General features: G+C 29.8%; 1 protein-coding gene across 1 annotated transcript; it reads right to left on the bottom strand.

Annotated features, from left to right (window-relative positions):
• Positions 1–51,889: 51,889 nt before the first annotated feature.
• On the bottom strand, positions 51,890–233,896 carry LOC142317859 (orexin receptor type 2-like). The gene is made up of 2 exons (XM_075354408.1): positions 233,801–233,896; positions 51,890–52,459 (listed from the first exon to the last, which is right to left on the bottom strand). The coding sequence occupies exons 1-2, from the start codon at positions 233,810–233,812 to the stop codon at positions 51,890–51,892; spliced, it is 582 nt and encodes a 193-aa protein (XP_075210523.1). The 5' UTR covers positions 233,813–233,896.
• Positions 233,897–288,358: the final 54,462 nt, after the last annotated feature.

The raw sequence follows: 288,358 nt of genomic DNA, 5'->3' as shown, positions 1-288,358 counted from the left end.
GGAAAGTGATAAGGAAAATAAAACACTCACCTAAATTGAGCCAATTAGATAGTGTTAATTTCTTATTACTATTAATATTATCATAAGCATTACTATTAATATTTTATGAGATTATATAAACTAGTATGCACAGCCAAATTATTCGATCGGATTTTATAACATTCAATCACAAAATTTGTGCAAAGTCAAATTATTTGATTGGATTTTAGAACTCTGAGACAAAAGTCCTAATCAAGGACTTAGGAATTAAAAAATTATCATCGTATTGTGTGAGCAGTTGCGAGAATTGCTGCATTCTGTAATTATGATGTTAAATCTTGTAAGCCAATTATTTCTAAGTTCTTTTGGAGGCTTGTCGGCATAGTTCCTAGGGCGCCTATTACTGTTGGTACTAGAGTTGTCTTATTTTTCCAAATCGTTGGATTTCAATTTGTATTTGTATCGTGTTAATTTTGTAAGTTCTTCCTCTTGGAGTTGACATAGGACTTCAGAATTAAAACTGGCTCAGTTTTAATTCAGAAGTCCTAGAATATCTTCACCTGGTGATTCTCAGTTATTTTCTTGGCTGTTGTTCCCACCAATTTTTGGTTGTTCCTATTCCATATTTCTTGCATAAGTGCAAATGAATGATAGGGCTACTTTGTTATGTCTCTATAAATAGGCTCTTTAGTAGATTTTCTTGCAGCTGCAAATTACGTGTTCAGTTGTTTCTTCTGCCTCTATGCACAGTAGACATTTGCTCTCACTCTGGGTCTTATAGAATTTGGTTTTGATAGTTTTACAGCGTTTCGTCTTGTGCTGGGAGTTTAAGTCCTTCTGTTTCTTTCTTTAAAATTTCTTTAGTCACTGCCAGGTTTCTCTGTTGCTACCTTATTGGATGTTGTTACATACTGGTTGTACAATAGTTTACGCTGCTATCTTTCTTTTTTGCTATTGGCCATTTCTCACTTATATTCTTTCTAACTTAGTTCACTTTTTAGAGTCACTTCATTTCAGGCTATTATTGTTATTAATTGTAATTAATTTTACACGGTGCAAATTAGTCATTTTTTATTATATTTTTATAAATAGTATTTAATATTGCTGAATTTTATGGTAGATACTACATTGTTTTGCTGTAAAAAATTATGGAGTATTATACTGTTTTATTTGTGACTGTGTAATGTGTTATATAATACAAATTAATAATAATGAAATTTATACAGTTATCACATTTAAACAGCATTACGTAGATCTAACCTGTTGTAACTTGTAAAGTAATACTAGATGTTATTTTATTGGGTGATAAACAAATGATATTGTGTTTACTTTTTTGCATATAATGTATATACTAAACTTCGTTTGCGTTTTTTATTGGATTATAACAAAAAACTCTTTCCCATTCTATACGTTGGTTCTCAGGTAATTTAATAAAAAATAACTTTATTTTTCTAAGTACAGGACTTGAAGGTTTGTGTAAGATCTGAAGCAAAATTCAATAAATCCAAGAAGATCGTTCTAATAATGAAAATGTTTGAACTGTGATGAGTTAAAACTGAATACGTTGAAATTAGAGTCCCTTACACCGTGTTGTCCCTTTTTGATAAGAATTCCTGCTGTTGGTACAATATACCACAATTTTTAACTCCAGTAGAAACCGGAGTGGGTATTAACGTTTTTTATTTGATCTTGTTTGTCTGTTTGCTTACAGTCTAATTCTTAAGATATAAGCGGAGTTCGGTTAATGTTTGGGTAAAGGGTTGTAAAAAAACGATTTTACGTGTTACGTTTGATATTTTGATATTTATATATTATACGTTAGATTTAAGTAATGCTAATTACTTGTTTAGTATTCTATTATATACAGGTAGGTATCCTCTTAGGGTGTTATATCATATTTAACTATATCTTATCTACTTCTATAAAAATTGTAGCTTATATAAAAATATTTCTGAACACTAATTGCAGTTTATTTTTCACATTAGCATTAATTAATTTGTTCAGATAATTTATTCCTCAAGTTAAATTTTATTTTTTAAAAATACATAAAACGATTTTTTATGATTTTTGTTGGAAATTGGAAAAAAATACATTTATTTAAAGAAATAATTGGAATATTACTTTGCTCAAAATAATGGCGATGTAACATATTTTATTAAAATTAGATCATAACACTATTAACAACGAATACATCAATAAAACATCAAAAGTTTTTTGAATCATCTCTGTCGAATAAGAAAAAAAACTCCAGTCTACGTAAAACATAAATTTGCTTATGTCTATTTAATGGTTGATTTTTACAGTAAAATAATTGTGCATACTGACTAAAGCGGTAATTGGAAGACAATCAGGTACAAAAATCAACATCTGTAATGGCTGCTGCGGTCAAAAGATTTTAATTTTATTCTATAGAGAAAAAAATTTATCGTGATAGCTTTTTCTACGATAAATTCAAACTTTACAATACATATTCTCAATGAAAATATATTTACAATTATAACGGCAAAATACAATAATTAAGAATTGTCACGAAAGTTTTTTTGCAATTTATCCTAACAAGAAAACAAAGCTTTCTCAAAAACAAATCACTTGTAGAGTCTTAAGATAGATTGTTAACTTGATCTTATGTAAACCTTTACTTTCATTGATGTTTACCAATCGCATAAGAAATTTATTGTGAAAAATAATTTATACTGCCTTTTTAGGGTAAAATGTATTTTAATTATACGCTAGGTCAAATATCTATTACTTAGAACAGGGCATAAATTATCTTGTCACATTTTTTCAAGTCATTGTAGTTCGTTAAATAATTAAAAAAAAAAAACAAATGCAAAATAATTTTTGTTATTTATAAATTTCTCATCACACTTCAAGTATTTTCTTCGAAAAGAAAATAATTGTTAGTAAAAAAATTTTCGTTATCTTCAAAATTCTTTTTTGATTATATATTCTTTTTCTCTCAATGTCTGTATGTGTGTGGTCGCGCGCGCGCGTTTGTATATCGATATACATATGTTTATTTTTTCCATTAGTAGAGCATGAATGTATTGGTTAATGGGTAGGGGTTCTCAGTTGTGTGTCTCTAACAATAATTTGTATGTACGATTTTCCTGAAAACCGAAACAGACTTAAAGGATTCATCTCTAGGGGACGACTAGTGACAACAATATAAAAGTGAGTGATCCAAACGTCACGGAACAAGACATCGAGGAAAGTGACCCAACCACCATGGTTCATGAGGATACCTTAGGATACCCTATATTTGGGATGAGATTAACCGTTTCAGTTCTAAATAACTGATCAGGGCTAAGTAGAAACGACATTAGACGATTGAAAAAATTCATGTGCTAGACCTTATTGAAGGTCATTGAAGATACTCACTTTTCATATTTTTTTCGTTAATTTTTGTAACATGTACATTTACCTGTTTCAATTACTATTATTTGTTTCCTTTGTTGCTACCTATTTATTTGTTGTTCTTTTAATTCTAATACGGTTTGTCATATTTTTGCTTTGCATTTACCTGTATTCGCTTATTTTGTCAGCCTTCAATTTATATCTCTGTTTAATTTTTAATTCGTTATCTGTCTTTCATTTCGTTATAGTTTATCTGTGTTTCATTTGAGCATGAAGATCTTCTACTTCATAAAATCATTGCGTGATAACTGAATGTTTTAGGCTCATATGGTCAATAGATTGGACAAGTTGTAGAAGCCAGTGATGATAATGTTTATGACATAATGAATGTTTACTGGATTTACTATGTTACTATAAGTATGTTTGTTTTCACGGGGGTTTACCCTTATTAAATATTTACTGTTTGTTTTCGTGAAGGGTCGTAATTGGGTGGCTCTCTCTCATATGATATTTTAACGTATTATTTATTTATAATTTCGTAAGGATTAAGCGATTATAAATTTTTATTCCACAGCAAAACATAATTACAATACCTACGTAAAACGTGATGACACTAATTTTACAATTCTTCTCATTAAAAACATAATAATTTGGTATAAATCTTTTTAGCTTTTAAAGCTCTACTCAAATGCGATTTAATGGAGAATAAATTTGAATCGATATGATACATTCATCTTATACCAGTCACTAAGGCGAATCAGTATTGTTTTTCTCTTTTATCCGGAAAGTTCCTGATTTGAATCTCACTAGGGTTAATCTTCCTTTTCCCACACTGCAGAAAACCTCTGTCATGATATAACTAAGTAGTTATTAGCCAATGGTTGTTTAGTGAACAAATAGTAAATTTTTCCCCGTTTGAAATATAAATATATTTCTTAAATAGAGTTTATTTAAATTATAATCATCAAAAGATTTATGGTGGTAATTAGTTTATACTTTACATTTTGCATGACTGTCCAAAAAGGAGTGTAATGTATTTAGGGTGATGTATGTATGTTTTTTCCACCGTAGCAGCTCAACCCGCTGAACAGATTTAGATTTATCACCGCACGCTGGAATACTCACGTTACCGGGAGAGTCATAGGGTAGATAATGGAGATTTGCCGGTTTAAGCACAAGCTTTAATAAATTGATTGAATTCTGAACTGTGAACTTCTATCACTGTTTAAGCTACTGTATGTTTTAACTGAATTATTTGAATCAATTGATTAAATACTAATAAAAAAATACTACAATTAAATTTACGTTAAATAAATAAATAAATAAAAAAAATTCTGTTTAATAGTAATCGGCTTCCCATTGGGACTGCATGTGAGGCTAGAATGTTGAGGTGATGCGAGCACCTTGTGCGAGGCTAGGCCAATCATCACTATCAACTGGTAAAAAATGGGAAACCTCTGGGGGGCTGTTTTTGGAGATGCAATGGCGTGTATTAGATTTGCAGATATATATTGCTCATATATAAATTCAATCGTTTGATTTAAAAAATTTAAAAGGGGTGTTTGTTAGTATAAAACAAAATTACAATAGAACTAAACCAGAACAAAAACAGCAGTTTTTATCAGCAATATTTTTTTTACGGCAGTCGTGTATTTAAGATTTTTTTTTTCATTAAAATTTAAGATAATTTAACTGTTGAAAAATTTAAATTATAAGATATAATAACCAGATAAGAAATTCAAATAAATATCAAAGGTTCATTAGTGAAGAAAAAAAGGAACGGTAATCGAAATAAAACAAAATTCTCTGATAAATATAAAAACCAAAACTATTCTTCAAAAATAAATCGAAATAAATAACCTCAATGATATATGTAAGCATAATGAAGAAAGATGCGTCTTCTTCTTAATGCGTCTAATATTTTTTTTTAAGCGTAATTGATTTTAATCCATTCAGCTAGAATTACGTGCTATTAATATCAAATAAAATTATTAACACATTTATTAAATTGAATTTATTATTTCGATAAAAGTATTGATAATAGAAAATTATTATTTAAAAAGAAGTGTAATTTTACGAATAAAATTCACTGCGTATAAAATTTTGAAATATTTTCAACCTCTGTACCAGTAATTTTCTTAATTTTTTTAAAATATATTTTTAATAAATAGATATATGGATAATATGTAAAATTGAAAATACATATTAAGTAAACCTGCAAAAGGAAAATTTAATAAAAAGGTTTCCGGATATGTAATTAAAAAAAAAACATTTGCCTTATGGTTTTTAGTGGCAGAATAAAAAAGAGATAATATTAAAAAAAAATTTAATTTCAGATTTATAAAGTTATATTTAGAAGTCCTTATACAATTGTAATTTATATAATTGGTTTTTATATTAATTCCTATACCCAAGAGGACACTGACCGTCGAAGAGAATCGAAATTATAAACTTATCTTTTATGAACAATGTGCTGGAAAGCAAATGATCTTTTATCCAACTGGGAATTTCTGTATGTTCCACTGATGTTTTCTTTCCCATCTTTCATACACGTGCGTTTTTTTTTAATTCTTCCAAGCTTGTTCATCTTTTTTAAATTATAATTTTTTTTCGAATTATTTACTTTTATTAGTAATAACCATTGTCTGATTTATATTTTTCTTAAAATTCTGTAACATAATTTTTTTTTTTTTGTATTTTGTACAAATGTAATTTAACTAATTTTGTTTTAGTAATAAAAATATAAATAGTATTATTAGTATAAATAAAAACTATAATAAAATTTTATTATAATAAATATTATAAAAATGTATTTTGTTATAAATACATAATGCTAATATTAGGTACTATTACATCTATAGAGGGTTATAAGCATATGATATCCTTTTTATTTTTTCGTAAATATGCATACAAATTAACTAAGTTTACTTACTAGAACCTATATAGCTGAAATGATTTTCATAATTTGAATGTTTGAATTTTAGGTAAAACGAGAAAAAATGAAATATTTTTTTGCAAAATAACAGATATTAGTTTGAACTTATTCAAAAAACAGAAAATAAGAATGCCTTTCTAATATTATGTCTATAAAACTTTCAAAGCTTTTCCGAAATTTCTGAAATTAATTTCTATTTTTAATTAATAACGATTTTACTACCTATTAAACAATTTAAAGTAGGAAAATAGAAGAATAATCCTACTTTTGAGATGTCAAAAATCGTTGCAATAAAATAACTAAAGAACCTTAACCAAAGAATAAATAAAGAATCATATATTTGGTTTCAGGTAGTTTCTCTAAAAATATATGTTTATTACCAAAAATCTTTAATGATTTAGTCTACATTAACAAATTTTTTATAAATAAATATTAATAGGATTGTTATAGGATTTGGCTAAGATATAAAATTATTTCTTATGGATAAATGGAGAGATATTATAAAAAGCTTAATGAACTGGTGGAGAGAGGGGTGATGGACAGCCTCCTGTAGAGTCACCGTTCACCTGTGCCTGAGCGGTTGGGCGGTAGTGATGAGACATGGGGTCTTGAAAACCAAAGTCCGAGTCCCGGCGAGGCCGTCCCACCTGCTGTGTGCTACCGTTAGAGCCATCGGCGTAAAGACTGAGTACCGGCTTCTGGGACAATATCGTCCCTGAGCCCAAGGGCCCAGGGATGACATAGTCGCGCTTGGTTAACACATTCTGATAGTTAAGAGACAGGCATAAATAAAAGATCCAACCGGCAGGCCGACCTGTCATGCCCGATCTATTGCCGGTAGACGAGCAGAGCTGTTTGACTTTATGGACACTCCTCTGGGCTATGCTATGCTTAATTATTGTGGATCTGGCCCAGGAAAGAGAAAAAAAAAGTACTATATCTTTGGAGGCAAGCAACGTGTATCAGGTTAGATCTAGCTTAAAATTATATTAGGAGAAAGAGTTTTATGGATTAAATTATAATAAGAATAAAATTGAATAATTTATACACAAGAAAAAAAAAATCTTCTTGATTATAATAAGTTGATATTTTGATTCTAAAACATCCTCTTTATTAAGTAAAAATAAAATATTTATTAAGTAGAAAGTACAATTCGTTTGGAAAAATTGCATATTTCATTATTTTAATTTAAATTTCAACAACTTTCATTATTTTATTTTGAATATAAAAAAAATAAAAGAATTCGTAAAAAATTTATTTTCAAAGGATATTATCTAATTTAATGAAGAAGTACTAGTAAAATATGCCAATATGACCTGTGACATAAAAAAATATTATTAAAAATAATTGAATTTAAAATTTATTGAAAAAAAAAATTTGTTTGCGTTACCTCATTATATACTCATAATTGTAATGAAATGAAATAAAAAAATTGTTAAACTTTTATACTTCCCAGAATGGTATTCTTATGGATTTCGAGCTATTGCAACATCCCTGGAAACGAGCGCACTGATGAGGCTGTCAAGAGAGCGGCCGCGGATTAGGATTAACACGTGAGAACGATTTCATGACGACAGTCCGTATTATTCATGGAATAAGTTCTGGTCGCTTAGTCCTCTTACATGTGAGATCTTACATCGTACCCGGGAGAACGTCTTCGATCATTCTTTATCCTCAAACACAGAACAGACCATGTCATCCTAACTCAGCTGAGGATGGGACATACAAATTTAACCGACGCTCATCTATTTGGCTCTCCTCAGAACTATGAGGCGTGCAATGTAAAATAATCCGTAAACCAACTTACTTATAAATAGCTAGGTGTTCGGGTCTACTCTACGATACTTAAATTTATCGCTTCTCGGCCTCTTGGATAACATCAAAGTGATACTTAAATCTGGGTTTAGATATGAAGAGTTTACTCAATCCGAAAAAAATACATCAAAAGACTGTTGCGGTTTTCTGTGATAGGGTGATGAAGAACTTAATTTAACTGTTTTGCTTACGCGAGATCCCTTACGGAATACATTTTACGCAGTGAAAATAGTCTAGTAGTGATGTTCCAATATTTGTTACTCATTTGTTGTTCATTTTCCAGTTTTTATCAAATGTTTGTTGTATATATTTAATTATTTATGATCACTTAGTTTTATTTATTTCACTAATAACTGCAATCGTTGATGCGACTGAAAGCTAACAGTAGAAAAAAGTTGTTATAATATTAATATTTAAAGGATTTTTAAGCTATCCAGAATATTTCAAAATCAATTTGATAAACATATTTGAAACTATAATAAAATTATAACTTCACAAGCAAACCAGTACATTGCATGACCATTTTCACTAATAACAGTCGTTTTTCTTTAAAAAATAATAAGAAATTTGAATTTTTCAATTCGCTTATCTTTTTCAACTGAATATAATAATTTTAGTTTGTTTTTTTTTTAATTTTTATTAAGGTGTAATGATTCTCATATAGCTGAACAAAATACGCTTAAAAATGCAGGAAATGGTATTAGTAATAATGACTATTAGTATTCTTTGCTTTGTAAATCCTTCCCAAATTTATTTAATCTCAATTTTTTTTAATTTGAAAAAATATTTAATCTTTAGTGTATGTTATAATTCTTAGGTTATGTAGAATTGCTATTTTAATATTTATAATATTTTTAAATCTTATTACGACATGAATACTGATTAATATTTTTACAAATTTAGAATTTTTGAGATTGATTTTATTCTTACAGTGTTGATGAGTGGGTTTATAATTTTGCTGTCAACAGTAAATTGGTAGCAGAGTGCTTACAAAACGTTTACAATGAGTAAATGTTTTCCTTGAATAACTGAAATTGCAGACCATCACTTGATATTGTGTACACTTTCAGCTAATTTCCTCTTTATACTAGCGTATTAATATAATTTTTCAAAATGAGCCTAAAATTTAAAGGGATTATTTCATTTGAAATAACGTAAGTAGAATTTGAACATTTTCCTATCAAGAATAACCATATTTCAGTAAAAAATGTAATTCACTAAACTGGATTGCTGTCAAAATCAAATTGATTTTGACTTTAATTAATAAAGTTAATTTTGGACATGAATTTTTATTTTGTTTAAATTTAAAAATATATGTATATATATAAGTTTATATACATATACAGTACATCAAGTTTCAATAGATCATGTTTAAAAAAATTGGTTGCGTGGCATGTCTCCCGCCACCAGCCCATTCGGTCGCTCGAAAGTATAAGACCGAATGTCTGTGCCACATACGGCTACTGAGCCTTGAAATCAGTTTAGCGACCAGTATCGTAAGTAGCTCCTAGAGCTAACCTAATTGCGTGAGTGAACTAAACTTTATGCCACACATCACTTGCTTCGTGTCAAACTGCTCATTTGTCATATATTTCTGAAATGGGTAGCCGGACCTACTAAAAACATATATGGCACTCAATAAATTTAATTTATATTGTCAAGACAGCAATTCGCTGTCACGCCTATGTCGCTGAATACCAGAAAGTACTTGTTCACAATTTATAAAGCGCTTGGAACCTTAATTGGCTGGTGGCCAGCCATAACTCTCGTGTAGCTTTCCACTGCAGCAAAGTGGAGTCATTTCCCTTAGATAAACTGATGCCGGTTGAAAAACGCCACGGCATCAAGGGAAACCCACACGGTCCGACAATGCGGCTAACGCCACATTGACTCGCCGCTTACGAGCGGCCAATATTCCCCTTGACCTCTAACTTCCAGGGTAGCCTGACTTCTGGCCCTCCCAAGAGCTAGGCAGTCGAACATCATGTGTTCGTTCGACTAGACGTCCCCGCAGACGCACAGCTCATCAGCTGCCAGGCGGAAACGAAATAAATATTGGTTCAAGTTCGCGTGGTTGGAGAGCACCTTGACACCCAGGTAAATTTAATTGAAATTTAAAAATAAATATACAGATCTATATATATATATATTCAGTATATCAAATTTCAATAGAACAACATGTTTAGAAGTAAAGAAAATAATATACTGTACATAAATATATATATATATATATATATATATATATATATATATATATATATATATATATATATGAGGAAAAAGGCACACATACACACACTCGTAAATCTTCAACGAAGAATATTTGAAATTTACAAAGAAAAACAAATAATACATTTTTACGAATTGTTTACTTTCTACTTTACTAAAAAAAATATAAAGGTCAACTTCTTAATTTAGAAACGGCACTTTAAGTTTTAAATTTCTGTTCAAAAGGGAGTGACGGTTTCAACACAATCTTCTGTAATTGCCTAGAATAGAAATTCTCCCAAGAGAAATCGTTTTATCTAAATTTCCCTTACTCCATGCTAAAGACTCCAGAATGATCTGTCACAGAAAGGGTGGAAGGGATAAACTTGAGGGATGAAGTGTTGGCTTTTCATTGCAAGAGACTAAACCCAAGCGTAATGGCGAGTAGAATGAGAGGAAAGGAATTTACATATTATTTACAAATACCACTTTCACATTTGTACTATTCGCCGTTATTATTAAACTACTTAATTACCTTGAAAAAAATATATATATAATTTTTGCTTTTATTTATTTCTTTTTTATATTATTCGAAAAATGGTGATTGTAATTTTAAGCACATGAATAATGTAAGAGAAAATTAAAACTATTTTATTAGGGTAATATTAAAAAACGTCAAAAATACGTAGATTACATCTCTTCTTTTAAGAAACCACACTTTTTACTATGATCAGTTTTTTTTTTTTTTTTTGGTCTTCAGTCATTTGACTGGTTTGATGCAGCTCTCCAAGATTCCCTATCTAGTGCTAGTCGTTTCATTTCAGTATACCCTCTACATCCTACATCCCAAACAATTTGTTTTACATACTCCAAACGTGGCCTGCCTACACAATTTTTCCCTTCTACCTGTCCTTCCAATATTAAAGCGACTATTCCAGGATGCCTAAGTATGTGGCCTATAAGTCTGTCTCTTCTTTTAACTATATTTTTCCAAATGCTTCTTTCTTCATCTATTTGCCGCAATACCTCTTCATTTGTCACTTTATCCACCCATCTGATTTTTAACATTCTCCTATAGCACCACATTTCAAAAGCTTCTAATCTTTTCTTCTCAGATACTCCGATTGTCCAAGTTTCACTTCCATATAAAGCGACACTCCAAACATACACTTTCAAAAATCTTTTCCTGACATTTAAATTAATTTTTGATGTAAACAAAATATATTTCTTACTGAAGGCTCGTTTAGCTTGTGCTATTCGGCATTTTATATCGCTCCTGCTTCGTCCATCTTTAGTAATTTTACTTCCCAAATAACAAAATTCTTCTACCTCCATAATGATCAGTTATGTATGTATTAATATATTTAAAGCTGGTTTTTAAATTGTTTTTATCTGCCACATAGTGATATACAGTAATTAAGAATATATGTTACAAAAATGTTATAATTTTTTCTTATCTAAACTCCTTTTGTTGAAACAAAGAAGGTTGTGAAAGAATCAAAGAAAAATGCATTGGTTCATCTTCATATGGATAGTAATTAAAACGATTATAACCTCTTATTGCTATGCAGAGTGATTTATCACGTTATGCAGATACATTGGCAGCTTATTCTACATGTAAAAAATGAAGAAAAAAGTACATATAAACATAGGACTGGAAACGCATATTTCCGGATATACATCCGGAAAAAAAGAGTCTCAAAACTACAACTTCTGTAGTTTTATCTGGGACTCATTGATTTCAATTTTTCAGATTGAACTTTATATGAAACCGTAAAACTATTTATATTTTTTCGTCCGAAAATTTCTGTACGGCTTCATTTCACTGGAGAAGATGAAATCTAGGTAAAATTTATCCCCAGCCGTTACTCTTTAATGAAGCGTTTCTGGACCTATGTTTATATGTTTTTTATTCTTTATTTTTGCATGAAGAATGATCTGCCAAAATAATAGCATAACGTGGTAAATCACTTTGTATAAAAAGTAAATATTTTTTATACTTAATACTAAAAGAAGTAATAAAGTTATCCATTTGCGTAAGACTAGAAGAAATGAAGGAGAAATTTAGTTATACATTTAGTACTACAGAGGGAATATATATGAATAGGCTTATTCAACTACTAGGATTGGGTTACATAGAGCTCAATTTATATGTATCCCCTTGTTTCCAGTAAACGAAATAAAACGAATTTAAACACACGTATGTATGCATAAATGGATATTATTCAGTTTCTTCATTTCTAGTTCTTTATTTACATTATTGTTTTCATTTAATTGAAAAATCATGAATTTTGACAGTACAGTAACGTTATTAAACAATTTAAATATTAAACGTTTTGAGTAATTTTATGTGTAATCTAAGTCTAATCCTGAAATACGACCTTAATGTAAACAAAAAAAAAAAAAAAAACGATGCCATGAACTATCTATAATGAATATGGAAACAACTTTATATTTCAAAACTGAGAGATACTAGGAGTTAGAAAAAGTACTGATCTACATAATTACAAAATTATTATTTTATCGTGTGTTTGAAATTTTTATCCGCCCTCTTAGATTCGCCATATTGAATAAATAAAAAAAAAACTGGGTTACTTTTTTAAAAAAGAAACGGGGACATGTGATACATGATTTCGATGTACAATTTTACAGGAAAAAAGATTGTGAAAACCGTTTCTCTGTAGATGCCTCTGTTTATTGATTTATAATCAATCATATTTGCAAAACCAGAAAATATGCGTCATTAAAAAATGAGGTAAAACGTCCTTAGTAAATTGTTTACTTCTTATTATCTGAAAAATTACATCCAATAATAATCTTTAAACAATTAATGAATTGTTATTAAAGGAATTAATGGCTCAAAAATTATAAAACTATTCACGATAATAAATAACATTAATTATAAAAAAATAATAACAGTAATACAAAACTAATAACTTGCAACGTTATTATAAATGAAATGAATAGATAAACTTATATTATTTAATTTACCACAAACTTTTTTTTAAAATTAAGTTAATGTTTCTGCAGGTTGGCAGTGTGTAATACCCATTTAGAACTTATTGTATCATTATTACGTTTTCACCCCCTCTATCCATCGGGTGCAGAAATCTAGCGGTGGCTAGAGTGCCCACAGAAAACTATGGTCACCAGACCATCACGCCACTATACGTCACAAACTGCTCGCTCGTGCACTGTACGCATTTTTTTCTAAACAAGTCTGCACTCATACCGGAATCAAGCGGTCGTGTATCTCTGCGGATGGACTCTCTCAATTCTTGTTCGGATGAACATTACTTTAAGTATTATTTAGCTTACGTTTGCTATCTTTAAAGTTAAGTTATAAGTTACAAGTGATATGTTACAAAATTATTTTAAACCTCCAAGACGGCGTAAAATTAAACAATCCATCAATAATCAAAAAGGTGTTGTCTTCATTCATCAGCTATGAACACATACAGTCCACCCTCGCTTTAAAATCTACCTCAACGCTGTTAAAAAGGGCGTCCCGTCGACGTCGCAACAATCATGTTTAGTGAAATACGAGCAGGTTCGTAAATCATACTACTCTTCGAATCGTCGAGATTTACAAGTTTGTTTTATATACATTTTGTTATAAGAAGCCTCGATAATAGTAATCTAGAGGTAACAGGTTTGGATACCTGAATTCTATGGGTCTTGTAAGACCTGACAAATGATATTGAAGTGTTTCATTTCGTGCTTCAAAGTTCTCCGTGCTTTTACATTAGTGAGGGGTAGCCGCATCTTGCTGAAATCATAAACTATCTAATTGTGTTTGTAGTTAATTGCATTAGTTATTGAGTATTATTATTATTATTATTATAAATTAGAATGCACAGTGAAATAATGTGATTGGATTTTAGAACTTTGAGACACGAGTCCTATTATGAGTCGTATTAAGTGAGCAGTTATGAGAAGTGTACGTTTCTTTTTTCAATATTCTTTTAGCCACTGCCACGTTTCACGTTGTTACTACCTTATTGGATGCTGTTAATGTACTGCGCGTGGAATGGTTTACTCTGCCATCTTTCTTTCCTGTTATTGACAATTTGACTCTTTTATTCTTTCATTGTTCACCTTTCAGGGTCTACTTTACAGTTAGAATCCACATAAAAGGATTTATTATATACATCATTATTTTATTCGTATAATATTTAGAAGTCTGAGCCATCTAACACTCTTTTGATTCTGAGACCGTAGCAGCTGCGTGATTTTTTGGGTTATGAGTGTCTGTATCTTATTAAATCCACTTACTGCTATAACCTGAAGTGTTATTAAGTAGAATCCGGAGAACCCGAAGTGGAATCCGGAATTGTGACCGAGGACAACATTGTGGATTAGCAATCTCATCTGTTTCGCCTTCTTCCTTCTAATATTAATATTCTTTTCTATATTAACGATCACAATAAATACTCTGTTCGTTAACTATTATTATATTTACTCTATTTTACCAGTAACAGGATATCAGTACTTTTGAGGAATGTTTTTGGAAACACGACTTCTGAACATGTTTTAATTACACGAAAAGTTTGTCTTCAATTTAGTTTATTTCTTGCTAGTTCAACAACAAAGAAGAACAAACTGAAATAAAAACGATTAATTTATCTTAAAGATATCAAAATTTAATCTTTTAAAATACACATTACATTTTACAAAATAAAATAAAGGTTTTAAATGTTATTTCTGAAGATGAACTCTACTGACTACTGTAAATACCAGACTAAAACCACCGTCATCAAATAGTCTCAATTTAAAAAAAAAGGAGAAATAATATTAATTTTTCTATAATTAAAAGTTAATGATAGTAATAATAATGTTTGTTTTCAATATTTTGTTATAAAATAAATTATTAAGAAAAAACAATTACATTATTTAATTCACAACATGTAATAAGCACACATTTTATACCTTAATTTAAAAACGGTCTGCTGGGAGCTAAGGAATTAGGTTAATATAAAATAATACTATCAATGAAACAAGAAAAATACTTAATAATCTTAGAAGAATAATAAGCAGAGAGATAAAATATCATTAAATACAAAATTAATACCATTATTACTGTTAGTACTATCATAACGATAATCTTCGTAGGAAGAAATAATCTCTTTTTATACATAAAAAGATCACAATTATTGTAAATAAGACAATGCAATTAAAAAACTATTTTCTCTGAATTTTCTCTCATTCTTTCCAACGATCTCTCCGTCTCGTTCCTCCAATTTGGTATGTTATCTAATGCTAAATACACCAGTGCACCAAACTTTAAAACTAACACCGATCATTGTTTAAAGCAGAAGCGACTGCTCTTTATTATATCTTATGCAATAAATTTGGAAAAAACTTCATTCATTTTCAGCAATTAAATTAAATATTAAAAATGTAATTTCAACGTATATTCATGCAAAAAGGATTTTTCTGATTATCAAAGAAGAATATAATTAGGAGTATTATTAGGGAGTGCAAATACATTCTTTATATAAAAGCACTGTAACTTAACTAAATAATCGTATCGCTTAAAACCTCAGACTTGAGCAGAATAACAGAAAACAGCTCTACAGCAAGCTTCAAATAGCGTTTTTTTAGTCACCAGATTTATATTCTTATTTTGTAAAGCACTATTCCATCCTACATTTATTCCTACTTTAGCACATTGCAGTTTTTCATTTAAAGAAAAATGAGTGTTGGTCTTTACTCATTGTGGGTGTTAAAATTATACTTAAGTATTAATATTTATTGACGCAATCAATCTTTATTCTATTTCTCTTCGACGTTTTTTAGAGTAATTTATCTAGACAATTAGATAGGCTTGGCTATACGTAACAAGCAGCCTTCAAATATTTTTCTTTAGGTACACGTACGTGATGATACCGCTGCAAAAGTTTTAGGAACACAAAGTTTTGAACGAGCTATGTGAACTTCTATTATCTTCTTGGAAGATAGAATTTCTTCCTCAAAAAACAAAAATGAAAATTAAGTAGTATAAAATATACAAAATAAATTTAGAACTTCTATTGAACTGACGTTTGTTAATTTACTTAAATAAAAAAGATAATTTTAGATGATGTGGATATAAATAAGTATTGTTTATTGGGCTATTACTGAATTTTATTAATGATTGTATATGGTTGTTATTTGATCTGTTTAATTTTTTATTACCAGTTGGGAAATTTTTTTGTACATATGAAATTTTTACAACAGTGTAGTAGGCTTTGAAATTAAATTTAAAACCTATAATTTTAATTGAGTCTAAAGAGCGGTTGACGAAAAAAAAGAGGGAGTTAAAACCAATTAATAATAGGAAAGAATTGGAAAATTATAACTTTATTATTATCAAAAATTGATAAAAGTTGTTGCAGGTTTCCCTTCTTACAGGAAAACATTTTTAATTGTAATACGTATCCTATTTTTACTTTAAACTTGTGTTAATCATATAAGCATTTGATAAGAAGATAATTATTATCATTTTCTTCCTTAAAATATTTTCATGGAGATTTCCATTCTCCGAGAGTAAAAAATAAGTTGTAGAAAAAGTAAAAACAGAAAATTATTTATATATAGAAATGCAGGAGATCAAGTTTGATGAACTAAATTAAATGATGAGGTTTAATAAACAAAACGAAGTAAATTTTGAGAACAAAACAGGAATTTTTTGGGAACAGTAAATATGCTAGTAACTATTATTAGGTATTTAGATTGTAAATGTGATTTTATAGTTTTTTATTGTATATGATTTAAGGGAAAGGTTAGAATTCAACTTAAGATTTACTAATTCACATTATAATTCATATACACTTAATAAAGAATAACAAGTTAAGTACACGAAGGGCTTCATGAGGCCTTAACCAACGATCCGTCCTCTAAAATCGTTGGAAGGGACAACAAGCTTGGAGCAACATTGAGAAAGCAGAAGTATTTACTAGTCATCTTGGCAAGGACTTTCAGTTTTTTGGTATACGGGAAACTAGTGAAAAAGAGAAACTAGGTACGTAGTAAAATATTATTTCCTGAATAGTCCTATTCCTATGAGTCTTCCAGTAAAAGCCTTTTCGTCGGCAGAGTTTCTAAAGTGATCAGGAGAGAACGGAATTCTAAAAAAGCACCTGGGTATTAATGCGTAACTAACACGTGCTTTTCATGCTTCCGTTCAAGGCCATCTAATATATAACCCATCTCTTAATGGCATTCTTTGGACTACGTATTTCACGACAGAATGAAAGGTGCCAAAAATGATAATGGTCCGGAAACTGGGTAAATTTGAGCACGATATAGCTTAATAGAGTCCGGTAAGCATATTGCCAATTCTATCGAAGTGATTTGAAAGACTACTTCGTCGCAAAGTATGGCCGATTCTGAAGGCGGATATGGTTATTCCGGACCAACAGTTCCGCTTCAGGGATGATCACTCGATGATAAAACAAAACACCGGATAGACAACGTTATCAGTAAGTGCTTAGAAGAATAGATATATTGCTCGGATCTTTTTCTAGACGTCCAGTAGGCTTTTGATAAGGCTTCCTGGCCTATTGTATAAGTTAATCAAGAGTCTTCTTCAGCCGTATTATTTGATCTTGCTAAGCAACTTGGACGGATGTTTCTCCGAAGTGAGGTAAAACCAGGACTTGTTAATATTCTTTGAAACCGAGTACGGTGTTCCTCAGATAAGTTCTAGACCTATTTTATTTTATATGTTTATGGTGGACCTTCCAACTCCTAACGACGTACAATTGCACTATTTTCGGATGTCATTGCATTCCTGGCAGTGGATGCTGACCGTATCGAAGCTTCTAATAAGCTACAGACTGTATTGATAATTACATCAAAAACATGGCTTTCTAAATGGGCGATGAAGATAGATCTGGCAAAATTTACACACGTTACTCTTGCGACCAATAGGAGTGACTGTCGTCGAGTTCAATTGAACGGTACAATTATTGGGTAGGTTGATATCTACCCAGTAACAGCGTGCGATATCTTGGTTTTCACTTGTGTCGCCGTCTGACAAAGACTCACTTCAGGGAGAAACGGAAACAGCTTAACGTTAAGTTCAGGGAGATTTACTAGCGAGTCTCAATTATCGTTACGGAACAAACAGTTGTATAAAACAATCCTGAAACTTCTTTGGACCTAGGTGGAAGAACTGTGCAGCAGTACTACAAACGAGAGTAATATTGACATTGCTAGATACATGGTTATCTGGGAGTGCCGATATTTTAAGAGAAGTAAAAACCTTTCGTACTAAATAAAAAATGAGACTGAACAGTCATGAAGGTAGCTCGCAGTTAACCTCTTGGATTATAGCGAGGACGTTCGGCGCCGAAAGCGGCTGCACGTATTGGATTTGTAAGGTTCTTCGAAATTTGGCTAAATCCACTAGTTTAGGACATTATACTTCATCAAAATATCTCCTATTTATTTTTTTCTCGTTCTGATATTTCTTCGTTTTTTGTAATTCTATGCATAACTGCGAGATATGTATTTCTTGGTATTTCCTATTTTATTTTAATGTTTTTGACTTGATTAATGTTCTATGAACTCATCACTGTATTTAATTAACTTTTATTACGTACTTGAGTGTCCTCTATATATATATGTATATATATATATATATATATATATATATATTTGAATACATGTGTATGCATTTATAATTCTGAAGAAGATTAAATGGAGACCTCTCTTTGCATGTGATTTGTTTATTGTAATCAAATTTACTTATGGTTCGGGTTAATTGGGACTGATTGTAAATAAAAATAATTTTACTGGTAAAAACATTGTAATAAAAAATATAAAAACTCAAAGTTTATTCTCGGTAAATCTTTTTTTTTATGTGTTTTTTTTCCTTTCTGTAACAAATTTACTCCTTAAGACGTGTTTAAAATTTATGAACAGTTGAATAAATATTTCTTTTGTCGAATCTATTTTACATGCTATGCGTTTCAGAAAATTTTTTTTTATCAAGTTGTAGTAAATATGACTAATGTACTCTACACATGAAATATATTTTCACGTCCATTTTGTTCATAAACCACTCACCCGTGGTATAGTCTATAATAAATAAATTGGAAATATTTTAACGTAAATATGATTCTTTTATTCTTATACTGTACTGATTTCAGTGATTTAAAAGAAAAATATGTTACAGTTTTTTTTTGGTAAACTTTACAAGTTATTTTGTAAAATACATACCCATCCTCTTACTAGTCTCACATTCTTCTTTCTTTTTCCTGTTTAGCCTCCGGTAACTACCATTTAGATAATACTTACTAGTCTCACATTAAGAAATTTTTTGTTAATGTTTTATTTTTATATAACGTGGTTTGATAGTTAGATAATCCTTTTCTTAACACTTTGGTGAATTATTTTTTCCTTGAAGTATGGAGCAGACTTTGCACATTTTGAGTTAAACTTCATTTAAAATCATTAAATTTTAGAATATAATTTTATAAAATGTGTTTAATTTCAATACTTTTCAAAAAATTAATATAAATGAATTTAAAAAGAAAAGAAAAGTCACAGTCACGTTTCTGTAAAAAATTCGCTAATTATTGTGTTAAAATATGATCATATTAAAATAAAAAAGTAACAGAGTAATAAAGTATTCAAGTGATTTTATTAGTCATATTACAATAAAATGTAAATATAAGTTGTAATGAAAACAAAAAACTAATTCTGTAAAAAGATTATACATCTAAAATGATACACAATGTCTCCCGTATATAGTTAACAATTAGAAATCACAATTTAATTTTAAATACTGACTATTCTTGTAACATTTCTGTGATATAATTTCATGGTGAATTAAAAAGTTTCAGAAATATATGTCCTCTTAATTTAAAGTAACTTTATTTTATTAGGGAGGACTTTTTCTTTATATTGTAACAAGTAGAGTATACCGGATCTGAGTAACGGATTTCTACCAGTTAAAGAAAGTAGTAGAAAATATAGTAATGGCAGGAATCGAGAAAGGGAGAAAAACTAAAAAGAAACCTTTTTAGTAAAGATAACAGATCCGTTTAACAATCATCCTTTGTAATTCTGCCCTCTGACACACATAAACAGACGTTGTTCTGTGAGTAGAGTTACCGGACCCACGTTTGGAATTCCATTGGAAAATGTAAGAATGGACGACCATTCTTACAGACCCACGCTTCGAGATGGGTCTGCTCCTGTAGGTAAAGAGGACAGGAGTAAAATACTCCATGGAAGACCAGTTGATAATGAGTCTGCGGGAAAGTTCTACGATAGAATTCCAAGCGAGAAGTTATTATGCGAGTTTCAAGCGAGAGTATTCTGTTAGGAGGTCAGTTAAGAAGCGAATTTTTCCTGAAATAAGTTCCACGCGATTAAGGTGATATCACACGTAATTCCAGTACATGAAAACAAGAAGCGGTTCGGTGAGTTACTGTTTAACTATAAGTGAAAGAGATAATGTACCAAATCTCATTCATAAACTGTTAGGATAGTTTTATTTGTGAACAGCAAAGGTATGTGCAGTAAAATAATTTTAAACTTCGTTTTATCTATTGTACTATAGTAGTTAATACAAAACTAGCGGTTAAAAGTGTTAAAACTAGCGGTTCTGCTTATGTCTTTTGTCAGTAGGGGTGAATTGTATTTAACTATCTGTAAATAAATCCTGATGATTACTTTAAATTCTGTTTAGTATGTATTCACTATTTATTATTATTAGTTGTTTAATATTGTTGTTTATTATTCTTATTGTCATTGTTATTATTGATTTGTTTTACTTTTTTTATGTTCTTAAACTAATAAATTGTAATTATATAAACATTTTCAATTGTCAACCTCTCAATATCCTGATCCAGCCGCGAACACGCGACAATATATTCATGAAACATTAGAACACTTTATAACAAAAGTTTATCTTACAATATTAAAATTATTTGAACTTGTCCTTTTTTAAACAGAGACTTTACACAAACTTTGTTGATAATGGCAAAAGTATCTCCAATGGAGTATTTGAATACTAGAACTCTATAATAATTAATTAGTTTGTGAATTCTACCTGTTTACTGAAAATATTAAAAATTTTCACACTATTTTTCATCAACCGTTGTAGTTATTATTTTAATTATTGAAATAATTTTTTTATTTTCATTCTTCTTTAAAAAGAAAAATTCATCAAAAATCATTTGTCATGAGTACTATGTTAGTTTTGATATAAACGAATGTAGACCAGAGATTCTTCAACTTTACTTCAGTTTAGTTTCTTACAAATTGTTATCTATCTGTATTTCTCGACTACTTTGAAGTGAGTTGCCTATCGGTCTAAGCAGGTAATACAGTCATTATATAATATCATTGATTAACAGTTCAAATGTTAAATAATTAAGTTCACCTGCTAATTCAACTGTACAATTTTTTTGAAAATCAATTTTTAAAGCCGCAGCTTGACTAGAGGAAAACAAAATTGCAGTTCAGCTGATGAAACCCAAAAAGATTCTTAATCACGACATTATACTTTTCTTAGTTAAGAAAGTAAACTTTAACCGGCTAGAACATATCATGTTATCTATCGATAGCTGCAAGGAGACCTAACCACCGCCTATTTTTAGCTGTACTCTATGAGTTGCTGGTATTAAGATTCAACAGTCTTAGAACACTTTTATAGCGTCTGTACTGTGAACTTTAAGTACTACAAAAACACGCGGCTAAAACACGCGGTTAATATCGATTAACCGCGTGGATTTCTGCAGTTATACTAAGTCGGTTATAAGCAACATGAACTGCGCCTATTAGAGGTGTGGTTAAAACTTTCTAGAGCTTTATGAATACGTTCTTAACACCTTTTCTTGTAGAGCTCCCATAGTTGTAATTTATGTTATCATAATGATTTGTAAATAACGACATCAGGAAAATTATTTCAGAAGTTTCATTTCCTATTTAATAAACGTCTTAAACTACTTGAGTTTCCAATTCAGGAAGGAAACATCTTTCTAACACAGAACATAATTTAATACAATCATGATTTAAAGAATTGGAATCGACTGACGCAAATTTAATGCGTATATTTGTGTAATGTACCGTAGTATAAGAAATAAAAATGTATAAATATAACTAAAAACTTAAATTTTAAACACTTCGATAGTAAATAACACCAGAAAACAAATTAATGGGATAGCAAAACAGTAACAGTTGTCAGAGCTATTCTACAGAGATTAATATAATTGACTGTGGTCGTGGGCTCACAAACATTCACTTAAGAAATTCTCATTTTCAATCACAAGTTCGAAAAAAATAATTCATTTTATATATGCATATGTATATATATATATATTATTCCTGGACAAACGGATGGAGGACTGGCCTTTACAATACTGGATATCATCTTACTTATCAGTAAAACACCCAAATCTATTAAGCTAATTACCGTAAGATAAATCTCATTATGATACATTAGGAGTAGAGATAATTTTTTCCTATATCTAATTTCTAAAATATACATCGATCTTTAAAAAAATGTAAATAAATATAGTTTTTCTCCAACTAAACCTTTTGTCCAGTCATCAATGAAATCTTTAACTTTACCTAATTAACTTTGTTTAATATTTAAATTTTTTTCTCATTTCAATTTGCAATGCATTCAACCGTAAGAAGTGATTAATGTAGTTAAATTCTACTCACTGGATAGTTTGCTGTGTTTGTTTCTTTATTTGCCTCAATATATTTCAATTTTAACTATCTTTTGTCAGTACTAAGTCCCAGTTGTGTTTAAATAAAATATTAGAATGTTAAAATAAATTCAACAAAGAATTTAACAATATGTTGTTTTAAAAGTATTTTAATATTATAATACATATTCCAGCTATTTTTCTTTCATTGATAAAAATATGATATCTTTTTGGTCAGACCAGGAAAAGGTAGATGTTTGCTGCACCATGTATAAACAAATGAATTGCCTCAGCATTTTCCTGCTGAAACTTTCAAGGGAAAGTTAAGAAAACGTTTGGTTAGTTCATATTAATCCCTAAAAAAAATAATTACAAATAAAATATTAAAGAAAATACGTAAAAATAAATTTATAAATTAGTTCCAAGTAATACACTTTAGAAGATGTTGAAAAATATTCAATTACGTAAGATTTTTACACTTTAACCCTATGCAGAAAATCTGGTTTAATTAGTTGTTATAGTTTTTAAAATGATTCCTCTATAGAATAACATATGATTGGTAAAAGAAAACCATTTAATTTAAAATAAATAAAACAAAAAATTAAATGGATTTAAAAAATTACAACATGGTGGATAAAGTGACAAATGAAGAGGTATTGCGGCAAATAGATGAAGAAAGAAGCATTTGGAAAAATATAGTTAAAAGAAGAGACAGACTTATAGGCCACTTACTAAGGCATCCTGGAATAGTCGCTTTAATATTGGAAGGACAGGTAGAAGGGAAAAATTGTGTAGGCAGGCCACGTTTGGAATATGTAAAACAAATTGTTAGGGATGTAGGATGTAGAGGGTATACTGAAATGAAACGACTAGCACTAGATAGGGAATCTTGGAGAGCTGCATCAAACCAGTCAAATGACTGAAGATAAAAAAAAAAAAATACAACAGAGAGAGCATATCGCTGTAGTCTGAAATAGTACTGTTTTGGTTTGAGAGTAGTTGATCCACATACTTAAAATTTTTTTTTAATATCTTACTAGTGATTGGAGTAGTAAATTTTTATCTATAGAAAACCATTTAAATAATTTAGTTTGTTTTAAGAATCTGTATTTCATTTTTAGAATTACGAGTAATTCCAATGGGCAAGTTGTGATGAAGTTATGAACTTAGTTTAAAATAATAAAGAAATTTCTCTTACTATGAAAATTGTTAATGTATCATCTAATATAATATTAATGAAAATAAAGGCAAAATTATTATTATACTATTTTAATTTATTTTTTAAAATAAAATTTAATTAAATAAACATTACAAATTATACGTACAGAAGATAAACTTAAGAAGTTAATGTCTTTTCGTAGGCATTTTATCTTTATTTTGATCATTTATTGTTAAGAAGCAATTTAGCTAATTATCAAATAAATACAGTTAAATATTAGAATGAATGAGATCTGATTTACTATTCTTACAACTAGTTTCACGTACATACACGTACTTTCAGTATAGAATAAATTATATATCAAAGTTTTTTGATTGGTTATTGGTTTGTATTTATAATATCAATGTTAAATTTATTATGTAATTTTTATTGTTAGATTTTGACTACAAGAATATAAAATAAAAAATTACAAAGTTGTACGTACATTATGTTACATTATGCTATATTCGTTTAAAGCACAAATCATTTTTTAATCGCAATCACTAAATCACGCTCACAAATTAACACTTATTTCATAAAATGTTTCTTTTACAAATGATCATTATCAAGTTAAAAATGTAAGCTGTGTGACAATTTTTGTTACAGATTTATTCTCTTTTACCCATTATATTATTTTCCTAACCGATAAATGAATACGTAATAAGTAAGTGTTATTTTTGTTCATGTTTATGGATACGTCGGTGTGATTGTAGGTTTGCAAAAATACATTCACCATTTTTATTTGTAGGTCAGCGTAGGCGTGTATTTACGTGCGTTGCTTGATGTCATACTGGAACAGCTATATCGTTTAAATTTCATACATTATATCCTCCTATTTCTCTATCCGTACGAAATACGAGCTTCCATAAATTTTTTCTCATGCCACCAGTGAATATTAGTAGATGAATTCCAGTTTAATACTCAGTTACACATAGTTTGTGGCCGAGTGAGTGGAAACTTCTCATCTCTACAGCGTCATAGTGTTTAATGTCCTGTCCATGACGTGCAATCTCTTCTCTCCAGGCAGCCAACTAGCATTAACCATTTCGTGTACAATATTTCAACACGGATACAATTCATTTTGATCAATTCCTATTTTTTCATTAAATCAGAAAGTAAAACGTAAATAAATAATCTAAGTTTTAAATATGCAATATCAGTCAAGAAATAAACAATATAGTAAAGAAAAAAAAATGGTCATGGGCTCTCAGATAATAAAAATTTAATCTTATTTTATTACATTTTTTCACGTCTCGTTTGAAACTACATCCAATTTTTTTTGATGCTTTATTTATAGTCGCATCAATAATCAAAGTCATTAGCGAATTATCAGTGTAATGTAACTGTACCGGAAAATTTCTAATTTTGAACGAACTCAGGTTGACTATTCCTGAGACGTGTGGTTGATTGAAACACAACCATCAAAGAACAACGGTATCCACGACCTAGTATTCAAATCCGAATAAAATTCGTTTGAAAATCTGAATCATTTGTAATAAAATAAAGTTATTAAGGATGTCTCAAAATTAGCTAACATTTTAATTTTTTAATAAAAAACATTTTTTATTTAACAATTGAAAATATTTTTGCTTTATTAGAAAGTAGTGGCACGGAAATTATCTGTAACACAAAACATCTAACAAATGAGCAACCCGACCTCGGTTGCACTTATTTACTCTTTTGAAAATATTCTCTAAAACATGTTGATGTAATTGCTGGGAAATATCGGCAATGTTGTATTTCTTCTTTGAGTTCCTCAATTGTTTATAGTTTATTGATATACATTTTATCCTTAAGATAACTCCAAACAAAGAAATCCAACGTTGTCAAATAATATGATCTTGGTGGCCGATTCACATCACCTCGATGCGATATAACGTGACCATTAAATTTTTCTTGCAATAACTGCGTAGTTTCATTGGCAGTGTGGTATGTTGCACCGTCTTTTTAAACCATATATATATTTCACATTTATATCATTAATTTTAGGCGATAGAAAGTTTGAAATCATATTACAATATCAAACCCCATTGACGGTAACCGCATCTCTATTCTAATTTTCGAAGAAGTAAGGTCTAAGCAATTCCCCAACCTAAAATCCGAAAAAAAATCCTGACCGGTTGAGAATGTATAGAAAATTCGTTAATCTTTGTTTTTTGATTTCTGATCCCCAAATTCGACAATTATGCTTATTAACAAAGCCGGTAAGAAGAAAATATTCCTTATCGGTAAAGGTTATATTTTTCGAACCCTCGTTAACAATTCATTATACTGTTATTTTTACAATTTCTGCACTTTATTCCCGTGTATACATTTTCATAATTTAATTTCAATGATTACTGATAACAGCATATTAAAATCTCTATTATAGTTTAATTGCGAAATAAACGGTGGCAAATTTAAAATATCAGCTAATTTTGGGACACCCGATATATCCAGAAATTCCTTAATTTCAGAGAATTTTTGACTGAGATTTGACTGATTATTCGTGGAAGAAGTTTAATAAAATATGAAAGCTTTCTACTGTTGCTGACCTCTATAACCTAAAAGACAATTATAATCTAATCTTTTTTGGGATCAGTTATAATTAAAAAATATAATGACTGATAGTCAGAAAGCGAGAGTAGAGAGAGAGAGAGAGAGATTGAATTTCATAACTAGCTTTATCCTTAACTTTACATAAATAATGTGTGCAATATCAAAAGCATTCATTTTCACATGATACAAAACTTAATTTTTATTCCAATAAATTTGAACAAGTCATGACTGACTTTTTAGAATAAAGTATAGGTTTATGAGATATACATTTTAATTATAATGATAAAAAAGTCTTCAAAACTTTAATTTTAACTAGGGTACTATTTTTTATACAGCATTAAAATAAAAACACTTAAATAAAGCACGTTTTATTTAAGGCTAGGGCCATAGAGTTAAAACCATCTAAGCGTGTAGCATCTTGTACTTGATAGATGTTTTCTTTCCAAACGTGGCTTCCCACGACACCATCACTGTACTATGGACTAGCTTTTGTATAATGTTAGGTGTATAACGTTTGAATGAGGCCACGCGAAGGCGATAATAGGTAGTAGAAATACAATGATGGAAAAATCTGTCGAGGAAATTACATCGGTGGAATCCTGACAGAAGCCAAACTGATGACTGTTGTTACCAAGTTTAGATGGTCTAAATGAAGTCCTTCAGTAAAGGCCATCAAGGGTAGGAACACTGGTCAAGGGTGTGGCACTGTCATTGTCACAAGGCGGGTGCGTTTCTTGACGTGGGTCAGGATGTATAACTTTGTTGCTGCTACGTTAGCTGTTGATAATATGAAAGTAATTTTAGAAATGTTGAAATGATATCTGTTTTTTCCTCTTTAGTCTCCGTGAATAACAGTCAGGTATTACCTCAGAGGATGAATGAGGATGATATATATGAGTTTAAAATACATCAGTATTCTTCAGCATAGGAAGTGTAGATAATAAATTGAATTTATCACAAAAATTTTACTATTTGAAAATTAGTACGATTCATCAAATGGAATACAATACATTTTCATAAAATTATTAGTAACGGTTTTGGCTAAACCGAAAGTTATCTCTAGCAGACCTGAAAATATATTAGACAGATGGCATAAGTTATATTATAACAGTGCAATATTTTTAATACAACCTTTTAAAATATAATAAAGAAGATGAATCGATCGGAAATGTAGAATTTAATTTAATATCTCTAAATATTAAAATTAAAGAAATATAAAAGAAGTTTCCACTCCAGAAACTGGTGATCGCGTTGTAAGTTACGACGTTATGTTGCTTTGAAACGGATCATCAGTTTAGGGAACCACAAATGGGGGAAAGGGTATCCCGTACATAGCGGTGTCAGACGTTGACGCAAGTCGTAAAGCTAGACCATTAGAAAAAAGCCAACCAAGGAATTTATTCACAGGTCAGTTGATTTTTGAATGAAAGTATACTAACGATTAAGTTAAACTTTATATCTACGTAACACATGTATTATTGGTCTATAACATACAATATTATTCTACTGTGTGTAAAGTACATATATATATATATATTTAAGATATATGGGTAACAACTAAATATTGTTGAACAGTGGTTATTTTTTATAACCTCTGTTGGCTGGAAATGAATTGCATCTGTTCCTCTACTACGTCCCATTTCAATTAATTAAAGAATAAATAAATTATTTGTCGGTAATTATTCTTTGAGTTCCAAAAAATTATATCAATTATTTTAGATTGTATTTAACCAAAATTTATCTTGTTTATAAATATTGTAGTAAATTTACATTCCAAAGCTTTTATGGAAAATTTTTATACCACGTGGTTTTAGGGTTAGGGTTTAATATTGTAATCTTTGACAAAATGTTAATAAAACAGAGCAAAAAAATCTTAAATAGACGCTTTTCACTTAGAACAGGTTGTTCTAACTCAAGATTTTACAAAATATTTTTGAAAATTGTAAGGATTTTTATAATTGCTAATATACTTTTTATGATAAAACGTAATATTAACGAAACGGTTTATCGCAAGTTAAGGAAAATCTACAATTTATAACAAAAAGTGTAGGGGAAACCCTATGTAGCATTCCTAATAGTATAATGTTTGAAAAATATTTATAATATTTTTCATAGATTTTATTGTCACTTATATTACGGTTAATTGAAAGATAATTACAATTTTGATAAACCTATAATATCAAAGAAATGTGATAGCAAAGAATTAATAAGTAAATTTAATTTTAACATAAGTATAATTTAAAATAAGTTTACATACCTTAAGTCATGACCTAAGTTAAAACGAAAAGACGTACACAAACCTTAAGTTTGACCTTATACTAAAAAATTGTGTTGAAAGTTAGTACTAAAATTTTCAGAAATTCTTTAATATTCACAAAAATATTAAAATTTGAAATGTAACTGATTTTTGAGATGAATACTACATAAAAAATATTACTAAACATATTTGTTGTAAGTGTGGATGAATCATTCATGAGATAAAGAGAAAAGATATTTGCTCATTTTTCCGAGTAAATTTTTCAATATATCTTTTCTGTATCATATTTTTATTAATTAACTTGAAATTATATTTTTTAAATATATTTTTAACACATAATAAAATGAATGGGTAGTAAAACTAGTTTATTATAAATCTGCTTTAACAGATTTTTGAACTTTTCAAATGTAAGGTGAGATAACGATTTAAGTTTTAAACTTTTTTTTATTTTAGAAAACTTAATTTAAGCGTATTAAAATGTTTAAAAAAATGGACGCTTTACGTTTCAAAGTAAAGAAAACTTTCTATGTATTTTTCGATACACTTTTAAAGAAGATTTTACCCTTCATAAATTTTTAAGAAAAATAATAAAGTAAAATGGAAAACACCTATCTTTATTTTTGGTATGAGATGCTATGAAGGTACATAAAGAATAGAGAATCGGTACAAAGTTTTGTGATTTCTTTTTATGAAGTCTGAATATAATACCTCAGATATAAAATCCTAAATTTTATACCATGAGGTTATACGATTTCAATCTTCTTGACATAGACCTGTCGTTTTTTGATCCTTTTGAAAATTTGTTTTACAATGTTACCAAATTCATTAACATGTATACATATATGTTATATATAAAACAAACATATACGCATGATTTATATACGAGCAACATCTAATAGTGAATTTGTTTAAAGTAAGGATTTTTTCAAGTATCTGTTTTGTTTTATCATTTCATGAATGAAAACTGAAGTTCTTACGTAATATTGATTATCATTCTCCAAAACTCATTTATACCAATATCACTGAATTTTATTAGCATTCTTCTCTAACAATGTATATTCAAGGTAAAAGTTCCTAATAACGAAATTTTTAGACGTTTTAAATTCGTAATAAATTTTCATCTCATTCCAATCCTCCGTTTAATTCTAGTTTAAATTAAACTTCAATGGGAAACTTTCTAGAGTCTGAGTCATTTTTGGAATAGTTGCAATCGTGTCTAGTTGAACATTATTAATAGAAGTAGTATTTTACAAATACCATTCATATTGATTTTTACCGGAACTATCGTAAGAAAAATATTATATTCTGTGAACCAACCGAAGCATAAAACTGTTTTATAAATGTAAAATAAAAAATATACATTTTATAATAATTAATTATTTTATAATTTTAAACAAATATATACGATATGTATATATATATATATATATATATATATATATATATATATATATACACACACACCCTGTAATTTAAAAACGACTTTACAACTTTAAAAAACGTAAAACGTTATTGAAATAACTTACAGATTCGGTTGATGTCTCATTTCAAACCAAAACACATCAAGTTCTGACTCACCTAGTTCATTAGTACGGATTTTGGCTATCAGTGCTATCAGCGATGTTGTTAAAAATGTATACACTAACTGATACGGAACGTGCTCGGTGGAGGTTTGGTTGCCCAAAACAAACAGTGTTTTGGCAACAGTGTTAAATCAGCAACTGTAGTTCATTATAGTTTTTGTAGAGTGTACGTTTAGGAGACATACAATTTACCTCCTAATAATCATAAAATCTACTCTTGTCATCAAACCTTCCTTGAGAAAGGTTGTTCTTCATCCAGGCAAAAAGCCCGTTCTTCTTCCAGGAAGCAACCGTAAATAGTATCGTTTACCTGCTTACCTGCTCGTTTACATGCTTCAAAATTTTCTAATTGCTCAGTTAGATGATGACTAAGATTGACACCATTACTATAAAAAAGACAAGGCACCACTTCACTACCGCCTAGAATTCCGACATTTTCTTGATTCTCAATTCTCAGGTCAGTGGATTGGTCGTGAAGGTCCAATTCCATGGGCATCTTGCTCACCAGATTTGACCCTGCAAGAGTTTTTCTGGTGGGGTTTCATTAAAGATTGGGTTTACGTACCAACTTTGCCAACTGATCTTCTTGAACTAAGACTTCGTAATAACTACACATTCGATACATAGCAACTACGGTCACCACTACACCACCATCGGTCGTATTAACGACGCAGCTGCAGAGTTAACTACCGACCTTTTGGTTACAGTCTGGAATGAAATTGACTTCAGATAGGATATATGTCACAGAAAAATGGAAGCCATATCTAACCAAAATGAATTTTGGGTGACAAAGCTGATCTGTTTTTCTAAATGAAATTAGATCTCAACCAAATTTGTAAGTTATCGCAATAAACTTTTATGTACTTTAAAATCCTCGAAGACCTTTTTTAATCACCCGTTATTTTTATATATACACATATAAACAATAGATAAAAAAAGTTATCTTTTTGAAAGTAACGAACAATTAATAAAATCTCTTATAATGGTCTTAATATCCGCGAGAGTCAATCAACTGTTTAGTTGACATTACTGTGAATTTTTAGGCAGTAACAACTAGTTAGTTTCTTTAAAATTATGAAACCGCTATAATTTATAGATAAATAAACAATCATTTATTTAATGATTTTGTGAATCGATTTAAAATCTAACCTTTCATAATAACATCCCGATACTAATTGTATGATAAAATTTGAAAACTCTTTCTTTTACTAAACATTTTTTTATCGTCTTTTCGATGATCCTCAGTAATTAGTGCTAATTTCCACTGGTTCACTCGTATTTTTTAGGCAGAACACGTATTATACATGTCTGCTTTAATATTATGCGTACTCACAAAAATAACACTAGAGAATAATGTAGCATGTTGTGTGAAAATAAAATACAATCATATCCGGATTTAAAATGTTAAATATAACAGTAATTAACATTAAATAACAATACATTTTGGCCTAATTTCATTTATTTTAAAAATTTATTAATTTTTATCGTAACATCAATAACTTTTAAATTTAAATTATATATTTAAAATATTATATTATTATAACGAATTAGATTTCCATGTTCAAAGAAACGGAAAATATTACTGAAATCAAACTAATAAATCTACCAGGTAATCCGTATTTCTCTGTATTATTATTAGAACCCCTGAAACCAATCAATATATACTTGTATATTCATAAGAATATTATTTTGTGTCTCCTAATAGCCTTGGGGAAATTCTATTTGAACAACGTGTGGTTGTTAACGTCTGATGATTTGCAATGGGTCTTAACAGTAATAATATTTATTCAGAACAATAGCAATAATATGATTGATTATTTTGTAATTGAATGAGTTATTTGTGATATATTTTTATAAATCATTAATTAATAAATTTAAAAAAATGGTAAAAAAAATTCTTCACAACGTCATGATTATCTAAACTAGAAGATATAATGTAACCATAAATAACTTTTTCCTCTTCTTTTAATATTGCTTTGAGCAAATATCTTTTATAATTACAAAGGTTGATTTACCTTAAGCGGGAGCAATATTCTTATTTTTTTTACTATTAATACTGCACACAATGGTAAAGTGGCTCTCATTTCTTGTGAAATTCATCTATTCTTTCCTTTATGTTCTGAAAATACAAATATTTAATATATATATTTATTTTTTGTTTTGAATAATTTTCATTGCTCTCCATATTTTATTTAAGAACCTGTGAAAGTTTTGTTCAGAATTAATATTTTTTGATTTGACTCATAAATAGAACATAAACCAAAATTTTTATTACCAAGAATATTACAATCGTAAGCTAATATTATTGGATATAATTCATGGTTTAAGTACTATGGAAACCCACCGGATTAATGTATTGGTAAACTCGTCATCGTAAATCAGCTGATTTTGAAGTTGAAGTTCTCAGGTTCAAATCCTAATAAAAGTAGTTTCTTTTATTTGGATCTGAATACTACATCGTGAATACTGGAGTTCTTTGGTGATTCTGTCTTTCTTTTTCTGTTTAGTCTCCGCAACTACCGTAAGGTATTACTTCAGAGGATGAATAAATTCAATGGTTCTTCGGTGATTCGGTTTCAATTAACCACAAGTATCGGGAATGGTCGGTCTGAGTTTGTTTGAGACTACACATTTACCGGTGCACTTACACTGATTAGTGACTTTAACTGTTGATGCGACTATAAATAAAATTATTAAAAAAAAAACATTTTTATGGCGAAAGTAAAAATGATATAAACAACTAATTTATGATGAAAACGATATTATTTTACAAACTATTGTAACAGGAGACTAGTTAGAAACTCATACGGGTGCAGTCGTTTTGATTTTCGCTCCGAGATTATTACAGGTTTTTAGTTAGTTTTTGGTTTTTCTTACGGTACGGAAATTGGATTATTGTGAAATGGTTGTTTCTGGATGTGCCGACAAAATGTTTACTTTACTACGATTCTCCCCCCCCCCCACACCATCGTGTCCACTCCTCAATATATTCGAGTGAGGTCTCCTCAACTCAGAACGAGGAAGATGAACCTGTGCATGAACTTTTTCCGCCCGACTCACCGGTATGGAGGAGCAACTGGAAAAGGAACTGGAAGAGATAATGGAGGCAAAAGTACTCGGCGAAAAGTCGTATCTTTTCGGTGGCGTTAGGTGAGAAGTGGAGGCTGCTGTCGGATAGCCTCCCATCGGGGACTGTAATTCTGGATGTCACCGCTGTGTGTGTACTCGGAGAGGAGTTCATGGAGACTACTATTGACAACTTCTTTTTAATGATCCAAGGAGACGATTGTAGGGTGGCCAGTGACATCCTTCGGGGCCTTGGCCGAATTGCTTAAGTCAACAAACATGAGCTGGTTATGGCTGCTGCTGGAAATAAACGGGATGCAGTGGTTAAAAAAATTTTAGAATACTGGACAAGGAAATAGTTAATGAATGTAAAGTTTTTTTTGATGTGCGATGGTCTCAAGAATACCCAGGAAGGCTCGCCGAAAGCGACTTCTCTCGTTATTAAACATAATGGGATGTCCTATGCTGTTATTGCGGCAAGTCATGGTGTCAGTGGGCAAAGACATGTCCAAGGACATTCCCTCTATCAGGAAAGGCCGAGGAGATAAGATGGATGTACGCCTGAGGAACGCAGACAGGGAATTCTCCACATTACGGGTGAAAATTGTTCCTGGTACTCAGGGAGTTGTAATGGAGAAGATGAGCATCTAGAAACGGGCTCAGGCATACATACGCACTCTTCATAACATCTTGCGGAACCTGTTAGCGAGCCTGACATTCTTTCTGTAAATGGGGTTCTTGCGACTAAACCGGAAAAAAAATCTATTGTAACAATAAATTTCTTTTTAATGAACAAAAACGATTATCAAGTTTATATAAATGACTTACAACAGACAGGTTAAGGAAAAAATGAATAACACTACCTTTTAATTTTATAGACTACTATACGAACACTAGAATTCTATGTTAAGGATTTATTGGTCTTTCGTCTTAAAACTCTAAGAAAAATTTTATCTAAAAATTTTATATTTAAAAGATTGAAACATTTTGATGATGCATATATCATCAATTCCTAGGTCGAATAAATTTCAAAATTCATGAACTATTACTTTATTATAGAATAATGTAGTTTTTATAATAAACATTAAGAAATGAAAAGAAATTACAACATACAGTAGTATCAAAATAAAATAAAATAATTAACTTAAAACCTACATATTTCCTCGATATTTAATAAAAAAATTTAGACACCATAAAAATAATATCCAGTATCTTAAATATGTAATCGTACTTTTTCTTTTTTCTTTTTCAATAATCAGGATTAAATGAGATAAAGAATTTAAAAAGTTAAACATACACGCTAACGTGAAACCGTGCACTAAAACTAAATTCATGAAAACAAATATTCTGGCCTTCGAAGACGTATATCAATCTTTTCATGAGGTGTAGACGAACTAAAATCAAAATTAAAAATTAAGCACATGTGTAAGCAAAATTGGACTTCAGATTTATTATTGAAAAACTAATTGGTTTTCCAATGACAAAGAGAACAGAACTCAAACCCTTAAAATCTTCAACCACAAAGAAATAAATACAGTTAAAAAATTTAAATATTTGAGAAAAATCATAACACAAAATATAACTGAAAAAATGGGATGAAGATGAGATTACGTAAAATGTAAACTGCCTATCATCTCACGAAGAACATTTACAATAAAAAATCCTTGTCATATAACTCCAAATTGCCTCAATTTGAAATTATATGACAAGGAGTTTTATGTTGTTTTTTATTATAATACAGAAAAAATAAGGGACTTAATCCGGAAAAGAGGATTTCAGTTTTATTGACATCGTTGCGGATTAAACAACCAAAGATTGACAAAACGAATATTTGATTTCTGCAAAAATTGAGCCACAATTACCAGCTGGTTTAAAGTAGTAGAAAAAGATCTAAAAACATTAAACAATTCTAAGGATCCGTGTAAAGACAGAAATAAATTTAGAAAAGAGATTAGAGAATCTACGTAAGTTTCCAGAGAGAAAGAAAACAATGATGTAAACCTAAATAGATGCGTGGAAGAAAGGCGACAACAACTGAGCAAAAGAATGAAAACGTTTAGGGGAAAAAAGAAGTTAAAACTAAGCAATCGTGATCCGCAATGACGGAATAAAAATTTTAAAAAATCGGGATCAATATGTTAGCTTGATGACAGTCAAATTGCATTAGTCAATCATTTATGAATATATACTCGTACCTTCATTTTGTCTAATATTTTTTGGTCTTTACTAATATTTACTGTTTTTTTTTTGTTTTTTTTTATTAACCATTACAAAACTAAAAAAAAAAAAAATTGTTGCTGAATTGTAATTCAATAACAGTTTAATTTTTCCAATGTGAAAAAATTCTACAATTATATGCTATCATGTTTCCCTTAATAATTTTTTCTCATTGCTTTCACCTAATTTGGCCTTTTCTTTCAGAGAATTTTTGGTTTTTGGGCATTTTCAGCAATATTATTTTTTTAAAAAAGCTTGTAGTTTTTTTTCAGCTTGCTTGACAAAAATAAAAGCTAGTATACGTTGTTTTTTTTAATTAAAAAATGCAATGTTGTATATTGCAGTAATATTTCGATATTTGCTAAGTAATGGGAATAATCAGTATTACCATTTAATTTTAATGGTTAATATTGGCTATTGACACGTTATATTAGTAACTATTTACGTATAAGTATATACATGAAGCGTTGATTATTGTTACACTGCATTAATTATTACTAGAATGAGAATGAATTTAATTTTTATTCTTATTACTAAGTATTATACGAACGTTTGTAAAAAGGCAATTGCTGTAAGATTCGGGTAAAAAATAAACTATTTGGTTACTTTTTTTTTTTTGAGGTTTTTAGGGGCATCGACTACTTTGGTCATTAGCCCCATCCCACTTCAAAAAAAAATAAAAAAAGGTTCAATTATTCACATTACTATGAATCAAAAATGTTCAAAAATTTACGTTCTTCTAACTTCGAATCCAGAATATTACTTTCTAGGCTTTCCTTTCGGCCATCCTTTCTTGCACCGTTTCTCCATTCTTCTGACGGCCTCAACCTCTGATGACAGCGTATCTGAGGCCTCAGACATGGCATCGTCTTCCTCTTTTTCGGATGCCAGTGACGTTCTACGGCTGACGTCAGTTGATGAAAGTTTCGTCAGTGCTGTTAGCATCTTTGTTAGGGAATCTAAACTAATAAGCGATGCAGTCTCCGCGGCGGATGAGCTGGACTCTATCTCTACTGCAGTACTGGGTCCAGCTGAAATAGATGCTGTCACCGAAGCTGATCTTTGCGCTTTTGGAGGCTCTATTGGTACAGGTTTTGTTTCATCTGCGCCTGGTGCTTTTTCTATAATAATTTGCACCTCCATTTCAGCAGATTCAGATTTTCTTGTCACAATTTCTTTAACTTGTGACTAGAAGACGGAGTGATCCGTTTCTCTTTGCTAGATAAGTCAAGATTTTTTATTCTTACTTCAGTTGTTGGCTTAATAATCACAGGTTTAGCTGGTGATTTAAACTGTGCTGGTGTGTCTCTGATGTCAACGGCGTCAGTCCGGGGATGAGCCTTCTTATCTTTACTTTGTTTTCTCTGATGAGTCGACTCAATCTTTGAATCAATGATTCTTTCAATCATTGTCGCAAGACTTGGTGCCATCGTGTTAAGCAACTGCTCCACATTAATTTTAGATGTGGAAGGGGCAGCCGCTGCTTCTGCGTAACAAGTCGATGGTCGTGGTGTACGTTGATTAACAATCTTCTTCGCTTCAGGATAACTGACCTTTTGAAGCGTTTTAACTTCCTGAATCGCTGTTTCTAATTTATATGTAAGGCAGTTTCTTGAACGACAATTGTGATGCCCTTTACAGTTAACGCTGGTTGGAGGGTCTTTACATGGGTCCCCCTCATGTGTTTTCTCTCCACATATGCATATTTCCTGCGCTTCACATCTAGCTGCTGTGTGTCCGAATCGTTGACACTTAAAACATCCCATCAGCAGCGGAATAAATGCTCGTACATCAAGCCGATGGATGCCAGCTCGTACCTTTTCAGGAAGATTCGGCCTATTAAATGTTAAAACATGCGAAGCCGTAGGAACAACTTCACCATTTCTTCGCATGGTTAGTCTGCGACACTGAGATTATGTATTCATAAGAAATAGTTCCGCCTAAACAATGGTATATATTCTTGGAAATTTCACATAGATTAGAGTATTCAGAGTATGTAAATCGTTACACAATACGCCAATTGAAATGACAAGACATATTTAATAACGTTTTCATTTAGCCCTATCTAAAAGGAGAGTTGTAGGAATAGAGAGAAAAAACAGAATATTCCGTTGGAATTAGAAACGTTTTAAAATTTCACAGAAAAGGCAAAAAAATAAGAAATATTGAAGGAATTGGACGATAGAAAATTAAAAAAAATTGTGATTGATATTTAATCTAATATACAGGTATTTATTAAGTGAAGTTCAGATAAGTTAACAGAGGTAGAAATATTTTAAAAACAAATAATTGATTAATTATAACATAATCAACTTGTTACTAGAATAGAAGGTGATAATTCCCTTCATTTTCTTTTATCAAAATTAAATCCTTAAAATAATAAAGTATAACGAGTATATAACAGAAAAAGCAGATAATTTGAATAAAATTTACTAATTAATCTTGAAACATAGTCCTCTTCAAAAAAATATTTGAGATTAATTTTAAAATAGCCTTCACGATCAATAAGAAATAAACATTCTTAATAATTTTATTAGTTTTTGTGTTTAACTAAGTGACGTACATTATGTGTTAATAATTAACAAAGTAAAAGCTGATTTGAACTTCTAGCTGAATTAATTACCAAGACTTTGATAGGAATCCTAAATAGTCGCTATTGAATCGGTACAGTAGTTGACATCTATATTGAACTGCAATAGTCTGTTTGTATTCCCGTTGATGACATATTGCTGAATAGGCCTGAAATTTACATTGAAAGTTATGCAGCTTTTATCTACGGTCATTAATTAGTTAAGATTTGACTTGTTAATCTACAAAACATACTTTTTAGGTGTAGTCCAAGGTTATGTGATTCATTAGAAAGAAAATTATTTACGAAGATAAAGCAACCTGTTTTAATGAGCTACGTTACAATAACATCAACACTTTATCAACGAGCAGAAAAATTGTACTTTATTTTGTTTGATACAGGTTTAACTTATTTACATAATAAGATATGTGATCAGTATAGCTATAACAATTGCTGTTGTGACAAAAAAATCAAACATTCCTGAATGTTTTACTGTATTTATTGGATGTTTTATATATAAAATGTTAGCAAAAAAAGTAATCGGTTTATTTTTGTTAAAATTAATTTATATAACTAAAATCTAGAAAAACAGTAATCTGATTCTACATTTTATTAGACAGCTAACTAAGCAATAGCGATTTGCAATTTAAAATTTTATAAAATAAGGATTCTAATTAAACATGTCATAACTTTTATTTTTAACTTAATTATAATCTTAAATATAAAAAAGTGGTATTAAAAATTAACTACTGTCACCAGTCGTTACATTTCATAACTGAAATTAAATACAGTTACAAACATATATCTGAAATCTGTGTAAAGCTTTTATGTATTTTTCAACCAAAGATTAATTACATTAGTTATTAAAATAAAAATGATTCTATTATTTATAGAATTATAGTTAAAATAGATAGTCATTAGTCTATATTTCCACACTATACAAAGAAATGTATTTTTTAAAGCCAATAATGTATACTTGTATAAGTAAACACAATTTCATAATGTTTTATGATTACTTTTCAATCCAGTAAATAAAGTCATTTGTGTTATAAACAAAATTTGTAAATTATGCGTTTATTTTTTATGTAATACCGAAGTTTACGGTAAATAGGTTGTTTAACAGCATTTTGTAGAAAACCCTTATATTTGCCGAGATAATTTTTTTTTTAATGTTAAAATGTAATATTTAAAAATCAATTCATTTCCTGAAGTAAATTACATAAAATAACGAATCTGATAACAAACGTGCATGTCTATTTTAATTAAAACAAAATCAATTTATTATTTAATCAAAGTTTTGTCTTAAATAAAGAGGATGCTTTTTTTAGTAGTATTATTTCTTTTATTTTTGAATTAATATAAAATATTATTTATTTTGATTAATGCTTCACAAATTGATCTAAATCAGGGAATAAAATTTGTTTAAGAAAAGTGAAAATACATACAATAGAGACAAACACTTTTAAATACCAATCCCAATTCTTTTTATTTTATTTGGAAGTATTCTAAATGAAACTATGTTATCTTCATTCTTTGCATAAAGTAATCATTATTCACCGATTTCATTACATCACATTATTTTTCGCTAATAAATATAGTATTAAGCTGTATCAATGAGAGATTTTTCCAAAGTTCTCTTTTAATAGATTATCATGGACAAGGAAACTTGAAAGAAGGTAGTTGTAGTTCGTATATAAAGATTAGTGAAGATTAGTGAACTTAAAGATTAGTGAATTTTTAAATAATAAAAATATTATTTTTAATATTTTAGAATTCTAAATAAGTATTTGTTTACACATAAATATGTAGATAAAAATGTTGATTCAAAAGTAACATTTATTTGTGTATATAAAATAAATACATGTAATTTCATAAGTTACAATTAACCTCACGAAAGTATAAAATCCTCGCTAACCGACACCTATTTTATCCATTTTTAACTTTTGAATAGTTAAGAATCCTATAGTATAAGAAACCGTCCTAATTATCAAATACTTAAGTGATTAAAAACTTGCTACGTGATAAATACATCGGGTTGAAAAAAATGGCGTTGATTTCCGTTCTGTGAAATTATAACCGCTGAGCACTGTAAATATTTCTTGCTCGCAATCCACTCATTCTTAGTCACATGACGGCAGATTTCATAAATTTTTGAAAGGGGTAATCTTAGACAAAATCGATACTTTTTTTTTTTTTTCACTCTATTCATCTGGGCCGGTCCGACTGGTTGGTATTACGCCACCCAGGGGAGTGTCTGGTAAACTCTAACGAGCCTCTCCGCCTACCGGCTGAACGTCCGGCATGGCAGGTCGGCTCGCCGGTGTCAGCTCTTTTGAGTGATTTTCTGTTTGCCCATTTGGAAACCACGACATACCTCGAATAGCCGTAACGTGGCACCGGGTCTTTTCTTACTCTTCTTCTTCATCGGAACCTATCTAAACCCTTGGAGTCCTCAGTGGATCATTGAGAACGACACACCTCAGCGTGCCGTCTCTCACCACTGAGGCTGTCCACCCTACCCTTTTCTACACTAGTAACCTAGTCGCCTTTCATCTATATCCTTCTCTGTTAATACAGCTACTATAAATTCCGTATCCTTCTTCCAGTTTATTTCGCTCCTCAACATGTGCTCTAGGACCTCTGCTGGGCTCATACCTATTATGCCACAGTTCTTCTGCATTGTCAATTCTCTCACAGTACATACATTCTGGACCTGGCCTTCTTCCAACACGATGGAGGTACTCATTGAAATTGCCATGACCTGTAAAAAAACTGCGTGATATGATAATTTAACTCACCATGTTCCCTGTCTAACCATAGTGCAAGATCTGGAATCAGCTCCTTCGTGCGTCTGGCTGGTCCATCCTCCTGCCATCTATTTTGCCATCTATGTCTAAGTCTATCTTTCGCTTCATTTGCTTCGAGGCCTTGCGCCCTCTCGACTCTATTTAGGGCCATTAAGTCTATTGGTGGCACCCCAGACAACACGCACAACATCTCATAGGAGACCGTCCTGTAAGCTGAAACAACCCTCAGCAACAGCCTCCTATGAGTACTAACCAGTCTGTTCAAATTTCTTTTAACCCTGACTGAGTGCCACCACACTGGTACTGCATATAACATCATGGATCTCACTGTGGACGCTATCGCCCTTCGCTTAGAGGGTCTTGGAGCTCTCTGCGAAGACATTATTATATTCAAATTCTTAGTCATCTGTTCACCTTTGGCACATATGTCTATTATATGCTGGGTGAACCAGCAATTCCTCTCATAAGTCACACCCAGGTATTTAATCTTTTCGACCTCTATTATTTTTTGGTTTCTAATTTGGATGGCCGGACGGTCTAAAATCCTCTTCCCTGTGAACATAATATATTTACATTTTTCTATTGCCAGCTGGAGTCCCCTCTCTTTCAACCAATTATCTATCGTCCGTAACGTGTTGTTAGCACTCTCTTGTACATCGACAGTTGTTTTACCCTTGATGAGTATCGCCAGGTCATCGGCATAGGCAATTACTTGTACCCCATCCTGATAGTCTAGTCTTAATATCCCATCGAAGGCCAGTATCCAGAGTAAGGGTCCCAATACAGACCCCTGTGGCACACCGCCATAAATATTGAAACGTAGGCACTCACTCTGCGTCTCCACCAAGCATTCTCTATTTGAGAGGTATTCCCCTATCTGCCTTCTTAAATAAGGACTGATACCTTTTTCCACTAATGCCCTATTTATTGATTTCCACTTGATAGAACCGAATGCATTTTTTCCATCTAAAGCTATGAATAGGGGAATACGCCTCGTTCTCCATGTGCCGCTCCTAGTATCCTTAGCCCAGTCGATCACCTTTGTCGCCGCCTGTATCGTCGAACGACCCTTCATGAATCCAAACTGATTTCCACTAATGCCTATTCCTTCCTCAAGTTCCTTAAAGATTCGGCCAGCGAGCATCTTCTCCTCTACCTTCGCCATGGTATTTAAAAGACTCAATGGTCTGTACAAAGGTTCTCCATTGTCATTTGTGTATTTTGGGATAAACACCACCCTAGATTCCTTCCAGATTCCTGGAAATGTCTTGTTTTCTAATCCATGGCTGGCAACATCAAGCATTTCATAAGGAATTCTCTTTATCAGCCCTTTAAGGAGTGCCGCTGGAATTCCGTCTGGACCCGGGCTCTTCCTATTACCCAGTTGTGCTACAGCCAAGTGCAGTTCAGAGAACGTGAAGCGTCTGGGTTCGCAATCTATAACATTTCCTGCAGTTTCTACTCTACCGGGGAATAGCTCATTAATTTGTTGTTCTACCTGCTCATTATTTAATACGGGCAGACGCCTTCCAAATCGCTTAGTGATAATTTTGTATGCCTGTCCCCAGGGGTCTCCGTCTAACTCCTCGCAGAGTCTGTGCCATTGTTTTTTCTTAGACATACGAATAGCTTTGTTTAAGGCCCGTCTGGTCTCTTTATAAGCCAGAGATGCCTCCTTGTACTCCTGTCCGGCTCGCATTCTGGGTCTCTGCTTCCTTCTTCTGCGCGATTGTAGGAGCCCTCTCAGTGTTTCAATCTCCCTATTCCACCAATACACTGAGTGTCTATTGGCTCTTCTGTGAGCTACTCTGCCCATTTCTTGTCTTATAACGTTAGTCAGGGCAACTGGTGTCAGATTCTCTATGTTGATAATCCTTTCGGCCGTTCTATCGATTATGATTTCGATCAGTTCCGTTGTAAAACTACTATAGCGCATTTTCTCTCTAGTCACATAGTCTGAGCCTTTTATGGTAATCATAGTGGCATGATGGTCACTCGCCACATCATGTGGTAACACTCGCCAGCCCCAGTGTTCCCTACTCCATCTATCGTCTATGATTGTTAAGTCCAAGACTGACGAGTGTCCTCTCGCCTCATATGTAGGGGTGCCATCATTTACACAATGACAGCTAATTGCCCCCATCATATCCGTAAGGATCTCACCTCTGCGATTGGTGTATGCGCTCCCTGCTGCAATCGCTTTACTATTGAAATCACCTAGAATAATGACTTTCTTCCTAGCGTTATTTACTACTCCTTGTATTATGTCTAGTCTTCTAGTAAATTCATGTATGTCACAGTTTGGAGACACATAGGCACCAATCGCTAGTGTTGAATCCGACTCCACCGCCAACATGCCTCCAGATCTGGACGTCAATCTCCATGCTATCCTGCCTCTTACGTCCATAATTGCCACGTCACCATTTGTATCCACCATCCAGCGTGATCTAGCAACAAGGTACTTGTTCGGCTCCGTGATTATCAGTAAATCAGCCCTCTGCTCTATGACCAGTTCACTAACCAAATCATGAGACATGGTGCTTCTGTTTTCGTTAACCATTATCACCCTAAGCATTTAAATGTTTTGAGCACCCCCAGCCTCCAGTGCGGTGTTCTTGGCTCCCACAATCCAGGCAGCTACTATTCTCCCGGCATTCAGCAATCTTGTGGTCTCTGCCTCCACAATTGAAGCAGAGATCCATTCTGTCAGGGCCCTTGCACTCATGTTTACGATGTCCAGTATTCCAGCATCTGAAGCACTTTTCCTCTGATTCCCTAATATATGCCCGACAATTTACCTAGCCAATCCTCAACCTTTGTTCCACCAGCTTACAGGCAGCCCTATATGAGGTGATAACTGTAACATTTTGGGTCTCGGCGTACCCTTTTCTAATTGACGATATCTTGATGTCCTCATCAGTACCTATTCTTCCAGTAATTGCAGCAAAGATTTCTGTCTCAGTGGTGTCATATTGTAAATCCCTGATGTGAACTATTGTGCGCCTTCCCGCTCTTGTACGCAGGTCAAGATTACCTACTACGAGATTACCTACTACGAGATTACCTAATCTCGTAGGTTACTTGTAAACTCAGCAGCTTTCTGCGCTCCCTGAATTCTCACGTGGAGTTCTTCATTCCTGCCCTTACGTAAGGAGATGACCTCTTTTGCATCTTCGCTACTTACTGCAGACTTCATCGTTTTAAGTAAATCAGAATAGGTTTTTCCAGCTGCTTTGATAACCACAGTACGACTGTCAACTGCCGGTGGTGTCGACTTTTTAATATGGGCTTGTCCATATTGTGCCTTGTATAGATTTACCTTCAACTGGGATCGTAAGCACTTTAACCGCTACTTCCTCGTCTCTCCGCAAATAAGATATTAATTTCTTCATATAGTTTCCAATATTATTATTGGGGACGACAAAAACTAAATTACCAGCCTGAGGAATAATCTGCCTTAAAACCCTCAATATAGCTCCCATTGTGCTCTTCTCAGTAGCATTACCATCATAGTAGATTTTGTATTTACTTTTCTTAATGTCGTCACAGTCTCCAAGAATTGATTGTACATCTTTACGAATGTCGCCAACTTTGTATTTGGTACTAATACCTTCGTTTTCATCCCCTTGACTTGATTTACTTAAATCACTAACAGTACAAGAGTCCACCACTTCAGAAGGCAACTCGTTTATCAAACTAATTTTGTTCCGCAAACTATTTGGCCACCTTTTGGGCAGTAGATCTATTATTTGCTCATCTGTCAGCTGCTTAGTAAGAATTTGCTCCATCTCATCTTCCACAACTATAGGGTCCATCTGAGTAGCCTGCGTAACAACTGATAAAGGGGACGAGACTTGCGTCAAGGCATTAAGCCCATCATATATGCCTTTGAGCTCCTGCTCATGTGTACTTATGTATTTTGAGAGACCCGGTCCCATATGCTGTCTCAACGCCACCATAGTTAATCCCAATTGGTAAACCAGATTGCTAAGGCTCTCCGGCGGTCCTTCTTCTTCTTCTGAGGACCCATGTCGGGGTCTCGTTTTACATTTACCCTCCGTTTTCTTAGTAATGGTAACCTTTTGTGAGCTAGAAGCTCCCTGCGATGTTCCCTCTAAGGGGAGTGATCCTCTTCGTCTCATATTAGCGCTGTTGGACTATGGGGACGATCCCGAGTCCAACGAGTACCCACTCGGGGATGGGACCCCAAAAGAAATTTGGGGGGTTTGGTAAAATGTATCAACCCAAAAACAGGGTCCAAATTTTGGGGGGGGAGTTGGTGGGTCAGTGGGTAGGAAACTTTTTGGGATGGATTTATAACTTGGGTTGAAGGATGTAGGACGAGTGGTTCAGAAATTATTAAGGAACAAAGAATTCCCTAATAAAAACTAGTCTGAGGACTTAGAAAAATTTCACTCATATAACTACTAATAAAAATAAATAAATAATAAAATATTGATCTCACTAATGAGAACAAAAAACTATAAAAAAACTTGATAAATCCGTAACCAAATAACTCAAAAATGATAGTCCGTATTCCTTGTCCAATCCACTTATAATTCCAGTCCACCAAATCAATGTAAAAACCAAAAAACCAATCGAAAACAACAAAAAACGCGGAGCTCTAGAAAGACACGTCTACACACCGTGCAGTCCACAACTCGACTCATACAACATTAAGCCTGGGTTCAGGGACATACACATTTCTTTAAAACAGAATCATTCGTAATTTTGATGAACTGGAAGGTTTTTTAATATTTCTATTTATATTTATACAAGAGTTCGGCAAGAAACTGAGAATTTTATTTCACGTAAGGGGTTAAAATACTCATTATGTTTCAAACAACCGAAATTTCTTAATAATTTCATAGGGGGAAAAATATATTTAGATTGATATCCTTAATTGTGATAAAAAAACAACTTTTTTTCACTATAATAATTTTGGTAAGTTATATAAATAAATTGATTTATTTATATAACTTTAAAACCAAATAAACGAAACATGTAATAAAAATAATTGTCGCAGCTTCTAACAAGCATTTAAACACAAATTATCTAAATATTAACTACCAAGTCTTCAGTTGGAAGATGAGAATGATAAAAACGCTCATAACACAGGTAACAGTAAAATCAGCCTAATACTTCAAAAATTTATTAAATTCTGAGAAACCGAAAGAAACATTTAATTTCAAAATTAACAAGCATTATGCAGAAAACTTCGCACGCCCAGATATGAATGAAATTCAAAATTTAATTAAAGAACTGAAGAATAATAAAGCTTCTGGGGAAAGTTCAATTATAGCAGAAATATGGAAGAATGTAATCATAAATGCCAATGAATCTGATCCTTTTCCCATTGAAATCGGCTTTAATTCAAAGAGATGGACTTTCTCCACTACTTTTTAACTGTGCTGTTGGAAAGGTAATTAGAGAATGGAACAAAATTTAGACAAAAACAATGGAATAAGCCTGGGAACTAAAGACGAAAGATTAATCCTTTAGCTTTAGCTGATGATACAGCATTAATTAAAGAATAAGGAAAACAAGCTGTTAAATTGGGACTAAAAGTCGCTTTGGAGAAAAGGAAAATTTTACTAATGATAAAAACTGCCCAATTTTCCTTAGTGTAAATACACTGAAATCTCCTTATTCGCGCTTCTCGTATTTGCTATTTCGTTGTTCGCGGTACAATATTTTTCGATGTCTTTTTCTATATACGCGGCTAAAATTTTCCGTATCCACGAACATTAAATTACGTAGTGACATAGGAAAATAAAAATATTAAAAGATTTAATGACGAAGGTAGAGTATCAACGCCAAGAGGTAGAATATATGATCCCTGGAAAACGGTTAAATGCAGAAGATTACAATTACTGGTTACAAGATCCTGGTTCAAGATCCAACAAAAAGGTTGAGGGATTCTAACTACCGCGTCAAACCTGGTCGAGGCTGAACCGCATTAGGAATGTCAAAGGAAGTGTGATCACATTTTGAAAAGGTGGGGTTTCCGCCCATCTGATGACTGCGACTGCGGAGCGGAGGAGCAGACAATAGAATTAGTTGTTACGGAATGCCTACTTCGAGCGTTTGACGGTGATCTGAGGACACTACATCAAGTGGACTCCAAGTCCTCTAGACTGGCTGTCAAATTTGGATATCTCAATCTGATTGCGAATACTTTCATGTACTTGTAAAACCATACGATATAAATATGTATATGCAGTAGATTGATTAAACAAACTTTTTATTTCTTCCAAGTAAGAAAGCAAATGGTTCACACAAGTCCAAGAAGACCTTCTTTTTTTTCGTTTAACCTCCAGAACCACCGTTAGGTATTGCTTCAGAGGATGAGATGAATTATTTGTAACGCGTGTGAAATAGCTATGCTTGAAAATGAACACTTGGGATAATTTTCTCATAAATTTTCTGTCATCTCACCGAGTCAAACGTGGTTTTGGATAAAAGTAGGTAATTTTTATCACAAGTAAGTAGAAACACAAATCGCATTTATTAATTAAAACATCGATCATAAATTTCGTGTATCAGAGGGAAAATACAAATAGTCCGAGGAAGGATAGTAAGGATGGATAGTGGGTTTTTTTTTTGTTCTGTACTGGCACACCACGTATTATGTATATATTTATGTAACAAAATAAATATCTGACGATAAACAATTTTACTCAAACAACCTTTATGACATTAAATTGGAGTTTTACCTACATTTTTCAACAACTCAAAAAATATAACGGAAATACAAATCTAGCAAATTTAACAAACAAGAAATTATTATTTTTCTCGCAAATAATAACATCCTAACAAACAAAGATCGTTATTTTTTTATTTTTCAAATAAAAATATTTTATATTAGAGAGTTAAAAATAATAAATTTAATTTACTCGTCTCTTAAAAGTTTTCTGCTGTTCAAGACTACAATTTTTCCGTCTTTTTTACTTTAAGCAAAAGCTATCTTACGATATTGGTATTGGCTTTCTTCCAATTTTCTAAATATTATAATGTATTTTTATATTTTTTTAAATAGATTATCGTTACAAAACAGAAAAGAAAATGAAATTAGGCGTATTTGTGATCCTTTTTATTTTCAGATCTTTTATATAATTCTGTTATTATTAAAATTGTTGTAACTGCTTTTCTTTTTCATCGTTAATACTCAAATACGTGATGGTAGAACGTTTAAAGAAAAATTTATAAAATTGTTTCATACTCGTGGTTTCGAAAAAGTATGACAGTATCTCGAAATCTTATTTGTATGGCGGTTTGTTTATTTTATTATTTTTCTTTATAATTTTCTTTATTATTTTTTCTTGTTTTTATAATGAAATCAATCTTATCACAAACCAATAGTTTGACGAATCGTATTTTAACTACTCATCGTTATTATTAGTTAAATTACACGCCAATATCAATAGATATTTTTAATAATAATAATAAGAAATATTTAAATATGATTTTGTGAAAAGTTAGTACTTTAACCTCATTTGTAGGCAGTTTCCACAAGGGTGTTAAATTAATTTTGGGTTTGGGGACTAAATGTTTTTATCAAACGGACTGTATGCTGTGGTTCTGTGAACTTTGCCGCATCATTGCCTGCTAGTACCAAGTATTTTAATACGAATTATTCCCCATTACAAAGAAAAAATTGCATCCAATTCTATATCTTTAATACTTAAGAGCAGTTTACAATAGAGTTGTTGTACAATAGTTCATATATATTTTACATAATTTAAATGTACATGTTATGAATTCACAATATAGTCATCTAAATATACAACAATTTAAAAGGATTTTGATTAAAGTTTATCATTTTTTGGGCAATAATAATAGATTTTCTTAATAATTCCTTACGTAAAAGATTTGAAAGATGGTTATTATTGAAATGTGGTTTTCTTTTTTTTTATTTCTAACAAAGAAATAAAACCAGATAGTGGGTGTCCGAGAATTTTCTGAATACTCTGATATTAAGTGAACAATTTATTTATTAAGATACAAAATCGGGGTTTTATGAATTTAGAAATATAAAAAAGGACGTTTTTTATCGGTAGTGAAAGAAATTTAATGAGTGCATCATTAAGTAATTTGCCAGAAATCAATTTGATGCCATGTTTGTTGTAAAATGGCATCTATGAGTTCGAATGCGTTAACAATTCTCTCCTTAAGGCCATAAATATTCAATAAACGGGATCTTTGTATACATTATCCTTGATGAAACCGGTCAAGCGATTTGGGAATTAGTTGTTGAGGGATTCGCGTACAAATATACTCCAATGTGGTGATTGCACTCAATCTTTTTGGAATACGATTTCGGATTGTAAATCTACATGCTGAGATTAAACAAACCCTTCTCACAAGTCTATATATAGTTATTCGCATTAACTGCGAATAACTATATATATGTTAAAAAACATACATATATATATATGTTTTTTATACAACATATTGTTGTATATGTTTTTATACAACATATATATATATATATATATATATATATATATATATATATATATATATATATATATATGTTATGTATATCCTTGTATAAAAAACAAGGATATATAACTATATTCTTGTTTTTTCCACAAAAAACAAGGATCGAATCGTACGATCGTGAAGCAGTCCGCACCAAAATTTATTTTTGTGTTTTCTCTAATACAGTCAAGTGTAACATGTGGGTTCTTTGAACCCCATATTACGTTCTGAGTGTTCAATTTTCCAGACACGTGAAATTTAGCCTCGTCTTATATAAGAAATTTTTTTAATATAACACTTATCATTTTCAATTCTTTCAATCATTTCCACAGCAAATTCCTTTCTAGCAGTAAGATCTTGTGATGTAATCTGCTGCACTATTTTTAAATTACATGGAATCATTTTAATCCTTTCTTCAAAGAATCGTGAATGGTAGGAGATTTAACTCGCGCGCTGCCTTCTGACTTGATTTCAAAGGGCTGCGAATAAAAGACTAAAGACGAATGATCTCCATATTTTTCCTATGATGTTCTAGGCCTGCCTGAACCCTTCTTATGTTCAAAAATGCCAGTTTCATTAAAATTATCGTACCATGAACCAATAGTTGATATTGATGTGGTTTTAAGTTATAACGTATTCTAAAATTGCGTCATAATTGTATGTCTGATTTTATTTCAATAAACCGATCTACGCATTGTACTTTCATCTGTGGATACAAGGCTACTGATGTATTTAGTCTTATGTATGTAATCACAGCGCGATCTAGTATTTACCGAGGGAAAATTTGTGAATTACTTGTTAAAGAGAAACCAATCATTCATTAATACAATAGGATATTATTTTTTTTGTAATAAGGCATCAAAGTTGTAGACAGCTAGATGTTACATGCGATGTAATTTACGAATGCGCGAAATACGACCTTTTGCGCACAGAAACTATTTGTTGGCTCAACATTATGAGGTTGACATTAGATCTCTGTGAGAATTGGAAACCCGGGCCGAATGGGTAATCGTTGAAAATTTCATCGGGTACCTGGCAAAAGAACGGATTACCGCGGGAATGTAGGGTTCCGTACGGTCTTTTCTGAGTTTTGGTTTTGTTGTTCTTGTGTTATAAGGTTTGATTTATTTTTATTATTTTGTTTATTTATTTTTATTTTTATTTCTATTTTGCGTTATCGTTGCGTGTTGAACTCAACTTCTAACCTTTCGGGTAGGTAGTTGCGGTTTTAATTTCAGTTCCTTCATGTCACTCAGACTTGTTAAAGACTCGACATAGATGTGTTTAGTTTTAAAGAGTACTATTTCCTAGTACTACACCGACGGAAATATCACATGCGGTATTCACGTCGGTGGCATTCGGACTGAGGCAATATCAAGAGATGCCTTTTGCCGGGGTTCTGAGGATGACTTTCAGTAATGCCCATAAGGGCTAGGTAGAAGGGGTGACGTGGCGACCAAAACTACCATATGGAGGGTGTCTTCCCCTACGGGGTCAGGATGTTCAGATAATTCTCGGACAACTGGATTTTTTTAATTATTGAAGGTTAAATATTTTAAAACTGATTTTTCAATATTTAAAACCAAAAATATATTAATCATGAAAATGTTTATTTTTTTATAATCGGATTAAAAATTCATCAAAATTTAATTATTACAATTAACTTTCTGTTTGTTAATTGCCAGAAAATTAGCAATTAAAGCAATCTCATATGAGTCAAAGGTTACTCGTGGAAAAATTGATATGAATTCTCAACAATAACATTAATCCTATTCCATCCTTTTTAGAAGAATAACAAATAAATTGCTTCAATCAGTGAAGACAATAGACGTATTGTAATAAAATAATTAGCATCTACAAAATAGTACAATCCCTGCTTATATTAAATCATTATGTTCAGCATTAAAAAAAGACGAATAATAATAATATTTTCCAGTGATAACGCAAGTAGTATGTAGAACTATGAATACAAAAATACAAACAGATTGTAAAGTAAGGCACACATTTATTTTCCCGATTATTACTTATATAATACAACACAAGATAATGTTTATAAAATGTATTTATAACTCTTCATAAAATTTACGGCGCATGATCAAAGCAATATGTATTTTACATAATATTGGAGTATATTATTATTATATGAAAACTGGATTTTTCTTTTAAAATAACAGAACATATGTTTTTCCGTATTCATAATCGGTAAAATTAAATAATAAAAATTCAACTTACCTGAAAATATAGTACAATCTTGCAACATAAAGTTCCCATAAACCAGGTTTGTGTAACATCCCATACAACAGTTGGCGGAAGACAAAACAATATGACCATAAAATCAGCGACAGCCAAATTCACGATAAAATAATTAGTGACCGTCCTCATTGTCCTGTTCCTATACACCGCTACACATACCAATGCATTTCCCACTAAACCGACACAAAATACGAGACAATGTAAAGCTATCAGTACCCATTCAGGTGCCGATGGAAATATGTGCTGTTCGATCATCTGAATGTATTCGTAGTCACTAACACAATATTCATTCGAACAATTTGCTAACAGTTGATTTTCATCGGTTGAATTACCGTTCTCATCCGATACATTCGTATCCCGATTAGACCTAACGTTTAAGTTTATTTCTGATATCTCATCAACAGAAGGATCAATATAATCTACGTCTCCTATATCAAAATTTTCTTCAACTCGAATGCTTCTATTATTAATCATTGATGAAGATAAAGAGATTGTAGTAAACATAATGATGAATAAATGGACGGCTTTCATAATTGTTATCTGAAACAGAAACATAATTAATTAATTAGTACAATGAAAATGAGGATAAATACTATATAATTAATTAGAATATTAGTAGTAGTAGTAGAGTAGTAGTAGTAGTATTAGTAGTAGTAGTAATAATGCTCTCAGGTAGATAAATCTCTCGTCTGGAACACACCAACCTACGTTCCACGTCTAGGGTGGCAACAGCTGTACATACGTACAATACATATAGTTGGATATCGGGCTCCGAGTAGTTTCTTCGGAAATGTTATCTTTTATTTGACCTGTCCTACACCTTCAGGGCACCAAGTTTGATTGAATTTTTTCGGCCACCAGCAGATCATGTACCTTCAAAAAATTTGGAAATATGGTCTGGATGAAATTAATTATGTCATGATCAGACAACTGAATACCAGTGCAAAACGTAAATTGTTAGAACTATATAATCAGATATGGTGGGATGGAACGTACCAGTAGCAGTGGAAAAAAGCACACATTGTTCCATTTCCAAAGAAAGATAAAAATTTAACGGATCTTAATAGTTACGTCCTATTTCTTTGACGTGCACTATGGGAAAAAGTTTTGAAAAAATGATAAATAATTGTCTCATTTGGATATGAGTAAAAATATCGTCAATACCACTCAACTACGGATCAAATGATTAACTTAGAGAAAATTATGTATAACAGCTTCATCAGAAGAAAAAATTGTGTCGGAGTCTTCTTTGTCCTGCAGAAGGTATTCGGTATGACCTGGCGACATGGAATAATGCTTCAATTACATAAATTGGGCATTCGCGGTAATCTGCCACTTTTACTCAGGAACTATATGAATGACCATACTTTCCAAGTACTCGCAAGAGTACTACCTCAGGAATCTTTCTTGGACTACGCGATGACAACTAAGCAGACAAAAATTCTAATAAACAGCAGAAATTCTAGTGTGGAAGGCACTTGATCATTTTCATACTTCAAAATTATATTTTTTTAATAATATTTAGTTATTTGAAGTTTCGTCTACTATGTACGATTGACGTGTATGAACTGTAAGTTGATTTCTGAGAATGTCGTGATTTGACGAATCTAAATTCGTGATTTGATAAACAATCTACATTTTCTAGGACAAAAGAGAATCTTTTTTTTAAGTATTATTTGTACATGGATGCGTGAACTATATTATAGGCTGATTCATTACACACCAACTTATCGCTACTATGATCGGCGTGCTTTGAAGTAAGTTTTTAATTAACACGAAAACAAGTTTTCAGAAAATACATTCTAACAAAGAATTATCAATTAACATTTAATTACTAGAAACAAGAGCAATACATGCGAAGCAATTCACTTGAAATACATAGTGTTCCGGAAGATAAAACAGAGGATGTATATGAGGTGGTGAAAAATGTGGGCTCAGCTCTGAATATGAATATTTCTAGAGAAGACATAGATGTCTGTCATCGACTTGGAAGGAGACCTAACTCGAATACTCCGGCTGGCATCATAGTAAAATTTGCAAGAAGAGAGAAGAAACAAGAAATGCTTGGAAAAAGAAGAGTCAAACGAGATCTTAGAAATCAACATCTAGGAATTCATCAAAACATGGCTCTAATATACATCAACGAAAGCCTCAGTCCAGCGAAGAGGAAGCTGTTTTCTGCTGCCAGGATATTAAAGAAGGGCAAGCAATACACTTATCTGTGGATCCGAAATGGCAAGATGTTCATCAGGAAAAACCAAGGTGACTCGGCTCTTCCTATTAATTCAATGGATGATATTGAAAAACTTAAGTAAATAGCTGCTTATTGTTATTATTATTATTATTATTATTATTATTATTGTTGTTGTTGTTGTTGTTGTTGTTATTATTTAAGTATTCAATGAGGGTTCTTTATTTTTGTTAAGTATTCATTAGTTAAAATTTTTAAATTTTCTTTACAAATTTAAATAATAAGAAATGGCGGCTAACCATGACGGTTCTTTTATAGAATTTAATAATTATTGTAAAAATGTAGAAAATTTGCTTGTGTTTCACCTAAATATTCGTAGCTTAAGAGAAAATTTTAATGCTTTTATAATGTATTTAAGTAGGTTAGATAAGCCACCAGACGTAATAGTGTTATCAGAAGTTTGGATAAACAATTCTGAGAAAGACTTGTTTTCTATCAATGGCTACAATCAGTTTGCTTACTGTAATGTGTCATACAGATCTGGCGGAGTTATGATATATGTATCTGAACAGTACAAAGTCAGTTCAAATGCAATGTTTAATATGTTTTCTGCTGACTCTATAAAAGTGACTATTAATCTATCAAACACAGATTACAGCGTGTCTCTTGCTTTTATTTGCTATTTATAGACTGCACTCCCACTCTGTTATGTATTTTATAGGAGAGTTAAACTCTGTCTTATCAGTTTCAAATAATGACAGAAGTTGCTAGTTATCGGTGATATGAATTTATGCTTGCTCAAACATTCAAATTATGCAGATAATTATCTAACTATTATGTCTAGTTATGGTCTACAGCAATTAATAAATTCTCCTACTAGAGGCAACAGCTGTCTCGATCATATTTTTTTTCGAACAAGGGATAACATAGACTGTAAACCAAAAGTCATATCCTCTGGTAGAGTTGACCAAGACGTGATTCTACGTGAACTTTCTTTTTTTCGGTCCAAGATATCTTCAAAAAATACATCCTCAATTCTTTTATCTCGAATAGATTATTTGTGTTTACGTAAACTCTTGAGAGATATGGACTGGTCATGCATTTATAAGCAGCGAGATGTATCAGTGGCTTTCGATCATTTCATAACTATTTTAAAATCTAGCCTAGAAAAATCAACCTATGTTAAGAAAAAAACTAATAAGTGCAAACTTCTTAAACCGTGGATGCCACTTGACCTTTGTAAACGACAAGCGTTTAGAAACACGTTGTATAAAAAATCCAAAAGTAGATTAAATGACAGAAAATTTCAACGTTTTTTTCATTCTTATTCGCTTAAGCTAAAGGTAGATATGCAGCAACAAAAGAGGAATTACTATTTTAATTTATTTAATGAAAGTAGAAGGGATGTTAGAAAACAATGGAAAATTATCAATGGAATTCTGGGAACTAGACAAAATAAGAATTCGTTATCTAATCCTGGAGAGCAGATGTATGATTCTCTTCAAATTACGAATGAGATTAATAAGTTTTTTGTTTATGTTGATAATTTAATAAATAGTCTGGATCGTCTTGTGGCTTAAGTAGAGATAAATATAATCGGTGTTTTCCAGAAACACATGTAAATAAATCTTTCTTTTGTTCTCCAACTAGTTTGGAGGAGGTTAGCAGTTGTATTAATAGTCTAACCTCTAATAAAGCTCCCGGCATTGATGGGATTTCGGCTTTTACTTTGAAAAACATTAGCGATATTATATCTCCTATTCTCTCATTTTTATTTAATTTAAGTTTTGAGATAGGTTCTTCCCCTAAACCTTTAAAGCCAGCCATAGTAATTCCTCTTTTTAAGAAGGCTCGGATACTGATATTAATAACTATAGACCAATATCTCTTCTCTCTGTTTTCTCGAAAATATTAGGAAAAATAATGAAGAAACGTTTATTAGTTTTTTAAATGCTAACAAATTTGTAAGCGAAAATCAATTTGGTTTTGTTGAGGAGAAATCTACTGAAGATGCTCTACTTAATTTTTGTTCATCGTTGTTTGAAGGTTTAAATAATAACTTATGTGTAACGGGAATTTTTGTGGATATATCCAAAGCATTTGATTGCGTTGATCATGATATTCTTTTGAATAGGTTATGGGAAGCGGGAGTTAGAGGTATCACTAATAATTGGTTCAAAATTTATTTAACAGGTCGTACACAGTGTGTCCGCTTCAAAAATTCAGTTAGTGATTTAACCCCAATTTCCTGCGGTGTCCCTCAGGGTTCTGTGCTTGGGTCAATTCTATTTTTGGTTTACATCAATAATTTATGTACTGGTAAATTCACAAATTCTCTGACTTGTTTTGCAGATGATACTGCGCTCTCTTACTCCTCAGAAAACACATTTACTGTTAAAAATGAAATGCAAAATGACTTGAATATGCTGAAACTGTAGTTTAGAATAAACAGAATGGCCCTGAGTATTAAAATTAAATTTGTTCATTTTACATTGAGTACCAGGTCTAAGAGGTTTACAGTTGATGATATTTATTTTAAATGTAAACCTTGTCTTTTGGATAATAATTTTTGTAGTAACTGTTTCCGAATAGAACGGGTTGACTAACTAAAATATTTGGGTGTTATAATTGATGAGAGTATCAACTGGAAAGCTCATATAACTAGTATAAAGGGTTACGTGAATTCAGCGCTTAGGAAATTCTATTATCTTAAATATATTTGTCCAATTTCTGTCCTTAAAACAATATATTATTCAATTATTAATTCAAAATTGCAATACGGCATTCGCTGTTAGGGAGGTACGTATATTTCTACTCTCAATCCTGTTATGATTGCTCAAAAGAAGATTGTAAGAATTATGACTTAAGTAAATAGATTTGAACCATCCTTCCCACTGTTTCAAAGATTGCAAATCTTGCCATTAAGGTATATTTATGTTTATCGGGTTTTGCGGATATTCTATATTAGAGGAGTTTATATGAGGGGTAATAATAGTGTTTATTCAGGCAGGCTACAAGCACAGAACCGTGTAGCTATTCCATTTCCGAAAAACGAGGCTTATAAACGCTTGTTCATTTATTGTGCCCCAAAGTTGTTTAATAAACTTCCAGTTTCTATAACTACCGCAAATTCTCTACCAATCTTCTCCAAAAGGCTGAGACTATGGCTTTTGACGTTGCAGGATATTCAATTTCTTTTTAATTAACAAACTAAATTTTTCATTTTTCATCGAGTGACACTAATTTATTAGTCATTGAATAATCATAATTAAGTGTTAAATAAGTCGTTAAGTAATCGTGTAAACATTGAAGGTAAAGTTCTATTATGTGTAATTTTCTTAGGTTATAAATAATTATTAAATGAATCTTTCTGTTTTTATTAGAGAAACTTGTTAGAATCCGTCTCAACTGATTATTTTAAGAAATGATGGTGACCTCAACACAGCTATGTGCTAAGGAGGCACCTATCCTTAGTACATATACTTTTATTTTTTAAGTAATTAACGATAATAAATAATAAAGCATTAATCTAAGTTTATTTGTTAGTCTCTTAAACTGTGTTTTTTTGTTTTTAGATTTTTTCAATTAGATTAAATCTAAGAATCTAATGTTAATTTTTAAGAATTTTAATTTTGTTTTTAATGAAAATTCATTTAACGCTACGTTTAATTAATTAAATTAGTTTAAATGTAGTAGTAATTAAAAACAAAATTAATGATATTGTGATTTTAATTAACTTAAGAGAAATTTTGTAAATTAGTTTATTAATGTTAATTTTATATTTTTCAGTTATAGTTATATATTATTGCATATTGTAAAAACATTCTTTTTTTGTATATCTATTATCCAATTAAGAAATATTATTAAAAAAAAAAGAAAGAAGCAAATAAAGAAAATTAATAATTTTATACTTGTAAACATTACTCTACATAATATTCTACCAGTCAGCCTTCACTATAGATAGAAGCAAAATTCAGGAATTGGAATTTTACATGTAAATGGAAGAAATAATAAAGCTCAGGAAAAGATGTTTCTGAGTTAGTAATAATATTATAGCTGATTTTGAAACGGTTGAATAGATATGAAGGCTGCTGGACAGTATTTCCACTCCTCAAGGATTTTGCTGATTACGTTTACAAGCCTGTGCGTTTGCTCGATAGTAGAATGCCGACAAGGAAACCGAACTGCTAGTCAGGAATTACAAGATCAAGTTCTAAATTAGACCGCATCCACCGAAGGAATAACTTTTCAAATATCTTCGACAGAACAGGTGAAGATAGAAGATAGAAGAAGACCTTGAAAAGGCCTTATTGACTTCACAAAACAAATCGTGTACTGGTTTTCCTGGTTTCGGGACCATAACTATTTGCGAAGCTTTCTATTCCGTTGGAATGTACGTTGTCCAGAAAATGCCACTGAAGAGGGGTGTTATATAAACGATGGCTTTGGAAGATAGAATAACAAGCAATTTGTTTGTAATTAAGTCAAAACCAGGTGATTTCTTTGAACATCTACCTAGAATAATTATGAAAACCAAACAAAAAATATTCTAATAAGTTTTATTTCCTTTGTTCCAGGCATTTTTTTCCGAATTCAGTTAATCAGCGATGAAATCTAATATAAGTTCTACATTTTATCTTGTAGTCTGGTATCTTTTCAGGCTGTATCAGATGGTGACATTAATGGCATTCACTTAGTTAAGACTAACAAACACCTAACACTACATAAAAATAGAAGTAACAATAAATTTCACTCGCTAACTTACTGTTTCCTGAAAAATGTCTGTAAGGAAAGGAAGTAGAACTAATTCTTCCTATTTTTTGTTCGTTTTTCATAATTATTTTAGGTGAATATATACAAATATTAGTCGATTTTTTTTGGCTTTTAATAATTATTTTATTCAGTTTTTAAGACCCAAAATCCACTTGCAACATTCCAAAAGTTTAGGAGAATTAAAATCTGCATTTCTAATTGATCACTACATCAGTCACACAATAATACTATACTACATCAATTATACTATAGCCTAGTATACAATAGTATCCTAAGAAATAATATAGTACAAATAATCCAAGAAATAGAAACGAATTTCTAAACATTATTTAATCATCAGCTTTTTTATTATTAGTCGTATTATTCATTTTTTTATTGTTGCTATTTTACTGTCTGTACCTATAGTTTAAATAATTATTTACATAAAATTCAATTTTATTACTATATATTATAATCGTAATATTAATTTTGCTGAATAAGTTTTCATTATACGTTCTTTATAAGTTTTCATATACAGTTTAGTATGTTATAAAGTAAGCTAAATTAATTATTGAGTCTCAAACTTTTTTCCTGTTAATATTGAAATTTACATAATTTTACTAGGTCTAACTGTTTTACTATGAGAAAAAAGGAGAATACTCATTCAGAAGAGAAATCTCGGTTTTTATGTTAAGATATTTGACAAAATATTATAAATTTTTAAACTTTAACCGTAATATATTATAATATTTGTATTTTAACTGTATGTAATTTTTATGTGTGTACTATATCTCAAAATATAATACACACATAAAAACCTGTTTTTTTTTCTTACTGAAGAAATACTCTATATAAACGTATAAATTATATCTACATGTACGGTCTTACAGATGATTCTAGCTTATTAGACTTAAAATTAAGAAGAATTTGACGATACTGTATTTGTCAATTTTTGACAAATATCAATAACTATTCATTTTGAAAAATAGAATAATTAAAAAAATACTTAATTCCAGTGAAAAATTACAATTTATATTTAAGAATGGAATACAATTTTTTTTCATACTGATAAATAATTATTAATAGTTTAGAAAATTGTAATATCATATCATTCCATATCACTGATATACAGTATCATAATTTTAATTTAAAAAAAAATTAAAATTATTTATTAAAAAAATGCTTTTAGGAACTCTCACAAGAATATAATTACAACTAAACAATCTAATTCATCCGAAAATAACAGGATATTCTTCAGGGTAGAAATCAATTGTAAAGATCTTATATCAGTATTAGAAATCAATAGCAGCATTTTAAATCTCTTATTCTTAAAGAAAACACGCGTAATTAAAAATAATTAAAGCGTTATTAAAAAGCAAGTAAGATTTATATATGATGATTATGAAAGGGAAAAATGGATTTAATTTAAAATATTAAATTTATATTTATTAATATATATAGTCAATTAAGATTTAAAAAAAAAAATAGTTATCTTTACCGGCAAATTGTAATATCACAGAATACTTGGTTTATCAGTGATTGAAGTGGTAAACATACAATTCACTTTTTAATTAAAATTTAAAAAGAACTTTCTGATGAAGAAGATTTCCATCAAGAAGTAATTTTACAGGTATAAAATTGCTAAACACGGATAAACAAAATCGTTATTTTTTTTTATTTTTCGGTGCAAAGTTTTATTTACAAAAGTTTTAAGTAAAGTAAGTGAGTAAATTAGATGCTTGAATGACAAAGTTTCCACTGAAACTCTTCATGAAAATCCATATAAGCAAAGTTATACAAAAAAGTGAAAACAAAAACAGAGCAAAAAAAGCTTATTCTAAAATAATTATTAAAAATGTAAACATAACACTAAGTTGGAGATGACAGACTCAATTTGTAATACGTGTTAAAATTAACTTAAAAGAAAGATTATTCTAAAAATAAAAAAAAAACTGTTAAACTCATGATAAAAATATTAAAGATAATAATTATTTTATAAAAATAAACAATTCTCATAAAAAATAATTCTCTAAAAAAAATAAACAGTAAAATTTAAAAATATAAGATTTGCATAACAAAACGTTTACTTTATTAAGAAAATATTGATAAACAATATTGTAGTAATATTTATTTATAAACTATATTTACTTGTTTAATAACAATGAAAGTTATATTAGGTTTTCCCTAGGATTCTATTAGTTGGCATATAATTTTCACACGATAATTCACATATGATAATATGTGTAAGCATATTATAATTACTATGCTTGATATGATTTTTATTACTCTCTTAAAAATTAAATAATATAAACAAAATTTGCTTATAGATGAACTGTGTCGGTTGTATATAAACATGAAGCCATTTCATACGTTTTCCCCCCATTATAAACGCAATAGATGTAAGCAAACTGTAATAACTGTGGAACTAAAAGAAGAATGAGTAAAGAGAATGAATTTTATAATAAAATTTCCAGACGATTACAAGAGTAATAAAAATTAAAATCTCTTCACTTCGTGTCTAGCACATTAACTATCATCCCAATAGGCTGAAAAATGTAAACTATATGTTTAATGTCATTAAAAATCAAACCGTATAATAATTATTCTACAGTAAATATTGTGCCCGTGTTTTGTCTGGTTCAGCGTTAATATACCCTGAATTAATGATATTTAAACGCAGATGAGCAATTCACAATTTAAACACAGATGGAATGGTGTATGTGTAAAAAAGATACATATTACAATAAAATTTCCAGAAAATTAAAAGAATAATAGAATCTAAATTTCTTAACTATGCGCCTTGTTCATCTCCATCGAAAAATTAGTCTAAACTTTTGCAAATTTTTCTGAACGTTAATATTTCATATCATAATTCTCTTCAGTTTAACAGAGATTTATTGTAATAAATCCGTAACACCTATAGCAGAATTTTCCTCTACATTCGATAAAATAATAAATTACAAGACCTATCTTTGATAATTTATTTTGTATGTGACATTTTCTAAAGAATGTATTTCAATTATCTTTTGAAAGTAGAGAATTTTTTTATTTTAATGGTATAATAAAATTTAAGTAATATCGTGTCGTTAGATACATAGATTTACATTTATATCCTACACAATAAAAAATAAATTAAATTTAAATCAGAACGCAATTGGGGTATATAAATAATGCAACTACTTTATTTTAAAAATCAAAAATAAATTTTAAAAATGTTTGTGGTGAACAATTTAAGCACTTAAAATTGATTCAGGAGACATATTTTTTTTCTGATCTGAATTAAATTATGAATACTCAATATAAGTGGTTTTATATAAATCAACGTAGGATAATTTTTATTATTATTTATAAATCAAGTAAATTTAATTTCTGAAAAAATACTTTAGTAGGTGTTTCTTAATTAAATTTGGATAAAAGAATAAGCTGAAAGAAAATTCTACAAAGATATGAAAGAAAATTTTCTATTTTTATAGAAATTTTACGGTAGTTATTCTATTATTAAGGATAACCTTTAAAATTCTACTGTGCTAAAAATAAATAAATAATAAGTAATCGAAAAGAACCACAGAAAGAAACAAAATTACAATGAATAATAATCTGTATTTTACCAAAGAGTTGTGACAAATTCAAAATTATATATTAAGAAAATGTTATATCTCGTAATCATAAAACATGTTTTAATATATCAATTAAATTACTTGTTTAGATGGAAATCATATTTTAAATATGATATTTTTAGAAGAACAGAAATATTAACATTTTAATTAATTAATTATAGTCCAAGAAAAAATAAAATAATATTACTTTTACTTAAAGAAAATTTTGAAATAGCAGGGAGAAACTATTTATTTCATTGCTCAAAATATCTCCGACCCGTAACAGGTTGTACTTCTTGGCAGCAGCGCTACTTTCTGAACAAAAAGTGATACATTGTAGTAGAAACAACTAATGCATTAAGCTAACTGCTTATAATAAGCTAAACAAGAATACTTCACGCATTCCTTTTTTTTAACAGTCACTATCAATTGTTTTTTTAACAATCTTTTATATCATACTTTCCGCAATTGATTTTTCATTAAAAAAAATTAATTTAATATAATACATTATTAATTTACATAGTATTGGTTAATTTTGCATTTTATGTTAATAAATTATCTTCTCTTCAGCAAATATAATAAATATACATATTTTGCCCTCTCTCTCTCTCTCTCTCTCTCTAAATATATATATATATATATATTTAGATAAGGATATAAGAATATATATATAAGGACCTCTAATATATCAATACTTCTTACATCGTATTTCATGCTTTTAACGCATTATCACAATTTGTATCTGTTTCTATGTAGCTTATTAGAAAACATTCCATCTGAACAAGTAAGTGACTAATTTTAATCATATTAGAAGATAATATGGACCTCTTTCTCACAATCAAAGGGGCGGTCTCGCCATGCGAGGAAGGGGGTTCTTTTTGCCCGAAATGGTTCTGGGGAGGACCTCCACCTCCGTATGTGGGCACCACAGAGATGGCGGGAAGGAGCGGAGGAAGGATCCACGTCATCGTTAAGGACGTGGATGCACTCACCACCCAAGAAAACTTTATTACGGACCTTCGTAAAATCACGGAGGAGGTGGTGACACTGCACGTATTGTTCACGGTGGCAGTGTCGCCTATCCTTGCCAACAAGTTGTTGGCTGATGGCCAAATTCGAATAGGATGGGTGGCCTGTAGCTTGGTGAGGCGCACTGTTGAAAGCCCTTGTTTGGGAGAGATGGAAGGCTCTCATCCCACCTGCGATGAAAGGGCGGGGACTCCATTCCATTAGCTCTGCCGGGAATGTAAAACGTAGTCCAGGTGGGAGATCCCTTTTTGGGTTCCCCAATAGAGGCGTAGTATCAAGACCGGAGTCCCGGCGAGGAGACCTCCTTGGGGGTTTCCTCGCTAGAGAAATAACATTCTAAGACCGAGTCCCGGCTGTCTGGGTGGTGCCTTGGGGAAGGCGTTAGCCGAGCCCAGGGTAACCAACGAGGTAGTTTGTGGCAATGGCACCCCCCCCCCCCCGAAATTGCGTTAATGCTTAATTGCGGGTCCGATTCCGGGTGTCAGGGTGAATAAAGACGAGAAAAATAATATTTTCATCTAAAAAAATAAATAACATATCTAAGTCCTTTTTATTTTTTAAGAAAAAAAAAATTGAATAATAAAAATTTCCAAAACAGTAAAAATTGCAATCCCTTAAATGCATGACAAAGTTGATCAAAAATTAAAATTTTTAATTACTCGCTTAAAAAAGCCTGAACTCTTTGTTTTATCTTTCCAAACATAATTAGCAGAAACTTTCTCAATGTAATCATCAGTAGCCCAGTTATTAGTTACGTCCATCTTTTAAGAGTTTCTTAAGTATGTAATAAAAAATGCTATTTTAGTCAAATATTTGTGTATTCGTAAATTCTTTCTGTTCTAGTATATCAAGATTTTGATTTAGATTTGTTCAACTAACTTAGAAAACACGAAATGTACAAATACATAAAACTATGCAAATGCAACTAATCAAGTAAATAAATACTTACTGATCAAGTTTGATAACATATTAAATGGATTCCTAATCTTAATAAGAAGGGTGAGATTACCAACAGCTTAACGATAACTACGCTGCTGCTAATTACATCTGAAAGGTCAAATTGAAAGAAATGGTAGTATATTGTCTTGTATTAATTAAAAGTAAGTTATGAAAAGTTTGATAGAAGTTCATGAATTGGTCAGACATGAACTATGTTGAAATGATGAATGGTTTGCAATCAGTGCCGTCACAAGAAAAAACTCGCGAATGTGTATCAATCAGTACACGTTTTATTGTTCAAATTTTATTCTATTAAATATACTGTAATTTTTATCATTTTTTTGTAATTTTTAAGAAATTATATTTATACCACACAGTAATAAACTCAATTTCTCTTCAATATTTTGTTTTCTAAGTTTTTTAAATATAATTTTCTGTAAAACAGTAAGGCAGTAGTTTTTTTATTTTTTAAAAGTTTAATATTTTCTGGTTTTTTATTAGAAATTGTCTAATCAGTAGATTTTTGTAACTAACATTAATCTGATTTAGTAGTCAGGAAGTAGAGGTTAATTTGAAAGTACAACAATAGGTAACTAAGTTTCTATATACGAGTACACTGTTTATCCATTTGATAATTTTGTCGAATTCTGAGGAAGAAATAAATATATCTATGACCGATCGATAGTAAAGAAAAGGCAAAATTTATGACTGATAACCTATTGCCATAGAACTGTATATTTTAATGTATTTTTGAAAAATTAAAAAAATAAATAAATATTCCGTAAACAATATATCATTGATTTAAATCAATAACCCCAATATTTTCTTAGCGGTGGAAAAAATACGGTTTTTAATTACCCTAAAATGATGGCCATTAATGCATTCCTGAGAAGTTTTCTCAGGAGTGTTTCTTGCAATTGCCTAGGCTGGAGTTGTAACTTATTCGCACTCATGCGTTAATGGTTTCATTATAGACTAGATGCACATGACGTAATCATACTGCATTATAACTTGTACTTTTAAATGGTCAACATTTGCCTAAATTTCAAAGTCTTTGGCGTGTTGTTGGTTAATAATATTGGTCGAGAAAGGAAACGGTGAATCTTTCATAATTTCTCTAGTACCCTGGTTTAGTATACTTATGATTCTTGACACTGGTATTTTAATTTTCGGGTATTGTTAATTAATAGTATTTTTTAACGTAATAATTACAATTTACTTAAATTTTATAACACTTAATTTTTTAATTTTGTGGTTAGTAATCATTTATTAAATTAATAAGTAGAAAACTAGCTATAAATTCAATGTTACATTTTTTTTCTTTTATTTCGACTCTTTTTTTAAAAAAATAACCGAATATTACAGAATACGAGCCATTTTATATTAATGTTAACTTGTACTGATTCCATTCTATTATACGATCTGTCACAATAAGTAAAAATTAGTTTTGTTTATTTCCTACGTATATGTCTTAATTAACTTATAATAAGGCAAATGTTAATTTATTACTTAAATAAGATTTTTTATCAAGAAATTGTTTTTTTATTAAAAAATAATAATAACGCTTATAAAATAACAGTAATATTGAAGTTTATTAGAAAAATTTAAGGACAAATAAATTAAATTTTAAAATTTAAATTCTGCAACTCTATCAATTTTAATTTATTTATATGTCTAAATTCAGGTTATTTATATTATGTGAATTGAAAGAAACATTGTTCATGGAACAGTAATGTTTACGAAAACGCGCGTTTTTTTTTTGTCATATAAAAAACTCGATCAGTAGGGAATAAATGTCGAATTTTAAATTACGACTATTCTTAGAGCCAAATTGTGCTGAAAGAAAACAGGAACTACATTTATTTGTGAAGGTTTATTGGAACGGAAACTCTTAAAACGGTAGCTAAGTTATATTTCTATATCGTCGTTGAAAATAAATCTTATAGTCTTCTGAAAAGTAGTCTAACAATATCATATTAGTCTTTACGTTAAAAATCGAAAATTTTTATCCTATTATTATAGTGATTTATTTAGAAATAAAAAAAAAACAAATATTTTGAAACGAAAATATAAGATTTTTTTGAGGGAGGATTTTATTATAATTTGCAACCTTTGTTTCAGTCAGTCGTATGTAATATATTCCTATTCCGGGTAAAAGTGTACAATGTTAAAATTCTGATCTCTTTGAACAAAATATATTAACAAGTGGTAAATAATGATGAAGACAAAAGTAAATTTTACATTAAAATTTATATCCAAAAAAATTACAATGAAATTGTAAACCGTACGGTAAGTCTCGCAGATATAATTTTCTCCTCAAAAAATAACAATTTCTGCAATATAAATAAAACTGTTTTTAACAAAACGATACTGATATCAAAAAAGGTAAGACACTACATTTCTATTATAAAAATCAGTTATTAAGATAGAATATTCTTAAAAAAATAATACATGTGAAATATGTGTAATAGACAATAGATATACAATAGCAGATAATAAACAATGTTTAAGAATTCCATATAATAAACAAAAAAAAATAAAAATTTATTACAAAACTATTACCGGCTCGATTTCATTTCTTTAACAACAAAAAATTATAAGAATTTTATTATTTTTGTAAATGTGATATGTATTGCATATAAATGAAATCGTGCCGGTTTACAATTTCATTGTGATTTTTTTAGAAATCACGACGTTTTGTTAGATTATTCTTTTATTTTTATTTTTTATTTTTATGAATTACTAATTGTGTTCTTATGGATTTAATATTAAAATTTATTGCCTTGGAACAAACAAATTGAAATTCAAGGACAAATGTTTTTTTTTTTAATGTCATATCATTCACTTCATATTTTTTCTTACTTAATAAAGCTAGTAGAATCTGTCGTAAATTAATACATTTATTATTTTTTTTAAACAATTGATGGGAATTAAAAAAATTGTTTCATCTTCAATATCTTCATTTATATAACAGCATTTACTATTTAAACAAACTGTAGTATATATTCTATTAAATTTGATCATTTCAAGTTCATTATCAAGTTTTTGTTGTACTGTAAAGTACTATTACCTAGGGCGCAATTCGTAAAGTTACATTAAAATAATGAATAAAATGACTTCTTCGTGTCCCGCGGTTCATCAAATGGGAAAACAACATTATCTAACAAAATTCGCTGTAATTTTTGAAAGTATTCTTTATTACTAATCTAATTGAACTAAAATATAATGTCTTCACGCTTATTTTTTTTTCCAATTTTCATTTCACAGTTAGTTTAGGTCATGTTTACAACTGTAAACGTAGTTCGTTGAATTCGTCACCTTTTTACCGACGAACTCCTTGATAACCAGTAAAAGATAATAATTATCACCACTAAACAACATGTTTTTGTTTATTGAAAATTCAAATTTTGCCTTCACAAATATGCAGATTGATTCTACAAAATAGTTTAAGAAGCATTCATTCTACGCTTTGGAAACAAAACGGTTTAAAATGTAGATAAAATATAATTATTATAAATAATAATATTATTTATAAATTAAGGAGAAAATAATTTTAATTATACTTTTAATATTAACAAATTAGAAATATATCTTCGTACAAAAACTTTCTCATTAAAATTAGAATGACAATAGTTTTAAAGAATTCTTCAATTTAAAAAAGTATTGCTCAGAGTTAAAATTCATGCGAAGATCACTTCCCTAGCCTACTATAACCAATTTATGGTGATTTAAATAACTATGAATTTTCTAATTTTTCTGATTTTCTCGTTAATAAATTTCGTGAAATATAGATATAATATTGTTCATAATAATTAAATATTAGACATGTGTAATTTATATTTATTTCTTAAAAAAAAAAATTAAAAAAACTATAAACATTTTTGTTATTTAATTATTAAATTACGTCTTTTAAAAAATATCAATAAAATTAAATAAAAATTATGTTTTTACTTCCTTGTAAAGTAAAGAAAGTATTGTGATCGCGAAAAATTTCGTTTCCAGATTTGAACGGAAATATCCATTATGACCATCCCTGAATCCATTGACTAGTTTCAGCGTGAGGTCCATACGTCATATACGTCTATACGTATGTATGTAGGTAGGTATCCCACACAATTATAAAACGATTAGCCTAGTATGTTGAAATATTTGATTTAGGATTGTGTAACATCTAGTTGTGTACCTCCCATTTTGAATGCAATCGACTGAACCAAAAGAGTCCAAAAAATACCAAAACCCAAAAAATCTAGATTTTGGACTTTTTCTTAAATGCAGTAATAAGCTCTCATTGAGAGCTTTTCAACGCTATATCATAAGGGGTTCTTATTTTCATTGATTAGTTAAAGTCAAATAAAATTTTAATTAATGAAATAATTGGATCTTACAAGAGAAGGCACATCGGTTCGAATCAGACTTCGTCTCCTATTTTATAACTTTTATTTTGATTTAAATATATTGATTTATTAATTTATTAACCCGTGATTGCAAAAAAACGTTTTACAATAAATAATTATAAAATAATAACAATAAAAAAAATATGAAAAAATATCAGAAGTTATTAGTAAAATAAAATTTTATGTACTTTTAAAAATGTGTAAATGAAGTTAATAGGCATTATTACATATTTGTGTATGTAATAGAGTTGGCTAAACATCTGATTATTTAATATTAATTGAAAATTATAATTTAGAATCGTATTATTTTTGGATTTTCCAATTTAATTTTATTTAATTATTCTGTAATTTCTGTTTAATATTATCTTCATTAACGTTATAAACAGAGTGACTGAAAAATAGATCCTCACAAGAACAACATATACACTGTGAAAAACAAGCCCGATCTGTAATAAATTGCAAAAAATTCTTATCTTTTAGTTCATTACTTCTCTGATATTGTCGAACAATATTCTCCATAAGTCGTATAAGGAAGTCAAGTGAGGTCCACATCAGATTTTTTCTTTTTAATATTTTTTCTTCAACGCACAATATTTGTAATAACAAAAATACAATGAGGATTACTTAAATAGGAGTTACCTCTGTCGATGTGTTTCAACGTTGTTTACTACTGGATTGAAACATTCACAGTAAAAATAAAATAGACCAAGGTTGTTTTATACGTCATGTTTCCTGAATTATCACTTTCATTTTATTAATCCAGTTATCTTTAAAATATTTCTGAGCTACAAAAGGGAAGCAATTACTTTTACTACTCTTAACTAATTTACTTTTGAATACGTAACAAATGTATAATCAGTTTTAGAAATATTCCCTATTAACTACGTCATAAATAAACTTTTCATAGTGTTCTCATCCAGTTTTGGCATTTTTACAACAACTGTTTTTAGGGTATTGGCCACTTTGCAAGTAATAGTCAAGAGTAATTACTTCAATTCAAATCTTCTTCTTTTATGCAAGCTGAACGAGAAAACGCAGACAATAGCAAAAGAAAACACCGGTTGTGAAAACAGGGATATAATTGTGTTTGTAAAATATTTTATTACCTCAGGCAAAAATAAAGCATAATTAACTACTCGTAAAACTAGATTTTTAACTCTTATTATTGACTGCTACTAATAATTCGAGTATAATGAGGCTATGACTAATTATATTTTTCCAAAATTACTGTAAGATGAAAATAAAATTTTGTCTAAACCAAATTTGTCTGTGACAAATAATTAATAAAATTTTCTTTTCGAATATGATTTTATCTACGACTCAATAATGCCACTCTTTAACTAATATAATCAACTTCATATTCATCATATCGAAACAAACACACTAATTTTTAATTTTTTAGTACCATATTTAATTGAATGAGTCAATAACTAGATAACGATTGATTCAATTTGATTCAATGAAAATTAAAAACAATAAATCTTCATGCAATAATAGGGTCTATTATTTGGGATTTTAACCCAGATACAAATTTGAGTTCCTTAAATGTACGAGTAAACTAAAAAGGTGTATTTTATTTGGTTTTTCTAAAAAATTTTGAATAGGAAATATCAATAATGATGATCCTAAGAATGCTTAACCGAATATTGATCGGTGAATAAAATTTAGCAACCTTCAATTTGTCATTAAGTCCAAAATTATTATAAAAAATATAACTCATCAATTTTGTAGTGATTCTTTTTAGTTATTTTTATTCTATCAGCCTAATATTGTTTATTTAATTTAAATACATATGAAACGGAATATTTGATTATGATTTGCTACTATAAAAGATATTTCAGCAGAAAATACTTCAATAATCATTTTATTCTAAACAAAAGGATATTTTAGGGAGATTACAAATATCTTCCTATAATATCAATTTTATGTCATTATTAAACTATTAGTTAAAACTCTCCTTCAAATCATAAGTATCATGAACTGATATTAAAATATAAGTAAAATAATAATATAAGTAAAATGAACAGTTTTTTGAATCTATGTAATTAGTTGTATAAAACATGAAAGCACGTCAATTTCTGAATTCCAGTTCACCAAATTTTGGCCATGGACTTAGTTTAAAGGTCGATACTCTAAAACTTACTTAAGGCAGACAACGATCACATACTTAGAATAGTTAATTCGAGAACTCCTGAATACTCAAATACCTTACCTTCTAATATTCTGCCTCTTTTCATAAAATAGAATATGAGAAATTAAATTAAGTAGTCAAGAAAAGAAATTTGTCTTAATATGTTATATCATACATAACATATTTTTCGGGAGTATTATTTTTATTGATGTACTCTGCAACTCATCTAAGATGAGACTTGCAAAGTTACGAAGCAAACTTTATTTTCAGATCTACTGTTCGTGTTTATGAAAAATTTTCTGTTTATTGTTTGTGTACTTAAATAAGAATCATTCTAATTAAATAACCTTTACATTTTTCTTAGCACTACAGTTTATGTTACGAGCTTTACATTCTTAGACCGTATTCTAAAAGATGAAGATTATTGTTAAAGAACCTTTGTAAAGAAAATCAAAAGTTACAATTATTAAAAAATAATCATACAAAGCTAAATTATAGAAAGCTTTATGGCCAACTACTTGAGCAAAATTTGAAGCAATATTACTTTTCAGATTTTGGGTATTTAATGAGAATTAGAAAAATAAAAATAACAATTAATTTAAACTGATTTTTTACAATAAAGTAAATATAAGAATTCTAATAAATTTTTATTAGCAGAATAAAAAAGAAAAATTGTATTTTTCTTTTTTCACATTGTTAAAAAAATTTTAAATTTAAAAACAAAAATTAAAAAAGTAAATATGACAATTATTGTCTTTACTTTTATTAAAGTTTAATTACAACGGTACGCTGTTTTTATCGTGCATTTTAATATCACGTAATTAGCTTTTAAAAAACATCTTTGAACTTTTTAGGTTCTGGAATTATTTCAGCAGTTTGTAGTAAAAGCATTTTGTTATATATATATATATATATATATATATATATATATATATATATATATATATATACACTTTGACTTTTCATGCATAACTTTTTTAACTAATTAATGAAAAATTGGATGCTGTCAATAATTTAGATACTAATTTGTTAAAAAATAAAAAATGATGATATAAAAAAAGAATTATAAAAGAAAAACTGTATTTCAAAATAAAGTGAATATTCACTGTAGCACCTTAATTAAGATGAACTTTCATTTTTTCTCCCGATCATACATAGTCATGATCCCTTTACGTCGCTTAATGATTTCACATCTGTTTTAGGGATACAATTTTCATTTAAGAAGAATAAAAAATTCGGTTTAATACATCTGTGTATATATATATATATATATATATATATATATATATATATAATCTGATCTAAATATATATATGATTTTTCACATTGGAATTATATGAACGTATGAACATTTCTTTTTAAAAAAAAGTTTTTCAGGTTTATTTTTCTTTGTTCCATTTTTTTTTATTATAGAGGGTAAGCAACATAAAACCGAACCCATATGAAACCGCTACCAAACATTATTCATGAAAGACTCTCACACAACCAGCGCGATTAGTGGATATATAAGTTACTACTGATTGTTGTTGCCGTTTATCAGTTGGTAACGTGTCGGTGTAGTATACGTTTTATTGCAGAGCAGTATTGTGAGAGCAGTTGTGTTTGTGTAATGTGCCTTATTCAATCCAGGAGAGGACAGCTATTATTGAGGCCGATATTCGTTCTGAATCGTCTGAGGAATCACGTCAAGTATTCGTATAAAACATTCCTACAAATGCCTGTATCCCAGCGAAGAGTAGCATACACGATTTAGTTAAAAAATGCCTTACAACCGGTTCGGTTTCAAATGCAAAACGAAATAGGCAACCTTCCGTTAGGACTTCACAGCCCATTGCCGATATTGAAAGAATTAGTGATAGTCAAAAAAAAAAATCAGTACGCAAGTTATCCCAACAATTTGGTTTTAAATACACATCTTGTCGTAAAATTCTTCACGGATTAAAATTGAAACCATACCGCGTTACAACTGTGCAACAACTGAAGGAGACAGAAAACGAGCTGTCAGCAGAAGACGGTGTCCTCTACGTTCCCCAGGAACATTCAACGAGAATTCAACGCAATTAACAACCACATTTTATGTCAGGCGACCCTCAATATGATCAGTCGAGCACAAAATTGCATTGATGCCCAGGGCGGTCATTTTGAACACTTTTTTAACAATAAGGTAAATAAATGTAACAATTAAATTACTTCTATGTTTTCTTATTTAATTTATCCGTATCATTCATAAAATTTCATTCCAACATAGCCTTCCGATTCTGCAGCAGTTTACGTTTCGGTTTGGTTTTATGTTGCTCATTGTGTATAATAACGACTATAAAAAAAAGATTATAAAAACTTGGTTAAATCAAATTAACTGTACAGTGAAGTCAAAGTAAAGTGAATGAATTAGTTCTCTTGAAAAATAGTGAAAAGTATCGAAAAGACTAACACTACTTAGTAGTGAAGAATCGAAAAGACTATGAACAAATTGAGTAATATGGAAGACGATTGTACAGATATATGGAGAGGAAATTGGTTCGAAAAGTATGAGAAAAGACCAGATTATTTAGAAGACATTTCTTTGGCGCAATTTGTATCAATATACAGAAAAAAATAACAAAGGAGAATTTGATTAACCAGTAATATACGTTATAGAAATTATGATATGGCTAGTGATTTCAACGAATATAAAATAAAAATGGTCAATTTGCATTTTTCATTCCGCAATGAAGAGTCAGATATTTTATCAGACATGAAATTGATTCAAATATATGACGACAATGAAGATCTAATTCTACAAAAAATAAAAGAGTTTGAATCAAATATAGATATTGACACAACTTTACTAATTTTTCGTGAATTATGCCGCGAAGGAACTTCATGTGATGAAGAAGAAATATAAAATGTCGCAAATAGATTTCCAGAAACAAATCCTTTTGAATATTTATACAACGATCCAAACTCAGATGTAAACGAAATATATATGTTACGATAGTACATACTACATTAAAAATATCAATGTCAAAACTACTTCTATTCAGTATTGAAGTCGCTTATCAGTACAGAGCATTATTCATATTTGTAAAGTTCTCATAATCTATAAGGTAAGCATGACTGGAGGTAAATTGTTAGAACAAATTGATCAGCGTTTAAAACAAATTACAAGCAATTTCAAATCAAATTTTGGCGGTTTAGATATTATATTAATAGGAGACTTACGGCAATTACCTCCGGTTATGAGAACTCCTATATACAAAGAAATAAAAATAAAAATGACTGGACCTACGCTACGGCATGGATTAAATTTTTTTGAATTATCACAAGTAATGAGACAAAGTAATATTATGTCCGCAAAAGCTTTGACAAAAATAGGAGATGGAATAAAACTATCTGATGAAGAATTACAATTAATTAAATCAAGATTTGTAACTAAAGAAGAAGCGGAAACGAAATGTCCAAACGCTGTACGATTTTTCTTATCTAATGCGGCAGTACAGGAATATAACAATCGTGTTTTAAGTGCTGCAGAAAATAAAATCGTTTCAGTAGCTAAAGATGTATATACTGGATGTCAAAACTCAGAACACCAAAATTTTATTAGAAAAAATGACATAAAATGACTACTATCGACACTGGAGGATTACCATATGAAATAATACTTGTTTGTGATAGATACTACATATTAACTACAAATGTAGATGTTTCAGATGGCTTGGCTAATGGAAGGGTTGGTAAATTATGTCAAGGGGACAGAAATTAAGACGGTGATATTACAATAATTTGGATGCTATTTCCAAAAAAAAAGAAATGGAAGAAAATTCAGAAATTAATGGAAAAGTTATATGAAAAAAACATAACATAAATCCGAATGCGGTACCAATTTTTACAAGGACATCTACAATACCACTAAATAACAATAAAACAATAGATGCAAGAAGAAAGAATTTTTCACTTTTATCTGCATGTGCAATTACAAAACATAAATCACAAGGAGGCACTTTCGATAAAATTATTTTGAATATGAAAAAAAACACTTTTTAGAATTAGTATATGTGACTTTGTCAAGAGTTACTTCTAAAGAACGGTTATATATTGTAACGAAAGATAATAAATCAATATTTTATCATGGAAGAAGAAATTCAACATCAGTAAAATCATTGCATTCAAAAGGCTTTCATTGAATCCTCTAATAACAATCAGTTAAACATTGAGTGATTTCATTGCGCAGAGAAGAGGTTTATCTAGATTGTCAATTAACTGTCAAAGTTTGCGTACACGCACAAGATCTTAATGACTATTGTACAACAATCAAATGTACAAATATTATCCGAAACTCATACGAACGTCGAAAACCCTATACATATTCCTGATTTTAATTGCATTGTCAAGTTCAAAAAACCACAAGTTTCAGCTGTTGGAGTGGCTATTAATCATACTGCACAAGACACTACACATAATGATTTCTCATATGGATATTCATCTAAGACAAACAAAAAATTTTAGCTTCAATGTATCTGAAATTGGAGAAATATGCGCAGCGCATTGCAAAGATTCCAATAAGCAAATAATTTTGATAATAGCCGTATATATTTCACCAAGAAATACCATTCAACAAATTATACAATTTTTACATACAAATTTGCTTATATATATTGAAGAAGGATCAAAATTACTAAACGAAAATTTTCATGAAATACCTTTAATTTTGAGTCGAGATTTCAACATAAATTTCGCTGAAGAATCATCAAAGCTACTCGTAGACTTTTTAAAAGAAAAATTAAACTTAATAATGTCTAATGATAAAAATATAAGTACAACACGGTATGGAACAACAATAGATGCAGTATTTACAAGTTGTTTAGATAAATTACATTTAAGAGTATTTATTTCTTATTTTAGTTATCATAAACCAGTTGTTTCATTTTTAGAAGAATCGAGTAATACAAATAATGTAAATATTGCAGAAATAGAAAAGAAATTAATAATGCAAAAGAATATATTATAAAATAATAATATAATGTAATAACAAATTGAAAAAATAAAATAATTCCTTATTAAAATTGAAATGTTTTCTAAGACTTATTTAATAAAGAAAATAAATGTAATTTTTATTGTCAAATTATTTAATTAACCATTACTTCATATTATAAATACATTTAATAAGTAGTCTATAATGTCATTTAAAATAAATAATCAAATACATTGAAATCAGTAATAGAATAAAATAAGAAGTTTTCACTTCTGTAGGCCAGTCTCACGACAGCCACTTTTTTTTTTAATTATCTTTATGACTACACCTGTGTGAATTTTGCTACGGATACAAACGGTCACTCTTAAACTCAAATAAACAAATCCGAAAACGTAATACGATAAACGATCCGATGCAACACGACGGTAACACGGTAACGAATAACGCATTAACAGCGCGAATTACAATGCCAAATCCGGAAGATATCCCCCAACACGCAAAAACACTACAAGAATTTAAAAATACACAAGTTACAATACAAGTTAAACAAATATACTTATACTACAAAAATACACACGACATAACACTACGACGCCGTTTTTTCTTTAACGTTGACGCGTTATCGCGTAAACATAAATCCAAGAAAACAACACCATAAACAACCCCACGCAATTTAAATCACTAAACTGACTACTACCCGATTTACACTAAGAGGTTACACTGCGAATTCCACCCGTTCTCGTCCTCCTCCTTCTTGGACATAGAAGACGTTACAAACCTGGCCACGACCTCCCAGGATTCCTTGCTTCGGAGCATGATGTCAGCTATGTTGCCCGGGGAGATATGACCTCCTACAACCCGGACAACATCTCCTCTCTCTCTTCCCCAGCGTGGCCAGTCGAAGATAGCGTGCTCGGCGGTGTCCAATTCCGCCGAGCAGTACCCACAGTCATCTCTCCTGGCCACGTAGAGGTATGAATCGACGCCTACTAACGGCGTCCACAGTAGACCTGCCCCTCCGGAAGCCAAACTGGCTAACCGCCAGACCTCCACTCACCCCGATCTCTTCCTCTACATAGCCAGCAACTGCTGCTCGAAAAGCTTACTTCCCGCATTTAACAGTTATATCGTCCGGTGCGCCGTGGGGTCCTCTTCACATCTTCCTGGTTTCCTGAGCAGAATTAATCTGCCCACCTTTCATTCCTTCGGGAAGTACTCGCTATGGAAGAAGCCGCTCATGCAGTCTTCCACCAGCTCTGGTGCTGCGTCCAAGAACGCTTTGACTATCTCGACCGGCACCTCCTCCGGCTCCGGACTTATGCCGAACCTGAGTCTGCCAGCCGCCTTCAACACTTCTTTTGAGGTGAAACTCTTCACTCCGTCAGCGACCAGCTTCTCTCTGCGCTCGGGATCACAACCCGAAACAGGGTATCAATCACTTTTCGTAACAACCCGCTGGCCAAAAACTCTTGATTTACTTAAAAATAAGTAAACAGGTTATCAAATTCCGGCTCACTGGGTTTAGGGAGCAACATGCTGCTGTGAAACAAACAAACAGGATTTTTAACGTTAAAAACATTACTGTTTTTAGAACAAAACAGTGTTGTTCAGCTCTATATGAGAAACAGTACAGTTCAGCCGATTTCCTAGATATCAGTCAGGCTTTTGACAAGGTTGCTAGGTTTGCTCTATAAACTGAAAAACGTTTACCGCATGTTAAACATAGAAAGGTTTTGACGGATTTGTTCCTTATTCAATCAAGGGTACCTCAAGGAAGCGTTCTCTACAGAAGCCTATAGAGTAATGCAACATATAAATACATATATATGTTTAATTACTATAACACATGTTAATTACTGAATTTTATGTTTTAAAATATATATATTATTCAGCAAACTCTGCATTTAAAACGTCGTGGAATCATAATCAAATTTTAAAAAAAGACTAAAATATTAAGACTTAATAATATTCATTTTCTTCTTTTAATATTCACTTTTTCCAGTAATGTATTTTCATTATTTCTCCCAGAACGGAGAAAATTTATTTGTAGCATTATACCGTCTGTACTATTATTTCTTATGGTTTTGTGTAATTAAACGTATGTGTGTAGTGGTGCATTTTGATGCACTGGTGTAAGCGATATAAGTTAAATTTTTCCTTGAGAAAAATGGAAGTAATTTTTTTTGCACTTAAATACTGATTATATGCTGACGTATTGAAAAGTATGCAAAAATATTTCCTGCAAAGAGAAAATTATTTTTTTTTTTAAATTGAATATTTTATATAATCAAACGTTTTTCTTAATTCGATGTACCTAAAAAATTGACTGTAGTTCCTTACTTTGCTTATTTAATACAGTATAAAGATAATTATTTATTATAATGGCTATTTATAATAATAAAATTATTAAAGAATAAGCTTACAAAGAAGATATTTAAAAGTTTTTTTATGAAAATTTACATGAATTACTTAAAATTCAGCTTATTATCATAAAAATATTAATTATTTATCTGCAATCTTTATTTTTGTGTTTACTATTCAAGGATTGTTTTATAGCTGATCTCCGTTCTTTCAGATTTTCAGCATATTTCTCCCTGTTGGTAACACATCCCATTTCTTCTATAATCTGATCAATTTACTTGTTCCTCGGGTTTTCTCTTGTATACTTTTCTTACATTACACCATCTAATATCATTTTACTTAACCCGTCATATATTAACAAATCTTCAACCAGTTGGCCAGTTGATGAGCTCGTCATTAACTCTGTTTTAACTTGGTCAAGAAGTAATGTTTATTGATGTTAACCATCCTTAATACCGCGATTAATCACTTTTTGTCCATCCACCTGATTTCCTTCTTTATGCCGCAGCACCACATCTCAAATGCTTTAATTTTTCTTTCTTTCTCCATTTTAAGAATACACGTCTCGTTTTCATACAAAAACAAGCTCTACACAACTTTTTAGTAACCTCTTCTTGAGGTTATCATTATGTTTTTATTTAAAATGAATGGATTACGCTTTTTATTATATCCATTTTTAGCATGGTTGATACGACTCTCTATTTCCTTTTTTGAACGGCCAACTGACTGTCCATATATGGAAAGTAGGCCATACCCTATACTTACGACGAATTACATCTCTTCAACATCGCTATTAGATACTGCTCATTCTCTGTCAATACTTTTATAACATCAGGAAATCTCACCAAGTACCGTATTTTCTTGTATCCTTACTCCTCCTACTTCCCCCAACTTCTCTTTTACTTCACTCAGCCCTTTCCGTATGCAGCCATTGAACATTTAGGATTCAATATATGAAATTATATATAATCATATTCATAAATCTTCGTTGTTCTAAACCCGGTAAAGGATAGTTTAATACTCCGTGGCGGTGTGGTAGTGTCTCAGCTTTTTATTTGAAGGTCCTGGGTTCAAATCCCGGTCAGGCATGAAATTTTTCATACGCTAAAAAATTCCGTTTCCAAACCCCACGCATAAGTTTCAAGCTTATGACGATATTATCAAGCCAGAAAAAAATTATTTCTTTTCGTCACTTAACAATCAAACAATTTTAATTAACCAAATAATTAAATAATACAGGAGGGAGAAAAACAATAAATTGAAAATCATGGATGATACAAGTAAAATGATACTAATTATTGTCCATTAATAACAATGTATTTAAAAGAATACTCCTTATAACAATTTTTAAATTAATAATTGTATTTTTCCATACTTTAACAATTCGTGTTAAAAAATTAAAAACATTTTGTTTTTAATATATTGCTTAAATATTTTAATTATTTTAACCAAAAAAATGAAATTAGATTTCTTTATTTCTAAAAAAGTGATAAAACAAAACTGTATTTTAACGACCTTAACGTTAATGAAGGAAATTTAGGTCTTATACAAAAGCTATAAATTCTTTTATTGAATTATTTAGAATATTGTTTAATGGAGAACAAAAAAATAAAATGACAATGATGAAACCGTAATTAAAATAAAGAAAATGTAGACAAATCGAGTACTATTTAGGAAATAAAAATAAAAAAGGAATAAATCACAGATTTTTGAGAAAAAAGGAAGATTAATGATAAGTTATTTTATTCATGTAATATTCTTCTTGTTTCTCTGCCTTTTATCATCCCACTAATATTTCATTAAACTGCTTCCCCTCTGCAAATAACCTTTCCAGTTAGTTTTTCTTTTATGAATTGTATCAAGTAGCCTGTACTGAGTCACTCAACCATACAAGTACTGTTCCATTTCTTACCTGACTGCTGTATTTCCTTCCCTCTCACATTCTTAGGTTTGAAGAGTTTCTGGTCTTTTCTTTATTTCATACATTTTTTTGTAAGTAAAGCGTAACCTCTACAACAGTACTTTATAAGATGTTTCTTTTGTATAATTATGTTTTGTTTACTATGCCGTTTTTGCTTTACTTTGTCAGTGATATCCTATTTCTGATTTCTTTTCACTTTCTATTCTTCAGTTATATTTTTTAATGTTATATTGTAATACATATTTGCTTATTTATTACAAGGCAGCGTGTAGGCTAATGGAAGATCACACACAAACGAGAGATAGACAGAAAGAAAGGAAAAAAACAAATTTAAAATTTTTTAAATTTTTACGAATTCTATTAAATCGTGATCGCATTCAATTTAATAAATAAATTTATAATGATTTTAATTACTATTTACTTAAATTTATACTGAAAAAAGGTTTTAAAGTACGAAATATTTGTATGAGTTCGTTGTGAGATGGTTAATAATTTTTTTTTTTTATAAATTTTTCACGTTAATCCGTTTTAATGAAAAAAGTATATTATGTTCCCGGATAAGATTTAAGAAAACTTTCTCATTAAACTTTTAAATAACCTAAAATATTATAATTTTATAAAAACAATTTCACTTAGCGAATTAGTAAACAGCACTCTCAATACGTTAAAGAGTGTTGTTTATCGATATTTATTAAATTGTTCAAAGAAAAAAAATTGTCGAGGAGTTGTCTAAGCAGGGAGTAATAGAGTGCCAAAGGCTGACCTTGAAATAAAATGGCGAAATTCTACGTTTGCCTCTCACATCCTTCCTTTAATAAATCATTCCAGCCAGAGAGAGTGCCCAGTAGTATACATTGTCTACATGTGCAAACTTTCGTGCTACAACTGATGCGGTGCATCCGGTGCCAGCGATTTAGCCGCACCGCGGTTCATTGTGAGACCTCAAATACGTGAGTATAGTAAAGAAACTTACGAAGGTGAATTTTGTAAAGATTCTCTCATTTGCATTAACTGTAAAGGACAGCATTCATGTTGACCAAGAAACTGTCTTGTTTACAAAGATGCAGTGATCATAGAAGAAGTGAAAACCTTACAGATTGTTTTTCCAAGAAAGAGAAATTGAAAGCAGTCACAAAGTAAGATTAAACAGAATATATAATCAGGCAGCGACTACTGCTCCTACACCAAGTACTATGACAAAGACAACAATGAACCATAAAATTAAGTCTCTATCCCTCTGTCTCTCTCTAAAGGACTCTATGTGACCGACCAAGTTGTAGACATAAGAACATTTTTTTTAAATAAAATTAAAAGCACATCAGAGCAGAAGCAAACGAAATCATACTTGAAGTACAGGTTCAGCTACGCAAACTGTCAGATGAACCTGCTAATATGGTAAGTGATTCAGAATCCACTAAGGAGACTTTGAAGAAATGTTCTTCTCAGGTTGTCTCACAACCTAAACCAGAGAGACCACCTAAAACCACACAAGAGTAACTATTTCACCCCCTTCATGAGGCTGGTGCGACCCACTCGTCGGTGTCTCTTCTGTTCTCACCTCGGATTCGTTGCTTACACAGAGCGCTGAGGCTGGGAGCTATACGGGCGGTAACATTATTTTAGAGTATGAAGGAGTTCAGAGATGGAAAAGAAAAGGAAAAAGGGTTTGCCAAAGGAAAAACCCCAAAATTAACTGAATAATATTAACGAGTCAATTTTTTAATGGACTATCAATGGATATTTGTCAACATCCTCTTCGCTATACACAACATTTCTGCGACGTCAGAGTGCTGATATATTTCGACTCTAAAAGTGCACTAACTGCTATTCCGTACAAGACCATAGAGGATGTCCTCTGATCACAAACATCTTGTTCATTCTGTTGTATTGAACCGATTGGTACAGATAAAGATACGAATTGTATCTGTATGAACTCCAGGCTATTCTGGTAACTCAGGAAATGAAAGTGCAAACGAAGCTGCCAGAATGGCAAAAGTTTGTGAGAATATGGATATAATCCCTATTGACGTGGCAGACGTTAAAAATATTCTTAAAATACTCAGAATTCGTGGAATAGTTTAGTGAATGGAAAAAAAAATTAATTAAAAGATTTGTTTAATTTAGTGAGTGGAGAAAAGATTTTGAATGAAATTAAATCCAATTAAACTAACTCAACGTAAATGGAAGAACGATGCAATTATGACTCCCGCAAAGAAATGGTAGTGACCATTCTCGAAAGCGGCACACATGAATACACATTCATATTTTTTTACCGGCGAAAAAATACCAATGTTCATTCTGTTAGATAAACCCCTTACTGTTAAGTATCTACTGGAAGAGTTTAAAATATGAAAACCTACAAAAGAGGTGCGGACTAAGAAATTATGTTGTAAATTTTCAGAAACAGATGAGGTTCTCAATTAAACTTTAATTCATACATTTGTTTTAATGTAAAGTCAAGTCTCTCTTTTCATAAAAAATTAGAGATCCTGATAGCAATTCTTTATTTAATAGAAAATATTTCTCTAGTTAAGCGGTAAAACTCTCAACGACATATGTGTGGATGACCTTTTAAACAGAAAGATGCTTGGTCTTCGTTCGACATTTAAAGATAAGTTTATTTTTATTGTCAAAATTTATTTTAAAAAAATGTTTAAGATATACTGAATTAAGTATGCCGTTGAAAAATATATTTAAGATAGGAAACATTATTTTTAAAATAGAAGGAAATGTGTGAAGATTAATAATTTTATACGTTTATATTTCTTTCAATATACAAAAGTATGTTTTTTTATTTATCATAACTTTACGATGTATATATCTGAATAAATATGACGCAAATCAGGAATAAAAGGACTAACTGTAAGATGTATGTCAAGAAGCTCTACGCTTCCTTAAGGGGGAAAGATTACTAGTAGAGATTACACAATCCCTCTTTTGTTGTTTTGTTCCTCTTTACCTTACATTTTCATTGTTATAAGACAAAGAGGAAAGTCCTTGATTGTGATATTGGGACAGATTGTTGGGAGGCCTGAACAACCCGCTGAATATATATATATATATATATATATATTCTAATAGATCATTTCTTCAACAACTACTTGAATATGGAAGCTTAATATCAGAATAATCTCTTCGTATTCCTCTTTGATACTAATCTATGCAGTAACCTACTTAGTAACAAATAGATCAGTATTAAAGGTTTAAAGACTAAACAATTATGTTATTAAATTATGCTAAACATCTTTGTATAGTAAAATTTAATATTAAAACTTCTTAAACCACTATTTTTAAAACCATTAAAAACCTACTTCATTGTGTAATCCCAAATAAAAATTTACTCTATAAATAAGGGTATTTAAAACGTAACAAATATTTTTTATTGGAGATAATAAAATTTAATGGGCTATTTGATCTGTTTATTAAAAAAATAGTTGATAGGGATTTATTCTATACTAATTTTTATTTTAATATATCTCCCCTATATTTATCTCTTTGAAATATTCAATTGTAATGCTCAAAAATATTTAACTTTTCTGTGTTAATTTGATGTGAAAGAATAATTCTTACACGGGCTTTTTGTTATTACTATTAGAAAAATTTTTATAGTTAGCGGAGTTTTTTTTGAGTAGAATACATTTTAAAAAGTCTATAGTTATTTTAATTACAAATTTCATTTTAATCAATTTAATATAAAGCTATAAGTAGATATGAGCAAAGAAATTAACTTGAAGAATAAAATACAATTACTGTTTCCAACAAATAAAATTATTTTATAAAATTATGAAATTTAAAGTATGAATAAATGAAAATGTTCAATCATGTTAAAAAGTGAACAATGATAATATTGCATATGAAACGTTTGTAATGTGCAACGGCGTCTGAAGAGTGTCCAGTACATTAGGTTTTTTAAGAATGAAGTGAAACATTATAGTTGAGTTATTGATCAGAACTTAACCGAAGGTCAACTTACTTGAATATTTTCAACCTGGATTAATGCTCACTGTTGTTTTGTATGAGTGAGTGATAAAAATTTGTGTGGTTTTCCAATCTTTTTTGCATTTCAAGGTAGAAAATCAAATTTCTTCTTTAACGTTTCTACATAGACGTCTCTATGAAGTATATCATTACTGTAACATAATATAAGGCAACCGTGAACATTTTCAAGACTTTTGTAACCACTGGATTACAGTAGCAAGTTACTCACTGATCCCCGAAATTCTAATCCATAAAAATGTATATAGTATTAATATGACTAGTATAGAAGTACTGATAGCTTTTTATCTAATAAACGATGGTCTTTTACCCTTTATCAGTGTCGATCTCGCATAATCAATCCTATTTGTTTGGAATGTTAGAAGTTTTCAGATATATCAACATTGTCAGAGGTGGTCAAAATTTATTCGCTATTTCCTTAGATATTTCGTTATATATTTAATGTTTATATTAATTTTCCGGTAAATAAAGTCTAGTGTATGTGTCTCTTACATGTCAAGTAGAAATCAGGGTTTATAATTGCGTTCTGTTTTATCTGTTAGCTAGTTTTTTCTTTGATGTAACTTGGTGGAAGCATTCACAGTGTTAAACTTCCAATTGTTTATGATAAAAAATTAAAATTTTAATCCAAAAAATCTATTTTAATAAAACCCGCTGGTACTTACTAATTTTTGAATGGGATGATAATTTTTGAAAGTTTTAAACTACGAAAACTACTCCCTAATTTTCTAGTTTCTCTAGTACATTTTCACTGATTTTCATTATTATCTTGATGCTATCGCAGATTCATTCAATCATTTCTTAAAATCATTATTTTTTATCAGCTCACAAATATATGGCTAAATAAATAATTTTTTACGTATTGAAATTGATTCAAATTATCCTTTTAAAATGAAGAAAAAATCTTTACCTTTAAGGTGAAATCATTCTTTGTTTCACAGAATTTTTTTTCCAATCCAATTTTACATGTAATGGTAAAAGTTAAATTTTTCTTTATATGCTTACACGTAATATTTTTCTTCATGTATGAGATCAAACCTCTCGAGTAATATTTTTTTTAAATATTTTTTCCAATTTCTGCTATTCCATCTAAAACAGCAAAAAAACTGCTGCTTTTAAGAAGACATTCTTGGAGAAGAAGAAGTCCACATACGTATTATGAATATTTATTGTAATGAATTTCAGTAGAAATTTCATGTTCCCTATTTTATGATCTCCCATTATTGTTTTAAATTTGACATCTTCAAAATTGTTTTAATAGAATCAACAAAAAATTTCCATCCATCCGGGATTTTGCTGTTCTGATAAAATTAATAAAGAATTGTCATCATTACAGTAAAATCTGAAATCAAAAATACAGATTGTGCAAGTTTTATATGAGTAGTACTAATTTTCTTTAAGACTTGGAATTTAATTGACCACACGTATATGACAAATTTTGCATGTTTTTTATGCCAATTTATCTGCCTGATATTGATCTTATCTGTTACTTTCTTCTTAAATGATATTAAAAATAATTCATACACGTAAAATAACGGCATTAATTTCATATTATTTTTTTCAATCAGCCTTATTTCTATTTATAAAATTCATACTTTTTACTGTTAAACCTTAGAGCTTAGATATAGCTATTAAATAATTCTGTCAGAAGTAGTTAGTGGATTTAACAATCACTCGTTATAAAAATATATTGTTTTTTTTTATTAAATTATTTGAATTATGCAAATCTATGCTTTGAAAATTATAATTTTTTTTTAAATATGGTTGTTCCAGTTACAAAAAAATTTGAACCGTTTTGGACAAAGTTTGAACGTGTAATCAGTTTCAGTGCTAAAACAACCATTTAATAAAATCTTTTAATATATTTTAATCTCTGTTATTATTTTACAGCCTTACCTACTACAATAAAATAATTCATCAGTAAATGTTTTCTTACTCCTTCTATTAATGGTAGTTTATTTCATATTGATATTCACGTAAATTTAAAAGTCTCTAAATAAACTACATTTAATAACCTTTTATATTTTGCTATACGGATTTCTTGTTGTCCTTATTTCATTACAATATACTTTTATGCTCAGCAGTATATAATATCTTTCGAATTCTAAAGTAGAAGCAGTAACGAAATGTAAAACATTGGGCCATTCATTATACAACTTAGCTGTTCGTTTGGATTTTTCTTTTAACTTCCTTTGCTTTTTTATTGAGGAATATTTTACTTAAAACATTTTGGAAATTTTTTTTTAATTTATAATTTTAATAATACTCGTAATGCAAGTTAGTTTTCATTTTATATTACAGTATAAAAGGAAAACATACGTAATCGACTGCTAATACGAATAATAATATTATAACAATGCATTTACGTTAATTAATATTAATTAATAGAATTTATTTCAGTTTTGATGTATAAGAAAATTTTACTGTTAGTTAAAACGATGGATATGGAAGTTCAATTTAAAGAAAAAAACATTTTACACTGTAGAAGGGGTGGCTTGGATGAAGGGTGCCTTAGAATATATACGAGTATATTATAAAATAATATGATTAGAAATGATATTAATGTAAAATTGTTCTAAAATATCAATTGATTTCAAAAATATTGTAAAATTATATTAACATAAATTTAACTAGAGCATCCAAACTAGAATAGAATTTTCTTCGAGGAAAGAACGATGATGGAGCGAGCCGTATTAGTCTACTTTATTTTGAAGATGAATAACACGTTTAAATAGATTAATTATAAAATTCTTATTTGATTATTTATTTCATATATCTACTAATACCTTTTGTTTACGCCTAGTTTTATTAATTCCATCAATAAAATACAACTTAAGTATAAATAGAAGGAACTAAATATTAATATAGCTGAGCTCTACATTAATTATTTTTCTGTGAAGATTTTATCAGTAAGAATAAATTGTGAGTCGTACAATTTCCTTCCAAAGAGCTTGTTATACTTGTTCAAAAGTTAAACATTTAATGCGGATATTGAATTATAAAAATATAAGTAATTATGAAAAGATTATGAAATTATAGAATAACCTAACAAAATACGATCTATCATAATATTTATAAGTATATAGCTTTTTTTTTTGTAATAACTTGTTAGATATGTACGGATATTTATGTTATTAAAGTTTAACTATTTTTATTAAATTAATTTTTAACTGAATTGTATTGAATTAAATAATATTTTGTAGATAATAATGAACTTGTAATTACTGCGTACAGAAAGTTTAGTAAAGTTAGAGAGCTATTTAACTTTCGCAATAGATTTCAACTGAAATTTATTAATAAATACACTGATGATTAGACTCATACCTATTATTTCTGAAGATTATTACATTATTAATTACACTAATGATGATAAAATGATTAGTCATTCAGGACTGTTATGCTATTCATTAAATTTATCCTAGATGTAAAATTAATGAAAGATAGTAAGCGATTACAACTATTAATTACTTCTCTTTGACTAGAAATTTTCATTTATGAATTAAGATTGAATAGTTTAAAATTAGACTCTCTGATTTTCCTTTCTTATTATGTTATTCTAACAGAGATTATATTGTAGACAGATTAAATTGGATATGCTACGCTGTTATATAATGAAATATGAATTGCAAAAACACAAAATTTATATTCTGATGCAATCATATTTTAAATAATTAGATGCTTGTATACAGGGGATGAATAATGTACAAGAATTCAGTAGTCAATTTTGTCATAAAAGTTTTAAATATTAATAATACAACCATATATTATACACACAAAAATTCCAACTCTCAGGAGATAATTCTATAGCCAAAAATAATAAAAAAAAGTTCATATAAACATAGGTCAGAAAACGATTCGTTAGTGAAATGTTTCACTAGCGAAACATTTAGACCTGCTTTCTACTACCTCTGTGAAATTAAAGTGTACTATAATTCTTGGTGGAAAAATAAAGGGGTAAATTTGGTGCTTTCTTATGGTTTTTGATTTATGAATATGATCAATGTAGTTCCAGACCTCTATCGCATTTAGATTTTAAGAAAGACGGGGTAAAACACAAAAATGTTTTGTCGGAAAATAAACTTTTTTAGATTTGGATTAAAACAACTTTGGAATAAAATAGAATCTATTAAAATTTTAAAAAAATTTCCTAATTTCAACTTTAGTAAAAAACAAAACAGACAAACTGGATCGGAAAAGTGATACGATTCTAAACTGAACAAATTTCATAAACATTTGAACAACATAACGCAAATTAACACGAATAGAAAAAATATTTATCAATATCAGAAAAACACGAATAAAAAAAAAATTAGGAATCACACACTTTTTGGTTTTTCCTAAAAATTATTAAATACGTAATGGTTATTTGATAAATTTCTAAACATTTTTTCAGCAGTTGCTCAATGTGGCCGACATTCTGTTAAACGTAGATCAGTTTGGCGAATTCATGCAACTGGGCACTTCAAATATCATCAATATTATTCCTAATATTAGCTCCAGCTTCTATTACAGGATGTCTTAATCCTACTTGTGTGCCGAAATGAGTGTAATTGACTAATGAATTCATCCAACTCAAAGGGAAAAGTCCGCTGGCATAAGATTGGGAGATAGAGGTGGCCTTTTACTGGTCCGTTTCGACCAATCCATTTCTTATTAAATGTGTTATGTAAATGATTTATCGCATCACGTCAGTAGTGAGTAGGTGGGCTATCATTGAAAAACCACATCTGCACTCCCTCTGGTAGTGGAATATAATCTGTGTTTAATTTTTATTAGGTGCTATTTACATCATTCATCTCAGAATCAAATTCTATAAAGTTAACTAGAAACTTTTATTTTTTTATTGGTAAATTAACGAAGTTATTTTATTCCAAACCTATCGTGTTTTAAACAGTTTATCTTAAAACCTAAGTAAGAAATAAGATCTGGGACCTACTGATGACAATTTCCACGAGCCGAAACTCGCTACGGACCGTTTTCTGACCTATGTATGTTTATATGAACCTTTTTTTACTATTTTTGGCTAATGAATCATCTCCCGAGAGATTTCCGTGCATTTGGAGTCATTCTCTACATGTCCATTATAAATTAATTTAATATTTTTACTTCTATTAATCTCTTTGTGCTGTAATTTATTCAAATAAGCCCACAAATATCTTAATGTATTTTGTAAATTAGTTTTGGTGTTTTGTTTCAAGCATTACCTTAAATTTATACAAATATAACATAAAAAACATTCGGCTAATTAATCATACCATGGTGGTTAAGTATCAATCCTTGATTAAAAAGCTTCTCAACTACGGACCTTATTACGACTAATTTTTCTGCAGGTAATAGAAATTTTATATTGTTAAATGTTTGACAAATCTTCCATCTATTACATCAATCTGCACCGTTTTTGAATAAAAAACCAGGGAGGTAATTACTATTTTCTTAAAGTAGAGACCTTTTTAGTGCAGAATTATTCCTTTGGGGCTGAATAGAAACTCTAACTTTAAACATATTATTTTTTGCAAAATATTATTTAATAATTATGATTGCTTTTATAATTATCATTAAATAATAATAATATTCATAAAAAAGCAAGTGTTGAAAAATTGAAATTTTCACAGTAGAATTGTAAAATATTTGGCATAGTAAGATGAAACGAAAATTTTACAATAGCAAAGTAAGTTTCATAAAATCTTTACGTAAATAAAATACAGTACAAAATCTTTAGTACAAAAATATATTTTTTGTACTATAAGGGAAATAAATACTTACTGAAAGTAGTGAAAATTTTTCAAGGTTAGAGATTTCTAAGAAAGTAAAAAAAAATTATAATTAACGAAAAAGTAATATTTAAACAGTATGATTTTAATAAGTAAATAATTTACTTAATTTATTACAAATATATTTAAATATAATACAAAAGCAACAGTTCTCTATATATCAATAGATTGTAACAGCAGAGAAATTTTGTTTTAATAACTGAGAAAAAAATTTATCTATAGTTTTAATATTTTAAAATATGATTTTAACTAATTTTTACGAAAAAAGGTGACAACTAAATAGCCATCACATGGCTAAACCCGCATTCCAGTAAAGTTAAACAATTGGGTTTGTTTCTGATGCACGGCTTATATACACATAATTAATTAAAAATATTTATAATTTTATTAAAATATAATATTTTTTCGGTTATTTAATTCAGTGATTCTAACCCATATGTACAAGTATTTTGCCCAATATATATATATATATATATAAAAATCGGTCCAGTAATTCTGAATATATAAGGTGATTTAGAAGCCAACACCGAACACACGCACGTCGTACGAACATTATCATCCGGATAATTTCCGTCAAGATCGGATGAAAACCTCACAAGCCCAAATTAGACCTCCCAAAAATACTTTCCCTTCTAGAGCTACAGCTGTATCGCCATACGGGAAATTAAAAATAGAATAAATTCTCTGACGACGCAGAATTATCTGTAAAATAAATTAAAGTAGATGGCAAATGAAAACCATTACATCTTACTTTTATAATATTTGATAAAGATAACAATTTTTAATAAAATATTTTTATTCAGCAGTTATTTGGAATGTTCTTAACTATCATTAACCATTTCCCTTTTATGAATTAAATATAAAAATTGAGTATTATTAAAATAATCTAATATTTATAGTAAACATTTTAATTATGTAAATATGATTTTATTTAAAAGACAAATGAGCTATTTTATTTATTCATTTATTATTTTTTATTGCTTTTTTAATAATAGTATGTCTCCAATAGTCTAGTTATCTTATACAGCGTTTCAGTCTAAATTCTTACGGAGATAAATTAGAAATTCGTACAGGAATACTCTCTCAGTCACATGTGGTTTCACGTACCACAGGAATATTTTGATTCGTTATATTATTTTTTCTAATCTGAAATAAAAATAACGCATTAATTATTAATTAGAGTTTTCTTATGTAAATTTCAGAAATATTTAAAAGGTTTTGCTACAGAAACAAGGCTAAGATTCTTTGTAAATCAAATATTTGTAATAAAGGAAAAAAAATGTTAATTAGAAGTTGATTGTGGGATATAATAATTACCATAACCCTAGTGTTTGTAAATCAAGAGTATCAGATGACCTGACTGTGATGATAATCTCTCTTTAAAATGGCACACCCATCTCCAAGAATAACAAGAATTCATTGTCAGGATTATAAAAAAAAAGAGCAGGATACTAAACATTTCTCGTTCGCTCAATGGCTGAATATACTACTGCGTACTAATATGATAAGCCCGTTGTAATGCAGCAACTATACAGTCCTTCATATTAAAACTTTTACTTTGTTTATCGTAACGGCTTTTAATAATATCATTGTCCTCAGCAAAAGTAATTTTCAAGGGAGCAACTACCTTATTCTAAAATAAAACGTACATTTTCCTCGTAATAGGGAAAATTTTTCCTTTCATCTGGAACTAATGTACTAATTTAAGAATTAATAATGTTATATATTTAATAATTAAGTTCTTTAGATGTGCTTAATATAGGTTTATGAACCCTGTTATTGGAGGGGGTAATGAAAAATGAATATTTTAATTGCAGAAAATGGTATTCCAAAATTTTAATAAAACCCAGAATCAAAGGCAGTAGAGTCCTGCCGGTCTGCCACAAACTGTATGTGATACAAGTATCTAGTGACTCATCTAAAAAATAAACCTTGGCTTCACTATTACCATTAAATATTTTTAAATAACGCGATTATCCTTGTCTTTCTTTCGAGATTCAGGTATATCTATTAGAAATAATAAATTACCCACTTTAGGGTAGCTTCAGTTCACAAATACGAGTAATATTTATGTGTAACTACGAACAATGAATTAAACTGGTAGCGCGTATGGTTTATAAAAATTTAAATAAATTAATTTATTCTCTTAAAAATTTAATATGACACGATGTGTGACTTTTTACTTGTCAAACATTCTGTTTTTTATAATATATGGAATAAATATAATTTTTTATAGAAATTAATTAATTATTTTAACTGACAAAATTTCAACCACCGATTAAGATTAACTATTTTGGTAGACTTTATTTCAATAAAATGTTAATAAACATCTAATTCAGACTAGAAGACATACAAAGGAGAATAATTTATTTATGTATATTGTTAGGATATTTTAATTAGATCTATTTAATTTTTTTACTCTTATAGAGACAGTAAGTGAAAGATTAACGAGATAAGTGCCGGGAGGTATTGCAGATACCCAAAAATGTAAGTAAGAATAAACTGATTGATTTACAGTTAATTCTTACTTACTTATTTTGTTTGTTATTCCTATTACATTTTTTAATACGTTGGTTGCAGTAAATCGTCATGGTATATGTTATACTAACCATAAAGTATTTTTTGTATATACGTATTTTATATTTGTTAACTAATTATATCATATGCTCCAACCTACTTTAAATCATACTTTAAAATCCAGAGAGCAGGAAAAGTTTAATATTGTTTTGTTTTGATTTTAGGACAACTTTGTTCGGCCAACTCATGATAATTTATAGCGAAATAATTAATTATTAATTTTTTTGAACGTCTAATGCTTAAGAGTGTTATGTTATATAAGATTATTAATGTTTATTAAAATTATTATTAGATTTTATATCGTTTTATAAAATAAAAAAGACATTTATTCAAAAATTTATTTCAAAAGTATTATTGATTTTATTAAAAAAAAATTTAATATTACTTTTGTATTTATTTTTTACTTAATAAAACAATAAATAGTACACTACACTGAAAGTGAAATTACGTTTAATATAATTATTTTGTTAACAAACTTAAAATAAATTTAGTACAATTAATATTACAATAATTCATGGAAAGATATGTAAAAGAAGAATCGTTTAGAAATATTGCATAATAGAAAATAAGAAAAAAATTAACTTAAATAATAATTCAAAGAGATTTATTTTCATAACCCGGAGGCGAACATTTTTCTTTAAAACTTCTCTTTAGTTTAACTTACAATTTAAATATTACAATTCCCTCATTCTAAAGAACGTGCACTGATGAAAAATTAAACTAATAATATCTATAGTTAAATATTTAAGTAACTTTGATGTTGAAATATTTTCACTTTTTTTAATATAAAGTTAAGGGAAATTTTATTTAAATTAACCGAACTTACTGAAAGACAAATCTGTTGGAAATATCTGCTGATAATTTTATGTTTATTTAATTTAAATAATAACTAATTTTATCATATATATATATATATATATATATATATATATGTCATTTAAACATTTTTCTAATTAAACGCTAAACTTATTCTCCCGCTTAGTATAAAAAAATTCAGGTTATACAGAACATGAATAAAATACTCTGTAATCTTTGTTATTAGCATAGAGTTTTCATTTATCATACAAGTTTGAAATCAAATAGAAATTATACATTTTTATTAAAAAAAAGAATAAGTTTTTAATCTATCCCGTGTAATTTTTAAGATTTCCTAACCACAAATCATAACAGTTGAAGGGTTTTTCATTTTTTTCTTGTATAGAACTATCTGGTGGTTGAGGAAAAATCTTCAAGATAATACATGTAAGCGGAAGATATAAATAGGCCAAAGATTTCATTATGTGTATTAAGAATCTTCAGAATCTTTTTCTTCAGAATCACTTTTTAGCGTCGGATTGCTAGAGTAATGTTATTCTGATAAATAATTTTTCATGAATAAAATTTCAACAAACACGTTTTGAAAATTGAGAGAAAAATATATTTATTTCCGCATTACTTCCAGCTTAGTAGGATTTTTTTAAATTTTTTCTTCATGTTCCGTTCCTTTTCTTTTTATCTAGATATAGATTTCTTACCACACGTTAATTGGGAACAATTTTTTTATATAGGTAATGTTTATTTTTAAAGATGACACATTTTCTAAATAAAACTAAAACTAAAACATTTTATGTTAATAACTTTTATAAAATAATAAAAACATATTAATAAGCTAAAGAAAATACTCTATTATTAGCCCCTACTTTTCTGTTTTTTCTTTTCATTCCTACTAATATGAAACGCGTTTATATACTTTTGATTGCTTTTTATTTTCCCAAAAGGTTTTAATTCTTTTGATCTGTTCATGTCGCCTTTCTTCCGTTCATCTATTCAGGTTTTTGGCGCTTCTGTTTCTTTCTATTTGGAAACTTAGATTCTCAAATCACTTTTCTAAATTTATCTCTGTCTTTACACCGATCTGAGAAATGTTTAATTATTTAGATGTGTTTCCATTGCTTTAAATTTGGTATTTCTGCTTTGTTTTCTGTAGAAATTAAATATTAGTTTTGTTAATCATTGGTCGTTTATTCTGCATAAATGTCCATTAAACTGTAATCTTCTTTTCCGGAAAGTCTCCTATTTTTTCATTATGTTTGTGAATTTCTTTTACACTTTTCATTTTGTAAATTTCATCTCCATATTTTGGTCCATACAGTTTTCTTAAAATCTTTTTTTAAATTCGACTTCTTATATAAAATATATTAAAAAGAAATTAAAACGATCTTAGCTTTTTTGAAGTTGTTTAGCTTATTTTAAACAAATTTTATCTATTTAACAAATATACATATATATACACCACAGTACTCACAAATAATTAAATTTTCATTAACCACTGTTTAATCTTGCTTCCTATATTAACATGTTTTAAATAGATTAATTTTAATTCTGAATATTTTCTTACTATGTAATTTTATCTGTTTATGTCTAAGAGTGTGTGTTACGAGTTTATATCCATTAATTTTCTATGTTATTTTTTTTAATAGGCTTTTTTAATAATGTACGTGAGTGTGAAAAATACATGCAATCACACACACATAAAATTTGAAACTGTCAGGCACCCTGACTTATTTAAAAATAGATGATAAGATGTCCTCAACCTTATTATACGCGGCAATCTAGAACGACTTTTATCTCGGGTGAAATATAAAGAGGAGGGAGTTGTTCCCGTTCTTCGAAATCAAGTTGGAGTTTCCTCACGGCTCTGTCTTGGGGACCGTTTTATACTCCATCTTTATTGGAGACTTCCGACTACAGACCAGGTTACTGTGGCTTCCTTTATGGATGATACAGCTATTCTCGCTGTTGATGCCTTCCCAAATAAAGCATTGAATAACCTACAATTTGAGTTGGATTTAATCTGCACGTAGTTAAGTACATGGAGAATACGCGTTAACTAAACAAAATCGAACCATGTGACATTCACGATGAGGAGAGATGACTGCTTACGGTTCCACGGAGACGGCACAGTAATTCCGCAAGTTGTGAGTGTGAGGTACCTAGGTTTAAACCTCGTCCATCGAAAAGTTCATATAAAAGAGAAGAGAAGGTAATTTGAGATAAAGTTCAAGGAAATGTTCTGGTTGTCGAGCAGACGTACTCAGTTATCTTTATCTAATAAGGTGCTAGTATATACAACTATTCTAAAAACGATTTGGACTTACGGATGTCAATCCAACATTGGGGTGCTGCGAGTAAATCCAGTGTCGAAATCTTACTGCGGTTTCAAAATAAACTGGTGAGGTGTACAAAGGAAACTTGGGTTGCAAAAAACAGTGAAATACACTAATGTTAAGGTTTACGATACGTCCGGGAAGAAATTCAACGTTTAAGTTCAAAGTACGTACTACGACTTAACAACCACGTGAATTACTTAACCGTGAACCAGTTCGACGACGGAGATGACGTTAGATGATTAAAACCAATACACGTTCTGAACCTTAGTTACTGTAGTAACTTAAGTGTATCTTCAGCTGTGAATGCTGTGCATTATCTCTTCGATTTTAATTTTTAAATTTATTGCATATTCTTTTATTTTTTTTTATTCTCATTGCTTCATCGTTTTTCTGGCTATTTATGACTTTTTTATTTTGCTTTCTCTTCTTCTACTGTAAGTTGTTTATGTTAACCTATTATGTAGGTTAATTATGTTCATAATTACTTAATGTGTGCGCTGATTGCCACATAAGTTGTTTGCAATACTAGTGTGATTTCGAGGAGTTTCACTAGAAACTGCTTATCATGTGATTGCGAGTTTGATCCAATTTACTCAAGATTAATGTAATATAAATGGAACCTATTGTAAACAGACTTTGAAACAATAAAAAGAAAAAGTGTCAGGAAGAACAGGTGGTTAGTAATTGGGTTTTTGTATAAATACAACTTTTTAGCACTTTATTAAAACATTTTACCTAATAATATTATTCTATCTTTATTTGAAGTTGGTAAAACTAATGTTCTTTATGTTCATAACAGAAATAATCCAACAAGAAAAATCTTTGTGGTTAACATTTAAAATTTTATATATCAATATGATAATTTATTTTAAAACTTAAAATAAAAAACAATTAAAAATGTATAACATTTTTAATAAGATTCTAGTAGTAGATAACTTGTAATATTTATGAATCTATGAGTACAATCTCTGGTACTGTTTAATTATAATAAGTCAAACATAAAATATTTTAATGTACATGCCTTAAATAAATAAACGATTAGGTAGGATCAAAGTGTAGGGGCACAAAAAACAATTTAAAAATAATTCGCAGAAGATAAATAAGTTAAGATTATTTATCCAAACATATTTAAAATAATGTGTGTAGGCTATGTATATATTTGAAAATATATCGGATTGAAATATATTTACGCAAAATAGAGTTATGTTCTCAAACGACGAAGTTTTATGTGATTGTAACGGTAGCTAAAATTACTGTATTTTAGTCTCACAAAAAATTACCCTCTGTATTTAAAATATGTATCACAAAGTTACATTGCAGAGCAAATTTACAAACTTAAGCAAAGCTTACAGTTAATGAAAACTTCAGTAAAATTTTACTGTGTTTATTTGACTTCAATCTATGAGAAGGCAACCCCGCAAGCACTTTTTGTTAGCGATCTTCAAAAGCGTAGAGTAGTAATCAATTACTACTTGAATTTATTTCGTTTCAATTTTCCTTCTGACTGGAGTCACTGTATATTTATGTTTTGTCCCGCAAAAATGTATACATACATTAATTTGTTGCTTTAAGAATATCTCTTATAATGTTTATTACGTCTGTAAAGGATGTTTATTATGCAAGATAAAAGTGAAACTAATCAAGTTGATGTTTTTCATGTGTTTGATTGGTGTTTCTTTAATTATCGTTGTAATTGAACAAGAATATATATATATATATATAAGGTTTCTTGAAAATATAATGACTATCTAAAACGAGTTATTTAACAAATCTAGAGTTTCTAATTAGTATAAATTTAATGTACAAATAATAATCCATTTCTTGCTCGCTGTAACTGATTGCCTAAATTAGTTGAAGACAATTTCAAACTAACAAACGTTTTTTACCTTTGTTTTAGAATTTCCAAGTTACGGTTTTGGTAACTTTATTAAATATCAGTTTTATAGTAATGAAATAAATTTAACCTACAATTAAGTTAAAATATTTTTCATGGCTGTTAATTGGAATAATCTTTTGCTTTAATATTAGATGTAATAATAAAGAATTATGTATATTTTAAAATTTACTATTAGATAATTCCTAAACTAAAACTATTGAATGAAGAAATTGGTTTTTAATTTTAATAACAATGAACTAGATACTGGTGAATTAGAGAATATGATGTAGCAAAATCAACAAAATCATCAACAGACTTTGGGAGTTTCGAAGAACAAGTCCCGTAATGAACCAAATAATTTTAAAATCTATAACTGCCCTTCCTTCAAAGGCAATTATTTCATAAAAAAAAATAATGCCTGTTTCTTAATATAGGAAAAGTGGAAGACACAGATTTAAAACACAAATTGCATTGCAAAAAAATTTTAATTCACTACGTTGAAAAAGTAAAATTAATTTACTGATACCTGAAGAATTCAAAATATCATACAAATCAATCTGTTCTTTTACAAATATACAGAATATACTCGTAGAACTGCATTATAAGTTCTATAAGGAACATAAGAACTGTTGAGAGAACAATTTTAAATTTATAGCTAATAGTAATTAAAATGAAGTTTCATTTTTCCTGTGATAAGACAAATTTTTTCTGCCTTATTTGTTTTCTTATGCTGTTAGTAACGGAGGAAAAGAATTTGAGTCGGCCTAAAAATATGAAACTAAAACCAACACATTGTTTCATTGCATTCTAATATCATTAACATGGGATCAAACAAACATTTAAAAAGACAATAAAATTGAAAAATCTGAAAAATCGATCTGTTGAATAACATACATGTATAAAATGAAAATGAGAAGAGGAAGGAGATAATTTCATTTATTTATCTCCTTCATGGTTTATGCGTATTTTTATGTATAAGATAAATTCAGCCTCCTCTATGAATCATGCCACCTTGCCGTTGGTGAGGGGGCTTGAGTGCTCAGGGATACAGAGTAGCTGGACCGAATGTGCAACCATATCGGAGAGGTATCTGTTGAGAGCCAGACTAAGGAATGATTCCTGAAAGAGGGCAGCAGCTCTTTCAGTAGTTGTTAGGGGCGTGAGTCAGAATGACTTAAACGGCCATATCAACATCACTCAGTCCTCTGAGTACTGCGCAGCTGAAAGCAATGGAAAACTACAGCTGCTTTTTTTCCAAGAAAATGTAGCTCTCTGCATTTTCAAATAGCAATGATGGAGGGGCCTTCCTTGGTAAAATATTCCGGAGGTAAACTAGTCCCCCGTTTGGATCTCCGGGTGGGGACTACTAAGGAAGGGGTCACCAGAAAATTAAAAAATAGCATTCTACGAGTCGGAGCGTGGAATTTTAGAAGTTTAAAAAGGGTTGGTAGGCTAGAAAATTTAAGAAGGGAAATGGATAGGATAAATGTGGATGTAGTAGGAATTTGTGAGGTTCGGTGGGAAGAGGAAGGCGACTTTTGGTCAGATGATTATAGAATAATTAACTCAGCTTCAAATAATGGGCAGGCAGGATTAGGTTTCATAATGAACAAGAAGATAGGGAAGAGAGTAGAGTATTTCAAAACGCATAGCGATAGAATCATTGTAATAAGGATAAAATCAAAACCTAAACCGACAACGATTGTTAACGTCTATATGCCTACAAGCGCCCATGATGATGATGAGGTAGAGTGTGTATATGAAGAGATTGATGAAGCAATTAAACACGTAAAAGGAGATGAAAATTTAATAATAGTTGGAGATTGGAATGCAAGCATTGGAAAAGGCAAGGAAGGAAATATAGTGGGTGAATACGGGCTGGACAAAAGGAATGAAAGAGGGGACCGACTTATAGAGTTTTGCACGAAGCATAATTTTGTAATTGCCAACACCCAATTTAAAAATCATAATAGAAGCATATACACTTGGAAAAAGCCAGGCGATACTGCAAGGTATCAGATAGATTATATCATGGTTAAGCAAAGATTTAGAAATCAACTCGTTGACTGCAAAACTTACCCTGGAGCAGACATTGATAGCGACCATAATTTGGTGCTAATGGAATGTAGATTGGGGTTTAAAAACCTAAAGAAAAGGTGTCAGATGAATCGGTGGAATTTAGAGAAGCTTGAGGAAGAGGAGGTAAAGAAGATTTTTGAGGAGGACATCGCAAGAGGTCTGAGTAAAAAAGATAAGGTAGAAAATGTAGAAGAAGAATGGGAGAATGTTAAAAAGGAAATTCTTAAATCAGCAGAAGCAAACTTAGGCGGAATAAAGAGAACTGGTAGAAAACCTTGGGTTTCAGACGATATATTGCAGCTGATGGATGAGCGTAGGAAATATAAAAATGCTAGTGATGAAGAAAGTAAAAGGAACTATCGGCAATTAAGAAATGCTATAAACAGGAAGTGCAAACTGGCGAAAGAAGAGTGGATTAAAGAAAAGTGTTCAGAAGTGGAAAGAGAAATGAACATTGCTAAAATAGACGGAGCATACAGGAAAGTTAAAGAAAATTTTGGGGTACATAAATTAAAATCTAATAATGTGTTAAACAAAGATGGTATACCAATATATAATACGAAAGGTAAAGCCGATAGATGAGTGGAATATATTGAAGAGTTATACGGAGGAAATGAATTAGAAAATGGTGTTATAGAGGAAGAAGAGGAAGTTGAGGAGGATGAAATGGGAGAAACAATACTGAGATCTGAATTTAAGAGAGCATTAAAAGATTTAAATGGCAGAAAGGCTCCTGGAATAGACAGAATACGTGTAGAATTACTGCGCAGTGCAGGTGAGGAAGCGATTGATAGATTATACAAACTGGTGTGTAATATTTATGAAAAAGGAGAATTTCCGTCAGACTTCAAAAAAAGTGTTATAGTCATGATACCAAAGAAAGCAGGGGCAGATAAATGTGAAGAATAGAGAACAATTAGTTTAACTGGTCACGCATCAAAAATCTTAACTAGAATTCTATACAGAAGAATTGAGAGGAGATTGGAAGAAGTGTTAGGAGAAGACCAATTTGGTTTCAGGAAAAGTATAGGGACAAGGGAAGCAATTTTAGGCCTCAGTTTAATAGTAGAAGGAAGATTAAAGAAAAACAAACCAACATACTTGGCGTTTATAGACCTAAAAAGGCATTCGATAACGTAGACTGGAATAAAATGTTCAGCATTTAAAAAAAAATAGGGTTCAAATACAGAGATAGAAGAACAATTGCTAACATGTACAGGAACCAAACAGCAACAGTAATAATTGAAGAACATAAGAAAGAAGCCGTAATAAGAAAGGGAGTCCGACAAGGATGTTCCCTATCTCCGTTACTTTTAAATCTTTACATGGAACTAGCAGTTAATAATGTTAAAGAACAATTTAGATTCGGAGTAACAGTACAAGGTGAAAAGATAAAGATGCTACGATTTGTTGATGATATAATAATTCTAGCCGAGAGTAAAAAGGATTTAGATGAATCAATGAACGGCATAGATGAAGTCCTACGCAAGAACTATCGCATGAAAATAAACAAGAACAAAACAAAAGTAATGAAATGTAGTAGAAATAACAAAGATGGACCGCTGAATGTGAAAATAGGAGGAGAAAAGATTATGGAGGTAGAAGAATTTTGTTATTTGGGAAGTAGAATTACTAAAGATGGACGAAGCAGGAGCGATATAAAATGCCGAATAGCACAAGCAAAACGAGCCTTCAGTAAGAAATATAATTTGTTTACATCAAAAATTAATTTAAATGTCAGGAAAAGATTTTTGAAAGTATATGTTTGGAGTGTCGCTTTATATGGAAGTGAAACTTGGACAATCGGAGTATCTGAGAAGAAAAGATTAGAAGCTTTTGAAATGTGGTGCTATAGGAGGATGTTAAAAATCAGATGGGTGGATAAAGTGACAAATGAAGAGGTATTGAGGCAAATAGATGAAGAAAGAAGCATTTGGAAAAATATAGTTAAAAGAAGAGACAGACTTATAGGCCACATACTAAGGCATCCTGGAATAGTCGCTTTAATATTGGAAGGACAGGTAGAAGGGAAAAATTGTGTAGGCAGACCACGTTTGGAATATGTAAAACAAATTGTTAGGGATGTAGGATGTAGAGGGTATACTGAAATGAATTGAAGCTAAATTCAGACTTTATTAAGCAGAAACGTTTTATATCAAATGATCAGCACAAGAAAAAAAGGGACAAAACAATAAACTGAAATAAAAAGGAAAACTTATAGAAGGAGCAAAATAAGACATAAAAGGGAAAAACTAATGATAGATCTGGCTGAGAAGAATTATGTCGTTATCTGCATCCCCTAAATATGTGGTACAACCACTTGTCTTGTTAGATTGTTTACAGGGATATGTTGAATAAATAGATAAAAAAAACGACTGGATGATAATAAGGTTTTTTTTTGTCCTGGAGTGCAGCAAAAGCTTGCTGTAAATAAAAATATACAATTATTTTCGAATATTTCATAGTAAACCAAAATAATTCTCACCTAAGAATGGTAATTATAAACAAAAATTTTGTAAAGCCCTTTTAAAAAATACAATAAAGAGGAAAACAAAGTTGATTTTTCATACAACTATAAGAGGAAGTTATTCCTAAGAAAAGGTTTAATTTCAATCATAAACTGAGAATGATCACATGTATATATATATATATATATATATATATAATAATAACAAGAATACTTGCGAAAGAAATTCACTTCTTGATGAATGTAGCCAATTGGTTGTAAAATGTTATTACTGGTATGTTTTATGAAAGTATAGGTCAGAGAATTTTCCAATATTTAACTATTTAAATTATTATTATTTCGTTATAGTTTAATTAATTTTCTAATATTATTTACCAGTTAAATTTGCTAAACTAATTTATTATGTATAATATTAAAAATGAAAGCATAACGTCCTGAAAATTTCTACCTGAATAAATTGGAGCAGGGGTTACTGAAATACAAAGTAAAAATGATTTTTTATTATGTCTCTTAATTATGTATCTTTCTTTAGATAAACCTTTTTTAAATAAATAGAAATTTTTTTGTCACAAGGATACATTGAGTGAGGGATTTCAAAAAAATATGATATACATTGATGTACAAATAAAGATTCTGGAAGAAATCAATAAAATATCGCAGTATTATGCTCTAGAATTTCAAAACATCGACTATATTGTTTGATAAAAAAAGACAAATATTTATTCAATACGTTTTCAACAAACATATAAGAGAAATTATTTTGGCATATCAATAATCAAATTCCGAAACTAATAATAGAATAACAGCTTAATATACTTTTCTTCCTATTTTTGTCTTCTCTATCAACTTTTTCTTTAATGCTATGAAAAATATCTAAAAACTGTAAATGAAAATAGTTTTAGGCACATTTTCAAAACTAAAACTGAATATAGTTATTACTAATTAGGTACTAAACAAATATGTATTTAATTTTATTAGTTATTCCAGATAATGCTTTGATATAATTCTATTAACAACCTAGAATTAGTAACCGAAATATTTTTATTGTTTACATTCATCGCATAAAACGAATAGGTATCCAAACATAATAATATTATCAGATGCGTTTAGTAGATAAAATTTAATATCTGCATGTTATATTCTCATTCAGTTATGTTATATTTTATTTTATGAAATTAATCTCCCGCTAAGTAGTTGAAGAAATGTCCGTACACGAAACATTTTACATCAGAAATAGATACATGAAATCTTCTTCTTCTTCCCCAAGCAACGATTAGGTATTCGCCTGTTCTGGTCTGAAATCATCCGCCATCCCTTTTTAGGACGTATAATAAAAAATATTTTAATATGGTAATATTTTGCCATTTTCGGAGTGGTATCAACTGCTATAATTTTTAAAGTGTTTTCTTGTCCTTAAATCCTATCACTTTCTGTTTCAACATCGTTCTATGCCTAACTCATCTCAGAAATCTCCATTATGTACTTCTCAAAATGCAGTTATAAACACTTGTAGGAATCTCATTTCAGAGAAATTGATCGTGCAGAAAGCATGGAATTGACGTGCAAGACCATATAAGCTGTTTTGCACCATATAAAAACACTAAAACAGCTGTAATACGATACAATTTCAAGCTTGGTCTCTCTTAAAGCTTTCCTATTGAAAGAACTTCTAACGTTCCGCACACAGTATGGAATTTCTTAAGTTTCTTCTTTATTTTTCTATTACCGCCATAACTCATATCACAACCCAGGTAATTAAAATGACAAATCTGCTCCAACGTTTTATAATATATGATAATTTTTGTTCTCATTAAATTATCTCCTAAAAATACCATCTTTTTTTTATCCAGAAAATTACCATGTTGTATTCACCACAAATTTTGGATAACCTAAATACCGCTCTCTGATTTTTGGTATTCTGAATAATTAACTTTTCATCCGCATAAAGGATAGTGTACAAAACGCATGAAATATTAACTACACTAACATTCTCTTCTAATATTCCTTATGGTTATGAAATCTAAATTCTTATGAGGTAAAAAAGATACCAGTCAGACTAACTTTGAAAGTCAGTAAATGTGGTTCTTAAATTGAACGGATAAAGTGTAATTTTTGAAAAAGAATATCACCTGAATTTTTAACGGGTTGACCCAAAAAATAACTGATAAATTGGCCAAAAAATCAGTTACCTATCACAATATGGAACTTAATTTTTTGTCAATGAAAAATGCTAGTTTCTATATTAAAAAATAAAGTGTAGTAATATTTTAAGTACATAACTGTTGTAGATAACCTGTTAAAAGTCATTTCCAAAAAAAATAATACAGGCATTTTCAGGAATTTGAAGCATCTTATTCAAGACTTATAAACGAAAGGGATGAGTTATTTCCCGATTATTTCTTCATTGAGTAGAATATATGCAAAAAATGTAATGTATTATTCTTAATCATATCAAATGTATAGAAATTTAGGTGTACTCAGCTCGTAAACCTGACGTCATTATTCTGTTCACCAAGGAATTGGCTCTGAAATTAATATGCACTTGATTTATTGCAGGTTGAAGAGGAGTATTATTTCAATGTTTCACCATAACGAATAAATGTTAAAATAAATAACAAAATAAAAAATGAAAACACGGTAACAAAAGGAATGGCTTGTGTATTACTTTATAATTTTATATTTTACTTTTTGCCGATTTTTAGCCTTATTGCTTCTATATCAAAGTTTCTGTCATAGTAGAAGTAAACAGCAATATTTCTTACCGCCTTTTGTTCAGTTACATCATCTTTCTCAGTTTCTGAAAGTCGTTTTCTTACTTTTTTAGTAAATACGTCTCCCTATCCTTCTCACACATGTAAACCAACCTCTTTGAACAACATCCAGAATGATTAAATCTCTTCATACATTTTTCCCACACAAAATTATTGCTGTTTTCTGTTTTGTACGTCACACTTGCTCTAATCGCCCATACATAAATACACACACCTGCTAGCGTGAGTATTTAAGTGTATAAAGACTATGTAGATGTAAGTGTATGTTATTCATCAAACCTATGTAATACGATTAAGTGATTCAAGTAATTTCTTGTTATTGCATTTTTATCAGTCATTCTACTTCTTTATTTGATAAAGATCATATTTTCTGTGTACAAGTTCTTAACTGTATCAATAAAAATTTAACTGATTTTAATATTTATTCACTAATTCCCAAAAAAATAAATTTAATGGGAAGGTTAAATATTCCCATTCTGGGGTAATCGTTTTTTTTAAAATATCCATCCCATTGTCAACAATACAGGTATTATTTAGGTTCTTTTTAATTATTTTTGATAATTTTGACATTACTTCCAACAAATTTTGTCTTCATTTTTTTTAATGTTCCAATAAACTTGCCTTTTTTAATACCTGATACAATAAGTGTCATTATGTCAATATAATCTAATTACATTAAACGTGAAAAACTAGAGATAATACGTTAGTAGATATTACGTACGCTATGTTTATAACTACTATTCATATTTAATCCTAAACGTTCGAAACATTAACGCATTTAATAATTGTCTTGAAAATGTTATACAAAGTACCCATTAGAGCTTAAATTTAAGATTTTATTTACTTAAGATTGGTAGAAAATCAGAGATTTGTTTAATTCTATTTTATTTTATTTCAGATTTTAATTATTATTCATTTTTATATTTTTATATTTTTCATTTTAGATAATGGATTTAATGAAATCAAGTTCTAGACTGTTTATCTTTTGTGAACATCATTCTGATAGGAAAGAATGATATGTTGGAAGAGAAATTGATGTTGAATCTTTATGAAAAGAGTAGGAAAACATGTAAAAATTACACAAAATAAAACAGAAAACTATAACAGGATGAGCATCAGGAAAATACGTTGCCAACAAAAGGCAATTAGATATTTGAAACCATTGCTTCAGCATGTCTGAGAGTACACATAGGATAAAATCAAGTAGTGAAAATGGCATAGTAAATCAAGCATTTGATAATGGAAGCCTAAAAAATTTAAATTCAATATTGACTTTAAATTTCAATGAGCACGCTGAATAAAAACGCTGGCTTGTTATGCGGTTATGACTGTGAAGGAAGAAAGAATGATCATATTTAGCGAAGATGAGTTTGCTGAGACTGTCTTCGGAAAACATCGTCTCATATTGTTGACGTATGGGAAGTGGAATGGAAATAAAAAGCAATTATGAAAAACTGCAAGCGTATTGGCCAAGATGACAAGAGTTTGAAAGTTGAAGAAGAGGAGTAGAATAAGCTAGTGGTGGTGAGAGAAGTAGAATAGAAGACAAAGGAGAAGACTGGGCAAATGATGACAATAAAATAGGAAACCCAGCGATCTGGAATTTGTTAGACTTAATCAGAGGTACAACTGTTATGTCGCTGACTCTGAAAATAACAGTAAGGCTATAGTGAAATTAAGTAAGAAGTTAGGAAAATTACTACTGTTTTTTTTTTTTTTCTAAAAGTTTCAATTTATTTGATTCACTTCGGTTGAAAAACCTTTTACTAAATTACTTTATTGACCGCATCGAAGCATCCATTGAGCAAAAGGTTCTTCTTATTTATCAATTTTTAATGCTTTCTAAACAATTCTTCTCATTTGATTTAACAATAATCCTACATTAACTAATCCTACATAAACTTTTATGAACTTTTCCTATAGGCTACTCTAAAATTTAAAGATATAAAAAGTAATTATTAAAAAAGCTAAGAAAAAGTTTAGTTTAATATTTCACTTATTAAATCTTTTCAGTTGTAAATTTAATTACAATTCGTTTATAAAGTTCTGTAAATAAAGAACTGTTTTTATGATGCACAAAACCTTTCACAAATTTTTATCAAGACCTAAAATATTGTATTATAAAATTGTATTTACATTTATCCTCGTAGAGAAAAGAATGTAATAAGTTTTAAAAGTTCTAAAATCATGCCTAAATAAACCAAATCTCGAAACTAGGCTTTCAGAAGTACTTTTTGTTGTAATTATGATAAAGAATAAATTCAACTTATTTATGCTCTTTATTAAATAGATTTGATATGACTTTTTCATTATTACAAGAAAAAATGTAAAGACAAACCTAATTTATAAACATAACATAAGGGCGTTTAATCTCACGCAAATATATCTATAATCAAAATCAGTTGTAAAACAAACCCATATTAATATAAAAGAAATTTAAATTCATAATTTAGTGCAGATTTTATAAAATTTAATTTAAAAACTACAAACGTTCTTATTGTTAGACATTTTACAGGAACTTAACTACGTTCTTCTAATATTTTTCTTTTTCTGGAGAAAGATGACTAACAAAATAACCTATCTAGTATACTTCCGTATTCGGTTAAGTACAAAGAACATTTTCACTGAGGGCAAAAGTCAGTTTTCCATTATTGCAGATGGTAAAATTTTTTAAAACTAAAAATAGGTTTTTCTTTAAACAAATTAGTCTAAATATTTAAATATATTTCTTGAATTGTAAGAAATATTAAAAAAATTGAAAATGGTAATTTATATATTATTAGAATAGATTCTGGAATTACAATATTCCTTCTTAATTTTATCATTAAAACTAAATATAAAAGTTATTATAAATTATCATATTTATGATTTTATTTTATAAAGGAGATAAGTTGCTATCATAAAAAAAAAATAAATATTTTCCTTTACGTAACACTATAGAATACGAGGTTACAACTCTGATGACATCACAGATAAAACACAATAGAAGCGTATAGTGAAGATACGTAAACAGTGGTTCAAATCTAGACCATAATAGAATTCTGTTTGGGTAAACCTGATTGTTATTAAGTACTTTGCACCAATTCAAATTGATTGAATTGGAAACATTTTAAATTTAAAAAGAATTATATAAAAAAGCGTATGGTAAAAATACATCTTTTTTATCTTTCACTATATTTTTTTAAATTATTGTTTTTGCACAAAATATTATAAAATACCAAGACAGTACAATAGTGGTAAAATAGCAAATAAATTTTTACACCAGATTAAAGTTTATTGAAAATGTAGTTTATCTCTATTAAACATATTTTATCTATCAACGTAGATCATTTTTTTATAATTTCTTTTAATAAAAAGTTGGCTAATGTAATATTTCATCAAATTTATTTCTGTATTCAGTTAAGTACAAAAACCATTTTCAATGAGGGTTAAAAGTCATTTTTCCGTTGATGTAGATTAAAATACTGTAATCTTTTGTAAAATATTGAAAATTTGGATTTTTCAATAGGTAGTCATCAGTTAAAATTTCTATTCATAATTCTTCAGTTCACTCTTTGTGTCTGCATTGATAAAAAGCTGAAATCAATGTACAGAGTAAAAAAGACACTTGAACACTTCCTGCCATATGTATTAGACATAACTTTTCTTATTAGAATGTTTTTGTATTAGTTATATTTTTAGTTGTAAATAAACTAATTATAATTTATTAACAACATTTTATTAGTATATGGGTAGCATATATATATATATATATATATATATATACGCGTATATATATATATATATATATACCGATGAAAATTACGGTTTTTGGAGTAATTTGATGAAAATGAAAAAGAATCATCTGTTTATGAGAATTCTTTTACTGACAGTAATTATTACAATGCTGATTAATTATTTTACGCGATTTGTTTCTGTGGTATGTAAATTTGTTTATTTCCATGTTGTTTTTTTTCTGGAGGTTTAGTTATATTTCTAAAACGGTTAAATTGATTTTGTTGAAATAGAACTAATCAATATTATCTAGCTCAATTGAGCAAGAAACGCCGGGAAAATGACCTGGTTTCAAGAAAAAATGTTGAGAATAGTAGTTAGCACTTTAAAAAAAAAATCCTCTAAACGGTATTGAAACTAACTAAATGGGTCATCAAATAAATTTTAAAATTACCACGTTTTAAAGTTCTATAGAGCTATATATATATATATATATATATGAATACTTTCAATTATAAATATAAAAATTATTATTAGTATGTAAATCAAATATACCTAATAATAATAATTATACTAATATTATTAAAGCCCTAGGTTTAATTACTGGCTACGGTCTTCAACATTAATAAATAACAAATCAACCACAACGTAGCTCTTATGTTTAAATGCAAAAATATTTTTGAATATTTTACTTGTTACGATATTTTTTACTTTTTTCTGCTCCCCTATCAAAATAATTCTCTTGAGGGGGAGTTGAATAAATCCCCCCCAAGAGAATTTTTTGATTCGTCTACGTTAATTATTTATAACAGACAAATCTAATGTAAAATTCAACTGAAAAATTTACTACCAATAAAAAGTTACCCAAGACTTTTTTTACGGTGGTGGGAGATTAATTGAGATGAAATCATATTGTAATATTCTTATTATTAAAAGTTTAACTAAAGCAAAAAAAAAAAAAAATAAATTAAAAATTTGTATTTTTATTCTTTGTTTGGCTTTTCCACCGGCAATATTGCTTCCGAATTATTCTTTTGGAGCTTCCTGTACTGTTACTATGCTTATAAAGACATAAAAAAAATCGGATAAAAATACCCAATAAATAAAAGATAGTTTTGTTTTTAATTTTTATGATAGACGAGAATTTGGTGACAAAGATTTTTAAAAGTGCTAAAATAAGTATGTAAGCATATATTGAGCAGCCGCTGGAGTCCCCCAAGGAGCAGTGCTTTCGCCGTTCTTGTACACGGCCTACGTCAACGACATGCCGCTTTCGGAAGGAGTCAAAACAGCTCTATACGCAGACGACACGGCATATTATTATGAATCCGGAAGTGTAGATTACGCGATCGAGAGACTCCAACGGCAATTGGATCTAGTAGATCCGTGGTTCGATATGTGGAGAATCAAGGTCAACGGTGAAAAATAGGTGCAGTGATGTTTACATACAAGACACGTGCTCCAGCCAGGCAACTGGAAATCTCAGGAAAGATAATCTCCTTTGGAAAAACAGTCAAGTACCTGGGAGTACTCCTAGACAAACCGCTTTCCTTAGCAGAATATGTTGAATATGTGACCCAAAGGACAAAGGCCGTCAGGACCTCACTATACCCAGTACTGAACAGTGCCAGCCCATATTCACTGGCGACCAAATTGCTCATTTTTCGGCTATACATCTTGCCGATTCTAACATATGCGTAACCGGCATGGGGAGCTTTGTTGAACTCCACGCTTCAAAATAAATTAGAAGCAGTCCAAAACAAAGCGTTTCGGACGATATTTTGAGCACCGTGGTTCTTCAGGAACGTCACTCATCGCTACGATGTGGGACTACACACCGTATCCGAGGTGGGGGTAGCGCAGGCGCTCAGACTGTTCGGGAAAGCGGCCGTGTACGAACACGGCCATCTCCTGGACATCTGCCGAGAGGACCGTACTCCACAGGGTATAAGAAAACGGCCTCATGCAGTATTAAATGAACCAACGTGAAGAGGCGGTGCATGAGTCAAAAAATGACAAACCAGGTTTAGGAGCCTCTATATCGCGTATCCTATAAATGAAATTCGCTCGAAAATTCCAGCCGCGAAAGTGACCGTTTTCGCAATTAAATTTTGTTAAAACTATAAAAAGCTAGGCAATACCCCACACCGTCCCACCAAGAGACCACAATTTCATTTAGTCAGCATATGCGACTCCCTCCGGAGAACGGGACGCATTTCTCCCTCCAAATAACTAGAGCTCCTGTAGGCGCACTCCTGCTAGCCCATAGCTGCTGGTACCAGAAGTACTTCACCGGATGGACTGAGGGGGAAACACGCCTGGATTACTAGGCTCAAAAGCTTGGTTTATCACGGTCAGAACCAGTAAATAAATTACACCATGGTCCATACGGATAGGAACGCAAATTACCAAATCCGTCCATAAATAATACTTAAAAATAACCGATGAAATCCGCCTGATAATAAAAAGATACAGCAGCACGGGACACTGACCAGGCTCTGCGATCTGTAGGGAGAAATATTGAAACTCCCGCCATTCTTGCGTTCCGTTCCGCATATACTGAGCCTAATATAGAGTTGGGTTTGTTTGCAAAACTTTGAGAAAATTGACCTCAAAGAAATTGTCTACTCTTCTCCCTGGAGATAGATTCTAAAATTTTACTCTAAAATTGCTCTATTTACACCAGTCTCTGTTCAAAATTTCATCAAATTCGCTTTATCCAGTCAACACTTAAGTTTAAAAGATGTTAACACACGTACATACGAACATTACCCTCACTTTGTTTATCGGGGTCTCTGTTCATAAAACTTTGAGACACGCAAAATAATTGCCATAACAAATTTTTTGACTAATTATCATACTTTTCTTCTTGCAGTGCAGGTCTAGAGCTACGCTGCCAGGAAAATATAAATAACATTTTTTTAATTTGTATTTTGAATTTTACTGTACTCCAACATCAAAAGTCAAATAACTTTCAAATTATTAAACTAAAATTTCGTTTTATAAAAATGAGTAATTCGCAATCAATTAACTAAATCAATCAATTAATTAATAAAATTAACATCACTTAAAAACAATATTTGGTTTCTGTGTATTAGTGCGCTTCATTAATATACCAATGATTATATAGAATTACTAAATTTTGAATGAATAATTTTAAATACTTTGCAATAAATACAAAACATTTCGTCTGGAATAAACCGTGGGGTACTGATGAAATATTTTGAAAATTTCGAAAGAAATTATAAACTATTGCAAGGCTATGCTTTGGTGTTAACATTTTTATTAAAGTTGGACACTTTTCCCTCTTAAAAGTAATTGTACCTATAAATCTCTTTGATTGGCCCAATACCAGTATTATTTTTATTTAACATCTATAATATTATGAATAATAGTGTGAATTAGTTATTGAAATACACAAATAAAACCAAAGTGTAAGCGGGAAATATTATTAATAGTATAATTAAAAACATTCCCTAAACAAACAAAAATTTTAGTACGAGTAAAGTCGATACTATTAGTACTGATAAAAAAGGTGTTAATTTCGGACAATTGTAATTAAAATATTATTCTTTTTAAGAGAATCCATCAGTTTTCCGTAATATTTTTAGCCGCATTCCAACATAATTTATAACATATAGTTAATAGATTCTTTTATTATTATTAAAAAAAAAAAAAAATTAAATATATGTTAAATTTACTGGTTTCAGTCACTAATATGATGTTTAGAGAAGTGAAATAATCATAAAAAAAAAGAAAATAATAATAATACATTTCATGTTCTTGGTTACAAAGCAAGTATTGCTAGGTTAAGCCAAGATGAAAAAAAAATTTAATTAAAAAAACTTCAGCAATTTATTTTTAAATTTTTCTTGTATCATTTAGTATCTAACTCTATTATTTACAGTAAAGTTTCTGGATATCTCTTTTCATTAATGAAATCTACGAGTAAATGGAGGTTGGAGATTGGTAAAATATTCATTAGCTTCAATTATATCAAAACAAATTTAAAATAATATCAACTACCATTTTGTATGAGTGGTTTATTATTTTTATTTGATATCATTCATGTCATATTATTCACAAAGTAATACAAGTAAGATTTACTACATTTAAATTCAATATGATTTTGACAACTCTGTTGTGAATTATGCTACCAGTCAGGCGCGATGTTAGGTCGCATTTTCTTTGTATTACTGCGCTAGCGAAAGCATATAGAAATATTGTATCTGTATAAAATGGAAATAAATCATTATATATAAAGATAAATTATTCATTTAGATTAATATTTAAATCCGCAACCGCTCCATTGTTTATTTTAAAACCAGTGAGAATTACGATGGAATTTTTTTTTAACATACAGAATATTTATTCCTTTGTGTCGTACATTTAATTTAAGTAATGCCACGGAATATAATACCTTTAATGGAATTATGGTAGAAATATGGGTAGATAATTTAAATTTAATATCATATAATTAGGGTAAGAAGTAATAGTATTATGACATTAGACCTATTACTGAGAAATATACACAGAGTGTTTCACGATACTCACTGCCGTAGTCGTACAGAATGATTTTAATACTTATTTAAAGATCCTGATAATGTCAAATACCACTCTTATTGTTATATTTTACCAACAGTTGTGAATATTTTAATTTTAAAATAACTTTTTACGCTATTGATTGTATGAGGATATGACAGAAATACAAGAGAGATTATTTTTTTTTTTTTTTCATTTACAAATAATATTTAATATTACTTACTTAATATTCAGACATTAAAATAGTTAATAAAAATATGTATAATATCAAAGATAATAGACTTTTATAGAATCAAAAATATTTTTAAAATAAACCAGGTGGCCTATATAATTTAATATATTATAATAAATTTTGGAATTATATTAAAAATAATAATGATAATTAAAAACCATAATAAGTTAACAAAGATATTACCTGTGTTAGAATAAATTCCTCTGTGTGTTTTTCTGTTCTGTTTGTAGTCGGTTAGTGGTTAGCAAAAAATAGTAATAAACTATAGAGATATGAGTTTAATTGCAGAAATTTGTCTTAAAACTTCAGAAAATAGAAAACCAGTAGAAATGATAAATTATTAACCGAAACGTAGTTGACAAACTGGAAGAAAATTATAAATATGATTAAAAAAGTAATATAATTACAGATATGTTCCAATTGCAAATAGAGTAACAGAGGTATCTGAATATAACGAGATAACGAGGCGTTATCAGTTTATCTCATCACGTTAGCAATATAACTTCGTAACCGTAAAATTAACTCTAGGATAAACTAATAAATTTATTACCTGAACAAATGGATGTACATTACACCGTATAATAGGAAGGCAAATCGTACGTTCTGATTTTCCTTGAACAGATCGTTTAAATAACTGAGTACAGTGTAAAAAGTAGGTGTGTAAAAAAATAATATAACGTTATGAACTAAATTAATGTAAAAAATAAGAAAGAAAACTGAAAACCCAATTGTAGGACATTCCCGTCACGCGGCTTTTTTTCTGATGCACGGCATATATACACATATGCAAACAACTTAAATTATTTACATTTTATTCAAATAGAATATTTTTCTACAACATCTGTATGTTAGTGCTAGACTAGTTCGGTCAAAATCGGTCCAATATTTCTTGAGATATAAAGTGTGAGACACCGAACACACACGCGCGCAGTACGAACATAAAAAAAAAATACAGCCGGTTTTTTAGGTGACAAAGCGTCAAAATCCGGTGAAAACCTTACATGCACAAATTGGATCGATTACAATACTTTCCCTTCTACTGCTATAGCGCTGGACGGAAAGTAAAAATTAAGATTACAGAAAAATAATTACTGAAGCTTTACTTTCAGTAATTAGCTAAAAGTTAACCGATGTTATATTCCCATCTACAATGCGAAATCTCATGTACATGTACTTGTTAAGTAAATTACATAGCTCTGGTTCAGTAAAAAAAAAAAAAAAAAAATAGACGGAAAAAATTCGCTGTAAATAAGAATTTGCAAAAAGAATGTTTAGCTGATTTAATTAAAAGTATAAAAAATAAAATAAAATGACCATAAATAAAAGGATATTCTTAATAAAAAGTATTTGGTAGTGAATTATATATAAAATAATGAAGTGAGACTATAAAATAAAAAAACAGAACTGTGTTTTATCAGGATTGGATGGAAAAAGAAAATTGGTATTACAGTAAAAGAAGAAAAAACTTTCCTAAGGTTTCTCTATATTGTAAAGATCTTCGAAGTTGTCGCTTTTAGAATCTTATAAATAAAATAATATATATTTTCAGTAGAACTAAGAAAAATAAATTTATGATTTTTTTAAAATTTATTCCATAAATTCATCGAATAACAAATTTGTCAACACAATTCTATATTAAGGAATTCATCATAATTCTGTCAAAATTGCATCGAAATTTTAAATAAAATACTAAATAATTTAAAATAAAAACAATAATATCATACATTAATATTCTCCTACAAGAACACTGAAACAGAATTTTACTCGTAAACGTAGGCACTAATAGTGTGTGTAATTAAACAGTATCTAGAGTGGTTACAACATCAAACAAACTGAGAATTAGATTTGTTAATATTCAACCTGCAGTGTTGTTTCTCTTCTCTTCAGGTGATAATTATTTACAAAAAAATAAAGATCCTGGTTCCTAATCCAGAACACTTACCTGGAATTCGTTTTTTATAATTTTGTAATAAAGTGATTTGAATGTAATTAGTAATAAAAAAAAAAAAATTGAACGGAGTGATCTAATTATAAGTTAAAACTCTCTTGTGGTTTTTATTCAGTTTTATAAGTGTAGTCAGTAATTTCCGTTTGATTTAATTATGTACTAATTTACAATATAAATAAATATCTTAACTTTTTGTTACTTTAAAAAGAAATAATATTTTATTTTATAGCAAAATAAGAGTGGAAAAGTCTTTTTCGGCCTATCAACATAAAAACTGTTAAATTGAGTACTTCAGATGGAATCTAAGGCATATAATACAGATCTACTAGGCCATATAGATCTAATAAAAGAATTAAAAAAATGAAATAAGTTATCGTTAAATTTTAATAATTAATTATCGTTAACACGAAAGAAATAATTAAAAATTGAAGTGTTAATTTTTTTCTGAAAGTACTAGTTTTTAATAGTTGTGTTTAACAAGTTGTGTCCATTTTATTTTGAATAACAATTGTAACATTGCGGAAGGAGAGTTACAGATTCGACTCGATCAATTTAACATGCTCTTATTCCAAATAAAGTGGATTTAATGTCTCCCACAGATATTAAAAGTTTTCTGTCGTTATTTTACTTTATTAATTTTTCTTTAATATTACTAAATAAATAAAAAATCCGTAAAATACATTAAAGAAATTCATTTTTATTCAGTAATGGAATATTATTATTATTAATATAATAAATTATTATATTAACGAATTAACGGAGCCCATCGAGTACAGGATTTTACATTTTTTTAAATAACATGGTCGAAATTATGTAAATTATTTTTATTTAAATAGAAAATTATTTATATAGTATTGCAGCATTCAAATTAGAAGGGGTAAAAAAGTTTTTATTCACTTCTCCAGCCTCAAATGTTTTTTTTTTTTTCAGTTACTTAAGCAGGTAAGTTACTGTTTATAAGATAAATAGTATTTAAGCGGATTGGTATTTTTTATAATTCTTAGGGATTCGAATCATATAAGTAAGAGGTTAAGGAGTAGGCTATAAAACATAAAGTAAATTTTGATTGAGTAAAACTGCATATCAATCGGATATGAATTGGTAAATTCATATATATATATTCAATGAATACAACGTTTAAGAATACTTGTAATAATATTACAAAGATTTTTCAAAATTTTTAAAAACTTGATTTGTATTTTTTAGTCATACTTTAATGAAATGATTATCATACACTGCATGAAAAAATACATCATACATAGCAACTATTATCATACAGAGCCGAGTGAACCGCCTGGTGCTGTGAAAATGATATGAAGTCGAGTGAATCGTCAGGAACTGTGTCTCATCATACTACCCGCCAAAACTCCTCTCTCTGACTCTCTCTCTCTGTGACTCTCTCTCTGTCTGTGTGTATATATATATATATATATATGAGTAATGACGAAGTGTCACATTCGAAACCACAAAAACCCACGTACCAAGTTTTGGTCATTTTTTTTATGTCAAATGGTTATCGGATTTATCATCGGCAATCCCAAAAACCTCGCATAGCCGCTGGTAGATTTTGCAATTTTTAACACCGGCACCCTTAATTAAAGCTTGTAAGAGGGAATGTTTGTAAAAGTAATAGTGGAATATTCTGTAGTCACCCGACCTTAGTAACTGTGCAAAATTTCATCAATCAGCAATGGCAGGAAATATGTTAAATTAAGGATGAAAAATTGAAAACAAACTTTTTTTTTTGGTGGTGGGGAAGGGGAGGGGCGAAAAACGCCTGTGCGTATTCCGGGCGATGAGTTATCATCACCCGGAATTTTCTCTAATAAAAAGGTAAAATAACACTGAAATAATAAAACTAAATAAGATTTAAAACTAATATAAATTATATAATAAAAAGTTTATTATTAAAACAAAAATTAAAAAGTGAAATAAAACTCAAAACTAATATCGCAGACGGAGTTTTTAAAATATAAAAGCTAAAATAATAGAAAAAAGGAAACTATGCAAAACTTAACTAATTCCGGTAGGGAGTGCAAAAGGCTCTCTACTCGGATAATAAAATTAAAGACGAACCAAAAAAATAAAATTGAAAGTAAAGGAAAAAAATAATCAAAAATTCTAGCATAAAATATAAAAGATAATATTAAATTTTTGGTAATAATCTAGTACTAAGCAAAAACAGAAACATCCGGTTCAAAATTTCATTATATATCATTGTTCAAGATACCACAGATGTTCCTAGGTAGATTAAATTTACGACGCAACGCCGCATAACATATGCAGTCTATGAGAATGTGGCGCACAGTCATGCGGCACTTACATCGTGTGAATAGGGGTGTGTGTGTCTTTCTGACATTAGGTACTCGTGTGTGATCATCGTATATCCTATCCGTTATCGGCAGAGGACTACTTCTTCACGACGAGTTTTTCTGGAAGAGGAGTCCTACGGCAACACTGAATCTTTAATCCGTCGGAGTTAATTATTGACGGTATTCGCACAGTCACTTTGCCACCTTGCTCTCGGTGACTGTTTTACACGATTAATAAAATCAAAGGTAGTAACTGGAAAGGAGGTTGAATACACGCTTCTTTGGCAGCATAATCTGCTTGTTCATTACCTGGAATCCCTACGTGGCTAGGGACCCAGCAAAAACTTACTTCTGTGTTGCGATTACTCAACTCAAGCGATTACATTGTAAATTTCAATCACGACAGGATGTTTGGAATAAACGTTTTCTAACGCCTGGAGAGCACTACACGAGTCACTGCAAATAAGAATGTTTCTATATTTAAGATTATTGATATTTAGAGCCTTATTTATAGCGAGTAGTTCAGCGGTGAACACACTCGTAATACCGGGTAGGCCAAACATATAAGTTCTTTCATTGACAACAAAAGCATAACCAACGGTATCGTCTTGTTTCGATCCATCAGTGTATATCACCGCGGTTCGAAAACTAAGATGACAAAAACATTGTGAGTTAAAGAAAAGCAAGTAAAAGTGTTTTATTTGCACTTATCGGGCCCAGCGTGACCACAGACCCGGTGAGGGTACCCCTTGGGCGGGACCCTCGAGCTAGGGTCCCGCCCAACACAACAGTATCCGGGTGGTGCTGTTGGGAACGGAATAGCCGGAACCAATGTGGCCACTCGGGTGGTTTGAGGCAGAGGTATCCCCCCAAGGCTGAGTTATGCTAACAACGGATCCGACCTTGGGAGGGAAAATTGAATGGAACGAAGGAGAGGGAGAATACAAAAAGTAAAAATGTTTAATTCCTTTGACTTTTCATATTATATAATATTATAAGATATTAAGATATGATTTAATAAATTAAATCGTTTCTATTACCTTAACAATAAAAAAAAACAAAAGCAATAAAAGGACATTTTTTCAGTATAATTTCCTTAAAAACTAGACTTGTGAGTATTGCAAAATGTATGGCATATTTAAATAAATGTACACCATTTAAAAGAAATATTTTTATCAGCAGAATTCAAGGAATAAATAAGGATTATGGTGTTTTCAAGAACATAAAAAGAATTTTTTTTTACAAATTTATTACCTCATAAAAATATTACATTTTAAAGATATTTATGGATCAGTTGTTACAAAAATGAGATGATATAATTTTAATGATATCTAGTCTATAATAAAATACATAAGCAACAGTCATATACTTGCAAAGGGTTGAGTAGACTGTAGAAACTTCTGTGTAGAAATTTGTCGGTTATTATATCGGTAGATAAAGAATTCCCAGAAGAGATTTACTAAATGTTTTATGTTTTAGTAAAACGAATAAAATTGTAACCAAGATTTCAATTCCATTCAAACAGCCAGGAGTCATAAAATTTGTCTTACTTGTAATTTCTTATCTACAAGAGATAAGACAAATTTTTATAAATTTAAAAATTAAATTAAAAATTCATTCACATTCGTAAAAGAGGAAAAAGTTTGTACTCAAAGATAATAAATTTATTAGTATCGGCAATATTATAAATCGTATAACCACGTCCCTAAACTGCATAAAACTTATTTATTGTATTAGTACAAGGGAAATAGAAGGAGTAGGCGATAAAATATAAAATAAATTTTTACCTGAGTAAAATTGGATATCCGTCGGCTATGAATAGACAAATACGTACGCCAAGAGAATAAATAATAAAAAAAATTCATTTTTACGTATTCTTAATTACCTTTGAATGCAACGGTAAGAAATTAATATACTGTGGACTATGTCCTGTATGTCTGTCCCCGGTACAAAGATGAACGTACCAGAGTTATTAGGGAGCTCTAGAGAATAAATTCCTTTCTTGATGTGCGAGTCATCTGGAGGACTCGCAAAGAATGGACAATTGTGGCTGGCTTCCTTCGTTTCCTCGCCCTGAGGAGAACGACCGGGGTATAAGTAGTACAACCCCGCGTGGCTAGGGACCTCCTGGGTAGTTTATTGGCCGATAGTAGGCGTATTGGCAGCGAGCCACAGTTAGTTAGAATTGTGGTGATTATTTAATTGTATAGCTGTCGGCGGAACGGCGACTGCACTGCTGAGGGCATGGGTTACCATGCAGCCGTGAAATGTAGTGGCATCTCGACGATGGTTGAAGTAAGTGAATGTCATATGGGACTCTGCGATGACCACAGAGTGGTCATCGGTGGGACTCTGCCGTGGAGCTGAGTGGGAGTAGGGGGGGCCTCTCCCTTGTAGACCAGACCAGAGTCCATAAATTAACCTAAATCTGGGGTATGAACTAAATTTGAGTCTAGTAAGGGAATTAGGACTAAATTTTGTTGTTGGGAACAATATTTCAGGTGGTATAATGTGTTTAAATTTGCCTCGAATCTTGAGACATTCACAGAATTGGCTCAATAAAGAAGAACTAGGTGTAAGGTTCGTGCTTCAGCGAACCCTGTTATTTAGTTTAGAGGGAAACAAAGTAGGATATTCAAGATGTCCAGAAGAGGCCTACAGCGAAGGCAAAACTGAGTTTATAAATCAATGATGTAAATGTATACCGAGGCATTTACATCGGTGGCATCCCAACGAGGCCAGGCTTATTACTATGAGATGTAAAAAGTCCGAGAGCGATAGACGACTCCCGTTAAAGCTCATCAGGACTATGAATGGGAGGGGGCGTTGGTGTGGCGACGGGAACGTCACCAGGCAGGTGTCTTCCCCTACGGGGTTGGGATGTAAGAAAAGAATCCGTTAGAAAAATTTGACATGGCACAAAGGGGTAGTATGACGAGATACTGGTCATTACAGAGAAATTAAGAAAAAAAAATATATAAAAGTATTTTTTTGACTGTATATCACGTATCAAAGTTCGTTTAACTTTTCAAAATTAGAAAATTCATCTGACGCTTTCGGTGGAGACTGATGTGATGCAGCTTCTTGACACCTACAACATCCTGTCATGGTACTGTATTCTTTGCTGTACCTGTATTATTTATTCCGTTAAAGCCACTACTGGCTAGGAACGGAGGGGGTGGAAGGAAATCAACTCCAACAAGATGGAAAAGGTTAATTAATTTTGATTTTTGTATAATCCGATCATCATTAATTTGTAATCTACTGCAAACTCGTTTTTATTTCCGTTTGTGTCATTTAATTAATTTTTCATTTTAATGGTTCGAGATGCAAAAGTTTATTTCCTTTTCTTTTTCGGCTTGTACAACTATTAATTTTTTGCCAAACGTTTAGTTTCTCAATCATTTTCAGTGATAAAATAGATTTCACCAAAATACGTTAGTGTTTCAAGTTAGAAATGTTTAATTAGAAAAATATCAAATTATAATATTTTACCAAAATAATTTTTATTTCGTGTACTTTGTTATTACTGTATATGCAATATTACCTAAAAGGGTGAGCAGGCTATACATTTTCGGATTCTACGTGTTAATATGAACAGAATATATCCAATGAAAAAATGTAAGGAGTAGGAATGATGTTGTAAACCTTCACAACTATCGTATTTGGAATGAGGGGTATCCTCATACTTTCTACAAGAGCAGCAATCAACAATTCCTAAACATATTGGTAGGTGTTGTTAACGACTAACTTTTGACTCCTGTAGTTCTACCAAACCGTATAAATGGAGAAAATTACCAAAATATTTGATAGAAAATCTTCCAAATTTGTTGGAAGACCAACCTCCGAAAGTAAAAGAAAATATGTAGTTTTACTATGATGAAGAGGTGGTCATTTTGAACATTTCCTTTGATTGACTTTTAAAACAATTAAGTAGCATTTCTGGTATTTAAAAATTAAAGTTATCTTAAAATGATCTTAATTATTTGTATTGAAACTAAATTACTTGATTATCTCAGGTCATTAATTTCCATTAGTTTTATCTTGAAAAAAATATTACATATTTTGAAACTAATTAAAAAATAATATTAAAATAAATCAAAATGATTAAAAATTAATTAATAGCATAATAAATCAAGTCCTAATTTAATAAAGTGTGTGCCATACACTTTCTTTTATAATTCTATTAATTTTTCAACCAATTTTCAAAACTAAGGTATCATTTTGTTCACAATAAAATGTTTAGTATTTTTAAAATGACGTAATATGATTACTAACGATTACTGAGATATATACGATTGGAAAATTGAAATGGTTGCCATTTTGATATTTATGAAAGTGTTTACACTATTATTTATTTTATTTATTAGAAAACGTTGGTATAAATATGCGTACCAAATAATATTCTGATTCCTCAATCCTGTCTTTAGATGTAAATTTTCATTAATAAAATAAAAATGGCGGACAGAATGAATACGAAGGGGAGATTGACTTGTTTTTTTTTTCATTTTGACAGTTAGAATCCAAAAATATATATAATAAGCTCTCCATTTTACTTACACACTGCAGAACAGATTTTCCTATTCTCATTAAGAGTATACAATTAAAACCTGGTGAAAAATAATACGAAGCCAAAGTGAAAAAATAATCGTAGAAGCGCTTAAGATAAAAGCTCAGTTATTCCAGCCACTGAAACAAGAACTGTAAATGTACATCCTAGAATATTCAGGAGTGAGTGAAAACAACAATAATAATATTGAATTTCAAATTTAACTTAACTAATTTATCTTAACTTGTATTAAAATGGAGTGGGTTTGCTTTCTAGTAGTTTATAATATAACATTGAATATTTCGTGCGCTACAAAACTTGTATTTCCATATCCCTCGCACAAGCTTCAAGCTTATGCGGTGATGATAATATCAAGCAAAAAAAAAAAAAAAAAAAATTAAGTTCATTTACGCTAAATTGTAGAAAACAGCTATTACAGGAACAATTAATAGTTCGTATGTAGTTACTAAAATTTAGTAAGAAAATTACTAGAGAACTCAGAATAAATCATATGCAATAATCTATGGCTAATTATCGCATTGATATGAAACACCTAAATCTTCTTTTCTAAGTTATTATATTTTTAGTAAAAACTCTGAAGATTTTTCTGTTACAAATGCCAAAGAATTTACTTTTTGTATATGAATAAAAATTCGATTGAAGATTATTTTAAAGAAATCTTAATAACTTAAAATAGCTCAACAAATTTGTTAAAGTTTTTTGAATAAATATTTCATTTATAATTGAGCAGATTTATAAATTGCACAGATCACGTGCTGTACATGAATAAAAAAAGCAGCTCATCATCATTTGCCTGGGAGGTTAAAGGAAACCGTATGAAACCGTTCAGAGGGAGTATCAGAGAACACAAATCTAATCATTAAAAATAAAACTGCGAAGCGTTTTTTTATATTAAAGCATAAAAAATTGTAATTTTATTTAATAATGTTTAAACAAAATACTTAAAATAAGTAAAAAAATAAAATACAAGTTGAAGGAAATAATTAAAATTGTTAATACATAATAAAATTCAATTTTTATTGGTAGGTTGGTTATAACACTCATCCCTTTCGATTCTAAAAGTATGTGAATAGTTTGTTCATCAACAACTTATATGAATCATTTTTAAAAAAATAACAAAAAAAGGTTATAATTATTATTCAATATTGTCTAATTTTTAAAGTCAGATTGAGATAGCTTTATTAAACCATTTAGATTATTTTACATATGTTTATATAATCTCAATCCTAAAACACAAATAATTCTTAATGAAACATATTACATAAAAAATCACCGTAATGCATCAGTATCTGATAAATTCTAACCCTAATAATTTAACACATTAACAAAAATTAATTCGATTCCCGATTTGCATATTACAAGACAATTCAATGTTCAATCTCTCATAATTTCAATAAGCTCTTTTAAATTTCATTACACCAACTTTCATCCTTCACTTCTCTTGGCATACCATTGAATAATTTAAATCCATTGTAATGTAATGATTTTTGTGTTGCTACTTTTTACACGACCGCCAAACAAAAAAGTGTAATATATTTAAGGTGTATAAACTTTGGTATACAAGACAGAAATGTTTACTTAAAAAACGATTAAAATGTGCATAACGATATCAGATTAACGGCTGAAGCGATTTATATATATGAACCCGCGTTGGAATCGTTACGTTACCGGGAGTGTTATATATATATATATATATATATATATATATATATATATATATATATATGTTTAAATAAATAAAAAAATAAAAAATTAAACTATATATAAATATTATGTACAAAAATGTCATCCGAACGCTCTTTAATTATCCTACATTAAAAAGCAAAGGTTTGAAAAGCAAGCGTAATTTGTTACAAATGGTGATAATTATGAAGAATGGATGTGGCGATAATATATACTTGAATATTTACTTGATAATATATATGACGGAGAAATCATTACCACTAGAATAAAGCCGACTGACACCGATATACCAAATATGAGCTTTATTTTAGCTGATGTTATTGACTACTGTCCAATACCTACTTATCAGTTGAAGTGTAAAACAGCTCTTCCCATCAGCGTTATGAGAGAACAAAGGGCACGGGACAAACTACCTCCAGACGGTCGGAATAGGTTCAGAGAATATCGGTCAGTGCCCGTAACTCCATTTAACTACTTTCAATCAAGGGTAATAAGTAACGAAAGGAGATTACAAACCAACGAGTATCTGTTCTACGTCCTATCAACTGTAGCGTTACATGAAGCTCAAAAAAATATTTCTATTTGTGGTTGCTTACGAATAACTGCTAACATTTTTGACAAAAGTGATATTTTTCAATAAGTCATAGAAACCTCACCATTTCTTACTCTTAAAAGTAACATTAAGCTTCATAATGATATCCTTTGCTTAATATTCATCCAATGTAATGTCTTCAACATTAATTTAACACTGTTTAACCGATTAACTTAAAAATTACAAGCATTACTCTGTTTTTTAATTTCTGTATTCTGTAAATTTTTCCCTCGTTACATCGAAGCAGTATCGAAGCACAAAAACCTACATTATTACAGATTATCTACTCATATCTCAGATCTTCTTCCATTTTATTTTTATCATTTATCTTACCATCACTACTGATAACTATTTCAGAAATCCATCAGAATGTTTACATATATTTGCTTTATGGTTAAATCTCCAGCATTTGAAACATCGATATAATCGAATGTCTTCGGTGAATTTATACCATTTTCATCCTAAGTTTACAACTCTCTCGTTCTTGTTTATAAGTCTTGAAAGACTTTTATCGTCAATATTTATACTGGCATCGTAATTCACTTTATCGGTACATTTATTTTCTCTCTTTTTAATATACGGAAGTTTCATTTTAGTTCTTTCTAAGAGATCATGCTATCTTTCCAAATTTTTGAATAAAAGTCTTCACTTTCACTATAGTCTTCATCAACATGGCAAAATTCTATTATCCTTTATAACTAAATAATTTACTTCGTATTCTTCTCCAATTCTTTCTTTTACCACCTCCTTAACTTTCTCTTTATCATACTTTCATTTACACTCTATGTGAATTTTACCTTTACCGGCATTAATGATATTCTGAATAGGTATCAGCGATGGATTAATTTTTTACGTTATTTTAGATTTTATTTCTTTATTCCTCTTCTTTTCTGCTTTAACTTCAATTAGTTTCTGAATTATTCCGTTTATCTCTTTCAATTCATCCGCATGTGAACCTTTATTAAGATTTGTTTCGTTATGCATTTTAAACTGGTTTTGAATGTCATTAATTCTTATCCATCAGTCTATTCTTAGTGTCGATCCATTTTATCTCCAGTTTCTGTGCACTCGAATCTATTTTGTACACATATTTCAGAGAATCTCTATTTCTTATAATTTTTTCATAGGATGCAATCATTAAAATAATATGTAATGTTTTTAATGTATTATCGTAACAGTATTTAATTTGAAACACTAATAATGAAATTTCTACACAAAAATTTCATCACAATAAATTTATTTCTTACTTGATGCAATTGGTTTACCGTAAAACTTGCGGTCACTATTTATTTTACTTTGCTTACCAATAACAGCAATTATTACTAATAAAAACACAAAAGTTAAATTTATAATATATACTCAGTAACGGAATATTTCCAGCACACCGCGCTACAATTATAACAACCGTTGACAGTATCTCAGTATTTTCCTTGACAACTCGTCTTATCTTATAAAATAAGCCGAGAATAAATTGTTACAAACGATTGGAAAATAAAATAATCACCAAGATAATATAAGAACGCAATACCTATTTATAAATAATAATCCGTGTAAACAAAAGTGTCTGAAGATATATTTTAAAAAACATTCTAACGAGAGTGCTTGAAAATGAAAAGTAGTTTTTATTAGTTCAGAAGATATATTTTTGAAAATAATAACTTGTTTAATGGACACCTTAACGCATTGCAACCAAATTCCTCCTTACGACAGTAAACTAGAAATATTGGTAACTGTTAATGTGAACGTTGATTTAGGTTTAATAATCATGGAAAGAATAGAATTGAATAGAATTCTAAAAAAATTTTGTCTCCTTGTATATCTTCTGAGAATTACTATGTCTTTTTACAGAGACTGTTAGCAATATTAGACTAACTTATTTCGGAAAACTGAACGTCTATAAAATATTAAAAGATCTATTACGATAGAAATAATCTAATTTTGTTTACTTCCATATTATAAGTATTATTATAATTCTTATTGTATTGACATTTTTTCTGCTTATTCAACTCTAGATTATGATGTACTGCAATATAGAAAAAAGAAAAATATGAAAGCAAGACATTTTTTCTTTTCATTTTCAAAAGAGATGATAAAGATTGCTTTGAATGAAATCTTTGATGCGTACGTTGAACAACGGATCTAGGTAATCATAAATCTGTTGAAAATTACTAAAGAACAAAATTCTAAGAACAATAGCACTTCCTACACAACAAACAATCGATAAGGATGCCATATTTCATTATTTCTAATTACATACTTTTATCTAGAAACATAAACTTGTGGTAGAAAAAAATTATTTTAATAATTATACTTTTTTTTTGTTTAACCTCCGGGACCACCGTTAGGTATTGCGTCAGAGGATGAGATGAATGATTTGTAGCGTGTGTGAAAATGCCATGCGTGATCGGGATTCAAACCCAGGACATCCGGATGAATGGCCGAGACGCTACCACTCGCGCTACGGAGGCCGGCTAATAATTATACTTACAAAAATGTAACTTTTCATTAGATTTCTGGCACAAGAACCTGTGTGTGTATATATATTATTATGGTTATGTATAGTTGTATCTTCAAAAATCATAACATTTATGATATTCATTTATACATAAATCAATATGATATTGCATCCAGTTATTTTTATTTTTTTTTTGTTTGCTGCAATGTTTCAACAAAACTGAAGTTTCAATCAATTCCTCGTATTTAGGGAAGGTATTTCATAATACAAGGAATATTTTTGCTAGAAAATATTAAAAATATTTAAGAAACAAGGAAACATTTAAGAAGGGGTTGTTTTTTGTGAAATTTAAGAATCCGCTTGTTTTAAGTTTTAAAAAATTATTTGACAAGAAATCTTATTGACAAAAAAATAAAAATTTATTAATATTATTATTATTTGGTTTTATTGCAAATGTACGCGACGTCATTATGTAAAAATATTGTGTACTGTTAAGCTAAACTATCTGCGCACCCGGCCGTGTCGTTACTAGCCTAACCGAAAAAATCAAGCTTGCAGTAGCGACCTTGATTTTTTTTACTGGTCTCAGCTTTCGGCTGACACCTGTAGAACGATTAATGTGATCTAGTAAACTAACATTCATAAAAATTAAATTATTTGATAATACTCCTTCTTAACACATAATTTATAAATAATTATTACGAATTCGTTAATTAATGTATTTAGATTGAATTTATAATAATGAAATCAAAATATGATATTTTAATACTGTACTTTACCTATAGCATGAATTACACATATTATTTTAATCCCAATTTATTTATTTATTTTTTTAATTTATCTACAAAGATTTTTATTAAAATACGATGACCAAGTATGTTATTTTAATACCGCTATAAAGAAATTAGATAGTGTAATATTTACAAGCATACTCGTATTTTCTGCCAATTAATTACAACTATTATGAATTATTCATAAATTTTATTATAATAATAGTAAAAAGCGCTATTTTAATTTCTTACCCTACGATGAAATGGTTAAAAAATGATACGTATTTATCTATCATTTATCACTTAACTATTAGCACTATGTAACAATCAAGGCATAATAAATAATTATTAATCAAGACATATTTTATATATATCGTAAAAAACCTCAATAACTAATTTTCCAATTTCCTTTACTTTTTCACTCAAGCGGCTCAATCCCACTCATGTGATCTGAGTCTCATCACTGCTCGAGGAGTCAGAATCGCTCTCCAGTGAGAAGACGAACGATTCAACAAGGTCATCAATCTCACATTCCTTTAAAAATTACTGGTCTTCAATTTTTTTTACGCGGTCGCACTTCCTTACTCATGCTAACAATCTTCTCTTCGGTGAGCGTTTGAATTTCAGGTAAACTGCAAGATGAATTTTTACTAGCGACGTAGCTTTTAACATCAGCACACATGAGTTCAATTGGGTTTAAGTTCAGATGATATGGCGGTAAGTTTAAGATGTCATGACCCTTCTCTTGAACAACTTCATCAAGGATATAGCGGCCAAATCCAGGTTTGTGCAATTTTACAAATTTGTACAGCTTGGGCACATGTATAGCATCGGTGAAAGGAATGTTGTGTTCGTAAGCCAACCTTTCATATGTTGTTTTCTGCTCTTTAAGTTCGGGGCTTTATCGATTTGAACATATTGGTAAGAAGCGTTGTTATCACTAAAACACTCCTTGGCTCCAAATTTGGCAACAATCTTTCTTTCAAATATTTTTTTATAAACATGTCGCTGTTTACAGTATCCGGATAGTCCCCAGTTTGAATTGTCGCTTTCCACGCCAAAGTAGTACGGAAGAAACCTTTTTCACTGCCAGCATGAATAATTATTAATCTGTACCCTTTAGAGTTTGGACGTCGGACACCATTGTTGGCATTTTCTGACCACGATAGATTTTTAAGGTGACTTCTAAGGCGAGTCATCCAGATAAATTATGGGCCGTCCTTGATTTCTGAGACGCTGCATTACCCTCAAATAAGAAATTCTATGTACTCGAACGTCTGACGTTTCGATTAATAGTTTTCTGTCGTTTTGAGTCTTTCTCCGTTTGAAGCCAACATCCTTCAGAATATATTTAAAATTGCTTTTCTACCCCTGAAAGTTAATAGTTTCTCATAGCTCTTGTAATAGAATTTTCACTGTAGGACGGCAATGGTCTTTCAAGTGAGAATTACATACTGTTCGTCTTACCACACATTTATCGAAGTCATCCAGTTCTATGATACGCCTTTTAGAAGTTGGTCGTTTGCCTGGCGTTGAAAAATGTTTTGTTTTGTTGTCATTATTATCTGTTTTTTTTGCAGTTTCTTAATTATTGTTGTCACCATACCCTCAGACACACCACATGTTGCAACAGTTCTTCCTCGAGCTTTTGATGAAGGAATCGTTACAGCCGTGTTATCTGCTTCTTCCTTCATAAACTTGTAAACTTTAGAAATAATTTCTGTGCCTTGACTGTGAATGATACGTACTTTCAATTTCGATTAGACACCGTCTAATCGTATTGTTTATTTTTCAATTTTTGGGCAAACACAAACTTTTTAAATATTAAATTACTACCAACATAAGATTCTAAGCATAAAATCACTATGACAACAGTTTATTTCATTTATTACAGGAAGATTTTTATATAAAAATTTTACGATCATTCACAACTTTGCAGTGCTCGGTTGAAGACTGTTAATTTATGCAATTTCTTTGTAGTTTTATAAAGTACATTTGCGCAAGGGTTGTTTAAAAATGAAATATAACATTAGTCCCCAAACTACAGTAACTGGTCGTTGGTACTGTGTATTAACATTAGTCATTGCAACAGCTAATCCTTAGATAAATATTAATCTAAATACAATAACTTAATAATAATAAGTTACTGTGGTGAGTCATAACTTATATGATTCGACTGAAACACCGAGGAAGTTTGGTGCTGACAGGTAGTCAACACAATGATTTTGGAAGAGAGAACACTCTCCCCGTTCACTGATCAGTCAGCCGGTTTGGCCGTGTCCGCAAATAGTTTGGTACAACTGAACGAATTTCAGTACTTATTGTTTAATTTTTCAATTATTATAATACACTACTTTGCTAAATATAAAAAAATTATTGCCATATTTATTTAACCTTTTCCCACGACAATGATCCGCGGTTGATTAGCGCTCCGCGAAAATATGTCGGTATCTGATTGCCTCCCTTCATAGTCTTATGCTACCTTCTTGTGAAAAAAATTTCAAAAAATTACAGTATATTAAAGAGATTTAACAGATTCTGACAAAAAAACCGTTGCGATTGGATATTTTTTATGCCTGTAACAACAAAAAAAATTAAAACAGTACAAAAATTACGATAATTTAATTGCAGAATTTTTCTGCGCATTTCTACCGCGATTTTTATTAGCGAAATTTTTTTTTTGCTTTGGTTTTATGAAACATAGTTTGCTGTTTTTAAAAATAATACTTTCAAGCAAATTGGTTTAAAATTGGGCAAAATATGATGAAAAACCCGTGTCATAAATCACAGATTAGTAACATATGTTAGTATAAGAGAAAGTAGATTCAGAAAACTACGTTTTAAAAAATTCGCACCACTCAAAAGGCTATTCAGATTGACAAAAAACCATTTTTACTGTATACTCTTATTCATTATGAATCGATATGTGTTACATGTTTACCGATATCATTTGTCAGAAAAGATATTTATAGACCTCATTAAAAGTGACGTATTTATGACCACAAATTCCTTCTTATTTTTCTGTGTGCCGTATATCATAATTTATTACGTGTTTCAATACATCGATATGTTGCTAGTAAGATAAGCTATTTTTGTAAATAATAAATAAATCCGTAATCCTCATAGCAATTATAATACACAAGTCACAAACACACACACACACACACACACACACACACACACAAACAAGCACATTTCTGAGAAAAAAATGGTCATGGTCATATTCTTTCTAGTCTAAATAAAACATTTTACATCGTATAAATTTCGTTCAATTGTGTAATAAAACTGATTCCTTTGTGAATATAGAACAAGACAACCGACTTAGATCCCATATAAAATGATTTTGTAACAGCGTTTTAAAACCGACGTCGTACACAGCCAGTTCCAAGGCTACATGATCTGAAAAGGTAAAAATCGTCTTTTACGTACTACATAATGTGTGTCCAGTTACTGTTAAGAAATCAGAATTTTCTTTCTTTTCATTTATTCCGGCCAAGATAAAACGTATTATAGGCGTATTAATGTATTTTAATAAAACCTTTATTTAATGCAGTAATTTTTGTAGTCTGAGCTGTGAATCGCAACGATTTAGACGTTACCTATTTCTGTACAAAAGTAAAAAATACTGCATCATACATTTCTTCTATCATATTAAATTCTTCATATTTCTTCTATAATATTAAATTGGGTATATAGAACTAATTTTACTCTCTTGTCCGATTGAAAATTTAATTAATTAATAGATATTTTTTCTACGATAATATAATTATTTATGTGATAGAATAGTTTAAAAATTGATAGATTTAAATTGATTAAAATGAAAAATTAGATAAATAAAAATAAACAGTACATCAAAATGAATTAAGTGTTTAATTGGAGTTCGTTTGTTTTCCTGTATTAGAAAACCTCTTCGTTTCCTTTAAATCACATGAAAAAATGCGATTTCATCAAAACACCTTTAGAAAGAGGTCTGAATTGAACGGAAAAGAGATACCTAAATAAGAATATATTATATATTCAAGGCGACACAGCAACCACTTTCCTTTTTCTGTTCGAATTTTCTGGATAGTATCCATGAAAAAAAAATCAATACAAAAAAATAACTAATTCTTTTTACGTCAGATACTATACCGTTTCATCCCATTTTTTTTTTTTTTTTTTTTTTTTTTTGTAAAAACTCAATATCGTCTTTCATTTTAAAAGAGCTATATATATTATTCACATACCTTGAACTAGATGAAAAACTGCATACCCTTAAAATTGAAAGCAATAAATTATTAAGATCTATTACAGTCAATTTTTCTTAAGTCATGATATTGGTTTCTACCCATAACGTACCGTCTTTACTCGATAGTAAAAGGCATTTCAGCAACCACCAATATCAATACTTGAGTTGTTGCTGACAGCTGTAACGTAGTATTTACATAACAATAAAAATGTTTTTATATCAATATTATAATAATACAACGATGATCTACTTTTCTTATGAATTATGTATCATATAATGTATTGTTAAATAGTAGATAAAATTTATATATAATACGTAAAGTAAAAAATAAAGGTGAAGTTTTATTCTGAATTTATAAGAGATGATCTCACTTTGCGCCCGCCTCAAACCCCCAAAGTAGGATCCACCAGGCTCGGCTATGCCGTCCCTGGGTCCCTACATCAGGAGCCGGGACTCGGTCTTTATGCTAGTGCTTCTAACGGGTCACCCCGACTGGGACATTCCCGCCGGGACTCGGTCTTTTTCGCACGCGGGTGCGAGAGTCTCCGTGCCTCATCGCAACATTAGAGTGAAGAAAATGGGCCATCATATCCATTCGGTGCTTATAAGCACAGGAAACAAAGGTATAATACCGATTTATTCCTGTATAGATTTATAATGTTATTTTCCAAATAATGATTTTTTTAATTAACAAAACATTTCCCAGGTTGTATTAGATTTTCAAATTTTATAAACTTAATTATCTCATATAACGATAGTTTCTAATAAAATATTTTATGGAGGCATCATCAAATGTGGAGTTCTAAAATGTGTATAAGAATATTTCTTAGTTTGTAGGAAAAATACATTCAAAATACTGTTTTAATTTCAGTTTTTAATATAAAAAACCTGAACGATGAGGAACTAAATAACAGACAGAATATTAGATATACACTTTTATTTGAAAAATAAAAATACATTTTGATTAGGGCCTGAGAAATTTTCAAATAGTTGAAATTACGTAGATAAGAGTTTATACAGCGCGTTTGGAAAGTCGCCGTGCAGTATGCTTTATAATTATGGGATGCATTCTGTTCTTTCGGCATCAGATTGATTGACCTGTGGGTTCGTTGGGAGTTGATCAGTACTAAATCAAGACGTTAGTTGTTGGGTTGTGATTAAACGTGCTTCGATTTGTTTCGTTTATTGAACCGTTAATTGAAGTGTTTAAAAACAAACTGAAATATGTGCAGTGTTGTAATAATGTTGGACGAGATAATTCTCAACACTTTTTATAAACTATTCCAATTACTGTAATATCTGTTTCTATAAAATAATAAAATAAAGATACAAAGTAATAGTTCAGAAAGTTTCATCGTTACACTGTCATGATTCCAGTGCATAGCAACTTTTCTAACACTTTATATGTATGTATATATATATATATATATATGTTTACATATAAATATAAAATAGTGATATTAACGTAGTTAGATAATAGACTAACAGCAATTGAGGTTAAAAGTAATTTAAAATTCACAGAATGAACTAAGTTTTTAGTCATTTCAACTTATAGTAAATTTTTAAATCGTATTTTTGTATTCTTTTTTTTATTAATAACTTCAGAGATGATAATTATATAAGTTAAAGAAACCAAAAAGTTTCTTTAACTTAACTTTTATAAACCAAAGTTATAAAAGTTAAGAAATCAAAGATCAAATGATAATTTTAGTTTATTATAATAGAATGTTCATTATAACCAAAACTAAGTTTGACTTAGTTTATCTGGGCTGCACATTTATGGAAGCTGCAATATATACACGTTAGTAATTTAAATGTGTATGTACTCAGTTAAATAACAATTTTATAGTCTGACTAATGTTATTTTTTTCTAACAAAATTTATAACTTAACAAAGTTGGTTAATTTTAAGAAACTACCCAATACTTTTTTTATATCCATCGTTCATTTAAAAGAATAATGAATAAATAAATAGTGCAAAGAATAAATGCAAAGAACAACATGCGGAGAAATTGAAGAGGTAGTAGGAAGGGAGAAAACAGCAAAGAAGAAAGAAGTAAAGGAGGTTGTGGCGTAGTCCCAAAATGTCCGAATTCGAAAGAAAAGTATCATTACCGTAGAAAAATATGTAAATAGATTATGCTACAAACTTGTTGGTAGGAAGAGTTTTATATATATAAAGCTGAAAGTTTTTCAGTCTGTCTTGCATCACGAGAGAACCAACAAACCGATTCCTTTTAAATTTGCAAAATACATTCGTGTTGACGGGGCATTAAAAATTGTTGCTAAAGAGTCTTTAAAGATGTCAATACAAAGATCTATATTAATAAATTTTTTTCCTGTTTATCGTTTCAAAAGTTTATAGTTTTTAAAAATAGAACCACAGATTACTGTTTCTCATCACACGCGCTCACTCGTGCATATACACACCCACATTCATAATTTGTTATCATAAAATCGAAATAATAGAAAGGTTGATTAAGTAAAAACAACCCATTATTCAACCGAGTAAGTGGACTCACTCACACATTAGCACATAATTTCACTTTCACAATAGTCTACTCAATTCTATACATGTAAATAATGTGTGTACTTAACCTACATACACGCAAACAGTTAAGTGAAAGCATTACTGTCGCACTGTGTTCAACAGTTTTAATGACAAAGGTGTAATTCAAATCGTGCAAGATTTCGTTGACGTAATCTATGTTATATCATTAGCAGAAGTAGAGATGAACGTTTAAATTGAGTTTTCAGTTTTAGAATAAGCTCACGAGAGGATGTAATAACGTAAACAAAATGAGTGGTAAAGCCAATATAATATTTCTCTCTCCATTAATATACTTAAATGTATATCTATTTTAATTAGCTTTTAAGTTTATTAGATGTTACAATGAAAAGAAATCATTATTAGCGATCCTAAATAGATTTTGCTAATTAATTGTTGATATCAATTGTTGGTATTGTAAAATTATGAAATTAACTATTTCAAACAAATTTAGATAAAATTAATTTTTAATTAGCTTTAAAAATGTCTAGTACACGTATTATAAAAATTAAATTTTATTTTTGATTGTTTATTACTGTAAAATATTTAAGTCTTTTGTGTTGTAATTTTGTAGTTTTTAAAATTTTCTTTTCTTTAATGCCTAGTTAAAATCTAACTCATATCATAAGTGTGTTTTTAATAAGCTTCGCAATTCTTCTTTTGCAATTAGTTTCTGTGGACATTTTCAAACTATTTTAATATAAAATTAAATTCTGTCCAAGTTTATTTTAAAATTTGTATGTCTTTATTACCCACTTAAAAATTATTTTACACTAAACATAAAATAGTGTGTTTTTCCACCACAATTTTTTTAATTTTACCCCAAATTTCTCAAAATCTACTAAATACATTGTTCTGGGACCTATCTTTTTTCAATTCATATTTCATAAAATAAAAACCATTAAATTTACTAATTAAAGTATGCTTCAATAATAACCTTCAGACTTAATTGTACCGAAAGTGTAAAAAAGTTAAACTAAAGTTTTTTCCAATCGACAACTCGCAAACGAACAGTATCTGAATCTACATTTTATATGAACTTTCTTCATTATTTCATGTCCTACTTTCATCAGACATTTCATGTCTACTTTCTTCAGTAGAACTTGTCCTAAAAATTTGTTATTTTTTTGTGAGTCACACTGTAGTATGATTAAAGTTTAATTAGTAATATTTTTATAATTAATACAAGTAATGTCTCCTAAATAAATTAAAAGCAAATATTCCAGAAAGAATTTAATTCTGGATAAAGTAGTTGGAAAAGTCCAAAGAAATAAAATACAAACGAATAATTTCGAAGTTTGTCAGGAACAGCACATATCACATGCAGTAGATTTCAACTAGGCATTAAACAAAATAACATTTTAAAAAGTTACAAAACAAAAGAATTAAATATTTTAAAAAATATAGTCAAAATTAAAAAAATAAAAATAAATTTACATAAGTTAATTCCAAAATTATTTTATTAATATATACAGTTTTATGTTATTTTTGTAATCTGTATAGAATGGTTAACTTAAAAAGAGCTAGTTTTAGCATTTTAACTCATATTGAGTGTAGTTACGAACCAAAGTGATTCAAAGTTGCCGGAAGAAAAACTATGTGTTTAAGCCGGTATTAAACTTACGCGCATAAGAATTCATGAATCTAACTTCATAAGGATGTTGAATTCGGTTCCTGCTAATTAATTGTCTAACATGATTAGATATTAAACTTTAGACGTATTGCTATTAAGACAAACCCATCTCTTCTAATTTAAAAATATTTCTACATCGTATTTATATTTCATCTAAAATCTCTTTGTTTAGATAAAAATATATATCATCTAGTAAAACATCTGTTTCAGAATACATATAAATTGAGATGAAAAACACTATAATTAACAGTACAGGATATTTATTCTCTACTAATAAAATCTATTTTGTATTTATATTTTTTAATATATTTTTTCTTTCTTGTACGAAGTAAAAGAAGTACTGTGATCACGAAAAATTTTGGTTTTCAGATTTCAATGGAAATATCTATTTTGACCATCCCTGAATTCATCTTGTCTAGTTTCAGCTTAACGTCTGTAGGTACGTACGTATGTACCGCGCATAACTCAAAAACGATTAGGCGTAGGATGATGAAATTTTGGATTTAGGAACAATTCTGTAACATTTCTATGTGCAGCTTCTTTTAGATTGCAATCGACTGGGCCAAAGTTGTCCAAAAAGCCCAAAATCCAAAAACAATTTGGATTTTTGAACTTTTTCACAACGTAGTAATAAGCCCTGATTGAGAGCTTTTCAACGATATATCATAAGTGGTATTATTTTCATTAGTTCCAAAGTTATAGCCTAATAAAATTTTAATTAATGAAATATTTTAATCTTACAAGGCACATCGGTTCAAATCCGATTTCATCTCCTTTTTTCTTTTTAATTTAAATATATTGATTTATTAATAATTGTTAACCTCTGATTGTAAAAATAGTTTTACAATAAATAATAATTCAATAACAATAAAAAAATTTAAAAAGTATCAGAAGTTATTAATGAAATAAAATTTCATGTACGTTTCATTTTAAAAAATGTGTATATGTAATTTAATAGGCATACAAGGATGGTCGTGTTGTGTCCACATCAGATTTTTTTGTATTTGTATTAAAAAAATGTATTTGGATTCGTACTATTTATATTTTATAGACGCTAAAATTTAATAATTTGCGGCATATATTTTTAAAGAAATTAAATTAGAAAGTGTAATTAAATTATGACTTATACGTAATCATGTTTCTGTTGTGATTTATTTATATTTTTTAAAATTAACTTTAATCATTCGTTATTTTTTTAAAACGTAATATAGGTAGTAACTTTAATAGTTGAAAAATTGGGCTTACAGGAGCTTGCAAGCTCAATAGGTGAATATTTACCAGTATCTTTCTCACCTTTAACTTTTTTTTTTTTTTGTCTTCAGTCATTTGACTGGTTTGATGCAGCTCTCCAAGATTCCCTATCTAGTGCTAGTCGTTTCATTTCAGTATACCCTCTACATCCTACATCCCTAACAATTTGTTTTACATATTCCAAACGTGGCCTGCCTACACAATTTTTCCCTTCTACCTGTCCTTCCAAAATTAAAGCGACTATTCCAGGATGCCTTAGTAAGTGGCCTATAAGTCTGTCTCTTCTTTTAACTATATTTTTCCAAATGCTTCTTTCTTCATCTATTTGCCGCAATACCTCCTCATTTGTCACTTTATCCACCCATCTGATTTTTAACATTCTTCTATAGCACCACATTTCAAAAGCTTCTAACCTTTTCTTCTCAGATACTCCGATCGTCCAAGTTTCACTTCCATATAAAGCGACACTCCAAACATACACTTTCAAAAATCTTTTCCTGACATTTAAATTAATTTTTGATGTAAACAACTTATATTTCTTACTGAAGGCTCGTTTAGCTTGTGCTATTCGGGATTTTATATCGCTCCTGCTTCGTCCATCTTTAGTAATTCTACTTCCCAAATAACAAAATTCTTCTACCTCCATAATCTTTTCTCCTCCTATTTTCACATTCAGCGGTCCATCTTTGTTATTTCTACTACATTTCATTACTTTTGTTTTGTTCTTGTTTATTTTCATGCGATAGTTCTTGCGTAGGACTTCATCTATGCCGTTCATTGTTTCTTCTAAATCCTTTTTATTCTCGGCTAGAATTACTATATCATCAGCAAATCGTAGCATCTTTATCTTTTCACCTTGTACTGTTACTCCGAATCTAAATTGTTCTTTAACATCAATAACTGCTAGTTCCATGTAAAGATTAAAAAGTAACGGAGATAGAGAACATCCTTGTCGGACTCCCTTTCTTATTATGGCATCTTTCTTATGTTCTTCAATTGCTACTGTTGCTGTTTGGTTCCTGTACATGTTAGCAATTGTTCTTCTATCTCTGTATTTGAACCCTAATTTTTTTAAAATGCTGAACATTTTATTCCAGTCTACGTTATCGAATGCCTTTTCTAGGTCTATAAACGCCAAGTATGTTGGTTTGTTTTTCTTTAATCTTCCTTCTACTATTAATCTGAGGCCTAAAATTGCTTCCCTTGTCCCTATACTTTTCCTGAAACCAAATTGGTCTTCTCCTAACACTTCCTCCACTCTCCTCTCAATTCTTCTGTATAGAATTCTAGTTAAGATTTTTGATGCATGACTAGTTAAACTAATTGTTCTGTATTCTTCACATTTATCTGCCCCTGATTTCTTTGGTATCATTACTATAACACTTTTTTTGAAGTCTGAAGGAAATTTCCCTTTTTCATATATATTACACACCAGTTTGTATAATCTATCAATCGCCTCCTCCCCTGCACTGCGCAGTAATTCTACAGGTATTCCGTCTATTCCAGGAGCCTTTCTGCCATTTAAATCTTTTAATGCTCTCTTAAATTCAGATCTCAGTATTGTTTCTCCCATTTCATCCTCCTCAACTTCCTCTTCTTCCTCTATAAAACCATTTTCTAATTCATTTCCTCCGTATAACTCTTCAATATATTCCACCCATCTATCGACTTTACCTTTCGTATTATATATAGGTGTACCATCTTTGTTTAACACATTATTAGATTTTAATTTATGTACCCCAAAATTTTCCTTAACTTTCCTGTATGCTCCGTCTATTTTACCAATATTCATTTCTCTTTCCACTTCTGAACACTTTTCTTTAATCCACTCTTCTTTCGCCAGTTTGCACTTCCTGTTTATAGCATTTCTTAATTGCCGATAGTTCCTTTTACTTTCTTCATCATTAGCATTCTTATATTTTCTACGTTCATCCATCAGCTGCAATATATCGTCTGAAACCCAAGGTTTTCTACCAGTTCTCTTTATTCCGCCTAAGTTTGCTTCTGCTGATTTAAGAATTTCCTTTTTAACATTCTCCCATTCTTCTTCTACATTTTCTATCTTATCTTTTTTACTCAGACCTCTTGCGATGTCCTCCTCAAAAATCTTCTTTACCTCCTCTTCCTCAAGCTTCTCTAAATTCCACCGATTCATCTGACACCTTTTCTTCAGGTTTTTAAACCCCAATCTACATTTCATTATCACCAAATTATGGTCGCTATCAATGTCTGCTCCAGGGTAAGTTTTGCAGTCCACGAGTTGATTTCTAAATCTTTGCTTAACCATGATATAATCTATCTGATACCTTGCAGTATCGCCTGGCTTTTTCCAAGTGTATATTCTTCTATTATGATTTTTAAATTGGGTGTTGGCAATTACTAAATTATACTTCGTGCAAAACTCTATAAGTCGGTCCCCTCTTTCATTCCTTTTGCCCAGCCCGTATTCACCCACTATATTTCCTTCCTTGCCTTTTCCAATGCTTGCATTCCAATCTCCAACTATTATTAAATTTTCATCTCCTTTTACGTGTTTAATTGCTTCATCAATCTCTTCGTATACACATTCTACCTCATCATCATCATGGGCGCTTGTAGGCATATAGACGTTAACAATCGTTGTCGGTATAGGTTTTGAATTTATCCTTATTACAATGACTCTATCGCTATGCGTCTTGAAATACTTCACTCTCCTCCCTATTTTCTTGTTCATCACGAAACCTACTCCTGCCTGCCCATTATTTGACGCTGAGTTAATTACTCTAAAGTCACCCGACCAAAAGTCGCCTTCCTCTTCCCACCGAACCTCACTAATTCCTACTATATCCACGTTTACCCTATCCATTTCCCTTTTTAAATTCTCTAGCCTACCAACCTTTTTTAAGCTTCTAACATTCCACGCTCCGACTCGTAGAATGTTATTTTTTACTTTTCTGGTGACCCCTTCCTTAGTAGTCCCCACCCGGAGATCCGAACGGGGGACTATTTTACCTCCGGAATATTTTACCAAGGAAGGCGCCTCCATTATTGCTTTTGAAAATGCAGAGCCACATTTTCTTGGGAAAAAAAACAGCTGTAGTTTTCCATTGCTTTCAGCTGCGCAGTACTCAGAGGACTGAGTAATGTTGATATGGCCGTTTAAGTCATTGTGACTTACGCCCCTAACAACTACTGAAAGAGCTGCTGCCCTCTTTCAGGAATCATTCCTTAGTCTGGCTCTTAACAGATACCTCTCCGATATGGTTGCACCTTCGGTCCAGCTACTCTGTATCCCTGAGCACTCAAGCCCCCTCACCAACGGCAAGGATTCATAGAGGAGGCACCTTTAACTATCTCTTTTATATAAATTTGTATTTATTCTTAATCGTAGCATAAGGAATTTACAATAATTTATTTTTTATGACAATATTGCGATCATTGTCATTAATTAATTCAAGTTAACATTTTTTAATTGCATAAAATTTTTTTTTTAATGTTAGCATCAATGAGGTGAATAATCACTCAATGGAAATATTTGCCGCAAGTTATGTTAAAATGTTTATAATTAGATAGAACTGTGAGTTCTACTGAAGTAATAGTACGTACGAAAATAAAGTAAAAAATATTTTAATACAATAAAAATCATTATTTTTTCCTGAATAAGAGTAATAATAATAAAATTAAAATGGAATATTGGTTTTTACTTTTTGAAGATACACAAAATGAAAAATAACTTAATAGAAAAATAAGTACGAGTGTCAACAGCTTAAAATTATATTCTATAACGGTAACATTGTTGAAGTTGTAGTTGCTCCACTCGCGTACAGAATGAACGTGTCATTTGCAGAACTGAAAATAATGTTCTTTTCAGAGAACTTGGCATGTTGATATGCAACGACCTATCAATCGGATTTGTAAAGAAAACAATGGGAAATCAATTCATTTCTCACTTTCTTTAAAAAGCCTATGATGAGATTCTTCCTATCCTTGAGAAGGATTATTTCAATATTAATATTTTTTGTCAGTCACCTACTATCATTCTTTTACATTCAAGTATTTTTTTTCAGATTTCATGAAAAAAAAATTATATTAAGTGTTCTCACGTGTTATTCAGTCTAGAATATATTGAAATGTTAAAATATTGCCTTGATTAATATCAGAATAAAAATTAAGTTTAGTTGTACCAAAGAAGCTCTCATACACAATCATTAAAATATAGTTTTATGATTTGTTGGCCTTTTCAAATGAAAAAAATAACTTGTATTGGAATAGTTAGTACAATAACAAAAGAAAAGTAATAATTGCAATTATTTTTCAAATTATTTTAAAATCACCAACACCATCCAGTTTAAGTCGTTGTTTTTCATTTATTATTTTTAATAAGTTAATTAAAATTACATTAGTCAACGAAAACCATAGAGAATTTAACTAATGAACTCTCATTGACAACCAGAGTAGTAATACCGTATACAAGTAACTATTTGTTTTTCTTAATAGAATAATTACAAATAGCTCATTACACAAACATTTTATGCACAAGAGTACTTTATCAAGTAAATTTTAATGATTATTTTAATGATTTTACTCTGCAAGTTGATTGTTATTAATGTATGCTAGGATTTAACTTTGAAGAGAAAAGTTCAACAAATCTTACTGTAATTAGCTTTTTAGTTAGAATATTCCTATTAATATTCCTTTAGCGATTAAAAAAATGATTATCTATAGTGATTTTTAAGTTATTAGTGAATAATGTTTGTTAAAAGGCATTCTAATATAAAAAAAAAAAATATGTGATCATCCCTCTTCAATCTCATAATGTCCAGCGCAACTTGCCTCCCACACTGCTAGAAATCTAGTTTTATTCCCATATAAGTATGTAAAGCAATTTATCAACTGCCTTAATATTGCATAAACATAATATTGTTACCAACAGTGCGATGAATAATCAATTAATGAAACTTTTCCGTAAGTTATGTTTAAATGTTTATAATTAGATAGTACTATGAATACCAATTAAGTAATAGCATACGTATGAAAATAAAATAAAAATTTTTATTATATGAAATATAATAAAAATTACTATTAATATTATAATACATATGCATGTTTTATTGCACATGTAATATCTTTTTTCGAAAAGTAAAATAATCATGTAGAATATAAAAAGTTACACTTTCACCCTTTCGGCCTCAAGCCTATTTTGTAAGTACTAGTTAAAAGCCTCAAGCACGTTTTTCAGAAAAAAGTAGATGTTTGGTAGAAATGCCACAGAAAGAACAATATACACGATAAAATTATTTAAAAAATTTTAATTTCTCAGTAAACTATGTAGATTGTGGTGCTGCAATCCAAAATGGTGTTAAACCCTTGATTAATTATTTAAAAAATAAAATTCAACTTTTTTTCAATTAAAAAAAAAAATACTGAATACTTTGTTCTTTATTTTAAAAAAATCCTTGCTATTTATATCTAATCTATCAATGTTTCTAAAAACTAAACTTATTTCTGAACAAGATAAAAAACAATTTCACTTAAAAATTCTTATTATTTACAGAGTTATTGAAATTTTTGTGTTACTATTTTTTTGTATCATTTATGCTTTGAAATTTCAAAATAATTCTAAAATGGTGCGCTGCAAACATTTTAACAAAGAAGGGGTTGCCTGTGATGATACTGTACTCCAGTAACTCTAAAATTAGAGTTACTCCAGTAACTCTAATCTTTCTAATTATCCCCATATTCAGTATGCAAGCTATAAAACCTTTCATTTCAGAAATAGTAATATTTTTCCATTTTCGGTATGGTTCAGACAGCCTATTTCTGTTTGCATTTAAATATTGATTGGCTGATCTATTGGTTTCTTCCACCATCAGTTCAAATAAATTAAGTGTAAAGAATAAATAAAAATAAATTATAGGTGTGGAACCTGGATTAGGCATATGTTTTGGGCCGGGGAGTTCCAAAAATTAATGTGGAAGAGGGACATTATCTTCCGGTTCAATGATGTTTCTGTATGCCTCATCTTCTTCTGAATCCCCATCACTATCGCTTGTGATTAATTCATCATCTTCTTCAGCCCCACTGTCACGAGATAATTCGAAATCGCTATCAGTATCATCAACAAAAAGTTATTAATCTCTGCATCTGTAAGACGTCTACAACGCCCGGACATTGTAGAAAAAAAACACCGAACTAACGAATAAATCTGAATATTTTACGGATCGCGGTAACTAAAACTACAACTAACACTATAATTAAAACTCTAATTTCATAAAATAATATTATAATACCTATAAAAAATCCCTTATAAACGGACGGAGTAACCAAAACATAACCATGAATCCACGGAACAAACATCTGTTTACATAAGAGATTAACGGAATTTTGAAATCGATTATTTTCTAAAATACGTATCGTAAAATGAAAAAAACCTACACTATCGATATCTACGAATTGTAAGCTTTAAGAAAATATAATATATCAGCGATCTAGCAGTAACGTAAAGAAATATATGTACTTAAAAACTACATACTGATATATCGTACGGGTGAGACTTTTAGCACAAGCACTCATGTACCTTGAGTGCTTGTGCTAAAAGTAACGTTACACTGCATCGTTACCTTGAGGCTCTAAGAGTTAAAATTTAATATGGCTAATAAATGTACAATATAATGTCATAACAAGCCGGGATAGTCTAGTGGTTAAACTCGTCATTGCAAAATCAACTGATTTTCGAAGTCGAGGTTCTAAGGTTCGAGTCCTCGTAGAGTTGCTTTTATATGGATTTGAATGCTAAAGTGTGGATACCGGTGTACTTTGGTGGTTATACAATTAACTACCGCGTCTTAGGATGGTCGAACAAGTCTGCTCAAGAATGCACATTTACCAGTACATTTAAAATTACACACCAGACTACGCACATAAGCCTTGTTATCTCTGCAGAGTTGACACCATGTCACTGTGCTGTTACTCTGTAACCTGGTACACATAAATAAACAAACACCGACTATAATTGAAAAAAAATGGGAGGAAGAATAGAGTACGAAAAGTGGAAACTGATTATCATGTCATAAAGAACATTTACAATAAAATCCGCCTGTCATATAACTCCAAATTGAGGCACTATTAAACTATAGTCTTACTAGAAGCACTATATGAGCAGAATGTCTGCAGATTTTTTTAGAACAAGAAATAGCAAAAGTAGAAAAAAACAATTTTAAGAAATCTCTATGAAAAAAATATGAACGTGGAATTTACAAATTGAAAAGTGAAAAAGAAATTTATAAACACAAAAAAAAGTAGCGGACTTAATCCAGAAAAGTAAGATTACAGTTTTATGGAAATTTATGCAGAATGAATAACCAAAGATTGACAAAACAAATATTTAATTTCTAAATAAACAGAGCCACAAAGACCAACCGGTTTAAAAAAAAAGATTTAAAATCATTAAACGTTTCTAAATATCTGCGTTAAAGACAAAGATAAATTTAGAAAAGTGATTAGAGAATCTAAGTTTCCAGACAGAAAGAAAAAGAATTAATGAACAAACCTGAATAGATGGACGGGAGAAAGGTGATAACAACAGAGCAATGAATGAAAATATTTTAGGAAAAGAAAATAAACTATGCTAACGTGATACACAGTTGTCGGAACGAAAAGAAAACAAAAATCGGCAATATTAATAAATAGAAAATAAACTAATGAAATTATAATAAATAAAATATATAATTTCAATAAAGTAAAAAAAAAGAGATAAATAATGTTAAGAATGAAGTAAACGCTAAGTTACTGTATGAGGAGTTTACTCTTAAATATTTTAATTTCATAAATAAAATTGATAATAGTAGTTAAATGAAGCTCTTTTAACTAAATAAATATTTATTGCTTTTTTACTATTATGAATTTATTAAAATATTTTAAGTAAAATGGATTTAACAATTGATTTTATCTTAAGTTACTACAATAAATTATTCTGTAGTTAAGTTTCTAAAGAAGAATTGAAACAACTAAAACCAAGATGAAGAGATTTAATATAGAATAAAAAATGTAAACAGTAGAATCGGAAATAGAAGAATTGAAAGAACAATGATGTACGTATTTAATCGGTACGAATGATGATAGAATGCTAAAGTGGGATTTGTTACTGTTACAATCTAAAATTTGGAAGAGAATTAAACTAAAAATACGTTGGAAAAAGTAAATTGATCGCCGATTGAAAGAAGAGAATATATGGGACGAATGTAAAGTGAGATAAGTGTGTCCAGAAAAAGAAGAAATGTGTGACAATACGACTACGTTTGAAATAAATGGATAAAAGAAATTGATCAAATACAGTTTTTTAGAGAAAATTAATAGTTCAAATCTATTAAAATTATATATTACTGCTCACGTAACTGAAGGTTTTGGTATATTATAAAACATAATAATTAGGTTAGTAATCTAAGTTTATTTCTTGTATGTCAGTAGGAAAGATATGCTAATAAATTTCTCTGAACCATTTCCAAGTAAAACTCAACATATTATTAAAAAACTTTATTAATAAAGAAAATTTTAACATTTTACCTAACTGAGTTTTATGTTAAAATTTAATATTTTTAGTTCAAGAAATGTTATTTTTATATTTCTTACTTATGAATTATTTCTATCACTACGACTACACTTTGAGTATCCTTCTACATATATATTTTAAATAGGATGATGTTACATGTAAAATTATAAATATTTGTATTAAGTTAAAAAAACAAATTTAAGATCTTTTTTTTTAAATTTACATCGTTTTCGGATCATATCTTTTCTATGAAACTATTAGACAAACAGTTTCGGCCATGATTATTCTGTTTATATTGTTTATAATTATAGGCTAATTGATTATTATAATAATTTATTTAAACTGATTATTGATTATAATTTTGGTCATTTTCTTACACTAATTTTAGAATTTTATAATAAAAAATATCTAATAATTGTATTAAAAATAAGAGATTAAAAAAGATTCACTGCAGCATTAACAGTAATTCATGTATCGGTAGAATTAAAATAGGAATAATTGTTTTGATATAAATCTTTCATTTTAATTTTTTTTTTAAATACTAAAAAATACAGTTTGGTGATATAAATAACTTATACAATTTTTAATCGTTTTCTATTTTTACTCCTGATGATATCCTTCCTTAAAAACAAAATTTGATGACTTATTCGAGTTAATTTACATTAAAATAATGTAAATTCAAACTTACAATTTTACGAACTTTTAATAATGAGTTTCTACCTTTTGCAATTAAATTAATTTAACGTATGAGAAATTATTTTTTCCAAAATTCTATTTTCAGTGTATAAAATCTGATCATTTTAATACTTTAATTATATAATTATAATTTTTATATATATATAATTTTTATCATTTAATTATAGAATTCCTTTAAGTTTGTTCTTCAACAGCAGTTCATTTATTTACAATAAAATATATTGAAATAAATTAAAACAAATTGAAATAAATTTGAAAACATGATAAATCTCGAAAAACAATTATCTACTCGATAACAGCAGGGACGTCCTATTTACTCGATTACAGCAGGGACGTAACTATTTATTATGCATTACCTATTTTGGGGAAACATAAAGAACTCCTTATCATGTGCTTTTGTCAGGAAACTTTCTTATTCTTCGCAGGAGAGCGATTGTAATTAATTATTATTGAGAAAAAATACTTAGCAGATTTGATTATTGCAAAATAATCATCAATATACAATTTCGGGAAAAGTATTAATAAAAAAGAAAATAAATAATAAAAGACAATCTACATAAACTAACAACTTAACAGTATATGAAAGAGTACTAAAAGAATATTTTAAACAGAGATTTTAAAATAACTATTGTGGTTCACGGTAATGCCAATAGAACGTTTGAAATTAGTTTAAAAATATCTAAACTCTTTAAAACCCTTATTAAATTGCCCAAATGATTTAGTCCATGCCTCTTTTGAAGTTCGAGTAGATAGAACACTTAAGCCAGTCAGACGGATGAACCATAAGCCAATTAAAATTAGCTCAGTCCTTGAATAAAATTTGTAGAATGGCAATATATTTAGATATTTATATTATGAAAATGTTCACAAAAGGATTTTTAACACATGTAAATATTGAACAGGCTTAGTTGTTTTTATAAAGATGATTCCTACGTCGTTTCTTTGAAGTTTCTCCTCCATTATTGATAAAATACCTTTCCCAACTAATTCTTATTAACTACGTAATTATTTAAAATAATCATTGGTTATAAACTGATCTTGTGTTCTAAACTAAACTAATAACCAACTTCATTCAATACTAGACTGCAGCCGGTTTCTCTGGTCATCGTAAGACATATAATTCTCTTTATATCTACGGGCTACATAATCATATTGTAAATAAATTATTTATGTTTATATTTTCAAATTATCGTCTTGCTTAAAAAATAATATATATATCAATGTATTTACTGTAGAAAAGTAATCTACACATGTAATAAAATGATAACTAGGGTGGTCCGTATGCGCGCATCACGCCAAAACTAATGGACAGATTTTAATATATATTTGCAGATTTATACCTTAGAGGATTGGTCAGTTTCTCCATTTATACTTTTACGATATTCCGATTGGAAGTTAATATGTTAAAGAAATTAATTTTAAAAAACAGTTCTTTTACGTAATAATATTTCTGCTACCATGGTAACAGAAAAAATCTTTTAGTTCAGATCTACGTATATACTCTAATCATCTAAATTAATGTAAAAAATATTTAATAATTTATTAGTTTATTATTATTATAATTAGCTTAAGTTAATACATTAGCAAACCTTTATGGGTCTTGATTATTTATTTCGGCTGTTAATACTGAATTAAAATGATATCTACATTTTAAATCCAAATTCATAATTTTGCGTATAGAAGTAATTTATTATATAAATATTACATGAATTTTACACGCTGATAGAATGAATTTAATAAACTATGAATGTGTTAAAATGTTAATAGAAATTAAAAATAAAATAAATAATAATAATAATAATAGTAACAAAAAAGTTCATTAACGGTTTTTCAAATACCAAATGTTATTACGCAACATTTTCCCAACGGCACAAAAAACAATACGAAAGACATTCCTGTTTTGTAAAGTTTTTTTTTTATGAGACAAACATTAGGTCTATACTTACGGGATAAATTCATTACAATGTTAAGTATTTCCAGTTACATCCTAATGGGTTGATGGCTATAAATAAAAGTAACCAAATTTATTTATTTCTTCCTTTTGTAGAATATACTGAAATATGTTTACTGAATTGTGTCTCATATATATTATTTTTGTAATTAAATTTAGATTAGATTCGTAATTACTTACGAAGTAAGTAAATTTAATTACAAACCACTGTACTACTATTTAATTACAAGACACTGTATAATCATTTAATGTACTACTTCTACAAAAGAATACTTTAGTTTTTTCAAAAACCTTTCTTGTTATAAAATTGTTAAAAAATATTAATAATTATGTGAGAAAATTGTGCTTAAAATAATAAGTATGCTGGCTTACGTTATTTACTACTATAGTTATTATTTGTATTATTACTATTACTTATCATATTGCGAGTGTCAACTGCTTCGGTCATTTAGCCCGATGGAATTTTGCACCGTAAGAAATATGCTATGCCTGACCGGGATTCGAGCCCGGGACTTTCGGAGGAAAGGCCGAGTCACTACCACTCCGCCATGGAGATCGGCTTTATTATTATTATTAATGTTAAAATATTAAAAAAATTATCTATTTCTCAATAAATAATTCACAACCACTTCACTAATCGTCGTTTTAAATGAGCTATATTTCCTATAATTCATTTAAACTCAATTTAAAAGCATACCTGAAGACTGATCAAAAAATTATAAACAAACCAAGAATGCTACATTGAAATAACGGTCAGTCATGAACCGAGTTTTGATAAAAATGTTGATATTGTATGTGTTATTTGATTAGCAAGTATGGAGACATTTTTAATAATACAGAAAATTATAACAGACACTAAATTATAAAAGAAACCAGCAGTGATCATCCAACAGGAATTTTTGGCAACCGTCAGTAGTTACGAAGAACATATCAGAATTTATACTGACGGTTCTAAAACCGAACATGGTGTTGGATGCTCAATATATGTAAATGGAGAAGCCCACTTTTGGAAACTGCCAGATGTGGCCAGTGTCTACACGGCAGAACTCACTGCAATTCAGCAAGCTCTTCGCTACACTGAACACTATTGCGAAGAGAGAGTGTTAATATGTTCCGATTCTTAAAGTGCACTTGTCGCAATTCGGAACAAGAACATTAAGGATGTCCTAATTGCAAACATCCTGTCCATTTTATACGTTCTAAAACAACGAGGACAGCGATGTGTAATTGTATGGACTCCGGGGCATGCTGGTATTACAGGTAATGAAATCGCAGACGAAGCTGCCAGAAAGGCAACAGTCTGCGATGATTTGGATGTATTTCCTGTAAGAGTGGCAGATGTTAAAAACCGTCTAACAAACATAGTAAAAAACAAGTGGAATGCTGAATGGAGGAGTTTAAATACAAAATTAAACTCAGTAAAAACTTCTCCTTATAAATGGAAAAGCGACTTTAAGTTTACTCGCCGTGAACAAGTAGCGGTGACCAGACTTAGAATCGGTCACACGCGATTAACAAATTTATATATGTTAACCGGCGAAGTGAGACCAATGTGCGGTGTTTGTAATAAAACACTGACAATCAAGCATCTAATAGAAGAGTGTACCATATATGAGGACCTCAGAAAGAGGTTCCGTCTTACAAATAATATTAGTGCTGATCTGGATAATGGAAATGATGAAAATATAGTTGCATTTTTACACGCCAGTGGACTTCTTAAAAGTCTATAAAATGAAAGTTTAAAGCTGCGATAAAAGAATCTCTAAGCGGTAATCTTATATATATATAAAGAAAGAAAATGGTATTGATAAGTTGAAATTTTCATTTCATGGTCTTTTGAGAACCTTATCTCAAATTTTAATATTGGGGCCCTTTACACCCCGTAAGTGTTTGTGATTGTCCTTGTCTTTTATGCCTTTATTGTGAAGTTTGTGTTTTTAAATAAAATGTAAGGCCCCTTTACACCCTTACATATGACGATCCTGATGGAGATAATAATTTATTTTAAAGAATGTGACGAGGGCTAATGACTTTAGCAGTCGATGCCCATAAAAATTCAGAAAAAAAACAAATATATATAACAGACACTAGTTAAAAAAAAGAAAGTGTTTTCGTGTATCTGGAATTGTACATTAAGATTTTAACTAATTTTGGAGTGTTGAATTCAAAAATGTTATCAGAATTTGTGTAATACTTCACGTGTTTTAGGTACATACCATTTAGACATACGATTTATTCACCAATAAATGCATAATCACAGTGAAATTAATATTTAAAAAATATATTATTTACTTGTATTCATTTAAATTTTGTTTAAATCAACTAAATTTTTATTTATTCAAACACTGATAAATTGAAATACATTAGCAAAATTTTAAAATAATAGTTTCAAAATAATTGAAATTGTCTTACCTTTAATTTTTAAAATATGCTGACAAACATTTTCGCTAGTACGATCAGTACCAGTGAACTTTTTTATACGTTTGATCAGTTTCTCTAAACAAGAGCCAGCATTAGTCACCCAATATTCCAGGATCCCATCTTTCCTGGTCTACTTTCATGCTAACTTTAGAAGAGTCAATAAAAAGACACATAGTTTTTTTTGTTTAATTAGCATAGTGCATATTATTTAAAAGTAAAAATACAGAAAAGTTCTTAATTATTACCAGTAGTTGGTCAAAATGAGGTTATTATAAAACAATTTTACAAATTTACGAGTTACGTGAAACCATTACGTGGTAACACAATTTTAATAACGTATTTGAAATCAGTACCCAAATTACAGTGAGAAAAGTAGTGTAACATGATACAAATTTTGCGTTGACTAGTGTATTTACTTACAGTTGTTAAAGACTATTTTATATTATTATACAAAAAAGAAATAATAATAATTTTTTTATTTTATTAATTATAATAAAACCTTAAAGCCGACCTCCGTGGCTGAGTAGGTATCGTCTCGGCATTCGTCCCGAGGTCCGGGTTGGAATCTCGGTCAGGCTTGGCATCTTTTCATATGCTACCAATTTACACCGGCATAATGACAATAGCTGTTGGTGCCCGCTCTTTTATAAAAAAAACAAACAAAAAACCTTACATTTAGGAAAATTATTGATTTATTTATTTATCTGCTTTCAGGTACTACACCAATTTTACTTTAACTGTACACACTGATTCAATAAAAGTTGACTTAAGCGTACAGTAAAATTATAAGTATAAAATTAAAAGATGAAAACATGTATATAAAAGTTTTTATAAAAATAACTGGTAAGACGATTTTTCCTTGGAAGAAAAAAACTAATTTTATCTCGTATTTTTGCGACAGAATAAAATCTGAATCTTTTTATTAGAAAGCCTAGAGAGCATCAAAATATCATGACCATCTGGTTTTGATATACGGCTTTCTAAACATTACAATAGACAGGAACAACAAGGCCTTACACAATTTAAGAGGTACAAAAGCATATAAATCATACTGAAAAATTGAAGCGTGTCTCCTATTCTAGATTTACATTACATCTCTATTCAATTACAAGTTTAATAATAACTACAATCAGAATCGTAACTAATCAGATCAAAACTAAAAATACGATGTAATAATACTTGAAAAATAATCTATATTTATATTTCCAATGCTAATAATCTGTAATATAGAATGGAATATAAATAATTGTTGTTTGTGTGTTAAATTTGTTTGTTTATTTGTACTTTAACAATGCACATCGTGAAAGAAAACCTGTACGTATAATTTAAAGTAATTTTTATTTATTTTTTCATAACAGATTAAAAAAAAAAAATTAACTAATTTTTTTATGTTTTTATTTTTTTTTTATCTAAAAGAACGGTTTAAGGTTTTTTAAATTACTTTTTGCCAGAGATTTTTAAAGCTTTAATTTTTTTATATTTAGAAATTAAAATCCACGTAGCTTGACAGACCAGTTTTTACTTTTGGTAAAAAGTTTTTTTTTTGTTGGCTATATATATATATATATATATACACATACTAAACATGTGTGTGTGTACAGACACACACACATGTTTACATATATATATATATATATATATATATATAAAATGTTTTCAGTAATTCATAATCAACGCCAAGCAAAAGTACTAGAGACTAAGGAAAATTTGTATACAAGTTCGTCTTTTAATGTTTAAGTGCAACGCAAGAAAGGATTTTTTTTTTTAGTTTCGAGTTTAAAGTGTTAGAGTAACATTGAAATTTATTATTTTTTGGATTTCTTGGTAACAAAGAAAGGCATCAACTTAATTTTCGGTGTGTGTAATCTTCATGTGAAAGTTTAAAAACAAATTTTTAAATTCGACCTTAAAAGGGGTGAAGAAAGGTAACATTTTTGAACAGTAATTGCAAATTTTCCCCATTACCGACAATACTAAACGAGATATTCTCTAGATTTGGGCTTGCAAATATTCTTTAAATAAATATCTAAAAACCATTTTCGTGTTTTTTATCGAAATTTTTTTGAAAAAAAACACGCCTGCGATGGCGTGTTAATGGCTTAACCAACACAGCTATTGCCACTGTTACTGCTGTGCGACTTGACTGGTTGCACCTGCCTGAAGTTGCGTGACTAAAAAGCATAAAATAAAAAAAAATGAAAAAAAATGAAAAGAAACGAGAAAGGAATTACAGTCATCTCCTAGCGGTGTTTGTCGGGTAATGCTAAGAACCGGGCAAAATGCGTTTTTACCCGTCCTTTGTACGGGTAACGGCTGTAACTTAATATAAGATGGAGTATTGGCTGAGTATTTTGAAACCCGAATTCTTCAGAGCTCTCAAAGTTTTGGATCCTCTACTGACTAAACTCTTGCTCTAAAGAAATACGTTGATATTTTATAAATTGAACAACTTTAATTTTTATTTATCGTTATTATTATTCTCAAAAGCATGAGTTTAATGAACACATGGGTCCTGGTTAGGTGGGAAGAGAAAGCGAAGTGAACCCTGACTTGCTAAATATTCCCTGACTGCGACGGGAAACACAAGTAACTTTATAGAGTGGCGAATCGGCCATGGGAATGCTAGTACATGTATAATAATAACCAACTAGATGAGATTTCCGATTGTCATGTTAAAAGAAATACCGCTAGATAACTTAATATTATTTTTTAAATGTTTAAAGTTTATCAGTAATGTAACATGAAAAATTGATAACGATATGGCATATTTTGGTTTAAAAAATAAATTACACGAATATAGGCAGATAGAAGAAATGGTATCTACCTACGTACTATTTATCAGACCGCTCCTTTTTCCTATTTTACAACTAAGCTCATAATCTCACCAGTAGTAATACCAGGCTAATACAGCTTTATCAGTTAATGAAAATAGTCACAAAGACTGCTGAAAAGATTTTGAAATACAGTTAATGTATTTATAGTTAATTATTAAAAGCAATTAAATATTAAATTTTATCCCGCAGTCGTTAGGAAAATTTATATTTTAAGTAGGTATTATATAAGGCTTTAATGTAGAGAAAATATTACAAATTTCGCATTAACATAATTTAAGTTAAGATACTAATGTAACAATTTATTTCTTCTACACAACTCTGTCGTACTTACTCTCTATAATTAATAGCTTGACCGATTTCATTATCTCACTTCAGCAATCTCTTTTTATGTTCCTAAGGTACCAGCAAAACGACATTTTTTTCTATGTACGACTGTATCGTATTATGTAGCGCCGTTTTTCACCATTAAAAAGGATTCAAAGATCGTTTAATAATTAATGAAGACTGTAAATATTTTTAATGATTCGTTTACAGTGTTTAAAACTAAATTTCTCTCACTCACTCTCTCACTCTCTTTTTCTCTCTGTTGCAAAGTTGAAAATCCATATTCCTCATTTTAATAAAATGTATGATTTCTAAATTTTACTATCTAAGCCATAATTTATGTTTATTTTTGCAATTATTATCGGAGGTATTTCATTGAAGCTTTAATTCATTACTATATTATTTTTAATTTGTTTCTATTTTTATTTTTTTGTCAATTATTTCTTTATAATTTATATGTTTAGTTTAATCATTTCTTGTACACTTATTACTTATGATTGTGTTTGTATTTATTATTTTTAGTTTCGGGTTATTTCTTTTTATTATTATATTTCTTAAAATTTTTTTTTAATTCAATGATGTATAACACCAAGTTAAATTTCAGTTTCCACCTGGGTTTTCACCGAATATATTATTAAATTTAAAAAAATGTTAAAAATTAAAACGCTGATCAAAAATAATAAATGCTTTTTTTTAGCTAAGCCATTAAACTTGCATTTTTTTACGTACAATTTTACATTCAAAGGTAAATTTTGGAATCTCATAAAAGATTTAAAATATTTTCATTAAATTTTGAATGAAGTTAGAGTAAGTTTGGAATAAACCAAAGATCTTTGTAGTAGAGTTATGTATTTAATTTTAACATGATTATGTAAAAAGTTATGGACACCTATCAATCTATTTTTAAGAAGTGTGTACTATTTATATAGATGATACTAAATATTTAAATTTTCATGAAATAACATCTAAAAGAGACTACAATGGGCAGGTTATCATTGTCCATCATCTTCTAAAACCTTCCAAAAAAAAATTTAAAATAAATAAAAATTAGCAAATGTTAAATATTTCCAAAAAATTAATTGTTAAAGTGTTTGTTTACATAAAACGAAATGAACCAATCTTACAATCAATATTTAAATAATTTTTTCTTATTAATTACTAGAAATAAATATATTGGATAAAACTAGGTTAAGGTTTTTGCTTTCAGTATAAGGTTGTACACTTACAACATTGTATATAAACACATTAATCATAAGGAAACAGTTCACAATTGTTTAAGTACAGGATAAACTGAAATTATTTTTTATTTTCTAAATTAATATTGTTTTTTTTTTTTAGAATAATATAAATCAGAAAGTACTATTCAAAATTATCAGAGACCAATAATAATAAGATAATCTTCTAAACAGTAAATTAATTTGATACTTGGCTGAATGATCTCAACCAAAATATACGCTTGTATAAACATAATACAGTTAAATGGATTACAATCATCGACTTACCGACCGCATTGCTTCGCAAACAAAAATGATACGTACTCTAGCATAACGTTAATTAAGGTAATAATTAAGAATTGTCCACTCTTGTGTAATTGAAAATATATATGTTATAAATTAAGTAGATTTTAATAATTATTTAAATAAAACAGCAGTTTAATGTCATCGCAGTTTGAAAGAAAAATTTGTTTGCTAAAATATTTTTTATACTTTGTTTTATATACTTTTAGATTAGATCCTTCCTTAAAAACAAATTTTGATGACTTAATCGAGTTAATTTATATTAAAATAATGTAAAAACATACTTAAAATTTTACCAAATTTTAAAAATGAGTCCTTTGCCATTTAATTAATCTGACGTCTAAAAATTTTATTTTTAACAAAATTCTACAGTATGAAGTTTCCAAAAAAAACCTCTTTCACCCTAATGTATTACTTGTAAAAATAACAAATATATTATTATCTTGTTAATAGGAGTAAGTAATTAAATAAATTATCATAATAAGTCGTTTCTAAATCGGTTTTAAATTTATTACATTAAATACGATATGCGCCAAAATATACAGTACTGGATTGTTGCGTCAGCATTATTTGTTGTTGGTAGTTGAAATAAAGATGTGCTGCAAGGTTGGGGTTGATAATGGATCTTACGATGGAGGAAAAAGTTTTTATTGTGAAGTATTATTTTCGCTCGTTCAGAAATGGCAATCAAAGTAGGCGAGTTTGAAGTTAGAGACAGAAGAATTTAATAAGGCGGCACCGCGCAACACAGATATTTTGTCTATCGTTACGAAATTTTGTCGACAACAAAAGGAAAGGTCTGGTAACTGTGTCCACTAATAAGAATTATGGACTTGACCTTGATCAGGTTTTGGAGTCACATAAACGAAGCCTTCGACGAACGTCCTTGAAAATGAATACGTTGCAATATGTAGCAATACATACATAGGAATACGAACAAACAACAGCAATACATAGCATTATGTCGCTTCGGCGATTGTTTAAAGACATAGTTTGATTTCCGTACCGAATTCAGGTAGACATAAAAGTAATAAGAATAAAAGTACTGAATATGTTGGCGCATACGGTATTTACATTATTTTACGTAATGTAGTTTTTTAAATGAACGTTTTTTTCGTCTCGCTGTTTCATAATGTTGTGACCAGAGCATTTATAGTAAGAAAATTTATTCAATAATGTTTTCATTAAAAAGTTATCATTTTTGGAAAGCCAATGAATTGTTTATAGTTTCAAATTGAAAGAGTACATCCTATAAAAAAATGTTCAATTTTAAGTAAAATTTATTTCCTGTAAATTACTGATTTTAAAAGACTTTTGCTTTTTTAATTTTACGGAAATTTTATTTTATAATTTCATTTTGGCTTTTGAAGTTTTTGGACTACCATTGTATGCAATCAAAACCTTTAGTTAATTTGTGAAAAACATTAAAGAAAATTATTTAGGTTTACTTAGGGGAAAGAACAAAATCAAAATTATTTAAAAAATTAGCATAGAAGTGTTAGATTACAAAAAATCTGAAATCTTGAGGGTGTAGGAATCCCAGTTTTATCGCAATGGCATTTTACACTTTACAATCTCCTGGTGGACCTATAAGCAATCTCTTTCCAAATAATACTAAGAATGCACTGACAACACAGTTTCAATCAAACTCAACGTTTATCTAGCAGGGTATGATTTATTACCCAAGGAAATCAAAATAAGCTATAAGGAATTAATGTGAAGAAGTGGTAAGTAAAGGAATGAGTGGTGAGAAAGTATTGTATACCACGGGAGACAAAAAAGAATAAAACTCAAGATCCCCTATTCGACAGTAAAACTCCATCCCTCTCACAATCGCTTTGAAAAATAGGTCATTTTTACCGAGATGAAAGTCGTTTATCACTGATCATCGACTTTCAGTTAATCAGATAAATACGTGCTACCACAAAATTTGCTTTTAGGCATCAGATATGAAAGACCTATTATAGAAAAAAATTTCTAAAAAATAAAGCTTGCTCATTCCTGAAATCGGGTGTGTCTAGATATATTCAATTAAATTATAATAGTTCCATCCTCTGCTTACAAAATAATAAGTTTAAATACTGAATTACATATACTTATTGAAATTTTTGTTTCTTTTTAAATTCATTTAATTAAACTTCTTAAATATTTACAGAGACAAATGGTTGGAATTGAGGTGATGGTTCAATGGAATATAATCTCCACATATATTTTCTCCGGATTTCTGAAATTGAGAAATGCTTATGTATGCTCTTGAAGATAACAATATCGGATGAGTGTGATAGTGGGTGGTATTGTATATCAGGCCAACAATTTGCTAGAAAGCATCGTTAATTATAGGTACCAACAGCGGAACGGTAGTCATTAATTGTCATGTAATCGATTGATATAAAGCCAGATCGGCAGCAGTCAATCACCTAATCGAATTCCGACTCTCTTTCCTAAGAATACTACTGCTGATACTAACGCTTTAGTTGTATTACATTCAGATACTTAGTTCTTTTTGTGGAAAATAAAAATATGTTTGCTCAGACTGAATCATAAAGATGAATTTATAAGAAATGTATAAATTTAATTGTATCGGAAAAAATGTATTTCAGATTTCAAATTAAATTTTTTAAAGAATAAAATATTCCAGTACTTAGAGTTCCATTTTTATCATCCTACTAATTTTTCAAAGGATAATATAATGGATTATACGCCAGCTTTATCAAAAAAGAAAAAATTTCTTTCTACAAAAAAAATATTGTTTACCTTTTAAAAATTTTTAACAAATAATTTCATTAAATATAAACCAGGCAATTTTAATTAAATTTAGGATACTGAACTTTTATATTAACTGAAGTTTTAATTTTTTCACCTTTGTTTCTAAGAATTTTTAGTAGGTAGAATATTTCATTTAACCAAATACTCTTTTCTTCAAATAAACAAAATTAAAATTTCGCTTACCGATGTTAAGAGAATGTATTTAAGAAACTAAGAATAGATTTTGAAATTAAATAATTACCACTTGGTATTTTACAAAAAAACTTTTAAATATTGGGTTTTTAAAAGACAATAAAAATCCTAACATTACGACGTAATTAAAAAGTTAAAATTGAGACACAAATTATATGGAAATGAAAATGTCCAAACAAGGATAATATTTTCATAAATATTGTAAAAATAATGTTTTCAAACTACCAATACTGCTTATTATTAAGGATTTGTTATGTTCTACAGATCAATAGTAAAATTTCAGTCGGTAGAAATCTACACTAAAACCTTTTTATTCAACAATATAATGAAACAACGATAATTAGATGCACTCGAGACGGCTGTCCGAATTACATCTAGTTGGATGGAGAAAGTTTGACTGTATTAGAGCAAGTTAGGCATTTGGAAAAAACTAATCTTTTCTGAATGACGGTTTAAATTTCGTGCTGGATCTTTAGTTCAAAGAAGTATTTAATAAGAAGAAAGTCTACTGAAATATAAAACTATATTATTCTCAGAAATCTTTATCACTATCTGTGAAATGTGGCTCGCATATGGTTAGGGACATAAAGACTGCTGAAGGTGAAAACGACAGGCGTCAAGTGCTTTGAAATGCGGTATTTGTGACGAGCTACTATTAGAATAAAAAAAAAAAACGGGTAAATTCCAAGGAGAATAGAAGGAAACTACATTTATGTAGAAGTGAACAGCAAAAGACGATGCAAATGGGTTAGAAATGTATTTTGCCGTTTACTCTAGTTAACATCATTGCTAGAAAGATCGGTACAGGAGAAAGAACAGCGTACAACGCCATCAAAGGACTATATGCGTATTATCAACGAAATAGTAGACTTAGAAGATAAAGCCTTCGATGATAATTACCCCCGAAGTGAGGGAAGAAAAAATAAGATAACAATTATGAAAAAATATTTAAAACAATTAAACGGAGAGAATAATTTTCCTGCATTTCCAGGCAGAGTAGATTTATGAGATACCGACCAAAGGGAAATATAGGATTAATTAATAAATGGATGAATCATGTAAAGCATTACGCCTGAGAATCAATAAATTCAGAACTTGCCCTTTACTAAACACTACTGTCAATCAATAGAGAAGAAAATGATTGCATCTTATTTAAGAAAAAAATAGTTAATCAGGTGGAATAAATATATATATTAGGAAATAAATAACAGAGCTCAAAATTATAATTAGTTCATTACATGAAATACTTCTTAAGGATTAATCTGCCGTTAAGAGCAAAACAATATAACCTGAACACTTTTTACTTAGTACTAGAACTTAAATATGCACAATTATAGAAGGAGTAAAACCAATTTTCAGGCAAGTGAAGGTTTTGAGAATGACAGCGTAAAAGATAAGAACAGACACATATGAAATAAACAGCTTCAAATGGATAAAGATTTTACAGAAACATTTATCGACAGAATTATAAATATTGACTATATGGATAATATCATGAAAAGTTTTGAGAATAAAGTATATTTCTTGTCATGACTGAAATGTAAATCTTAGAGAAAAGAATGGCAAAGATTTCTTACAACATATTCAGGAAAATGGAGGTTCCCAAAGAAAACAGGAATAAAGAACATTCTAAGTCTACAACTATTATGGAAAAATGGTTACTTTTTTTTACAGGTCTTTAAATTCAATACATTAACACGGATTTTTTTTTAATGGATAAATAAATTGATTTGATCTTAAAAATATTTATTATTTTAACTAGTAACAAATTTTTTTAATACAAAATAAAGTCGATTAATTTCAAATGTACATTTAGGAAATACAAGTGAATTTTTTTTTTTTTTGTCATCAGTCATTTGACTGGTTTGATGCAGCTCTCCAAGATTCCCTATCTAGTGCTAGTCGTTTCATTTCAGTATACCCTCTACATCCTACATCCCTAACAATTTGTTTTACATATTCCAAACGTGGCCTGCCTACACAATTTTTCCCTTCAACCTGTCCTTCCAATATTAAAGCGACTATTCCAGGATGCCTTAGTATGTGGCCAATAAGTCTGTCTCTTCTTTTAGCTATATTTTTCCAAATGCTTCTTTCTTCATCTATTTGCCGCAATACCTCTTTATTTATCACTTTATCCACCCATCTGATTTTTAACATTCTCCTATAGCACCACATTTCAAAAGCTTCTAATCTTATCTTCTCAGATACTCCGATTGTCCAAGTTTCACTTCCATATAAAGCGACACTTCAAACATACACTTTCAAAAATCTTTTCCTGACATTTAAATTAATTTTTGATGTAAACAAATTATATTTCTTACTGAAGGCTCGTTTCGCTTGTGCTATTCGGCATTTCATATCGCTCCTGCTTCGTCCATCTTTAGTAATTCTACTTCCCAAATAACAAAATTCTTCTACCTCCATAATCTTTACTCAGCCTATTTTCACATTCAGTGGTCCATCTTTGTTATTTTTACTACATTTCATTACTTTTGTTTTGTTCTTGTTTATTTTCATGCGATAGTTCTTGCGTAGGACTTCATCTATGCCGTTCATTGTTTCTTCTAAATCCTCTTTACTCTCGGCTAGAATTACTATATCATCAGCAAATCGTAGCATCTTTATCTTTTCACCTTGTACTGTTACTCCGAATCTAAATTGTTCTTTAACATCATTAACTGCTTGTTCCATGTAAAGATTAAGAAGTAACGGAGACAGGGAACATCCTTGTCGGACTCCCTTTCTTATTACGGCTTCTTTCTTATGTTCTTCAACGTAAGACTTGTTACTGTTGCTGTTTGGTTCCTGTACATGTTAGCAATTGTTCTTCTATCTCTGTATTTGAACCCTAATTTTTTTTAAATGCTGAACATTTTATTCCAGTCTACGTTATCGAATGCCTTTTCTAGGTCTATAAACGCCAAGTATGTTGGTTTGTTTTTCTTTAATCTTCCTTCTACTATTAATCTGAGGCCTAAAATTGCTTCCCTTGCCCCTATACTTTTCCTGAAACCAAATTGGTCTTCTCCTAACACTTCCTCCACTCTCCTCTCAATTCTTCTGTATAGAATTCTAGTTAAGATTTTGGATGCATGACTGGTTAAACTAATTGTTCTGTATTCTTCACATTTATCTGCCCCTGCTTTCTTTGGTATCATTACTATAACACTTTTTTTGAACTCTGAGGAAATTCCCCTTTTTCATAAATATTACACACCAGTTTATATAATCTATCAATCGCTTCCTCACCTGCACTGCGCAGTAATTCTACAGGTATTCCGTCTATTCCAGGAGCCTTTCTGCCATTTAAATGCCAAGTGAATTAGTAAAGAAAAATTATGTGCATTTTTTTTTCTTTATAATAAAGGAATATGGAGAAGAGGAAAGAGAGAAAAAATAAAAGTCTTTGAAATGCAATGTTCAGAAGCTTGTAAAAAAAACTTGTGGATAGATGGTGTAGAAAATATTAAGGATTAAGATAGGGGAGGAGATTATTTAATATAACGGAATAAAACAGGTTTTTGGTTAAATATGGAATGTATGAAGGTAAAAACTGTAGTGAAAGCCAACTAATACAATAAATTAAACTGAAAACTAAGATATAGGACGTATGTTGAGAGTAGATGATTAGCATTAAATAGAAATTAATGAAAAATAACATCAGACTACTCAAATGAGTTTTGACGAAAAATAAAATTTCTCTTTCCTCCTGAAAACGAAATAATAGTTTTAATCTAATGCATTTAAATCGTATTAACACATTATAATCTCATTTAATCTAATAAATTGGTTTAATTAAAATTGAAAACCAAACATATAACTAAATAATTTACATTTTTATTAATTAGGTATAAGTGTTTGTAATAATATAAATATATATTTTTTACTACACTTAGCATAGAGATTAAATATCATTTAAAAGAAAATTAAAAACGGAACTACTAAAAACCAAATCTTAATGTTTTAAATGATAAATTAGGGTAGTTCTATAATACGTGATTATTAAAAAGATAATTTTGTTATTTACATTTATTATTCCTTAAATAAAAATTCTTGATTATCTTTTCAATAACTACAACTATCTACTTAAAGACTTTAATCCTCTATTCGCTTAGAAATTTTGATGAAAACTTATTATAAAGCATGGATGAAGTACTGTATCGTATTAAGTAATAATCTACATCGTATTAAAATCGATAAATTTTGTAACATAAATAAAGTAACGTTTGAAAAATAAAATACATCACGTAAATAAGATAAAATTCTTCTTTCTATAAATATTCAAAATAATAAATTCTCATTTATTAAAGTGCTTGAAATGCTATAAAACTTCTTCCTGTTATATTTTTAATGCTAAATACTCTAAAACTCTTCCCGATATTTGTTTTTGTCACCCTTATATATGTTCACAAATAATATTAAGCAATATTTTCTGAGAAAATGAAAAACAAGTTAAATGAATTATTTTCTCTTAATTATACTCATATTTCAAATTTTTTTTAGTATTTTTACTATACTTAAACGAAAATTTCTTTTAATAAAAAACTCTTTTTGATAATACTCTTTATTCCAATTTTTAAACTTCAGAAGAGAAAATAATTACATATTTGAGAATTTTCTTTTATAATTTAAATGAATCATATTTTATTCAGTATCTCCTCTTATATTTTCCTTTATGATAAATATTACACTACTATACTTTAATCAGTTAAAATAAAAAGATACGCACCTTAAATTTACGTAAAAATATCACAATAAAAATTATTAAGTTCTAAAATATAAATTTATCACATTGTAATTAATGTAGTTTGTTGGTGGTCATAATTTTCTTAAAATTGTAATACAAATAAAAAAGTAAGTAGTGGTAATATTTTTGATCTGTATTTTAGCGCAAATACTAGTGAATGGTGAATACATATATTATATTGAAGCATTATACAGCTTTTAACGAAGGTTTAAAAATATTCTATGAAAATTTCAACTTTCTAAAATTTATAGAAACAAAATGGTGGCTTTCAAACAAAACCATAAATTTCAGATAAACCACATTTTTTTATTTATTAAAAAATAGCTGGTAAAAATGATAAAAACAAATGAATTACAGGATGAAAACAATTCTTTACTCAGTGAAAACAACTCCTAAAGTTCTGAGAAAATTTTGTATGAATCAATAAAGAATACGTACTCAAACTAAAAATACTTTACTCAAACTAAAAATCCAACAACAGCGACACATTGGTGACATCTTTTAATAAATCCTGCGTATGTATTCGTAAAGAAATGTCTTGGAATTCGTATAATTTCTTCTTCAATGACTCTTCTCTAAAGCTCTTCATTAGCGTTAATTTTACGGGACTACCTCATAAGAAACATTCAAAGACGATAAGGTCTGGGGACCTTGGTGGCTAGTGCAAAAATGGATTTCCACGACGAATCCTTCTACCTGAAGGTGAGTATTAGTAGTAGTTAAATTTAAATTTGGAAAATGGGTGCGGCCCATCTTCCTGAAAAATAAGATATCTCATTTCTGGAGTGAAACGAGGCATTATTGTTGATTTAACACTTCTAGGTATCTGTTTGCAGTCATTGTGTTTTCCAATGTGTTGCAGGATAATACACTACTAACAGTAACAGTTACCGAAACAGTAATGCCTTTTGATTTAAGCTGTTTCTGCTCAAGAATATGAGGGTTTTTGGTGTTGTAGTAATTACAGTTACGCCTGTTTATCACACCGTTAAGGTAGAAAATAAATTCATCTGAGTATGCAATGCATTCATGACAGTCTGCATCAAATTCATGATGTTCAATAATAGGTGAAAAAAGTCAACTCTCATACCTAGGTCATCTTTCAAAAGATTATTAACTAGGTGGGTTTAAAAAAAAATTGTACTTTATTCCTTTTTTCTATTATTTGGACTCTTTTATTACACGACTTCCCAAAAAGAAATATAATATATTTAGTTAGGGTGTATGTAAATATGTTTTTGTTTGTTCCTCCGTAGTAACTCAACGGCTCAACCGATTTAGATGTATGACCTCGAGTTAGAATCCTTACGTTACCGGAAATGTTATAGGCTAGATATATATATACTATATATATATGTAGCAGTGGAGATTTGCGTGGTTGAAGCACAAATTTTAATAAATTGTACTAATGAACTGTGAACTATGAGCCTGTACCACTGTGTGAGCTGGTTTATAACTATGTTATTAAATCAATCGAATGAATAATATTACAAAAATAATAAAATCAATTTACGTTAAATAAAATGAAATAATATTAAAAGGTGTCTGTTTAATAAAAATGTTTAAATTATTAATATTAAACGGCCTCGTTATTATTATTATTATTATTAATTGTCATTATTACATAACTGCCATCATTATGAAACTACCTCACGCGCAGTTCCCACGGGGATTTTGGGTGAGACTGAAGTGGTGAGGTAATGCGAGCACCTCGTGCGAGGCTAGATCAATCATCACCATCAACTGGTAACACGGGGTGCCCCTTGGACGCTGTTTTGGGAGGTGCAATGGGGTGCTCTTATATTATGTCTGCAAGAAATTGACTGATTTTTTAAATTCAACCGGTGTATTTGTTAATAGGTTGAAGGATAACTTTTCCATACATCAGGTACACTCAAGAGATCACAACTATCCGAAAATGTTATCTTCGCAACTAATCTTCCGATTCTACAACAAAAAAATAACGGGGTATTTATTAGTAGTATAATACAAAATCACGATGAAACCAAACCAGAACAAATATTAACTGATATACTAAGAAATGGGCCTTATTTACACGACTACCCAAAAAGGAATGTAATGTATTTAGGGTGTATGTATGACTGTATGTGTGTTTATTCCAGCCCGTAGCAGATTAACGGATGAACTGATTTAGATGTATGATCCCGCGTTGGAATATTTACGTTACCGGGAGTGTCATAGGCTGTATAATTATATATATATATATATATATATAAATAATTTGAAAAAAAATGTTATACTGCATTTAAATACTACATATAAAGTTGTCACCTGCAGGTGTTCTTTAATTATCCTATGTTAAAGAGCAAATGTTGATCAGAAATTTTTTTTGTAGTCGTGTTTTTTAATTTTTAATATTTATCTCTTGTGTCATTTGAGATAGCTAAATAACCAACAATGTTTTCTTCCAATTCGTATGCGTGCGGATGATATCTGATGCTTCTTTATATGTTACAAACGAAACACTATAATGATCTACAAATCCTTTAAGTTAACAATTTTCTATATCTCTTTATTCGTTTCAAATCAAGAATTTCAATAATAACACGCTACACTGTTTTTAAAGAAATCTTTTGGAGATGGTTAAAAAACAATGTAGAAACCTTAAACAATTCATTACTACATTAATCAAAATGTATAATAATTAATTAAAAATAAGCCTAAGTATTTTTTATGTAGTAACAAATAGCTGGTTAATGTTTTAATTTACTTTGAGTCTTATCACTAAATTTTTTTTTTTTCTACACTTCTCGCCATTGTTTATTTTATTTTAATTCATTAGTTATGTATTAGTTGTAATTAAATATACTTGTATAAAAAGATTGTTAAATCGGCAAGCTGTCACTTTCTTCCTTGTATTCAATTTAAAATATTCTTACCTGAAAATTTTGGTGTATAAACATGTAGCATATGACCTGTAAGCGGTATAATCTACATTCAACAAGTATTGTTCCTGAATATACTGTTATAGTTTATTTAATTAATATTATTATGCAAATTTAGAGCATTCTTTAACAATTTAATTTTTTGGGCGAAACTAACTGATTGTATTTGCGATATAAACATTGCTCTATACATAAAAAAATAATAAATAAAACCATAATTTTTACAATCTTTTACATCTTTTTTGTTTTGAATATGAAGGTGTGAATTAGCAATGAAGGGATTTCAACCGGTTTTTTTTTTTGTTTTGTTTTGTTTGTTTTTGTAATTCGGCATTCTAAATTTAGTCCCTAATTTGATCACAAGATCTAATAAGCGTTTCAATTTTTACAAAATTAATTAATAAAGTTTTGAGGCAGTCTCATTGTTATCATACATAGTTTTGTAATTTTTGTTTAATTGAAACTGTAGAGAAAATAAGTTACATTCAAAATGAAAAGTAAAATAAAAACAAATGAAAAACAGAAATTTAAGTACAGATGTTTTTCAAATAAAAAATTATTATTTTATAATCGCTGGCATATTAAATAATTTACTTCTTTGAACTACTTCTTTTTAATTAAAATTATTTTTAAGTAATATATAAATTTCTCTTTTCAGATAAGCTATTTGCATAAGTTATCTGACTAGAAATAAAATTGAATCTAGCTTATATTTTAATTAAATAATAGTTTATTCAATCTTCCATTTTAGTTAACTAAAATGTGTTTATTATTATACTGTAATGTTATGAATTTATTTAGATGTTTTCCATAACCATTAGTAGTATTAATTTCAAATCATATTATATCCCTTTCTTTCTACTTACTAAAGTATTTGGTTGAAAACCTAAAACATGTGACCAGTTGATAGAAAAGGGTATAAATTTATAGTATATTATGATAAAATATTTTCTTTGATTAACCATCTTCATTATTACTTTATCCTTTGAACCTACTGCCTGATGTTATATATAGATTTGTTTAAACGGAACTTTATTTCAATGTTTTTATGAGATATATAGTTTTGAGAGTCGGTGAAAAGAAAAGATATCAAAAACCAACCTATACCAAAGAAAAACCCCTGATAAAATTTAAAAAAATATTTTGGAAAAAATTGTATATTTTCATTACTGCAAGGCTAATTTCTATAAAAGAAATTCACCAGAAAAACCAATACGCATCTCTTAATAAATTTACGATCACAAAATAAAATTTGTTCCAATCAGTTTAGCAGTTTTTTAGTCTGAAATCGCAGTAAATAAATCGCTAGTTCTTAATCCATGAGTTTTATTCTTTTTTCTAGTAAGTCATGAGTTGGACAAGAAGTAATATATGTGTTTCTATTTGTAAAGGGTTTACAAAGTATCGACATTTGACGATAAGAAAAAAATAATTACACTTTATATTATGTCTGTCTATTTGCAATGGGATCATATAAATTTAATTTTTAGCTGTAGGGTGTAAATCTATTTTAACCTTGAAAGTTGTTAAGAACCATTTTTTTCCTCTTTTCTTTATTCAATGTAAATAAAAAACTGTCACTTTCCTTTTATTTACTAAAAAAGACAGCATATTGTGTTGGCATATTGTGTTGTACATCTAATGTTACATGTTATTCTAATTAATTTAAATATATTGTTCACTTTTATCACTGTTAATAATCGGTACACATTAACACGAATAGCTAAATCATATAATAATAAAATAAAAATATAAATTCAAACTAAACTGAAATAATGAGAATTAATATAAAATAAATGTAAAAAAATTTAACAAAAGATTATATGATATCTAAAGTGACCATGAAGTGTATTTATTGAACGTTTAAATCATCGGCAATCAATAATGTAGGATAAGTTAACATGACTTAAGTACTGCACTGAGATTGTGACTATCGTACATTACAGATGTATAAAGACTATTTCTTAAATTATTTCTGAGATACTTTTATGTATAGGCTCTCTTTCTTTACTGTTTAGCCTCCGGTAACTACCGTTCAGATAATTCTTCAGAGGATGAATGAGGATGATATGTATGAGTGTAAATGAAGTGTAGTCTTGTACATTCTCAGTTCGACCATTCCTGAGATGTGTGGTTAATTGAAACCCAACCACCAAAGAACACCGGTATCCACGATCTAGTATTCAAATCCGTGTAAAAATAACTGGCTTTACTAGGACTTGAACGCTGGAACTCTCGACTTCCAAATCAGCTGATTTGGGAAGACGCGTTCACCACTAGACCAACCCAGTGGGTTAATGTATAGGCTAGATGAAAAAAAAAAAAAAAATCCATGATAAATAAAACCTGTAAAACCTCAGCAACTTTAGCAGATTTTCTTTTTTAATTTCGACTTATTTGATATTAAAATGGGTTATTGGGTTTATATTAAGGGGTTATTGTCTATTCACGGTCCGAATTGCTATTTAACTGTAAAAGATGGCATAAAAAATGAAAATTATTAAAAATTTAAAAACAATATTTATCAACTTGATGCATTAAAAATGGGACCCGACACAGTGGCGGTTCGTAGCTAAAATTAGGGGACGTGTTGCTCCAGCTAATTTTTTTCTGGCCTTTTTCAAGGACATGGTTAAAGTTTTCTGTAAAATAAAAGACCAAAAAAAAAATAATCAAATAGAATAGCTGGAAGCCGGATAATATTCTAATTCTACACTTTATCACATTCAAGAATATGGTACACGGTTTTTAAGCACAACACACGCGGATAAAAAAATACCTTCCATAGCAAACCAGGGTCGGCATTGCGGGAGCAAGATGCTCTCTCTTCCTGGCAGCCTTCTTATTCTTATTCTGTGCAACTTCTTATGTGCGCATGCGCACAACAGCCAATCACCACGCCGCTGGAACAGTGAAGCACACAGTTTCATACAAAGATTTTTGTATATTTTTTATAAATTGGGGGATGGAAACTGATATTAATCTTACGGATTATATATTGCACAAGTATAAAGAAAGAATTAAAGAAAAAATTACTCATTGTATTAAATGTTATTGATAATATCAAGTGGTTGCAGGGGGTGCTACAGTTTACCACAGTGCCTATACGTGAGCCGCCACTGGGCCCAAGTATTGCTAATCGATGGTAAGTAAGAAACAAATGAAGAACTGCTGGTAAACGAAATTTATTTACGTAAAGAAGAAATAAAGTCTACCTCCCCTTCTTTCGTTCACTTTGTTTCTCCCTGTCTCGCTCTCCTGTATCTGTAACATTAGTTTTTCTATGTGATATCTTTCTTATGAGATTTTGAGATTTTTCTTAATGTTTGCGGTAAAAATCTTATTTTTTAAGTTAATATTTTAATTATTCAATTAAATATTATGTTCTGATCGTGTTGTAGGCTTTATTTAATATTTCAGTTAATTCCATGAGCAGCAATTATTACGTAAGAATAAGTTCCTGTTGTTTTATTTTAGTACCCTTTTAGAAATTCAGTTTTCTTAGGCAAATGAGATAGTTTTTTTCTAATAATTGATTTCTTCTTAATTAAACTAATTACATTTCAATTTATTTCATTCAATTCATTCGATTTCATTTATCAGGTAGATTATTTTTGAAAACGTTTACTGCAAATCAACAAATTAAAAATTAATTAATAAAATTGGCTTAATTATTATGTCAATTTTTTATATTAGAAATAATCAATTTTAAGCTTATTTTAGAAATTTATTTTTGTTTGTACATCCTGAATTTCGACGTTCTTGTTAATGAAAAAAGATATGAATTTAATTAAGTAAACATTTTAGTAATTGATTATTTTTAATTAGTTAATTAACTATTGTAACCAATTAATTAGTTTGCAATCATGTGTGCATTTTCGGTTTGATAGCTTTTTAATTAATATAACTTACTATGTATTTAATCTAATTTTAAAAAAATAGATGAGATTTTCAGTTCGATCGGTATGCTTTTTATACCCGTATGTACATTCAAGTTGTAATTTTACTTAGACAAACTCAATTCAATGATTTTTTTTAAATTTTGTTTTGCAAATTAAGCTTATTTGACACTCCTTTTATAATTTGTTTAAAACAACTTAAAGTGGAACATTTATTTAAACAAATAATTCTAATCTTTATCGATATAATAAATATGTTTACATTTTTCTTCGGTAAGCATCGTTGCTTTTTGGTTGATTTTTGCAGAATATGATACATATCTTCATAAAATTCTCAAATTGAAATTCGACTATTAGACAATGGGGAAAAAAATCAAAAAAATTTTTATTTCATTCAGAATATAATATGATTTTTTTTGCAGAGGAAGGTGGAAATGCATTTATGCATGGAGTGTCGGGCTTCCACTGATGGTATTATTCCAATCACCATCAGCAGACTACCGACTAAGTTTGGTTAGATTATATTTATAAAATAAATAAATATAAATGATTATATCGGGTTATTTGTCCAACTTGGTTATTGTTAATATCAATATTTCATGCTATTTTGAGTTATTTCTAGGTGAAAAACTTGCAAATTTTGGGAGGGGAGAAACCAAAAGGTAACGAATTTTCAGCAGAAGTTATGAACTTTTTAATAATTATAAGAAAAATTATCAACGTTAATTTTTTTAAATAAAATTTAAAAAATAATTAACACAAAATAAAAAAACGAGTTAAAAATTGCTTACAGAAATTTACCTCTTTTAATATTTAATGCATTAAATTAATGATAATTTCGTATGTAATAAAATTTTCTCTGAAAATAACCACCACAGTTAACCTTATTGACGTCATGTAAAATATTTATATGAATTTTTTTCTATGAAAACGAGTTATTTAGAATATAAAAACACCTTCTATGATGAGCAATAAAAATATTTATTTCAAACTAAAATAAATTATACCTTCCTAATGGTTCTGAACTTCCGTGAAGTTAAACAAAATTAAAAAAAAAAAAATCAGTTGTAAACAGTTTAATCCTTATTTTACATAAATCTCAGCAAAACTAAAATATTAAAACACTCCAAGCGTTTGAAATAAAACTGAAACCAGTTGAAGAAATTTTTTTCTTATCTTACCTAATCACTTCAATGAATTTTGTTCTTCTTTATAAATCACTAATCTACCAAAGAAGTTTTGTTTTGTAATCTAATCTGCTATACATTTCAAAATCTTTTTTATATATATTACTACTGTAAATAACTTCCATATATTGTTATAAGTTATTATTTGCTATTATTTTTATATTGTAATAATAAAAAATAAAATTTAAAAACCCAAGACGAAAAAACTTTAAAAACGTGAAATAATTAAATCACTGTATTTTTATCTTGTAATTTTCTGCGACATTGTGATATTGTAATATAATTCCTAGTATTAAACAATTATAAATATAAAACTAAATCTATTATTGTATCCACATACAACAATAAAATTTAAGATTTTGATAAATCGTCGCGCGTGACCCGTAGACTGCATAGATAAGTTTTAGTTATCATCATAGTCAAGCTTATCTATGCAGTTTACGGGTTACGCACGACGGTTAATCAAAATATTAAATTTTATTGTTTTAGGTAGGTACAAATAATAGTCTAATTTTTATATTTATAATTGTTTAATAGTAGGAATTTTATTAAATTATGTAAATTTCACGGAAAGTTGTAAGGTGAAAATACAGTTATTTAATTATATCACTTTTTTAAGGATATTTCATCGTGGATTTTGAGAATTTTTAATTTTATTTTTTATTTATTACGTTTTAAACATTAGTAGGACTGTGCCCAATAATGGGACGTTTATAGACCGATGATAATGAAAGTTTAGTATACTTGACCAGTGCAAATTATTTAATAATCCACATAGTAATGTAGCGTTGCTGGAGTTAGAAAGACTTGGAAATATTCAAAGGCGTTTTGAAGAAATATATGTACTGCAGCCAACTCTGGCGGCTTATAACCGTATAACTAATCTAAGAAACTTCTCAGAGCAGGTTCTTAGATTTTTTATGGTTAGGTTGATACTTGATGCAAAAAACTGAATCAAAATTGGCCGAGCAGTTTTAAAGAAACTCATTTACTGCAGCGGCCACCACTAGTGGCCTATAACCGTAAAATATGTCTAAGAACCTCGTCTGAAAAGATACCTGTGTAATGGAAAAAAAAAACTGTAACAAAACCGGTCCAGTAGTTTTTGAAGGAAATAGTAACAGATATACACACACACAAAACGTCTTATCCCAAACGCATATATCGTCTCCCGTCCATCGAGGGTGAAAATAATAATTCGTTGACCGTAAGCATAAAATCAATAGCATCCGAGTCTTGGATAAAGTTAAAAAATCGTATTATTTCATATTGTTATTATCTTTCTCTATTCAAAACACTATCTACTTTAAAAAATTATGAATGTATTTTTTCGAAACATATTATTCAAGATGAATTCATCTAAAATGGAAATCGACGTTTTAATTTTTTCCAGAACTTTAAAATTATTATATGACTTTCAGGACGTTCAATAATTATATTTACAGAATATAAATTTAATTATATAATTTTATTTGGATATTCGATTATAAATCTGGCTTTATTGTTTCATATACGCGTGATTCATGTAATGATATTGGAGCTTTCTAAACTCATTCTACTAGCTAAAATAATGACAAAAGTTCATACAAAGTTGGGTGCGGAAACGCTCTGTTAATAAGTTACGACTAGTGAAAGATTTCGCTCCGATTCCTAGGAAAAGATTGAAATAAAACCATACAGAATTTCTGTGAAATGAAATTAAGGGGTAAACTTGATGGTGTTTTATAGATTTTGAACTGAAAAATTTAATAAAACAGTTTTCAGAACTATATTTTTACTTTTCGTAATATTTTACATAAAACAGAATAATTTGTTCTCTAAAAGCAGGTTTTTTTAAGTTTGTAAAAAAATTTCTTAAATGACTAATAACTGTAAAATTTATCATTAAAACGTGTAGATAATAAATTTTAAGAGAATTGATCAAAAATAGCCCAATAAAAACCAATACAACATCAAGAAATTTGATTTCATTACTATCACTTACCGTATGAAATATTTTAAATGTTATTAACTACAAATGAAGTTAACATACAATTGATACAATGTTAAAAAAAGGAAATATAATTTATACATTTAAAAAAGTTTACAATAATTTTTTTTTTTAATTTTCCTTATTTTCAGTATATATTTGGCTGTACGCTTGAAATGTATATATATATATATATATATATATATATATATGGATTTCAATACAATGAATGAATATTATGTATATTATATATTACGCTTCAATAAATACATATATTTCACTTTTTTTTATATATATATTTTTAATTTTTCTATTCTAATTTAGAAAAAGGTTATTTATTTTGATTCCTTATCAGTACAAACAAGAAAATACTTATTCGTCATTAACGAACTAATATACTAATATAGAGAACCTTGTTAATACTTTTACTCATTAAAATCAAAATATTTTTAATCCAGTTACTTTAAATATGCTCTTAGTAACATGAATAGTCAGATAAATATTTTTAACTATAATATTATTTCTTCTATAATTTTACATTTTCTGAAATATCATATTTTATAGTAAAAATATTAAAAATTTAAGTAAACACTAATCATATAATTGTGGTTTAGTTAAACACATTCCACTATCTGTTTGTAGAATGAAAACAAACAATGTGCTAGTAAATAGATTTTTATTTTTATCTTCTATTTAAGTGAGTTCTAGGAAAAGCTTTCCTGGTTAACTACTTAGACTCTACTGAAAAATACAGTTAATTAACATTTACGCAAATGTGTCATCCCTACTGAAACTCGTTTATCATCATGATGACACTTCCTTGCCACCCAGTCCTTTTTTAAAATTACGTCAAAATGAAATTATCCAAGGCCAGACTCATTCACTCCCCTACACAACACTGAGTCGTTAAGAGATCCATTAATTTAGAAAGATTATAAAATAAAATATTACTTATACATACAAATCACTTGTGAGCACAAATATTATTAAAGTTTATTTAGCTAAGAAAAAATTAACTTTGTATAACTTAAAATTGTAAAAATGTTTTCTTCCTTTTCAAAACAGTATCGACATTTGACACCAATTTAAAGCGGTTTGGTCAAAAGAAAATTCACATTTCCTTGGAAGATGTTAGTATATAAAATTTTGTAATTTTCACACTACATTTCGGTTTCGTTGAAAGTTTGTTTCGAAATTTTTTCTTTCATCATGGGATGCCGTTACAGAATTTAAACATAAGGGCCAATATTTTCTGGTGGTCTTTGTTGAAAAAGTTTTCTTTAATTTTAAATGAAGTTCATAACTTTCTTAATGAGAAATTACTTTTTAATGTGTAATATATATATATATATATATATTTTGTGAATAGAATATATTTAAAAAGTAAATAATACATTTTGTAAATTTGTAAGTTAACAATTAATTAGTTATTATGTTTACAAAACCCATTATATTTTAAAATTCCATTTCTGAAAAATGTAAATCGTATATTTTTGTTTTACAGTATCTTTCTAAGTCTTGATAGAATATATAATAAATATAATTATTTTATTGACCTAATAATATTGCTTCTAAAATTCTTACCCTGATAATCATTTCATTATTTCCTTTGGTTTATATTTTGCTGGGATGAAAATCAACATGATTTCAGTTACTATGTAATCTTTTCTTTGTGCTTCAGATTAATATTATCTTACTATCCAAAATAGACTTTTTTTCTTTTACACAAATTCTACATTCTCTCAAAGCCATTTTAATAAAAAATAAATCCCTTTCGGCTCGCCGGAAGGCGGAGGTAGATTTCACAAATGCTAAGTAGGAGAAAAACAAATTTTCACCTTAAAGTTAAGAAAAACTAGCATATACTCAATACAATAATGGTTGCATGTGAAAAAAATTCATATGTTTAACATACGACAAGGCCCATCTTCTTACAGTTATAGCAATATTTTGGTCATCCCTTGCCCTAAGGGTTGGTTAAATCAAAAATTGTTTCAGACAAAAGTTTTAGGTAATGTTTAGAGGACTAACGTGCCCTTTAAACCGATTCTATATCGTGCCAAAAGAAAGGTATGATTTATTTTTTTCTTCAAAACCGTAATTTTTTTCATCTCCTGGGTCAATTCTTGGTGATAACAAAAAACTTTCCTAACATAAGTTTTAGGCTCTTATCCAGAAGAGTAGGAACTTTAAACGAATTCCATATTTTATTTTATAAGAATGTTATAGCAATATTTTGTTTTTTTCGAAAAAGAACCCCATTTTAACCCCCATGGTCCGATTTGCCCATTAATGAATTCTAGCGAGATTTTGGGTAGTTATATTTTATGTATCAATTTGAAAATTATTGGCACAAAGTTACGGAAGTTATCGTGTCCACAAGAAAATGAAATATATATAAACTTTTGAACTGACGGTGGTTTTGGGATCTGGGGTTTGTGAAACGCAAAGATATGTCGAAATTTTCCGAAAGTGAAAATCATGGTACCCATTGCAATAGGTAGCTTTCTTATGAAATATACCTAAAAGAATTCAAAAAATGTTTAACTTGAACAAATGTAATGGCTCAATAAAGTTATTAGTTTTCGTAGGTAAATTTAGATTACGTATGAAATTTCATTTAGGAAACTTAACTAAATTATATCAGAAATCTTAAGTTATGTTCAATAAATCGATTAATAAAAGAATCCTTCCATGAAATTAAATGTTCCTGATAATTAGTTAACGTAAAAACCATTAGACGTGAAGTATTTTTTCTTAAACTTTCATAAGAAACTAAAAATGAAACGTGATTAACGTGAAATGTTAATAAAACCATTTCACATAATATATAAATGAATTACATTGGAACTGGGTTCGTAATTTACGCTAACGCCATCTATCTATTTAATATTATTTGTTTAATTTAATTTTCCTTGGTTTATTTTGACCATATTAGTAAGTATAATCATTATGGATGAAGAAAAATTGTTGAAACAAAAAACTAATTAAGGCTTCCATTACACAAATTATAAATCGTAGCAGATAAATCTGATACGTTGCAAGCTGACAGCTACACTCTGGAAATCAAATTAGGAAATCTTCTTGATTTTCACATTAAATATGATTTCTTTCAAACGCAATTAGAAATGGATTTGATAATATGTTGTCTTTAGATCGAGTACAAGTGAAAGAAAATTTATACAACATAGAATGAAGTTGCAACATTTAATAAATAGTCATCATAGGGTAAATCAAGAACATTCTGTAGACACAGCTGTTAGACAATTGCAATTGCAACCTATTGATTTACCGTTGTTTAAAGGTGACATTCTTGATGGCATCACACTTTTAACTTATTTAATGATTTGATCCACACTCGAAGGTTTTTAACAAATATTCAAAAAAATATTTCTCTATTTACATTCTTCGCTAAGAGACGAAGCCTTAGCCATTACTAAAAGCCTTCCAGTAACCAATGAAAGTTATAAAATCGTTTTATTGAATTTGATAATAATAATGGATTTGATAATAAATTTATGATTGCATATTTTAATGCAGACCGCATTTTAAAAATAAATTTATTAAAGAAGAATCATTAGATCTTTTAATTAATTAATGACATTTCTTCATTTGTCAACTCGAATCAATGAAACTTCCATTTAATATATTGAATTCATTGGAATTCGATTTTTAACATCAGATTAGATTATAATACTGCCAGACTATGGAAGGAAAGATTATCAAATAAAAGCTGTCCATATTTTCAAGAATTCCAAGAATTTCGTAAAACCAGACGACACATCCCTAAAAATTAATTTCTCAAAATACAATATTGAAAATGTTAAGCGTCATGATTACAGCAGTGTATTCAAATCTTATCGCAAACATCTTACTTCAAATACTAATTAGTAAGATTCATAAACAGCGTAATTTCAGCCATTATTCTAGATTCTATTAATAATTCAGATTCTCTTAATCTCATTCAATTGTTTTAACTTAAGTCATTGGTAATTCTGTAATTTTAATCATAAATTACAAAAAATGTAAACAATATTTTAATTTATCTAATGATGAACGAAGAGAATTTTTAGAACATGTTAATTGTTGTCTCGTATGTTTTCAAAAGGTCATAGTAATAATCAATATTACTGAAATAACGAATGTGATTTATCTCAAAATGGACACAATACACTTATTCATATTGATAAAATTAATAATTCTAAATTAAGTAATGATAACTTTAGAAATAATGACTATTGTTTACAATCAAACAAAATTGTAATTTTGTCTACCGCTGTATATAATGTATATGATATTTATTGTCATTCTCATTTGTGTATAATCTTGTTAGACACAGACTGTCAATCAAACTTTTGAACATATAAGTTTTCTTGCAAATCAGGACTTCAGCTCAATAAAGATTTGACTATTTCAGACATAAATAATGCATTATCCAAGTCTGAATATAGTGTCACTGTGTTATAGTGACATTGCACTCACGATATAAAATCTTTTCATTGAAGGAGCAGTGCTGTTTTGTCAGACATAAATAATAACCTTCCGTTATATACGTTTGAAATTTCACATCTTAATCTACTTCAAAATTTATTCTCTGCAGACTCTAAATTTAACATATCAAATGGTATTGATATTTTAATCGGAGCAAAATTTTATTTAGATTTTATTTTACCTCGTAAATTTATTCGAGATCCTATATATCCTACTATTCAAGAGTCTAAGCTAGGATATATTCTTAGCGGTTGTCTTCCTACTAAATTTAAACATTATAATACTGTTACATCCCTTTTTACAAGTAACAATAATGCAGATGCTTTAACTATATTTGAAAATTTTGAAAAAATTCACGAAATTTATTCTCATATTTTAGTTAATGAAACTTCTCCATATAAAACACACTTCCAATCGACTCATTACCACGTAAATTTGATAAACAACGGCAAGGTAAATTTTTTATTAATGCTAAAAATAAGTTCTTATATCTAGAACGAATATTATCAACAATTATAATTTTAAAAGGGAATATCCTGCCTTTATGCAAGAATAATTAAGATTAGGTCGTATATCATAACTTAATTCTGACGGTTTACCTACTAATGCATTAGATAAATATTACTTATCTCACCACCCAATATTTAAAATCACAAATCTTACTACTAAAGTGCGAGTTGTCTTCGACGGCTCAGCTAAGACCTCTAATGGTTTATCTTGTAAATGATACACTATTACTTGGGCCTGTTGTCCAACAGGATCTATTCTCAATAATACTTAGATTTAGAATTCATAACTATGTCATTACATCAGACATAGCCAAAATGTATCGTCAAATACTAGTTAAACCTTATGACACTAATTTACAACGCATACTGTTGCGGCCGGCCTACGGAGCGACACAAGTAGTGACGTTGGCTGTGTCACCCATCCTCGCCGACAAGTTGTTGGCTGATGGTCGGCTGCGTATAGGATGGGTTACCTGCAGAATTGTGCGGCGACCCTGGAAGACTGCTGCTGGCTTCCGGGGCACAGGGCAAAAGCGTGTATTGGCCCGGTCCTTACCGGCCACTGTTTTAATAGTGGGGAGGTTGGCCACATCAGAAAAGACTGCCACCGGGATGCAAGATTTACTGTAATGTGCATGGACACGCCTCTGGAGGCCGGGGTTGCAAAATTACCCACTCGGCATGAAGATCGGCTGCTGCTGCACCTGAATACCATGCGGTTCCGGTCTGGAACAGCCGCATCCGGGAGGGGTGGGATGCTCTGGACCCTTACTTTCGATGATCGGGCGATGGCTCCTTCCGGAGCTGCCGGGGGAAAAATTAAGACGGTAGTCCCGGTGGAGGATCCCTTCAGGGGATCCCCATTTGAGGCAAGGCAACGTAAAGACCGGAGCCCGGTGAAGGTACCCCATCGGGTGTTTCCATATTTGAGGCATGGCAAGAAAAGACCAAGTCCCGGCTGCCTGGGTAGGGCCTTGGGAACGGCAACTACATTTTGCACTTAGAACTATAACATATGGAACCACTTGTGCGCTCCATAATTAGCAGTAGCTAATTATGGAGCTACATGACTAATACTACATGACTAATTCAAATATCAAATCAAAACCAATGGGATTTCCCACTATAATGCAATATTATTAGAAATTATTTGTACATTGATGATATTATTTCCAGTTCTGACGATCTTTATGAAGCCGTCCAACTAAAGGTTGATATTTCTAAATTACTCCAACGTTATGGTTTATCATTTCATCAGTGGTTCTCCAACAATCATAATATTACTACTCCGATGCATAAGTTTTCTATTCCTTTAACCCAGGAATATATGCAAATTTCAATAGTATAAAAAGACTATTTACTTTACAATTAAAAAATGTATTTACTTTCATAAATTTATTTATTTGCATCTTATTAAATTTATGTTCTAACAGATATAAAAATCATTTTATTTATTTTATATTCAACATTTCTCTTAAATACTGTTTTATATGTACACAGCATTTAAATATTATTAAATATATATATATATTATTTTTTCAAAGCTTATTTACAATCGGTTACATTTACGTAGACCTTTAGTAAATTGGGTCACAACGCTATTTACATGATAAGGAGACGTTAGAGAAACTCCTCTAAACTACACAATACGGGTAGTATAATAAAAACGTTTATGTTAAGCAGATAAAATTAGTAATTATGAATGAAACTCAACACGAATAGGAAAATAGAAAGCAACATAATATATCACAAAAATAAAACTTAAAGTATAATAATAATGCTTAAAATATAAGATATACAAAGTTAATTTGAATAAATATTTTACATCGCAACCCAATTGTGAAGCTGTTTGAGGCTGTTTCATCAACTACTCTTACCGTAAATGGGGAACTGTTAAAGTTTTGGTAAAACGCAGACAAATGCAAAGTTCATAAAAATAAACGCAATTACTATTAAATACCATATATATTGAGCTAGTCGATGCAAAATCGAATGCGTAATCTACTATAGAGTTTGCTGTCTGTCAACATTGGAGAGGATTGTTTTTCCTAGCTGTTTGATTTCTAATTCTAAGGATAATTTTAGCGTAATTAAAAATCCTGAAAATTTTGAATTCTTTCTTTAAAAGTTGAAATTTTTCTCCATTGCTTCATCTTTAGCCCGTTTAATAAACCAGTTAGTTACGTTTTCAAAGCGTTCCATATCAATTTATAAATATTTATATATTAGTTATATTTAAAGAGGATTCCATTCTCAATGGAACAGCACGTCAAATTAGCGTACCACTAATTATGTTATACTTCAGTTGAGAAGATTACCAGATTTAAGATGAATTATTTAGTAATAGTCAAATGTTAAAAATATACATTTTTCGGATGCTATCTCTCAGCCAGCAGTTGTTAGATATCGATTAACAAGAAATGCTGGCCAAATAAGTGTGTGAGACAGCTCTTTGTAAAATACATGATATATCTCGCTATGGATCCAGACTAAATATAAACGATCCATTAATATATTGAATTTTCGTAATATTAAGTGGTAACGTAATATAATATATCATATTCAGAAAATCATATTCAGGAAACATGAGTAATTTATACTTAGCATCACATTTCATTTATTTAAAAGATGGTGAAGAAGGATGGAGGAATATTAAATAGAGGTTCCATATAAATTAATCTCCTTTATAATGTGTTTAAAATCACATGCACTTTCCTTCCAATTCGAGTAGTTCTTTTTATGGTCGATCGAATCTGCATATTAATCACTCACTCGTTTTTTATAAGAAATATATACGAGTATATATATACATGTAAATAAGTAATTGAAACCAATATCTCCTTTGTATAATAAAAATATTCAATTTCGTTTAAATTATACAAATGTATAATTTAACAAATTATACAAATTATTGGCATTTTACAAATGCCAATTTTAATGACTATTTTTTTCACCGAAGCAAAACTACAAACTCAAAAAATATTGCAAAAAAAAATTATTCGAAAAAAAGTATTACTAAATAAAAGGTAATAATTTTTGAAGTAGTGGACACCTTAAAGCATTTGTTTAATATAGATTTCCTCTATCATTCACAAAATATTTCTATTTGCGCATTTTGACTTATATTCGTACGGTAGGCAATCGATTTTCTTATTCCGGCCATGGTTCGAAATCATGATACAGTAATAAATATTAAGTAAAAAAGTAATTACGTAAATTTAAGATTTTGGTGGTGTGGTTTTTCATAAAAAAAATTTTATAATAACGCTTAATTTAATTTGTGTGGTTTATAAATTAATTTTGTGAATTATAGTTGAAATAAAAGCTAGGAAATTACGATACATTCTAAAATAAATCATAAATCTTATTATAACATTTCACCGCATAATTTTATAAAATTTCATTATTTAAATTTCGTTACTAGAATGGTGAAAGGTATTTTTAATATTATTTAGTATTTTCATAAAATAAAAATGCATTTTAACATAATAAATTTGTTCAATCGTGATTTTATATGGTTTCTTTCAAACTTTCTTATGTAAATAGTTTGTAAAACCAATAGCAGCTTCTTACTCTTCTTGAAACCAACTACTTAAGAACTTATTGTTCGGTCTCAATCTTATTTGTTAAAACATTAAAATAGTAAACGCTAAACTACTAACCTAAACTATGTAAAATTAAAATTAACTTTAATCAATCGTTATAAATAATTTTTAAATGAATATAACATGATTAAACTGTAGAATTATTTTTTTACTCCTTTTTCCCCCCTCCCCCCGGAGACGGATCCTCAACTAAACATGAACTCGGCTCCGAGGGGTGCCATAGCCTCTAACCACCCGTTGAGAACAAAGTTCCCGCCAGATAGCCGGGACTCGGTCGTTTAGGCGCCACGCCTAAAGAGAGGATCCCAGAGGATTCTACCCACCGGGACTCGGTCTTTATGCCGTGCCACTAATGGGAAACCCCCAAAAGGATACCCCACCAGGACTAGGTCTTACTTTCCCACCAACGATACTGCAAGGAAATCCCAACCTGATCATCGTAAGCGGGAGACTGAGGCTCCCACCCATTCCTGGATGAGGAATTCCCTCAGAGGCATCATTATGTTCCTACGAAGAAGCAGTTTCAGATGCCGATGGAGTCATATTGGGTACATCCCCTACCCACAGGTGCATGAGCATGTGACTTACAAGACAAGCACCTAGGGTCCTGCTGGCAGTCCTTGCGTAAATGGACAGCCCTACCACATGTAAAACAGTGGCTGCTTCTGTCTGCGCCAAAACAGAACTTGGCCCTGTGGCCTGGATTCCAACATCTGAAGCAAAGGTCATCGGATGTACGCCGCACCACTCGACAGGCCATCTGCCCGCCCAATCCGAACTCACCCATAAGATAGTAGTTTGTCGGCCAAGATTGGGGACACTGACAGTGTAACCACCTGAGTGGAGTCGTAAGCGGGCTGCGTTGACGGGACGTCAACAATGACCGACTCACATATCGTCTGGTGAAGCTCCCGTAGAAACTTGTCCTGTAACGTTAGGATACCCTCTGCCGTCACTACCAGCCAGGGCCGTAGTGGTACCCCCCACCTTTTTGGAAATATCTTTGTTGAGTTGGTCCGCCTTGCCACTGTCCACCGGAACCCGTAGGTGGAGGTTCTCCCCTTGCACTGCCGGACGGAGGGGACTCCGTTTTCCCCAGGTGAAACTGCCCCTCTCACCAAGCGAAGTAGATCTGCAAAGGTCCGTACCTACGCCTTGACCACAACTGTAGAAATCGGCGGACCCACGGGTCGCTTCTTACCTGTCAGCATCGATGATGGGGATGCCCGTGTCAGATGAACGAGAAGGTTTTTCCCCATTTTTCTCCCTGCGTATTTCATGGACCGTCATAAGACTTGTTCGACCAGCTCTTGTGGACCATAGAAGCACACCCGCCGACCTTGTCCATTCTCCAAAACTCTTGGGATGGACCTGCAAATAGCAGAGGCCACCTTACGATCGAAGATGTCCTCAGGCCAGCCTTTAATGAATAGCCGTTCAAGATCGGCATCAGGGACCCCATCTTCGACGCCCTCCACAGCTCCTCAAGCGACCAAGTCGTAGCTCGTTTCAATCGCCCATCCGGAGTTTGAGTTAACTCATCAGAGACAATTTAGTAAGTCTCTGAGGCTTTGTCCTTCACACACGACCGAACATGTTGTCGCTCCTGAAGTCCCTCTTCTTGCTGGCCTAAAAACCTTCTCAAAAGACTCCAATATACAAACGCTGCAGTCTATGTCTCCGGAGCACTCCTTAATCTCGATCTTAGTCGTTGAGTGTTGTCGGACATTCAGCTTCATCACACTACGAAAGAGAAGCCTCATATTGTAGGCAAATCAATTCTTCTGTTTCACAAGAGCCGACTCTGTAATTACTACACGCCATTGTCCTGAAGATCCTTCTTCCCCCACAGCGAAAACGATCATCGACGACTCATTTCTCTTCAAGTCAACTCCAAACCGGCCCAAGAATTCTTCTTTCACTCAGAGGCCTGAGGAGAACCACGTAGTCGACGCTTCCCTCCATGCCTAATGGACCCCTGTCCATCATCCTGGTCGTAACCGGGCCCTGACGGGAGAGATGGAAAATTATTTCCATCTAGACGAGCCAATGACCCTCTTTTGGCGTCGAACCGGGGCTCCTCCAGTTTTCTTCGACTTACTTCTTGAAAGCAAGCAATCAGAACGCTGAATCTCCGCTACAACCAGCTCTTCAATACTCTCATTACCTTTGCTGTCAGACAGAACTTTCTACACAGTTACCTGAATTATCTTCCCCGCCTGAAGAATACCCCGTATTAGGAGAAAATTTCTACTCATCGATTAGGATGTCGCCCTCAAGTCCGCCTGGACCTGTCATAACAATTAATTATAATCCATATATATATCAAGTGATATATACATGTTATAAAAAAAAATTATTTAAATAAACTTTTTCTCATAAAATTCGACTTAACAGACCACATAAGCCGAAGATAAACAGAGATCTAAACTGTCTTTCACGAAATCAATACTTTGTAACCAAGCAAACAGTACTTGTTAACGGTAGGTAAACACAAGTAAAAACAAAACGAACGGAGAAAAAAAACAACAAACAACTGTAAAAAAAATAACAGTAAACAAAAGAAAAACGAAAAGCAATTAAATAACACAAAACCCTAGTAAAAACTTCAAAACACGGAGCAAGAGAAAAACACGTGCGAACATATTCACAGCTGATTGACGTCTACTTGTATAATTATATTACAATCTTCAAGCACAACTAAAAGAAATATTAAGTAAGGAAGTGTAATCTGTCTACTTTTTTTAAATAACCGACATCATGTAGTACAAGGAATTAGCTGAGCAAGACAAGGATTTTACATAAAAATTAGCTCTATAAGCCAGGTAGTATTTAAACGTATTATGTTTAAACATAGGTGTTTTTAAACACCTATGTTTAAAAAAGTAAAATTAATACTGGGCTAGTGAATATATTAAGTATATGGACGTAATTGAAGCAATACTCGTTTTTCAGTTTAGCCTCCAGAACCACCGTTAGGTATTATTTCAGAGGATGAATAAGGATGATATGTAAGAATATAAATGAAGTGCAGTCTTGTACAGTCTCAGGTCAACCATTCCTGAGATGTGTGGTTAATTGAAACTCAACCACCAAAGAATACCGGAATCCACGATCTAGTATTCAAATGCAAATAAAAGTTACTGCCTTTACTAGTATTTGAATCTTAGAACTCTCTACTTCGAAATCAGATAATTTACGATGACGAGTTAACCACTAGACAAATCATTATTGGAAGGCCGAGAACACGTTGAAGATTAACCTCGTTCAGGGAGATCTTCAACTTCAAAATCTGACAAAAACTTGAGCGTGTGAGGGTTCATATGAGATCAGACCGTCGTTTAACAATAAGGATGACGAGTGAACAGTTAAATTTAAACGCTTTCATCGTACATCAAATTTTGACAGATCATTTGGACATGCGAAAGGTTTGTGCCAAATTGGTGCCGAAAAACCTCCAAACGGAACAGAAGGACAATCGAAGAAACGTGTGCGTTGATCTTCTTGTGAGGATTGATAACGACCAAGAATTTTTCAATCGTGTGATGACAGGTGATGAATCCTGGATATTTGAGTACGATCCTGAAACATAGCGGCAAAGCGAAGAGTGGCATACTCCGTCATCTCCTCCACCGAAAAAATATCGAATGAGCAAATCAAAGATCAAAACCATGCGATTTGCTTTTTTGACAGTAGGGGTGTCATGCATAAAGATTTTCTTCCTCCAGGAAAACCTGTCAACCAAGTGTTTTACAAAGGTGTCCTTGAAAGGCTCAGGAAAAGAGTGATTCGCGTGAGACCAAACATTGCAGACAATTGGATGCTTCATCATGACAATGGCCCCTGTCACACGGCCATTTCCATCAGGGAATTTTTTACCTCAAAACGCATTTCTACGGTTCCTCAATTCTTCTATTCACCTGATTTGAGTCCTTGTGACGTTTTCCTTTTTCCGAAATTGAAACATTTCTTAAAAGGACGTCATTTTGGAACTCTGGAATACGTTCAAAAGAATGTGACTGACCAGTTAAAAGCCCTACCAGTTGAAGCCTTCCAGAGCCGCTACCAGGAGTGGGATCAACGCCGGTGAATAGCTGCCCAAGGGAACCCTACTTTGAAGGGGATAATATTGTTGTTTGAAAAAAATAAAAACTTTGGTAAGTAAAAAGTCAGTTTCTTTACTTTTCTCACACACCTCGTACATATCATTTTGTTAATGTGATTTGTTCATCCGTTAATTCGCTTAAATGAATGAATTTACCAACTGACGTATTTGAATTAATTGTAAAAATCTTTCTACCTTCGAAGCAAGATGTTATCGTATCCAACTGTGAAGGGAATGACTGTCTCATACAATTTCCTAATTTTAAAAAATTAGACAAATTTCTTTAGAACAGAATACAATTATTAAATACGTGCCTATTAAATCGGATTTCAAACCAACATATAAGTCATCTTCCAACAACATGTAAATTAATTGCTTCATCAAAAGGTAATCATGTGAACTCACAACAATGTAGTAATAGGTCTTACAAACAAGTTAGTTATCATATCAAACCAATTGTCTGTTACCTATAAAACTCAAATAATTTTATGGATAAATGTGAAAAATTTCTAAAACTACGGGTCAGTAAACGCAAGGAATTTCTAACAAATAAGAAGTGTTTGAACTGTTTACGCCCTTGTCATTTTATTTATTAAAAATTATCCTAGTAAATAGATCGTTAAAGTATGTTACGAGAAATAATCATTCAATTTGTCATGAAATAAATTATTTAAATTAACACTAGCACATTATGCTCTTAAATGACAGAGAAATAGCAACTTATTTATGTAACACTTTATGTAACACAAAGGATAAATTAGAGAATAAAATTAGATGCTTTAATCTGATTGCTAAGGATAACCAGGATCAATTTCCTGTTGCTTGTCAAACTATATTGATTTTTATGACTACGATCTTATAACTGTATCTGATGTATTCAGATATATATGTGTAGAATCTGAAATTCAGATGTATAAAAAAGATTAAAGACAGAAGTAAATTATTTATTAAATGTATACGGGTTTCCATTATATAAATGGTTTATGAATGAATCAATTAAAAGTTAATTGTAACATTTTATTAAACAGATCTATAAATGTACAGGCATTAAGTATCTTATGGAACCAGCATTCAGACAAATGGATATCTGAAATCAGTAAACAGAAAGAACGCGCTAACAGGACTGTTGTGCCAATCATTGTTGGAATTTATGATCAATTAGGCTTGGCTGAGTAGTTAATATTCTTGTTCAAACCCTTTATGAAAAAATTGTGCCAAATTAATTGTCACTGGGATGACATCTTACCTGATAATCTCATTTGAAAAAAATTATACATTCAATTAAGTTCAGGTAACGACATTATATTAGATCAATTAAGAAAATATATGTCTATTAAATATTTTCAAATTCATAGATTTCTGGATGTATCACTAAAAGGTTATGCGATGTATACGTAAGAATCATTTATTCTAATGAAAAAATTTCGTTCAATCTAGTATATTCAGTTTAGGGATTCACCACAACAGATTGCCCTACCAAGACTGGAATTATGTACTTATTTTGTACTAACGCGTTTGACTAATTAAGGTGGATATCCTAAAATATTCAAATCGATGAAATTTATTTGTATTCCGATCCCATGATCGCACAACATTGGATTCATAGTCAATCTTAAAGGTAGAAAGTATTTATTGCTGACTGAGTTTCAGAAACAAAATGATTTAATTCTATTGCCAAGTGGCATCCCATTAATTCATCTGACTATCCGGCTGTCATTTTTTCTGGAGGTTGTTTCCCTTAAAAGCTTCGAAAATTTAATTTACGTGTGCCACCGTAAATTAAATTTTTAGGGCACAATCCTCTTTGATTATTATGCGATTCAATACTTTATTGCAATATTGCAATATTTTTTTCTTTCATTAATAATTTTTTCGTCTTTCATTGACATATTGAAGCGCTTTATTTCGTGTAGAGGTATACCAAAATAAATGTTTTCCGATAACGGAATGAACTTTAAGGGTTTAAGGGTTACGTGCCCTATAATTTGCTTAATATTTTTAGACCGTACTTACGCAAATTTATGCTTGCTTAATTTAATTTATATTCTATACCTTGTGATTTGAGAGATCCACAAACATAAACAAGCGGACACTTTCTTATTGGATCTGATCTCACTTAAATCTCTGATTTCACTGAAATTTCTATTAATCGTTTAGGCTGTTAGCAACTAATATTAAAAATTTATATAATCTATTTGGAATAAATGGTCGGAAGATTACTTGTATCAATTACAACAAGGTAACAAACGGCAAACTCCTAAGAGACTGTGAAGGAGACTTTAGTATCAATATCAAACAAAAATACTCCTCCTTCACAGTGCAAACATGGTTTAATATTGAAATAATTTACAACCGCACATTTGTGGATGTCAAAATACTTCATAGATCAATTCACAATCTATATTTATTGGCAATTATAAAAAAATTAATAAGTGCTCATTAGCAATTTATTTGTTTTTATTTTTTTATTCAAACTATCTGTTTAACATGGAAGATCTGACTTCACCCTGTCTATTTCAGAGATCCAGTTGTACAAACGGTTTACTTATTTAAGAAATTCATTTATACAATCTATACAGTCGAGTTTTGCCATTAAAGGGATTTAGTAATTCAAGAAATCTATCAATTAAACATATACAAACGAGTTTTTCAATCTATATAAGAGATTTGCCAATATAAGAAATTCTTTTAAACACTGTATGTAACGGGTTTTACTATCTTTACAAACATTGATAAACAAAATACACTTTCAAGAGCCGAGTGTTTTTTGAATATAAGTAAAAAAATATGTAGAAACAAATACTGTCGTTTTAGCCAATGCCAATCGTAAATATAAGTATATATTAAAAATATTTTTAAACGACTTACCTCTAACTGATTTCCTAACATAATCTGAAGTACTACTCTTACATAATTTTGATAAGATAAAAATGTACGTCAAGAAAAATAAAGAGAGAGAGAGAGAGAGTGAGAGAGAGAGAGAGAGCGCATGAATCTTTAACCAATTAAACAGATATCTCTCTGCCAACAAAATTTAAGATATTTTTTTAGATATCTTAGATATTTTAGTTTTTAGATATCTCTTATTCCCTTTTATGTGTCCTTCATCCTTATTAAATAATCAACTTCCTGCATAATTATTTATAAAGTGATATTCACAAATATATCATTCAATTTCTATTAATGACATTATTCTAACTCGTTTCTAATAAATACTTTTTTTGAGCGAATGATCTACGGACTATAGAAATGTAATAAACGTCCCCATTATTCAAATTTCAATCGTTTTTCTTGTTTTCTCTATAATTCCTAAATAATAAGCATATTTTCAAATAAATTTGTAAATTCCCGAAATTTTTTGAAAATTCTTTTCAAACAGATTTCTAAATTTAAAATAAAGTTCTTAATTTCAATCGGTTGTTTTATTTTCAATATTTTAGAAAATAAGGGCAAATTTTGTAGAAGGAGCATTGTTAACATTGATTTTAAAATAATTGCTGTGTTATTTATTGTCATGTTATTTAAAATTGCTATATTGAGGGCAAATGGAATTTTTCTCCATACTTTCTTCGATCCTATTTTCCTATCGTTATGAATAATTTCAGAATATAATATGTGCCTTACTACAGTAACAATTTGCAGTGTTTAGAAAATACTGCTTTTGTCGATCAATATTTATCAATTCATTTATTTATTTCTGGTAATTATTGTGTAACTTATCTTATCTGTATTTTGTGAACTTCACTTAATAATCTTTCAATTGATCATGATGAAGCTAATTTTATCAGTTTGACTGCCTAAAATTCTACTGTTTTAAATCTGTTCTTTTATCTTCATGACACTGAATATTAATAGAAATCGAATGAAGGACATTTTATTTTTATTATTCATGAAAATACTCTTTCTCTAGGGTGTTTTATTTTGTTGTACACATACATAAAACGTTGTTGACATTAACGGCAAAAAAAAAATTGTTTTTAATCCGCTTGTAGGCAATAAATATTACAGATTTTTTGATGAGAAAGAAAGACAGTTATTATTTACATAAAAATAAAAAGGCAAAAAGTAAAAAAAACAACATTTTCCTCAGTTAAATTGTTTATATAATGTACTATGTAGAAATTTCGTATTTTCATAATTTTAAAATATTCATCGAGGTTTTAGAACTTATTCAAATTTAAATCTCCTAATCTAAGTATACTAATTTATATCGTTCTTGTTCTTAAAAACTATATTTTACAAAAATATTTTATAATAATGATTTTTTATCATAATGGTTATAAAGGGAAGAAAATAAAATAACTGTATTTGGCAGAAGTTCTGTTTAAATGATTAGTAACCTTTTTACAACTTCATTAGTAATTTTATTGCTACTGTAAATGGATATTTTTTTTTTTTTTGTTTAACCTCCGAGTCCACAGTTAAGCATTACTTCAGAGGATGAGATGAATGATTTGTAGCGTGTGTGAAAATGCCATGCCTGACCGGGATTCGAACCTGGGACCTCTGGGTTCATAAGCAATATCCTTTTCCTAAGCAATATAACTGCTTATTAAAAATTGTTTTTGTAATACGATCTTTAATAGTTTAAACCAAATTAAAGCATATTTGTTAATCCTATGTTCAGTTATTAAGATTTAAATTACTGAATTAGTTCAATTTTGTTAGGATATATGTATATTTTTGTTTCATAAAATGCAATAATGCTATTGAAAAGGCTGATAATATCAAGAAAATTATACATACACAAAAAATTAAACACTAGAAAAAGAGTAGTTTCGTCAAATGATGTTAAAGTAATTTGGCTTGTTTTAGAATATGTAACACAAAAAATAGGAAGATGGATATTAAATTTTCTAAACTCTACTGATGTAGGTAAACATCTCCTTAATGGTCAGAGCGCCCTTAAAATATTACTATTTTCTATACTGTAGAGAATAAAACTATCCAAATTAATTAACCGGTTAACCTATTGAACTACAAAACTTCCTTTAGAACGTAAAAAGTGGGAAACTTATAAACATATTATTTAATCGTGTAATTTTTTGAACTATTAATATATTTACACCATAAAATTTCAAGGAGAAAAACAGTAGTTCTAATTATTTTTATTGACTGTAAAATGCCTAATGTCAACCGCATATAATTTCTAAGAAATAAAATTTTACTGGTTAAGTTTTTAATAATGATTAAAATATGCAATTAAAACACTCTTAAGGCCTTATGTTTATGATGGTCATATAATCAAACCTAAAACAAATCTATAAAACCAAAATGTGAGCAGTAACTAAACAAACAAGAAGAGAGAATCGTTATTGCAGCTTATTATTAATTAATAAATAAATCACTGGTGATTTGGACTCTCAAATAAATAATAATTAAGCTGACATCAAATGGACTGAGGAAAGAAAAGTACTTCAGCACTAAAGATTGAAAACCTATGAAAAAGGAAGAAAAAAAAAGAAGAGTCGAAAAAAAAATATTTGCAGAGTCCCTAGTTGGTCTGTGTGCACGCAAAAAAAAAAATTACTGTTACTAATCAAGAATTATTACAAAAAAGCTTTCGAAATTAATTTGAAAAAATTTAAGCAAACAAAAGGTTACATATAAACTAAATTCTTTATTTTCCCAAATTAAAAATTGAAGACCTTTTAAGTCACGATCATATTTTTTATTCATTTGGATGCTTATTTCTACATCAGGGTATTAATACAGTCAAATCATGTTATCGTGAACATCATGATACTACATCCACAAATGGTAATGTCTTACAGCAAATTTTGACACCCATTTAGAGGGTGTCGACAACAGACATATTGATACCCTTCGTAGGTAATCAGGGCTAATGAAATTCATCTCAAAAAATACAGTGCAAAGGGTTCGGTCCTACACTTTGGAAAATTGTTGGCATTTCCAATACTTGCTGTGATACACTACCAGTTGTGCATAACTACAATCCATTAACCAAATCTGAGTATCTCTGTTTTTTATAGTCCATAGTGTAATTATAGTGTGTAGTATCATGACGTGCACAATAAAACGATTACGTTTTTTGTATTGGTTTTATAATAGTAAGAATAATACTTTTTTTATAGTAGTTATAAAAATTTTGTTCATTCCAAAATATTTTAAATATTCAATTTGCATGTGTGTGTATACGAGGTGTGTGAAAAAAGTAAAGAGATTGGTATCACTGCAAGCGATCTTGCAACGCTGTGCCTACCGGTCTCTGTTAGACAGGTTTGTTCATCCCTTCTACATGCTCAGTACGAGTTTCAAATCCGTTCAGCCAACACATTATTTTTGAAAGCGCTATCAGTGAAGTTGTGTTTTTGTTGTGTGTTACGAAAATGGTGTATCGGAATTTAGAGCAACGTTGTGTAATCAAGTTTTGTGTTAAACTTGGGGAATCCGCGAGTGTGACCTTTGAAAAGTTGAAAGAGTTCTATGGGGAACATTGCTTATCAAGAGCACAAGTTTTTCGCAGGCACAAATCATTTTTGGAAGGCCGAGAACACGTTGAAGATCAATCTCGGTCAGGGAGATCTTCAACTTAAAATCTGACAAAAATGTTGAGCGTGTGAGGGTTCTTGTGAGATCGGACCGTCGTTTAACAATGAGGATGATGAATGAACAGTTAAATTTAAACACTTTCACCGTACATAAAATTTTGACAGACGATTTGGACACGCGAAAGGTTTGTGCGAAATTGGTGCCGAAAAACCTCCCAACGAAACAGAAGGACAATCGAAGAAAGTGTGCGTTGATCTTCTTGAGAGGATTGACAATGACCAAGAATTCTTCAATCGTGTGATCACAGGTGATGAATCCTGGATATTTGAGTAGGATCCTGAAACAAAGCGGCAAAGCGAAGAGTGACCGAAAATATATCGAATGAGCAAATCAAAGATCAAAATCATGCTGATTTGCTTTTGTGACAGTAGGGATATCGTGCATAAAGAATTTGTTCCTCCTGGACAAACTATCAACCAAGTGTTTTACAAAGGTGTCCTTGAAAGATTCAGGAAAAGAGTGACTCGCGTGAGAACAGACTTTGCAGACAAGTGGATGCTTCATCATGACAATGCCCCGTGTCACACGGCCATTTCCATCAGGGAACTTTTGACCTCTAAACGCATTCTTACGGTTCCTCAACCCTCCTATTCACCTGATTTGAGTCCTTGTAACGTTTTCCTTTTCCCGAAATTGAAACATGTCTTAAAAAGATGTCATTTTAGAACTCTGGAGAACATTCAAATGACTGTGACCGACCGGTTAAAATCCCTACCAGTTGAAACCTTCCAGCGCTGCTACTAGGAGTGGGAACAACGACTCCGCCGGTGAATAGCTGCCCAATGGAACTACTTTAAAGGGGATAATATTGTTTTTTGAAAAAAATAAAAACTTTGGTAAGTAAAAAGTCAGTCTCATTACTTTTCTTACACACCGCGTATATATATATATATATATATATATATACGCGCATATATATGAAATCCAAATACCTATTCACAGAGTTACCGAAGGAACTTTGCACCCTAATAGAATTATGAACCGAGACTTATGCACTCAATAAAGGATACATATATATATATATATATATTCCTAAACCAAATTAATGTTGAAGATTTTTAAATTAAAATATATGATTTAATGGGTAGTTTGATTAAAATATTTAATAAATTATTTAACCTGATTAACCTGAGTTCAATAACGATTCATGGTGTTACGTAACACGAGATGCAATTTAGTTAAAAATAAAAGATGCGTAGAATTTAAACTAAAACTAAAAATAAATACTATCCAAATTTACATAGCAAATATTTATAAAAAATAAGTATAGATAAATAAATACCAGAAAATAACATGTTACATAACACCATGAGTCGTTACTGAATTCAGATTATTCAACTTAAATCATTTAGTTACCATTTATTTTTGATTTATTTTATTTTTTGTTTTGTTTTCCATCGGAAGTGGGAAAATTTGTCTCAACCAAATGCCAAGTAGCCCGTACATACTGGGTGTGTGGGGTTCACCGCCTACTGCAGTGGGACCCATTAAAAATCACTCCTCCACGCAACGTGATGCTGTAATTGCCGTCGATGGCAGAACCTCAGCACCACGCGCGTCACGGACAGTTACTATTTATTTGTTTTAATCACACTACCCAATAAATCATAATTTTCATTCAGAATTCTTCAACGTACGTATTAGTTTTATATATATATATATATATATTTTTTTTAAGTAGTTATTTACATATAAGTTAAAATCTACATTCATGGTATCCGGATTGATATCTTGTTTAGTAACATATTAATTGCATAAAAAAAAGCTGACAACACAGTTTTAGGAACTTCCCGTCACGCGACTTTTTTCTGATCAAGGCTAACACACACACACACACACACACACACACACACACACACACACACACACACACACACACACACACACACACACACACACACACACACACACACACACACACACACACACACACACACACACACACACACACACACACACACACACAACTTAATTAAAATTATTTATCGTTTAATTTAAATACAATATTTTTTGTTTAATTCAATGGTTCTAACTAAAGAACGCGTGAACATTGTATTCCATTCGCGCGGATGTGGCAGTACTAGCGGCGACTTAGATTCTTTTTTGTAAGTATTATTAATTTATTTAATTCTACCGCTCACCTGTGACGTCTCAACACAGCAGATGATTACTAAAGCTGTACGTTAGTGCTACACTAGCGCTCCTTGAGGTGAGAACGGTGATTATTGACGCAGTATACCCACTTAGTTACTAGTTTATATAAGCATTTTTTGGGGTGGAAGTGCGAATTTTCAAAGATTTATTTTTTGAAATATTATTATTTTTTAATTTACCAAATGGACCTAAGAAAAATAAGCACTTAATTAGGCGAAATCTCGCGATACTGAGGACGACCTTGCTCTGCAGTCTCATCACCTTGACCTATTATTTTGAAAATTTAACTGAACTGTAAGTAATCTGACCAAATTTGGTCAAAATCGGTAGAGTAATTCTGAAGATATAAGGTGATTTATAATGCGACACCAAACACGCACACGTACCTACACGAATATCCGGAAAACTTCTTTCCGGTTTTTTGGTTCCCTTAGGTATCAAAACGTCAAGATTCGGTGAAAACCGCGCATATGTACAAATTGGATCGTTTACATTACTTTCCCTTCTAAAGTTATAGCTCTGCTATAGCGCTAGATGGGAAAGTAAAAAAGTGTAAACGGGTATTGTATCTTTCAACCTACTTTAAATTATCAATTTGAAATTTAATATTTTATTAAAATTAACTATTATCGGGGAAGAAGTCTTTTTAGACGCGTTCAAAGGATTTTCAAAGACGCTTTTCCAGAAGAAATCTAAACTTTAATTTTTATAAATGAATCAGTAACTAAAGAATTTTTCTATGAGATTGATTTACAAAAAAAAGTCGCGTACAGACAAAATTGAAGCAATTAAACCATAAATTTCATCAACTATACTGGATTTTAATGAAAATATAGAGTTTCCCCTTTAAAGTGTGTGTGATAAAAAAAGGGATTTTCAAAACTATTTAGTTACATAAAGTTCAGTATAAGAACAACAAGCAATTTAAAGATTCAAATTTAGAAATCTTAATTCCCTTCTACAAAGTTACTGTACTCTATTTATAATAGATTTATCTACTCAATAAAGGAGAAAATCAAAGACTTTCTACATGATGTCAACTAACATTAAACTTTCACTCTCTAAACCTATAAAGAACAGCGAGGTGCCACGTAACATACATGCCAAAATGACAGAAAACACGAAACCTTACTTCCTTTTTAAAGAAAGAAAACGACTAATCATTTCATCTTCAAAATACATCATCAGCAATCACATGAAAATATAGAAGAGGTGTGAGATGAATCTTCAATAGTTATATCTTTATCACAACACCTATTATCAAGGTAAACGTTATATGAAGAACATTTATTTCTTACCTGTAAAATAAAGATATAGATACCACAGCAGTGCTAAAAAAAATAATTTGCGATATATTACAATAGTGTATTAATAGAAAAAAGGTCTTCTATTTTTATCACTTTTGCTGATTTAAGAAATCATCCTGGAATGAATTTTTATAATTCGAAAAAAGTAAAAATCGCAAAGTAATCGCAAGCTAGATGGTTATTAAAAACATTCGATAACAGGAAAAGTTAAAAAAAAAAAAAACAAATTTAGTAAAAAATCTAAGTAATATGCATATTTTGGTTAAAAAAGTAATAAAAAATGGAATACCTTTTAATAAAATTCATGATACATTACTAAAGTTTTTAACATTAGAATAAAAATAATTGTTAATTAAAATTAATTAAATATTGTTAAATAATCCCACTAAAATGTGAAAAATACGTTAAATTGCTTTATTATCTTAGCTCTGATTAATGTGAAAGATCATAATCATACTCAATGTTCCAGAGGAAGAAGGGTTATATTTTTAAATTTACATAGTAATTCAATAAAATAATTAAATAATTGTTAATGAAAATAATAATTAGTTTTAATAAATAGATGAAATTGTTCCAAATAATCCAGGTGATTAAACTGTGAATCATGTTTATATACGGTTGAATATTTCAAGTTATTTTGAATAATTTGTGTTCCGAAATTATTATACGATAGTAATCGTTTGTAATAATGAATTCAAGTAAGTTCATGTAGCTATTATGATCATAGTCTGTGGTAAAATTTAATGCATTCCTTACTTCCTATCACTTAAGTACCATTAGAGTTGTCCAATTTTGCTTCATTTAATAATTATTTGTTACTGGAACATAGTCGTAAGATATAATAAAATTGTGTATTATACAATTTTTTATAGGATGTAAAAGACGTAAATCTATAGCTAATATTATTTTGTTAGCTAAAGATAAAGAGATCTGACCTTCAATTATTTTCATTTATTTTGTTTGTTGTTATTATTATATTTCTATTTATTTTAAATATTGTATGATGGTTTTATATACATTTTATAGGAAGATTTGGGCGAAAGAAGTTTAGAAAATTTTTAAGTTTGTTTTTGAAGTTATACGGTTTATGTACGATAATTTTTTATTTCACCGATGTGGTATTGTAATTTGTCAATAAAATTTGTTGCTAATTAATTTCTTAAACGTTAATTATCTTTTCATGTACGCATTATCTTAGTAGAGTTGTGGATGTCACTGCGATCAGACGTGCTTTCAGAGCTCCGTGTAATAGTGCTTTTTTTGATTGGTTTTTTGGTAATTTCACTGGATTTGGACATAGTAATATATCCAGGTAAGGATAATGGACTGACATACAAATTGTTATGAGTTTTGGACATGGACTACAAAAGTTATTAGTTATTTATATTAGACATAATCTTGTATTAAGTGAAAAGTTTTACAGTTCTTTTGGAAATTTTGGTGAGCTGTTGAGGACCTAACAACAATGTAATACCTACTAGGAGTCATTCTGGGTTATTTCAACTCAACAAAGTGTGTAAAAATCTATTTTTGATTAGTTTTTCAATAACTTTTAGGTTATACGTGAAGGAAAATTTTCTAAGTGGTAAGACAAGCTGTGTCTTGTCTACTACGTCACAGACTAAACTAGTAAACGACTTGTAAAATTTTTCATAGTTAGTATTCAGAGAGAAATTTTTCTAAGTGTTATAGGCATACTTTACACGGGCTTTTCCTTTTTCCTCCATATCTTCCATAGTTTTGACAATAGATACAAAATTCCTTGACATCTTTACGAATCAAAAACTTCCCGACCTTTTGACCCCTCAAACTTTTTTTGACCTAATATTCGAACAGATACATTTTACCTCCCCCCAACCCCTCTACAAAAAAAAAGTTTGGGCACCCCTCCCGTGTGGGGTATCGGAACGCGGAATTGTCAGCTGACCCCAAATGAAGGAGTTGAGACGTCGAGGCTCGTTATCTATAGAAGATACAACCTCTCAAGGGGCTGGAACCTTAAGGGGAAGTACAGGAAGGAGAGAGATCCCGACAGAAGACGTAGAGGGAATGGATATTGGGGTTACAAGCCAGGACAAGACAAAATGGAAACAAATAGAAGGACGAGGGGCTAAAAGAGCAAGGGCCGGATCTTCAGAAGAAGAGGAGGCTCCCCTCACACTACAAGAAGTCACCTATAAATTAGGTAGTGTATTATTACAATTGAGAAAATAAACCGGCAAAGCGAGCGTGACCGCTATCAATGCACATGAAAGGGAACTGAGCGACATATACAGAGAATTACAGAGACTGAGTGAAGAGACTCCGGATACGACTACCCAAGGCACAGTAAAGAAATGAGATGTCTGACATACTCGATGTTGATCTGTCTGCTGAGCAGTTAATTGACAGACTGTCTTCACGATGGTCATCATGGGTGATGAACCGTCTAACCCAACTAAATGCTCCAAAAATAGGGGAGGACAGTTATCATTTTGTTGACTTAAATGGACTGAGGCCTAGCAGCCACTACGCTGGGGCTACACCAGGTGCTATGGTTCCACAGGATTCAACAATTCTTGAGGACGGAAAAATAACAACGTGCGGTACCAAATACACGGTTATATTTGATTCCAGCAATGGGGAAAAGGCCATGGCAGCCCACGTAATAAAAGCTCTAAGAAGAGTAGTGGGAAAATCAGAGTCAGCAGTCTTTGTGGTGCCCAACGGCCTATCGGGTATTATAATTAAGAAAATTGTGATATACCTCATGAAAAAAGGGAAGACCCTACCGAGAATGGTTCTCCCCAATTTAAGTGAGCATGGAAGAGCGAGATCTAGATCTGCTTCGAATAGAAGAGGAACTCCGCCGGTTACGGAGAGTAAGACTGTGGTAGTACAGGCGCCGGGAAAAACATACGCGGATCTCTTAAAAATAGTGAAAGATAAAATTAAGGCTGAGGAAGCAGGGGATATCTTATCCATCAGGAAAGGCCGAGACCAACAACTAGAGGTCAGAATTAGCGGATCACAGAAAGCAGGTGAGTTTTCCTCTCTGCTAAAAAATAGGGCTGAAGAACTTCAAGTTGACATTAGAACCAAAGGCGACCGTAGAACAACGTTGCATGTCAAGGACCTGCTGTACGATACTACAGAAAGAGAAATCAAGTAGGCGATCGAACAAGTACTTGGAGTTGGTGGAGGTTTTCAAATCACATCCATAAGAGAAGCGTATGGCAATACAAAAAATGCCACTGTAGTCACTAACCAAAGAAACGCTACTAAGCTCATTGCATCAAGGCTTAGGCAACGTGGATCATAGTTTATACCATAGAGAAGATGGCATTGTAGCCATAGAACTAAATGATATAATAATTATCGGAATATATATCAGCCCGAATTGCGACATGGAGTTTTTTCAGCAGAAATTACAACAACTTATGACACGCTCCCGTAAAAGAACAGTCGTGTTGGGAGAGTTTAACTGTAGGACTGCATTGGCTGGAGCCACCACCTCCAATGCTAGGGGAAGAATTCTTGAGGAACTACCGGAGGCCACCGGGGCGTCCTGCATGAATGAAGAGACTGCCACGTACTGTGCGAGAGGACATGAAGCGATCTTAGACTTAGTTTAAGTTGACGGCAGGTTGAATATTAATACAATTGATTTCGCAGTCCTCAATGAGGAAATCGGCAGCGACCATAAGGCCATTTCAGTCACTATTGGAGATCACCCTACAGGAACAAGACAGATACACATCAACCACCGATTGACCGACTTCCAGATCCACCGCGTAATCAGAAACGCCGCAAATAAAATCACGAACTGCGCACAAATAGACCCGGTGATATTTCAAGACATCATCAAGGAAGAAATGGCCAAGATACCGCAAAACAACAATAGACACCTTCCGGTATACTGGTGGTCACCGGAAATAGAAGACCAAAGGAAGATAATGCAACGGTGTAAAAGAATTGCACAACGTTTACGAGCTAGAAACGGCATGATAGAGGAAGGCAATCTAGCTGTAGAAGACTACCGACAAGCCAGAAAGAAATTGAACTTTCTTATAAAGCAAGTGAAAAGAAGTAAATGGCTGGAACTGTGCCATGAACTTAATGCTGACCCCTGGGGCAAGGCATTTAAAATCATCACTAAACGTCTGGGCAGGCATGTGCCGACGTTGAGTAATGAAACGTTGGCACAATTAGTAAGAACATTATTCCCCAGAGCGGAAAATCCTAACAGATCAGTGATTGGTTACGAAGGCGGCAGGTTTACTCAGCAAGACGTAATGGAGGCTATCGGCAAATTGAAGAATAGAAAAAGCCCAGGGCCTGATGGCATAACAGCTGCCATCATTAAAGGTCTTGCAAAAATAATACCCTGGGAAATGGTGAACATTGCCAGCTTTGGCCTACAAAACAGGTGTTTTCCTGACTGCTGGGACGGTCTTTCTCCCCAAGGCAGGACTAGGCAATGAAACAGGAGGTTATAGACCAATTACGCTAAATAACAATATGGGGAAGGTCGTAGAAAGACTTATTGAAACCAGGCTTAGGAAAGAAATTGAGGAGAGGCAATGCTTACACCCAGAACAGTACGGGTTTAGGAGAGGATGCTCTACTATAAGTGCTATTGAAAGAGTTAAAAACTGGGCTTTAACAACTAGAAGTGGATCCTGGAGACTCAAGAAAATTCCCCTCATAATTATGCTCGATATAAAAAACGCTTTCGGCACAGTACCGTGGATAGCTATAATAGAGGCCCTACAAAATATGCACATAAGTGACTATCTGATTAATCAGATTAATCATTACCTCCATCTTAGGATTATCGAAGTTAAAACGCTTGAAGATAAAGCTATATATCAGGTGTTAGGAGGCGTTCCTCAGGGATCCGTGCATGGACCTACCCTGTGGAACGTCTTCTATGATGGGATTTTTAGATTAAATTACCCGGAAGGGGTATCAGTGGTCGGCTATGCGGACGACATAGCGGTACTAGTGGAAGATAGAAATGTAGATATCGTAGAGGACAAAGCCATTCGAGCGCTATGTCTAATTGACGAGTGGGTGGAAAGAAATCAGTTGCAGATTTCCCTTAGGAAATCTTGTTGCATGGTTCTTGTTGGTAGAAGACCCATCAGAAACATAAATATAAACATCAGAGGAGAAAGAGTCATCGAAGTCAACGAAGCAAAATACCTTGGTGTTCTGCTAGACAAAAGCTTAAAATTTAGTAAACATGTCGATACGATTTGCAACAGGGTTACCCCCACCATTAAGGCCTTAAGGGGGCTTTTTCAAAATCATGGCACAACTAAGATGGAAATCAGGAGGCTGATAACGGCTGATAACATCGGCGTTATTGTATGCGGCCCCGGTATGGGGAAATACAATAAATACACAGAGAAATAAAACTAAACTAAAAAGTGTTCATAGACTCGCTCTGCTTAGGGTGGCTGCAGGCTACAGAACATTGTCGTATGATGCGTTGTGTATAATAACAGATGTTCCCCCTATAGATTTGCAAATGAGAGAGAGGACATTAAGAGCCACGGGACTTCCCAGAGATGAGACCATAGAGCTAATACAGCAAGAGCGGCAGAGTGCGTGGGCGCATTCAAGAGTTGGGGATTGGACGAGAAGGCTAATCCCCAACATAAATACATGGGTTGGTAAGAGACTGGGTGACGTGAACTTCTATAGCACGCAACTATTGACAGGCCATGGTTGTTTTGGTCAATATTTATTTAGAATTGGGAAGAGGGCCACCTCACTATGCGTTTATTGTCAGGAGATCGACAATGTAGAACACACCATCTTCGCATGTCCCAGATGGGCTGATAATAGAAGAGAAATTTTAATTAATAGACTGACCCCTGACAATTTAATTAATTGGATGGTGTATAGTCAGGAAAATTGGGACTGGTTCAAGAAGTTCGCGGGGGAAATTCTTCGTATTAAAGAAGACAGAAGACAGGGGTCGTAGTTAAAGTAGGGAAGAGAGGACAGTCCCTCCGTGAAGGGCCCGCTTGCTGAGGTGTGCGGGTTCCTGAGAAGGGAAGGAACTCCTGGGGAACTGTGGGGTAAAGATAAGACCGAGTCCCGGCCGGCGGTGTCGGCCCTGCGGGTGCCTTGGTGCTTAGTGGGGTCGGTGCCTCGGTTTGAGGCATGGCAAAAGATAAAGACTGAGACCCGGTTCCCTGCCGAGGGGCTGAGGGACGGCGTTGCCGGACCTTGGCCATGAGGTGGGGGATTAGAGGCATGGCAAATGGAAAATAAAAGATCCGAGACCGGGGAGGCTAACCTGCTGTGCCGGACGTGCTGCCGGTGGGTGGGGGACGCCTCCTTTGAGTATATGGACACTCTCCCCGAGTGCGTATACTTAAATGGATATCCGGTCGCGGGAGAAGGGGGAAAAAAACCTATTATCTTAATAATCATCTAACACTTTTTTTATTTATCCTACAGAAAGAAGGAAAATTATATTGCATTATTGTTATTAGTGATAATATATAGTGTAATGTATTGCGAATTATTAGTGTTAATATATTTTTTTCAATACTTTCACATTTAGTCCAAAATAATATTCTTAGTATTCTGGTTGACATTTCAAGGCAATTGTTTTTTTTTACGTTCATGAAAAAAAGAACTGGAATATCAATCCAAATTAAAAAAAAATTAGCTATATGTTTATTTGATTAATACTTTGATTTCTTACTTTATTCATACCTTTAGAAAGTTGATTGACGTGTTTATTACAAAATATGATAAAATTAGTATTGTGGCAAATGTAAATGTACGGAAGCGTATTTCTTAAAAATGTACTAAGAGAAAAGGTTTATGGTGTTAATATATAATTAAAAGAATGATACCAGTAATTTTAATCTCTTATTATTATAACCATAATCAACCTTAATAATAGTGTTGGAAATCTTTTGACTGAAGTGAAAGGATTTAATTTTGCTCTTCTGATAGTCTAACACTCCCTTGAAATTACTAAGTTACTAATGCTACAAGGGTATCGTATTAATACTAGAAGGGTAGATGAGTACCTTAAGAGAATCATTGCCTGTTCTGATGTCACTTGTTCTAACATAATGTAAACACATGAAGGTTAATTACAAACCGTTATCTTCATTGCTTTGATCCTATACAGCAGGACATAGGCTATCATGCATAAATACCTCATCAAAAGACGGAAACGTCAGTTCAAAGCCCTTACTAATTTTTGTCAGAATAATTTACGACGTCTAAGTTGAAAACATAATAACGATAAAGTAAAGGAAGGTCTTATACGAAAACAAATGAGAATTTTTATTTAAATATTAAGAAACCTCGTAGCTAAACGGTGAATAATAATAATATATTTTTATAGTTATAATTATATTTTTTTTTTATAAAAATTAAATTTGAAAAGAAAGTTTAAAAAGTAATATAACTAGAAACTTTTCTTTTGAAGGTGTATCATTTTTCTACATTATAAAAGGCACAAAAGTTAACGGTTGACACCAGGTTTTTTCGTTTCAACGATAGACTCATCAAAACAAAAATAAAATAAAAATAAAAATCTGACAGCATGTTAACTCAACCTGATAAAAATGTAATTTTACCTCGCCTTTACTTATCACAACATTTTTTGACATTTTTATCAATTTATCAGCATATTTTCACAATAATTTTTTCTTTTTATAAATTCAGATAAATATTTCCATGTAAAATAAAATATCAAACATTTCCAAAGAAAATAAAATCTGATTGAAAATTATCTAATGGAAATCAGCTTATTTTTCGTTTTTAACATACCTAATTGTCAATCCCTATATTTTTTATATAGCTTAACGCAAAACAAAAAGATATATGAAATGTTAATATTATAGAACTTTCATGATTGAAAATGGCTCCTACATAAATTTTGTAATTTATGAGCTGTATCATAATCATATTCATACTACATAATAATAATTATTATTATTGTTTTTTTTTTAAATTATTATTATTTTTAATATTATCTTGATGTTTCTGACGGCTAATAGCCACTGTTAGTTAAATATTTGGATCTGGTTTATTAACCAGAACAACAGGTGGTCGTACATACAAGGTATGCAATCTCAATTTTAGGCACCTATAACAGTTAAGATATAGGTTAGCCCATCCCTTTTCGAAATGCACTAAACAACTCCGTTGTAAATTTACAAATTTTAAAATCTAATTACAGTTTGTTTTAAAATCTTAATGAAATATTATATAATTCTTATATATTATTATTATTATTATTATTATATTGTTATAACGTTCTGGACCAACTGAAATAAACTGAACTAAAAATAATAACAGATGTCTAGCTCTTGATGGGTATGGTCGGGTTTTTTTTGCTCCGTGTATTTGCTGTTTTTATTGCGTTTTTTCTTTACAATTTTGTAGTTTTTTTCGTTTTGTTTTTCGTTATTTTGTGTTCTTCTTAGTTGTTTTATTTGTATCTAATTGAGAATTTAAACATGCTTAAACGTACTACAAAGATGAATAGTGTACTTCGAAAAGAAATGGTGAACCCTATACCTTAACTCTTATAGGTGTCTAAAGTATGTGATTGCTCGCCTTGCATGTACGACCACCCATTTTTTTCGTTAATAAATCAGACCTGAATATTTAAAATAATGGTGGCTGTTACACGTCAGAAATGTTAATATAAAACAAAAAATAATAATTAAAAAAATAACTATACAAAATAATTCAGTTAATTGACGCTTGGGCTGGGAAGTTAGTGGTAATCGTTATTGCTCAAGGTAAATGTCGTTAATGGGCAACACGTTCTCATAGACTGCATGTGTTATGCGGCGTTACGTCGTAAATTTAATATACCCAGAAACATCCGTGATATCTTGTACAATGATAAAGAAATTTTGAACCGGATGTTTCTGTTTCTGCGCAGTACTAGGTTACTGCAAAAAATTTAATATTGTCACATACATATTTTTTATGCTAGAAGGGTTTTGATAATTTTTTCCCTTACTTTCAATTTTGATTATTTTGGTTCTATGTGTTAATTTTTTGCACTCCCTATCGGAATTAGTTAAATTTTATAAAGTTTCCTTTTTCTATTATTTTAGCTATATATTTTAAAGACTCCGTGTGCGATATTAGTTTTGAGTTTTATTTCATTTTTTAACTTTTGTTTTAACTTATTTTTAAATTTATTATTATATAATTTATATTAGTTTTAAACCTTATTTAGTTTTATTTTTTTAGTGTTATTTTACCTTTTTATTAAAGAAAATTTCGGGCGATGATAACGAACAGGCGTTTTTCGCCCCAAACAAAAAAAAAAGAAGGTAAATGTCTGAGATTTGGAGGTAATTCTTTCCGTGTCATACCAGAGGACATCAAATTCATTTTCTCTAAATCAAAAATATCTCAGTTTGAATCAGATCAGTTTTTTTTTGTTGACTTATCGCAGTTAAATGAGATAGATACAATACAGCAGGATAGCAATATGGTTGATTTTGGCGGAACGTACCCTATGTCCAGTTGGACATAGGGTACTGCGTGTGTGCGCGTGTAAGTGTGTGAGATGCTTTTTTATTTTCAGTTAAAATGCCATTCTTTCTTTCCTTCAGAATGATGATGCTGAATGATTAGTGTTTAATAATATTTTATAGCTCTGGTGAAATTTTGCGTAGCAACAGTTAGTTACAACTTGTTATGTCAGGTTTGCTACTACTGAGAAACTACAGATGATTTCGGTCTTGCATCCAGATGTATCTAGTATAATAAATTTTATCATACGGGTTCATACCTCTGCGTCAACAACGCTTGACTTTAATGTGTTGTTTTATCTCAGCGTAAGGAACGTGGGCAACAAATCCAACATTTTTCTGGTAATATATTCAACACAGACTGGTTATATTAGTAATGATTCATCGAATGAAACGAAAAGTACGCAAAAATATACTAAATTTATGTTTGAAGAGATAGTTACATTATTCGTGTATGTAGAAAAAACATATAAAGAGAAAATTAACGATTTAGTTAACCAGTTACACATTAACAAGAAAACTAACCGACAGTTTTGGTTTTTTGCTAATAAAAAAAATTTAATTTATCCAATTTAGCGTAGTATAAAAAATTGACATAATTAATACTTTATGGCATTGGATATTTATTCTTATATAATAGAAAAAAAAATGGTACATGAAAATACAATAAAACAAAAAGTTTTTAAAATTCAAAAAATTCGATATTTTTAAAATCAGATCGCCTTGCTTATCCTCATGTTACTTCCAAAATATTTTTTTGGGGGGTCACTTGCACCAATCTACTATGTCTAAAAATATAAAAAAAATTTATATAAAATATTCAATAAATAAAAACGTAGTTTTCCGATTTATGTAGAAAGGAGAATTTTGGGGCATGGTTCTTTTTCAAAAATATAAGGTAATCATGCACGCATGTACTAAGCTTAATATAATGTGGGATTATGTTTGCAAAAATTTGAGAAAATTGATCCCAAGAAAACTATCTACTTTACCCTCTAGAGATATTGGCCCCGAAAAATTTTATCAACAAATTTTCCCGTTATACCCGAGTCTTTGTAAAAAGTTTCATCAAAATCGGTTTATCCAGTAAATCATTAGTAATCTTCAAACAGTCCAACAAACGTACGTAAGTACGTGCGTAAGAACATTACCCCCACTTTTTTTTATTTTTTGTTGATCCCTAGAACATAAAATTTCAAGAAATGCCAAAACACATACCCTACTTTTTCACTGATAAACATACTTTCCTTCTTGCATCATTGTTCTAGAGCTATGATACCAGAAAGTAAAATGAATATTGTAAAATGCGATACATTTTACACCTGCAGTCAAAGTAATTTCATACTGCTTACTTAAAGCATAATTTAATCAGATGTCTGGACCAGTAAAATAAAAATAAAAAAATTAAACTTAGACCAAAAATATCTACATATTACAGAGCTAGCATTTAATATTTGGAGGTAAAATTTCTTTATAATTTTAGTATAGTTTTATTGTATAGTACAGCTGTTGTCTATGTCCATTTTTTTTCTTTAGTGGATAACATGAAATGACATTTTGTAAAGTGTGTAAAAATACCATGCCTGACCGAGATTCAAACCCGGGACCGCCGGATGAAAGGCCGAGACGCTACCATTCGCGCCACGGAACTACGAGTGGTAGTGTAGTGATCATGAATATCCAAATTTATCTATGACTATATTTTACCCTTCTATTCACTTTAATTTTTTTTTTGTTTCTCTAATATAAAGTTTACTAAAACAAAAAAATCGTTTATCATAATATTTTAATTTTAATCAGTTCATTTCATAATGGGGTCTATTTTTTATTTACTTCTTTCAGTTTACATTATTTTCAGACATGTTATACATTATTCATATATTATTAAAAAAAAACCATATACTAAAGTAAGATTGCAACCAGTTAAGTAACCTCTTGTCAAATAAAAATTAACAATATGAAATTAAAATAAATATGATAACCAAACTTAAAGATTATTTTATCAATAATAACTGAAATATTGTAAGAATGTTATAAATTAATTACGTTAAAATATTTGGATTTAATTGAATAATAAGTAAAGTTACTTATTATTAATAAGAAAAATAAAAGTTAAAGTAAAAAAGTTAATAATATGAAATAATGGAATAATAACAAGCTATTAATTACTAAAATAATGATTTGTATCGTTTTTTAATTTTTTTATTTGTTTTACTTGATGATTTCACAACACATAATCCTTGTAACATGCCCGTGGTGTATATAAATAGGATTTTTAGCGAATGAAAAATTTCACTCTCCTTACTGGGACTCGAACCAGGGGGCCTTCGGATGAAAAACCGAGACGCTACCACTCTGCCAAGGAGATCGGAGTTTCGATAAGAGCCAAAATTCTTTGTTGAAAGAAACATTTCAAATGATTATTTCTAGTGCGGAGTGGTCATAAAATGAACACCAGTAATTAAAATTATTTTAATGTAATCTTTTATCCATTCTTTTGTAACTAATAATCAAAATGAGAGGAAAACAATGAATATTATTTTTTCAGATTTGATGTTGTTTTGATAGGCTTTATATATTCAATGGTTATATATCATGTTGCTGCGTTCAAAAAAAAAAAATACTCTAACAGTTTTGTTCCCATAATCGCAGATGAAGCTTATCAAAAACTGACAATATCATTGACCCAATACTACTCCACATTTAATTTTTTGCCATTAACACACTTAAAAGACTAACATAAATTATCAACGTATTGTTATATAAATCCGCTAATATCCAATAACTCTAACAATGTAAACTCTATTCAATATTTAATAACTTATTTTATGTAAATCACAAGATCCTTTTGACTTTCCACTTCAATAATCTCGGGGCCGTCTATTACAGGGGAACAGTTCAATAAACTGGATTTGTTTAATTTACCCGAACATACGTTAGTGTTCCAAAAAGTAAATAATGTCTTCCCTTATTCATTGGAAACAGATGAAAACGTGTTGATTCTCCTTTCTACACGGATTATAATTTAAATTTAATGAACCACGCCTTATTCTAGTAATCTTACTTTATTAATTTATTATTCAATTTTTCTAACGTTCTACCGCGTGGCCGATTTTAAATCATACTAGTACTGCTTCTATTATATTTCTTACAAGAATAATTTTTTTTTTAATTTTCTAAAGTAGCCTTCTAGTATAAAGCGTTTCCTTCGACATGATAAAATACTTAAAAGAATTTTAGCGTATAATTTACTAAATATCCAAGTTTTATTAAACTTCTACAATATCCGAGATTAAGCTGCTACATCTTTCAAATAATTCAAAAGTTTATCTTGTAATTGGGTTTGTAAATCATCGTAACCAATAGTCATATTAACTAATTTTATACAAAAAAAATATTTTGTTTTGGTTATATAAAAATTTTGGTTATGTAATAAAATGAACTCAATTCTCAAAACATTAGAAAACGCTTTATTATTGATTAAGAACGAAGAATTTTTTGTAAATATTATCTTTACTGAAATTTCAGAAATTTAGTGTATGAACCTTTTGGTTATATATCATTAATAACGAGAAATATATAAGAATTTAAAATGGGATTCTTACAAAAATCTTTCAAAAATGTAATATACCAGTCAATCTAGCCTTTTTTAGCACATAAGAAATACCTTTTTACCTTTTACAATACCTATTATAAGAAATAGCCTTTTTACATACACAAGAAATTTAGTCTAAATATTAAGTCATTAAATTTGTATTACGTATAAAATGTATAATACAAAATTAATTTCAAAATAAAACTTATTATATTCAAATCATTCTTACAGTTAAATTAAAAAATTTACTTTAAAGTAAGTATAATGAGTAGTTCCTTTTATAAATAGGAAAACCATTTTCTGTGAAACTCTGCCAATAAAAATGCTGTACCATATTAAAAGCCATTCCTTTTTTAAATTTTTTATTAATAAAATAATTAATGTATTCACGGGCTGATAATGTATTATTACCTTGAATATTCGGGGTTGAAATTCCGATTATGTTGATATTTTCCATACATCACAAAATGTTTGAATAATTTTTCAACTAATTGGTGAATTGATAAATAAGAAAAAAAAACAATTAAACAATTGTAAATTTTATTTGACATGCCATTTCAAATGGTTTTATAATGGCAAGAATTATAAACAGATAGTGGTTGTTAATTTGTTTGTTCAATTACTTTATGAAGTTCGGAAAATATTATTCTTTTTAATATCACATTTTAAATTAAAGCAACATTTTTCATCAAGAACAGTTTTGTACTATTTTTCAATCTTTTATTTCTGCTCTCCGATTCAGTATTTTTATCTTAATTTTGTTATACACACATCTTATCTAAGAGTAGGTAATCTAAGATAGTTTCCCGTAACTTAATAATAACAGCAGTTCATGCATAATTAAATTAAATTAAAATAAATTACAGGTAATTAATTACAGTTAGGTTTTATGATCCTAAATCTTTTTTCTCTTACCCATCCCATTTTTTCCCGAAGTTTGACGTTTGCTAAATCTCTTCTCCTTCTCTATCTGTTAATTAATTTTCAATCTATGTTTATTTAATTTAAAGTTAACTCTTTTCTGTAATAATTATATGAATATCTTCGTTTTTTTTGGCTTAAATAAAACAAATTAATTTTTTATCATCACTCATTTTTTTTAGAAATGACCTCACAGGTTTAAGCAAATTTCTTAAAAAAATCATATTTATAATTACAAAATTGTTTTGTTGAAAATCGCGACTAGATACTTTGTTTGCATAATTTTCATAAAGAGTAATTTTGTAGGGTCACCATAATTACTTCTAATTTACAAAATAAAACATTAAGTGATCGAAGTAATAACAAACAATTAATAAGAATCCATTATTATTATATTACTTGAACTATTTGTTCCTCATCAAAACAAAAGATTTATGTAAATTTTTAAAAATAAATTTAAACTATTAATTTTTAAAAAAATGGTTTCGTTTTTAAAAACAGTACAGATTTTTAATTACCAAGTAATTTTATGGGTAAAATAGTATCCAAAGTTCGGAACAAAGAGTGGTAATATAGTTGCTTACATTAATCAGGAAAAGGTTTTTAAAACACTTTTACCAACTTCGAATGAAAAGAAAAATAATAATAAAATTACAATCAAAGTAAATTATCAACAGTTCATCGAAATTGACAAATTTAGCTGCGAGAATAGTAGAAGGTAAAATACAACTTTATCCAAAAGATTTTCTGATTGTTTTTTCTTCTTTTAAATAAAAAGATTTCTTGAAAGGGAAGTTTTTTGATTTTACGAAAAGAAGTTATAGAAAATAAAATATTCTTGTACTAACGATACAAGTCTAAATATATTTTGATTTGAATTCTTCTGTAGAAAAAAAAAACAATATTTTAAATTATTGAGCCGAAGAATAAATTAGGAAACCAAAATCAAAACTGTTCACAAAACATTTAACTTCAAGTCTATGACTAGACAAGTCAGCTTTTAAACATTTCTAATTATTAGATACTAAGGAAATAGTAAATGTAAAAACAAATAAATAAATGATCAATTAATTAAAATATAATAATCTAAATATTATTAAAAAAATATACATCTATAACAAATTAAGTAAAGAAATAAATTTATATGTAAGTTGTAATAATTTAAAAAAAAAAAAAAAAAAAAATATGTATATATTGACAAACGGGCTTTCGCTAATAATGGATACTTGAACAGTACTTTTATTCTTAGAATAAGAGTAAAAGCAAAAAAAGAAACAATAGCAATTCCCAAGTTAATTTAAAAATATATTAAACACTTAAAACCTCTTCAATTCAAATCGCCTACCTAGACCTTGGACACTCGCTCCCATTATACAGATTGGATAAGATAAAAATTTATCTGAAGAAATATAGACATACATCAATTTTAAACCAATTAAACCCCTTTAAAAAAAAATTAAATAAAACCTTATTTCATTGTTCCAGTGACAGAAAACTTAAAAATTATATATATATTTAATAAATTAAAACTTCTAAAAGGTTATATTTATTGGCAGCCTACAATTGTTTATTAATGAAATGTCTGAATCATTATAATTAGAGTAAGTTTCCTAACTAGTTCATGGCTATTATGTAACTTGTGGACCTAGCAATGCTTCCCTATTGATAAATTCAAACCTCTCCAATCTCACTACTATATAAATCACAAAAAAATGCATAAAAATATATTTATCAGATCGGATTTTTCAGATACGGCATAATGACGAATTGTCTAAATTTTTGATATCAAGTTTGTGTTCCCCAAGGATCTCTACTGGGTCCAATTCTATTCTCAATCTATACAGCAGATTTACCGTCCTCTATTGTAGTACCGGTTGTTACATTTACTGATGACACAGCAATCCTAGCAGTTATCAATGATCCAACCGTAACTTCAAATTAATTGCAGTTGATTAGAATTTATTAACAGTTGACTATATGGAAAATTAAAGTTAATTCAGCAAAGTCTAGCCATGTAACATTTGGATGAGAAGAAACACATGCCCTCCGGTTAAACTGGACAACGATATTGTCCTCCATAATGACAATGTAAAATATCTGGGTCTACATCTTAATAGTCGATTGACGTGGAAACATCACATCCATGAGAAACGGAACCAGCTAAATATCAAGCTAAGAAATAAGGACCGGTTACTTGGAAGACGGTCTCAGTGATCTCTTTCTAATAAAATTTTACTCTACAATGTAATTTTTTACAACAATGTGGACCTATTTATTCAACTCCGGGAAACGAAAACCAAAAGCAGCATCGAAATTATTCAACGGTTCCAAAACAAACTACTCCGAAGTGTAACGAATGTGTCACGGTTCGTAAGGAACAGCAAGATACCATATTTTCGGGATGAAATTCGGCGCTTTCCAAACAACTATGAACAACGCCTCAACAGGCATGAGAATTACCTTGCGGTGAACTTGCTGGATAACGGTAACGATGTTCGCCGATTAAAACGGAAGCATGTTTTGGACCCAGGGGTAACGTATGACATCTTATCATTTTTCTACTTGTCTTATTTTCAAATTTACTTAGTATCTTTTTATGTCTTAACACATTTATTAATCATTAATGTCAGTTTTATTCATATGTTCATCTTCCAAGCTGAATTATGTTCATGAGTAGTATCGCTGAAAACTGTCTCTTTTAACATCAGTTTTATTGTTATTCCATTTACTTATGGTTTTTTTTTTTGTAAAAACTGATTGTAAGTAAAACCTTGATTAAAAAAAATAAAAAAATAACCTAAAACTTCTTTTACTAAATTTAATGTCATTGTATGTATCGACAGATACCGTCTACATTGATTGTCATGTCTATATCGATCATTGTCAATGTCAATATCGACTGCCTCGGACAGTTATTATGCGAGACCAATATTTTGTAGTTTTGTTATTTAAACATGTAAACTAATAATATGTAACTAATTACACGTAAACGCTCCCAGAAAAATAATAAATTGTGAAATTTTCAGCGAAATCGGTTAAATAGTTTTTGAGTTATTAGGGCATACACAAAAAGAAGATTATATTTTATTTATATAGATTTCTTCAGAATTTACTGATCATGAATGTTTAACAAACAAAATGGTAGTCTAGGTTTAGGTTTTAAATAAAGCATTGGTTATTCATATTTCCCGAATTCTTGTTTTTCTTTAATTCACTTAAAACCGTTTATCGTAACTCATTTACTATGAATTCGTATTATGTTAAGTTATTTTATAATTTACTCTATTATTAAAAGATAAGTTGATTTTATGTTTGTGATTAAATAAGGTCGGAATTTCTTATATAGTGTAAGTAGTACATTTTAAATTAATATTATTCACCGTTTAAATTAAAAATAATATTGTTTTTTTCACTTCCATTTTATATATAGGAAATAAGAATTTTATGTTGAAGTATATAAATTGTTGATTTTATCAATAAAAGCAGCTCAAATATTTATAACGCAGGAAAGTTTATTTAATGCATTACAATACAATATATTTAATTAACGATTCCATATTCTGTGAGAAAAATTATTACACCACTAAAAATTATAAATGTTCATTATATATTAAAAATGTTTCTAAAGGTACATTTTTAAAATAAGTATCTATTTCTATATTGATATTTGAATCTTTACAATCTATTTCTTTTAGAAATATGTATTCTCACCAATGACATATTTCCGGGATGGTGAATATAAATTTCAATTGTTGATTCTCTACAGTATTTTCCCAGAGGAATATGTTAACTTTCATACCCGCCCTGCTTTGTTTCCTTTACTTTCTACCAACAACAAAGAAAGAGCTGTTTCATGTTTTAGTTCTGAACTTAAAATCGAATAGTGTATTTCAACACATTTGGAAACATACACTACACAGTTTCTGACTACTATACTACTACTACTGCTACTATACTACTACTAGTACACTAAAAATATTAGCTACGCGTGTTCGTTTTTGTCTAAACTAAAACTATGAGTTTCTAAACTTTCCTTGACTTTAAAAAAAAATATGGAACCTTCTAATTGAAAATTGTTTATCAACCACAATATTTTTATTAATTAGTTTTAATACAAATAATACATTAATAAATAGTTTAGCAAATTGCTTCAGAATATAATTAGTTATAAAGAAATATTTATTTATTCACTGCTTATTACTAATAATCTCTTTTATTTTTTCTTAAAGTTGTGCATTTTGGCAGAGATTTTTGCTTTGTGTAATGTATTAATTCAGAAATTTCTGATAAAATGTACTTAAAAAAACGTTAACTACAGATAGTTAAAATTTTCTCTTGATAAAAAATGTTATATGAGTGGTGATTGTGGGGGTATATTAAGGTTTTTATTATGTATTTTAATAGAAAATTTCCATATTTGTACTTCATGACAAAGCAGAGATATCTGCAAAGAACCCTTCTTAGAAAAAAATAAAGCAGAATAATACAATTTATTATATAAAATAACAATTAAATGTATAAAACCTCATATGTTAATTTTAGTTTTAACAAAAATTAATTAATTTAAAAAAAAATTATATAATATACTAAAAAAAAAGATTTGTTTAACTCGTCTCCAGGAATATTACCTGATTACTTAATAAATATTAGTGCAAAAAAAGATGTATTTAACATACCACAGAGCTGTTAATATTTGAAAGATAAGTTGATGACGATATTTTTTTACCAGTTTTAGTACCATAAAAAAATTTATACAGGATCTGGGAGGATGGTATGCCTCCAGCTCGTTTTTAAGAGCAACGGTTGCCCGGGTGCTCACCAACCACGCCTACTTGAACCAATATCTGTTTCGGTTCCGCCTGGCAGTTGATGAGCTGCGCGTCTGTGGGAGGTCCAGTCAAATGAACACCTGATGTTTGACTGCCCGGCTCTTGGTGGGCGGGGGGGCAGAGACGGGACCACTCTGGTACTTAGAGTTCAAGGGGAAAGTTGGCCACTCACAAGCGGCGAGTCACTGTGGCGAGAGCCGCATTATCGGACTGTGTGGAAGTTCCTTGATGCGGTTGCTTTGTTCATCCGGCAACCGTAATTTTCTTAAGAGAAAGATTCTTACCGCATTGCCGTGGGAAGCTAAACCCTACGTATGACTGACTACCAACCAATTAGTATGGCTCCAAGCGCTATAAAATAGTGGAAAGGTACTTGCTGGTATTCAGTGTCCTGTATTTCGTCTAGGCAGCGAATTGCTTCCTAGTTGAAATAAATTTCAGTATGGATATTTAGCAGTCATATATATTTTTAGTAGTTGACGGGGTGCGCCTACCCATTTTAGAAATATATGACAAGTGACCGGTTGGGACACGTAAGCCGATGGTGTATGGCACCACGCTTAGTCCGCTCACGTTGTTAGGTAAGCTCTAGGACCTATCTTAGGATACTGATCGCCAAACTGTTCGAGGCTCTGTTGCCGTTTGTGGCAATTCGGTCTTATGCTTTAGGGCGACGAATGGGGTGGTAGTGGCAGAAATGCCAAGCAAACCAAACCATCAAAATCTGAAATGAACAAGTGTAGTGAAATAGTCGTAGTACCTTATAATTTAAACTTAACAAAATAAAACATAAAACATTCTAAATATCTTACATCAACACACAAAAAGTCAGAAAATGTTTAATAATTAAAAAAAAAAATATATATATATATATATATATATATATATACAGAAGAAATTAGCATAATTGATACGCGAAATAGTTTCTAAAGATCATGATACGAACTGAATAAAAATATATGGTGATTGCGTAAACTAATTTTAAATGAATTAACAGAAATTTTATTTTTTGTTAAGTAGACTAATGAAAATCGGAAAAATAGCTGTAATAATTAATTTAAATATAATTTTTTTTATGGTTTAAAATTTTTATTATTATTATCATCAATTTACGCTAATCATTTTTTTATTACTACAATTGATCAGAAATACATATCTACGGAACTTATATTCACACCTACTTCTATATATCCAACAATAAAATACATACATAGTTATGAAAATTATTTTACGAGGGAAAAGTCAAACATTTTAATATATTTTAATGAAACTAAAAGTTCTGAAAGAATAAAGTGAATTTCTAATGAATTTCATCATAAAAATGTTTTCCGTAAAAAGAAAAGAATGCTCAGCCAGCTATTACAAGAGTATATACGTATATTGTTTTAAAAGTTAAAACAGTTATTTTACTATTAATAACAAAAAAATAAACATTATAACAGCAACGACATAAACTGCATTCAAAAATTAACTCATGATCGGGAATGTTGGATTAGATAAAACGGCATACTGGTTACATTCAAAATTTATAACTATTAATTTCAATAGTTTTAATTTTAATTTTAGACTTGTGTATGACTTAAGAAAATAGTAAAAACCAACATGAATGTCGTAACATACAAATGATTTTGTACAAAACTTAAGCATATAATAACTTTTATGGGTCTATTAAATCACCTGGAAGAAGGTTAAATAAATATACAGAATGTTTATTTTAATTGTCAGCCATTAGGATCTCTGAAACTGTAAGAAATTCAAACATCTTTAAATAGGAATTAAATGTATTTTTCCCAAAACAATTAAAAGTACAGTTTTATCATTTTTCAATTCACTTCCGTTTTTCTAACATTGAAATGTTTCCGTAAACGCAATCGATTGAAACTGGGAATCTAACATCGGTTTTTACTTTTATGAACCTTTACCTAATCAATTAAGGAACGGTTGCATTCTGAGAAAAATATCTATGAACATAAATATTCTATACGACGCTTTCAATCAAAGACTGGTAAAACTACAGGTATTATTAAAAAAAAAAAACAAAAAAATGTTTGCCATATTTGAGAAATTAAAATCAATTGAAATATACCACTAATGCACATTTTATGATTAGGCGAATTTTTTAATAATTTAAAAACCTCATTTAAACTTTTTTGTAGTTCTTCTTACTTTCAGAAATCGTGGTAAAATTAAATTAAAAGTTTTATATAACATTAAAGCCCTTTTTGCATTTCAATTTTATTAGAAATGTAATTTCTAAAACAGAATTTGCATACCATGATGAAGAAAAGTATTGAATTTTTTGTAGGGAAATCTACTGGATACATTAGTTTAATGTTCAATTATGTAAACGAATATATTTAGAATTTCAATACTTTCTTTAAATTACTTTGTTTAGTAAAGTTATTAAATAATTATTTTAGTTAATTTTATTTAAATATGAAAAGAATGTGGAAGATAGCAATAATTCGTTCGAATATTTTACATACGACATACAACCGAAAAGTTTTGTAAAAAACAATTGTCCCGCAAAAGGCTTCACATTGATCATAATTGAGCCACGTTGAGCTAGTCTAATCAGATAATTAGGAAAGTAGAATTTTTCTATGAATTAAGCAATAAAATATATTTTTTTTAAATTTATTATTGCATTAATGTAAACAATAAAAAATAAAATAATGGAAATTTATATTTTTAAATTATACATTTCCATTACACACCGAAACTAATTTAAGAAAGGTTTTTTCAATTTTTATAAGATATTTCAAATTTAAATTGTTTGTTTGTGAATAATTATGAGTAGTAGACAATAAGCTTAACAAAAATAAAACATTAATCTTTAGATCTTTAGAAACTATTTCGCGTATCAATTATGCTAATTTCTTCTGTATATATATATATATTTTTTTTTTAATTATTAAACATTTTCTGACTTTTTGTGTGTTATTGTAAGATATTTAGAATGTTTTATGTTTTATTTTGTTAAGTTTAAATTTTTTTCAAATTTAAGAAGAATTTCCACCCGAAATAAGATAAAAGCTAGTAATAACTGTAAACAAATCTATGTAGATTATATGAGGAAAGGTTTTCAAAGTACTGTTACAGAACGATGATTTTAAGTGAATAATAATTTTCATCTCATAAGCTTGAAGCTTGTGATGAATTATCAACAGAAGAGCACATGATTGTGTGAACACACATGGAATGGAAATTTTGTAGGGTATGAAAAATGCTATGCCTGACTGGAATTTAATTCCGCTATAATATTATTAATTAAAAATTATATTAATTTTTATAATAGAGTTTATAAATATAATATTATAAATAAGTTATACATTATTAAAAATAAACAACGTTTTTGTTATCTAATTCTGTGTTTTTGTAGAAGATATTAGAAACTTTTAATTACTAAGTCACTTTAATTATTAATAGGTAAGTCACTTACGTATATACTAGGTGACTTGTTAACTCAAATGCTGTTTATTTGCAACAGGTTCCAAATTAAATCTGTAGCTAAAACCCAAATTCTCTATTCCGTAAAATGTTTAATTAATTAGTCGGATATAAACCAAACATTTCTATCTTGTTACTTTGCTAAAATGTTCTCTCAGCGTCTGCTTTTGCAAATAAATTACACTAATGCCCAATAGATGATTAGTTATAAGCGATTATTAGTTATCGGTGAGTAGTTATTAGTCATCAGCTTATACCCACAGAATACAAGTGTAAGTCTTCTTCTAAAAACATATTTGCTAGGGACCAAATTTATTAAAAAATCATTAATAATCCCAACAGAAAAGCAGAATACTCCCTTAATTTTTCTTCGTCTCTAGAAGTAACCGAATGAAAAGAAGATTAGCTGAACTTTGAAAATGATTTTCAGGGATGTTTCTCAGTTCATAAGCGCAATTACTAATTATATGACTGACGATGTTTATATACATTTGTGATATTCCGACCAAGGACATATTGTTTGTTGTATGAGACTCAACATGGCTAATTCCCTAACAGTCAATGACATTACAAGAAAAAAAAAAATAACTTAAAAAAATAACTTAAAAAAATAATTTTAAATAAGAATTCTGAAATAAGAATATCATATTAATCTAAATTAAAACAATAAAATTACCATCTGCTATACGCCAAATGGTATAAATAGCTGAAACATACTACAGAAAACTCCAATATTTGAATATAAATGGATGGCCCACAGAAATCTAAAACATTAGATAACATCGTTTCATTGTTTCCTAATATATTTCGCGCTTCAGCACTTAGTTTAATCTTGCTATGCAATGCCGCATAACAGACACAATACAAACGGGTGCATTTGTTTGAGTCATCAAATATCCATGAGTGAGGCTAGTGTGCCCTGTTCGCAAACTGTAAATAAGTATCTCCTCTCGACGGTTATTCCTGCATGGGGAGCTCCACGGTGACAACGTTCTTAACTGGACAAAATTTATTGTAGATGTTAGCATTCTGTTGCCTTTGTCACTCATCACGAACTACCCTCTTCAGAAAACAGAAAACATCGAAACAAGTTCGAAACAACGGGATTAGTGAAAGGAGGCTGGAAAAAACTTCTTCTGTCGCACTATCATCGTGCTCATTGCCTGAAATTCCAATGTGGCTGAAGATTCAGCAGAAGCTCACAGTTGTATTAATTGATTAATTTGAGAAATAACACTTTCAATCTCACAGACAATACAGTGTCTGGAGTACACGTCACAAATCGCCTGTAAGGAACTCATGGAATCTCAGCAGACTATTACATATCGAAATGTTAGGCTAATTATATTTAAGGCCTTATTAATAGCATACAGCTTCGCAATGAAAATACTGACAATGCTGGGATGGTCAAACATGTGTGTTCTGTTGCCAACCACAAAAGCACAAACAACAGAATTAACGTTTTCATTACTTCTTCACGTTCCTCATTGCTCCTCCATGTTATATATCAAATGTCTGTTACATATTTTTGCTTCCCTTATGCTTAGTAAGAATATTTCTAATCCATACAAAGCACACTCAAAACATAATATTTATTCCAATAAGGAACATTTCTACATCATATTTGTTCTAGTAAGGAAAAAACATGAAGTCATGTTGAAATGATTTCAAAATATCAAAGTTTACAAAAATTAAATGATGGTAAAGCAACTGTATTTAAACTTCTTTAAAAATCCTTCAAATGTACTTGTATGTTGCCGGTCTTGTTCTGAATTAATTACTTTTTAAACAATTTCATAAGAATTGAAAGTTATATTGTTTGCTTTAATTGTAAGTTCAGGTAAAATTCTTTAATTTTATTATTTGCACGTCATTAAAAATTAATTATAAATATTTTTATAAGTCTAAAATAAAAGGTATTTTTAATTTTATAAATAGTGGCTTTTGTTATAAATTAATAAACTATTATTATAAAAAAATTTACTGCATAAAAAATTTTAAGAAACAATCTAGAATGCAGCAACATGATCTTAAATAGGATTCTACACAGCAATACGGAAATCAGCTTAAAACGATGTTATTAAAAGATATTAATTTTTAATATTTATTAAATAACAAAAAAAAAATTAGTCTAACAAAACGGCATAAACTTGCTTTCGTTAAATTTAAATTATAAACATTTTTATAAGCTTGGCTATCCTCATTGAGGATTACGATAATCAAAATTTATTACATTACAAATAGTCTCGCAGAGAGTTCTAAAGTGAACACAAAAAAAAGATCTATGCAAAATATGTAATATTTAATTCCTAATATAACTTGCCTCACGAATATGCGCTACTGTAAAATTCAAACCGGAACTTATGCTGTTACTTTTGTTACTATATACTATTGCTATCATGAAAGTGATAGAAATGAAGAGAACATATTTTCCTTTCCCCTATTTTTTAAGCAAATAGGCAAATCGGTTAATGGTATGGAATATGAGATTCTTGTGCAAGTGAACGAATTTATGGTACTGCTAAATACATTCTAGTAATTTTTGTACATTTTATTTGACATTACTTAATCGGTGTTCCTCATATCAATTTTTCTATACTACCAATATAGAAAAACTCAGTTATCATTTCCAAAAACAATCAGTTAAAATATTTTTTTGCGCAATTCCTTCAAATTTCTAGCTAACAACATAATTTGCTGATTGAGTAAATATAAAGAAATATTAATGAGACCTAATGATTTCAAATAAATTATATATACTTATTAAATTTTTAATGATTATCCAATGGCAAATTATTCATACCTTGCAACGACGTATGAATATATTTTAATAAGAGAAAACGTTTTTGCACCAATTTAAGATTTCGTATAAAAACCTTGATCAAATTTTGTTGCCTTTAATGCAGGAAACGTACCCATAATTGTTAAAAAGAATAAGATCTATTGAAAATGGACTGGACAATTACAACTTTGTGTATAGCTGTCGGGAATATTTATGTTTGATCAGTAAAATCACTCGATCACGTTTTTCACCGTCTAAAATTCTTCGTTTACTTACATCTTAAATTCTCATGATTTTCTCTTAAAGATTGTGGCTTTGGAACTTAGACAGTCTTGAGTATTTTCCTCTTAGCAATTTTATAGTTATTAAAGAGCGGACATCAACAGCTATGGTCATTAGCCTGGTGGAAAGTTTGTTAGTGTACGAAAAATCCCATGCCTGACCATGATTAGAACCCTTAAAAATCTTAATACACCATTGTATCTTAAGACAGAATTTTTGCCAACCTATACAGAGATTAAAAAATAATAATTTAAAAACTAATTTATTTTCTACGCAGAAAAAGTTTAGTTGGAGAGTCAACTAATCTGATGAATGAACATGAATTAGCTGAAAAGTCAGCATGAAGGATAATCATCTTTTAACAAATAATCTTGTATTACTCAGGACTATTTTTTTGAGTTTTATTTGAAATAAACCACAGAAACCGATTTTCATAGGACACAAATATGTGGTTTCGCCCGGGTGGTGGAGAAATTTAAATTACGACTGCATAGGAGATTCCTCAGTAGAATATATTTTATTCTTTATTTATGCAAAGTGAAACAAATCTTCACGTAATCATCATTCTAAGTACATAAATCGTAATGCTCATTTAAATGCAGTGTTACCAGCAAAAAGGCCATTATCATAGATTTTATGTTTACTTGTTACTTTTCAGTTTTAATCTATTTCATCCTTCACTCTGTTAACTAGAAAGTATTTTCCTTAATATGTTGTTTAAAACAAAAAAAGGATTGCAAGAGAATAAATTATAAGATAAAAAGAAATCAATTTCATTTAACTGTGAATATACTACTTATATAAAGTAACAAATACAATCATCAGTAGAGTTAACTCCAGTCAATTGAGTTTATGTTGAGACGGTTCAATAATGTATTGTTAGTTTACGTGAGTTTAGGGAAAACTGGCCTAAAATTTCTCTAGGGAAATTAGCTAACGAATGTTAAACAGATGTTGTCCCTACAGCAGATGTAGGCCGACTTTGTCTTCTTAAGGTAAAACAAATATTCAGTTCCCTTATCTGGAAACGTCACTCGAGTAATTGTTTTTTAGATCTAAACTATTATTTTATCAAAGGACTATATTACTTGTGGTAAACTTTCAAGTTGCCAACACGTTTTTAATTTATATATAGTTTTAAATTTTGAGAAAACGAAATGCTCTTTTAATAATTTAGTAAACAGAAGTGGAGATCTCACATGGTTTCTTAGGGAATTTAATTAATTGTTGTAAAATATAGTAAGTATATTAATTTTAAATGTATATATATATATATATAAACAGTGTATCGCGAAGTTCTGCCGGGACTTTCATAACCTATTCTACTCGTAAAAATAATGGAAAATGTTGATATAAATACATGTCCTAAAATCCTTCGTTTGCGAGTTACGGCTAATGAAAGAATCGCTTGGACTTCAACTACTTCGGTGAAATTTTTGGAACGTTACTGAAATTTTTACGTTAATTTTACTGAAATTTTTAGAACGTTAATTATATAGTGGAATTAATGATTTCTTTGATACTTAATCTGAAAAATTGAATAAAATTGTTCCCACAATCATATTTGTAGTTGTGTTAGAGAAATCTGGGATGAAAACAGAAAAATTAGTGTAAAAAACTTGTTTTTATGTTTGACGTATAATGACTTTAAACGGTTAATAAATACAAAAGGCTACTTAAGCAAAACTTCAAGGAAATTTAATTTTTAACAAAATGGTGTAAGATAAGTTGAATGAAACAAATAAAAGTCAGAAAAAATCAGATTCTATTTAGAAAGCGGATATTACTACAGTTGTCAAAATAGAACTTATTTAATGTAAAGAAAAGCCACATTTTTTTTGGTGATGTGAAAAATTTGTAAAACCAAATTTACTATTAAAAATGTTTGTTAAAAAATTAAAAAAATTAAAATTACACAACTGTAAAAAGAAAAAAAACAAATTGAAAAATTATTATTTATTAGTCGATAGTAAAATAACAACCGCTGATCAGCAATGGGTAATTATGTATCAGTATTTAAATTACTCTGTGAGGTACATTAAGTATATTGGGTAATGTGAACTGTGCTATCGTTAGCGAACTTTTTCTGTACATTTTAGTTTGAACTTGACCGGTTGAAATCTAAGTAAGCCTTATTTCTTTACAACAGAAGAATCCGCTGATTTGATATTTATTTTGGGTGTGTGCAATCGTAATCCAACAGCTTCTGTAGTAAAATATGAAATATGTTTTCTGAATCGCACGATTACAGATCCCAAAACAATTAGCGTGACTTTTCGTAATCTTCGGGAAACATGTTCACTACCTAGTATTCGTACCAGCTACGAACGATCTATCCAATAAGACACTGTTATTTATCGTCAATTCAGCTCAGCGCAATCAAGATGTCAGTACATGTGGTCTTCCTAACTGGATCGGAGTTTCACATTCATTGGTTTGGAGGAAACAAAACAAGTTTTATCCTTATCATAAACAGCCAGTTCAACAACTACACATAGGAGTTGGTCCGCTTTGCCTGGAATTCTGCAACTGGTGGAATACAAACAGACGATTCTTCAAGTATGTTTTGTTTACCGAAGAGGCAAATTTTACTCGATATGGTGTCAACAACTTACGCCATGAGCATTCATGCGCAGAAGTAGATCCACTTGAAACAATGGAAGGGAAATTTCAACACCAATTTATCGTCAATATGCGGCGAGGCCTTCTTCACAATCAACTGTTTGGACCGTTCGTGTTACTTGGCCAATTATTTTCTGAGGTCTACTTGCACTTTCGTAAAAAAAAATAGTACTCCCACTTCTCCTGTGCCGTTTACACTCACTTATACCTTGAAAAACGGATTGATCCTAAAGATCCATATTCCTGGCCACCAAGATCGTCTGATCTAACACTTTCAGATTTTTGTGTTTAGGGATGGATGAAAAGTAATGTATTGTATGCGAAACAAAAATACATTCTCGTGAGGAATTATTTATCTTCATTGTAATGCGAATATCTTTTCACTGTGCTATATTTTCAGTTAACTTATCCATCTCATCTTATTCATTAAAATACTAATGTACTATATCAGATTTTATAGCAAAAAAAACTTTTAATTTACTTAATGTAAATAATTACCAAATTATTTTAAAATAATGTATTATATTTATTTTTAAAACCGTACATTTTTGGATAGTTTTTAAACATCAATTTTTTGTTGAATTCGTTTATCGTAATGAGGAACAAAAAATTTTATTAAATTAACTAGTATATCGGTGTAATTAATAACAAGTGTTTTATACAATTTACTTACTCGATATAAACATTTTTTTTTTTTTTTACTTTAAAAAACCTCTTAGAAATATAAGTGATATTTTTCACAGTAATTGTTTTCAGCCGAAAATGTTTGCTATTTTGTTCAGTTAAAAGTGTTGTGTTATGTAATGTGATTTATAAAAAATATAACAATTTTGTTAGTAGTCAGTACCTTATTTTTTGTAAGTATTTTGTTGTTTATAATTTGGAATATTTCATATTTGAGGTTATCTTAAAACCTCCTTTTTTAAGTTTTCATCTGCGTTTTATTTATTTATTAAAAAATTTCGTAAAATTTTTAAGTTTCTCTAAAATAAAATTCTTAGAGGCAGTGGCATTATTTCTATGACATATCCTATCAATAACACATCTGTTCGTAATAAAAAGGAACTTTGTAAAATCTCAAACGAACATAAACAAAGTTACACAAAGCATCTACATTCTTTCAGGAAGGGAAAACTTAATGGTAAATTAAACTCTTAATATTTATTTCTAATATGAGTGAACAACAACATAGTGATCATGAAAATTAAATCATTAATCATTATAAAAATTGAAATACTTAATACTATAAATAATAATACGTTACAAAAGAGTCTTTAAAAAGAAACAACGCGTTTAAAATTTCAAACAAAATATTACTTTTAAAATCTTTACTTGAAAATTTGACTAGATAGGGCTCATTTTCTTGTGCTTCGATTACAAAGTCATATCAATGTATTCAAATTCTGTTGAAGCTTACTGCTCACTAAATAAGAACATAAAATAAAACTGAATTTCACGTTTATTATCGTAGAGAATAGGTTATTGTTGATCGTATCAAAAATTGTTTCAGACAAAAGTTTTAGGTAATGTTTACATGACTAACGACTGACTACTTTAAACAGATTCGATACTGTGCCAATTAAGGAAGGTATTATTTTTTCTTCGAAACCCCATTTTTTTCACCCCCTAAGGCAATGGTTGGCGATATCAAAAAAATTTACTTAGATAAGTTTTAGGCCCTTATCCAAAGAAAGTAGGAACTTTAAGGGAATTCGATATTTTACTTTATAAGAAAGTTATAGCGATTTTTTTTCGATAAAGCCCCCATTTCCACTCCCGTGGTCCGATTTCACCTATTAACGAACTAGACCGAGTTTGGTTGTTATATTTTATCTATTAATTTGAAAGTGATTGGCGCAAAATTACGGCAGTTATCGTGTCCAGAAGATAGTGAAATATATATATATATATAGATATGTCGAAATTTTCTGGAAGTCGAATCATGGTACCCATTACAATAGGTAGCTTTCTTATGAAATCAGAATTCATATTCCTATTATCTCTTATAATTAAATTGCATGAAACTTAATTATCTCTTCATTAGGAATCGGTGTTGCAAAGTAATTACATTCTTTATCTCTGAAATTAAATTCCTATTTATCGAACAATTTCTTTTGCTTAAAATCATTGCAGTCTTTTATACGTTTGAATATTAAAAAAAAACTCTTACATCTCAATCTTTAATCTTGATCTTATGGAGTAATCGAATCAACATTTTCCAAAAACATATCTGGATTAACATGATTTTCTTTAAATTATCTACACATCAATGATAAATTTCTTGTCAGAATCCTTGTTTTCTAAGAAGTAAGGCCATTGAACTTCCGAGTTTTCTAACAAGCCTATATTTTTCGTTTATATTTCAACATCTTAAATACAGCTGCATAATTGTATATACTGGTAAAACTAAGATTAAAAAGGAATCTTTCAGGAATAATTTATCTTGATAACATTACCTTACATTAATCTTTTAATACCGGGTGATTAAAAAGGATTTCACAACTTTAAAACATATAAAACTTTATGGAGATAATTTATAGATTCAGTTGAGATGTCATTTCTTAGAAAATCACAGCAAGTTTTTACTCACGTAGTTCATTAGTACCAAATTTACCCACCGGCGTTGTTACCAATTTTGACAAAATTAATATATGTACTGGTGCGGAACGTGCGCGTTGTGTGTTTTTTTTCACGATTTACAGTCAGCGACTGCAGTTCAATATATTTTTCGTATAAAGTACGATAGCAAACCTCCTAGTAGGCATAAAATTTATTCTTGGCACCATCCTTGAGAGAGGTTGTTCTACTTCCAAACAAAACGGCCTGTTCTTTCAGAAGGCAATCGTAAATAGTACCATTTATTTGGACATGCTTCAAAATCTTCTAATTCCTTAGTTAGACGATGATAATCAAGATGGACGCCATTACTATTAACAAGACTGGGCACCACATCGCTACCGCCTAGAAGTCCGACATTTTCTTTGTACTCGATTCCCAGGTCGGTGGATTGGTAGAGAAGATCCAATTCCATTGCCACTTCGCTCCCCAGATTTGACCCCGCTAGAATTTTTTTGTTGAGGGGGTTTCGTTAAAGATCGGGTTTATTTATCACCTTTGTCTGCTGAATCTTGTTGAGGTAAGACTTCGAATTAACGCCCCGGCTGCAGAAGTAACGCTTGACTTCCTAGCTACAATTTGGAATGAAATCGATTTCAAGTATGCTGTATGTCGCATATAGAAGCCATATCGAACCAGATTGAATGTTGGGTGACAAAATTGATGTGGTTTTGTATGAAATGAGATCTCAACTGAATCTATAAGTTATCTTAGTAAACTTTTATATGCTCTTATAGTTGTGAAGTCCTTTCTGAATCACAAAGTTATTAATAGTTCTGTTTCAAGTCTCACTCTATAAAATAAAAGAGTCTGATTAAATGTTACAAGATTTTTTCAAAACGAGGGAATATAAATTTAAACTAAGAAATATAGGTTAGAAATGTAAGTAAAAAAAATTTAATTTTTTTCTAAATTTAAAAAGTTGACACATATTAATAGCTACCACCACCAATTTACTACTTTTAACAAAAGTTGCAGTGTAAAGAAAAAAATTACTTTCGTTGAAGTTATTATTTTTTTAAATTTATTACAAATATTTTAGTTTTATTTATATTTTTATTTATGTATAAATTTGGATAAACCTATAAATAAGCATTATTTGTATGAATAAACTGTTCAAAATAATATAAAGACATATTTCCAGCGTTCAAATAAATATAAAAAAAGTACTGTAGAGTAGGAAGAAAAGAAATTGCTACCAAGATTGCTAGGCTCCGCGGATTGTGGAAACATGTTTTTTTTAAACATAAATTTCCTTGAATCCCTGCTCATATATACTATTATAAAAATGATAGTAATATCAAGTTATAGATTATTATTTTCTAAAAATCCTATACCGTATACAATGATCACAAAAATGGTAAATGCTAGTAACTTTATATTCTCTATGTAGTTAATAAAATCTTTTCTCTAACAATGTAAAATACGGTTCAAATTATCTGAAAAAAATTACAATGTTACGATCAGATTTTGATATAAAATAATTAAAACTGGTGCATTTTCAGAATAATAAGATTATGTTATCACATAATTATAACTAATTTACTAAAATTATTGCTTAATGGTTACAGAATAAACTGAGCAGCATTTATACACGTGCAAAACAGCCTGCAGAAAAATATTTGGAATATCTGATCACATTCATACATTAAATATTCTGACTTCAAAATATAACAAAAATAACACATGCCTTTACATTTAGCGGTATAGACTATGAGAAAGCGTTTGACTCGATCTAAGTTTTTAAATGTTTCCAGAATGGTTTTAGGGATCTAGGAGACGTACATAAATCCATTTGTAGAGATAAATAAAAGGCAATATCAAGAAAATTCATTTTGGAATACTGTTAGTTTACAATTAAAAAGTAATAACACTACTTCAATCAAATTATTCACAACGGCTTTTGTACATGTAATTTAACAATAGAAATGGAAACAAAAACATATTGAAAGTATTACAGATGATATCAAGCTTGTATTTATAAACAGATTTCAAATTTTAATGACTGAGAATATAAATATATTATCTCAAGAAGAGGTTTTTAAATGAATGCTGATAAACATTAGAGTAGATGAAAAATGAAGATAATTGTAGGGAATTAAAATTCAGTAAGAATCTTAATGTATAAGTTAACACCTAAGTAAATTTTGGACAGAAAGTAAATCTGAAAAAAGGAAAAGTACAAAGAATGAAATAAAAATAAAATATTATTGAGTTTTGGAAAATTAAACAGAATATTATTACTAAGTAAGATAAGTAAGGAAATTAAATAAAAATTAAGAAAATAGAGAAAACTTATCAATATATATTATAGCACTTTTGTTTACCTACCTCTAACAAACCTGGCTAATATGTAAGGGAATAATACAGGGGTTTCAGAACGCCCAGAGAGCAATGTAGAAATTAATTTCAAGAGTAATATAAAATTATATTAAAAAAAGAACCTTTTGCATAAGATCGCAAACTGGAGTAAGAGGAAGTGGAAAACTGTTTTAACTATTTTAGGTAATAATGGGCAATTGTGTAGCAAGAATGGACAAACGAAGATTGATTGGAAAAATTCTAGAATGGCAACCATACAACAGGGTAAAAAGTGAAAGATCCTGCAATATACAAAATTATATTATTAAAAAGATTACTGGATGAAATCAGCAAACCATTGAAACGAATGTAGAAGTTAAGATCAGGTCTATACTGTTCAGATTCATTTGTGTTCTTTGACCTCTTGCTTAATGTAAACATCTCTTGTCATATTCTTTCTTCTTATTTATTAATGAACCAGCTGATCTTAATTAGAACTAATTATATGAATTTACCTTTCCTTTTAAGATATATTAGCAAGATCACAAAATTTTTATTTTTCTAGGTAGACAAATTTAAAATGTGAATAAATGTGAACTTAACTAAAAACATAAATTATTGTAACACCTTCCAATTTATAATTAATGAAGTGTACATATTGACAGTAAATAAAGGAAGTGAATAATTGGTTAGTCCTGCGTTACTTAATGTATACAGTTAACACAACCAATGAATTGTTCCTCGGCTGAAATTATTGTACATTATTTTAGATCCTCCGGGCCGGATATTAAAAAAATACGGATAAGATCGGCTAATTAAATAATCATCTTAAATATCAGCTACATGTGTAGTTCTAATATTGTGATATATAAAAATAGACTGCAGCATGGCAAATCCAATCTTCATCGGTGATCTTCAATAACAATAATAATAATAATAATAACAAACTTATGAATGAATGAAAATATTATTTTGGTGTTTTCATCACTACATTGAATTTGGCTTCGTAATTTACGTTAACACCATTATCTATATAATACTATTTGTGTAATTTAGTTTTACTTTGTATTTGGCCATATTAGTTATTTTAATCATTATGGATAAAGAACAGTTATTAAGAAAAAGAAAATAAACTAAGGCTGCTGTTAAAAGAATTGAAATATTCGCGGATAAATTTGATGCGTCATAAGATAACAGCTACGCTTTGCAAGTCAAATTACGAAATCTGCTTGATTTTCACAGTAAATATGATTCCATTCATATACAATTATAATCGGACGTTGATGATGATAGTTTGCCTTTAGATCTAGAACAGGTCGAGGAAAATTTATGCAACATAGGATGTTAGTTTTACTACTAAAAACACAACTTTTAACACTACTTTTAACTACTTTTAACACAACTACTAAAAAATTACAATTGCAACCTATCAATTTACCATTGTTTAAAAGTGAAATTCTTGAATGACCTAATTTTTTAATATATGTATTGATTAAATCCACACTCGAAAAGATTTAACAGATTCATTTTTCTACAAGCTAATTCGCACAGTAAGCTTTTGCTTCCGATTTATTCACCATATCTTAACTTAAATCAATCCGAACGAATCATGATCATATAACTACAACGGAATTAAATCAAACCCTTACCTTTTTCATAAAGCAGTCACAACATAATGAAATAAATAAACTTAGAAACAAACTATTTCTAACCAAGGAAAAACATTTCACTTTACCCGTTTCTGGATGATTTAGGACTATTACGAGTGGGAGGTAGATTAACACTCTTTATAATTTTCAAGCTAAACATATTATTATTCTTCACTAAAAGGCAAATATAACTAAATTAATTATTACTGCTGAGCATTTACGTCTTTTACATTCTGGTATACAATTGACGGATCATTCATTGCTCCAGAAATACTGGATCGTAAATGCTAAAACAAGCATTTCATCAGTCATTTATAAATGTTTGAATTGTTTTTCCTTTTTAACGAAATGCAAAGACTCGGTCAGTCACCACCTTTCAGAGTAGTACCTTCTCGTCCATTCGTCCGTGCAATATACTAGTGCACTCGTCTGTGCAATAGAATATGGAGTTCCACTTACGATTCGTCATGGCAGCGTTCCAAACCCTTACGTAAATCTTGTATCGCACTTTCTATATGCCTTAATACCAAGGTAATTCGTTTAGAATTAGTCTCGGATTTGACTACACAATCGTTTATCGCAATCTTCAAGAGATTTATTTTACGAAGAGGTATTTCTACCCTAACCTTTTTCGATGGTTCCAACTTCCGTTCTGTCTAAAATATTTTGTATGATTTATTTAAATTCTTAAATTCGGAAAATTTAAAATCAAACATTCAACTCTTTTTATCCAAACAAAATACATCGTGGTCATTTATTCCACTTCATTCGTCCCATTTTGTAAGCTTATGGGAGAGCGCAATTAAAATCATAAAATATCATCTACGTCCAGTAGTAGGACAAACAACCCTGTACATTGAAGAACTGTGTACGGTTGCAACACAGGTTGAAGCCTGTTTTAATTCACGTCCCATTTTTACTGTTACTACAGATCAAAGGGACCCAGAACCACTACCGTCTAGACATTTTCTTATCAGTTGTCCACGTATGTCTTTACCTGAACCGAATTACAATGAAAATGAAATTAACCGCCTAGGTCGTAAGCATTTCCAGTGTATTGCATTCTACTTAGAGAACTATTCACTAATGCAATGGAAATTCGAAATTATCACTAACGTTTATTCAGGTCCGGTTCGAGTCGTCGATTTAACGAATGCTAATGGTCAGCTCTGAAGACCTGTGGATAAGTTGTGTTTGCTGCCAGTAGCTGACAATTAATTGAATATTGTTTATTAAAAAAAAACCTTTCACATGTTACTAATTAACAATATTTCTAAAATAAAAATTTTATTGAATAATGTTATACTTTATTATTGTAATTAATCTATTGTATTTTATTAACATGCTTTCAATTGTGATTTATATTATGGTCATAAATGTTATGCATTATTATAATGTAATATTCCGTATTTACAAGTATATCAATATATTTACATCTTACTCATATGCTCTTAATGTTCTAACACTCTACTCTATAAGACTAATTATTTTACTACATTTACTTGTACATATATATTATACGGAGACAACATACACAACAAACATATTTATTAGATGCGATAAGTCATCATTATTTAAACTTCTTAGCCAATGGTAACGTGGTAATTCGAGCCATTGAACAATTCTTCTCACAATAGGTGGGTCACGAACAATATATTTAAAGAAATTCTAGTTGCTATAAGATTACAGGTACAAGTTTGCAAGAGTATATATATTTATGGATATTATTACAAAGTTATTAATATTATTGTTCTTATTGTATTACTACTTCTAAACATTGCCAATGATTTCTGACCACTATTATATATTATATTGATAAAATAAAGTAAAATAAATATATTTGTTTTATCTTCTTATATTGCTGAAATGTATAATTTATATTTGTATTAGTATAACATTTATGTACCTCATATTATAACGTAATTATATTGATATTCTCATATTCTTATAAGGAAAAAAGAACTTTTTTGACGGGCAGTATGTTCAGATTCATTTGTTTTCTTTGTCCTCTTGCTTAATGTAAACATCTCCTGTCATATTCTTTTATTTTTCTTATTTATGAATGAACCAGATGATCTTAATTATTGTTAGATTTTACTTATATTATGATTTATATTATAACAGTTTAGCAGGAAGAAATGCAAGCAGACGTGTTTGTGCATATAAATAAAATTATGGGATGAGAATTTCCTTGTTTTTTTGAAATTGGGTAAAACTAATAGAAGATTTTTTTCTAATTTAATAATGTTATTGTTTTTTGATTATTTTTAAGAACAGTATCTTTTTTAAATACCGTAATACAATAAAGTACATATTTTTGCATTCTTATACTACTGTTGATTGTTAAACAGATAATTTTCTCATAATAATATTTCTTAAAATTTGATTATATTCCTTTGAATTATAATCTAAATTTGTTACCGTTTAATGTACTGTATATATATTTTTAATTGAAACGTATTTATTTTTATGTATTTACATTAACGAAATAAATTCAAAGATAATTTTACTGATAATACGTCAACGGTAAAAATATATACATATCGATGTAAAAATCTACTAGTTATAAAGTATAAAATATAAAAACTAAACGTAATTAAGGTATATTAATAAGCTAGGTTCATAGGACAATTTTTTTTATATTTTCAACAAAGCATATCAGTTTTTCGTGCTAGGATACCTATATGCACATTCAGTCAAACAATTTCAGAGAATGAGTTAAGTAATTTTGACACAGTGAAAAACAATTTAACATTTTAAATCAACGCCAAATTCTCTTTCAGTATACCTAATTTGAAAATTAATTGTAAACTAATAATAAGTATTTAACCTTTTATTTAAAATATTAGGCTTAAAACCTAAATCAATTAAACATTTTTTTACGTTTAAAACGTAAGAAATTTTTTTTTTTAATTTACGTTAAGACAAGGAAATTTGAATTGAGATTTAGTTTTAATTTTACCCTAGTATTAGATTTAATAATTATAATCCGCTTTAAAATAAAACTTAAAACAACCTGAATTTTTTTTTTTCAAACGATAATATTGCTCTTAGTAGTTCGCAAAATAATATATGGGCTAAATTCAACTTTATTATGATTTTACAGATAAGTTAAAAATGGTAATTAAACGTCTTATTATCGTATAATAAGATGTCTCCTTCGTAAAATGGAATAATCTTAAAATAGATAAAAGTTAATTACCTTGAATTTCATTTTAATTGTCTGATGATTTCCACAGAAAACAAACGTTGAAGTCCAAGCGTTAAATTATTATTGTTTATAAAGTCTTTTCATGTAGCCGCCCAACCTGAAAAAAATTGAAAAATAATTAGATGAGTACTTAATTTTCAAACCAATATTTTATTTCCCTTTTATGATAATCAATTTTAGAACCTATGTAACTCAATAAACAAATAGTAGTTAATCTAATTTGTTTAATTCTTTTTTCTTAATAAAGACGTGAAAGTATAAAATAATTTTTTAATAAAAAGAGAAACTTGAATTTTGCACTTCGATAGTTCCAAACAAAACTGGGTTGAATTATGTTTTTTTTGTAGATAAATGTAAATTTTAATTTACAAGCCATTTTGAAAGTTCCAGCTAGAGAGAGAAAGAATAAGTGAGTGAGAGAAAAAGATTTATTGAGTTATAATATGTACAAATTTTTAAAAATATATGGTTTTACAATTAAAATATTTATAAATATTTTCTCTATCCTACAAGAAGTTGGAATGAACTTCTTCTGTATATCTATATGTATATCTGTATATATATATATATATATATATATATATAAAAGTGAATGTTTTTATTTATGCTCAGGTACAATTGCAGGCAGATACCCCACAACAAAAGAAGAACTGGTCACTATAGAAGAAGTCTGGTGGCCAGTAGTAATAACAAACACTCTAAAAGCCCCGGATTGGGCGGGGTAACTTGTGAGGTGGTCCAGCTTGTTCTAAAACTCCTTACCAGTTGCATGGTTTACGCATTTAACTATGTTATCAGACGAAAAAAATCCTGGAAGTCTGTCCGAAATGTGATTCTGACGAAGGTTGGTAGACAAGGCCACCATAACCTGGTAACTGCCATATCTAGAGTCACGATTACCGTTTGATTTCGGCTGTGACCTGTTCGATGTGAAATACATTACATTACAGTACATTTAACATTGTACCGTGTGGGACGATATTCTGGACACTGAAGTCATGGCCTCAGTCCATATGAGAAAGATAAATCAGTGCCTCTCCTCTTGCGGTGTTACAAAGGCTCAATATTAAAACTAATTTTAATATCCATCTGATGAAGTCCTAGTAGGCTGTGTTCCCGTTGGTGCAGTCCTGACAGGTTTACTGATAGCTTGGCAGTTGGTACATCCCTGGGACCTTAAAAATAAGGTGATTAATATTATTGTCTCGCTCCTGCAAGAGATTAGGTTTCAGCTTTCGTACGAGAAGATCCAAGTTATCGCAGTCACAGGTAGGCGCAATCTGACTCCGAATTCGTTTAGAGTAGATACCAGGTTAGCTCACCCTTATTCTGCAGTGACGTATCTAGAGGTGTGGATAGATCATAACACCACGTTCCAGAGACACATAGTCGAAGTACCGGTCAAAGCCGCGAAAACGGCTTAGTCGAGAAACGACCAAAATCAGGGGTTCCCCACACTGAAGCGGAGTATATTATCCCTGATGATGATCTCAAGGATTTTTACGGAGCACCAGTCTGGTCCATTGCTTTGGAGAGGGGGAGAATCCAAGCAATTCTTGAATGTTTCATGCATTTCTTGCACACCCTTCAGGTGTGCTGAGATCGGGTGTGGGAGATAACATCTTAGATGGTTTTGTACTTTCTGCGACCATCTCGTGACGCCACCATCACATGACGCCGGTGTACTGTCCCGACTTGCACCCTTACGCAAGTCTCCTCCTTCTGGTTTGAAAGAGGGAGGAGATGTACAGCGAAGTTGGTAAGGTGAGGAAGAGGTATCGTTCGTCAGGAGATGATACGAGAGATGGGGATTAGTTGACGAAAGGCAGATAGATCTTAAAACTGATCGCGAACCTTAAGAGATGACTGTTTAGAAAATACTGGGGGTGAGTTAACCAAATTCCTTAACGGTCACTGGTGGTTTAAGGCATTCTTGTGTGCGCGGATGCTGAGACCCTCCGCGGAATGTGGTTACTGCGGGAAGGGTGATACCGCAGAACACATATACGATCGGTTCCTGCAGCATAGGAATGTTTGAAGGAGAGAATTTGGCGTCCTTCAACCATACAAACGTTGAGACTGCTGCAGTTTGAATGATTGTAGCAGCGGTATCCACTTATCCGAACAAAGTGGAAGGAAGAAATCCAGGGCTTATGTTCTCAGTCTTCCTTGAAACAGGTCTCCGGCCGTAAGGACGAGAATAAAAAGACCGCTGATCCCAGATGGTTTCGAGGTGTGGGACCAGCAGTGGGTTTCGAGAGCACATGGTGCCTATAAACCATTTCTTCTATTCAGGAAGAATAATTTTCTTATTCAGGAAAAAGTTGTGGCTGCAGGTGGAATGTGCTTCTTTTTAATAATAAGAGATGATTTTTAAATTACATTTAATTTTTTGTTATTTATTTGTATCTACAATTTTATATAAGAAAAAATTTATTCAATTTTTTGATATAATATATAAATTCCAGAAATTAACTTTAAATAATTTTAATATACGAAGCCATTATTTTATTAAATGTTTTTTTCGTTTTTACGAAGATTTCTAAATAACATTATTTAAGTGATTAATTATACTGATTTAACCTGCTACTAATATAATAGTTAGGTTTTTTAATAACTGATTTTTTTATCCAAGAAAGTTTATCACAGTAATAATTTATCCGTAATTTGCACAAAAATTACTGTACAGATCTTCCAAACGTTCATGAACTTATTAATAATGTTAGTAATTCAATCCAGTACTAAAATGATCTTGTTTAGTATGTAATAGTTTATAGTAATATTCTATAATACACAGTTAAATATTCAGTTTTCTTTGCTGTTATTTAAATCGTGAGCGACTATACGTAATTATTAAGCTCTTTTTGAACACCCACAGTTAGGTTAAAAAACCGGAGATATTCGATTTTTATTGTACAATAATGTTATTTATTTTTTCTTCACTTTCGTCGGGTTTCTCCCGTTTAAATTAAACAAGCTGATCTTTCCATCTTTTCCTTGGACGTCTAAAGTTTTCCGTTCTTTTTTTTTTACTTGTGTAGTAGTTTATGCATTCTCTCTTCCATCATTCTTTCAACATGTTTTATCCAATTTAGTCTGTACATTTTGATTCGCTCATTAACGTTATAGATATTTAATTCATTTCTGATGTCAGTGTTCCTCTTCCTATCCGACGAATGATACTTACGATATTTCTTAAAAATCTATTTTTGTGGTTTGAATTTTTTTACCATTTGTTTTATGACACCAGATTTCTGCTCCATAGAGAAGTGATGTGAGTGAAGCTGTTTTAGAAAATTGTAATAGGGTTTCTTTCTGAACCTTATTTCTAAAACTCGTTTTATGATACCATTACAGTAATTAAATTTCTCAATGTTACTTGGAACATCTGATTCACCCCAGACTAAAACTTTACATCCTAAATAATTTACCTGGGACACTTGTTAACCTGCTTAACGTACGCAGTGCTCGTAACATGGCCAAGGGATTAACAAAATTACTGGCAAGCATTCACAAACCTTCAGAAAAAACGAAATCAACTATGAGTTTTTATTTATAAAAAAAAAAACTATTGTATAAATTTTTTAGTTCAAATTAAATGTCTGTTTTTACTTTTTTAATGCATTATAACACGTAAATATAAATAATTGTTAATATTAATTATATTGTACAGACATAATTGTATATTGTAAACCTTTTCAAAATTAAATTTTTAACATAAGAGTTGTTCTCATAAGCTATTACTACAGTTTTACTTTACGATACCTGTTTGTGTATATGGAGCAGTTAAAAAAGTTATAAAATAATAGATATAATTTGTAAAATCATACATATTAACGTTTTGCCGTTGAATAATATCGAGAATGATATACTGTAATTTAAATTTTATTGTTTTCTATCAATTAAACTTCGTAATAATTTTTAATAAAATTGAGTAAAATTTAAATTTAAATTCAACTTAAATAATAAAATTAATTTTGTTTAAATAATGTTTTAAATAATATTTATAATAATTTATAATATTTTTTATGTAAACAAAGTGTTTTATTTAATTCAATATACCAGTTGGTTTTTTAAAGGATAATATATTACATTTATTAATACTACTGTGACATTATTAGTGAATAGTATGATACTTTATATGTTTTAAAACATATTCCGCATACATTTACTTAGCCAGGACGATAAATAGGTTGCAAATGGTTCTATCATTAGATACAGTTAAAACGAGGCCGTGTTATATTCTGAGTATTCTGGGATAGTAGATTTTAATTGAAAACCAAAAATAAATTTTTACCACAATCTAATACTGAAAAAAAGGATTCTATTTATAGATATCAGTCTATATTATTCATCCAAAGATGCTTTTACATTAACTGTAATAAAATTACAGTAAATATTTTGGTAATTTTTATGAAATCATAACAGTGTAAATACTGATTCCTATATACTAAAATAAATAAAACTTATATATTTTACCAACAGTAAAATATTATACTAATTTTCATTTAAATTTCGAATTTCTTTACAGTAAAATACAACATAAAACATTGAATGTTTGTGTGTTGAAACATAATACAACATTGTGTTTCTACAGGAACAATCACACACTTTAATTCGATAGTATTTCACCGAAAAGGAGTTTTTTAAAAGTATAACTGAAATTATTCTTTAAATTGGATGGTTGAGAATCTGTAAAAAATACTCCAAACAAAAATATAATTCAATCTTAACTAAGATTAATATAAAAATGGATTTAAAGTTAATTTAATATCGGTTTGATGCTTTTGAATCAATGAAAGGCAGACACATTGAAAAAATAATAAAATACTCTAAATTAATTAGTTACTCATTTATGTATTTTTCTATTTACTAAATACCCCCTACTTTACTAGTTACTAATTAAACATTATTTCTCTTTGCTGGTATAATATAAAAACGTTTTGGATAATCAGAATTAAAATTAAAAGTAAAACGCTTTAAGTATTTATTTATTTATTTTAATTCTTAAAAACTGTTTTAAGTTTTTCGTGTTTTTTTTCGTATAGAGGTAATATTTTTTTATTATTTTTGCACTTTAAATCTAGTGTAAACAAAAGAGAGTAGAACTGTGATTCAGGGCGGATTAAAATTGTGTTATGTAAATTTATTTTGAATTTCCCTAATTCTAGTTTCTCCTTCTACTTTTCGTTTCAGTATTGATCTTGGTTTGATATTTTTATTCAACAGGAAAATACAATATGTTTTTGTTGAATTAGATCATTTTTACTGAATTAAGCGAAATATTTTTTAACTTTGTTTCAAAATCCAGCATTATAATGAGTTTGATAAAATAAATTTTAATAAAATAAATGACTTGTTAAATTTTTCAAATTATAAAGTCTAAGAAAAAATTATAAACAATTGAATTAATTTTCAATATACTGATAATAAAGTGTATGATTTTACTGAATCAAACCATACAGTAAAAAAATCTATACATCCTCTAATCACTTTCGTTTGACAAATATAATATTACTCTAAACCATCTAAGTTTCTGAAAGTATCTTTCGCTAATTCCCATTACTTATTAATAATTAATTACAAAAAAATGAATTTATTGTATTTTTTTTTTGTAAATAAAATAAAAACAATATTAATAAACAAATGAGAATATTAAAAGTATACTAATAATTGTAGTCATTTTGACGACTACACGTAACAATGTTTAATTAAATTAATAAAAATTTTACGTAAATATTACGTTACAATTTATCGTCTAGTGGACTACTAATAATGGTTTCGAGTATATTATTTCGTATTAGACTGTGTGCTTTTTAAAAACTTTTATTAATGTTTAAAATTAAAAAAAAAAAACAATATAAAATGTTATACCTAATTCATAAATATTGGCACTTTTAAAAACCTTTTATTAGAAGTCGTACAAACAAAAAGTCTTGTAAACAATTAAATGGTTAACTGTTTTACGGAAAATTGAGTTATTCAATAAAATTGTTTTTCACTGCCTAACGATACAAAATTAAAAAAAATTGCGATTAATACAAATACTGGTAGTTATCTAAGATATATTTCTTACACACTTAATTGCAATGTAAAACATGATGTAAAATAATTTGTTTGATTCTCAAATAAAAATATTACTGTTTAAAACCGGACAAAATATTAAAAAAAAATTTTGTTGTGAATAATGGGTAAGATTTTATTTTAATAAATATACGACTTTTCATAATTCATTTTGCAACAATTCACAGTTACTATTGTCTTTCAAATATTCATTTTCAAGTCTTCTTTATGTTTTGTGATACAAATCTACACAATATAAAAAACACCACCCAAAATCAACACCTAGCAAAAAATAAACAAAGATAAATTGATTAAAATTTGTATTCACGTTCTTCTTACGGTGTAAGTCCACACCAGCAAAGGGTTTCAAGAAATTCCGAGTATAAAGAGTTAAAATGGAGTGACAACGAAAATTCTTTATTTATTTTTCATTAACAAAAGAAGACACCAACTTGATTTTTGGTGTGTATAATCTTCATGTGAAAATATATAAATAATATTAATTTTTTGATTTTTCGAAATTCGATCTTGAAAGGGGTAAAGAAATTTAAAGTTAAAAAATGATTGCGAATTCTTCCCATTTCCGAAACGACACTTCCACTAGATTTAGGATTGCAAAGACTTTTCAGATAAATACCTAAAAACTTATTTTTCGTGTTTTTTGAGTTTCAATTCTTTAATGGGTGCAATCGTGTACGACGCAGCGGCACAACCAAGTATACCGCTAATACCATCAGCTTATCATTTCAAATTGAATTAGTTGCAATTACCTCTTAAGGTTTGTTTTGCAGCGACAACTAATAAATCACAAGGAGAATCCTAAAAGGTGGCAGAAATTAATCTAAGGGAAAACTGTCTCTCTCATGGGAAATTTTATGTAGCCTGCTCTAGGTTGAGCTCACCCACTAGTCTATTCTTTTTCTTCAGAAGGAATGATTGCTAACGTAGTTTACAAGGGAGTAATAAATTATGTACTAAAATGTTCTAAGGATTTAACTAAAACAGCACTCATAAAATGATAAGTTATTGATTTGCATGTACATACGCATATGGTGACAAACTATACACCTATCCATTCACTGTACGCATTTACCTATACACTTTCCTTTCCTACAGAGCTATATTTTTCAAATAATGCACATTTCGTACTATTAATCTTCATTTCTTTTAAAGATACATTGTATTTTTAAATAAGTACTTAAATTTTGTAATTAAAAATAAAAAAAAACATATGATTGGTGTTGACGAATTAGTTCTTATATTCATGTTCAAATTCTGATTATGTACTTCGCGAGCGAAGCCATGACGGGTAATTTTAGTTTTCTCATAAAATATTAAAATAAATAAAATTCTCTTTGTTAATGTTAATAAAAAACTTATTTGTCTGTGTTTTACTTCAAAATTATGCATTTATATAAATTATTTTATTAATTAAAAAAATATATAATTCATTTTATCAAAATTCATGCTAATACCCTGAAGCATAATACCAATAGATAGCATGAGCTGCCTACCAACAGGATCTTCCTGTAGAAAACTGAAGCATGTTATTTACACCAGACAGACAATATTAGTAGAAAATTCAAGTAACTTAGGCTGATGGTAATCATTAAAATATTAATAAATTTGTGTTGTTATAAAACAAAAAAATAAATAATCGACTGTTCAAAAATATATTAACTTTGTTTTTTAGGCAAGTTCGATTCAAAATGTAGTTTTCTTATTCATAGCTTATTGAATCTATCTAAATCAATATCTATTATTTGTAATTACATTATTAAGTTAAACCACAGGTACGGTAGTAGAAAACAATTTTTTTGTACTGAGAAAAGTCGGAAAAGTCATCTATTTTAGATTATGTAACTAAAATATGAATAGAAAGTTATGTTATTCATCACCATTAAATTCAAAAAGTGTCAATAAAAAAAAAAATTAACTCTAAGTTTGACGGAATACAACATAAAACTATTTTCCTAAATCGATTTTGGCTGACAAACTCTACCTTGCTAATATTATTCAACGATAAAGCATTATAAAAGTAAAATAATATATTGCGTGCTTTCTTATATAAAAAAAATTATATTGTGAAAAAATTTGATACTATAAAAGTGTACAATAAAAAAAATTAACTATTTATACCGATTTTGCTGTAGTAAAATATAAATGAAAGTTATGAAAAATAATTTAATTTTTTTAAATTAACTTTATCTTCACGTAAATCTGATTCAAACTTACTCGTAATGCTTCGTCTTGTTTCGCGCGCGCGAAACAATATATGATATATATATATATATTTATTAAAACTTTTATTTTTATTCATTGAAAACGTTGATCTTAATTCAGGCGATTACGATCTATTTACCATTAAATTTGACAAACTGTTAGAATACGCAAAAACTATTTTTCGATATTCAATCTGAAATCAAATTGCACCAAGATGCAACTGATAAGGACCTTGAAGTCAGAAACACTTATGGTAACGTTTTTGTTAAACTTAAATTAAAACTTTATAAAATGGGTTAATTGCAGATAAACATGCTTTAGAAATTATTAAATTAAAACCAATAAAAAGGAAAATTCTGAAAATTTATCTAAGTTCATTGACCAAGTTAATTCAAACATTAATGCATTGAAAAATCTAAATATTGACTATTTAGAATTTATTGTAATACAGTTAATTACACAAAACTTAAATTTAAATACTTAAAGAAATTGGGTACAATCATTACAAGGTGATGAATTCCCTAAGTTAGAAAAACTTTAGTCTTTCTTAGAAACTAAACGTAAATTAATTGAATTAACAGACACGATTCCAAGTAATGAAAAGCCACAGCCGTCTAATGTAAAATTTAGCAGCAAAAAATACGATTATTCAAAACCTAGTTCTAGTAAAACTGTATTTCATGTAATTAATTCTAATAATTCTATGTTTACATTATGTAAAACTAGCAATCATCCATTGTATCGATGTGATAAGATTTTAATTTGTAATGTTAACGAAAGAAAAAAAAATTTGTGTTTCAACAAAATTTATGTCTTAAATAAACAATATATTTTCAAAGATTGCCCAAACAATCATAAATGTAAAAAATTCTCTCGGAAGGATCATACACTAATTCATTTAGATAAAACGCTGCAAGACGCAGCAAATAAATCTTCTAAGCCAAATCAAGCTCCTCCAGCTGATTTTAAAGTACAATACTTTACTGAACTATTACATATTGTACTTTAAAATCAGAACCTAAAAAATCTGTTTTACTTGTACAAGTAATAGTTAACGTTAATTTCATCCACGCTAGTCTTACTTGATTCCGCTTCGATGATTTCATTTTGTACTGAAAGGTTTGCCGCCAAACTTGGGCTTTAAACCAAACCTGTTCTCATGCCGATCACAGGTATTAGCAATGTCGTTACTAAATTTAAGCTAAGTATTGATTTAAATATTAATTCTAGGTATGAAAATTTTTATTTTATTTAAAATGTCATGTAATGCCATCCATTACAGGGTTGTTGCCCAATCATTTTGTAAACATAACTGACTGGGAAACTCCTTCTTAATTCTTTCTCCCCGATCCTCATTTTAATATTCCTCGGCAAATCGACATTCTCCTAGGAGCTCAATACTGTCTTTCTCTACTTAAGCCTATTCAATTAAATCATAATTACAATCATACCATACTTCAAGAAACTCGTCTTGGTTTCATAGTTTCTGGTCAAATCCCTACTAGATCTGGTAAGGGGAAAACAATTGAAATTCAATATCACTTCTTCTTAGTAATGAACAGCTTTCCTCTCAATTAGAATCATTTTGAAGATCTGAAGAGATAGAAGATCATTTATCAACCAAAGAGGAATCTTTCTGCGAAAAACATTTCGTTGAAAATACCTTTCGTGATCAACGAGGCAGATTTATTGTGTCTCTTCCTCGTAAGGAAAATTGTACTTTAGCAGATTCTTATGCAGATGCCAATCATCGTTTTTATTTATTACAGCGTAGATTTAAGAAAAATCTTAACTCAAGGAAGACTACTTCCATTTCATGAAGGAATATAAAGAATTGGATCACATGCAACCTGCAGATTCATTTCAGTCCAAGGTTCCATTTGAAACCGTTTATTTACCTCATCACGCAGTATCTCGTGAATCTTCCACCACTACCAAAACAAGAGTAGTATTTGATAGTAGTGCGAAAACTTCAAATGGCCAATTCACTCAATTCAATTCTGGCTACACGTCCAATAGTACAATAAGATTTATTTTCAATTATAAGTCGTATTAGAACTCACAGGTACTTGCTATCAGGAGACATTCTTAAAATTTAAAGACAAGTTCGCATTAATTCTCAAGATTTTTCATTAGCACCTTTAAGTTTTCTAGCAACAAGATATTTGACTGAAATTTACAATCAAAATGAAGCCACTTTTTCATAAGCTTGCCAAGTAATTAAGCAAGATCTTTATATCGATGATCAGCTCACTAGTTGTGACAACATCGATCAGTTGAAACAATTATACCATGATGTTTCGTTATTGCTTAGCAAATCCACAACATGAATGCCACAACATGAAATTCCACAACATGAATGCCATTCCAACGTTCCAGATATGTTTGACAATTCTAATTCTTTCATAAAATGAGATGAGGATGAAAATATCAAGACTTTGGATTATTTTGGAATCCTCAAGGCGATTATTTCATTTATAAATTCAAACCAAGGGATAAGAATGCTTATTACAGCAAGCGATTAGTTTTGTCAATCATTTGTTCATTGTTCGGTTGTTTAGGACTACTTGCTCCTATAATCGTTCCGTTCAAACTGCTCATACAAGAGTTATGGTGCGCCAACCTTCACTGAGATGAAGTTCTTCCCGCTCCGTTAACAGAAAATTGGAATTTTCTTTAATCTCAACTCAAATCTTCAAGTAATTTTAAGATTCCTAGATGCAAGTTACAGTGCATATGGTGCATGTCATTTCATCAGATCTGTTGATAGTAATGAACACATTGAAACCCACTTATTGTGTTCAAAGTCTAGAGTTGCTCCACTCAAGCAAATGTCTATTCCTAGGTTAGAGCTGAATGCGGCTCTTCTATTATTTTGTCTGTTCAATAAAGTTAACTGTATTTCAGGTATAAGGTTTCATTCAAACCATCTTTGGTCGGATTCTCAAGTCCTACTTTACTGGTTGTCATCGCTTCCTAATCGTTTGCAAAATCAAAGAGCTAACTATGGATTGCTTATGGATGCACATTCCTTCAAGGGATAACCCCGCAGACATCCTGTCACGTGGTTGCATACCGGATGCATTAACCTCGTCACAACTTTGGTGGAATAGTCCATCTTTTCTGAGGGAAGAGGAGAACGTATGGCCATCCAATCAATCTGTTATTTCTATGGTTCTGCCAGATTAGTTCAAGGAAGAGAAGTCTAGCAAAACTAATGTGTTTTCAGCTGCTCTTCAAGTTACAGAAGCTGTAGAACTTTCAAAACCATTTTCTTCGTTCACATAAACATTAAAATATTTCATATTGTCGTCGATTCATCCACAACTTGAAAAATAAAAACAGTCGTATGTTGTCAGATTTTTTTCCACAAGAAACCAGTTCCACGTTAGAAATACTTGTTCTCCAAACTCAAGAATTATATTTTGCAAAGGAATTAAACGATTTAAGAAAAAATTCTGCTGTTCCCAGGAAAAGCAAATTAATTTCTCTCAACCCATTTTTGGGTCAAAATGGTATTATTCGCGTTGGAGGTCGTTTAAGTTTTTGAAAATTGTCTCTAAATGCATAGAATCCTATGATTTTAAGTCCTCATAGTCATCTAACTCGATCGATTATTTATCATGAGCATCCATGGAGGATTACAATTAATTCATTCTTCACTCAGACAAAAATATTGGATCGCAAACTCCAAAACTATAATTCACACCGTCATACATAAATGTTTAACTTGTTTTCGCTTTAGAACTCAACCTCAGAGTCAGTTGCTTGGTCAACTGCCAAAAGAAAGAGTTACAATAGCCAGACCATTCAAGTCAACTAGTGTTGATTATGCTGGCCCAATTACTTATCCGTCATGGTGGGCGGCATTCTCGATCTACCAATCCTTCGACTATTAAGGCTTACATCGCATTGTTCTTACGTCTCAGCACAAAGACAGTACACCTTGAACTCGTGACTGATTTATCAACAGAAAACTTTATCGCTGACCTATGAAGATTTGTAGGACTGCCCTCTCACATTTTTCTGACAATGGAAAAACCTTTGCAGTGCAAATCGTTATCTTCAAGAAATGTATGATTTTCTTAAATACGATACCGTTTCCTTGTAAGATCCAAATATTTCATTAATTAAAGTTTTATTTGGCTATAACTCTGAAACCAATGCAAAAAAGTATCACTTTAGATACATCGTTGAAGAGCTCTCAATGTGGGCATATTACTGCAGTTAATAAAATGTCCAAAATCCAAATTTTTGGGGGATTTAGTGCTTTTTTGGACACTTTTGGTCCAATCGATTGCAATCAAAAGGGAAGGTGCACAACTAGATGTCACAGAAGTCCTTAATCCAAAATTTCAACTTCCTACGATTAATCGTTTTTGAGTTATGTAAAATGCATACGTACGTACGTACAGACGTCACGCCGAAACTAGTCAAATTGGATTCAGGGATGGTCAAAATGAATATTTCCGTTGAAATGTGAAAACCGAAATTTTTGGCGTTTACAATACTTCCTTTACTTCATAGAAGTAAGTAATAATTAAGCGGTAATAATACTAAATAGTTATTTAAATTTCATCTTGTTAAAGACGATGTAAATAGAGCATAACCAACTTAGTTGTAATTAGTTTTTACTTTGTCACTGATTTATAAAATTTACAAAATTAACAGTACGATTTTAATATCTTATATTAACTTTTAAGGTATCACTTTAATCATTATATTTTATTTAAAACAAATGTAAGTAATTATTAAATATGATTACCTGATTACAAAAAAATCAATGATGAGTTTTTGTAAGTTGTCTACTATGCCATGAGTTGTTAAATTAACGTGTATTGAATTCGAAATATACAATATTATATAAAATATCAAAAAATTCGTCATTGCTTTCAACGAAACGCGAATGCTAAAAATTAATTTAAAAAATATTTCAATATTACAGTAACCAGAAATCTTTTCCAAGAAATTACAAATCATTCAGTAAAACTCATTCACATTCGAAAAATAGGTATAGAGGAACTCAAGCAAAGGTACAAGTAAAATATCATATAAATATATACTTTTGGGACATATTGGATGCGTAAATATTTTTTATCATTTTCCATGTCTTTTCAATAAAATTTAAAATTTTTACAAAATTATAAAAAAGCACGCCTTTCAGTAAGCTATTCTTTCTAAAAACAATTTTTATACCCATATTCTTTTATCTCATCAAATATCTACTACATTCATTGATAATGAAAAAGATTATTTTTTAGTATTTATTATAAAAGGAAAGAGGAAGTTTAACGTTTAGGACGAGTTTAAAGAGGAGTTTAACTTATAGAAAAACTAGAGAGAATTATTTCTTTAAATTTCAAAAATTATTCAATTGATTACAGTCGTTTTAAACAATTATGGATTTCATTTTGTTCACTGTAATAAGGGCAATATTTTATATACGGTAACAAATATATCTAATTTTTACAAAAACAAAAAAAAAAGAATTAACAACAATGCTATTCTGAAATTAAAACATCCAACTAATAATGTTTATTTAATTTATAGAGAACAACAAATTTTATTTAGGCAAAAAACATACATATCACATACACAAATTCAAATGAGGAATTATACTCGTGACATATATAAGAGTATTCGGAAGTAGACTACCTTACTTTACATTAGTTTTATACCGTGTGTTTCTGGTTTTGTACATGCTTGTATTTGATGTCAACTTTCTTTTTTCTCTTTCTTACTTCTCATTTTCAGACCATTACCCCCAGCAATTGTAAAGAAAACTATGCTTTTACTTATATCAACCCGACATAAATATCTACGTCCTTTATATGTTTTATTATTTTTTTAAGTTCTCTACATGAACAGTTTAAATAATGTTTTCTCTTTTTTGAGTATTATAAATATAATTTTTATAATTTATTTATACATAATTAATAGCGAATTTAACTAAAAAAAAATGTACGCCTAATAAATTTTACACTTTTTTTGCTGTAATTCATTTAAACTTATTTCATTTGAATGTGAGATAGCATCATCTAGTTCTTTAATAAAGTGGATAGTACACAATTGCTGAAATATTAGTTTTTATTACATAAAATATTTATAAAAAATATTAATTCAGCAATCTTACATGAAATATTAGGATTGAGTACAAGTCCCTTTATTACTCAAGATCAGTATTATTCGTATCTTCGTGAGTTGTTGATTAACAAAATATTCAGATTTCTGGTGTGTCGTATAAATAAAAGTAAATAATAATTAAACTAGTCCATTTACTGAACTCTTGTATACTAGTTACAAATGTTAATTTGTACCTAGTAAAATGTTCAGTTGTGTTGTAAAATATTTAGTTTTTATTATTGGCTTTTTTGGTGAATAATCAAAAATGAAAAAAAAATAATATAGCAAAATAAAAGATGACGTGAAGAAATATATCTCAAAAAAAAGACATGAAGATGAGCATGAAGGGAAAGAAAATGTTAAAACCAAAGAAAGAATAAAAATATTTAGAGAAGATGATAAATATAAAGAGGAAGAAAACGTTAAGACCAAGAAAAGAATAAAAGAGATTAAGAGAGGATGATGAATACAAACAGAGAGAAAATTTGAAAACTAGAGAACGTGTACACAAATTAAGATCAGAAGAATTATATCAAGACGACACCTATCCTAACATAGTCGTTGGCGGAGCTTATTACTGCAGTTAAGAAAAGTCCAAAATTCAAATTTTTGGGGATTTTTAGCTTTTTGGACATTTTTGTACTGTTGATTCCAATCAATTATGATGTTTCTAAAAGGACGTCTAGCCGCGACCTGCCATCGGCGGGTTGTGATGGATGACCTTCCGATTAGGTATGTTGCAGTTCAGATATATCTGGGTTTTATTGTTAATGAGAGGCTTCAATTCAGGGAGCATCTTCAGTTGCGAGAAATTAGGTGGGTTTTCTCCAATCGGTACACAACTCAATTCCTTTCAGGACATGGTGCTTTTATAAATAGTTTGGCTACGCTTGGTTTGACTGATTCGGGCTTGCACCCGGACTGTAGGAACGATGACACTGCAGAGCATATCTTTTATGTTTGTTTCCGGTACGGGACTGAACGTACCAGAGTTGTTAGGGAGCTCGAGAGAGTAAATTCCTTTCTTGATCAGCGAGTCAATGGAAGACTCGTAGAGAATGGATTACCGTGGCTGGCTTCCTACGTTTCCTTGCCCTGAGCAGAATGACTGAAGGGGTAATAAGTAGAGTAGCACCCAGGGTGGTTAGGGACCGCCTGGACAGTTGATTGGCCTGAGGTAGGCGTGTTTGCATCGATTTAATCAGTAAATCGATTATTGTTGAAATTCTAGCTGTCGGCGGAACGACGACTACAGTGCCGAGGGCACGGATTCCCATGCAGCTGTGAGGTGTAGCGGTAACTTGATGGTAATAACTGAAAGTAAATGTCATGCGGGACTCTCCGATGGAGCTGAGTGGGAGTAGGAGGTCTGTCCGCCTCTCCCTGGTAGACCAGACCGGAGTCCATAATGAAAACAAGTCAGGGGTATGAACTGAAATTGAGTTCACTAAGGGAACTAGGAATAACTTTTGTTGTTACGATCTACACTTTTGGTGGTATGTTATTATTCAACTGCTTCGAAATTTATGAGACATTTACACACGAATTGGCTCTGTAAAATGTAAAACTAGGCACGAGATTCGTGCTTCCGCGAACTCGGTTAGCTAGTTCAGAGGGCAACTATGTAGGACATTCAAGATGTTCGGATGAGGCCTGTAGCGAAGGCAAAAGCTGAGTTTAAAAATTACCGATGTAAATTTCTACAGAGGCATTTACATCGGTGGCATCCCAATGAGGCCTGGCTTTTTACTATGAGATGTAAAAAGTTAGAGGGCGAAAGAAGACTCCCGTTAATGTACATCAGAGCTCGAAACTGGGGGAGGTGGTGTGGCGACGGAAAGCGTCACAAGGCGGATGACTTCCCCCACGGGGTTGAGATGATTACAGTCAAAAGGGTAGGTGCACAACTAGAAGTTAGTACAGTCCTAAATCCAAAATTTCGACATTCTACGGATAATCTTTTTTGAGTTACACGTTATACATTCATACGTACGTACGCACGTACAAACGTCACGCTGAAATTAGTCAAAATGGATTTAGCGATCGTCAAAATGTATACTTCCGTCAAAATCTGAAAACCGTAATTTTTCCCAATTACAATCATTCTTTTACTTCATTCAAGGAAGTAAATATGACAACACAATTGTAAGATTTTCCCGTCACACGGCTTTTTCTGATGCATGGCTTATACACACAACTTATTTTAAAATATTTATTATTTTTTTTAAATATAATATTTTTTGTTTATTTAATTCAATGATTCCATAGTGAATTTCATTCTCACGGGTGTGACGGTACATGCGGCCACTTTAAATAAAAAATTTTTTTACAGTTTAAATATTACTCATTTATTTAAATCTACCAATCACCTGCGACGGCACATCATAGCAGACGACTACAGCAGCTGTACGTCAGTGCTACACTAACGCTACTTGTTGTGAAAGGAGGTACTAATGACGCAGATACCCACCTAGTCACTAGTTTATTTAGAACATGTTTTTTGAGTGGGGGTGCGATTAGGCAAATTTTTTTTTTTGGAAATATTATTCTTTAATCGTAACAAATAAATGTGCCTAACAAAAATAAGACCTTAATTAGGCGAAATCTCGAGATACTGAGGGGGATCTACCGCTATAGCCTCACTCGTTTGAATTTTAAGTTGAAAATTTAATAGCATCAATGCATCAATATATAGAAGTAATCTGTCCAAGTTTGGTCAAAATCGGTCGAGTGATTCTGGAGAAATAATGTGATTTAGAGAGCGACACCAAACATACACACGTGCATACGAACATCCGGAAAACTTTCCACCCAGTTTTTGGGTTTTTTAGGTGTCAAAATGTAAAAATCCGGTGGAAACCACAAATGATCAAATTGAACCTAGTACTTTCCCTTCTAAAACTACAGTTCTGCTGTAGAGCTAGACGAGAAGGTAAAAATTATTTATCTTTTAATTAAATGCCTTTATTTAATTAGTTCTACTTTGATACTAAATTTATTTCATTTTTTTATGAAGTTAAAATTAAGTTATGGTAGGGCAACTGATGGCAAAGCGCATGCAGTTACTGCAGTGCTCATCAGAAATGTCATAAAGCATCACCAACTTCCAGAGTACAGGTCAGATCTCATTCTGGCTATTATGGTTGAGAACCTGGTCTGGGTTCAACCTCTCAGACAGTCAGTGACCTACTAGGATTGCAGAAAGGATGGTTTTTTAATATTTTTCTTTAACTTACGTGAAGATATTAACTAGCATTAAAAAGAAGAAAAAAATGTTTATTTTACTAAATTTTAAGGTCAACACATACATCCCTCAGCACAGATTCACCCCTCCAGATATCACTTTACACCGAAAAATTACAATATGAAACCTTAAAACATCAATTCCCACTTGGAAATAAGTAATACAGTTAAATTGAAAGTTATTGAAAGTAATAAAATCCGTAAAAAAAAATAATGAATAAATCTTTGTTTTAAATATTCTGGCAAATTATGTGAACGTAGTACTGAATTACTAGTACTGAAAATGAATCGTAGTGGCTTCAGCAAATTTTATATACCACAAGATAAGATACATCGTCATTTTGGTAAAGTTACTGCGTATCACTTCGCAACTTTTACACATCATCACTAAATTTTAATGGAATATAAGCCCCATATATTTAACATAAAAGACATCCATACCAAACTTCAGATTTTTGATTATTCTTGTATTGAGCTATAAACACAAAAATAATGTTGATTTAGGAGACGATGCACGTGTTTGCATATGGAATTTTTTTATTCATTTTTGCTAATTTCTTCGTTTTAAGGTCCCTAGAGCACAAAAAAAGCAGTAATCAGTGGACTATTTCTTTTTTTTATCTAAAAGCAATATTTTCCTTCTACTTAGTAAAAAATTCGTACTCAAGCGTTTTTGATAAATTTTTGTATCATACGAATTAACTCATTTTAAGTTATATAGTTTATTTATATTTTAAATTTTATTTATGAGTTACAGACCATTTATATATAAATATATTCCACCGCAATCATGGAATACGGCATTTAAATATCCTTGGTATACTAAAATCATAAATAATGCTTAAACTTAAGTTTAAAGTTATTCAGGTAGTATTACTTTATAACGTCCTTTAAATATCATTATGTAGTATTTTTCGAAAAATATTATTAAAAATTTAGGCTGTATAAAAACTACTGGCTATTTTTAAAAGACTAGTGTATTTAATTCTCTCTAAAAATTAATAGTAAAAATATTGATGTTGCTGACATTTTTAGATGTAGTGGAATCTGCACATAATTTTTTAATCCAATTTCTAGAGAATTTATAACTACATTTACTTAGTCAAGAATAGAAATAGAATTTAATAGGCTAGGACTGAATCAATGTAATTGATGTAAAAAACTAATAGTTTGAAAACAATTTAATTAAATCATCAATCACAGGAGGGGGAGTTTGCAATGAAAATAGCATGATGAAATGCAAGGAAGCAGAATTTTCTGAAACATTTAGTTATAACATAGTTACTAAAAAAACAGACTGATTTAACTCTTAAATGAACTGTTTAAACTATAGTTTACTGCTTACTAATAACATACGAAGATTTAATTTTTTAAACCTAACTGAAATGAGTGTGTAATTTTAACTGAATAAATAAATTATTTTTAAAAATTGCTGATCATGGATTGTGATATTAATAGGATTCATTATAAATAAGTAGATTGGAATTATTAGTTCGTTTTGATTCAAAAATAATAATTCATCATAATTCTAACTAAACTAAAATTTTAACTGAAAATATATTACCGTACAACTTAAAATAAACAAAAATATATTGTTTTTTTTGAGTAAGTTTTACAGAGCTAAATAGTGAAGTAGCTATTAAGTACACAGACCGAATTTTTAAAATAGGCTGCGTATAAACTGGAAAAGAAGGTGCTTATTAGATAAAAAGTCAAGTTAAAACATACAAGTAATTCAATTAGTATTTAAATATTTCTTCTTTACCTTTTTTTATTTCGCTTAATATCACATATATTAAATTAAGCAAACCACAAACTAGAAATAAAGTTTTACAGAATTTTCTCCATGTTCATTTATATGTAGAATTTTACTCGATGCTCGATGCAAAGAAATTGATTTTTGAGACTTGTTTATATACTTTTATTCATGTGCTTTATCTGGTTCTGGGACAGGACTACATAATCACATTATAATACCACCAATAACGGGTTTGGTAAATAAATTTCCAGCATAGCTATCTCTCTGTGGTACTTCCTCATCTCAGTAGGATCTCCACTCATTATTTGAAAGAATTTGTCTCCATATCTCATTCATTCAAGTTTTATGATTCTTTATTTCATTCAAATTCTGCGCAGAATGTTCGTGATATTCTTCTCTCTTTATTTTTTCTTTTTCTTGAAGGTTTTTTAATGAAGTAAAGTACGACAACCATAGTGTTTTAATTGTTTTTACTTTATGAGAGCCGAGATCTTAGAAAGCGACCAAGAATTCTTAGAGTCATTCTGTATGAAATGATTGAATTTTTACTGAGGTCTAGAAGCAGAAAATTATTATGCAAAGGAATGTGAATTTTTATATTTTCTTTATTTTTATTCGCTCTATGTTTATGGGGAATTGTACCTTAACAGAACGAGTTAATGAGTTCCTTGCTGAATTTAAAAAATCAGAACCTAGGATTTTTCATCTACAATGAACTGTATTGTCGCAGACAAATAAAATCACTTATTCATATAATTAAACCCATATTATGAAAAAAAGGTTAACACTGTTGAATTGAAGTATCAAATATATATTTAAAATGAGTAGGAGTTTTGTAATGGTAAAACAATTTCAGATTAAGAGATTATAAGAAAATTAAAGTAATAGAATAAATATAAACTTCATGTTACATGTATACAATTAGTGTATATTTAGTATTTTCTGTTAATATAAATTTTAAGTCTAAGAAAACTAGCTTCAAATCTCTGTTTATTTTTGTAAAAGAGTTATTGTAACCTAGTAGTAACTGGTAGCGAAATTATTCGTAAACACAATTACCAAAGTCCCTAAATGTCACTTAATATAAAATAAATAAATTTACTTTACCTCCAAAATACCGGCCAAGGCAGTTAACAGAAAGAGGGACAGTACTTGAATTAGACTCTTGAGAAGAAAGAAATATTAAATTACCGTCTATTCAAACTCTGAACACCTCCTCAGTAATCTGATGTAGTTATCCTTCCCTTGGATAATTTCAGCAACAATTACAGACGAAAATTCTACTACAATTATTCAATTTCTAATGAGAGTTTTAAGAGTTTATATTATTTCACAACTAATCAGATAGAAACAAATATTCAGTTGGTATTTTGTTAAATATTTCCAACCAGTTTAGTATGTTATTTTGGTATTAATTTTTTTTTTTTATTCTGAGTTCTATTAGAAAAAAATAGCTATAAAACGCATTTGTTTTTATAGATAGAATGCCATTGTGATAATTCTTCGATGACGTAATAAAAAAATAACATTGTATGTGGTTATTTTAACAAAATTAAAAAAGTGGAAGAATTTCTCGGTAATAAAATTAAATTAAATTTTTGAGAAGTCAGCTTAGAAGGTGTAGCATACAATCCAGGAGTTTAGATTTTCTTTATTTTATAATATGTTTACTCGTATTATTACATTTTTTAAAATTTTCTGTTTAATAAAGTTTTAATTTTTATCAATACTGCAAGTAGCTGATACATTTTTTGTGTTAAATTGTCATTTTACTGGTAGAGATATTGTATTAAAAATGATGAGACCGGTTATGAGAAACTGATTATAAAAGCGTCTAGTAAATTTTAATGAAAAATAACTTTCTTTGTTATTAGAGAATTTCTGATATCTCTTCTTTTCTTTGGCAGGCTGTTAACATGTTACAATTTCAGAGTAAAGATGGAATTTAAGTAAAAATTTCATTGTGTATCAAAAAGAATGACCCGATTTTAAACAGATATGTTTAATAATAACAGTGTGTTACAAATACAAGCGAAATTACATATCATCCCAAGATGTTTAAAATTTCTCTTACCAAGTAATTAATTTTCTTTATGGCCTCCATCTACTGCTTGGATAATATCAAGAAGATAAATGAATATCTATCTTCTTGATCTGGATCTTCTCTATCTTCTTGATCTTCTCTCCCGCAACGCGTTGCAGATAGTCTTCTGTTTAAGAAGTAATTGCAGTTGTAATCCTGGTTTTCAGCTCGTCTAAATTAGCAGATAATGATGGAACATAAACACTCTACTTCACATATGCGTACAAGGGCAAGGCAGTATCAAGGGGAAAGTATAGTGCCAAGTCTTGGGCGTCTTTACCCCCCCCCCCCATCCAACGTTGAGGCACTCAAAAGTTGGAATCCATTTAACAATGGACGAACATTTTTGTGTCATTGTTTCAATATGTCTGGACCCCGTGTTGCTGAAAATTAATTCTTCAGAGTTTCCATTTAGTCGTGGAAAACTCCAGTCGTGCAGCACCTCAAGATAGGAATTCCCCGTAACTGTGTTTCCTTAAAAAAGAAGAGCCATACATTTTTCTAAACGAAACCGTTAAAAGACATACAATTTTGGTAAATATCGCTCCTACTATATATCTCGTACGGATTCTCAAGTTCCAGCCAACATTGTGACGGGAAACTTTACTGCTTAAAATAAATGTTGCTTTATCACTAAACAACAAGCGCGGCTGGAACCTGTCGACATACATATAAACAAAGAGCATATGGCAGAATTTATTACGTATTTACGTATTCTTTTCTTACTCACACGAAGAGCTTGCACCAGTTGTAATCAATATAATTTAAAATATAAGTCGTCTTAGCACAAGGGAAACAGCTATATGACGAATCGCAAGTTCTTAGCTAGAGCGAAGAGTGGACTTTTTCGGACTTCACTGAATAGTCTCTTGCATTCATTGTACATTTTTCTGTGAAGTGTCCGATCACCCTAGACTCTTCACCTTACACATTCGCCCTATTCAAATTTTTCGCTAGTTTATACCACTATCAATTTTTGGTAGCCGATATTTATTATTAGAAACGCACGCTGAACCAATAATGCTTGTTAAATTAAAGAAGACAAAACGCCTGCTATTACAAAGATGCTAACTTGCTTACAATTGAGATTAACATTCATTTGAATGCTAGTTTGAGAGGCAGGAGGCAGATATTTGAAACTATAGGAAGCGCACTTTAAATGGTGTAAATTTCCTTCAATGAACTTACAGGTGATCTTACAGGTGTACGGTTTTGAAATTGGGTCATTATTTCTGATACACTCTTTATATTGCTTTATCTTAAATATTCAGAATACACATTCCGGAAAAAACTAAAAATAAATTTAAAAAAAAATATTTTAGTTTTATTACAACACACCGAAGAACGAAGAGGTCTTCGGAAGAAGAAGAGGGAGAAGAAGAAGGAAGACCAACCACTCGCCTCAACATCACGGACTGGAGTCCGGAACAGAGCCCAGCAGAGATGCGTCCTGAAGGGCAGCCATACCAGAAGCGGATGAAGAGCTTCTACACAACCTCTCCTATTTCAAAACTTACAATAAGACAAAATAACCCAGCAATAGCGACTCCTCCGGAAAAGGGGACGCATTGCTCCCTCCTTATAGCTAGTGTCCCGTTGTGGCGTATTCCTGCTAGCCTATTAAAGAGTTAGCACCGAAAGGACTTCAGTGGACGGTCTGAAGGGGAATTACGTCGGGAGGACAGGCTTTATAAGCCTAGCCTTCCGCGGTCGGCCCATGAAATGGGTTCGATAACGCTGGTTTAACAACGGATTGGAATGCAATTAAATCCGTCTTAAATTCACTAAAATAATAATAGACAAAACTTGAAAAATTAGATCCGAGATTAAAAAAATAACCTTTTAAAAAACAAGCCCGATTAGAATGATCCAGCAGCAAGGGACTCTGTCCAGGTTCTGCGATAAAGTAGGGAGTAATAGACTCCTGCCAACTTTGCATTCCATTCCATACAACACACTGTTTTGTTGTACAAGGAAACAATTTTTTTTTTTTACTTATAGATTTTACTTATTATATAAGTCCATCGGTAAAAATTACAAAAGAATAATACAAAAAGAAAAGAATATGTACATAAACTTATGGCATTTATATGGCGGAGGTCTACAAAGACTTTGAAATCTTTATTAGAAACCATCATTTGGCACTGAAATCCTTTCTACGATTGGTAAAGTTACTTTTGCGTTGTACATATCCACGAGATGCTTTCACTGTGAACATTAAATATATGATCAAACAAAAGCTAATATAATTTTATATTATAGAAAAAAATTGAATGTATCCAATATAACATTTCAACAAAAAAAAGTCCTCTATAATTTAATAATACACAACAAAGTAACTTTTGAATTTTATATAGTCATGCCCTTTGACATATCAATTAACTGACACTCGCTATGAATCTAGTCGTCGTAAATCAGTTGTTTAACACCTGAGTTTCTAGGTCGATGGTTCTGAAGTTCAAATCCTATTAAAGGTAAGTTGCTTTTATAAGGATCTGAGTTCTAGACAGTGGATACCGGTGAATTTTGGTGGTTCTTTTTCTATTTAGTCTCCGGAACCACTATAAGGTATTACTTCATAGGATCAATGAGGATAATATATATGGATGTAAATGAAGTGTAGTGTTGTAGTGTTAGGTTGACCATTTCTGAGATGTGTGGTTAATTGAAACCCAACCACCAAAGAATGCTGTTAATATTCGCGATCTAACATTCAAATTCGAATAAAAAGAAGTACCTTTACTCGGATTTGAATCTTAGAACAATCGACTTCGAAATTAGCTCATTTTCGATGATGAGCTCATCACTAGACTAACTAGATAGTTTATTGCAGGAATAAAATTATTTAATTATTTCTAAAAAAAATATTGTTTAACTAAACAAAAAAGCTAATAGTTATGCAAATTGCAACATATAATAAACGCATACATAACTTTTTATCAAACATTATTGTATTCGAATTGGAATAGTCTAAATGAATAAAGTAAAATTTAAAAAAATGATTTTTTTCCTATATACCACTGATTTTTTACTTTCTTGTACGAAGTAAAGGAAGTATTGTGATCGCGAAAAATTTCGGTTTTAATATTTGAAAGGAAATATCCATTTTGATAATCACTGAATCCATTTTGACTAGTTTCGGCGAGACGTTTGTACGTATCTATGTATGTATCTAACATAACTCAAAAACGATTAGCCGTAGAATGTTGAAATTTTGGATTTAGGACTGTTGTAACATTTAGTTGTACACTTCAACTTTTTATTGCAATCGCCAGAACCAAAAAAGCCCAAAAACCCAAGAAAATCGGATTTCGGACATTTTCTTAACTGCAATAGTAAGCTTTCATTGAGAGCTTTTCAACGAAATGTCATAAGTGATACTTATTTTCATTGGTTCCATAGTTATAGCCAAATAAAATTTTAATTAATGAAATATTTGGATCTTACAATGGAAGGTACGTGGTTCGAGTCAGACTTCGTCTCCTTTTTTTTAAACTTTTTTTTTAATTTAAATATATTAATTTCTTAATAATTATAAACCCGTTATTGTAAAAAATAATTTTCAATCAATAATAATTAAAGAATAATTATTAAAAAAATGAAAAAAAATCAGAAATTAATTAATAAATAGTGAAATAAAGTTTCATGTACTTTTAAAAATGTGTATATGTAATTTAATAGTCATTATTCCATACGTGTACATGTTATAGATTTGGTGAAATATCTGATAATTTAATACTAATTAATAATTATAATTCCGAATCATATTATTTTTGGATTTTCCAGTTTAATTTCTATTTAAATTCATTAAATTAATCCGGAATTTCTGTTTCATTTTAACTGCAGAGTTACTGAAAAATAGTTCCTCACAAGACCAACATATACACTGACCCACATTTGCCCGATCTTTAATAAATTGCAAAATATTCTTATCTTTTAGTCATTACTCCTCTGATATTGTCAGGCATATTCTCTCTAATTCGGAATTCATCATCATTTCATTTGTTTTTGTTGCCAATCATTTAATTGCCCTTTGGTTTGATGTAATTCTTCTGATCATAATTTGTGTACACGTTCTCTAGTTTTTAAATTTTCTCTCTGTTTATATTCATCATTCTTTCTTAATCTATTTTTTTTGTTTTCTTAATTTTAAATTTTCTTCCTCGTTATATTTATCATTTTCTCTTAAGTTTTTATTCTTCCTTGTTCTTAACATTTTCTCTCCTTCATATTCATCTTCTTGTCGTTTTTTGGAATATATTTGTTCACGTTATGTTTCTTTTATCTTTATTATTGTTTTCTTTTTCATTTTTGAATATTCACCAAATAATGCAATAAAAATAACCGAATGTTTTACACCGTAAGGTTGAAATTAATATTTGTAACCACTATACAGAAGTTCACTAAAATGGACTAAAATGAACTTTTACTTATATGACACACCAGTAATCTAAAACTTTTGTTAATCACCAACTAATAATACTGATCTAGCAAGAAGAGTAATAAAGGGACTTTTACTTTTCCTAATATTTCATTGAATATTGTTGAATTAATAATTGTATAAATATTTGATCTAAAAAAAACTAATATTTCAGCAATTGTGTAACTGTCCACTTTATTAAAGAATTGGAGTATCTCACTTTCAAATGAAATAAGTTTAAATGAAATGTAGCAAAAAATGTGTATATAAAATTTAATAGGCGTACAAGGAAATTGTGTGGTGTCCACATAAGATTTATTATTTTTTTAAAATTAAATTCGCTATTAATTATATATAAATAAAATATTTATAATACTCAAAAAGAGAAAACATTATTTAAACTGTTCATGTAGATAACTTAAAAAATAATAAAACATATAAAGGACGTAGATATTTATGTCGGGTTGATATAAGTAATAGCATAGTTTTCTTTACAATTGCTGGGGGTAATGGTCTAAAAATGAGAAGTAAGAAAGAGAAAAAAGAAAGTTGACATCAAACACAAGCATGTACAAAACGAGAAACACACGGTGTAAAACTAATGTAAACTAAGGTAGTCTACTTCCAAAAAAACGTGATTTGTAGTGTGTAAAAATTTCAAGCCAGATTAGAATTCAATTACAGTATCTTCTGGAAATATGGCATAAACGCTATCCCTACTCTCGCTAGAGTTAAGATTTCTTGCAAGCCAGTCTACTTTAATATAATGTGATTTCCTATCCCTACTGTCCCACATATATAAAAAGTAGCAGTATTTAGTGTACCCCACCCAGCTGCATTCGTTGAGAGTACAGCGACTACTTTTAAAACGCCACAAATTTTCCACTTGTGTTCAGCATATTTGATTGAGCCTAGGAGGATTGCCATATTTGCATACGTTTCCTAAATGAAAACTTCATGACCAACAGGAATAGAAGAAAGATAGATGGTTGCGATTTTGAATTAATACAGCTTTCAAACTAATCTTGGAGGAGGCTATGCATAGCCTGCAATCAGTTGGATCATGATTGAAATTCAAACCTTTTATCAAGTCATTAATATTGCAGCAAACAACAAGATTGTTTTTCTTCTCAAAAAAAAAAAGCAGATCCCGACGACGATCTTTGTATTGTAAGACCCTGTAGTACGTTGGAGAAGATTCCATTGCTCCAGTCTTGTTGGGTTCTTACAAGACTGTGTTACAACAGTGTTTCACACTGTCTTTATTTTCAAGCACATAATTTTGAGGTGGAGTAGCAAATGGTAAACAATCTGAATGTAGAATAGCTCGAATAGCAGGTGGAAGATTAGGGTATTAAACAGTTCCTCTTTTCTTCACTAAGAATCCTGCCTTTATAGGTGGAGTCAAGCAGAAATAGCAGTTATCTATATGGTTTGTAGGCTCTCGCTACCCCATAGGCACAGTAAAAGCCATTGGTCGTTTTTTTATTTTTCGCTTATTCTCGTAGTATAACTGAACAAGCGTTGGAACATATATGTGGAGCCCATGATTCATTTTCATCCCCTACATACATACCAAAATAATGCTTATAGGCGGTCTTATGAGGTGTCAGATTGCGTTTCTGTGATGAAAATGTTATTTCACCACAAATGTAACAAAAATTATTCACCGAATTTACAAATTTTCATGTAATTTTGATTTAACAAATTTTTAATATTAAAATCATTAAAAAACCAGAAATTCTCCACTAATTGCAACACAAACGATATGAAACTCACAGTCACAACTACAGTAATAATAGTTATTACCTGCAAACGGCTGGAGGAAGTTGTGTTTTGATCAATATTACCTCCAAACTAAAAATGTAGATCGGGTAAAAAATGAAATGCCATTTTATCTGCAAACCAAGAGCTAATCGGTCATTTTTATGGTTATTTTTTAATTCAGCAGATAGAAATATATTTGAATTACAATTAGCTATTTTTGAGCCCGAAACATTTTCATTGTTGGTCAGTGAAAAAGATTTTCTTGACTTACGAAGCTAACAAGGAAACATTTTTAAAGAAGACCAACTACTTAATTGTACGGTTTCTTAAATATATATGCCTAATTCTCTTTATTAATAAAAATTTAGTGTTAATATGATTGTACGTACGTAAGTACGTTAAAAATAATCGCGGAAAAGATAAAAGAATCTAATAAAATTTGTATAGTGTTGAAAATCAGTATTAATCTTAAACTTAAATCAGTATTAAACTTTATCTTTACCGATGAGTTTAAAGCTTGACAAATTCCATCATATTTATATTAAAAGTAAGTGATTTTTTTCTTTTTTATCTTGGCGCGCAACGAAGTGTCATCATCAAAGCTCGGACACGATATTAATATAAAACAATTATCAATTAAAATATTAATTTAAACAATAATAACGTAATAACACAGCATTGATAAAAAATCCCCATGTCGTATGTTGCAGGCAAAATCAAAGCACAATGAAATACTACAATAAAAATGTAATTTAAAACAAAAAAATATTTTTTTTAATAAGCAAGGGGATCATATTTTATTGTAAATAGTTATTCTAAGACCGTTGGTAATTACTTTCAAAATTGAAATTTGTCTTGAAAGAACGGGTGAATATCTAAAGAAAAAACATTTTTGTAAAATTACTTTTAAATTTATGTCAGCGTTAAATTCCAAAAAAATATACCACGTTAACAATATTATATTTAATCTTTACTGTCTACTGTTGAACAATGTGGGTATTTTTCGGAGAAAAGTATTTCCACTCAAAGGATACTTTCAAAATAGCTATATCGATCAAGAATGTTTAATTTTGAAAAAAAACATTATATATATTTGCTTGAATAGTTAATTTTTTAGTCATAAAATTAACCATTTCTGAATATTCTTAATTAGTGTTAATATTAATAATACGTGGTACTGGAATCTATGAAAATAAATTTGACAATTTATTTTAATCTATTTTTAATTAAATAATACACAAATCATTAATACAATATTCTTCGTAATTACATGAAACTATTTTCGAATAAGTTTTAACTTAATAAATCACTTTTCTATCCACTGAGATATGATATTTTACATATATATATTCTGTGACATATGTACGCGTATATATATATATATATATATATATATATATAAATTCTATTTGTGTTTAATTCTAATATACTGTATATTGTGCACGTATGAATTTACACTTAAAGCGTTGAAAGTGGTCACAGCAACTAAACATTGAATGAAAATTACGCTTAGTGTAGCATAAGACTCTCCCTTTGCCGGCAGAAACAGTGTATAATTTGCTTCACTGAAATTGATTAGCTTTAACCAAAATTTCACGGTGAATATGATCATAAATAGCTTTCACTTAATACAATTTATTGGATAATAATATTTTTAAAAAAACCACTAGTTATTGAAAGGCTAAACAAAATAAAAGACAATCAATATAATTTTAACTTTAAGAGGCAATCGATATGAGAAGATAATGTGGAAATACAAAAACATTTTGTATTTGTTATCTAGAAACTGAAAATTACGTAATTTGCGCTTAATTAAAAAGTGAAAAAAAATGAAAGAAGGAAATCCAAAATATATGAACCACGGAACTGGTTCATAAAAGGTTCTATATATGCAAGATTCAAATGTTTTAATGAAAATAAAATAATTTATAAAAAATACAAACGACTTCAACAAATAATAGCACTAAAAAGGTATAAATAATTATATTTTTACTTATTAACTAAAGTAAAAGTAATTACAATAAATAACTATATTTGAAGTCAGTACCAGTAATACAAATTAAACATAAAGTTACGTAAAGTTAGCACCTCAACCAACCGCTAGATGGCTAAGCGGAATTTCCACATGTAAAATAGGATCACAAGAGCATATAAGAGAGAGCATCTCACGATCATACCTCATCTTAAGTTCGCTAAGGCATATAAACCTGGTGGTAATATATGTACCAAAGCATCTTTAAAGAAAGTCTTATTTCATAGTTTTGTATGTCGAATTTTATTGTTGTATTACATTATTGTAGATCTCATTTTATTGTAGTAAAACTCTGTATATATTAAGAGTTTTACTACAATATGTTTAATTTTGCACTGTTTGAAATAGGATTTGTATTATATAGATGATTGTTTAACTTGTGTTCGCTGGCGTCGACTTCAAAAATAGTTATTTATTGTAACTACTATTACTTTAGTTAATAAATAAAAAACATAATTATTTATAATTTTTTAATACTATTATTTGTTGAAGCCGGTTTATTATTAGTCAATAATTAAACTGAAGTGTTTCTGTGTAAACCAAGGTAAATTTTATTTATTTACAAATTTTAAATTGTTAATTACATCAATTATAAAGCATACCTGTAAACCAAAAAAAAAATTCTTGTCTATTACTCATTTCGTTGTTCCCCTCTTTTACAAACGATTTTTTGTTACAGTCCAACCAAGTTACATTTAGAGAAAAAAAATTGTGACTTGGACTTTTGTAAGTGGAAATGGTAATGGAGCTTATAATAAAGTTAAAAAAAAAATAACTGGTGGAGAGGGGTTGTGGGATGATTTGCTGGTTGAGAGTTGAAAAAACATTTCTAACAGAAAAGTTGTAGATCATGCAAAGATCTTTCATGGAGGTCACTTTTTGACATAACCTCAAAACTTCTGAGAACAATGCGATTTTCTTTTTTTTTTGTTTTTTATTTTTCATTTCAGCAAAAATAATTTAATTTTGATAAAACTTGATGAAAGTATACCTTTCTGTGTCTTAAATAATCACTCATTTTTTTAACGTCAAATTTTGCCAGAAATACCAATAATATCATTTTTCATCCCTTTTGAACCCACCAAATCAATCCTCCACCGCCCCTGCTCATGCATTTATTTTTTTTAAAGTTTATTATAAACCCCTTTACCATTTCCACTTATAAAAGTCCAGGTAACAATTTTTTATCCTTCAAAATGAGTTACTTCGATCGGACTTTTAGTCTAATTCAATTAGTCATTATCACGCCACATGTTTATTAATTTCTTATTCTTTTTATCTCGTGCACCATAAGGTGTTTAACTTACCAAACTATCAAACTTTTACATTAAATTCAATTGTATTAAGGAAGTAATATACTTTCCTTATATATATATATATATATATATATATATATATATATATATATAACGGACGATCATTTAAAATGTTACCACATTTAATAATCAACAGCTATCAGTCCCATCATATTTCTATTTGCAAACATGCATACTATTCTCGGGGGGAATCTTTTTAAAATTATTTTCAAAGGGGTGGAACGCACTCTTTCCGCTACAACTACCTCAACACGAAAATCTTAAATGGCATGGTAATATTTAAATACATTAATTGACAACCCGATAAAAGTAATGAATGTTCGTGAACAAACTTGTCACACCTCATCATTAGAAGGCTCTCTGAATAACAAGTAATTTGGCACAAGTAAAATAAAAATTGGTTCACTGGTATTGAAGTCATGATTAAAAATGTGGTTTTACATTATGTTGGGATACAGGTTATTGACATAAAGCATCAAAGACTCAAAACCCAATCGTTTAATGAACGGCATCCAAATAAAAATGTTTCACACTGTTACCTTGTAAAACAATTCCAAGAAACGGGATCTGTCATGAATAAGAAATATGCAGGGCCAAAGGTTTTAGACTAAATTTGGTTGAAATCTTAGGAAATGTAGTAGCAAATCGTCAGAGCTTAATTCGTAAAATATCCCGGGAAACCGGGGTTTCTGTTTTCGATACCTTAAAATTAAATAATTTATTTCCGTATAAAATTATACTGCATCAAGAATTGAATGAGGATGATGCTGACAAAAGGATTGAATTCTGTGAAGAAATAATTGGATTAATCCAATTGGATTGGACCAATCCAATGTTTACGAAAAATATTTATTTTTCTGACGAATTCATCTTCTTTCCCAATGGTTTTGTTAATAAACATCCTGAAGCAAACATTTCCGATCCTGAAGCAATGAAAATACTTATATTTTCAATGTTGAAAACACGCAGCATCCTGAAAAAATAAATGTTTGGACCGGCATTTACGCTGGTAACGTAACCGGTCCAGTATTTATCGATGGGAATTTGATAAGTGAAAGTATTTGCAGTTGCTGGATAAAGATATTCACTCACTAATAGTCCATGCCTTAAAAAATCAGTTAGGTTACAATGGAAGAATGTTACTTAACATATGTTGCTTCACTTTCAGCAAGATGGAGCATCTGCTCACTATTCACATCCATTTCGACAATGGTTGACTGAATGTTTCCTAGGCATTTTTAACTAATAATAATTGTATGTTTAACTGATGTTAAAACACTTATTTTTAACAAGGACGGATGATTTCAGACCTAATGTTTTAGTTCAGTAACACTGTATCCCAACATAACCTAAAAAAAAAAAAACATTTTTAATCGTAACTTCAATACCAGCGAACAAATCTTTATTTTATTTGTACCAAATTACATATCATTCAGAGGTCCTTCCAATTAGTGTCACAAGCTACATAGTTTCATTGAAAAAAACGTTTTCAACCCTTGAAGATTTATAAAACATTTAAGGACCAAATATTGTGTTGGAAATTTAAAAAATAATCTTCACAGTTTAATCCACAGATTATGATTATATCAAATGATTTAAGAAGAAATATCACGAAACTTTATAGTTATTTTTGTTGGACCAAAATTCAAAACGTAGTACAAATGGTTTTTTGTACCTACCAAGCGAAGGGGTGAGAGGATTTTAATGTTCTTTTCACGAAAATTCATTACTTTTTTCGGGTTGTCAATTAATGTAATTATATGTTACCATTACCGTTTAAGACTTTTGAGTTGGGGTAGGTATAGCGGAGATGGTGGGTTCCACCCCTTTGAAAATAGTTTAAAAAAGTTTTTCCCCGAGAATGTGTACATGTCTGCAAACAGAAATACGACCCGGTATATAATTATATAATTAAAATATGGGTAGACCTACTAAACATGTTGCTCAAATGAGAAGCGATATTTAAAGGAAAATTGCCAAGAAAGGAATAATTGATTAAGAAAAATAGAGAAAGAATTACCACGAATATTTCCGCAGAGACTTCTCAACACCGAGAATGTAGACTATCACAATTGAAAACGTACAACAGTCGACTCTTACTGATGAAAGCCTAAAGAGTCATGCTTATTGAATCGGTTTAATACACCAAACGAAACGCAAGAGCAACGTTCTTACCGCCCCTGGCTTGATATTCGAGTAAGGAGAGTTAACAGAAGCTGTGTTCATAAAATTTTATGACGAGACTATTGGTATTAGAATGAAAGATGTTGATGATTACATAGCCATTTCAAAAGCTAGAACAACATTCCAAGCGACAAAGGATTATGGAGATGTCGAGCGCTGAATGCTACCTCTAATACTAAGCTCGGCTGTAATTGTTCAGCAGGGTACATCTCTTGACAGGGCAGTGAAGGACCTCGGGAAGAGAAATCTTTCCAAGGGGCTGATTTGTGTAGCTTTTAGGGTTAAAACTTTAAGGGGCCAAGTTGCCTTGCCTGATTTGAACCCAAATAAGTTAATTAATAGACCACACGATGAGAAAGTTGTGACAGAAATGATGAGTTTCATAATCTATCAAATTTATAAACCTATAAATTTCCCAAATGTCTACTCGAAATAATCAACCTATTATTGCGAATAGACATTTCGGCAAATTTTCCGAGTACCCGATTAAAAAAGTTTTATATTTACCGTAGAATATTATTTATTGAAAAATTATAATATTAAACTCGCTTCATAGAGGGTGATGTCGGTTGGGAGCTTGTTGCATGACAATTTATTTAATATTGTGAAATTAGAATTTACGTGTATTATTGCATATTATAAATAAAGATATTTATATTATAAATTTCCTCATAAATCCATTTATATGGAGTTGAGAGGAATGTAGCGTAGAAAAAAAGAAGAATAATTGTTTAATAACAGTATGTTCTTTTTAAAATCCTATTCATCCAAAAATCGACACAACTTATACAAACTGAAAGATCATACAACACGATACGGTTGGATCGGTCATAGGCTGTTGTTTTTTTTTATTGTATTTTTCTTAAGTTTATCATGGGATTTGGTTAAAATTGATATAGGACCATTCCGAAAGTATATTCTTTCAATTAAAAAAAAAAAATTGTGAAAATTGGCTTACTAACATCGGATACTAACCTCCTTTTTTAAGTCGGTTAAAAATAAATGAATGCCTATAAAATCAAGGTAAACATTTTTTTTTCTTATTGTGAATTAATTTTTCTTTTTGTATGAATTTTCAAGCTAATTGTTTTGTTAATCATTTTAATAACCGGTTTTTAAGAACAAGACAACCCTTCAACATCACTGTAATAAAAATATAAAACGGTGGAATTTTTATTGCTTTGTCTTAGGCTACTTTAATTTTTATGAAAAAGAAATTTGTGTTTAAAATTCTGTTACTAATTATAATTCTTTTCAAATCTTAATTATATAAAATAGTGCAAGATTTATTTTGTAATAAATTCTTCATCTTCTTATTAAACCTCTGATTTCTGACATTATTATTTGAATATTATGCCTGTGAGTCTTATTCGGGGAGAAAATTGCTACAAATGATGTGATTTTTATTGAATTTTACGTGTTTATCTTGAGAATCTATGTCCTTCATCCTCAATTGCTATACTTTGACAGGCTTAGATGTGGGTATAAATTATATATCTTCTGCAAGGTAACTAATGAATAAAACAGAAAATCTAATAAATATTTTAATGAAAGAACTGGGTAACTTAGAAATTATATTATGCCATTCCTTTCCGGGCTTGGTGCTTTTCGGGAGAGATTGGCAAGGTTTCATTTAGTAGATTCAGGACTATGCCCGGATTGCGGGGTTGATGACACGGTAGACCATGTTCTCCATGTCTGTCCCTAGTATGAGGCTGAACGTACTAGAGTGGTTAGAGAACTTGAGAGAGTGAAATTCTTTCTGGATCTCCGAGTTAATTGGAAGGTCGGTGATGAATGCTTGATAGTGGCTGGTTGCTCCGATTCCTTGCATTACTTAGATCGGCTGAAGGTGTTTAAATGGAGTAGGATCCCGTGTGGCCGAGATATTTGATTGGCCATGGGTAGCCGTTTTTGCAACGAACCTCGGTTAATTTAAAAGCAGCAACAAAGTCGCTGACGACAGGGGGGGGGGGGGTGACTGCGTAACCGAGGCCATAATTGTTCATACAGCCGTGAGGGGTGGCACTATCTTGCCGAGGACGGTCTATAAGGTATGATGTTTATAATAGGTGATGGAATGTAGGTGTTAATTTCGTTGTTACGTATAACACGTTTTCAACGGTGTGAGTTTAGCATTGTATTGACTCGTTACTTAGTCGATGGTTGAGGCATTTACAGTCACAAGCGTTGATAGTAAAATTGGACTAGGCACAGGATTCGCGCTTCCGCGGACTCGGTTAGCTATTTCAGAGGGTGATATTGTAGGAAGATGTCCAAAATAAGCCTAACGCGAAGGCGTTGGTTGAGATAATAATTTTTACTGATATAAATGTCTGCTGAGGCATTTGCAATGGTGGCATTCCGATTGAGGCCTGGCTGATGATTGTGAGTTGTAATCAGTTAGAGGGTCTAAAGACGATCTCCGGTAAAGCCCCTCAGGGCTCGGAACATTGGAAGTATTGTGTCGCCCGGAATCGCCGCAAGGTAGTCTCTCCGAAGGGGTTGGGATGGGAAACTAGAAAACAAAGAAAAAAAATTAAAATTATAATGTGACTTTATGGTGGCTTATCTATCAATCAGCATAAAACGACGTTTTTATATGTTTCATATATATATAATTTTAATTCATTTATAATTTCTCAATTCATCAAAAATCTCTATTATGTAGTTACCAATATTATATTGTATAATTCACAACCTTTATTTAATTAATAATCTAATGAACTGGTTAATGTTGATGTAACCATTATAAAACAGTAAAACAATTTGTAATTATGAAACAGTAAAAATAAATGATGATTGACAATGAAGTAGTAAATCTAATTACATTAAACATTATAACAGAGGATTATCAATAACTTCTATCTATAACCAACCATTATAATTGTTGGGGGGGGGGGAATATATTTCATAATTATCAATTAAAAATATTTGAAACAAAATCGTAATATTTAGACTATATAATCAGAATAATATGTAAATTACTTAGATTATTTCCATTAAACACTGCAAAATATAAAAAAATGACAAATTAGATTCTAGAAAAAACTTGGTTGCGTAAATCTTAAATAATGGATCATGTGGCTCGTTGAAGTACTTTATTATAGCAACTAACAAACCAGAAATAATTTTGTCTGTAACAAATTATTTCAACAGCTCTGGAAAGGCTGTCGTAAAGAATATAATTGTTTGTCACTTTACATAGAAGTTAGCTTTTTATTCTCACTCCCATTTAAATGTCTTTACTGTATTTTATAATCAGTTTTAGAATTCTTTAGAAACAATGAAAAAGTTTATATACCTTGAATAAATTTAAAAATTACGTAACCTACAAATGGCACTAGCAAAATTCCCAAACTTGGTAATGGTTTTAAATATACGATATTTTAAATTAGAAGTAAGGGCTAATGACTCATACAGAGAAATACTTTTTATTTGTTAATTTTTATTATTTAGTACTAAAAGAAAAAATTAAATATTTATTTATTGTACACTTTCTCGTATATGTTATTTTTGTAAAAAAGTTTTTTTTTTTTTGTTTTGTAATATTGATAATTACAATACCTAGTAAAAATTTGCCACATTTTGATAATTTTTTTTTATAAACTTTAAAATTCTTTCGTTTGTATTAGTTTTTATATACTTTTTTCATAATATTTTTCTTATATGTTTATTACCCATTTACCAAACAATTTTAGCCAAACATAAAATAGCTCATTTTCGACCACAATTTTCTGTCTTTTGCCCCAGATTCCTCGAAAACTTCTAAAAATTTAGTTATAGAAACTACTTTTTTTTTCATTCTTTTAGAACATATTTCATAAAAACAACTAATTTACTTCTTTAATGTATGTTCCCAGAATTACAGTTTGGCTTAATTTTACCAAAAGCTTTCGCCAGGCGACACTCTAATGAAACATTTCCCAACCAATATTCATATGAAATTTTTCCTTTATTTTCACTAGTAGAATATGTCCTGAGAGTTTATTCTATTCTTCGTGAATCACTGTACATGAACCTAAATATTAAGTTTTTTATTATCGTTTATCTGAATATTAACACAGATTATTAAATAATTACCTATTTTACTAAAGATATAATTTTTTTTTTTATAATCTGATATACGAATCTAATAATTTGTGGGTAGCAGATTTTTAAATGATGAAGCTAAAGACCACAGAATTTTTGGGGAATTTTTTTGTAAAAGAGGTAAAAATTACATGATATTTTTTGAGGGGTTGTAATCTGCTAACATTAAATATAAGTAGTATTTTTTTTTTTTAATTTAGTATAATATTTGAGTAATTCTTTTAAATAAATAAATATTCCTGTGAGACACTAAATTTATGTAACACCTTTTCATTTCGTAGGAGTTCAGTAGTAAAATAATTAATTTAATTGATAATTACTTATTATATTTTTGGGGAAAAATAAAAAATATTTCACGTTTTCAGTGAAAATAAAGTTAAGCTTTTTCCAGGGCTTCACTCCTTTTCAACTCCTCCAAAGTTAAAAATTAGTTTAATTTATCTTATTTTTCCTATTAAAATCGTCTTAAATGATTATTCCTAATTTCAGAATTCTTGATAATCAGGAAGTTAGAGAATGGTCATCACCAATCTCCGAATGAATGATTGAGTGAGAGCTTTTGGATTTATTTATTTGTAGATTTGAATACTAAATTTAATGAAATATATTTGCAAGAAAAAGGGAAATCAGAAATGACGTTATCAATGGATTTTTTATAAAGCTTGCTCTATACAACTGGAACTTAGGACGTGAAGAATATTATCATCTCGTAGTCACTCAATAATGATGATTAATTTTATTATCACCATTTGAAAAAACTACAAGAATTTAACCGAAGAATTTGCTGATATTCTCTCGATGAAATTTTCAAATTGAATTTTTGAAAGTAAAAAATTTGAAATATAGAAAACTTTGATTAACTGAATTAGTGATTGCGCTTACTTTATTGAAGAATGAAATAGCACATTTACGAATGTTTACGAGCATTTTTGGTTATATTAGGGTGTACTACATATTAATCCTGGGTAGGGTATATTTGTTTTAACCTAGTAAAGTTTTTATCATTACACTTGATTCGTTTTAGACATTTAGTGCCTTCATTGAAATGAATGTCTTTATTTAAATGAGATATCAAATTATTTATCAGTAATATTCAGCCAAATTTGGAAAAGTGGTCTCATGGAACCAAGTTATATCTGGAATTTTTGTATAACGCATTCCAAAAAAAAATTATTTAATTTTAATCAAATTATTAAAGTTATTATTATTACTATTGTACTATTTCAAAACTACAAAAATGTTTATTTGTTTGTTGTAAAAAAAAAAGTGTTTTGAATAATTTTCTTCAACATAATAATTAATTTTTGTTATGTGTTTTCTGACATGTTTATATTCTTGATAATGTCATCTGATCAATTAAAAATATTAACAATTAAAAAGCTATTAAAAATTCTTGAAGAATTATCAAATTTTTGCTTGTTTTTGTTCATTTCGAAACAATTTTTAAATTTAGTTTTCCGAACATGGCACCGTTTTGTATAATAACTATTTACAAAGAATTTTAAAAACCCGCTTATCAAATTCCAGTTTAATTTCCACGAGGGTTTTTGGCTATTTTGCCATCTTCAAGAGGAATATAATTATGATTAAAATGATAAAAGTACCATAATTTAATTTTAAATATATAAAACATTTGATCGTCATTTTATTAACTGTCAAAAGTTAAAATTTAAGTCTATGTGACTACGTCCGTATTCTAATAATTTCTCGATTGTTATCAATTATGGTAGTTTTGTAATTTTAATCATAAATATATTTCTCTTGAAGATGGCAGAATATCCGAAAGCGCTCGAGGAAATTAAACTAGAATTTGGTAAGCGGATTTTTAAAATTATACATAACAATTTTTAAATGTTATTTTTGAAAGTCGGAATATTTTTTTTGTTTTATCTAGAGAGACCAGTTCCTCAAAAGTTAAACAATATTACTCATAAAATGCCTTAGTAATTTTTACAGAACAGGATTTTTGTTTAATGGTTAAATATTAATTGATTTCTTTTCTTAAGTTAACAATTTTACCATCTTTATAGTGGAGAGCCAATAATAAAATATTCATTTTAAAGGAGATAAAAAATTAACAAAATCCAGCTACCAATGCAATAAATTTTATTACTATTATGACAATGTTTTAAATAGTATATTTCTTAAATTAGAGAGATGCTTTTTTACTTCTTTTATAACTTAAATAAAGTGGCTAAAGAAATTGAATGTTATTTTTATGCATATAAATTTCAAGAAATAAAACACGTCATGCTAAATATAATTTTACTTTTAATTATAGTTTAGCGGATTTGAGGGATTTTCTGGAGAGATACTACCGACAGAATGTAAAGTGAAAAATAAATAAGACTCAGATAACGTTGCTGGACGGAAAACTAAAATTTATTTCTGAAACAGGAAGGAACAAGTTAAATTAATTATATACTCTTACGTTAGTGTAATAAATGTAATTAAGGGTATTATAAATAACTTTATATTATTTTTTTTATGGAAAAAAAAATTACAAAGTCAACATTTACTTAATATTAATAACAAAAAATTGTCCTAAGCAGTTAAACTTAATTGAAAAAAAAGCCATTTTCATAATTTTTTTTTAAATTTAATATATAAAACAAAAACAACTTATCAAAAATAAGCAATACTGTAATAGGTTTTAAATAATTGTGTATGTTATTTTAAATCTAATAAATCAACATTTAGTTTCATTCTCACTGAAAATAAAACTAAAAGTTCAAAATTTGAAAAAAAAATTAAATAAGTGATCAAATTTTGAATTTGTAAAAAAATAATCCCTGTAATCATAGTATTTAAAATCAAGTAAACCTTCTATAGTTATAAATAATGTAAACCGAATTAAACAGTTTGTAACAAATGAGGTTTCCTATGAAACTTTCTACATGATACAAAACACTAGTTACTTATATATTATTTCTATTGCTAATCATGATTTATAACATTTTGATTTAATTTTAATGTGTTTATAATTACATAGATAGTTAGGAAGAAAAAGAAACAGTGACATTAATAAAAGGAATATTAAATTTAACAGTTTTATTTGAATTATCATTTTATTAAGTATGCAAAATTAATTTCGTATGAAATTAAAATTTTGATTGAAAAGAAACCCAGGTAAATGTGTTTTCATACTATTCGGTGATTCATTTTATTGTTGAACAATATTATTTTGTTTTCTTCTATGAAGTTTAATTCATTGTTATGTTAATATCAGTATCAGTAATGGTCTTATAACCCTTGTATCTCCGTATATTTTATACATCTCTCATTCTCTCTCTCTCTCTGTGTGTGTGTGTGTGTGTTTGTGTATTGCAAATGTTTTTTGTAATCTATACCTTGCATAATACATGTATACAATCTATTATATGTCATGAAAAATTGCAGATGTAAGATCATTAAATTTTATAGTTGGAGGTTATAATCTTAGAGAAAATATATTCAAGGAGCTAATTTTAGATTATTTACCGCTAACAATCTACCCAGTGTATCATATATAACTAATCATGTCATGAATATAAACTTCATATTTTTATTAAAGAAAAAAAGTTCACAATTACTGAGGGCAAATACATAAATATCAAACAATATGGAGTATTTACGGTGTAAACTTTAAACTTTACATTTAAATTCACAGTCGATGGGTTGATACGATGACTTAGTTTTCTTTGCCATGAATTTCTCTTGTCATTTCATCATCACATTTAGAAATTTTTATACTTTTTTTTGATTGGCTGGTTTAGTGGTTAACTTGTAGTCGCAAATCAGTTGTTTATCAGCCGATTCCCAAAGTCGAAGTTTCTGAGGTACAAATTTTGGTTAAAGTTAATTGTTTTTATACGGATTTGAATAGTAGACATTGGATATCAGTGTACTTTCCTGGTTGGCGTTCAATTACCCACACGTCTTAGGAACGATCGGCCTGATCTCTACGAGACTACATCTTGTTACATGTCATACATATCATCCTTATCTCATTGAGCGTGGGGGAGAAGTTGGGATGTTTTAGTTCTCTAGTTGAAAAAATTGCAACATACACATTAGGAAAATAAAGAAAAGTTTGTTTTTTAATTTCCTTTATATTTTTAGTATAGTTGTAGCAGCTTTACCCATAATTTTCCTAGTAGTATGTAAATATGCAATGTGAAGTCAACGAATGTTTTCATTAACTATATCTTCCTTTCACAATAACTTTTGAATTTTCCCCTTTTTAAAAGAGTTCCTGTTTGTCATTATTGTATAATTATTATTTCTTTTTAAATTATTATTTTATCCTAATAATTTAATTTATTGGAAGTAGTATAATTAATTTTGTAATAATAATAATACTAGTTTATATATTTGGTTTAGATAATTCATCACGTCTTTTGTAGTTTTATTTTTATTCTTTATTTTCTTAATATTTTTGTAATATTATTTTATTTTTTCAGTTTCATTACGAGTAATGAATCCAATTGACTGGTTATTGGATAGTACTTTGTTTGATATTTAATTCTAATTCTCCTGAATTTGTATTTCATTGTTTGATAATATAAGGTATAATTTTATAGATTGATAATGGTAACGTAATTTTCTTAGGCAGATTTATGTATTGTTTTTTAATTAGATAAAGAAATTAAAAATATTAAAAAATTGTGGTTTTATTTTTTACATCCTCGTATTTGTAATTTTATTTACAGTTTCTACTGCTAAAAATAGTGTTATTTATCATTATTATTTTTATTTTTATTTTTGTAAGTTGCCTCCTGTTAACCTTTTTATTGCGTTACAAAAATATTGAGAAACAGCTTTGTTTGAGATAAAAAATTTTAATGTTTTTATTAAAACGAATTTGTAATTTTTCTCTGTCGTTCTGTAATTTAAACAGGTTACTATTATACGTTTTGTGTCTATTTTCTGAAAATAAAATTGAAAATTAAAACCACTTACTTGTTTATTCCTTAAATGAATTATTCCAATAACCATTCTTTTGAAATGGATGAGATCACAAGAATAAGATGAAAAGCAGTTATTTAACTGGAAACTTTTGGTTCATCAGTTGAAATAGTTTTACGACTAACATACTCTGCTTAAAATCTATTTTGCTTTGAATGATATACGATCTCTAACTGTAAAAAGATAAAGCAATAACTTAACATTCAAACCACAAAGTGAATTTTCTCGACTCTCAACAGAAAGGAGAGAACTGGGGCGTCTCCGACCCAGTCCCGAATTTTTGGAGTTTTTTCAGTAGAAGAGGAATTTAAACATTTATTATTTTTAAATAGAACACATTTATTTACTATTTTAAACATTATCATTTTGGAAAGAATAAATCTTAAACCATTTAATTAAAAAAGAATATGAAAATATGAACAAAACCAAAAAAATATTAAAACTATTTAAATATTGAATTACTAAAAAAAATCATATTCAATAATTAAAACAAAAATTACATCGGACTGTTATTATCTCTAATAAAAATTTCTTAACATGTTACATTACCAATCTGAGAAACAGGAAGATTAGTTCCCTGAAAACATTACAATCAGTTCATACTATAATTTTATGTTCTCCACAATATTTTTTTGCACTTACACGAGAGTTCGTTCCCTTTTTATCTCTTCAGGAATCACAAACACTATATTTTTTTTCTTTTTATACGATTTGACTGATTATATGAGCTCCTGTTTGAAGATGGTTCAAATTCTTCCTTTCTTTTTCTTTAATAAGATGCAGATTATCAATCGTAGTTTCTCGAAATGCACTAATTTTATATTATTTTCTCCATTACTGGTTTACTTTTTAAAAAAACCAAGATTCTTGAGAAACATTGAACGTGTATCTAGTGGATATAAGTTTTTAATTTTATTACACTTGTAAAGGTTAGAACCGTTTACCGCCACGATGTCTAGCATGCCATATATACCTCATCGGCCATCGTCTGGTTTTCCTTTCGTGGTTTCATTATAACAGAGTTTGTCTAAGAAGTCGACTCTACGTTCATTATATTATAAAATTCGATTATCTCAGATTTTTTATTGTCTTTGTTTACCAGTCTTGAAGAATGCATCGCAGAAATAAGCAGTATTTTCTGGTTTTTTTTAGGTGTGAAGGAGCAGAGCATTTTGTTGTCTTGGTACATAAATAACTAAGCCAACTGATGTATTAGCTGGATTAGAAGGAAGAATTTGGAGCTTATTCTTTCTTAATGTGCCGACAGAAGTAAGTGTCCTATCAAGAAGGTCTTGAATCAGTTCGACCGAAGAGAACTAGTTACCGCAAGTTTCATTCCTGCTACATTCCTTTAACGATTCTGTAAGCCTAAGAACATATTGCGCTGGTAGTGCTAAATCACCTTTTTTTAATCTGTTCTCTTATCTATATACGATATACCGCCTACGAATTAAAGTGTCCCAGCATCACAAAGTGAGATGATATTTAGCTGGTATTTATCAGGCTTTGACGGGATTGCATTCTAAAACTGCAACGCCCGCGAAAACTCAGTATCGTTTCATCTACGGTGTCATATTCAGAAGTGTAATAGCTGAAGCAGTTACTTTCAAAAGCACCCCAAATATCTCTAAAGACAGCGATTTTTTCTTTATTCTTAATTTTCTACTACATTTTCAATTAAACCTCAAGTTTGCTAGAAGAAATTGAAACCTATTTTTAGTCATCGTGCACTGGAATACAGACGCCCCATAAACATGTCTTCTACACCTAAACCACCATCTTTTAGGGCGCTACTCATTCCAATTAATGCTTTTATTTCTGAGATATCAGTGCACCACTGAATAGAAGTATAACTATCCTTAGGTCTTTTTATTTCTTCGTTTGTATAATTTACTATTTTTTGCGTCATATCATCTGTAATGAAAAGGGAAAATTATTTTCCTCATTCGTGATCCACTTTGCTTTTCCCCTAGCCACAGGTAGACGAGTAATAATATTACACGCTTGCATTTTAGAATAATTGGAATGCAGCGGAGTATTGGAACAAACGGTTTCCTCATCTTTCCCTAATTCGAAGTTTCTCAATATCACATTCTCCCACTTCCATCTCATGAATCGGTGATTCTTCCCCTTCACAATGAAATTCATCCTCACAGTTGTCACTGTTGTAAATTGAAGAAATATCATCCTCATAATCCGATATCAGTTCATTTATTTCTTCTTCCCCCCCCCCCCCCCATCAGACTCTTCCTTCTGCCCTCTCAATTCTGTATAAATCTCCTCTGGTGTGGAGAAAAGTTTTTTGTAGGCCATATTTATGATAATCAGAAAAAATGAAAAGGAAAATTGGGAAAATAAAAAAAATAATAAAATAAAGTAATTATAAAAATAAATAAAACACTAACAGCAAGGTTGGGTCGGATATGAGTCGCTATAATGTATGAATGAATATAAGAAGACTTATGGTGACTCACTTAAGAGATGCAGTGGGTCTTACCTATTCTAAACAACTAAGGGAAAGGTTACATAGAGCCTAGTTGATTAAAAGTTATAGAGGGAGAAGCAAACGGCAGCAAAATGTTTAGTAGCACCTTGTGGTTTGAAGGTTAAGAATTAGGATGTAAAATGATCTCGGTAAATGCTGATTGATAAACATCAACAAAATAAACTGGTTACAACAATTTTACAGACATCCTGTAATTTATAATTTTAAACTAGTACAAATGATTCTAATACATCATCGTTATTAAGCTATAGATTTATTTATTAAGTAAGCATTTTTATGATTATTAAAATACGGAAATTAGTAGTAGACTGTAATAATTTCTTGTTTAAACAAGCTTAAGTAGTTTAAACACCAGTAGCAGATGTCTTTTACCACGAAGATTTCATATAATCATAATATTTTTAAAAATAACAATAAACAATTTTCTTTTACTTAATTACCCTCAAAATATTTACCATTTTTATAGTTTAAATGTATCACTAACAAAATGTCATTAGTAAATCCTCTAAAGCAATTATATTTAGTGATGAAATAATTACATTTTTTCCACTAATATTAGTATTCATACTAAAATACAATTCAAGTAATTTATTTAATTAATATGAAGTTAATAAAAATAAAAAATAAAAAAAATAATAGAATAATAATATGAAAAAAGATAATTTCTTTTTTGAAAGATAAGGTTTCTAGATTTCATAAATACATGTTAATTATTACTTATCATTTTTTGGTGTATGAGTGTAAAATTTTATATTTACTTCTACTATTTTTGGAATATCTAAAAATTAAATAACTGCAAATTGAATTTAACTTTATAATATTATTTTATTTATTTAATTTCATCTTTTTCTTTTTGTAAATAAATTGTTTTAACAAATTTAATTCAGTTATTTATATCATATTAAAAAAAAAAAGGTATTTCATTCATATGTTCTTGCAATAGTTAATCTATTCAACCAATACAATTTATTTGTCATCATGCATATCCCGTATGGAACGACAACCACCTTGTGACGATTTCCGTCGCCACACGAACTCCTCCGTTCCTAGCCCTGATGGGCTTTTCCGGAATTCGTCATTAGACCCTCTAAACTTGATAACACAACACAGTCATCAGGTTGGCCTTTGTCAGGATGCCACCGATGGAAATTCCTCGGAAGATTTACCTTTAATTAGACTATATAAACTCAGATCATTACTTGATTGAGTCTGATTAAAAATATTATCCTCATACCAACAAAACAAGGATTCATTACAACATTCTGACCCCATACGAGAAGACATCCTCCACGTCACGGTTTCGGTCAATAACGGCAATTTTGTTCTACAATTCGATGTACTAAAAGTCCTTTTGATTTGCTGAAAAATCAAGAAACAAATTAAAAAATTTAATAAGCCTCTAATCATAACCTGTCTCTCATCTCAGGTCCACTTTCAGAAGCAACGTCAATGGTAACACCATCCCACACTGCAGCTCTATCATAGAGTTCTCCATGCAGCGAATATTTATTTTTCGTCAGTTAAATCTCCAACCTTAATGGAAATTGATTATATATATAAATAGGTCCTCGTCTCTTTGTTCTATGATTTTTTTTTTCATTAGGCTATTTTAGACTATCTAGTCTAATAACAATCAGTGCTTTCTCCTTACTAGAGGTAGACTGTAGATATAATTTAAATGCTGATGAAGTTTTCCTTTATGTATGTTAAGTGTTGTAAAATAAAAGTTTTTATTTTTTTTTGAATTGCCATCTCTCAGTAAAAAACTTTTCATAATCTGTCTGTGTGTTCTGTGATTCTCCTGCTGCTGATTCCTCTTCCTTCTTGAACCACTTTAAATTATTTAGATTCATGTACTTTTTTCTTAAAGATTTCCTTGACTAAAATTTCTTCTCTTAATTCGATCTTTTGAAGATCCTTTCCTAACTGTAGAAGCTAATTGTTTTTAACTTTGATAGAAATGGGAAAATCTTTCTTGTCAATCTTTCTTCATTTATTTTCTATAATGGCCATAAAATATTATTCCCCGATATTTTATTTCTGTAGATTATGCTTCCAAATTTTCTATTAATTTCCTTGTTTGATCTTAAAAAAATTCTATTATATTCATATTTAGGCCTAATATTTTTCTTAAAATCTTTTTTACCCTTTTCAAGATACTCTCTAGAATTTTTGATTAATTAAATTTTCTACCGCATAAATCAGATTTTATAACCATCTTGTACTACCTAAGTTTCACATTTTAAGAAATCGAATTTTTATTTTAAAGATTATTGTTTTTTAGTTGGAAAATGATTTCCATTTTGTTTGTCCAGTTTTCTAAATAAATTTTGCTTAACCAATTGTTCTAAATTATTTCGTCTAGTTAATTAAATTTTTGTAACACTTATTGGTATTTCCAAATTTTATTTCTATTTGTCTTGGTGTTCTTTTAGATTTGACATTAATTACATTTTTTTTCAAATGAAATTTGCAGTACAGTTCTTTAGACGATTCCCTTCAAATTTCAATTTGGTTTTGTTCTATTTCAGAGAAATCAGGGAAGATCACTAGATCATCTGGAAAGCAAAACAATCCGTTGATATTTCTTTGTGTTTTTCCGATTCGGGTAACTGGAAGTTTTCAGAAATATGCAGTAAATAAATTAATAATATAAGAGTAAAACAAAGGTAATTATTTTGGGAAAAAAATATGTTAGTTAATTATGCATAAATAATAATTTAATAATTTTGTTTTCTAAGCAATAAAATTACAAAGAATAGACGATGTAAAAAATATATTAAGAGTAGGACAAAATATAAAGTTGAGCTTTTACACAGAAAAATACTTTGGTAGAACCAAACATTCATATAGAAATTAGAAAAGGTTTTTTTTTTAAATTAAATATTAGTATAAAGATTATGTATTTTTTTTACATAAATAGAACAATAATAAAGTAAAAAGTAAAGAATAGACAGTTTTTTCTGAGGAGTTTTGAAAATTGTATTACTTTATAGTCACAATGAAATGGTTGAACAATTAATCGGAAGCAAAAGACGAATTTGGAATTTGTTTTTGAAGGATTTAGATTAGTAAGTTCTATTTTAAAAATCAATTTTTATTTAGTTTGTTAATACAAAGAAGTACAATAGAAAACAGTGATTAAAGTACGCAAAGAAAATAATTAAAACTATAGGATGCAAAACTGTTATGGAATAAAGTATTAGCAAATAATTATGAGTTATGTTCTGCATTAAACGAGTCAAATTATTGAAAAAACTATATACGTATAAAAAAATATATTTTTATTTTGAATATTTACATAAGCTAATGCAATACATACACTGCTTTTAAAACTTCAGAAGTTAATTGTCGTCATAAGTTAAAGAATGGCGATCGTTAAAAATATTTAACGGCTTCTTTAATGATCTTGCCAAATGATGGAAAGAATTATATAGAATGCTAAGAATTAAATACCATATTTTTGAATAATTTTTTTATAAAATCAACTCTAAATCCAGAATCCAATGTAAAATTCTTATCTTACTAAATTTACTTAAAAATTTAGTTATAAAAATACGCTAACTGAAAATATTATATTTTGAAACAATTAGAAGAAACTAACTGAATCATGAATGAAATTAAAATGATAATAAAATGTAAAATAAACTTTAATATATGTATACATTGTATAAACAAACACACAATCCATATAAAAAAATAAAAAATCTGCTACTGGTACAAAAAATATTTCTCATTTTTTATTTTTTTAGTGTTTACTAAACTAGAGAAAAACAATTAACACCAAATAACTTACAGTTGCTGCAATGAATCTTGAAGCACAACTTGCACTAGCTTGGCTAGTACAGTGTCTGTATCGAAACTGAAACATTGACTTTAGTTTTCTCGCACAGAAGAAAATTGCTTTCTTGAAGATACAACTATAGTATTTTATGCTACTGGTTGGTATTGTGGATAACTTTTAAATATTATCTAATTCTGCTGTTTATACTTTATTAATGGTTAAATATTTTCCATAAATGTAATATTATTTCCATTTATAAAAGATGCAAAAATGTATGCCTCAACACGTATTATAATTATGACAGCAGAAAAACGCTTACGTTAATGTTAAATTAACTAACACTATAAATGTCTGACATATAAAAACATAGTTTATAATCTATCGTGATTTTATTTATTGTAAAAGTAAATTCAGACAAGCAAAGAATTAGAACTCAGAAAATACCACCTTTCTTAGAATCATATCAAGAGACAATAGAGCCATATGTTTTGCTATATGCTCATAGTTTTCTAATACAGCCAGGCCGATGTAAAAATAAATAATTATCCATAAGCCTACGTTATTGAGTGCTTCAGTATAATCCATTTAACTATAATTTGTTTCACGAAAACGTGCAACGAATCCAAACATAGCTGTATGATGATTCAAATTTAATTTAATTTGGTGTAATATATCCGAGAAAAACGCATTACTCTTAGTTTTTAATACAAAAATGAAATAAAAATATCTTGTAATAGAAAAATTAGAAAATTGTGGAAATTTTACCTTAAAAATCACATTTTCAAATTACATTACCACTACATTAAAATTTCATCAAGTAAAAGAGAAAAAAATATTTGTTTCCTGTATTTATATCTTCAATACCCGATAAGCTGCGGTCTGTTGTACTATTGTCATCGTTTCCTTTATCACAATATCTTCAATGATATTTTCACTCAAACTCGCTTCCCATGGTTTTATCTTCTTTAACTACATGTTGAAATAATTTTTCCCAGCATTTGCATCACTCTATTAACACCTATCAGTAGAATTTTTACATCACTTAAGTTAAATGTTGTATTACTCCCAATGTAGCTTTTGAAAGGTACCCATATCAGTTCTATAGAGTTAAAATTGCAATGGTGTGAAGGAAGACGCAACACTATACAATTGTTTTATTTTATTACTTCATCTACTTTATAATGAATATATTTTGTTAACTGATTTTAGTAATCATATAAGTTCTACTTTTAACTTGTCTTCGGTGTACAAATTTTCTTTTAGATTTTAACCATTTGGTTATTTCCGAGTTTCGGGTTCAAACGTTTGGTTTTTATTCAGTATTCAGGAAATGGTATAGCACACTATCCATTAATATGACGGATCCTTCAGCAACAATTCCACAATGTTTTTAAACCACTGCATAAAACTGTCCCCATTCATTTCATCGTGATAATCTTGAGAAGATCTGGATTCAAATACCCATAAATAACCGTCCAAAACCCCATTTTCACTTCCTACGTTACTTTCTAAATTACTATTACTAGTTAATCTTTTCCAGCAGGAGTTTTTCTCAATCAACAAACCTTTCATAAAAGCGTCTTTTACGCCCTTTATTTCTTTATCCACTCATATTTTTTACCGTTCATGTTCAGCATTAACTCAAGTTTCATCTAGATAATAAATTGTCTTACCCTCTTCAAGAAATCGCTTAATTTCTCTTTAATATTCACCTCCCGATGAAATAATACCTTCGCGTTCAATCAATAAATAATTAATTTTTTCTGAATATTAAACGAAAATTCATTGATTTTAAAACACGATGTCATGCTCTTGTAGAAAAATTCGGCAGTTCAGAATCGGTATTTACGGTATTTAATATTTTTTTCGAGTTAGTTAGCTTGTCATTGAAATAAAAAAATTAACTATTTTCCTGATAACGGTTTTAATAAAATTGTCCAGCTTTTTCATTCTTTCTAAACGGTTTTGAGTCTTTTTAGGATTATCATGTTTACCATCAATTTTGTATGTTTCTTTATTCTATTAAAAATTGTTCTTTCGCTAGCGCCTGTTGCACTCCTTAATTTCTGAACAATAAGTCTGACTGCAGTTTCAGGGTTACCTTGTTTTAAGGTTATATCTACGGTGTTGGTTTATTTGTTTTGAAGCTAATTTTCCCGGTTTATTTTTCACAACAGAATCACACATTGTTAAAAACTTGATCGGCACAAAAACACAGGGTAAATTAAATCAACACTAATTAACACTGTTATGAAAATGAACCGTAAAACAGTACCGTACCGTATGGAATAACCCAGTCTGAAATACTTTTTTCACTGAAATGGATTATGGTGTAAAGCATTACAAATGTTGTTCTTGTTATTAAACATCATTAACAATGACTACAAAGTTTTAATTGCTCATCATCGGCCTACCCCGGCGCTAGAGAAATGATACAGTACGTAATAATGTACTGTATCACTTGTCTAGTCAAGTATATCTATTACTTGTCTAAGTAATAATTTATACATACCCGTTACAGTACATTATTATACACTTAAAATAACAACTGTACTTGCACGTGATAGAGACAAAATTTTTCTTCATAAACTACTGAGATATAATTCATAAATGCTGAATTCATATTTATAACTGCTGCACTGTTTCGTGACACAATGTACAGTTTTTCCGTATTTGTTGATCTTGTAAGTGCATTTGTACAATTTTTGTTTATTTTTATTCGAGTTTTGTTAGAGAAAAATTAATGTATAATCGGTTGTATATTTTTGGGTTTTATAAATACGAATGAACTTAAGTCAACCTTACAAAACAAAAAACTAAAACTCAGACCCGGAAACAATAAATAGTAAGTATAGGTTTATGAAAAAAAGAAAATAATCGATTTCTGAAGTCGTAAAAAGAAAATAAACTGATTTACATTAAAATATGTGAAGAAAAAAGAGCAGCTGCATGAGGGGTGTGTGATCCCAAGTCCTTAGAATGAGAAAAGAGAAAAAGTAGCTCTTTGAAAGATTAGCCAAAATCCGGCAGAGACTTCTTTCTCTACTCGATTAAAATACAACCCCCATGAAATTACTGCAACGTGAATAGTTAGTTGACTTTGACTAGTGTGTGGTGAAACGGACTAAAATTGAATTTCATGAAACTCATAAACAACTGCTGATGGTGAAAAATGTAACGTAAGCAATTAAATATGCCATTGGTTATTCAGGAAAAGGGACGTGTTTGAGAAAAATAATAAAAGAATTGAGCTTTAGTTGAAGGAAAGCTGAAAATAACAGAATGTTTCTCACTGATTGAATGACGTCAGGCTTAAGAGTATTTAGTATATGATATTAAAGTAAAAAAATTAAGAACCGAAAGTAGGTCGTTAGTATACCTTGACCAGAGATATACATTTATCTTCTCACACTATAAATAAATAATGGTGTAGTATTCAGGTTAAACCTACTTCTAAGGGCAGCAGCCTTATTATAGTCCAGAACGAAGGGAAAATGGATTTTATACCAAACTTGGCACGATACTAACTTGGAAAACAACCATAAAATATGTTGTACACTGAGGTCAAATGAAAGCAAAAAATTACATAAAATGGAGAGGTCAGATGTTAATTCCAAAACTTCCGGATAATTCTGAACTAATTTTGACAACGCATCCTATCACAATGCCGTTTTAGAAAAATCATCAATTTCCACTTCAAGAAAAGAAGATATGGTACGACTAAAATGATTGTAGAAGCATTCTTTTCATCATTATTTCCGATGCTGAAACCCATCAGCATTCATTGTATGAACTGATAAAATTAAACAGGGAAAGTTTACTTTGTATGTGTTTGACGAACTTTAAAAAAAAAAGGCAATGACGTTCTCCGACTACCTCCATATCACTCTGATTTAAATCCCATTGAGATTGTTTAAATCCTATTGAGATCGTTTAATCAGAAGTTAAAGGATATGTAGGAAGTCATAACGTAACTTTAAATATTAAAGACGTGAGGCAATGTGAAAATAAGATGGCCGACATGTGTGAAAAAAGTTGGAAGGTGTAGGAGAATTGTGATGAAATAAGGAAACGGAACCTGAATATAAGCGACAAGAACACATTATTTATAGTAGTACTGGAATCATTTATTATTTCCTACAAGAAGATAGTGAAAGTGACAGTGATGATTTCGATGTTGATTCTTATGATAGTGACCTCGGAAATTTCTAATATTTCTTGCAAAATGGATGGCGTTAACCATCTTTAATTAAAATTTAAAAAAAATATTTATTAACATTCTCTTCCAACACTTAAAAATAATTATTTTCTGCTGTAATTTCCATTAGTTAGTGTAATTAATCGTTATCTTGTATTAACTTTGAATAACGTTTAGAAAGAAATATGGAGCACCAGCATTCAATGAAGATTTGATTTGTATGTCACACCATTTATACAAGCCTATTATTGTTCAATCCTCAGCTTCAAATAAGCACTTCTGTAATTTTTGTCACGTTTACCGTTTAGAAAAATGCAAAATAACTTTTTTTTCGTCGTAAATAGTAGATATTAATTAAAAATTTTTCAGAGCCGATTAAATTTGACATAAGGTATATACAATGTGTTTTATTTTAATCACCGTATGCGATTTTCTCGTGAAATACGTACAAAACAAAAGAAATGATCTAAACAAAAGTTACTCGGATTGGAGAGGGACACATCATGGTGACCTTTGATTTGAACTTTAAATTGATATTGACCTTTTTCAAAGTTATCACGATTTTTTGAAATGGAAAGAGCAGAAAATTTTACATTGGAATATGTAGTGCATTAATTTTACCTTGAACCTTTTTTTGAATATCATACGACCAATAGAGAATATCCAATAGAGATAGAAATTATTTTCCTAAGTTAACGCAATCCTAAGTTTCTAACATATTTTCTTAAAATTTAAAGACAAGATGCTTCGAATATCATAACTACAACAACATGTAAAGCAGTATCATTTATGAAAAATACGGTCATGATTATTATTTTTAAATTCGAATTTTTTATGTAGACAATATAACTTTTCATTCTAACATCCTTTGACTTAACTTTTATAGATAAAACAAACAATTTATTGCACCGCCATAAAAACATTTCTCAATAATGAAAAAAAAAAAAATAGATATCGGTCCATCTTTTTAGTAAGACTTAAAAATTGATTTAAATAAATTAGAAAAAATAAAGCATTCAAAAACGGTTTACAACAATTTTTTTTCTAAAATCTAAAAACGATGTTAATTTTGACTGTTAAACAACCTCTTTAGAAGTGAATTCTAATAAAATAGACTAAAAATTAATACATAAAGTGGTAATAAAGGAATAAGAAAATTTAATTTACTATTAAAAATACCTATTGTAACATTAATTATAGAATAAACAAAAAATCAATGAAAATCCTGATATTCGTTTCTGTACACTCATATGTATATCTAAAACAAAATTCAAAATTGGAACTGTTTAAACACTTTAAATAAGCTTTGTACTTAGGTTTGTTTCTAAACAGAAAATTTGTTTCAAAGTAATGAAAATAAAGTACAATAATAAATAATTTTGTAAACCTTTACGTGAAAATCTTCTTCTGACGTCTGCAACCACTTCATACTGGCTTATAAGTTGATTAAAAGGGATAAGATTCGTTAATGAAAATGAGATTGTTTACATCATCTCTGACATTTTTTAATTAAAGAGGGAGTTAGAGTTACTTTCCAAACGACCTGTTAATAAGATTATTCAAAATGCGAAATGGGAGATTGCTTTTTTATTTTTTTGAAAGTACGTTAGATTTTTACGAATTATATCTGCCGAGGTTAGAACACGTAGTATATATCTTGGCCATAATTTTTTTATTACACTTTTTTAAATGTATTTCAACGCGATTATTTAACTGCAGAACATTGATGATATGAAAAGAATTTATGTTACATAATTCTCGACGAAAAGTAAACTACAATTGTTTTGAAAAATCATATATTCGAATATT

The sequence above is a fragment of the Lycorma delicatula genome, chromosome 1 (assembly GCF_047948215.1).
Source record: "Lycorma delicatula isolate Av1 chromosome 1, ASM4794821v1, whole genome shotgun sequence".
NCBI lineage: Eukaryota > Metazoa > Arthropoda > Insecta > Hemiptera > Fulgoridae > Lycorma > Lycorma delicatula.
The sequence above is the reverse complement of the archived record's forward strand: the minus strand, read 5'-3'. Positions and strand labels throughout refer to the sequence as shown.